Genomic DNA, 277,476 nt, shown 5'->3' on the forward strand with positions numbered 1-277,476 from the left:
GCAAGATGTTGTCGTCTTTTTAAATTCAATTCAAGTAACTTATCTAGCATAATATATAAATTATTGTAGGGAGCCTAAAAAAATAGTAAGCCATTTTAAATATTTTTTTCTCTGATATGTGACGTTTTAAGCTGTGCATGTGTAGGAGCCGTGCCGAAGAATTATCTCGGCGGCCCTCATGATGTAAAGTGGCAACTCATGGCTCATGGTCATTACAATACGAGTACCTCGGACAGGATTAGTGACATGTCTGGTTGAAGTCTCAATTGTATTGTATGACCTTTTAAACCGGAATGCGAGAGTACTTTGCAACAGAAACAGGAAAATGTTTGTACCTACTCGAGCGGTTTATCAATACATCTACCAGCAGTAGACACCTGGCAAACTCAGTACGTTATATTATTCGGAGAACAACGCCATGCTGTCTATTCTCTGGTGAATGTCTTAACCGCATTTTAATAGCTGTCTACCCTCTCAAAGATATTAGGTTATTTTCTAAGCCACGCATACAAATATTATATTTTTTAATTTTTATTTATTTATTTTAAAAGCAATATCCTTTATTGGAGCTGCGATCAATACTTTGAACCCACTGCGAGCCATTACTTACATAGTTAAGACTACTCTGGCTCTGTTAGCCATCCAGTATCAATCCAGCTAAATTGTATAATGGCCTGTGGGACGGTCACCTATCAGATGGATCGACCTGGTGAAAATCGCTGGGTCACGTTGGATGTAGGTGCCAACAGACCGGCCGCGCTGGACATCAGTTGGAGAGGCCTACGTTCAGCAGTGGAGTGGACAGGCTGAGATGATGATGATGAATTTTTTTTTTTTTTGTTTTTTTTTTATTGTTTAGATGCGTGGACAATCTCACAGCCCAACTGGTGTTAAGTGGTTACTGGAGCCCATAGGCATCTAACGGTTGCCCCACCCTTCAAACCGAAACGCATTACAGCTTCACGACAGAAATAGTGGGGGCGGTGGTACCTACCCGTGCGGACTTACAAGAGGTCCTACCACCAGAGTATAATTCTAGTCATAACATTTGTCATTTCCATAGTGGCTGAGGTCGCGTGGGCCCGGTGCGACGGCCGGCGGCGTCCAGCGACGTCGCTCGGCCTCTGGACTGGCCGCGCTACTGACGTGACTCGCCTCGACGACTCGCGACCAGACAACGCGCATATCCATAATGGGGGACTTTGTAAGACATTTTTGTGACTATATCCAATTTAATTATTATTTATTGGTTAGATGAGCCACCCACCTTGAGATATAAATTCTAAGATCTCAGTATAGTTACAACGGCTGCCCCGCCCTTCAAACAGAAAAGCATTACTGCTTCATGGCAGAAATAGGCAGGGCGGTGGTGGTACCTACCCGCGTTGACTCACAAGAGGTCCTACCACCAGTAAAAGGGTCCTACCACCAGTAAAGGGGTCCTACCACCAGTAAAATATTCTAAAGTACTTCTCGGTTTGAGGACAGTGTCGTAAGAGAGACCACAATAGATCCGCTGCCGATCGCATGCTATACTGATTCTATAGTCACGGCAGTCAATCAAAACCCGTGTGGCCTGTTCTTAGAAACTTTCTCGCTTATAAATAAATATTACATTCACCACTTAATTTCTGCACAATCTTATTTTAATATTGCCATTTCTATTTTCAGATTTTGAACTCTGGATTATGTGGTAAATGACGAATTAACGTAAATAAATGTTAAGACAACTAACAATATGACTAGATGATATTATTATAGTTGTTTATTAATCTCCTATCCTATGGCCATTCATCAAACGACGTCGTGTTAAAAATTCCCATCGCGTCATTCGTCGAACTTTTAAACATTGCACGCATTGACAACCTCTATAGTTACATATAACATCTTTATAGCGGTATATTTGCATGTAGTTTAAGTTAAGTTCATAGTGATATGTCAATCGATCTTAGTTTTAGGCATGGCTGGCAGAGTCGCGAGTAAGTTCACTTGTAAAACTCATCGCCAATACTTTTCCGTTACTTTAGAATGTTTTTTTGTTTTGAATTCTTGTTCTGGGAGCAAGTTACAAATCAAGATCTACGCGATAATAAGTTAGCATTCCTTGTCAAACGTTTAGCATTTAAGACTTAATTGTAGTTTTACTGTTTATTTTTTAATTAAAATGTAATTTTCATTCGCAACAGTCAGCAAATCCAGTATATAAGAGCGAAACCTTTATCTTTTGTTGTTGTATTAATTTAAGTTTATATTCTGAGAGTGTTTTTGTTACGTATAGTTTAAAACCTTACTTTTTCATATTATTTTTAAATACATTTTTTTCTTAAGATACCAGTTTTATTTACCCACCCAGAATATAATAGTTTATTTCTCTTCGGACTCCCCTTCCCCTTTGTTCATCGTAAAAGGAGACCAAAAAAAGCAAATAAAATGTAATAGCTATTGTCGACTTTAAATAAGCCCGAACACTAGACTAAAGCATAGATTTGGATAACCAAGTGTAATTATATACACTAGTGTTCCCGCAGTAGTCGAAATTAGACTATAATTTTAACCTTTCTCAATTTGACTATAAGCTTTAAGCAATAACAAAGGTTGACAATAAACAAAGAGTATGTGTGTTGTTTTCTTTATTGATTTAAAGTATTTTTAATGTATATTTTATACGTGTGGGAAATTTCATACTTCTCCGTCCGCGCAATTTTCGTAAAAAGGGGTAAAAAGTTTTTGCTTCACGTATTAACATATATAGAGAATGCCAATTCTTTCAAGAAGTCTCACATTATTTGATAAAATAAACTATATTTAATGTTAATAAAACTGACATTATTTAGATTGTAGGATTTGAGTATTGAGTAAACATTACTGGGTGCTGTAGAGGCGCTAATATCGCCCCTAAGTGTCGTGCCGGCGCCTTTGATCCCGCGATATTGACTCTGAACCGTATCTCATTTGCACTGAACACACTGGACGATCTTTCCCAGTGTTTTTTTTTTTTACATCAGAGGCTCGTGCACGAGCGCCATTATTGTATTTTATTTCGCTGCCACCACTGTAACAATGTTTATAGGCGTCGAATACCACGCGTTTTAAGTATCGGTTTCATCAAAAAAAGACTGTGCTCTTATTGTTGCCCTTGTATGCAGACGAGCCACCCTATGACCAGTAGTTACCGTGGCCCATGAGCGTCAGCAATGCCAGTGGCACAGCCAAGCCGTTGCCTACACTTGAATACTCTCCGCAAACCTCTCGCTTGAAGAAGGACATGCTTTAGCACTCAAGACACACCGTAGAGGGGAGTTCATTCCAGACACGGACGGCAAAAAATATAAGTAGAAGCACACTCTGGGAGAACGCAGTGGTTCTGGGTAGGAAGGGAGTTTGCTCCGGTGGCGAGCATGATGGGGGTGAGAACGAAAGTCTTATCTTCACTCATTTCGTGACTCATTCTGGTCCCTTGACGAGATGAGCGTCTACTGATAGTTAGTCGAGGTATTCAAGTAATTTAGTGAGATTGCTTAATTCTTTTTATAATTATATCTATTTGTAGCGGCCTGGCTCTGCCCCTGGCATTGCTGAAGTCCATGGGCGACGGTAACCACTCATCATCATTCATATGATGGTCTGCCTAAAAGGGCATTAAAAAAATAAAAAAAATAAAGCACAAAAAAATTATCAAAATATATTTATTAAAAAAATAATAACACCGTGTGGTTCGGACTTGTTTTTCCACGAGTTCGGTCCTCGGCTGTCCCCCGAAAATATTTAAATGAAGATCATCTGTTACTTTACGAGCTTTTTGCCAAAGCTCGCACCATCTTGTCCTACCTAAATATTTTTCTAAACTTACCTTTTTACAAAAGCTTTTATATTACGAAACTGTAAAAGAAAACTTTTTTTTTTTTTAAATTTTCTTTTAATATTTTACATTACATTTTCTATTTAATATTTTTTATTCGCATATTTGGATATATGTGCTCACGATGCATCTATTATTGAGTGGTTACCAGATTCGACAGACATCACATGAACGTGAACCATGAACTATGAACCGTGAACCATCTACCTACCCACTTTGAGGTCTCAATTGTTTTGTGTAACGGCTGTTAATAATTTTAAAACAGGATGCATCAATGCTTCGGGACGGAGATGGGCAGGATGGCGGTACCTACCTACTCTTACGCACATTATGCCCTAAAGACAGTTGTATCAATCCTAATGGAGTAGAAACTAGAGGTGTGGCATCTCCTAGCTTTTGGCTTACTTCCTGGCTCTGATTGATTTAAATTTGCGCGCAGCATTGAATACTATTTGTTCTAGGATAACGGAGCGCATCAATACCATTATCAATAAGTTTTGTATCTGTAATTGTACGATTATTTACGTCTATTTCTATGACAACCATTGTAAAACACATAATAACAAATACTATGAAATTACTATAAACTTTATTGTATAATTCTTTTTTTTTATTGCTTAAATGGGTGAACGAGCTCACGGCCCACGTGGTTTTAAGTGGTTATCGGATCCCTTAGACATCTACAACATAAATGCCGCCATCTACCTTGAGATATGAGTTGTAATGTCTCAGTACAATACAACAGCTGCCCCACCCTTCAAACTGAAACATATTACTGTTTCACGATAAAAATAGGCGGGGTGGTGGTACCTACCCTCGTGGACTCACAAGACGTCCTACCACCTTTTTTTTTAATTAAAGATAAATATGAACCCTCTATCCAACCAAATGGATTAAAGGAATACCTAGAAATCAATGTAGCATTACTACCCACATTGATAAAATCAAATGTCTACTAAATTTTATAAACATTAAAATTCTCAACAAACAAAATTTAAGCACTTTTTAAAACGCTCGTATAACTCGATTAGAGGGCGCATTACCATGTAAAGTACAAGAGACAGGTACAAATGCCTTTACAGAGTCATACCGTCGTTCATAAATTGAAATGAGACTGCGAATTAAAAAATAAATCAAAAGAGAATATTTCCCGACACGTCGCCGACGGTGAAATTGGAAAAAAGTACCGAGCGATGAACGAGGAGGATGTTTCCATTGATATCGAGAAAATTCTTTATAATTTACACGTCATATAGGTTTTTTAATCATGTTTCCTTGTAGCCCCGACAGATTAATAAGGCCCGTTATTAGTATCTTTCTACGATGCGTTCTGGTTCGATAGGTAGGGCCAACCATTATTAACATTTGGAGTTCCGAAAGAAATAATATGTCAATGATATTTTTTTAGCAATTCCCGAATATTTAGTTAAAATGATTAATATAATATTAAAATTCAGTTAAAATTTAATAGTCCAAAGTTACTAAACGCCTAATATATCGCCCATCAATCGATAAAAAGAAAAACGATTTCATCTAGCTTCATCTAGTTTTTAGTGTGGGACACGAAGATCTAATTCTAGTCGCTGCACCAACGCAGTGAGTAGCTTTGATGTTTTTCCATTACTTTGTTGTATATATTTTCGACTTTCATTACTAATTCTTTATTTGTTAATTATTTGTTGATGGCTTCCTATACACTAGGATCTACATACTCTGGCCGTTGTAGTTTTTGCTGTGAGTTGAATTTGCAGTATGATTTAGAATTAAATCGGGATCATTGTTCCAAAAGGGAAACAAAACTATGTTTTTTTATCTCAAAACTTATAGACCACTTCCGTAGTAGGATCAATCGGCAATATTTAATAATAAATGAAATGTAAATATTCAAGCGAGACTTTTCTACGTTTTCATCTCGTGGTATAATGGATATGTCTTTAGGGCAAGATAATAAGAATGTTCTCGTACATATTAAGACGCGCCCCCCCAGCCCCCACTTACCTCCCGCTCACAGCCACTCTGTAATACAAACCTCATTTAAATAAACATGATCAAATTGAAAGAATTACGTTTTGTTCCTTCACGAAGAGAAGGTTTTTTGTCGCCAAATCATAATGAAAATGTTACATCCAGCTAGCATGTGATACGCTTTCATAGGCAGAAAACTTTATATTGTTCTTCGTCTGATGCCACCTTGGAGTTAATATCGGAAACCATATGAACCTTGCAGGATGCAATTCCAAATATATTGTTTAATAATCACTGGCGTAGTTTTTAGCTAAAAACTTTGAATTGTTCATTCTGTGGATTTAGAATAAAATATTCTGGATTACCTTAGGCAGTCATTGTATGATGACCTTTGATGCCCACTTAATGAAGAGTAATCACCGTCGCTAATATATATAAATGTTTTTGCTTATCTTATTTTTTATTAATACATAATCCTATTTTAGTTGAGTTTCGCTGCCGTTAAGTTCTGTCTAAAGTTGAAAATAATTTGGTTATTTAATAATTCAGTTAAGACGGTATTTATTTTTCAGGATACAAATGAAATTTAGAATAGATTCAAAAGAGCGTCGGTGCTCGTCTCAATATGGGTTGACTGAAAATTTTGGATTAATACTTTAACGCCCTTTTTTGTGTTGCTTAATGTTATTTTATTTGCTCACCCCGTGACCTTCACCGGGCAGACGTGGCCGTCTACATGGGCCGGAGCATACGCTCCTACTGTCTCCTCTGACCCCCTGCTCGACAGTGAGGGAAGAGCTCTCCTTCTCTCTTTCCCCCGACTTCTTCTACGAAATGATGGACTCGCAGAAGTCAAGTGTTGCCTGCCAAGACGCATCGTTACCGGGCATCGAAGCCAGGTTAGTCGGCAACAGGTCCTCTTTCACGACTGCGACGGGGTCGGTGCGTTAATCCCAAAACCCAGAACAGCGCGCCAATGTCGTCGCACTAGTGGCACTATGCCTTCGGTTTCCAACTAGCGACATGCTATAGGTACGGGCCGAAACAACCGTGGTCAGACCTGTGTCAGCTAGAAGTTGAGGCGTCGTCGGTCGCGGCCCACCCAGCCCGCGAGGAACCGGTGGACCACCCCGACGGTTCGTAAACAGCAGAAGATAGTTTAACACTTAAGTTTATTTCAAGAACAAAACTTATTCCGAAGCACTTTTCCATTCATATTATACATTGAATTTTCTACCTACAAGCTTAAGCTAAACTTAAATTTAAAAAACCAATTTCGCGATGTAAATTAAAAACAATCTAAAATACCATGTCTTTTTATCATTCTGAGATTATATTATTATAAAGCCGTAATATTCATTGAGTTAAAAATCAAATTCAATACGCCTAAATGAATTTAAAATAATGGAATTTTATTACGATATTTTTTATTATCAACATCTTAATCCGCAACTTAGCATCGAAAGATGAAACTGTGAAAAACTCAGGACTTTTTTCCCTATCTATGCTGATGTTTAAAAAGGCTATTTATTCAGCTTCTCTTTGGCGTGTAGGTGAGCTTACGGAGCTCAAACCAGAGTGTTGCTAACACTGCCCTAGCAAGAGGAGTGCTTCGCAGAATCTACCACCGGATCGGAAACGCGACCTACTGAGAAAATCCGGCGAGAAACTCAGTGGGCTGTGTCTATGGGTTCTCAGAACTAAAAACATCTGCTCTTAGGAAAGGGGAAATTTTCTTTCAAATATTTCACGCTTAATATAGAGATTCAATAGGTTGGTATAATAATATCTGTACTTAACAAATTAACCCAATAAAAAGATATAATCTATACAATTTTCAAATAAAATCAACTACGAAAATAAAGGGAAAACCCAACATTTCCCCTCATTAAAATAAGAAAATTGTATACGGAATGAGGACCAAACCTACATAAACTATAGACCGGTCCATTATGGTCTTCTGCTGGAGCCATTTATGTTAATACAACCAAAAAACCACCTAAAAGTTTTTGTGACTTACGTCTTTTTCGTGGCAGTGTAATGGATAGAACCAGCTGATGTGGCAAGAAGGTCGTATCTGCCATTTGTTGGTTAAGACTGTGTTGCGGTGAAGCTGAAGTAATTTAGAGTAAGTGGGCGTCGTTTGTGCTGTTTTTGTCGCCTCCTGGCTCCCCACGCCCCTCGGCACGCCCATCCTCCTTGGAGATATCCTCACTTTATGGCATCTACTTCAGAGAATTATTGTCTTTGTTTTTGCTGTATTTTCTGGAGGGCTACAATAAGATTAATTAAAGCTTAACTCGTCTTTGTTATTTCTTGTCATTAGAGACATAAAGTTGTATGTTCAATTTCAACTTTACAAATTGAACATTGTTAATTTTAAAAATATGTGCAGACGAACTTTAGGATAGCGTTTCTTTTAGTATAAAAAATTCGAGTATTCCTAAACTAGACACAAATTAAATCTCAAAAAAAAAGACTAAAAATCACACTCGAAACCGCTTGCAAGTATTTTTGTAAGTAGTTCAAAACTTCTGGCTTCTGTTGTCAAAGTTTTACAGATTAGAATTGAATTTAATGAAATTAGGTCTCACAACATGAAACCTAAATAGATTTCCGTCCATCGAATAGGAATCCCCATGTAGAAGTATTATAACAATTGAATCAGTTGCAAAAACACAACTACCAGACTTCTGTTTTCTATGGATAACTTAACGTCTCCATTGTTATTGTAAACATGATTAGCATACTTCTATTCATGAAACGATCAAATATGATATCAAAAAATCCAAACTTCCCAATGTGTATTATTCTAAATACAGGACATTTAGGCGCCAGTAGCAGTAGGTAACCCAAATCGCACTGACGATAAATTCAATATTTGTTTGACTAGATGCAAGATCCGATCAACAGCATTGGAGCCGTCGGCAACAGCCTACCGAGCAACGTAGCTCGCTCAGTGCCTTCTGTCATTTATTTATTTATTTTTATTACCCCAATAGACAAAGGAACATACGGACCATGTGATAGTAAGTGCTTAAAGTCGCTCATGGACATCAGCAATGCCGGAGGCAAAGGCATGCCGCTGTCTAACGAAATTCCCCCATTTCCTCCAAATTAATGACTTGCGATGGAAAACCTGCAACCTTCATACTTACATCAACAGTGCGCTAAGCTTACTTAATCACAAATCCGATTACCACAGCTCTTGGTCCTATGCCATTCATCATGACTACCTCATCAGCCTGCTAGAGCCACCAGAACCCTTGGATGGAACCCCAAACGTAGAATCTGAAGGCTGAGTCTCGATTCACTGCAGACTACGACCAGTATTGCCTCACAGAAGAATCCTTATAAATTTGAATTCTGTTAAAACAAGTTCTTGTAATACTAATACAACCTGTTCCTGTTTGAAATTGTGAAGTGAAATGTAGAAAAAGTCCAAATTTATTAGTACATAAGGATAAACCAGCTCCGGCTAACCTGGTATACAATTGTTACCACAGTTCAAGGACACCCATCTCATCATCCATCTTAAGACATGAGATCGGAGTCTATTCGAATCGGAGAGTTTTATTCGTGATAGATTGCTAGCCGGCACAAGTAGCCCACTTGCCTATTTTAATTATGACTTCGATTTTATATCCTAAGGTAGGCAACGGCATTTATACTGTCCACAGAGTCTATACTGTCTAAAATAAGGTATGCTCTGAGTTCCGTCGCTCATCTACAACAATAAAAAGTCAGCTTCGGTTACTTAGCTAATAATTTTCTTTTTCCCTACCTTTGCTGATAGCTTTGAGAGGCTATTTCAGCTTCACCCTAACGTGTAGGTGAGCTCATGGGGCTCAAGCCGGAGGAGTTGCTAACACCGGCCCTAGCAATACCAGTGCTTTGCAGAATCTACCAACGGATCGGACAAGCGACCCAATGAGAAGATCCGGCGAGAAACTCAGTGGACTGTGTCTATGGGTTAGTTTACACGTCGAGCTCTTCGTCGCAAGCGACGGGTTCGGCGGGGACGGACACTGGTGCTTGAGGTACCTAAAAGCACCGTTTATGGATCGGGAGGGCGACGTCGACTGCTTACCATTCGGTCCACAGGATCGGGTATGGCTAATAATCACCAACGGTACGGCGCACCGCAACCACACCCTACCACCACCACATAACTACTGACACAAAAGCGTGAGCATTCCAACCAAACCTCGTTGTGGATGAATGCCACATTCATATTAGGATATTTACGGAGTCTGGTGACTACTTTATACCACTTTGCCGTTTTTCTGTTTTATTCTTCCTGAACAATCAGTCGTCAATACACTAAGCGTGGCGTCCATAGTAATATGATTCTACGAGAGATATTTGAATGCATTAACACAAACAAAAATGGGAAATATCCTAATGGCTTCAGGGACAGGAGAAAAGTGGCAATATTACATATTATTATGCTAAACGATTACTAAGCTAAACCCGTTCAAAAATACTAACTCCTCAGATACGGTACAGTAAAACAACGGAAACGAGCTCTGCCCCAAAATGGCTTAGAAGATCTATCTAAGGAAGGTAGTCCAGCTTAAGATGGATTTAGCCTTGAACAAAAATTTCTAAGAATATGCTTAGTCACCATCGTTAGATATCGCCATGTTAGTGGCAATAACTGAGTGATTGGTCCACGACATGCGCACGGCACGGTAATATTCCAATGATTTTAAGCATTTCTGTCCCTGATCACCCCATTGGAATATTCTCGAATAACTTAGAATAGCCTATCGAAATCTATCAAAACGCAAGCCGCTTCCTTTGAAGCAATAAAATAAAACCAAACTGCCCCCGAATTGAATCTTAAAATATCGTCGGGTCAGTTTACTCCCTACAGATCTATCAAGTGGTTACCACTTACCCAAACAGCCCGAGTAAAAACAGTAGAGGGTCTCGACAAAGCGAGAGATATCAAAAAATACATCGAGCGGCCTCTCCGCGCTTTATTAAGAATAAATTTAGGGCGGACGAAGCGGATTGAGTATGGTCGTTGTTGAAAGCGAATGGAGATTTTACTTTAACTATACTTGAAACCTTAGAACTTATTCTCAAGGTGGGTGGCGCATTTACGTTGTGGATGTCTATGGGCTCCAGTAACCACTTAACATCAGGTGGGCTGTGAGTTCGTCCACCCATCTAAGCAAAAAAAAAACTTTACTAAATAACTAAACTTTAAAAAATGTTACACTATTGTAGCAAATTGATATTGATTTTTTTCCAGATTTTAACTACAAAATTTTGCTTGAAAATATTATTTAGAATTAGAATATTAAATTTCGGCATACGGTGAAACCACACTCATAAAAATGAAGTTTCAAAACTACGTATGATCAAAGCGCATAGTTATATATATTTTTAAATACACTCGTTGCCGCTTCCGCTATCGCTTCTGAATTGAGACATGGATACTGTGAGGTGCCTACCTTCAGACTAATGCATTTATGCATCAGCCGACGAGCCAGATCGATACTGAGAGTAATTTCGCGAAATATTGTGAGAAACTGTATTTTATTTCTTACTTTGTTATCTTTATCATACTCTTAAGTATATTTTCATGCACCTTACAAAGTTAAGGTTCTTTTACTTTTATTATAATACTTAAGGCAAGGTCTATAATGTACATTATTGTGTGTTCGAAGCGATTGTTTTTATTGCCAAAATAACGAATTAAGCTATCAGATAATTGGTCATTGGAACCCACAACTTAAATCTCCCAACACGAAAGGTTGAAAATCACATTTCTTTGTTTTAGCGGTTCTGTAGCCCTTGAAACCTAAAGGCATCGACTGCTTCACGACAGATATAGGTAGGATTGTGGTAGCTACTTGTGCCACTCCCAGTAACATGACTAATATTTATATTTCTTCTGTGCGTGTGTTTGTCACTGAACTCTTCGTAAGCGGCTGGACCGATTTGAACAATTTTTTTTGTATGCGTTTGGGTGGCGCCCTGGATGGTATAGATTCATAAATCATCTCGGTAGATGGTGCTGCAGTCGGTATCTAGGTTATTTATCTATACTACAACTAAGCGGCTGAATCGATTTGAAAGAATTTTTGCAGGACAACGTCTGTCGGGTCCGCTAGTCATGCATAAATTTGACAGGTTTGATTTAAAATACGCGAGGCTATATTACACGCACTATCACGTAACGACGCTTGTCACACGCCTAAATAACGGGAACTCATCAAATGCGAAAATAAGGAGTAAGGACCCATTAAATAATAGCGTGTGTAAGCCGCGAAAGCTTTGACTGATTCGATGTTGCACAAGTTAGCGCTCCTGACTGCTTCGCTAAGAGATTCAATTCCCACAAACATCATTGCGGTGAACAGGTTTATTTGTTCTTTGTCTGGGGGTTTATTATCTGTAATCTGTAAATATCGTCATAATATTTAAATATATATAAGTAAGTATCAGTCTCTGGTACCCGTAGTACAGGATATCCTATTTTGGGGCAAAGTATCTTGCGTGTCTGAAAAATATATATTTAACTTCATTTTATGCTGCCAACGATGCGAACGAATCTTACAAATTCATCCTTCATGAGTCGAATGCACTGTTGAACATTTTTATATCCTGTAATTATTATTACAGCCACGTTAGTAACCGGGAGATCGATCGTATGATCCTAATAACATGAATTAATAAATAATAATAAAATTCGTAATAATGACATGAAAAGGAATGGTCGTAAGTACTGATCATTGGTGACTCTTGCTGGGGCTAGTGTTGGCAAAGTCTCTCAGGTTGAGCCCGTGAGATCACCCACCCATCTGCGAGAAGCTGGAATAGCCCCTTAGACTACCAACGAATAGATAGGGAAAAAAATGGGTGGTGTGAAGCTAAAAGGCGAAATAGAATTTTCCATGGAATATACCAAACAGACCACTGAGTGGTATGTTGGTAAATCCGGAAACTCCAAACGGATCATTTCTGACAATGCAAAAGTTTCTCAAATTTTGATCGTTTGACCTGTATCGACCTACCTATAGGAATATTTCAACAAGAGTTTAAGTCCAAGAAATTTTACAGACGTTTCAAGGACCAAAAACAACGCAATATCTTTATTATTTTGGCCTAATATCATGACCAGGATAACCAGAATTTTAGACATATGAATATTAAAATTTTCAACTACACATTATATACTTAGTCTGGCCATAAATACTGTTACAATTAAAAATAAACAAAATATTACATTTGAATTTGGAATCTGTTATTTTTATATGATTGCTCATTGCGTTTTCTCAATTTGGCGCCAATGCATTGTACAATATTTTGCGATATTAAAAAGGGGTGGGGTGATAAAGAGAACGGAATCGCTGTGATTGCATTACACAAAGTAGGTATGGAGCCAAATGCAATTATTAAACTCTCCATATGCTTGGTATTAGTAAAATGTTTGTGTACCGGGCTATTAATAGGTGCAATGAGACCTCCTCTGTTTGTGACAGAAAAAGATCTGGCCGTCCACGTAGTGTTCGTACGAAAAAGGTGGTTAAAGCAGTAAGGGAAAGAATTCGAAGAAATCCTGTCCGAAAGCAAAAGATTTTATCTCGGGAGATGAATATAGCACCTAGAACGATGTCGCGTATTTTAAAGGATGACTTTGGACTTGCAGCCTATAAGAGACGTACTGGTCATTTCTTAACTGATAATTTAAAAGAGAATAGGGTGGTAAAATCGAAACAACTACTGAAGCGGTACGCAAAGGGAGGTCATAGAAATTTTTTGTTTACGGATGAGATTTTTTTTACAATTGAGCAACATTTTAACAAACAAAATGACCGTATTTATGCTCAAAGGTCTTAGGAAGCTTCCGAATTAGTCGACAGAGTGCAACGTGGGCACTATCCGACTTCAATGATCGTTTGGTGGGGTATTAGCTATGAAGGAGTGACTGAGCCATACTTTTGTGAAAAAGGTATCAAAACATCGGCATAAGTGTATCAAGATACCATTCTTGAGAAGGTATTGAAGCCCCTTAACAACACCATGTTCAATAATCAAGAATGGTCCTTCCAGCAAGACTCGGCGCCAGGTCATAAAGCTCGGTCTACGCAGTCTTGGTTGGAAACGAAGGTTTCGGACTTCATCAGAGCTGAAGACTGGCCGTCGTCTAGTCCCGATCTTAATCTGCTGGATTATGATTTATGGTCAGTTTTAGAGAGTACGGCTTGCTCTAAACGCCATGATAATTTGAAGTCCCTAAAACAATCCGTACGATTGGCAGTGAAAAATTTTCCCATGGAAAGAGTGCGTGCTTCTATTGATAACTAGCCTCCACGTTTAAAGGACTGTATTGCAGCCAATGGAGACCACTTCCAATAAGCTTTTTATACTTTAAATTGTGTTATATTTATGTATTAAACTAACACACTGTAAAAGTAATAAATGTTATTTGCAATATATTTTTTTTTATTTTTAATTGTAACAGTATTTATGGCCAGACTATGTACATACAATTTAAATGGATTTTTGCTATTAATGATAAAATAGGAGGTGATGAGATAAATACAGTGAAGGTATTTGTAAATTATGTTAACTAATAAAATAATAAAATGGTTGCGCGTGATAAACAAAATAAATTCTAGCAAATATAGAAACTAGGAAGAAAAGTTGTGAAGCCATTAAAAGCGTCTTCGCTAGTGCTTTTCCAGGTAAATACGACTGCATTTCATGGAGCGTTTCCACACTAAACTTAAAAGAAAAGTTGTGTAGGAAGTAAATAAGATTTCCCTAAATTTAAGAATACAAAGACGCCCGAGTTCCTTCGACTTATTCAAATGTACTCGCAAATCGGATTCGCTGCTCCTTTCGTTAAAGAAGACTTGTCTTACTTTTCTTTTTTATTTCTTTTTACCTTTGTTAGGGTAAAGTTTCGTTAACACAGCGTTACCGGTACAAAATTCTTTTCTTAATGCTAAGCCGCATTTGAATATCTTATTGTACGATGGAAATTGAGGATTTAATAGGGTACTGGTCTCTTATGTAAAATTAATTAACATATTCCGACCCACCTTGGTTTTGGTGCTTATTTAATGGATTATTTGTTGTCCAAGCAGATACGCGAATATATATTAAAATACAGGTATAATATTTATATATTTTTTACAGAAATACATTTATGATCATAGACATAGTATGTAAATGCACTAAACCAGACCAAGCATAAAGTTACAACGACAAAAATAATTAAAACTATGTTTAAAATTAAAAAGATGAAACTGACTTCCTACAGTATAAAAGCATGCGGCACACAACTAACAATAGATAATGGAAAAACATAATTAAACTGTTACGGAACGAAGTAAGCACCACCTTGTACCGAACACAGCCTATAAAGTATAAAGTAATGAACGTAAAGCAGATAGCACTTTGACTACAATTCGCGACAGAACCAGGTCGTATTCGCGATCGCAGTAGTATATCACGTCATTACGAATCCTTCTGAACCATTAACGGTGCTTTTAGGTACCTCGAGCACTGGCCACCGTCCTCCCGAACCCGTCGCTTGCGATGAAGGGTTCGACGAGTAAATTAACCCACAGACAGCCCACTGAGTTTCTCGCCGGATCTTCTCAGTGGGTCGCGTTTCCGATCCGGTGGTAGATTCTGCGAAGCACTCCTCTTGCTAGTGTTAGCAACACTCCGATTTGAGCCACGTGATCTCACCTTCACGTCAAGGAGAAGCTGAAACAGCCTCAAGACTATCAGCATAGGTAGGGGGAAAAAGTAGTATATACCCGTGTCCACCCAATGCTGAGTTTAGTTCTCTTCACATGCACTCCATTTCCTTTGGTTTGTTGCCTTTCGCATCCAGTACCTACCAGCTATTTCGACCAGCTCGTCGGCCTACATCATTGGTTGCCTGCCCACATTACGACGTACAGTACGAGGTCTCCACTTCAGTACTTTTGTACCCCACCGATTATCAGTGCGACGGCGTATATGGCCGGCCCACTTCCACTTTCTTCGAACAATCTCTTTGGCTATGTCAGTCAAAGCAATTCTTCTGAGGATTTCGGTATCGCGCATTCTATCCCGTAGAGAAATGCTTAACATAGCCCGTTCCATGGCTCTTTGCGTGAACTTGAATTTGAATAGTAAGACGGACTTTTTGAAAATTTATCGCTTTCAGTGTATTCTTATAAGGTATTCTTTATGTAAATCGTGAAGTGGCTTACATACCAGTACTTAATTTTATACATGTTAATTTTAAGCTTGAATGTTTTGTGTGTATTGCTGTTGGTGTGTCTAAATAAATAAATAAATAAGTGTAAATAAATATTAACAATACCGCTTTAGGTGTGAATATTTCCTGAATATTATTCAAATTCGTATTGAAAGTACGTGTCGCCTTATAATAATATTGTGGATTACAATACCACATACAAATAATGAAAATGCCACATCATTTCCTCGATCCGAGAAATGAGCTGATACAAAGCATATTGGTTTTGTCACCATGCGAACTTTTAGCCTAATTGCTGTCTGTACCTTCGTATTTTAATTTTGATAATGGAATCATTATTTTTGGAAAGTAAGGACTATGCTGCCTGCCTTGCTTCTAGTCATGTTTCACTCTTCTTTCTGGGCCTTAAATAATCATCGCGATTTCGGAAATGATATCGAAGTTAAATTGTCATTCAAGAAAAACCATGGAGTACTTTTATAAAATACTAGTCATAATCTCACAGACGATACATTATATAAGACCTGAAAATATAAAAAATAATCGTAGAATCTGCGGTACCTACCACTCTACGGAAATCGTCGCAGCCTAAAGGATATGGTTACTGGTGGTAGGACCTCTTGTGAGTCCGCGCGGCTGGGTACCACCACCCTGCCTATTTCTGCCGTGAAGCAGTAATGCGTTTCGGTTTGAAGGGTGGGACAGACGCTGTACTGTTAAAACCGAGACCTTAGAATTACTCTTGTCTCAAGCTGCGTGGCGACATTTACGTTGTAGATGTCTATGGGCTCCGGTAACCACCTAACACCAGGTTGGCCGTGAGCTTACAAGAATATACTTAGCTGTTACCGCATAAAGGTACATAATTTGGTAAACACCGGAATCATGGGAACGACATGTTAAAATATTATTATATTTATGCGATTATATAATACAAATTCCTAACGACAACATTTGAACCGTTTGCTGTACAAACGCATCCTCTCGGTGGAAGAGCTCCCCGTTGTTGCCGTTAACTATAAATCGATTCATAAAATACTCCATAGAATATATCTAACTTGGTTCGAGATACTTCAAAATAAATTTCTTTGACAAAATATTTATTGTGATCAGTCAATCATGCTGCTAATGTCCGTGCTCCATTGAATAAACGTAAATATCGCGTCGATTTCCCCCGTTTCGGGCGTTTTGTGGTATTTGCCGCACAATGCTTGGGAATCGGAGCGATTTGCATTGTCACCTCTATGGACGATTACGTTTTCTTCAATACAAAACATCGGTACTTAAAAAGAGGATGTGGCAAGAACAATCGTTTGAATTAATGGTAGCAGTGTCTTCAAAATTCCAAAAATAAGTATTTAATTGGCTACTCTGTCCATTTATTAGCTTTCGTGATAATTGTCTGCCCGGATATTAATCTCTTCTAAGTTATGACCTCATACTCTTACAGCTATCGATTTTACTTCCCTGATATCTTACTTCTAATTATCACCTAAAGTACTGATGATAAGACAAGTAAGTTTGCCAGGGTAGGCCACGCTGCTATTTCTGCTTTAAAGCAATCATGCGGTCAGGCCATTTCGTAACGCACAATGTTATTTTGGTTTCAGTAAAAGCATTAATCATAAAACTTAAAAAAAAAAACTTATATACATGTACATTCTTATGATACCACATTCAGCAGAAAGAGTAGCTCCGTGGTAAGCTCCAAAATAGCCGATTCACGTCGATTAGTGGTCGATGCTTCACAAAACTGATTGTCGTTCGCCAACAATACTGAACGGTGTTCAACGTGTTACACAATCCAAATATAACCGTGTCATTTGTACCCCTCAACCCCTACTATTTAAGAGGGCTGTACGGAAAAATTAACGCAGTTACCTGTGAAAAATCGTGTGAAAATCATACGATTTGGCATCTTATTTAAAAAAAAGTTGTTTTGTATTTCCTGATAAGTAGTGAAATTCTAGTTTCCAACAAGAGACCAATAATATTCTAAAACAATAGCAAAATACTTTTTTTAAACAATCATCACAACGTGTTCCTTTTCTACTTTAAAATTTGCAATGATTAGATCAAAAAATTAATCGTTGCTCACAAACCAAGACACTGCTTGAGAATCCCAATAACAATGGAAAACCAAACGGAGCCTCTTGATTTATCAACTAAATCAAAGCAGCACAACTCTGCAATATATTTAACGGACTACAAGTTCCTGACGGGACTGAACAGTCATTTAGTAAAATTATTTGAGAGCTCACACTCAGTTTGTGGGAGAGACAAACAGTTTGTGTCCCACAGGAGTGGTGTCAAGAACATATTGCCCTGTCACATTTGCTTCAAGACATTTGATAGGCCTTCCTTATTGAAAAGGCACATGAGAACACACACAGGTAATGAGTACCATAGATAGAATATACTGCGGAATCAATACACCATTGTAATCGAAACGTTTTAATAGTCAATAGTTAAAAATGCTTAAATATACCATGATAAGGACATTATTAACGACACTGTTAAGGCAAAAGCTTAATCACACGATAGTTTAAATATCGACAAATTTTAACAAAAAAATTAAGATGCAAATGTTGGATAAGGTTGTAATCGTTCTCGCTGGTAAGGACGCGGGCAGTCCCACAATAGGCCCTGACTACCAATAATAGTCGCTACCGACCGTGCTCCGTTGGTGGACCTATGCGACACCGACTACAGGAGAGGACCGGTGCTATTGCAGGCAGCACACAATTAACTGTTGCCCGTTTGTTTCAGGAGAAAAGCCACACATCTGTAATGTGTGCAGCAAAGGCTTTAGCACGTCCAGCTCGTTGAACACGCACCGCAGGATACACACCGGTGAGATGCGATTGCTTCACTATATAACCTGACGTTAGCACAGTCACATGGACGTCACGACGGTAGGCAGCGGCTTGGCTCTGCCCCTGGCATTGCTGAAGCCCATGGGCGACGGTAACTCACCACAGGTGGGCCGTATGCTCGTCTGCTTAAAATAAAATATATACGACAGTTTCTTTCATTCCTGAATCCAATACCCGGTAACGACAGAGAGAGAGGGATGTACATTTAGGTACCACTAGTCACGAACAAAACCCGCCAACAAAATATTGCCGCTGTAGGCAGACGAGTGTTCGTGTTTGTTTGAAGGGCGGGGCAGCCGTAGCACTATAGAACTCAGACTTAGAACTCACGTCTCAAGGTGGCGGCGTTTTTCTTGTTGTTTATTAGCTCCGTTAACCACTTAACACCGGATGTGCCGTGAACTTGTTGATCCGACTAAACAATTAGATAATAAAAAAATACTACTTGGTAGTCAGCGGCTCGGCTTTCCCTTTGGCCTTGCTCATATCCATGCCAGTTGGACCGTTTGTTCGTATATCTAATGAGGCCATAAAATGCACAATTTCAGGTGAAAAGCCCCACAAGTGTCCGGAATGTGGAAAATGTTTTACAGCCAGTTCCAACCTTTACTATCATCGCATGACGCACACCAAGGTAAGCTCTTTGTAGTAAGCAGGGAGTCATGGGGTGTGGTCCGTGGACCGAACAGAGACCAACTGTGCATAGTTCTGCAGCTGATGTCGATACAGACTCTAATCATTTAAATTAAACCATACTGGATGGCACATTTGCTTGAAGAGAAAATCATTATATTTAAGTTTTTTTTTTATTACCTACTTAAATGGGTGGACGACTTTATCGCCCACCTGGTGTTAAGTGGTTACCGGAGCCCACAGACATCCACAACGCAAATGCCGCCACCCACCTTGAGACATGACTTCCAAGGTTTCAGTAGTTTTTTTTTTTTTTTTTTGCGTGGGCGTGAGGAAATCCTCATGGATACCCAAGGGCCCGGGCCAAAGGGCATGCCCGACTCCACTGAGGAAGTGTCTCAGTGACCTACGGACTAAAACCTCCCTCCTAGTTATCTGTCCCTTTTCATTATGGGACAACCTTTATCCCTGTTTTAGTCATTAGCCATTATTATTATCAATATATATATATTTTTTTTGTTTTTTTTTTTAATTATTATTATTATATATATTTTGTTAACGATATGGAATAAAAATTATGTAAAAAATTGAATTACAATCAGAATTAAAATTAGGATAAAATTAGAATTAAACTTAAAGTAACATTTATGAGTCCCAAGTCCAGGCCCCCGGACAGAGACGTTTACGTTATCATCACATTCTTCATTCATTATTAATCTATAGCGTATTTCATTATACTATTATTTCTGTTGTTGGCAATTTTTATACTATTTATAGCGAATTTCAGGAACACTTCTCTAGCACTGTCGTCCTCGATAATACTGTGGAAGTTTTGAGTGTCCATGGCAAAGTCCAAGATCTGTTCTGTTTCTATGCGTCTAAATCCGAATCTAGGACATTCTGTTAGAATGTGGAGGACAGTTTCACAGACCCGCCATCACACTCACAATAGGGATTGCTTCTGAGTTTGAACCTAAATAGATATTCGCCGAACCCACCGTGGCCAGTTAAGAGCTGTGCTATGATATTGTTAACTTTCATTTTACTAAGTATCTTGTGGGCGCGGCGAACATCTACAAAGAACATCTTTGTAGTCATTCCCGTCGTTGCCTCAGTATATTTTTGTTGCCATTTGTCTATGGTGGTTTGCCTTAGTGTGTAGGTTTCAGTAGTTACGACGGCTGGCCCGCTCTTCAAACCGAAACGCATTACTGCTTCACGGCAGAAATAGGCGGAGTGGTGGTACCTACCCGCGCGGACTCACAAGACGTCCTACCACCAGTAATTACGCAAATTATAATTTTGCGCATTTGATTTAAATTACACGATATTATTCCTTCAACATTTGTCAAGTACGTATTTCATTACAAAAGTTGGCACCCGCCTGCGGGATTCGAACATCAGGGCATTGCTTGATACGAGTACACCGGCCGATCCTTTAGGCCTCAACTATTACTTATTTATGACCGTTATACAAGTGTGTGTGTGTTTTTTTATTGTCCTGGTAGGCAGACGAGGATACGGCCCACCCGATGGTGAGTGGTTACCGTCGCCCATGGACTTCAGCAATGCCAGGGGCAGAGCCAATCCGCTGCCTACCGTTAAGTACTCTCCACAAGGCTCGTTTGAAGAAAGGACATGTCATGGCGCTCGGGAAACACTGTGGAGGGGAGCTCATTTCAAAGCCGGTTGGTAGGTGGCAAAAAAGATCTCTGGAAACGCACTGTGGATGACCGCGGTGGCTCCAGGTAGTATAAATTGCTACGAGAACGTATGGGATGGTGTGGCGGGTGTCCCCACTGAGCGGCAGGTGTGTCCGCAGAGCAAGCCGCACAAGTGCGCGTGGTGCCCGCGCTCCTACCCCACGCCGGGCGAGCTGCGCGCGCACGCCGCCGCGCACGCGCGCCACGCGACGCTACTCGCTAATGGATTTAAATAAACCATACCCTACATTGCGCCGTTTTATTTGCCCACAACACCGAAGTGAACAAAGAACTATTATCAAGGTAGAACCAATGATATCCTACACATCCTTTTATTGCGTTTTTTACTGGTGGTAGGACCTCTTGTGGGTCCGTCCGCGCGGGTAGGTACCACCACTTGCCTATTTCTGTCGTGAAGCAGTAATGCGTTTCGGTTCGAAGGGTGGGGCAGCCGTTGTAACTATACTGAGACCTTAGAACTCATATCTCAAGGTGGGTGGCGCATTTACGTTGTAGATGTCTATGGGCTCCAGAAATCACTTAACACCAGGTGGGCTGTAAGGTCGTCCACCCATCTACGCAATAAATAAATAAAACATCACAAGTGGACGAGCCCGGTCAGTTCCGCGCGTCGAACCAAATTGTGAGGGCGTTGAGCCCACACCTGCCTACTGATTACTTCGTGTTACATTACGTGCAGTGTAAAAAAAATTATTAAATATTATGTATAGTAAAAATATGGTTAAGTACTGGAACAGACAAGTATGAGTGCGTCGGGAATGTGGCCCGGGCAGGCCCGTGGGCGCGAGACGTTCATACTGCCGATACCCTACTGCTACCGTGAGCGTGGTGTCCGCCGCACGCTCGCACCTTACATTTGTCAAGATTGTAATGATAAGGCATTTAATTACAAAACATTTATTATTTATGTAACGTTCATTGCGCGGCCCCGGGAGGGTCGGGGGACGCCGTCCTCTTCAGAGGATGAGAGAGTAGGGCCTGAGCCCTCGACGAGGTGTCCGTCTTCATCAGTTCGCGCAACATCATTGTGGCGTAGCAACTGGGTGGCAATGTCATGGTCAGTAATAACGCTTCATATTTACCATCTGCGAAAGAAAATATTTTATGATCGTTAATGTTAGATACTGCTTGGACGTGGCCAGGATATACAAAAAGCTAATACTATTCAGTTTATTATACCCTGCACACACAACGGTTTACTTAATGTTAATTAACCCGGTCTTGGAGACAAAATCTACGACACGTGTTTAGTACGTTCTTGTAGTTTTGCTTGCGATCAGACGGGTGTGACGTCTGACGGGTCAATGCTTGGGCAGACCGGAGTGCAACTGCTAAAAATTCTAAATGCTACGACGTGGGAAGCTTTCTAAAGCTGGCACAGCTTGTCAACTAAGTACTAACCTTCAAGTTATGTCTTATTTTAATTTATATTCTTATTTTATATGGAGTGAAATGAAATGAAATGAAATGAAGAAATTTGGGACATTAATCAACTGGAATTAAATAAAATGAAATATAATGTCAGTAAAATGGTGGTCATTTACTAAGATTTTTTCTGTGTACTTTTTGGAGGATCCCGAGAAGTTACGTTCAGTGGCTTTGTTTCATTTCCCCCATTTGTGCACTTTCACAGATACTAAATAGTTAATAAACTATCGTTATTTTACACATTTAAACCTGAAGAAACACTAAATAGACAAATCACACAACTTCACTCTTCGTGTTCCCGCCAAAAAGTTCTGTGAGTTCTGTAAATTTTCAAAAGATGGCAGTATAAGTTAAATTATCAACATGAGTTTGAGTTTGATCGTCTGTCTGACAGATGGCGCTGTAATATATAGTCTAAGCGATTCGTTTATATCTTTGTGATACTTTGGGGTTCGTGTCGTGGACACCCAATAGATGGCGCTGTCTTAAAAATTTAAGCAATACTTTTATGCTGCAATTTCTCTAGTAGATTTATTTACTATTATAATTTTTGAGTAAGCTGGTTTCAATGGGCGCTGCGGGAATGATGCAAACCTTCTTGCGGGGCGGGCGGCGCATGCGTTGCCAGCTCGTCTAAGTCGGAGGCGAGCAGGTCGGCATCGGCGCGCGAGTAGCGGTGCAGCGCCCAACTGGCAGCGTGCGGCCGCTGCACCAGCCGCCGCACGGCGCCGCGCGCGCTGTACGTCCTGCCGGGAGTTCAGCGTAGTCAAGTATATTGTTAAACCGCTAAGAGTAACGCCATCTATCATCAAATAGCAGAAACAAATATCAAAAGAGCTAGTAATATTGAGAACGTTCGAGAAGTGCAACGCCATCTATTATGAAATAGCTGAAACATATATCGGAACGACTGGTCTTGCCGGGATTGCTTTCGGTAGCTGTAGAGGTGTCGTGTCGACTATAAAAACATTGCAGAAACGACAGGAAGGCAGTTAATAATCTGTTATATTCGATAAGCGAAGCAGCGAAGGGATCGCTTGCCACTCACTTGACACGGTTCTTCAACTTGATGTCCAATCCGTCTTTTTCTAAGAATTCCTCATAATATCCCTTCATGTTGTCCGGGTACTCCACGCTGTACCCCGGGAGCGGCAATACGACATCGAAGATGGTGTAACGAGATGAATCTATATCTTCCTGTGTTAAAGCTTTGACGTCTAATTTTCGAATATCTACTGTGCTTTCGGAAGATTCATCTTTCGCTTGATCGCCAGGTTGTGCCCCGCCCCCCCGCGGCGGGTCGGCGTCCTCCGCATCCCCCTCGTTGCCCTCGGTTACTTCTAAATGGAAGTTGTCGTCGCAGAGGTCTGTAACATTGTTTTTCATTGTAATTTACTGAAAAAGTTACTAAATTTGGAAATCACTCATTTTATTAGGTTATTTTATTAGGAGACTGACCGTCGGGGCGCGGGGCGATGCGCGGCACCAGGTCCCCGGCGGCGGGGCGCAGGCCCAGGCGCCGCACGCGCTCCGAGGCCGCGTGGTTCCACACGTACGACTGGTACGAGTGGATGTACAGCAGCCGAGCGTTGCGCGGGATCTGTGCCAACAAGCATCCTTGTAGTGACATGTAACGAAGCGATATTTTGTGTATAGATTTCAGCCAGCCTCTCTGCTGCTAACGCTGTTGCCCCACGCCTCGGGCAGCGCGGCGGGGCGGGCGGGCGCGGGGCGGGGGGCGGCGCCTGCAGAGTGCGTACGTACCCGCTCGAGCGCGGCGACGAGGTCGGTGGGGGTGTCGGCGAGCGCCCGCAGCAGGCGCGCCTCGGGCAGCGCGGCGGCGCGGGGCGGGGGGCGGGGGGGCGGCGCCTGCAGAGTGCGTACGTACCCGCTCGAGCGCGGCGACGAGGTCGGTGGGGGTGTCGGCGAGCGCCCGCAGCAGGCGCGCCTCGGGCAGCGCGGCGGCGCGGGGCGGGGGGCGGGGGGGCGGCGCCTGCAGAGTGCGTACGTACCCGCTCGAGCGTGGCGACGAGGTCGGTGGGGGTGTCGGCGAGCGCCCGCAGCAGGCGCGCCTCGGGCAGCGCGGCGGCGCGGGGCGGGGGGCGGGGGGCGGGGGGGCGGCGCCTGCAGAGTGCGTACGTACCCGCTCGAGCGCGGCGACGAGGTCGGTGGGGGTGTCGGCGAGCGCCCGCAGCAGGCGCGCCTCGGGCAGCGCGGCGGCGCGGGGCGGGGGCGGGGGGGGCGGCGCCTGCAGAGTGCGTACGTACCCGCTCGAGCGCGGCGACGAGGTCGGTGGGGGTGTCGGCGAGCGCCCGCAGCAGGCGCGCCTCGGGCAGCGCGGCGGCGCGGGGCGGGGGGCGGGGGGGCGGCGCCTGCAGAGTGCGTACGTACCCGCTCGAGCGTGGCGACGAGGTCGGTGGGGGTGTCGGCGAGCGCCCGCAGCAGGCGCGCCTCGGGCAGCGCGGCGGCGCGGGGCGGGGGGCGGGGGGGCGGCGCCTGCAGTGTGCGTACGTACCCGCTCGAGCGCGGCGACGAGGTCGGTGGGGGTGTCGGCGAGCGCCCGCAGCAGGCGCGCCTCGGGCAGCGCGGCGGCGCGGGGCGGGGGGCGGGGGGGCGGCGCCTGCAGTGTGCGTACGTACCCGCTCGAGCGCGGCGACGAGGTCGGTGGGGGTGTCGGCGAGCGCCCGCAGCAGGCGCGCCTCGGGCAGCGCGGCGGCGCGGGGCGGGGGGCGGGGGGGCGGCGCCTGCAGTGTGCGTACGTACCCGCTCGAGCGCGGCGACGAGGTCGGTGGGGGTGTCGGCGAGCGCCCGCAGCAGGCGCGCCTCGGGCAGCGCGGCGGCGCGGGCGGGCACGGCGGCGCAGGCCCCCCCGGCCCCCGCGCCCTCCGCGTACAGCCGCAGCGCGTGCTCCAGGGGCCCCTCGCGGACGGACAGGATGCCGTCTATGGCCTGGATTCACACAAGTTCATCAGCTTCACTTCTGATGGTGCAGATATAAGTTGCCTTTAGGTCATTATCTTGATCCAAAGATATGTACAGCCATTTTATATTACTTTTTTCCTGTGTCTCAAAGCATTCACTATGGAAGTTCGTAACTCAACACTATGTGAATCATGAGCTATATCCGGTTATTCCTGTACATTATGATATATCTTTCTTAAAACAAAGTTCAAAGAATCCTGGCAGCTCCACTGTGCCCTGAAATTATTGAAGTCCACAAGCATCCGTAGCTAGGTTGTATCCGTCAAATGAATAACTTTTTTTATTGCTTAGATCAGTGATTATCAAACTTATTTCTTTTATTGCCCCCTTAGAAAATCAATTATTTTTCAGCGCCCCCCATTTTTTATACACCTCTAAAACTTTAAAACCACAATTTAATTAATTTAATTAATAAATGTTGTATTAATTTTAGTAAATGTAGTAGTACCACGTAGTACATATGTATTTGTAGATGCTATTATTGTTTCTTCATATTATTATAGGTCCGTACGTGCAGAGCGTGTATTTACAAATTTGCAAAGTAAAAATGAATTCTTCTCATCAATATGTTTGTTTAAATTCAGAATTACCAAAATAAATTGCTAGTTCACTGTACTATTACTATGCTAATTTATTAGAACGAAACTATTTTTGTTGAATATCTTTCTCATTAATATAAGATTCTCATCATAGGATAATTAAAAATTTATATTTCGACTAGTAAATAATACTACTAACAATAGTAACTTATTAAACTACGAATAAGCTAAACCTGGAAGTCGTAGAGAATTTCATTTATCTGGGCTCCATCATAGCTAGTAATGGATCCTCCGAAAAGGACCTCAGAAGGCGGATCAGTATAGCAAAGAGAGCTATGTCCCAAATGGACCGTGTTTGGGCGGACAGAAACATCTCGAGGAATACCAAAAAGCAGCTCGTCACCTCTCTAGTCTTTTCCATTTTTCTCTAGGGCGCAGAGACTTGCACCCTCAAGAAAGCCGACCGCCAACGCATCGACGCGTTGGAGATGTGGTGCTGGAGGAAAATGCTCGGGATTCGTTGGACAGAACACAGAACCAACGAATCCATTCTTACCGAGCTCAAGATTCCAATGCGCCTCAGCACTACATGCGCGCGGAGGACTTTCGAGATCTTTGGACAGATCGCCAGAAAGAGAGGTGACAATCTGGAAAAGCAGCTGGTAACAGGCAAGGTATGCGGGAGAAGGCACAGAGGCAGAAATCCAATACGCTGGTCGGACCAAATACGCTCCACTCTCAATACCTCAGTCCACGTTGCTATCCACACAGCCGAGGACAGGCAGGAATGGCGCAAGATGATGCAGGAGAAAGTTATTAGAGGAGGCCACGACCCTCAGCACTGAGGATTATCGACGCAAGAAGGAAGGAAACTACGAAAAATAAATTAATATAATTTCGTATTATAGATAAATATGGGTAATTTTTCATAGAACTTCGTTTTTATTATTTGTAATAATTAATATCTATACTAATATTATAAAGAGGAAAGATTTGTTTGTTTGTTTGTATTCAATAGGCTCCGAAACTACTAAGCCGATTTGAAAAATTCTTTCACTGTTTGGAAGCTTTACTATTCCCGAGTGATATAGGCTATAATCTTTTTTGAAAAAAATTAGGTATCCTTACTAAAACTCCAATAATTTAACCAAAGGTGTAAAAAAATTACCTAAAATATTCTTTACGTCGCGTGCCATACGAAAACTATTGTTTATAGAATAAAATAATATACTACGACTTTGTAAAAAACATTATTATTTACAAAAAGTGTCGCGACAGCATATGTCTAACTATTTTAGTTATGCCGCAATAAGTGTTCTTTTATTTAAAATGCCCGTGGTAAGACACGGAATGCCCCCCTACCTTCGCCGACTGGTGGCTTCCTACTTGGAGGACAGATCGGTCACGTGTACTGGACACGTTGGGATCGTGCACAGGTTCCCGGTCGTACGCGGTGTTCCACAGGGGTCGGTGCTCGGCCCCCTTTTGTGGAATATCGGGTATGACTGGGTACTGAGAGGTGCCCTCCTCCCGGGCCTGAGCGTAATCTGTTACGCAGACGACACGCTGGTCGTGTCCCGGGGGGGAGTTTTGCTGAGTTTGCTCGTCTTGCCACCGCTGGGGTGGCGCATGTCGTCGGCAAAATCAGGAGATTGGGTCTCGATGTGACACCCAGTAAATCCGAGGCCATGTGGTTCCACAGGCCCCGGAAAGTGCCACCTGTCGATGCCCATATCGTGGTTGGTATCGGGTCGGGTGCAGTTGAAGTACCTCGGCCTCATTCTGGACAGTCGTTGGACCTTCCGTGTTCACTTTCAGAACCTGGTCCCTCGTTTGTTGGGGGTGGCCGGTGCGTTAAGCCGGCTTCTTCCCAACATCGGGGGGCCTGACCAGGTGACGCGCCGTCTCTATACGGGGGTGGTGCGGTCAATGGCCTTACACGAGGCGCCCGTGTGGGGCCAGTCACTGGCCGTGGGGGTAGCCAAGTTGCTACAACGGCCGCAACGCACCATCGCGGTCAGGATCATCCGTGGTTATCGCACCATCTCTTTCGAGGCAGCGTGTGTGCTGGCTGGGACGCCGCCTTGGGTCCTGGAGGCGGAGGCGCTCGCCGCTGACTATCAGTGGCGGGCTAACCTTCGTGCCCGGGGCGTGGCGCGTCCCAGCCCCAGTGTGGTCAGAGCGCGGAGGGCCCAATCTCGGCGGTCCGTGCTGGAGTCATGGTCCAGGCGGCTGGCCGATCCTTCGGCTGGTCGTAGGACCGTCGAGGCGATTCACCACGTTCTTGTGAATTGGGTGAATCGTGACAGAGTACGCCTCACTTTCCGGCTCACGCAGGTACTCACTGGGTACGGTTGCTCCGGTGAGTTCCTGCACCGGATCGGAGCCGAACCGACGGCAGAGTGCCACCATTTTGGTTGCGATTTGGACACGGCAGAGCATACGCTCGTCGCCTACCCCGCATGGGAGGGGTGGCGGCGTGTCCTCGTCGCAAAAATAGGAAACGACTTATCGTTGCCGAGGGTTCTGGCATCGATGCTCGGTGACGACGAGTCGTGGAAGGCTCGACTTCTGCGAGTGCACCATCTCGCAAAAGGAGGCGGTGGGGCGCGTGAGAGATGCACAAGCCCGCCGCCGTCGAGCGGGGTCCAGGGGGGCGGATCTCGCCCAAGCTTTGGCTCTCTAAGTGTTTCAGGTCTCCCTCACATGTCGGCCTGGGGACCGGCGAAGGGGGCCTAAGAAGACGACTTGCAAGCTGCTCTGCACACGTTTTACGCATGAGCATCCGGGCGATGGAAGGCCGGCTATCGTCAACCCACGCTGATTCTGACCCAGCGGGGTATTCCGTAGGATAGACCATTCTAACCGGCACCATCTAGGCGGGCTTCGGACAGCCTGCCGACCGAGAGGGCTGGTGGTCGTGGCGCCGACGACCGCCAGTCCGGCGTCCCGAGGGGGAGGGTGATGGGAGAGATGTGCTCCGCACTAAACGCTTCACTTTCCCCCCCTTTGCCTTTTCATGAGCTCTGTCTCATGCGAGGTTCGGATGCTGGTTGTTGAGCGACAGGAGGTTTTAGTCAGTTTGACTCCGACATACCCCGCCCTCCATCCCCAGTGAAGGGCGGAAGTCCGGCGATTTCCTCCTGACAAAAAAAAAACGTGTGGCACTCGGGAACTGCGGCGGTAAAGCTATTGCATAGCATTTTTTATCAACTTATGACATTATAATTAGACAATGATAATTTAATATTAAAACAATAATAAAACAAGACCACGCTATATTAAACCTTAATAAAGGCAAAACCTTAACCATTTTTGAAGAAGCTGATAACTGGTGATGAAAAGTGGATCACGTACGACAAGAACGTATGAGAAAGGTTGTGGTCAAAGGCCGGTCAGGCTTCACAGACTGGCGAAACCCGGGTTAACTCGCAACAAGGTTATGCTGTGTGTGTGGTGGGATTGAAAGGGCATTATACATTATGAGCTGTTACCACCAGGCAGGACCATCGATTCTGAACTCTACTGCGAACAACTGTTGAGATTAAAGCAAGAAATTGAGAGAAAGCGGCAAGAGTTAATCAACATAAGGTGTGTGGTTTTTCATCACGATAACGCTAGACCTCACACATCTTTAGCCACTCAGCAAAAATGAAGAGAGCTTGGCTGGGAGGTGTTAATGCATCCGCCGTATAGTCCTGACCTTGCACCTTCAGATCTCTACCGGTTTCGGTCTCTTCAGAATTCTTTAGGCATTGTCAGGTTAACATCACGAGAGGACTGCCAAAACCAATTGTCGCGGTATTTTGATCAGAAGCCCCAAAATTTCTGTAGCAATGAGATCGTGTCCCTGCCTACACGATGGCCAAAAGTTATCGAACAAAATAGTACCGACATACTTTATGTTTACAATAACTGAGCTGTTTAGGCTTACTATACTATTTGACATTGGACGGTAATGGTAAATTGTAAAAAATAATAATCTAAGACAAGTTTTTTTGAACAATAATTATATACGCATTTCCATTTTATATAAAAATTATGATTATGATTATGAATACATCAGTAATTTCTTATAAAATGCTAGGAAAATGCTGTAAAATACCCTTATGTTAAAAACAAGAAAGAAGGTAAAGAAAACCTCAATTTGTGTTAGTTTACGTATGTGTAATATTTTAAAACTCTGCATGATAGTTTTTTTCTAATGTTTAAAATAATTTCTGGTGCAATGTAATTAAGGTAAAATTGCTCTAATTTTTTAACTATCATCGATCATGTTCCGCAGAAACTTGTTACAACTTGATTGCGTACGGTGTGTGGGCTATCCTACGAAATCTATGTTAATTATTTTAAGTTTTTATAACATTATACAGGGTAGAAATATAAACGAATTATTCGTTATTGTGTAGTAGGTGAATTTTAATTTTAGTGAAATTTAAAATACTACAAAGTAAATAAAATTACAAATTTTACAGCGCCCTCCTAACCCACATCAACGCCCCCCTCTAGGTTTCAAACGCCCCCAAGGGGGCGTTATCGCCCACTTTGAGAAAGACTGGCTTAGATGGATGGACGAGCCCACGACTCATCTGGTGTTACCGGAGCGCATAGACATCCACAACGTAAATGCCGCCACCCATCTTGAGTTATGATTTCTAAGTTATCAATATAGTTACAACGGCTGTCTCATCCCTCAAACCGAAACACATTACTGCTTCACAGCAGCAATAGGCAGGGTGGTGATGCCTACCCGTGCAAACAAGAGGTCTTACCACCAGTAATTATTGTAAAGTACTTATTATTAAGCATAAAACAATTGAACACTAATGAGTTTAACCACCAAATAAACGGCCACAAGTTGGTGTCGCACGCTCTTGATTTGATTTTCTTATAAACTGATTATAAAAGTACACATGTTGATGTATAGGGCGTTTTATAAAATTACCTTCTGGTACTCCCCTTGCAGCAGGAACCGACCGATGTGGTAGGTGGGCATGTCGGCCTGCGTGCCGAACCTCTGCAGGCCGAAGTAGTTGATGAACCCGCGCCGGCACACCAGCTCGCACGCCGCCCGCGCGCCCGCCCCGTCCTCCACGTTGCGGATGGCGATGCGGAACCTGTCCCGGGTCACCTTAGTACTATCACTAACTAGTTCAGAATGGGTGGGTCACATCACAAAGTGAGCCATTAAGGCAAACCACCTTGGAATTTTATACGCACAACTAACAATTATCAACATTACCTATTGCCCTTCAGCATGCCAAGTTTAATGTGTTTAGGACTGAAAGTAAAGTTCCCGACGTGTATTTCTCTGAGATCCTGACACGCTGCCACAATCTTGCGAGGATCCACCTTGCGCATGCTAAACCACTGCGACGTCTTTGCGCGACGATCCTTGGTACCGGCATATCCCAACATCGTGGGCTTCACGCTGGAATCAAACTAACATTATGTGACTGAAAAATCTGGCAATATGTTTCCTTCCAACTGATTAATTTTATTGCTAAATTAATTATGTTCAGTTGATTTTGATAATCATATAAGCTTACACACAAACTGAGGCACTGTTTCTGATATTAGCCACAGACACATATTACATCAAGACATAATGACATCAGTGGTCCAACAACCCACCTCATGCTAAGCAATATGCTGAAAAAAGCACAGAGCAAAGTAGAAAATGAATGAATGAAAAACTCATTTGTAGTACATTATCTGATGATTGTTTAATTTTACAGAACATAGCCCTTGAAATTTCACTCTTAACAACTTTCTTGTAAATGAAGCTACTTTAAAATAAATTCAATCCATCATAATTTTAAGATGTGTATGTAGTATGTTGTAACTATCTAAACCGTTAACTCACTTGAGTCTTAGCCTAGCAGCTATCTTGCCAGCAGCCTCCATTGTGTCACAATTTTCTTTATGTACTATAAAATGTACATATTCTTCTGGCCACACCCATTTTATCCTTCTGTCGACATATACTAAAAATAATGGAATTTAACCAATTGATGTTGCTGAAAGTATTACTTCCCTGTTGGCAAATAGTCCTACGGAACTAATTATTAATGCTAGTGACAGCTATTAGGTAAAAGATGGTATCAACAAGTTGTAGCCTCACATATCTTGTTTTCAAAATTTAAGGTTACTCTTTATACAAGCAGGATGTCTGCACCTTATTTTGGCACTAAAAACTTAATTGAAGTTTTGTGCTTTCAAATGTTTACACACTACATGAGTTTAGCTTATCTGGTTTGTAAAAATTATAGATGTTTAGGCCAGAACGTAAATTACCTCCTTTTCGGTATTTTTCAAATCTCATGAACTTTTTTCCATCTATATTGACAGTACTGCTTACAATACTGTCCCCAAAAGCCTTCTTTACAGCATCATGCATTTTTGTTCGTTCTTCTTTTGATATATCATTTGCATCTATCTAAAAATTCAATATTGTACATCTGTTGTAATTAATTAAAATGTGGGACAGCTGACATATATATATATATTTTTTATTGCCCTTGTAGGCAGACGAGCTTACAGCCCACCTGATAGTGAGTGGTTACCGTCGCCCATGGACTTCAGCAATGCCAGGGGCAGAGCCAAGCTGCTGCCTACCGCTTAATACTCTCCACAAGCCTCGTTTGAAGAAGGTCATGTCATAGCGCTCGGGAAACACCGTGGAGGGTAGCTCATTCCATAGCCGGATGGTACGTGGCAAAAGAGATCTCTGGAAACGCACTGTGGATGACCGCAGTGGCTCCAGGTAGTATGGATGAACTCTACTCCGGTGGCGGGCGGTGGCGGGCGGTACATATCCTCTGTAATTGTTATTTTATTGAGATTTAATTTTGACTAGAACAAATCCTGAAGTGGACACTATTTTTATGAAGTTTTTAGATTGTTACACATCTGGAATCAACAGCAATATTCTCCAGTACCCACTTTACACAAAATGGATAACAACTGTTTAAAAATATATATTTAATAAACAACAATCAATTTTGTAGCCACAAATTATTCACTAACAATATTCCAATAGTTATCTATAAAATTGGTGTTTCGCAAAGTGGTTTGAATCTGGAATCTGGAAGAAATCCCCAATATTTCTTTATTTTATAAATCAACATAAAATCCTGCTTTTTTGCCTGGATCTTCAAGCAACATTAATTATTTTTCTTAAGCAAAGTTATCTTCAGCTGCAAATTTTTCATTATTAAGTAAGTAATAATTTAAAAAAAAACTACTTTTCTCTTACTTCAACACTTTCAGTAGTTGTTTTACTACCTAAAGATAGAACATTAATTTTATCCCATATCTCCATAGGAAGAATTTCCAAGTTATATTTATTCAATAAGAGGCTTTCATCGTCATCTATAACTTCATCTTCTGGGGGTTCAGGTGGCTTAAGATCTGTTAATTTCGCTATAATGCCATCTTCATTGATTTCTGATACTTGAAAGTCAGAGTACCTGTAACATCATATCATTATGGTCTGAATACATTCATGAAAATGGTTAAGCTCTTTTTTAGTTACGATATAATTTATGTTTTATACATGCGCAAACACTCAGTTTACTAACGCATCATCATGAACTCATCAGACTGGGAAACCATCCTGCCTTATACTTCTATGTATCAATAAAAAATGCATCAACACAAAAGTTTGACAAATAAGATTAGAATTCAAATGCAACTGTAACAATATTGTATTTGTTGCGACTTATATGTTAAAGTCTAAGAGATTAAAAATCCCTTTATCAAGTGTGCTGTGAAATATGGTGACCAGACTGTACGACCATAAAAAACTTACCGCCATTTAATAATACCAATAAATCCTTTATGGTCACTTATATATTCTGTAATTCCTATTTCTGATTCTGAAATCCTCGGACCTGGTATGTCTCTTTTTATCTTTTTCCATTGGTTTGGGGGGCCACCCTTGACAAAATTACGATTTCCTCTATCGAATCCATGACCGCCGCGACCTCTACCACCTGTACTAAATCTTCCACTCTTTTTACGATTCCACCGACCACCCCTATTCATTTCTCAATATATATCGCACCTAACCTTCAAAATGAAATTTATTTTCGCCGTTAGTTCCTGTTTTGCAGTAAATTTTTAAACAATCAAATTAAAATTGTTTCGACGGTATTGAGTAGGGATGCATTGTTTTTTTGCAATTTACTAATAAACCACTAGGATTTGTATACGGTACGTTTTTAGGCCTCCATGTGACAAATTGACAGTTATTAAGTATTGTTGAAATGTTGATTGTTGATGTAGTGATGTACCTAGTAGTAGTCCTCTTTTTCTAAATGGAAAGGCAAAGATATCATACCATAAAATTTAATCTTTAAATTTAAGTTTTTGAAAAATTATAATATGAAATGAAATAAAAACGATTAATTTAGAACAATAATTAATTGGCATGAAATTTAGTGAAATTAAATGAGATGAGATGATATGGGATGAGATATACTCTCAGTAAAATGGTTATTATTTACTGAGACGTTTTCAGTGGACTCTTTGGAGGACCCCAGAAGCTATTTCCAGCGGCTTTGTTTCATTTTCCCAGATACTAAACAGTTATAATGGTAGTGCAAGGTAGAGGGGGAAGAGGTTGACCGAAGAAGGCATGGATGAAGTGTGTGAATGACAATATGACACAGAGAGGAGTGAGCGTTGAGCTGATAGAAGAGTAGGCTGATAGAAGAGAATGGAAGATAAAAATTAGCTGTGCCGACCCCACTTAGAGGGATAAGTTGAAGAAAAAGAAGAAGAAAACAATTTACACAACTTTGCTTCTCGCGTTCCCATAAAAAAGCTCGAGGATAGTTGAGGTACTTGATAATGATTTTTATGAACCTTCCACTAGACTGGGAAAATAATCATAGCCCATATTCCTTTATGGTTTCACTCTTGTCAGTGCGGTTGTGGTCGTCGTTCTGTATCATTACTATCATTGCTGTGGGCAATTGTTATGTGCCTCACGAGCAATCGCCACTGGACATACCTTTAAATAGGTTTTTGTAACAAAAGCTGAAATCATTTTTGTCTAGTATAAAAAGTGGTATTAAACGGAATTTATTGAAATGAGATAGCACAGTAGGTATAAAAGATTATATACCCCGGTAAAATAGTGCGAATCTCTACTGAGAATTCAATGGACTTAAGAGGCCAGAATCGGTTATGTCAAGGGCACAACCATGCCTCTGTCTACTCTAAATTACTTTTTTCTAGTTTGTGTAAACATAACGGTGCTGTGGATTCTGTAGCGAGAAAGCATTTGTGCTAGTACGAGAACCTATACGGAGTAATCGAATGGCAGTTCTGGTCCAACGGGCTATCCCGAACTACCAGCGGCACTGCCGAGCGTGTCCCGACAGGCTGCCGTACAGAGACGGCCGATGTAAAGTTGTCGACTATCGCCTCGACCAACCGTTAACACCGTTATTCAAGCGTCCTAGGAGTGACGCCGGGAGACTACTTATACTGTTGACCGCGAGGACTCCCCTACTCTGACTGGGTTCTGACCCCAGGTGGAGCGGTTCAGCCACTGCCACAAAACAGCCACCTCGGTGATTCCGTGGTAATATTATACAAATGGAAAGTTAGGTTTCATTTCAATCAGTTCTTGATAATTGTTGAGTGTCAGTAAATTTTACTAAGATTATGTAAAAATGAAGCAACTTGGGAATTCTTTATTTTCTTAATTTTAAAAACATACTTTCTCCAGAATACACAAACAATTAAGTAACAAGAGCCAGTCTAATAATCCTAAGGAACACACAAAAATAACTAGTTAATTTAATATGACAACTGTCTTAATTTGCAGTTAGTAGTCTTGTGATGATGAGTTGTTAGTGTTGTTAGAATGATTACTTTTTATAGCGGTTTTTTTAGGTAATAACTGGGGTTCAATCCTGGGTATAACTCCTCCCTGAGATATGGTCACACCCGATAACATTCTATTAAGTTCATCATCCTTACGAAGAGCGAGCAAGATGTGGCGTGGTGATATCCTGGAAATTATTAGTTTTTCAATGTCGATACAGCATAGTAATGTGGGTACTATTTTTATGATTACATTGTCGGTTTATCCGTTGATCATGGTAAATTCGGTCGGTCACAAATGGCAAAAATAGTTACAACTCCACTTCTGCTTCATCACAAAATAAAATACTTCTAACACCAGTAGCTATAAGATTCAAATGCTCATCAAGTCTCAGAAAATTGGCACATTTTTAAAGGTTATACTATTAGCTCCGTTATACTATGCGATATGCGATTTGTAAGGTTACCTAGTTCTGCCATTATCTTCGGCAGCTTTTCCGGCCAATTCTAAAATTTCTGCGGCTAAATATTCCAATACTGCAGTCAAATACACCGCGGCACCTGTGCCAATGCGACTGGCGTAGTTACCATTGCGTAAAATCCTGTGGATCCTGCCCACAGGCAAACTCAGGCCAGCTCGATTGCTTCCAGACTTCTTTTTGCTAGTCTTTACTGAAATAAATCATAATGAAAGACTATAAATTATTATTTTCTTCGGTTCTTCTGTCGGTCTTCCTTTCTTATTTCTTGTTTTATATTTTTCGTGGCCAGTGGTCCGTAAGAAAACGCGAGACTAAAGCGTGATTTTAATTTTGAAATACTGTTTTCATGATACTAATAAACCTCATTAAAAATATTTTTAAAGTAGGTGTGAAAAAAATTTGCTTGCTGCTTTTTGATGTAGGTAAGTACATACCTAATATAATTTTAATTTTATTATCATTTTCATAGCCTACGATTAATTGCGAAGGTAGCTATGACATGGAAATTATTTTTCATTTTAGCCTTTAACTCACCAATGGCTCCACGATTCATCTTAACCTATAAGCAATAGTTTTCCGAATATAAAATGTTTTCGTACAGTTTCAATTACTTCCAAATAATTATATTCGAATAATTTTATTATATCTCACTAAATGTATTCAATTATAACATCTGACATAAAACAGCACCCACAATAATCTAGAAAAGAGGGTACATGCTCACAAACTTATAATATTAACGGCGAGTTTTACCATAGGCTTTTTTGCATTTTTGCGCGCCATATAGACAAAGGGAACCTAGGTTATAGACTTAATAAGTATTTTTAAAAGCACTAGAAGATGAGCTGTCTTTTGAATAATATTACGTAATTTAAGATAAATTGATTTTATAGATGTATTGTTCCCGTAAATGGGTACTGACCTAAAAAGAAATACCTACTTCTGTTTCAAACTGTTTTTACGCTAGCTCATGTTTGGTAAATAAAGTTACAGCCCAAATGAGCAACTTCATGTGTAATTTTTTTCCGCGAACTGTACATAATATTATGAATACTGAGTTATCACTATTCGCACTCGCACACGCCTTATTCCAAATATCTTGACTAATATTTGAGATTCAGACTTCGGTGTCTAGATTAAAACCACCCCGTCGCAATGTCCTCCGACTAGGAATGCCTAAAAGACCCCAGAGGATTCGAAAAGACATTTCTATGGCGACAACGGGCTATCGTGCCGTGCATTTTTGAAGAATCGTTCTGACGCTGTTTTGAGAGGTTGAGAGGGCGTCCCCTTTTGAAGATAAGCTTTTCGTGAGGGTGATATTTAAGCGCATTTGAAATGGAGGCCTACATGATTATTAGTTCGGTGGGTAAAATTTTTAAGACGTGATTGTGGATGCCGTCAGGGCAGGGTGCCTTTCGTCTGGGTGAATCGCGACCGAGGACGTCTCACCTTCCGAGCGACGCAGGTGCTCACGGAACACGGCTGTTTCGGTCGCTACCTGCACCTCGTCGCCCGGAGGGAGCCGACGCCGAAGTGCCACCACTGCAGTGGCTGCAACGAGGACACGGCGGAGCACACGCTCACGTACTGCCCCGCTTTTGCGGAGCAGCGCCGCGTCCTCGTTGCAAATATAGGACCAGACTTGTCGCTTCCAACCGTCGTGGCTATGATGCTCGGCAGCGACGAGTCCTGGCAGGCGATGCTCGATTTCTGCGAGTCCACCATCTCGCAGAAGGAAGCGGCGGAACGGGAGAGGGAGAGCTCTTCTTCCCTCTCGGCGCCATGCCGCCGCCGCCGAGCCGGGGGTCGGAGGAGGGCGTTTGTCCAGCTCCGGCCCCTATGAGGAGGCAGTCTCCTCCCGGTGATGGTCACGGGGCGACCTATGGGGGTTGAGGTTGCGCCGCACGCTACCGTCACTTTAGCGCGCTGGCACCAGGAGGACGGGACGACGCGATTGGTGGCTGCGGACTGCGATGCGGTCCGCATTTTTGTCGTCGCTGTCGTCGCCGAACATACTGTGGAAGAGCAACCCGGTCGGCGGTGTATCGCGTTCCGACCCGGCAGGCTGGTTCTGGCCCAGCGGGGTATCCCGGAACACCAGCGGCATCGCCTGGGCGGCCTGGCAGGGCCGCCGTACCGCGGAGACCGACGTCGTCGGTCGTCGACTATCGCCTCGACGACCCGTCGGTCGGGCGTCCTCGGGGTGGCGCCGCTTGTCTGGTTGTAGTGTTGACCGCGGGAACCCCCCTACTCTGACCGTGTTCTGACCCCGGACGGAGATCGGACGTCGGGTGTAAGAGTGCAGGGGAGTCGTTTAGTGGGTGGGCCCTAAAATCCTTGGGCCCGCGATCTGCTCTCAACACCTGCAGATCGTTGAGTCTCACATACCCCGCGCGCCCCCTAGGCGCGGGGACCTCGTAGGAGGTTTGGACCCCGGCCCGATAAAAAAAAAAAGGGTGCCTTTCGTCGGTTTAAGTTTCAATTGCTTCTTTAACTTCAATGGGGGAATGAAGGAACGCGACCGAGGGGTCAGAGAAGCTCTACGTTCGATTTCGGTGTCGACTGGCTCGATGAGCGTACTGCCATCGCCAATCGGTACTCACTTCACTAGAGGCAAGGTGTGTTGTGAGTCCAAAGTCCGAACGGACCGATGTTGCGTCCCGTCGGAAACAGTAACGCGCGTTGTGCTCGGCACTACTGCCGTCGTTGTGCCATATAAAGCTTTTTCGACCCCACGTCTCGAGGCGCGTGCCGAGGTTCAGTCCGTGGATAACGTCCTCGTATAGTATCGCGGGACGTTGACACAACTAAAACCAGTACAGTTTACTTTAACAAATAGCCAAAACATACTATACACCTACAGTTAGTTAGAACAATTTCGCAAGTTATTGTCTTTTAAATAAACAGAAATAAAACTACAAATACCAGTCTTGTAAACAACGTTTAATTTTAAATACTGTAAACGAGAGATCTGTTATTTACTTTTAAAAATAATTACATCGATTTTATTAATTAAGTACACAACACAGTAAGGTTACTTTATAGCTGCTATTTTAAGAGCTTCAGTTGTTATAGGTTGAGTTCAATTTACTCTGGGCACCGCTGCTAAGAGCCCGTCAGAACATTCACCTGTCCAGGGTAAGCATAGCGCATCTGACGCTCTGCACCTTACACTTATATTTGCTGTGTTGCATACTACTATTTGATACAAAATTATAAATAATATGATTACATCAAAATGTAAAATAGTGTTTTTTAATTCTTATTTAAAATTTCTTGAGTAAAGCTGATTTAGATAGAATTAAATTTAAAAAACATTAAAAATCTTTGAGTACCCTCATATTACTGTGCTGTAATATTCATCAGAGACTAGTCCATCATTAATTGCAAACATAACGTTTTTAAATGTCAAATGCTTTGCCGAATTAAAAAAATCATACAATCTAAAGAAAATATTTAAAAACTTAACTATCAAATTATAAAATAATATTGTTTAAAAATTATAAAAAGGAACATTAACTCGTTTATTATTTATATCGATTACATAGAAAAACCACAAATCATTATTCAAAACAATGAATACATGCAAGTCTAGCTAAGTTTTAATTAATTAAATTACGACATTAAAAATCTAATGCAGCACTTCGAAAAAATTGTAAAACTTTCCAATAAATGCAAAAATACTTGGTTCTAATAATAACATTATTAGGTAGCGCTTATCCAGTGTTACTAGTGGCATTCAGTTCGTAATTAGAGTGATGTATCACACATTTAACTATTTCCTGAAATTTTGTATAACATGCAGCTATTAATACAATGACTATTTAATTTTTTTATATTTGACAACGGTTAGCACTGGCTGACTGATTTTAAATTTAAAGTGCTGTTACATCATGATGCACAATATTCTATAATATATGCAAATGCGGGTTACATCCCGCTAGTAACATTGGTTAAATAGAATACTTGGGTAGTTGTGGGTGTACTTTAAGTTTGTGTTCGTTTGTGTTTCGTTTGAATTGTGTTTAATTTTGTGAATTTACTACGCTAGTTTTTAAGGGCTGAAATGTGTAATGACGTCATATTTGGTATTTAATATTTATGGAAGAGTACAGGTCTCCGAAAATGGAATACATATATGGAAAATATAATAATCACATAAGTTCCTCCGTAAAGTCCAAATAATTCTCAGTAAATAATGGGTTATTTAATGGGTTTAAATAATGGTAATTTTATTGAAAGGTTTTTTGATGAAGTTAGGTTTAAAGATGACGGTGAAATCTTACAAAAGTTATGTATGAAATCAATTCTGATATAAATAGCATTCATATATAATATAAATAATTTGATATTTAAAAATGTAAGCAGTAATATTTTAAAATATGTTCACCTATACATAACGCCTTTACAAAAATTAAAGACTGAATTACATACTATTCAAAAAACAATGTAAAAAAGCGTTCATTGCAAAAAAATCATCTCTGTTATCTCTTGTTACGGGTGCTGGAAACACACCTACGGGATATCAACAAGTAAGCGCAGTGTGCTTAGTGCGAGTTTTTTAACTTCTAGTTACCTCAAATTTGTATGCAGTTGGAACAACGCCACTACGTTTGCCGCTAGGGGCGCTGTTCCAACTGCATACAAATTTGAGTTAACTTTTACGCGATCTAGATGTTAAAAAACTCGTAATAAGCACACTGATCACGAGTCACAAATACATTTAATAAAGAGATTTAACTCCGGTCGGGACTCGGACCTCGGATCCCGCGGAATGATTACTAGACCAACTAACGATTTACGCTAACTACATGACTTTTATAAAAATCTACAATACATCAGTACTAAATTTTTAAGATATATTCGTTAAAAAAATCTGCCACTATTACAAAATTATGTACTATTTATATAATCTTTTAAGGCAAATTATGTAGGTAGGTATATATATTGTTGTCCCTCACTCCGGGAGGTCAATAGTGCTACAACGTGACAGTGTCACTGTCACGCGCCCCGCGGCTGCGGCCGGGAGTGCGTCACTACCGCCGTCATACTTTGTGTCCTTAACGTATTACTGTAATCGAAGTTGCGTAAAAAAATACAAATTCCTAAAGTTGTTTATTTATTTAACAATATTTATAAACATGTAAAACCTTACTATTTATTTTATTACAGTTTATTTAAAATTTTATATTCGAATTGAAGACCTACTGTGATCGTAAAGAGGAGATCGTAGTTTTTGGTTAAAAATCATTGAATATTTTTTTTATCTGTCGGTTTTTAACCTAACCAGTTTGGTTTTGATGACGTGAAACGATTGGCTCATATTTAGTTTATTCGAGGTGTAGTACCTCTGTGACGCCGAAGGCCCAGTAAGACCACGTCATCAGCATCATCACTCAAATAAAATCGGCAGTGGATGTCAGCTATGAATTTTTATTAAATTTTAATAGGTAGGTATACTATGTGGCTAGTTTAAATTATTATAAAGAACACTGGCACTGGTTGGGTAATTATTATATTATAACAAGAATACATAAATTACTTATGCCAATTTTATATTTTGTCTTTTGCTCCAGGACCTGAATAAGAGCATTTTTGATTTTGTATTTAATTTGTTGTTCTTAATGAGATAATTTGAATGGCAACTTATCAGTTATGTGTAGATGATAATACTCTGTGGGTATATGGTGAAATTAAATTTAATTATAGTACTGACAATTGTGAGGAAAAAGAGCTTGGGGGCGCAGCCCAATACGTTGGTCCGACCAGATCCGCACCGCTCTTGATTCCACGTTTCACAACGCCCTCCACAGCACCGAGACAGAGACAAGAATAGATGGAGAAAGATCGTACTTGCGACGGTGATACAAAGCGGTGAGGAATACGACGCAAGGAGGAGGACTGACAATTTAGTACTAGAATAACGGTGGTCAATATTCCAAAATAAATTGCAAATTTACGTATTATTCTATATTTCAGCTTACAGACCTCCACTGCTGGCCTCCCCCAGCCCCAGCTTCGCCAAGCATCCCATCCCTGAATCTAAAATAGGTATATACCGGTCAATGAGGATGTTTTCAATTTCGAATCGTGTTGTTTATCTTATTAATTCCTATCAAGTTTATATTTGTTTCTTATTTGAATGATCACATAACTATGGCTCTAATAAAGAATAAAAATAATAAAAAGATCACATAACGCAAATTTTAGGTTTTTTAACGTCTTTGAGAATCATAACGTGAATGTGACTTGCTGATTGAGCAATGGCTTTTGACAATGGTCCGTCCGGGCGCTTCGCAGGTAATGAACAGTTCGTTTGGCTTGTACGCTGTTCGTTTTATTTTATGTAGTAAAAACATTCTTATATCTCAGAGTTGACAAATCTACTACGACACGTCTCCTCGACGCGTCCAGTCGACAGGTCTTCCCAGCACTAGGGAGACCCTGCTCAGGGGAGCATGTCGCGTAGTAATGGGACCGGTTTCTGTTCGATTATGTTACGGAACATTTATAGAAGCCTATATGTGTACATTGGACCCCAAATCGTTGCAAAAAACCTATTCTCTATTTATCAAGAAGTAGTTTGTCTGCTGTCCTCGGCATACAGGCTGAGGAAGCGACAGTAGCCTGCAGGATCCAACTCATAACTCAATTCAATTTTGTTCTCAGCAAGTTGTGCAATACGATCCGTTATTGTTTTTGAAACCGAAATTAAAAGTTTTCTGCTCATTTGTTATATAATATTAATGAGCCTACAATATTGTAAATTATAATTTTAGAAAAGGAAAAATTCTAATATTCGATTATTTTAAGGAATTCGAGAACATAATGAACTCAAGAAAAATAAAATGATTGTAAGCAATTTAATCTAATTTTGCGAGATTCCCATTTAAATTAGTGCTTATGAACACATCTTCATAATGTGTAAATAGCATTTATATTTTTGGCCAAAAGTATTAGTAAAGTATTTTGGCCATTTATATATTGAATGATAAACAGTATTTCTTTTTATTGGCCAGAGGTTATTATTACACATCTGTGTGCTTAGTGCGAGTTTTTTAACGTTCTCGATAGCGTAAAAGTTAGCTCATATTTGTATGGAATCCCAGTTTGCCTACGTTTGCCGCTAGGGGCGCTGTTCCAACTGCATACAAAATTGGGCTAACTTTTACGCTATCGAGAACGTTAAAAAACTCGCACTAAGCACACTGATCATGTAGCATTGAAATAAAAGAGGCGACTCGCCATCTCGCTCGCACGATAATGGCGGCGACTGACGACTCGTCATTTTGTTTTAGAACTTTTTAATAAAAAATATTATAGTAAAAAGTCTACATCCCTATTTAAGTTTAATTGAAACGAAGTGTTGTTTAATTTAAGCAAGGAAAACTCATGACAATTTGTTTAAGTTGTCAGAGCTGTGAACATTTAAAATTTGTATAATTTGATTTTAGTTAGGGCCTGTGCACACCACGTTTTTTAAGCCCGCTTTTACAGAGCGGTTTGTTGTCGTCTGTATCAATTCAAACGCGATGCTAACGCGCATGTGTAGCGATACAAACGCGCGTTAGCATCGCGTCTGTATCGCTACAAACGCGTGTCGACGGCGCGTTTTTATCCCACGGAATGGTTTCTTGTCGTTTGTATCGATACAAACGTGATGCTAATGCACGTCTGTATCGATTCAAACGCGTATTTGAAATTATACAGGTGTGCAAAGGTCTACAGGCTGCGTCTGACTTGCGTGCGTATCGCGTCTGTATCGCTACGAACGCGCGTCGACGGCGCGTTTAAAAAAAGTGATGTGCCCAGGCCCTTAGGTATAATTTAGCTGAGAGCTACATATATTTAATATTAAATTTATCTAAAAACTCTGGTTTCAAGAGCAAATGTTGTTCGTGTCAACGGTAATTAATAAAACGACTAGTTTAAATCACACAAATCAAATTAGTAGACCGTGTCTGATGAAAGTGGCGCGACATATGGACTATGGACCCATAACGTATTATTTGATCTCGCATAGAATCTAAATCGAAAATACTCAATAATCTAATTACGAATGAGAAGTCTCTTGGCAGAAATCGGTTGGCGGTCTCGGTGACGAACCGGTGGTCATCGTCACCCACCACTGCCACCACAACAACTCTGACTTATCTTAACCATGAACCTGTAATATTCTATATAGCTAACTTCAACCGTTGTCTAGAGGTCACTGAGTGTGACAACCATGATTATTAATTAGAAGTCCAAAATTTCCAAAGTATGGTTAAAAGTGTATACATTTGATTTAAGTAATGAATGTGTAAAATATTTTGAAATAAAATTTTTACCTCGCACCACAATACCTCATATCAATAACATTCAAACAACTTACCGATGTCAATTTGTACAAAGCTACATTTATGAGCTAATAGAACTGAGGGCGTTTGCCGTATTATCACATATTCGATTATCAGTCGAATGCAGAACTAATTTCTGCATTGGGTCTAAAATAACTTTACTACTGTCTTCATTTAACTGTCTACCAGCGTCCAGGCCATCCGCGACAGCTGATTCACTTGATTTATTGTCAAAGAATGGAAAGAAATTATAATGAGGTTTACTGTTTTTCTTTTCTGTTTTACTTTTCTTTTTGTCTTCTTTTAAAGATACATTGCGTTTAGAAAACTCATCCCAACCTTCTGTTGTTTTGCCATGTACAGGATTCCAGTCTTTTCGAAATGAGCTGGAGGGTTTGATTTCATTTGTGGAAAACTTTTGTTGTATCTCATTGATTTGGTTGTGGTTTTCCCTACTGGAAACTATTTGACCACAGACCGGAGTGCAGTATGTAGTATCTGCACTGCTTCCACTTCGATTATCCCTAACATTTTGATTAAGTTGATAGTTGTTCATGCCCGAGTCAAATTCAGATTTTTGACCGGCATTTAAGAGAATCTGTTTAGAAGATTTCACTGGATTTTTCTTGTCGTTCATTCCTTTGCTGGGCGAGCCATTGTCTTGAAGGTGATTTCGTAGTTTGTCATCGTCAATATCTTCAACGCCAATTCCGTCAATATCATATACCTGTAAATACAAAATTTATGTTGAATGAATTTTAGGTTCATGGATTATTATCACGATTTTATGAACATTGAATAGAAATATTCTAAGAACCTAAACAAAAATTAAAAACACATTTTCAAAGCAAAGAAACAAAATAGAAGAGTAGAACATACTTTGTACATAACATCCTGATTTACCCCTTTCTCTCTCTCCCTTTTGTTTTGTACGGCAATCCACACATCTTTCAGTTCTCCAGCAAGGTCTCGATCCTTTAATATAATTGGGTTGCGAGCTAAGAGAAGCCCAGGATTCATTGCTTCTACAAAATCGCAAAGAAGACTAACTAGTGCTTCTCTGTCCTGGAAACACCAAATACGGTTTTGTTGTGATTTTAATATAATAAACGGTTTCATCGTCCACATGGTACCACCAACTTACTAGACAGGGTGTGACGGTAGTTATCACAGAACACAAGATATTTAACAGATGCCTAAATTTTGCTTACAACATTTTCAAGATAAGCTTACACATATACAAGTTCTGAACAATAACATTCAAACTCAGTCTACCACTCAATATGACCTGCTCAGTGGAAGATCTTTCCTTTGTCGTATAAAACCTCTTCTAGTATGGTAAGTTGTCTAATGTATGTTCAACATTTTAATAGCTTTTCTGTTTCTTAATCTTTTCTTAGTTCACTTCTACAGTAAAACATATTTTAAACCTTATAAATTGTGTCATAAATAAAAAATTTGGTGTTTAAACCATAAAAGGGTCTCATTAAAGGTCATAATTTAGCTTTTTAAGTTTACATTTCACTAGATTCAGGTACTTTTCTTATCATCTTGATTGAGATAAAGAGTACGGGCTACTATAAATTCTATCTCCATCTCTTTGAGTATAGTAGTATTTTTAATGGATCTTTATTTGTTCATATTGTGAGACTTACACTTGGACTTGCTGCATTCTTTCCATTTGCCTTCAAAATATCAGGGTTCACCATTACAGCAAAAACAAGCAATGGCGGCTTGTTGTTGTTCATGGCAAAGTTTTGTGGCACCTACAATTTAAGATTTACAATAAATGCTTTTAGACATTAAAATGGCTTCTTTAATATTATCACTTACATAATCTTGTCTGTGTTTGTTTTAATGTAGATTACTATGTATATAAGTTATGAAGACAAGATGGCAGTGCTTGTTACTCATGATTTTAATATTATCAGTGTTTAACTTAGAAGGTAAATGTTATTTTCCATATTTGTTTGTATAATAAATTTATAATAACTTATTAGAATCTCAATAATAGTTTTGATACTACAGATGCAGGTAATTTTCAAAACCTTTTTCAAACTCTTTTTAACTTCTGTCTATTCTATCTACACAGTAAATCTAATAACAGCAGTAAATATGAACAAAAATATTTTTACAAAAAAGTTTATGGTATGTTTATACCTTACCCCATATCAGCAATTTTATAATTAACTTTATTTCTAATAAAATTTTAACTATTTTTTAACAAAGGAGTGAGATGTATTGCCTACTAGTTAAATTACATTAATAAGCCTGCCTAATGCTTTTGATAACATTTCTTAGTTGTAAATTCTAAAGAATCAATTTAAAGAAAATGGTTTTTCGGCATCATATCGCTCATTGGAAAATAAATAATATGTTTCTTAAATTTAATAAAATATGTACCTGCATACCCCCATACAGTGGTATAGGATCCGAATATTGCTTTGGATTGGCGATCTTCTGCCATCCCAGCACATTGATATACAGTTTTTCAGCAGAATCTTTTACCGAGTCTTGTATACACATGTGAGGTTGAGGAGGGTTTTTGAACTGTCTAAAAGCCCTCGAGTTCCTGACATACTGTACCGGCGATGTCCTTTCCGGTGGACTCTGACTATCCATAGCAACACCCACAGCGACTGGTACGCACAGTTATTTACGGTATTATAAACAGAAAACCAATCGCTGACATTTCTACAGTCTGCCCGACATCAGAGTTTATTGAACTCTACCCGGGTTTGATTGAAATGTACCAAGTTTTTACTGCACTCGATCACTCGATGGTTTAAAGAAAACTGTTTATTTGCTTTAAACGTATACAAATATAAATGTTTTAATTCAAACTTCGAAGTGTAAAGAAAATTATCAAAAGAATCGTATTTATTCGTGAAAGAGAAAGTTCAGCACAAGTTTGACAATTTTGACAGTAATGTTATGTTAGTTTTCTAATTTAGGACAGGCTAAGACATCATATCATACGTCTATCTTTTATTTTCACAAAAAATTTGGAAGTAGGTATATTTTATATATTATTACATAATATGACAAACCTCTCATAAAATCAGTCTGCGAACGCAGTGCATTTAATCACAGCAAGTTTCATCCTATGATCTGTGGTGTGAGGAATAAACTGTTCGTTACCTACTAATTGTGTCATGCCGCTTTTTTGAAAAAACGTTCTGACGCTGTCTTCAGATACTAATGTACCGATTCTAATTATTAAAGGTTATCGGAAAGATCTACATTCCTCGCGTCATTATACTCACACGATTTGATTGTTCGAATCAGGTTACCAGAAAAAACCTAAGAAGAGTTAATAAACTTTTACCAACCAAATAATTAGATTAACACCAAAACTAATTTAATAGACTTATAAAGTCTATTCTGAAGAGTTTTTTCATTAATTAGACACCTAAATAAGTCCTTGCTTATTTACAAATTAATAGACAGGGATAAGATTAGGTGCTACAACTTTCGAATTCGATTCACATGTGACGAATTGTTTTCTGAACTTTATTAAGCTTTATTAGCGTGACCTCTTTCTATCTATGTGACGTAATATTTTTACTAACTGCAAGACGTCCAATTACTTGAATTGTACACGAATGAAAATCTCAATTAGAAGAGAATAGCTATCCTGCCTGGCCTTCCAAAGAACTAGAAATAGGCATGATGATTTAATAAACATAAAGCATACCATATTTATCTATAATTGAACTAAGGGACGATAACTTAATATTAAATACATGCTCATCATGTTTTTTTATTGTCTTTGTAGGCAGACGAGCATAAGACCCTCCTGATGATAAGTCTCTCATTGATGTCACCAATGCCAGGGACCGAGCCAAGCCGCTGCCTATCATTATGTCCGTGAAAAGGGCTTGCAATTATTTTAATATTGTTAACAATAGTTAATGTTGCATGGGTAGGTATGTATGAAAGAAACTAAACATATTGTGCTAATAGTATAATATATTAATTAAATTTAAACATTTGGTACACACTAGGTACTTATGTCAATTGTACAAATCTATTAAAATTTAAATGTTTCTTGATTTTGAGTGCTCTGTCACTATAGTTAAGTAGACGTTTATTTTCTTAATAAAGTGTAATAGCTGTAGGCTCCCTTCAGGATCTGAAATAAAATAGTTTTATTAACAATTTTACCTACGTCTCTATTTAATTCAATATATTACCCATATTCATAAATGTTGTTAGTTTTAAATATGGAGATTAAATGTAAGGAGCCCCATTTCAGTATATTAAAAAGTGTCTGCTCAAAGGATGCCAATTAAGATGGCGCGATAGTAGCAACTAGCAAGTGGCAAGATTTTAAAAACAGCGCCGTAAACTACCACATTTTCGGCTTGCACTGCGAGCACTGTACGGTGTGCTGTCAATTTAGTATACTGCCTGCCAGGCCGTTCCCTTAAATATATCGCATCATATATTATTATATAAATAATGTAAGTGGTGCTATTCTGCTCAGCGGCAACCACACAAAAATTCTCTAGACGTAAGGTCTAGTGATTCATCAGGAGAGTATAAAAGGCACAGGATTAGTAAATATTAGTGATTATAAGTACTAAGTACTTAGTACTAAATGTTTTGGCGTGGTACCTTACTCAAACCCGCTTTTGCGAGTTGCTAATGGCACGAAACACGCTATAAGTACCTTGATGAAAGTTGAAAGTGTCAGGTCCGCGAAAGGTCCCGCCGTGAAGACATGTCTGACGCGAAGTTGTCCGCACAAGAGCAGCACGTCCGCTCTGACGCGCGGGCTGCTCGACCACCAGTTGCTTTCGTACGGGCCGAGAGACACATTCGCATTCTGAATAATTACAACATAATACTCCTTGTTTTTAAGGGATTTTATAACCTGGTAATGATGACTTTTAGGTCATGTCTTATTTTAATTTACATTCTTATTTTTGAAATGAAGAGGATTATTTTAGACATTAATCAACTGGGATGAAATTAAATGTAGTCAGATGAGATGAGATGTTATGGGATGAAATATAATATATATAAAATGACATTACAGTTAGTGAGACATTTGGTGAATAAGGTTTGGTCCAATCATACGAACCTCTTTGATAGCCAGAATATGTAGCTGATGGTGGTGGCGTCAGTCACAATGTCGTACAAAAACAACAGACAATACTCTTACTACTGGTATAAGGCGAGAGTTAGTAAAGAAATTTGGCAAGAATACTACTACTACAACAATCACAATATTGGAACAAACAAGATACCATACAAGGTTTTCCGGCTACTGTTGTGATTTAAAAATAAATTAGTTCGTTGATTTAAGACCGCCGAAATGATGCGAACGATTTAATTTGAAAAGAATGATAGCGTGCCTTTGCCTAAATAAATTGATTTATTTAGTGCGTCCACTGAAGTTTAGGTCTATGAGTGCGTCAAATAAACTTCTAAGTTGGTAACTATTATATAGGTCTATGTACCTAAGTAACACAGTTCACATTCGATTACAGACGCATGCTTTTCAGTGGCCGGGCTATAGAAGAATAGTTCCTTACCTTGAATAAAACGTCATTACTGTGCCAGCAGAATACGAACAGTTGAGCGATGCCGAATATCAAATATTCTGCCATCAATAACTTCTGAGCTGTACTCGTTGCTGACTATAAAATTATAAATTAATTTATTATCAGCGTGACAGTTATCGAGTCGTTTCATTTTACCATTGAGTCATTCACAGCTCTTTTACGGAGCTGATTGGCAAATCGCGATGTTTCATTGATGGCAATTGGATGCGAGGGAAATGTTAGGCACACTACTACACTATAACTGCTAGCCAGTATTTTTCATGTAAGATTATCTGATCCAACGTGAAAACAGCATTGGTGAGACGTGCGAAAGTAAAAAATAATTCAAATAATCAAGAACCCACTTACTGTAAGTTGATACGCACTGGCACAGAGCATCAAAGAACACATTAATATGTACAAGAACATTACCGGTGAGAGCAGTGAATTGAAAAGCCTTGACTGTCTGTAACATAAACAGTAAAAAAGTGTTCAACGGCTAATTATTATTTTGTTCCTATAAAGTTCAAATTCGTTTGAGCAGTTGCTTCATCAGAACGCGGACGTTTAGTGCTTGAGAACATTAATTTTATCGACACGATAATTCGTTAAATGTTTTTGAATTTTCATTTTTACCACATTTTTCATTGATTGAGAACTAATTTCTCTAAATTTTCTTCAAGGATCTCTATTAAATCCTTCCATAAACAATAGTACGTATTTTTTAAATTGATACGTAGTAATTTAATAAATAATTTGAAATACGTAATAATTTAAACTTGTAATATTGTATAAATGCAGTTCATATTTGTACATAATTCACCAGGCTACGAACACTTGTGTAGCTCGAGTTGTTTTAGGTAATTTTTAAAAGAGCACCATAAAAGATTTCAGATACAAATCACAGCTTTTCTCTTAACTTAAAATAGGTTCCTAATTTTTATTGTATTAATAGATCGCTAAGTATTCCAAATTATTATCTACCATATTAAGTACATAATTTGTGCTTCACTGTAATCATTTTATTTCTATACCACTTTAGTTTTAGTAGAAGAAATGATCAAAATGTACTGTGCTGTTCTAATTTAAGTAGGTGAGATTGAATCAAGTCAAAGATAGAAGAGCGAAATGTATTATATTTTGATAATGTTAAAAAACAAATATAAGCGGTAAATTACGTAGTAAAATATTTTAAAATATAAATGTTGTATGGTTTAATACCTAAATAACGATTTTTTTTTATTGTTTAGATGGGTGGACGTGCTCACAACCCACCTGGTGTTAAGTGGTTACTGGAGCCCATAGACATCTACAACGTAAATGCGCCACCCACCTTGAGATATAAGTTCTAAGGTCTCAAGTATAGTTACAACGGCTACCCCACCCTTCAAACCGAAACACATTACTGCTTCACGGCAGAAATAGGTAAGGTGGTGGTACCTACCCGTGCGGACTCACAAGAGGTCCTACCATCAGTAAAAAGAGAAGTAGTAAGATAGCTTATTAATTTATATAAAGCTTAGATCCTGGAATCTAATAATGTTTATCGTACTTAACTAATTCTAAATGGGTAAAGCGGTTTATTTGTTTGGCGATTTGGTATTACTAACTACGACGTTAAACTACCAACTTCAATGTGATGTTACGACATTACGTGACATCTCACGAAGTTGCAATTTCTTTTAAGAAGGCTTCTCCCTATTTGGTTCGTTATCCTTGTCATAAGTAAAATGTAATGAAGATTAACCTTAAAATAGATCATCCCGATAATCGGAGTAAAGTGTAATAAAATATAATCTCCGTAATTGTTTAAAATATGATGATATCGATATCTGTTCAATGTTCAGATGAGGTTCATTAAGTTAAGCTTTATTAAGTTTCACTGAATATAACCATTTGATTTCTTAGTAAAAGTTGGATGCTATTGCTATTTTTCTTGCATTGCCCCGTTTTACCAAACGAGGCTTGTGGAGAGTATTAAGCGGTAGGCAGCGGCTTGGCTCTGCCCCTGGCATTGCTGAAATCCATGGGCGACGGTAACCACTCACCATCAGGTGGGCCGTATGCTCGTCTGCCTACAAGGGCAATAAAAAAAATCATTTAATATTGATAATCAGTTTACGAGTGAAACTATTTCTAATTTATGTATTTCTCAAGAATATTTTTGATCCACCTCTGCTAGCAATATATATTTTTTAATCTTCCTCCCTCTCGAAATATTAAATGAAATAGACGCTAAATATTTTGAGTTAACACATTCCAACAAACGATAAATATCCTATTCGTAACGTATGTCCCGATTTGTGTTCCTCATACTTAAATTTGAAGATTCGCTTCGAGTAGACTATCGTATACCTATACCTACATATATCTACGACATTATAAAACGGCCTTATAAAACGACTTAATAGTCGTTTACAATTTTTCGGGGCTATCTATTAAGATAAACCTTTTGTTGGTGTAATGACCCTGACGGAGTCAGAGTTCGATTTCTGGTTAGACACAATATTTCATGTACTGTTTCGGGGTTTGGGTGCTGTTAATACGTTTTGTGGCTCGAATGTTTTCTGTAATTCAAGTTCATCCAACAATGTCTTGGAACCGAATGTCAAATTTATATTTACCTATACGTAAAGAGATTGATACCAAACACGGTATAGATCTCATGATTAAAAACTACCTACTATAATTATAACTGTATCTTTGAATAATGCGGAAAAAAAAACTGCGAAATTTGAAATTTGGTCTGTGGCGGCGGTCCCGATGATTTTACTTGAAAAAGTACTTTTCCGCCAAAGGTGAAAAAATCTATGAAAGAAATGAATGACTAAAAACCTATAAGTGTTGGTAGGTATCTAACTGAATTGTTAGGCTTCCCTTCATTGGCAGGTATCATGAAAAGTATGTGGCAGTTAATTTTATTCTAAGACTGCATAATGTTATTACTTACTTTATAAGCTGAACGTGAATATCGTGTAGCTGACCAATAACGAATGCATGATTATACAAATCATTAGCGAGCATTTTCTTACAGCGTTCTCGGAACAGATCCAATTTTTTCCCAAAAAATACCATGATTACTACGATGCATGTATCATATGCCGCCATGATCGCGGCTCCGTATGCACACAGAAGAACATGCCAGATAATCGTACAATAGCTGCCTGGTGAATGATTCTTGTCAAAAGGCATCCAAGAACTGAATATATGAGGAAAATCTTCAGTACCATTACGTAGATTTTCTCGAAAATGGGTGACGACCAATATCTCATTAGAGGAGTATTAGTTGTGGTTAGAAAAGTAGTGAATACCAAACTCCAATAGAAGTAGGTGAGACGTCGGCAGTACTTGGTGTAAGTTTCAATTATCTTTCCCCTCGTTTCGTCTGTCTGGTTTCGTTCGAATTTGTCAGCTTCGTTTACGTATTCCAGGACTTCCCGCCAGCTCGTTTGCCAGAATACAAACGTGTTCACCTTCACTATACAAACGATGCTCAGCATCGATATCTTCAAGTTTGTCAAAACCAAATCTAAATCCGATCTAATCACGTACAACTCAACATATTGCGTTACAACAAAAAAGGTTACGATCTCGTGAACCAAAATGTAAGCCAACTTTCCAAAATTAGTTGTAGGTAAGAGAAGACCAGTTTTATTTATGAGCCAAAAGTTAGGACCGAGTAAAGGTCTTTCTGAGTCTTCCAAGTTTTGGAGAAAATCGAACATGTTTCCAGCTTAAAAATCTACCTGAATGATGTTAAAATTTTATTCAACAGCTATTTATACTACAGCGGAGTCGCTACTCAACCCCTGCTAAACAAATCAAAATGTACATATATTTGAGGGTGAACATCTATTTCGAAGAGACTGTGAAATGTTTCCATACATTTTTAAATATAATTATAATGACATATTGTTTTTTTTTCTTCAGAACCGTTACTAGCTGTAGTAGCTACATTAATTATTCAATAAACTAAATTTCGACCAAATAAAATGAACCAGTGTCAATGGTGTATACAGTATTTTTTTGTAAAATGGTACCTACCTACTCTACTTTAAAATTAAGACGTTCAAGTAAAGTGAACTAAATGCACAAAAGTACTGATTTCTAGACATTATGAAATAGTCAGAATTTGTTTTTTCTACCATTCACTTTTATATTTACAAATCTATTCATTGAGCTCGGTGACGTTGGTACTCTTCTTCTAATTTAAGTTTGAATATTTTTATTATTCTTTATACTGCAATGCCAATGATTTGTAGGCTATTTTAGTGATTAATTGAGCAAGATGATCTTCTTTAGAGGACTATCGTCTATTCAATTCGCTGTCACAGTTAATACAAAATCAGCTGAGATACAACAGAGGATCTCAAGTATTCTCAATCTCAATCGGGCTTTTAATCAGAAAGTATGGCTCCCTACCGCGACACAGCTTCCTCCATCAATAAAAAAGAATTCCCCATTAACTATCCACCACCCTCATACTATTTTTCAACCTCAGTTCCATCTAAATGGCGTAGCAGCTGTGGTTGTGATATTAAATATTTCCGAACTTTTTTTTGTTTGTCTATAGTCAAGAGACAAGAATAGATGGAGAAAGATCGTGCGTGCGAAGGTGATACAAAACGGTGGTTACGACCCTCAGCAGTGGGGAATACGAGGCAAGGAGGAGGGAAGTCAAAGGAGAAGTATCAGGATTGTACCTTTAATAAAATTTGAAAAGGCACAATGCCTTATTAGCACAATCGTCAATATTTATAATCGTGACTTTTTCCAACATCAAAAAAACATTACCTAAATAGTCGATACATTTCGGTTAGATTCCCATCACTACTTACTACTCAATCGAAGTTATTTGTAATTCAGCACTATTGTCTATTCAGCAGTGTCCCATTACAACGAATTGAAAACTATCAATTTGGATGTCTCTATTATCGCCGTTAAATGTGGGCGGAGATACACGCCACTTTCGCCCTACGTTTTAAATAAATGCCATCATGACAGAGTGGTGTGCGATACCATATAATTACGGGTGAGTTGAGGTTTTTGTTGCAAGCGAAATTAAATTTGACAGACATTATATCATTTACCATTTCAATTTAAGATTGATCGTTTGAATTCTAGTTCAGTTAGACATATACTGGATTCTTTATGTTTTTAAAAGTAATTTTGTATTTTATTGTACATCGATTAGTTTTATTAGAAGTGCAAAAGCATACGAATTTACCTTCAACCTTGTGCTAATCGGTTACAAGCTTATAAAAAAAAGAATATCTACGCTAAACGGCAAAACCAGAACCTTATTATTGCGTCTGTTGTAGCCAATTTGAAACTATTGATAATTTTCAACTTTTAATCTGATAAAAAATCACAGTTGTTTTTGTTTATATATTCACTAGCTTTTGCTCGCGACTTCATCCGCGTGGGATAGTTACTTTGGCATAACGCTAAATTTTACCCGCCTCTTCATTAATTCAATTACTCACAATGTAACAAACATCGGAATTTCGCTGATAATATTTTTTTAGAATAAATAAATTTTACTATAAATACATATTAATATCTACAAATTCCCATTACCGAATAACCGAAATGATACTCCCATAGACAGTACCCAATTAAAAAAAAAAAAACTGTCTTTAGAGGACTTTTTGGCGGGAACGCGAAGAGTGAAGTTGTGTGATTTGTTTTATTTTGTCTATTTAGTGTTTCTTCAGGTTTAAATGTGTAATAATGGTGGTTTATTAACTGTTTAATATCTGTGAAAGTGCACAAATGTGGGAAAATGAAACAAAGCCGCTGGACGCAACTTCTCGGGATCCTCCAAAAAGTCCACTGAAAAAATATTTTTTTTTTTTTATTGCCTTTGTAGGCAGACGGGCATACGGCACCTGATGGTGAGTGGTTACCGTCGCCCATGGACTTCAGCAATGCCAGGGGCAGAGCCAAGCCGCTGCCTACCGAATTACCTACCGAATCCGACCGAATAACCGAAATGATACTCCCATAGACAGTACCCACTTAAAAAAAAAAATGTCTTTAGAGACTTTTTGGCCGGAACGCGAGGAGTGAAGTTGTGTGATTTGTTTTATTTTGTCTATTTAGTGTTTCTTCGGGTTTAAATGTGTAATAATGGTGGTTTATTAAATGTTTAATATCTGTGAAAGTGCACAAATGTGGGAAAATGAAACAAAGCCGCTGGACGTAACTTCTCGGGATCCTCCAAAAAGTCCACTGAAAAATCTTAGTAAATGACCACCATTTTACTGAGATTATATTTCATCCCATATCATCTCAATTCATTTCATTTAATTTCATCCCAGTTGATTAGTGTCTCAAATTAATCATCTTCATTTCATTTCACTCCATAATATCATTTTTCATAAAAATATGAATAATATAAATTAAAATAAGACATGACTTAAAGGTCTCAGTTACCAGGTCATAAAATCTCTTAAAAAAAAAAACTGTCTTTAGAGGTTTTTCGCTAGTAATTTAATAATTTTCTAATACAATTATTTATGTCGAGATAAAATGGTTTGCTGTGCTGTATCGAATTGTAAAAACACTTCGGTAAAAACATCAAAAAATAAAGATGGAATTACATTCCACAGGTGAAAATACCCATGTTTACTTTTCTATCGCTCGAATATTTACTTGTATCTGTTAATTATAATGCTAATTAACACGTAGCGGGAGAGAAAAAAATATGAATGCTTACAGTAGATAATTTAAGTTATATTACTGCAATAATAAATGAACGAAAAGCTACTGGTTCTTTCAAAAATCATAAATTTACCAAGAGCCACTGGGCATTTATTTAAATGTAGGCTCTTTTAACTTTTTTTGAAATTCATTTTTTAAGATTATAAACAAAAAGTTCAAGTTGTCTAATGCAAGTTGCTTATTATGGTTTATATATTGCAACAGTGCTGTGTATTTTAAATACTCTCTCACAATATGCAACTTTAACTTTTCTGTTTTTTAATTTTAATGCATAGAGCTTTTGTACAATATATATTTTTCATTATTTGGTCTAGGTTTCCTCGTGATAAGGAGAGACGGAGACAGTGGGAGAGGGCAATGAACAGGGAGGAAGAATGGAGATCAAGTCCTTTTAGTGCAGTATGCTCGGAACATTTTGGTTGCACTGACTTTTATCTAACTGACAGTGGACTACGAAGACTATCTGTTAATGCCGTGCCTTGCATTAACATATCTGTAAGTCAACAACTTCCACAAGTAATATGAAATTACTTTTAACTAATAGTAATGTATGCAAAATAAAACGATAGATCAAACTTGGAATGATTTAGTTATAATAGAATGTAATTTATATCTTTTTTTAATTTAAAGCATTCATAATACACAAATTATGATGATCTAAATGATTTCACTCATCAATATAAAACCAACAACATAATTATCTCAATTTCTAGCCATGCCAAGAGCCAGTGCCAACAATTTCAAGACTACCACCAGTGTACATAGATCCATCAGACACAGAAGAAGTCATCAAATTGAAAAACAAAGTTCGGAGATTAGAAATGATAGCCGAGAGCAGGAAACACAAACTCAACCTCGTGTGGCAGAGCAGGAGGAGGTTAAAGAAAAAATTAGAGTGTATGAAATGTATGGTCAAACATTTAATTAAAATAAAGGACAGTACAAGCTTAGCGGAACAATATAATTGTGAAGTTTCTCATTGAGGCTAATGTTATGAAAGTAAATATTTAATCTGAGCAGCATATAATATATGTGCACAGGAATGCCAAACTTAAATGCTGTCATTCATAATATAATATATAATTTTATATAATGAACAAATTCTTACACTTATAACATGTAAATCTCTAATGAGACATGTTCCTCTTCTTACTTCAAATTACTTGACGGAACCAATCTGTCCCACAATACAACACAGAGATATCAGGAAATTGCTTACTTACAATATAAGTATTAATTTAAAAGATGTAAAGGCTATGCATAGAATAGTTGTAAGATTTAAAATTTTGTACATTGAACATTTGTTTTAATAATTATATTATCAATAATTAAATTTCACATATTTTTATGTCAAAAAACTTGGTAATTTTTATTTATTTGTTTATCAAGTTTTTTTTTAAATTTATTTAGTGTTATATTTAATTTTTCAATACTTTATTCCTGTTAAGTTTGGCTGTTTTTATTTATTGTTTTAAAATATAGAGTAACGCACAGCACATCTGAATGTGAGTGGTCAACAATGTTCATGGACATTTCAGGGGCATAGCCCGCAAAATTATAATTTGCGTAATTACTGGTGGTAAGACCTCTTGTGAGTCCGCACGGGTAGGTACCACCACCCTGCCTATTTCTGCCGTGAAGCAGTAATGCGTTTCGGCTTGAAGGATGGGGCAGCCGTTGTAATTATACTGAGACCTTAGAACTTATATCTCAAGGTGGGTGGCGCCTTTACGTTTTAGATGTCTATGGGCTCCAGTAACCATTTAACACCAGGTGGGCTGTGAGCTCGTCATTTAAGCAATAAAAAATCAAATAAAAAAAGAGCTCTTGCCTTGCTATGTTCTTGGGACTAATTTTAAACCACATGTGAACAAGGACATGTCAGAGCAATCAAGACATTGCGAGCTGATTTCAGAGCTGGATGGCGTGTGTCAAAAAAGATGTCCGTCATTGAAATGTGTATGAGGGCAGTGCTACCAGAGAGTACGGATGAACTGCTTCGGCCGCGAGGAGTTCCACGGCACGGGGGTGGAGGAATCAACTCTTGACAATTTCTGAGAACAATATAGAACACGGTTTGTTGTTGAAACTTGCAAACCGCGTCTCCTATTGACCGTCGTAATACAACTTGTACCGAGACAACACAACTGAAGCGTGAGACTTGCGACAACAGTGTACTTAGTGCGAGTTTTTTAACGTTCTCGGTATCGAATAAGTTAACTCAATTTGTATGGAGTTGAAACATCTGCCTACGTTTGCCGCTAGGGGCGCTGTTCCAACTACATACAAATTTGAGTAAAATTTTTCGGTATCGAGAACGTTAAAAAACTCGCACTAAGCACACAGAGCGTCTTGCGCCTCTCTCTCTCCAAGGGATAAGTTGCTGGAATCCGCATTCATTTTCACTATTCATTTCTTATTTCTGGGAGTCCTCAACAGAGCGAAGCGGCGTTTCACGTCTAGAAAAAGACTTTTGCTTTATAAAGCACGAGTCCGGCCTTACGTGGAGTACTGCTCTGGGGCTCCCAAATACCAGCTACTTCCATTTGACTCCAGAACTCCAGAAGAGGGCCGTTCGTATTGTCGATAATCCCATTCTCACGGGTCGTTTGGAACCTCTGGGTCTGCGGAGGGATTTCGGTTCCCTCTGTATTTTCTGCCATATGTTCCACGGAGAGCGCTCTGAGGAATTGTTGGAGATGATATCATCATCTCGTTTTTACCATCGCACCGCCCGCCACCGGAGTAAAGTTCATCCATACTACCTGGAGACACTGCGTTCATCCACAGTGCGTTTCCAGAGGTCTTTTTTGCCACGTTCCATCCGGCTTTGGAATGAGCTCCCCTCCACGGTGTTTTTTGAGCGGAATAACATGTCCTTCTTCAAACGAGGCTTGTGGAGAGTATTAAACGGTAGGCAGTGGCTTGGCTCTTCCCTTCCATTGCTGAAGTCCATGGGCGACGGTAGCCACTCACCATCAGGTAGGCCGTAAGCTCGTCTGCAAATTTAAAATAGTACAATAGATCATTAATTTGTAAAATAACATGTATAGGAAAACCCGTGTATATCTTTTCAATAAAACAACTGCGACTTGCAGATATTGTTTTTTTTTTTTTCGGGCCGGGGCCGAACCTCCTACGAGGTCCCCGCGCCTAGTGGGCGGGGGGGTATGTGAGACAACGATCTGCAGGTGTTGAGAGCAGACCGCGGGCCCAAGGATTTTAGGGCCCACCCACTAAACGACTCCCCTGCACTCTTACACCCGACGTCCGATCTCCGTCCGGGTTCAAAACCCGGTCAGAGTAGGGGGGTTCCCGCGGTCAACACTACAACCAGACACGCGGCGCCACCCCGAGAACGCCCGGCCAACGACGTCGGTCTCCGCGGTACGGCGGCCCTACCAGGCCGCCCGGACGATGCCGCTGGTGTTCCGGGATACCCCGCTGGGCCCGAACCAGCCTGCCGGGTCGGAACGCGATACACCGCCGACCGGGTTGCTCTTCCACAGTATGTTCGGCGATGACAGCGACGACGAAAAATGCGGACCGCATCATAGTCCGCAGCCGCCGACGCGTCGTCTCGTCCTCCTGGTGCCAGCGCGCTAGAGTGGACTTGCAGGTACTTGTTTATTAGAGTACGGTCCGCAACGCAGCGAGTAATGGCACCCCGGGCTACCGACCTGGGACCTCCTCGTGTACGCACTCAAACGGCGGAAGTCATTGTATTATAATACACTTAACCAGGTAGCCACGCCAGGTAGCCAGGAGGTAGGCACGCAGAGCAGCTGTTTAATGTACCACGTACAGGCGACCTCAAAAGTGCATAGATAGTTAATGAAAATCACATTACCGGCATAGTACCTTATTAGTATGTGTATATATATTATTTTCGATTAACAGGTGTAACATTTTTTTTATATTTATGTAACATTTATATTAAAATTAAATATGACTAGATTGAAACTATAGTTGGATAAAATACAACTGGATTTATGCCGGGTCATTTCGTACTTTCAGCCTTATTTAGTTAATTTAGATTCAAGCGATTATATAATTATACTACTTAAGGTATAATTGTTACTATTAGGTAAGTAAGGTAGCAGTTCTGCAGCTGACAGTACCAACGGTACTGAGGTATCTAAATTTAAATAAGTATTTCCAATCCCAATCCCCAAGTCCCAATTTCATAGAAAAAAAACGTAATTTGGTTATTGAAATCGAGGCTGTCCCAATTTTTATTTTTCCAAGTAACGAGGCTTGAATCAGCTAATATTGTCTACTGATTGGTAAGTAATAGTCACAGCAGCTCGTAGATGTATAGATGCTGGTTCCGAAACAAGCAGTACGTGGCTGACAAGTGGCCCTGTCAATGTCGGTGGCAACGCTGTGTGCTGCGCGAGGCGGCGCTCAGCTTCTCCCACTCCGTCTACCAATCTCTTCAGTCCTCCACAATATTCGTGAACGACGCACGTGTAAATCTCACCCGCGATACGAAACGACTAATAAATATCGATTTAAAAACAAAATCGTGGCGATCGAAAAGTGCGACAACAAGTTATGTGATTTTTATTTTATCACTTAAATATTTGTGGACAGAATCCATTAAGTTTATTCGAAATTTACGATTAAGTGAAAATGTGACGTTATTTGTTTTCATTTTCTTTTTACATTTAAAAAATGGCCATTAATGGGTTTTAGCGTGAAACGATGAAAATGCGCGAGTTGATAAGGATCACTTTTGTTTGTGTTTGCGCTTTCCTGCTTGCTGTGCGCGGGGGGAGAGGGGAAGATGTTCCAAAAGGCCTCGAAGGGTCTTTGGAACAGGACGTTAGAAAGGATTCCAAAACCAGCCTTTTATCAGGTACGACTTACTTCAATTTACTGGACAAACGACTACAGGCCTCTGGACTAGTCGTTAACGTGTTCTGTCTCAAGGTATTCATATTGACGGAAAGGTGATTAAATATACATTAAACAATTACTTTACGTACACTTTATGTCACATTTGGTACCCATAGTTCCTTAAATAAACAATGTGCTATTAATTATTAATGTGCAATTAATCAGCATTCTTTTAGATGTTAAATATTCCTAAACGTGCTTGTAATGTAAACAATGGTGCGTGTTTGTACAACAAAGTTACAAGCGAGCGACTAAAAGACTAAGATCTCCGTCACACAGTGCAGGTATGTTATTGCGAGATTCAGTTGCGAGACAAGTTGTAGATGTTTTTTTTTGTTTTGTTTTCGATTACGCTACTGGTTGCACAATCATGTGTCTTCTGAAACCTTGGAAATTCTTTCGAGAAAGTTCAAATCCAACAGAACAGATAACGGTTTAAATAGTTACGTAGTATGGTTTAATAAAGTGTCAATCGATACCAAGTGTGTATACAATGTCGATAAAAGAACGTGAACCAAATAAAAATTGACACAGATAAATTAAAAATATAGAAACACAGACTATCTGATTACAATGATCACTAATGAAGTAATAGAGTGCAAAATTGATAATGTTGAATTTGTAGTAATTAAAGAACACAAACTTATCCGCATTTTCGGTTCGGTGCGTTCGAAAGGTCTCTCAATCTCAATAGCCAGGTGTTATCAAAATAATGTCGTAACGCAGCGTACGACCTAAGACATTTCTTACGATTGCTAAAAGATTTCGATGTCAATTGATATTTTGTTGAATTATAGCCAGAGACGGAGAACTGTTTCAAAACGTGCATTTGCTGGCACGTGAGAAAATAGCCTATACATAGTTGTGATTACTAAACTGTCGCTAGCTATCGTAGGCCGCTTGTTATAGGCTTTGTTGGAGGCTTCGGGTGGTACCGTCATTCATGTTTATGGCGTGAAATTATTTGAATGTAAAACTTTGTTACTATTATTGAAAATATGAATTCGATTTCAAATTGTTGTAGTTTAGTTTCAGCCGCGTCAACAGTAGACGATGGTGTGGCGACAGTACCGTCATAACAACTGTAGTTTTAATTTTGTCATTCAAATAAATGAAGGACAATTCTAACACTAGTTTTTAACAATAATATACATAAAAATTAAACGATTCCCTAATTGTGAATTGAACTGAACTTCATTTTGAATTTATCGCATATATAATATTTTACTGACGTAATTTGGATATTCCAAAAAATAACCAAATGGCAAACGTTTAAAGATATTTTAAATTTAAAAACATTAGTTCTTTTTGAAAAAAACTAAAAGATATAAGAAGTGGTGCAGTAATTAGCGCTCGTAACCGTTGGGCTAAGGGTACAATTTACTTTTGGGGTAAAAATTTGTGTGCTGAAAAAATTTCATTTGCTTTTTCCAGGGGTGTTTAATTTCTATATATATTTAAACGAATCAAGTATCAGTCATATCAGTATTTTTCTAGCGTTTTTGTAAATTTGACAGACTTTGGTTGACTTCAACTTGGTATATTTTTATTGTAGTATTCGTTTTAAAACTTTCAAGGCTCTCAGTTATCATTTTACAATCTTCGTAACGCCAAACAACGAACATTGTTTTATTTGTCAATGTAAAACTAGTTTTTAAATATTTTTGAATTATAATAATACGTGGTATCCTAAATTTTGATATATAAAAAATACAAACACAAAGTAGCTCATATACATACTCATACATGCTTATAAGAGAGAAACTGTTTATATTTCAATCTATTAGCACTTTCCTGACAAACCCAGCCGACGCGGCGACGTAACAGTTCGACGACTCCGCGCAACGTAGCAACGTAACGGGCTTCGCGGGAATGTGTCGCTTTGTTATGTGATCATTTATAAAGCTTTAGAATTTACTACTATGTATTTAAAAAAAAGAGTACTTACTGGTAGGCAGCGGCCTGGCTCTGCCTCTGGCATTGCTTACGTCCATGAGCGACGGTGACCACTTACCATCAGGTGGGCCGTATCCTCGTCTGCCTACAAAGGCAATAAAAAAAAGTTAGATGTAAATATAAGTGTGTTAATAGTTATGCATTTACAACGTAATTATTATGCACATATGCAAATGGTATCGCTGACTGAAGTGAAATATGCAACGGCGGTGAAGATGTCAATGTTACCTTAATGGCCATCGCTTTATTGCGACTACATCTACCGTACGCTAGCGGTTCGAGTGCTAATGACAATTGTATCAAGTTTGAACACAATCGGCTAACAATGCGCGAGAGCATAGGTAGATCACGTATAAAAAAACATAGAAATAATATAAATACAAGTTAGACAGATTAGATAGGTAAGAATGAGCTGTTGTTATTTTGACGAGCTTTCCGTAATCCGCATTACTGAATATCTTAATTTAGATTATTATTTGCTCAACAGCATATGAGTCTGTTTTCTGAGAAGTCCAAATTCCTAAAGATGAATGCGCTTTGTTAACTTTTTTATTTATTATTGCTTCGAGTTTTACATATATGACCTCATCCTGCATATGGCGGCGAACCTCGACAGAGTGCCGAATTTCTGGCTTGCAAGTAGCGGTTATACCTGTTCGACATCATTATTTGCTACAAGGCTCACGGGCTCATTAAAGTAACCCATTAGTCACGGACAGGAATCGGCGTCGGTAGTCCTTAAATGTGGAGCTTAACAATGTCTGGGTAGGCGTCCCACTACAATCCCCAAATTTCACACAGAGAACACAGTTCCGCAGAAAAGGTCGAACATGACAGATTTCCCCGTCTACAGGGGATTATTCACTTCTCTTTTTACGAGGTCTTCTGAAATCTGATACAGCTTAAGCCAAATGCAGCCAAAACTGGGCACGGTTTGCCTCAAGCTTTTTCTCAGACATGCCTCCGCCAAATACGTTCTCCATACAATATGTACATACTTCGTATCTTCGTACTTTATTGTTCGTTTTTGGTGAAAAGTACCTAGTAGCGGTCGTCCTGACGCGGTCCACCACACTACGGTTGCACAACCATCGCACGCCGGTCTCTACACTCCGGACAACACAGCCAAGATCATTTTTGAATATCTTCAATGGCTTTAACTTGACGCCTAATTAGTCACGAGTGAAAGAGAAAGTTTTCTTTTATGTTCGAAGGAATTCGGAATTCTCTTTGGGAGTCGGTAGAACGTATTTTAAAGTTTAAGTCAAGATAATTGTTTCGACGATGTTTTTTCATTTATTTATCATCAGCGATCACGTAAAATTGTTATTATTGTATTGTGGAAGTCACCCTTTTTATAGAATAACGAGAAATATTAATTTAAATTCCACATTCAATGAACGGTGGGATCTTAGATTTTCACGAATTTATTACTTTTTATTTTTTTTTAATAATTAAAACCCCTAATTAGTTTACGAAGCCCTTCTCAAATAGTAATTTCTACTGATGTACGTAATGACGGCTGATACTGAAGATACAACCACAATATACGGTATTTTGCTCGAAGTAATTTATCTGACTTTTAGATATTAATTTATTAACTTTCTCTAAATCATTTCTTATGTAATGTTTGTTTATTTTCGTACTTTCGATTTCATTTGTTAAGACGTCTCGTCGTGTAGTCAGATAGATCTTTATATAATATATTCAAATAATTTTGGCGTCCTGCGAACTCTCTCACGAGAGGTGGCTATAATGCCACCAAAGATTTACCGCTGTACCGGGACTATTATTGGCTAAGATGCGATTTATTTATACTAAAGGCCAGTCGTAGATAATATTATATGGCAAAGGGCAGCCGTACATGTAGGTACGAGCAAACGAAGCATTATCAACGACAATAACATTAAACGACTCCAAGCTATTCAAGGTTATTTTGCTTTTCAGTTAACACAGGGTATAAAAATAATGATTTTTTATTTATTTATAAAAATCACAATATTGTCTAATAATATATCAGTAGGCAATCGCTTAGCAGGACCTCTGGCGTTAACAACTATGAACTGGTTCTTTAGTTTGCCCGACCTGGCAGACAAAAACCAATGTTTGATTTATTATATTAAAGAAAATAAGTAGATCATAAAATACTATTGTGTGACTGCGAGTGGTGACATAAAACAAATTGCTTATTTAGATTTACACAATTTGAAATATAGTGCGGTTTGTGGACTTTTCATATTGCGAACGTATTGTTCATTATTATTCATTTTTTAATTTAATGACCTCTCTAAATAAAAATGAATGCTGTATGATTGTTCTCTATGTGCGCCTAAGCCATTCGTCTAAATTGTCGAACATTGTTTGCTGAGCTAGTAAAATATGAAAAGATGGATTCGAATAGAAAATAATTGGTAAAAGAAATATTTAATTGGACAACACAAAACCACTTAAAACGAAGAAGATATAACGCGAATACAACAACTATGATTTGGTACTTCAACGATCATTGTAATTTGTCACGGCCGAAGTTCAGCCGACTTCAATAAATCTTTCGTAACCACACCACATAATCCTTGGAGAATACTTACTTTGATGAACATTATAGTTTCACAACAGCCTCACAATGAGACCGCACAATGTCTGCAGAAGGCGGGAAGCTCAATTCTAACGAACGATCGTTTGACTGGTGATCGCTAGTATTGCAAGTCCGTCCGGGTTGACACCACAATCGTATGCGTGATATTGTTAATTAGAAAGCTACAAATCGGAACAAGCACATTCAATGGAAATAGTAAGGTTATCAGATCATCCCATTGGTCATGTAGTTAGTAAGCCTGACTCTACCAGCCTAGGTACTACGAGTTAGATTCTCGGTCGGAGCCTGTATCCTAGATCAAGATATTAGATTCAAGGCCTGGACGTTGCCTGACGGAATGCTTTTCCAGTTCTTCCAAATATTCTAAATATGGTCAGTAATCGACAATGTCCCAGAGGTTTATCGTTAGATCAACATTAACACATAGCTCATATAACTTGATTTAAAATTAATTGTCGTTAAAATGTGCTTGTTTCGTCTATAATGTTACTTACCTAAGCTTATTTACTGTCTTTTTTTTTCTCTTAGTCATTAATTTCATGTTGTATGGAGTGTTAATCCTTTTTTTTCATAATTTCGATATACTAATGTACTTCTTTCATACTTACTATTCACATTCTTAGGCTTATTGGCTACAGTCAGTAGGTGTACAGCAGTTGCTGTGACTATTAGCCAGTACGTATATATTGTTCATTTGGCTACTGAATCTTAAAAATGACCTTAACATGTCAAAAGCCTTTGCTTTATATTTTTATGGTGTTATTTCAAAAGACCGATGATGAATTATGAGTTTTCGCCATAGAAAATTTATATCTCTTGATTTCTAACAAGTTCATTGTTCGCGCCTTTTGTGTCGTTTTCGCAACCTTTGTCGTCGATTAGTTCCATTCGAGTGTTGATGTCTTGTTCGATTTGATATTGATATTTTTATTTGGATTGCGTAGATAAGCAAACGAGCTCACGAGCCTTCAAGCGTAAGTCGAAGCGTAAGCGAAGTCGTAGTGGCCTAAAGGATAAGACGTCGCATTCGTATTATCTAGTGATGCACCGATGTTCGAATCCCTCAGGCGGGTACCAATTTTTCTAATGAAATACGTACTAAACAAATGTTCACGATTGAATTCCACGGTGAAGGAATAATATCGTGTAATAAAAGTCAAAACCGCAAATTTATATTTTGCGTAGTTACTGGTGGTAGGATCTCGGGGGACTTATGTTTTCTCTTTATTTTGTACCGTATGTTCCATGAGGAGTGAGGAAATGCTTTAGATCATACCGTCATCTCGTTTTTACCATCGCATCGCCCGCCATCGGAGTAGAGTTCATCCATACTACCTGGATCCACTGCGTTCATCCACAGTGCGTTTCCAGAGATCTTTTATGCCACGTGCCATCCGGCTTTGGAATGAGCTCCCCTCCACCGTGTTTCCTGAGCGCAATAGTATGTCCTTCTTCAAATGAGGCTTGTAGAGAGTATTAAACGGTAGGCAACGGCTTGGCTCTGCCCCTGGCATTGCTGACGTCCATGACCGACGGTAACCACTCACCGTCAGGAGGGCCGTATGCTCGTCTGCCTATACAGCAACAAAAAAAGAACATTGGATTGATTTCAAAATTTATCAAAACTTCTCTCAATTAGTCGGAACATTCGTTTTTACTTATTGAAACGTACATCACTGATCTATACAAGGTTTTTACGGTCTATTATATGTACCTAGTCAGGTCATAAATTCTGTCACATGTTTAATGTAAAATAATTGAAACAAGTTTATTCATTATGTAACCATTCATATACCAAAATGAACTTAACAAAACATAGATTCTTATGACACTAAAGTTTATTCAAAATGACCTCCGTGATTTTGAATACAGGCCTTCAATCTGCGCGGCCAGTCGTCTATCGCAGCACGAACGAGGTCCATGTCAATATCGGCGGCTGCCTTAATCAAGGATGTCTTGAGTGACTCCAAATTGGGATGAGGCTTTGAGCACGCCTTTTCCTCCAAGTGTTGCCATATCTTGTAATCTAACGGATTCAAATCTGGACTGGAGGAGGGCCAGTCTTCGTGCCGGATGAAGTCGATTTCACGCGCCGCCAGCCAGTCTTGTGGGCTCTTCGCTCTATGAGCACAACTGCATTCGTTTTTACACCTTTCTCACAAAAATGTACCTCTGTTAAGCCCCAATAAGAAACTCCCAACCATACCATGAGCGAGGATGGAAAATGACCTCGTTGGACACGCGGAATACGGTTGCTCGCTTCTTCACTACTGTGTGCGTACACCTTATCATTTTGTTTGTTGTAGCTCTCTTCTACGGTAAAAATTTTTTCATCCGAAAAAAGAATTTCCCGATTTTTTTTTCCCGCATACCGCTTCAAAAAAGCGCGGCATCTCTTCAGTCTCAGGTCCATTAGACGAGCATTCAAACGATGTCCTGTTTTTGTTCGATATGCCCGAAGCCCTAAGTCTTCATTTAACACCCTTTTCACCATGGTTCTGTTTAACCCCATCTGAAGGGCCAACAGTTTCTGCTTACGTTTGGGATTTCTTTGAATTCGCGCCTTCACAGCTTTTATCACTGCTGGAGTCCTAACAGACCGAGAGCGACCACTTCTTGACCTGTCATCTACACTAGAGTCTTCATTGTATCGTTTGATGGTACGATAAAGGAATCTTTTGGTTATATTCAAATTTTTCAGTATGTTAAAATTTTGAATTGGCGCGTAACCGCAACGATGCAACGCAATAACTGCAACACGGTCTTCTTTAAGCATCCACTCCATATTTAAAAATGAGTAAAATTCTAAAAGTATACATTTTTATTTTCATGAACAATTCGAAATCCGAATTCAACAAACTTTTTTGTGGCCAGCATTCTAAAAGAAAAGTTTTTACTGTGTGACAATACTTATGACCTGACTAGTTATATACCCCGCAAAAAGAGCCAGAACGTATGAGTCTTGTAAAAACCAACAAGAAACATGCTATTTGCATCATTATGTCTGGTGGTATTTCATATATGATAGAGGCTTCACTTTCGGGTAATGAAGACCGAGGTTTTATTAACTCCAATGAGTACCAATGATGCCCACTGAGTTTCTCGCCGGATCTTCTCAGTGGGTCGCGTTTCCGATTCAGTGGTAGATTCTGCGAAGCACTGCTCTTGCTAGAGTCAGTGTTAGCAACACTCCGGTTTGAGCCCCGTGAGCTCACCTACACACCTTAGGGTGAAGCTGAAATAGCCTCTCAATGCTATCAGGAAAAAAAAAGTACTAATGATAGTCATTTTAACGAATAAAGACGCACGTTCCTAACGGAACAGAAATAGTCGTTGTGCAGCGAGCCGGTGCGAGTCTGGTACTCGTAGTACCTAGCAGTTGCGAAACTAAACGGAACGGCACATGGGAACGGTTTCGCCGACCTTTGCTGTACTGCACCTGCGCTTACAGATACCTACCACTTCGACTTTCTAGTCACTGATCCTCAAATTGGCCAATAGAACAACCTGTTAGGTGTCTACAGATGGAAATGGGAAATCTACGAGATTAGGTGACTGCGAAAAAATACAACGTAATACTAATAAATATGAAAACATTAGTTCTAATACGCTTACCTAAGATAAATATAAACCGGGAAATGATCTACGGAGTTTTGAAATAGTTTGAGAACCGAAGCGTTTTTTTATTTACTTTAACAGAATGTGTTCCTGCAATATTCAACTAGATTTTTTCAATTGCATCCGCGTAACGATCGTTATCTCGTGTTGTGCTCATTCGTATTGTAAATAAAATTTTATATAAAGCTTTTTATTGTATTGTCCTCAATTAACTAGTTTATATCAAAATCGTAGTCAATAGACATTAGATTGGTGCCACCAGTGAAGACAGCGCCGAAAGCCGCTGCCAATTTTGAGTCAGTACCGTGGTCTTCAGTGTATTGAAATAATGTTCAACAGTCGTCCCGGGACAGCTCAGTCTCCGTGGCGCTAATGTCGAGTTTAGATCCAGCGTCCGGTACTTGGGGGTCGATATCGACCGGAGTTTGAGGATGACCGCCCACGCCAATAAGGCGTTGGCGGCCGCTCGCTGTGCGAGATTCCTCCTCCGGCCGGTGTTGGCCTCCAGGTTGCCGGTCAGGACTAAGCTCGGCATTTATAAGACGTATGTCCGTTCCCGTATCACGTACGCAGCTGAGGCCTGGTATTACCTCATCCCGCAGGGTATGCGGGCGAGGTTACAGGTCCAGCAAAATCTGGCTCTTCGCACGATAGTCGGAGCAGGGCGTTACGTCAGAAATGACGTAATCGCCCGGTATCTGGATGTGGAGTCGCTCGAGGAGTTCATCCGGAGGCTAGCTCGTAATCTTTACGAGCGGGCTGACGGTGGACCCCACGAGCACCTCCACAATATAGCTCCCTTGCACGCCAGACCACCTGATGGTCGGGCGCTACCAAGGGAGCTACTGGAACCCCCGGCTATGGTAAGATAGTCGGCTTAACCGGAGTGATATGGGAGTGCTCATAATGAGTGCCCCCATGGGACTGAGCTGTCCACACTCTTCACTTCCCCCCACATCGTTGGGGTGCCCCCCTATGGGGACCCATTTTCCACCCCCGTTGGGTGGACCACTCCCCCGTCTGGGGAGTGTTTCATATCGGTCCCTCCCCGCGATGGTCTTCTCCTTTTGGGGAGCCCAGAACGGGTGAGCGCCAAACTAGTGCCGCGGCTCCTCCTCTGGTTTGTAGAGGTGGGGCCGCGGCATGGGGCCGGTGGCGGGCCCCACGGTTGCTGACTGTTGTCCCTGTTGTATATAGTAGTTTAGTTAGCTTTAGTTTAGTTGTAGTTAGTTGTAGTTAGATAGTAAGGAAAAAAAAAAAAAAAAAAAAAAAAAAAAAAAAAATTAGCATTAGGAAGCAGAGGACAGCAGCCGGCGCCGGGGTGCGTCGTCCGCGGGCACCACTCCTCCTGCATCATCAAGCCCGTCGTATTAAATATATGTATGTATTTTTGTCGATGTGAGTGTGCCGAAGCACGCTGCGAACAACCCCCCCCAATCCAGTCTTGCATCCATTTCACCCCTGCCCTATGTGGCAGGGAGCGTCTGCCCGGGTAGTGGGGTTTACCCCGAGGCCCGCTCCGTGCCCCCGTAAGGGAGTACGACGACCCCGAAGAAGAAGAAATAATGTTCCGCAAAGCTTTTAATGCAAAATGTTTTAATACGCATCATCATTTTATTTTACATACTTCCTATTTTCGGTAACGATACTATAACTTTAAAAACATTATGCATATTTACCTTTGAACAGATACGTTTCAGGTACCGTTTACTGCTAATTTTAGTTTAAAAATTAACCTTAAACGCCGATGTTTTAAAGTTTAAAAGACGAATGTTTGAAAATAACATTAATGATTTAATTTTCATCGCATATGATTCTTAAATTATTATTTTGTAAATTAACATTCGTTTTAATTCTGTATGCATAAAGCTAAGAGTTGTAAGTATAGATTAACTCAGCTAAAATTCGACATAATCACAAGGGAATAAGATATATAATTGCTTGTGTTTTCTTTGTATTAATTACTGTTAAAGAGAGGTTTCGATTACAATCGCTTTGAGGTTTAGTAATATCCTTTTGATGCACAGTTACTGTGTTGTGTAGGGTTGGTATCTGTTCACTTAATATTTATTCTTGGTACTTAAAACTCCTGCAATTACCGTCCTTAACCTAAAATTTCTTGATATGTTAAGGGTGTCTCACACTCGATAGACTAGAAAAACACCCAGATTCAAATTTTGAAAGCAAGCATTTGCATTTGATAGGCCGTATTGTAATCGCGCGCCGCCAAGTACCACTATTCTGCATATTTTTTGCCACGAAGCATATTTAGAACTCGTGTCTCGAGATGGATGGGTGGATGTGTTGCCGCCCCATTCACATTGTGACGCATATGCGACCTGGTAAGCATTTAACACCAGGTGGCTAGTGCATTCGTAAAAAAACAATACTAATTGGGAATCGACCTCAGACGTCGTGGTATGGTCGTGCAGGTCACCAACTATTTCTTGTCGAGCCTATCAGACACTCCTGGGCAAGTTATTTATCTTTATTCGGAATTATTTTAAGTGCGCGCTTTTTGTATTGAAATTAGCATAGTTTTCCAGTGTCATCCAGACCTAACTCGTTTTGTACAATAGTCATCAAATTCTTGACATCGGAAAATATGTTTGCTCCAAAGTAAAAAAAAACGGGATTTTTATTCAAAACCGTCACGACTCACTCACTATTCGTTACTATATTACTGATTTTTTAGGCATTTTTCATACACTGTTATGCCTTACCGTGTTATATAAAATAATGGTCCTTAGTTAGAGATGTCAGTAACCTTGATGCCTTCACCCGAGCTAACCAGTTAAAAATCACATTTTGACAACCTTATAATTAAATGTATTTGAAAGTAAATAAAAAATCTAATTATCAAAATGATTAATGAGATTTTTAAAGTGACGATATCTCTTGGCCCGTCCGTTTGTGTAATGTATTTTAAAATATAATTGCAATTTCAAAAGAAAAATACAAACTTTTCGCTTGCAATATTTAGGACTAGGTCACTAAATGAATTACTTGGATTGCTTAATTTTTATATTATTATTAATTAACTTCAGTTTTTTTTTATTTTCGGCTTAATTTTTTTGATTATTTTACACTGATGAGCAAACAATCTTTGGTTAACCATCATCCGCGTCATGGACAACCAGTAATTTGTCTCGTCAAGCGGACTACGTAAAATTTCATACACATGATTTTGTTTCGAACCAGTGAACACATGAATATGTTGCGTTTTAAAAATCTCTGAGCCAAGAGCCCATTTATAATGTATTTTTATGATGTTTGGCGAAATCTCAACAGGTTGTGACGTCTGGCGTAGCACGTAGATTGTCGGTAGGTAAGGTATCAGGTATATTTAATAAAATAACTATTGTTCTGAGAGATTATCTACTTAAAACAATCAAAACATAATTAGTGTGTTTACGAACGATTACAATTAATTAATAATATCGTGTAATAAAACCCAGATAACAAATATGGCTTGCTGACATAGCGTGAGTTGTGAGCTCGCGACGAGCGGTGTCACCGTCCTGCGAAATATCATTGAGACGTCGACCTCATGTCGCAAGATGGAAGGTAATATCAACGCTATTGTGTCTATAGACTGCTAGCATAGTGTTCCAAGCTAGTGCATTTAATAAAAAATCAAGCAAACACGTAATGAATGTTGGAGCGGATGGGAGGACCGGAATGCTATAATGGACATGAGCGCGTACAATGAACAGACGGCCTGAATACTAATGAGGTACCTCGGAAATTATGAGCACACCGTTAACTACAAACATGCTCTTGTCGTTTCTTCGTGTTCCAAAATGTTATTGGTGAAACGAGAGCCTTCGAGCCGTTTTTACAGTTTTAATTAAATCATGAATCATCTTAACAAATATGATACTCTTATTTTTGGGTTCGAAGGAAGAATTGCCGATTCTTGGCTTCATTCATGGATCCTCGTGTTGGGGCGTTCGGTCTTCGGCAGCTCTTTTGTTACTGTGACACTGCAACGATATAGAATACACATAATTATTCTATAACTATTAATATATGGAAGTCAAATGTTTATGTCAAACTTTTATTTATAAATTATGCAATCAACTCTAATAATGAAGCTAAAACTAAAAACCTTACAAAATAACAATAATAATAATAATTTAATAACTAAAATATCTTATTAAAAAGAGTCCCTTTAGGCAAGGTTCCGAAGATACTGGCAGCAAAAAATATATTATATTTAAATATTATTATTATAATTTATTTGTCAAACTATATTTTGCTATCTGTTATCGTACGGTTGTTAAAGACGTCTAGCTTTAATATATTTTTGTCGAAGAATTTCAAGTTTTTAAATATACCTATTATTTATAGCTTTGATTATAGTAAATAATAATCATTGGTCCCTAAATAATAATTGTTAAACAAAAGCATCGTAAGTTTTTACAAGTTTTAATTTAAGTTTTAAGTGCTGTACATCCCACAGTACGTGCATTGTTTGTTTTTTGTATTATTACGAAGTGGGCGGTGATCTTGAACGCAACGTAAGTGCTAAGTTTATAGTGATACTGATGTCAGAAGCTTGACTACTTATTTAGTTAGTTTTTGTTGTACCGGTGGCTCAGTGACATGAGCACGATCGCAGATAGCGTCTTTGCAATCTCTATTCTGAAACTATCCCGCCTGTGTCTAGAAAGTTCTAGGAAACCCGTATCCATTTGAACGCCAAAGTTCCTCAACCAGAAGTTTCTTAACTTCAAATGATCACTGGTGCTAATAGAAAGCTGTATTTATTAGAGCGCATTTTTGAGTATAACTCTTTATATAAATATTTTACATTCTGAATATTGTTTTTTGCGAAAAGTAACACTTTTATTTTAAATTATCCTTACGTTTTCTACTGTTTGGAAGGAAAGTTTTTATCTATTTACTTTTCAACCACCGTTTTTTTACTGCTTTTGTTGAGATACAAGCATGCGACCAGCCTGATGGTGAGTGGTTACCGTCGCTCATGGACATCAGCTATGCCAGGGGCCGAGCAAAACTGCTGCCGATCGCTGACAGCTCTCTCAGTTGTTGTTGTATAGTTATTTATAAATAAAAAAGTGAAACAAACGAATGCTACGGCGGATCTTTCTCACCGCATCGTTTAAGCGGGAAACTGAGTTTTTTATTACATTGGTAGGTAGGTACGCTAAAGAAATTTTACATTGTGAATATAGAAAACGATTTGGAACAATAATGTTCTACACAAACGTATCTAGCTTCTTAGCTTCGTAGCTTAGTTAATGTATCCTTTACAAGCATTTAAATTACAAAAAGTTAAAATACGTTGGTAATAGAAAACCTAAACAATCTTAAGTTTTATCTCTACTAATATTGCGAATGTGAAAGTCTGTATGTTTGGATGCTTGTTACTCAATCATGTAAAAATGGCTGAACGGATTTGTGTGAAATTTCGCACTAAGTTTGTTTATAGCCTGGATTGAAACATTGTGTAACGCTCAAGATAAATCTGTCATGGTATCTGCTATAGTAAATACAGCACTGTTCGTTGATTCGTCCAGTGATAGTCCGTGTTTTGGAGAGTGGCACCGGCAGCTCTTTATTGCAGCAAAATTCAACAACTTTCATTCTTTTGATTCACGAATTTATGGTTTTTTATTGCTTAGATGTGTGAATAAGCTCATGGCCCTCCTGGTCTTAAGCGGTTACTGGAGCTTCCGTCACATACCTTGTGCGATCAGTTCCAAGTCTCAGTTATATAGTAAAACGGCTGCATCACTCTTCAAACCGGAATGTATGACTGTTTTTTTGGCAGAAACAGGCTGGGTGGTCCCCCAACGTAATTACAAGAATCCCTACCATAAGTAACGTGGTAGCTAGCTATATTTTTGTATTGCTTTTTTTTCAATCCACGTGTTAGTCATGATTCCGGGTTCAAAATCGAAGAAGAGTACATACAGTTCTTGATCAAATGCAATTTTAACTTTCAATTCATAATCACAATGTGATAGGTACGAGTAGCTTCTACGTAAGATCTGCATTGGTTCCTGTAGCCGCTTCACAGCAGAAGGGCAGTGAGCTCGTTTTCATCTAAGCTAGTACAAATACAATGGGTCAATATAAAAAATCGCTTAGCGTTGATCTTGTGTGATCATCTGCTCGTATTTATAAGAAAACTATCATTCAATAATTGCTTAAGTTTTGGTTTCGTGTGCTCTGTACCGAGTGAGTTGGCTCGCCAAACTACATATTTATTAAATGATATGTGACTTCATTGACATACAAGGTCAACAACATGCTAGATGAACCGTAACGAAATCAACTCTTGACATAAACTAATTAATTTACGATTATACCGGTTGATCTTCGTTTGGCTTTCAATATTGTTTTGTTCGACAGATTTGAAAAACATACTACGTCTTAATGCTAATATTTGCAGTGATACTTTTAGTGAAACTAGAATAATATGTATAAAATAAATAAATTAATCCATTAAAATAATCACATTCTTCGGAAAAATCTTATTTTTATCACATAGACATGTGACCGATCTCTTGAAAGTAAGCGCACATACATTAGTGTAATATTAACGAGACTTCATGATATTCATGAGGTGTCTTCGAAATCCAGTAATTCCTTTTTTGTCTACCGATCGATATTGATATATATGGCTTCGAAGGGTTGTTCTTGCTTCACCTTGGTCGGTGACCGAGCTCACGGGGCTCAGCCTGAGAGATTTTGTTAACATTTGCTCTAGCAAGAGCAGTGCTTCGTTAAATCTACCACCGGATCGAAATCGCGTCCCACTGAGGAGATCTAGCGAGACTCGGAGAGCTGGAGTAACGGTCTAAGATAAGCTGGGTTGAGCGCTCGTGTTCACGTCCAAGCTAAAAGCCATAAATCGCCAATTTATTTTGTATCGGTATTTTTAATAAATTCTGACGTAGTTTCTCGTGATAAACAATTCTAAGAATTATTATCGAAGTATTTGCTTATTAGGAACCGGTTCACGTCCTACATACACGTGGTCACATCTGTTCGTAGAGGTTAACTGTTAAGATTTAATGCAAAAAGTCCGAAAGAAACTTGAAGACATGTTTAATTAAAAAAAATATTTTTTTTTCAATTAAGGCTGTTTTCTGTTAAAGAATGGTAGAATATTACGTTAAATTTATAATCGTAATTAAAAAGCTGGTTATTTTCAAACAAATATAATATTATAAGGCACAGTGAAAATATTTGAGAAGGCGCCCGTGCCCCTAAACGTCGCTCACCTTCAGCCGTGAGGTCGATTTCATAATTGAACTTAATCATTGAAATAATTAATGGGTAACTCCTAAAACCTTTCAAGCTGAATCTCTAAGCCGTTTACGCTCTGATCTATCTCAAAGCATTTCCATATTCGTCGTAATCCTTGAACAAAACACGCGATGATACAGTATGATGCGATCGGATAGTTCAAAATGTGCAATTGCAAAATACAACAGTTTTACATAACGCCATTACATAAGGTATAGTCGACGTTGGAATATAGCACGCGGTGACTAGGGCGGATACGATGTTCCAGTTTTGGAGTGTGTAGTAATGTTCACACCTTATGCGTATATAGGATAGATGAATTTCTGTTTATGCTACAGTAATTCGGTTAGTATTTTTTTAAATTATATCATCGTGTGTGAAGGATGTACTGTAATAATTTTGTAAGAGTTGCTAAAAGAGTTAATAATTAAAATTTGTAATTAATAATTAATGATGTTATGGGTATAGTGCACTTGCAATTATGTGACTTTGTGATGGGAGTGAAAGAAAAGAAAAACGACTCGGGCAATTCTATAAAGATTTTAGCACAGCATATTATTATCTGAACATTCTGCCTCTGTATTTTTTATCATGTAGTATTTCTTAACATTTCGCAAATAATTGACATGATTCAATCACAACTTAATTAAGGTTCATTCATTAGTTCGTTTAGGATTTCCGCTTATTATTAAACGGTTTTTACATTAGGACAGTCCGCAACCGAGCCGCGTTCCTACTATTTCGACTCTAATCTTTCTCAACAAAACTCTACAAAACTTGCAAACGTACTGTCATGACCTATGCAAGTGTAGTGTCCGCTTACGCCGCCCCGTATACAAATTAACTCTGTTCAGGTCGTCCAATACTATTTCTGCAGGGTAGCCGTCGGAGTACCATGGTGTGATGAGGAGCGTTGATCTTTACGACGACATAAATCTAAAACCGATACGTAAGTATCATATAGAAGCGCCAGAACGCCACTTTAATAAAGCGGCGCGATACGATAACCCTCTTATCGTGGCCGCCGCTAATTACATATTCGACCCAAACGACGGGGCGAAGCAAGGCCGCTGTCGCCCAAAACATGTCTTGTCGGATCCACCGGATTTGCTCTCGGTGTTTGTAAGCTCTTGAAGCACCAGTCACCGTTCTCGTCAGACTTGTCGATTACGATCTGGTGGTAGGACATGTTGAGTCCGCACGGATAGGTACCACCACCCTGCTTATTTCTACCGTGAAGCAGTTCTACGTTTCAGTTTGAAGGGTGGGGCAGCCATTGTACGGTTAAAACTGAGACTTAAAACTTATGTCTCGAGGTAGGTGGCGGCATTTACGTCGTAGGTGTCTATGGGCTCCGGTAACCACTTAGCACTTAGCACCGTGGTGGGCCGTGAGCTCGCCTACCCACCTAAGCAATAAAAAAAAAACGACGAAGAGTTTTACGTTTGAAGTAGTTCAGTTTCTCGGCGAATCTTTTCAGAGCGTCGCGATTCCGATGTGGTGATAGATCCAGCGAAGCAATGCCCATGCTAGGGTCAGTCTTAGTAAATTCTCTCAGCTTGACCCCGTGACACCAACCGATCTATGAGTAGCTGAAATAGCTCCTTAAGCTATCGGCGATTAGGTTGCGGAAAAAAAGTAACCTTATTAAAACCAACAAGAAACTCAAACGATATTTCAATTTCAATAAAGCAACATTAATACCGTTCACGGGCGATAAGCCCTTAATTGAATTAATTGAAAATAAACCGATTAAAGATTTCTCGGTCGATCGATGAATACAATTAAGTTTTATCAAATCCAATCGAGCAGACACAGAAATAGCTAATGAGACCGTTTGTGGATATTTAGTTAGCACAGTGCTGGTCATTAGTTACGGCGCTTAGTTTGTTGCGTAGACTGTAGTCTTTATTTTTGATTATTTCGTAATCATGGAAATTTCTTTATGCCACAATGAAACATGTTACAGTGATATACTAGTTTTAAGTTAGAACTAAAGCCGTGGTGAGGGGCGAGGTGAAAAAAATATATTTTATAACTAGGTATTTTATTTATGTTTGAGTATAGCTGACCTTTGTTCCCGGTTCACCACTTTCCACTAATTAATTTGAATGTATCAGACTCTACCGTTCACTAATTACATTTTACACAATTATGAAACGTTTAATCTTATAGTTGTTAATTAGAAATATAATTTATAGTAGCTTAAGTAACACGTAAAGTTTCACTGTATCCAACTTAATCTCAGCCGAGCATCGGTTGCGCTTGGGTTTCCGCCGAACAGCCTTCGAGATACCATCGCAATAAAACTACTTTACACGTGTACACGGTGTCCGCCTCTATGTCTTTGTGTTAAAGTTATAATTTGTTTGTATTCAATGCAATCATAACATTGTTAGCAAATTTAATTATGCATTCATACCCACCTTATTCAATTGAGATAAAGGGGATTTTTAATTTTGTTTGGTTGATAGAAAAGTTTGCGCTCAACAAGCGGTATGTTTAAATGGCAAAGATGATTGTCTGTATAAATGTAATGTTTGATAATGTTTGGAGAACGGTTTCAGTTTTAATGCTATATTGTTTTAATGATCAAATTTCAATGTTGCATGTACATTTCACACGGCGGCATGAATTTTAAGCATTCCGTTAAAGTTTGTAACAGAGTAGCTATTGCTTTGCGTATTCGCATATTGATGCAATAAGAATAATTTCATTGGTATGGTGATCCATACGAATGTGTGTATAGTTGAATGGTAAACGTTAACTGTTGATAGAGAGCAGACAAATGGAAAAATGCAAACACCTACTTTGAGACTAATAGGTCAAGAAGAGAGGTTTCAGTCGCAATACTACCAATATCTTCATGTTAAAGAGGAGTAAGCAAGCGATAGTGTGGTACACATTGCAATTGCGTCGTTTGATAGGAGGGTAGGAGAAAAAAAAAACCGGTCGCCTTATCCTTTAGGTCACGACGACCTTTGTTGAAAGGGCATGGCGGTCGTAGGGACTTTGACCTCATGTGTCAAACTGAACGGTGGAACTCTGGTTGTGTTTTTCATCAGTTCGTCTCCCTGTTAATAACGTTAACAAATGTACTGACTTATTGTCTTCTGATTAGAAAATGTATCGTGTCGATAAAGTACCTGTATACGTTCGCTTTTCCCGGCTTTCTACCGAGCAGCGCGTGACTTAACGCGGCAATTAGAAACCTATAGTTGTTCCTTTCTTGCGTATAGCTTTGTTACTTTTCTACATTGCGGTTTGATATTAATTTTTCTTTATAAATGTGCAGTAATTAAAAGTATACATTATTGAGTACAATTTCCAGACCTTGGGTTGAAGCAGTAAGACCTCTAGGCTGGTTAATATTCGGACGGACTGTGCTATGATCAGATAAGATTCGTCAACTCAGGTACTCTACCTAGGGCTCACGTATGACCTTATTATCTGTCATAATAAATTATAGTATCCTTATTTACTTTGAATTCCAATTCACGAGCTATGGACATTTTAATTTTTAATAATAACAGAACTATGAACAGTACTCTTTATAGTTCTGGTATTATATCCTGCCCAATCAGTTATGACACATGTTGAACGTGCATGAGGTCGATTTTGAACTTATTTGGATGCACAGCTGTCGTATTTGAAGTACTTGTGCGGGGGACTAACGCTGTTTCAGACATCAGCACATGCTTTCAGTGTTTCCTAGTTATAAAACGGCGAGGGGGACGTTCTTGAATGGTCACGGCCGAGAGTCTAGTAATGATGCTTTCATTGATAAGGGTATTTTTTCGATTATAACAGCTTGTGGCTCTGTGAGGCTTATAACAAAAATATTAAAAAAACCTTAACAATTATCTAATAATTGATAAATAAAGTGCACACGGTTATGAATGAGTTATGATATAAATTCGCGTGTAAATTCTAGAAATATATATTAAATCGTGTGCACGCACTACCGGGTGTCGGCGACGACCGGTTTCCATTGACATTCCGAACTGTGTCCTTATATGTATATACATTCAATATTCATATTGTATCGTCGGAAAGAAAAAAAAACGTGAAATAATAATAGTTTATTTTGTAAAAAAATTAGAAAGCAGAGTTTTATTTATTGTAAGTTATGATAACACGAGTGAACACCAGTGTATTCATGGACTCAGCATCTATTGCTATTTTTGTATTACAACTTCTGTAATATTGGTGGCCGGGCGTTTTAAGAGCCAGCACGGGTAGGAACCACCACTATACAATTCTGCCGCGAAGCAGTTATTCGTTCAGATTTGAAGGGTGAGACAACCGTTATGCTGTACAATTGATACTTAGACCTCTAGTGGGTGTGTAGGTGGTCTAGGTGGTTGGTGGAATACACTTTGATGTCTATGGGCTTCAGTAAGCGCTTATCAAGAGGCGAGCTTTGACCTATCTATGAAATTAAATGCGAAAAATTCCGCTTAAATATGTTTCAATGTTCAGTGATTTGGTAACGGCTAACAAATATATTGTAGTTATAACTGAACGCTCTTTGTGTTAGCAATTCCAACTAGCAACAATTTAGTATAGGTATGTACGAAGCTATGTAGGTTAACTGTCATAAATAATAAGCCGTATTGTGCAAATAAAACTATCGAAATTGCACCTGCGATTCTCTTATCTAAATCTAAAGTATGACTATTTATTATCTATCTAGTCAATAAAATATTTGTTGTTTTTATGTTAATTATACATGGTAGGACGTCCTGTGAGTCCTCACGGGTAGGTACCACCACTCTGCCTATTTCTACCGTGAAGCAGTAATGCGTTTCAGTTTGAAGGGTGGGGCAGCCGTTGTACTATACTGAGATCTTAGAACTCATATCTCAAGGTAGGTGGCGGCATTTATGTTGTAGATGTCTAAGGGCTCCAATAACCACTTAACACCAGGTGGGCCGTGAGCTGGTTGGTGCACCCACCTATTCAATAAATAAAAAAATATCGCCATTCCAATTTTGTTTAAATTTTGTTTAAATTGGAATGTACATATAAAAATAAGTATTTACTTATTGGTCTGTTCGTGTTTAACGCGTTTCTGCACTTGTTATCGATTGTGATGAAACTTTGTTATTAGAGCTTTAGGATTTGTTTCTCGCTTAATTAAATAGTAAGATAGTTTGTGTTCGAGTCGGTGCAGTTAGTAGATGTATTGACTGCTTGTGTTACATATAAGTCACAGATCGTAACCCATATGTACAAGTGCTATTTGTCTAAAAACGTTTTTGAATATCGATTTATATTTAACGCGGTAGCTTCATATCTAATCGAGACATCGGTACAGGGTGTAGGTACTCGACACGGAGACGCAAACAACGCGAACACTAGCCGGTCCACTTTTACTTTCCGTCGGAGAAAGCGGCGCCGGTACGTGATCTTTTGCTCCGTCGGATAACTGTGAGCTACCTGACATTTACACTGATTATCGTTTTTATGCGGATTTAATGTGGGTTATACAAGAATATGATGAAATTATGTGATGAATAATATGATGAATGACACCTTTTTTTTTTGGTGATGGTTTTAAGAATGAGTATTTATAGCTATTAGCAAAATAGTCTTTAAGTAATCGTTGGTCGAATTTTATTTTTTTTATTTCTTTTCTCTGAATACCAACCGACAAACAATATTTAATAAGCAGGATTTTAGGCCACTTAGTTGTAAGATTGCATAAAATAATCGGAAATATATAATAAATAAACAGCTATTAACAAATAATATCTCAGAATGTTTTCCGTCATTTTTATATTCATAATTATGCCAATGGCCAAATTTGCCGTTTCTAAGCAATAAATTGTAATATGTATTTGAACAAAATTTGACTTGTATCTTTAAAGTTTAAAATTGACATTAGAATTTATACAAATATCTTGGTAATTTAATGAAGCGGTGAGACCTACATTACTATATTTGGGCAGTTATTCATACAAGTCGACCGGAGACTAGAGTTAAACGTATCGAGGTCACAGAATGGATTTATAACACATTGAAACCATAAGATCGTATGCTTATTAAATAACGAAGAAAATTAATCTCTAAGTGCAACGAATATATTCGATTTTGGCACTTTATACATAGTGACGTTTGATCTTATGATCATTCCTTAACTGTACTTTGGACAAGTGTATTGTAAATAAGTTGTATTACACATACAACAATTGAAGTGAAATATTCGAGACTATTTTATCATTGTTGTCTCTACGGCTAGACTAATTCAAAGCCAATACGAATTACTATAGTTTTAGTAATATTAAGTTGTAAATATATTATGATTTGTTAATTATAAACATACATAGCGTGTTTTAGAATGGTTGTTGTAAAGCAAATGTATAATAATATTTCGAGGTTTAAAATATGTTGAATATGTTGTTTATAAAAATAAGAATCATTTTAAAATTAATTTAAGTTTTTTAGTTCTTTGAAATATAATCTCAATGCTTAAAGTTCGTTCTACTGTCTCTAAGCATTTAAACAACCGAACAATTAGATCGGTAAAAATTACTCGATCACTTATTTGGTGTAATAAAGTATGTATTTAAACACACGCAGCAATACATATTGTTAAGAAGAATATGATTTTAATACTGGCCCATATTATCACTTTAATATGTAGTATTAAGTTGTTTGTTTCGACTTGTCCACTATACTGAGCATCCTCATAGACATACAAATGGACTGAAAGCGATGCGCGTGCTAATCCAATATACAGAAATAAAGTCGTCGTGCCCCAAAGTACCAATTTTTCTAATGAAATACGTACTTAACAAATGTTTACGATTGACTTCCACGGTGAAGGAATAACATCGTGTAATAAAAATCAAATTCGCAAAATTATAATTTGCGTAATTACCGGTGGCAGGACCTCTTGTGAGTCCGCGCGGGTGGGTACCACCACCCTGCCTATTTCTGCCGTGAAGCAGTAATGCGTTTCGGTTTGAAGGGTGGGGCAGCCGTTGTAACTATACTGAGACCTTAGAACTTATATCTAAGGTGGGTGGCGCATTTACGTTGTAGATATCTATGGGCTCCAGTAACTACTTAACACCAGGTGGGCTGTGGGCTCGTCTTCCCATCAAAGCAATAAAAAATACAGAAATAAAATTAAAAACAATCGTGTGCATAGTTGGGATTTACTTAAATTGACCTCAAATCTGTGAGACACATTTGATATATCTGTACAACGTGCTTTAAATATTTGTTATCGTAAAGCTGCCACAGACGCGCAGTCGCGTACAAATTGCGTATGCATTTGTATCACTTTCCGACTCGTATTTAGTTCACCCGGTTTTACTCAATTTAAATGCTAATATTTATCCAGTTTAGACGCACCGCGAATGTGTACTACAAATACGATGTATAAATAATATTATTCAGATTAATGTTTTTCAAGTAAGAACTGTTATTCATGTTGAACTTACCATAATGACATAATTGAAAGTATGTCATTTTGGTGTTAATTTGTGATAATTAAATAATCACTTGAAACTCACGCGATCATGGGGGCTTCTGTTGTAAATAGTCCCGGGTTCAAGACCTTGTAAGATTCTGTATCTCTATGTTTTATAGGTTTGATACTCAATAAAAGCTAATGAGATCTAGTCAAAAGTGCTCACCGTTCGCTGCTCGTTAAAACAAATTAATGACACTTTGGAGATATATACGACAAAGGGAAGATCTTCCAAAACACCATCCAGCCCCAAAACACCATCGATAGTTGCACCTGAGTCCTTGGGCCTACCAACGTAAGGCGGACGTTTCTGATCATCGCTTCGGATGCGAACAAAACAGCTTCAGATTTTCTTAGAACCTATATATAATGTTATATTGAATTCATAAAACATGTAAACAGCCAAGCTAATGGCGTTGTCCGTCATCAAGTGAACCGTTTTGTTCTAATTAATTCCACGAACGTCTATAGTACTGACAGATATATCGTATATATCTGTGGTATTTCCATCACACCGAACTTTTTGTTCTCTTAAAAATATGCTACTGACATTGACTAAGCAACGAGTACTCTGGGCCACTAGCTACCCTCAAGTCTACTTCTAGACTTCTTCAGTCAGTTCGCAGCACCAAGGTCGCAGGAGCTTTGTTCAGGTGTGGGGCCGGCTGTGGAGTGTGTGGAGCGCATATTGTCGTCGCAGGTCGTCGTGTCGCAGGATGCGCGGCGAGCACGTAATGTTTGTCTCGCTCCAGCTGACCTTTAGCGAGCGCGGCGCGGCGTCGTGATCTCCGCAGGGCTGCCAATAAGTAAATCTCTCAAAAATACATTTACCGTTTCGTGAGTACGAAAACTGTCAAATAACAACAACTGAATTGAATTGAACAACTGAATACTTCTTAAATGTCCTTCCGTGTTTGTCGTATCGATTTCCCAGTTGTTAATGACTATAAAAACTATCTACATATAACTCCATCGAAGGCGAGTTTACACTTCCCATGATCTGCAATCATTTTTTCCCTGCTTCTCTCATATAGCAACCGAGCTATTATGATCTAGGGAGTGACTGTTTGTAATCTCGAAAATGTCTGATTTGTTTCCGTGTAATCCGCGACCCACGCTTAGAAGGTTACAAAAATAATAATTATACGGCTTCATCTCGCGTTTGTTTTTATTTTATTATTATAAATTTATGGCTTACTTTAAACGTCGGAAATTACAAAATGTCGGTCACAAATAGTAAAAATATGTTAAATCATGCCTCCGGTAACAAGCTTTAGCCTCCGAAAAATATTATCATAACATTCGGTTGTACAGCCCTACTCAAATTGTTGTGTGCTGAACAAAGATTGGTTACGTTCTGAGAATATAACTTTTTGTTAATAGTACATACCCACGTAGTTAGGCTTATTTGTGTTGTTCTGTCAATATTGAAAATTTAAAGCCGTTAAGGTAAATCTGGTAAATACTGTTTCTCATTATTAAGCTACGAACTATCCGCCTATAGTTGGCTTCGTAGCCAAACGGTAAAATTAGAACCTCTATCAAATTAAAATTAAAGAATTCGAAGAAAACGTTTAAAAACTAAATTTGTTGAACAAAACTGGTTCTTTTTGCTTATAGCGGAAAAAATATTTTAGTGTAATATTTTATTCGGTTTTCCCGAGTCGTTGAAATAATTAAAATTACTTTAATCTCTCGTTTTTTTTTGTCATTATATTATTTCAGACGTTTCGAATGCTTTACAGTTTTCGTATTGAGTCATCCGTGACACGTCAGAACACCTGAGTCGTCCGTGACCACGAACAATACACAGTAAAAGTAATTTTAACAAAAACATTGTAGCCCTTTGCTTTACGAAAAATGCTTGGACGGAGGAGTATGAAATTTCCCACACTTATAGTTTATTTAGAGAAGGAATGCAGAATGCTAATAATTTTTCAAAATTATGCATAATACATACATTGAATCATTATGAAAAATATTACAATACACACTACAAATACAAATACATGGCATTTGACACACACACACAAATATACTCTTTTATTTATTGTTTATCAATCTGTGGTCAAATTGAGAACATAATAACATTGTTTGTCTATATAGTGTAGTCTTGGCGAAATTTCTGATTACAGAAGTATAGTCTTTGACAATAGAACCTCAATAATAAAACTCAAGCTTATAATTTAAATTAATTATGGTCTAATTTCGAGCACTAGTTATTAAGTTAAGAGTTCCAAACTATGGAAGGTATACCATATACATACTATACCCAGTTAGCGAGTTTTTTTTACCAAATTATCCATCAGTATACGTTACTGGAGTCTTAAGTGAACTACGGAACCAGTGATAGAAAATGGAAACTCTACAATTAAATCGAGTACATAAACAGTGTTCTCCGACCCGTGTCAAGGTTCAGCCCGGGTCACCAGCGATCAGTAATTAAGCACGTCACGCACTCCCTCATCACGAATATTCATGATACAAAGCTTCCTCATCCTAATTAAACATAAAATAATAATCATTTATGTTTGCTCACAAAAAATTACTTTAGTAATGCGGTAGAGATGATCGCTTCCTGTATTTGTATATATAATTATTCACAACTACGAATGTCTTTTTACTAGACTAAGTTGAGAAAACAGGATTATAGCAGCTTAAATAGATTTCATGAAAATCATATATTATATTCTTCGGGTAGACAATTGCTTGGCTATATCCCTAAGATTCCTGCGGTCCTTAACTGGCAGTTTCTTACCATGGCCCGTAAAATACAGTCTGCCCATAAATATACACTGTTTCATTAAATTAAGATCAAAATTGTATTTAGAATCTGTCGTTCTCATGTGAATTCATAACTTGATAGCCTCGATACAGGTTTGGCTACTGAGGCATTATTGTTAATTCTGTAATGTAGCATTGGTGCCTAGTAAGTATTGTTGTATCATGTTTTTCATTTATGAGCTCATAATTTTTTAAATCTTTTCTAATCTCATAATCTTCTTAAATAATACTGGGATATTAAATTAAAATGGGGAGATCAACAGAACCGAATTAATAAGATAGTGTGTAATACAGTATATGTGAATTAAAATTAAAATTTTGAAACGCTGTACTGTCTTATAATTAGTCGAATGCTGGTGTGTTTCGGCTATTGATTGATCGTCTGGAAAACATCGATCCAGTGAAACAGGACACGTCTCTTAAGCAGGTGATTAAGCCGTGCTCAAAACAAAAACGGTTCGTCCATAAAAACTCAGCAACGGGTCATGAAGCTCGGCCTTTCATTTGTGTGAGATTACATTAAAACATTATTTCTTGTACATATTGCATTTTGAGCAGTTTGCATATCTGCCAAGATTTTAAAGACCAATATTTGACTGATTAGTGTTCTGATATCTGTAATCTGCGAATCGATGATTATGTGACAGTAAGATTTTGTACCAACTCACTTCAGTTGAGATCTCTCACGATTCTTTCTTATAACCTGATGTTATCGCTTTAATTATTTAGCGATTCATAGCTTAAAATTGTATCAAGCAAGAATTTTTAATCAATGATGAAGAAGTATGTCTTAAATCATGTCTAGAACTATTTAAATTTTGAGAAACTTTAAGTTCAAAACTACGTTATAGAATATAATTCAGTGAGTACTTTTTGTCTACGCCGTAGCAGAGCTTGGGATCGTGATAAATCTATGTCAAATCTGAGCATAATCTTTAGTTGAATATCTAAGACGCAAGACACGTTCAATCACACGATCACTCACGATGAACTTAAAACTTGGATCACGACCAAAGTTTAAACCTTACGGCCGAGTGGTCGAAAATTCAGTTAGCTTAACGTTGGCACCATTGTTTGGATCCACTTCATTTTATTATGTTTAGACAGAGCGCTTATTGATTCGTATAAAGCTGACCGCACATAGCTTAATGAGTACTTATAAATCCATCACTTATCAGATAATTATTATCAGTCCTTTATTGTATTAATCAATTCCATGCTAAGTGAATCAAACGCTTAAGTATTAAGTATTGATTAAGTATTATAATTATTCAAAATGAAATGAAGGCAAATAATGCAAAGGACACAGCCTACGTAAGGTGCCGTCCTCTGCGTAACGACTGAGGAATTAACTGCGTGGGAGTCGAACGCAACAAGTAGTATATAACATGCAACAAATTGGCAGAACTACTTTCATTACAGGTCCCCTTCAGACATTGTTCCGTGTACTGATTTAATTTTACATGGATGATAATTTTATTTGTTTATAAGTTGTTGGTAATTGTAGTCGAGAAAACTACTGGATCGATTTATTGCACGTGACAGCTTATGGTTAGATGAAGAATGATTTGTTTAGTGTATCGTCATCGCCGCGATGGCGGGACATAACGTGATCGGAAAGCGTGACCACCACAGTTTACACGTCCAACTATTTAAACTATGTGTATCATAATAGCGCATATTAAATTCTGTAAATAAATAAGGTGATTATTTATTTATTATGATTTTATATTATTTATTCTAGTTTTAAATTCGGTAGAATTGCAACACAATTTTTTAATAGTTTACCTTTCTTCTAAAGTTTTTGAATTTCGTGTCGCTATTTTTATATTACTTTGATATTGTATGTACGTAGTGGCTATTACATGTGTACGTAATTCGTTCGACGTGCCAGGTGTGTCGTGGGCCGCATTGACCCCCGACACGGGCTCTTGGCATAATTCGTGCACATATAATTCTCGGTATCTGCACGATCACGGGTAGTTCGTGTACGTTTACCTTAATTTGCTGAATATTTGTTGTCTTCGCACTTAGGCGGCTAACAGTGTTTCTTCTGCTTACATTATCATGAGATTCATTCTCATCATCAATCAATAATTTGCTTAGAGTGCTCGAAGTGTTGGAAATCGTTAGAAGAATGCGTTAGTGTTTTAATCATGTATAATGAAGTTCTGTTGTGCTCTTCTTTAGTTATGATCACCCCGTCAAGATTTGAGGGAATCTCAAATAAATTATCGGCACACATCGCTGGTTCTCGGGAAACATACATCAATCAGGGTGTAGGTAGTAGATAATATAGTTGTCGTTGAACGAAAATGTACATTTTGCATTTCAATCTAAAAAAAATGCACCTTGAAAATATCTCTCCGATAAACAATATTTCAAAACGGCATGAAAATCGTCGTTTACAGAGCACAGCAGCTGCTCTGGCGACATTCGCTCAGAACTAATGAGTTTGTTAACATAAATCGTTGATTTTACGCTCTCAGTTGAGAAACTAAGTAGAAACTGTTCTTATGTAATACTAAGACTTGATATTGTAAGTTGAATAGATCGAGTCTCGCTTTGTATTGCGCGCTCTTCCTCAAAAACAGATGGCAGTTATAAATAAAACAACGTACGGGCTGGAAATTAAAGAAAGTGGACAGTGGCAGTAATAAAAGGCGTTGATAGGAAATTGTTTTGTTTATTATCATTATGTATCTGATTTTAAGTGGCTACTAAGGGCCATCGACATTTAACTACATTTTGAGCTATGAAGTAAACGACAACGGGTCGGAAGGGCCTCCTCGGGGGTTGCTGCGCGTCTGGTTATAGTATTGACCGCGGGAGTCCCCCTACTCTGCCCGGGTCCTGACTCCGGGCGGAGATCGGACAGCGGGTGAGAGAGTGCAAGGGGAGTCGTTTGGTAGTAGAGATGTTTTGTTTGAATTGAAATCACTACGATCCTACCTTCAAATGATACCTAAACAACGCTATAAAGAAAACAAAAATTGAAATAGAAAAATGTTTTCGGTTTGAAGGGTAGGGTAGCCGTTGTAACTATACCTCGTACCTTAGAAGTTATATCTCAAGGTAGGTGGCGCATTTACGTTGTAGATGTCTATGGGCTCCAGTAACCACTTAACACCAGGTGGGCTGTGAGCTCGTCCACCCATCTAAGCAATAAAAAAAAATGTTTTTCAGATTCACACAATCAAGGCACAACAACAAAATAAACAACCTAAACAAAAAAAAGTTATAATACTAAAATTCAATGAACCAAAAGCTACTCGATCTAGATAGTTTCCTGGCGTTTCACAATGACAACTGGTTTCCTCATTTCCTCGTTGCCAAACGCCGGCCGTCTTCATTGTAAACAGATTTAATGCTTACGATATTCTGTACGCTGCAGCGCTGTTTATAGACATGTCAACTATTTGTGTTTTTGGTCTTGTACTTTTTTAGAACGGACACACTTCCGAGAGTCAGACGGTTGCGGTACGACTTTGAGACGCTTCGATACGATTAGTTTGGCTGGTATTATTTTATTCACGGTACCTAGTATTTCGTTTGGATAAATCATTTTATACATAAGAGTTATTTTTTTCACCTATTTCGAAGACAACACTGAAAATATAACAGCTTTTGCAGCTGCTGTGAACATGATTGATACACGACGATAATAGCCTTTATAGTTGTAAACGAATCATTACCCTAAGGGATGAGACATCCGTTGCTACCGGTGTTTGAATCCCACAGGCTGGTATTTTTTTCTAGGAATTATCAACGTACTTATAAACACATATAATAATATGATAAACTTGCGTAATTATTAATTATTGGTGGTTGTTTCTGCCGCGGGCCTTCCCGGTTTGATGGGTAGTTACCATTTGGGATCATCGATCACAAAAAGTAAATAATTAAAAAATAAAATTAAATAGTAAAAAGTTTTATTGCTGATGTAAGCGGACCAGCCAACGGCTCACCTGGAGTTAAGTGGTCATTGGAGTCCATAATCTTTTTTTATTTGTTTGAATTTGTTTTTACATTATTTCTTAGTAACATGTCTGCGGTCATCAAAGACAGCATTAGTTTTAACAAAGAGCCATAAGTGTTTAACCCATAAAATAAAGATTTTAAGACTTCTCTGCCATCAAAATGTATATGACCATCAAAGCAAAATATTAAAGTCTTAACAGAAACACTCAAAAAGTTTAAGCTTACTTTGTAACGCCTCCATTACCGCGAATACGACACATTCATTAGTTATTCCAGTAAATATTGTATTTACGTCATCGCCAATCAAACAGCAAAAAGTCCCATCGTCAAATAATGACAGCATCGTGAGTCTCGTAATTATTTCACACAATAACATTATTTGATTTACTTTTAAGTGCTTCGACAAAAACTTTTGGGGTTTAAAGATTGAATCATTTTCGTTAAAGTTAATATTTGTTGGTGCTATTTAGTTAAATCGTCGGTTAACGCCTTAGTGCCGTTGTTTATAGAAATCAAATGATCATCACAACCGCTGTTTTTTTATCCCTACATATTGCTATGTAACAACCTTGCAAATTCTTATTTTATTTTAAAAGAACTGCCGATTCCAAACCTTTTTTCTCTCTCATTCATTACATAAGATCTGCTACTATTTAAAACTATTATATTTTACAAAAAATATAATAAATTAAAAATAATGTAGAACTAAAAATTATTTAAACAAGTAAACAATTCACTTTGGTTTATATTTGTACTAGGTTTTCAATTTAATTTTTATTAGTATCTGTGTTTATTAGTGTGTTTTATCTATATTTTTATTCACTTTTTCAAAAAAAAACACGAATTCAAGTTTATGTAAGTGACAAAGGTCGATTGCATGCGGATCGGATCAATAATGCAAATTTAGTGTTTCATTTTATAGAAGACTCGAGATATATTCATCGAACACTAAATAATCGGATAATAACAACGCGATCAAAGTCTAAATAATTTTTTGATATTCAATAAAATGTGTGATAAAAAGTCGTACGATGAAGGTCGCTCGGATCCGTTTTAATCTAACTATCAAATTTTAATCTAACTACTAAACTTAAATACATCTTCAAAAACTTATTTGACTTTATAATGACCTTTATAACCTTAAAAAATAAATAATGACCTTAAATGATAACACCTAATGATCTCTGAACACTAGTCCGCAGCATCTGTTCACGACTTAACCTAACTAACTTAACCTAATCTATCTTAAGAAGGAGGGAACCTGGAGATCAATTACTGCTTTGCTAAGTGAATTGCTTACAAAATAAATTATAAGGTGAATTTCCATTTGTATTTGTACTATACCTTTAAGAGAGAAATAAATTATTATTATTATTATTATTTACTTTTTTTTAATCTATTTACTGGTTTGTTTCACGCGATACAGTACCAGTCGAGCATACTTTTGAGACGCCTATATTAGTATACTGTTGTATATAATGGATCTATACAATCATGAAACTTCGTTTTTGCGTGTGATGACAACAATTATGATTATGGCGTAATAGAGATGGTGTAATGATGAGCCTGGATGCTAATCGGAAACTAATACTCATGTATGGTTGCTATGAAAACATCAAGTTTAGGTATTATTTCTAAGCATTAGATCTATATTAACGACACCAAACCACTATATTACACAGCGCTAACTTCGACTAATACTCGTAGTAACTATGAAACGCATAGAAAGTCTCAATTACATGCATTTGAAGGTTTGATACATGAACATTACAATGGCTTAATGTTTAAGTAAAATCCAATGTTCCATTTGTTTCCGATTGTCAATAAATTTATGTTATTTTATCGTTTCTTAAAGTGATGTATGGTCTGTGTATATGTGTAAATAAATACTTACGGCCCTTAAGGTCACGCCATTTAAATTGGTGATCCAAGGTTAATAAGAAGATATATGCCCTTTCTACATAAATATTTTTACATTTTATCAAGTGAGTTATTCATTTAAACGTTGATGGTAAAAATAATACGTTTATCGTTACGTAATGGCTTCGTAAGGCTTTATAAATATTAGATGTGGTTCAAACTCTAAATCCGCAGACGATGTCGATGCCCACCCAGTATTTATTAACTATCGGTGCTCATAATAATACGACAATGTGGATATTGCAACCCACCATGAGGCTTGAGGTTAAAGTATCGATTGGATTGCATAATAGTTTCAAACTACTTTGCAGCAGAGAGAGGTAAAATATTGATGGTGAGATAATTAGAGGATAAGATCGAATATGTATTCTTACTTCGACACTAACCTAAAAAATGTATAGTTTTTTGTATTATTTTTTTATTAAAGGTAAGGATAAAGCCTTAGTTAACTCATAATTCGAAGAGAAAAAATAGGAAATTACAAAGAAAACATCGTTTCTCATCACGTTAGGTGTTCAAATGTATTTATTGTTCACTCGTGGATTGTTCGTTAATTAAATTACAAAATTCCTAAAGAGTAGCCCACGTGTTCTATTGAACAACTCACTGACTCTACAGCACTCACAACCTTCAGCTAGCGTTTACATTGACGATAACCGTTCCCACGGCTTTTGTTCTTTTTCCTGCCAAATATAGCGTGTTTCAAAATGATTACAATTTTTAATAGAGTAGATGGTTGGACAAGCTTTCGCAATTCAAAATTTAATTACCGGAGAACATAGACACCACAACAATATGGCGTCGCCCAGCCAGAGATGAACCAGATCTTAATATTAATTAGGTTTTATGCTCATAATAGTCTAATGAGAGTTAGTGGTGTATATCACATGGTAATTTTTTTTTTCAATTTTGGACTTCTAAGGGTATAGTTCTATCAATGTACTTATTATTACTAACAATATTACGATCAGTGAGAGTGTGCTTACGGCTGGTACCGTTAAAATGGTTCTTACACAATATTTTTTTTAATTGCTTAGATGTGTGGACGATCTCACAGCTCACCTGGTGTTAAGTGGTTACTGGAGCCCATAGACATCTACAACGTAGACGCGCCACCCACCTTGAGATACAAGTTCTAAGGTCTCAGTATAGTTACAACGGCTGCTCCAACCTTCAAACCGAAACGCATTACTGCTTCACGGCAGAAATAGGCAGGGCGGTGGTACCTATCCGCGCGGACTCACAAGTAGTCCTACCACCAGTAACGGTCCTACCACCAGTAATGGTCCTACCACCAGTTTTAATGTCACATGTCCTCCACATAAAACCAGTTGTAATTGCGATTGTGCAATTACCAAAGTGTATTATTAAAATTTTAAACTTAACGAAGCACCCTGTATACTCGATATCTGCTTTTTAGTTTCAAGCAGCTAAAAGATACGAAGGAAATGCGTTGCAGTTGAATAGACAAACTTATTTAGGTAAAGGACATTTGTTTTTCACACCGGATAATGCCTCAACTAAAGGTTTTTTAATGTCTTTAATATGAAGGTTAATTTTAAGAAGTTTAGTTTTTAAGTGCAAATGTATTCTGCAGTTACTTATATGTATATGAGAGATAATTCGAAAATACGAAATGTAAAAATGACCAACAAAGTTCAATGACCGATTTTAAATTTCTTGAAGTAAACTTGTAAAATTTGTGTGCATTGGTATAAAACAATCTACATCCTCCCTGTTCGTCCCTTGCATTCCGAGCTCGTTATAAATGTGAAGCTATAACATAATACTTGCGAGACGACTTTCGATTTGAAAAGGGCCAGACGTAATGTCATTAATGTAAGGACGAGTAAAATACATTACTCCCCTTTCATGTTTAGTGTAAAGCGATATACGAGTAATAAAATATTGATAGTTGTAAGTAGAATAAAGGCATGCAGCGACTTGGCTGTGTCTCTGAGATTGCTGATGTCCATGAGTGACGGTAACCACTCACCATCCGGTGGGCTCAGTCTACCTAAAATGGTATTAAAATAAAAGACATAAACGTTAAATTGATATTATAAATTGAAACTGATATATTTGTATTTTTCATTGCTTTTTCTAAATTCTTTTTAACCAAGCAAAAACAGTTGCTCAGTAGGAAATGTTACCGCATCGTGAGGTACCACAAGTAAGTGAAATGTCAGCTTCAGGCGAAATTATTTATATGTACTAACTTAAGAACTCGTAATATTGCAATTAATGGAGGGCTCGCGCAAGATAAAGCGACACCAGACAGTGTGATAAGGTTCAGTCAGTCCAACTTACTTGGAGAAGGCTTTAACTAATAACACATTTGTGAGGAGTCTATTTTTTTTCAGTCATGGCGTAGTGTATAAGTTTCAGCTATACTACGCTCCGTAGAATAGAATACACACAAGCATTCGTAGCGTCGTACGATCGTCCACCTGTCCTGGGGAAACTGGAAAGACCTTCGGGCCACCAGTAATCCACCTCAATCATAAAAGAAAACGACCGTCCTACCTATTTCTGCTGTGATGGAGTCGTACGCACTGATTGCCGGGTTTCCAATGTCATTGAGACATCGACCTCATATTTAAAATTACTTATGACGTTCACACAATCTGTCGCTGAGATTTCAACTTGTCTTTCAGTGAGCATCTGTGTTACTAAAAATAGCACGACGCTTTTTGTGCTACTGTTAGTTTTAATTTTGAAAAAATCTTTAATTTATTTCTCAATATTACATAATATATTCTAAGCAATATATTTATTCTAGTAGCCGGCAACAGACTTCGATCATGACTAAAATAAAACAACTCGAAAAACACAAAGCAGGTTTTTATCATCTTCAAAGAATCGTGGTAAGATTTGCGACCATCAAAATGTTTTGTGGTGTGTGTTCATTATCTTTTTTGTAAGACGAGAGGGTTCAAAACTGGTTTGGATGAGGCAAAGAAATTCTTTGTATTGGAGCATATTAACTATATTTAGTTTTTGTGAAGCTCGTAATTTGGCAACGCCATTTAGCTTCTAGAGTTGAGATTAGAGTTGAGTTGAGTAAAGAATATGGGATCATTTAGCAGTAGAACCAGGTGGAGTAGATAGCTAACTACCAGACCTTACTTCCGCCACTATGACTTAGATTAAGCTATAAAATCATTACGCTATATACCAATTGGAAGTAGAGGAGTTAGTTAGAATTTTTACGTCGTAAATTATATTGATTGTTTGATGAATTAAAGTTATGTAGTATAGTCGAAAAGGACCCCATGATTTGTTCAGCTTCAAACCGAGAAATGTAAGAAATATACTCTAAATTTATTTTTATTGCCTTTGTAGGCAGACGTGCATGCGGTTCTTCTGACGGTGAGTGGTTACCGTCATTCAAGGATTTTTTTTTTATTTTTTTTTATTGCTTAGATGGGTGGACGAGCTTACAGCCCACCTGGTGTTAAGTGGTTACTGGAGCCCATAGACATCTACAACGTAAATGCGCCACCCACCTTGAGATATAAGTTCTAAGGTCTCAGTATAGTTACAACGGCTACCCCACCCTTCAAACCGAAACGCATTACTGCTTCACGGCAGAAATAGGCGGGGTGGTGGTACCTACCCGTCCGGACTCACAAGAGGTCCTACCACCTGTGATTACGCAAATTATAATTTTGCGGGTTTGATTTTTATTACACGATGTTATTCCTTCACCGTGGAAGTCAATCGTGAACATTTGTTAAGTATGTATTTCATTAGAAAAATTGGTACCCGCCTGCGGGATTTGAACACCGGTGCATCGCTACATACGAATGCACCGGACGTCTTATCCTTTAGGCCACGACGACTTCAAAGGATGTCAATAATACCAAGACTCAAGTTGCTGCCTTATGAAATACACAGTCAAAGTGCTTCATTCATGTTTACGCTTATAAAAAACACATAAAATAAAAAGAAAATTGAATAAAAGATAAAACAAATTATTAGTACAGTTTTCTTTAAAATTCTAGGACCCAATTTCACGATCATAAGCAGTTATCGACTGGGCCGATGTGAATAGGTGCAGTTTATACAAGTGTTTCTCAACGCGGAAGAGTCGTGACCGATTATCGTGTCTTGTGATCGATACTTCATCTTACTCTACAAAGTTCATTTGCTGATACGCCGTGGCGTGAATATTTACGGCAAAACGAATATTTTAATTACATTAAGAGGCGTCTTTATTATATTATATAATATAATATTGAACGACACCTGACCTTAAAGGGATCACACATATAATGTGATTAACCAACGTAACGAGAATGCTAATGCAAAAGTTGAGACCAGCATTCGATCAATCACTATCAGATACTACCTACTAAAATAATAATATTATACCAGTATTGATGGGTAAGTCTAATCGCAATGACCAGGGTCGCGGTCGGTTGACACTCAGTGGCGTGTGGAGACCTACTTCACTGACAACTGAACGATGATGTAACAACACCTTAATTGAAAATTATTGTGTTTGTATCTTTTATGTTCGATAGATTGTTTGGGTCGATGTATTATGTCACACAGAGTGGTACAAAACTAGATAATTGGTACAATCAGTTTTAGATTTGATGAGGTTTGGAGCGGATTTCGGACTTGTTTGCTGATATTTTTCCAATTAACGCAAATTTTTTGTCCAGGGCATTTGGCATTTAATAAAAAAATACGAATATGAGATATGGGTCTAGTCTGCGAAATCCTCCCATTGTAAGTCCATGGCAAGATACCTAGGTTATTGTTTTTAAAAATTTCTTAGTTCCTAACGTGCTAATCCCTTTGGAAAGCGTTATTGGCCTATAAATAATACAATGTCTTTGTGCTCTGATAAGCACTGAGCACCAGGTGAACGGTGAGACTGTCGACCTGTTCACGACAGAGAAACAAATTAGAGTACTATCGGTACTAGCGATGGTACTATGTAGTATCCTATATTTATGTAGTAACGAGTCTAAAGACTTCTGTATGTATATACTTAAATCGTGGATACCGTGAGTACACCTGCCTTTCTATACCATGATATAAAGAATAACAATTTACAGATATCTCTCATTATTCCATCACAATAAGAGCTTCACTGTTGATCATTTGATGAAGTTCTATAATGACGGGCTTTCACTTGTAACGTATAATTGTTTTAATTCCGTTGTTCATTGCTCGTTCACTTCCTGATTTATCACTAGTAGCTGGTTTTGTGAGAAAAATGATTTGAGTTTATAATTGTATGTATTTAGAGAATGATATTTTTAATTATGCTCTTTATAAATCCCATTAATCTTTCTTAGCTTTTGTTCTGTGAGCGTATTAATCTTTCTCTGTCTCTTATGGTTTCTTTATTGTTGTATATCTGTAATATAACGTGATGATATATAATAAGGGCTATTTGTATAGATTAAGTCGAGGCGTGTTCCTGTTATTTTCCATGGGAACTGCTTCTTGTACTCATCGTGGAGTAAAACCTGAGACTGATTATCCTTCATATAGTACGTTCATCTTCCTTTCTTCCTCTCATGAGGTTTTTTCCTGCAGCTTTAACACATATCGTTTTTAAAGATACTTAAGGGGCAATTTATTATATGGAAGTCAGCGGTGCTGCTGTATTCTTGCTTTCAACAACGACTGACGTCAACCTGTTAAGCATTACAACAGGAGTAACATGTTCTTTATTTGAAACTTATTATTTAGAACTTTATTATGAGAACAAATCAGAAACGATATCAGTCCAATATTTAGTTCGCGTTTGTTTCATTCACAATGCTATTTATTTCCATCCCTTTGAATGCGCTGTCGGTAAGTAGCATGAATTGAAAAAACCCGACATGAAGACATAACAGTTTACAAGTTTATAAGTTTAGGGCAAAAAAAAAAAAAAGTCCAAGAATGTGACGTTACCAAAAATGGTAGTTTGAACTCTTTTTATAATTCTGTGAAAATTCAAGCTCTACTTCGACACTAGATCGGAGCGACAGTGAACAAGATCGTGACCACGTCGTTACTCAGGCGAGCGGCCACTAATTGAGGTTTAGTTCTGCTTCATAAAAACTCACTATACGCTTGTTGGGCGCGACCTCCGGTGCTGTGATCGTAGTGACAACTTAAGCTGCGGAGTTAGGAATTTACAGAAGTTCATTGAAACAGTTTCACGGGTTTCATCTCGTGATGAAAACTCAGTGTACGGGCAGGAATACGCCAACTGACGTCAGAAATTGTATAACGTACTTAATAAGAGATAATACTACTTTAGAATAAGTTTATTTGCTTATTTGATATATATGTATGCTGTAAGTGACCAGTGCTGCAACTGAAGGCTAGAAAAAGAAATAAAGTTGCTACTTCATAATATATTGAGTTTGAGAATGACGTCATCAAATAATGTGGGAAACGGCTTTTTTAATTATTATTATTTGTTATTTTTTTACGCCAGTTAATAAACAATATCACGCTGAAGGTGCAAATAAGCAGGATGATGACATTGGGAATATTGATATAATTAGTATTTCACTATATGTTGGATAGAACTATAGTTTATTACATAGTTGCTCTTTTATCCCAAACACTTGCTTGCTAGGTAATACTTTATGGTACACGACCTAATTGGCTCTAAGATCCATATAGCGAATCCCTCCTTTCGTCAATAAAACATCTTTTAGAATTTCAGTTCTCAAATTATTATCGAATAAGTTGAGAGTTTCAGTGGCAATTGTAGTGATCAATGAATTCATCATTGTCGACAAACAGCGTAACGATGTTGGTTCATCTAGTTTCGTCATCCGAAGCGCTTACTGACAGAGAACGTAGGGTTTCATCAGTGAAGTTATTTCAGTTCAGCTTTTGATAATGTACTATTTTAGATTAAGGAGAGTGTTTCTTTTTACGGGTAAACATGTTATGATAAGCTTGTGCTATTGTTCTATTATTATGTTCGAATTTCGATGAGCAGTTTGTTTTGTTTGTTATTATTATGTTTCATATTCGGTACTGATCAATACTGATCATTGGTGGTCGCCCTGCTTCTCAAGATAGTTGTGTTCAATTTGTAGCTCCTATAATACTTCTGTAATAATTCCACAGGCCATGAGTTCGTCTTTCCCACATAGAGTATAAAACCACTGGTGACTGGAAACCCTGGTTTGTATAATTTGATCGTGATGTATCAACATAGGTCCACTACAAATTTAAACATATTATGTACGTGTGGAATGGAGCTATGAAAGAAACTTGTGACTTAGACTTGTAAAAGTCACACAAAATGTAGTCAACCATAAAGTGCTCCCTAGAGTCTGTAACGTGTAATCTTCTTTTAATTTTAATTCTCGCATGTTTTGTGGGCGAAATATCAAGTATGTACATAGAAAGAATAGCTTGTGGCTAATTGCGTAGAGTTAGGCGATAATAACAGCAATCAACGCTAAAAATTTTAACACGATTATCTAACAGAAATAAATAAATAAACTGGCAAAAAAGTCTCGTGGCACGAAAACAGCTTTTTTGCGATCCCTGTCAAAGAAACTATGAAATAGGATAAAGAGTGATGTAACCACGGATAATGGGTTAGTTTTTGTCCAATATCATGAAATTGCTTTATTATTGAATTTATTTATTTAATATATATTAAGTTCAAGGCAATAAAAGAAATTATAGTTGATTATAACTAGTATCCTAATTTGAAAAACCATTTACCCATTAATTACCCAATACCCCATTATTTTAAGTTTATATAGAATTTTGTGTTCCCATCAGAGAAATTTATCAAGTTATCTGTTTTTCAACGTTCATTGTCATTCATAGACTAGAATAGGCATTTTACTAAGGCTTCAACGTCAGTTCTACGAGTAGATCCAGGGCGAGATTCATAATAATATCAATGAACTTCGACCGCGACTGAACTTCAATTACAAATTATGTTTGGAATTTTTTTTATAGCAGTGATCTTGTTATATAACAGATCACAATGAATATTCAGACATTGATCAGTGCACTGTTATCGAAAATAAACTATAAATTAGCATGTTACATAATCAAACAAGTATTTCAAGTGTAACTTTCACTTGTGTCCGGTGTTTATAAATTTACTCGCATCATAGCTTGTATTAATTAAACAGAGTTTCCCAGTCTGTCGACACTACTATGTATGTTTATGTAGATTCCGAATGCTATGTTATAGCTGTTATACAATAAAATAAATATTTATATTTTTAATTTGGGTCACGTCGTGACGACATCATAGCGCTATGCGAGATGTTGTCTATTCAACGTAAACAAACGTTTGTCTGTGTATTTAGACACGATAATCTCCAAAATAGGCAGCTATTTAGATGCAGTGACGAATTGAGTTAATATTATATACTTCATGTACAGATCACCGCTACTTAGTCATCTGTATATTAATTACATTACATCGTTGATAAGTTTGATTTAAGACTAACAGTTTTTTGGAGGCTTAATTTCAGTACTATTGTTGTTTTTGAAACACTTTTGAGTGTCACTGGGGTAACTTTGTATGAAGGAGCATCATTTGAAAACGCTTCGACTGAATTTGTTTTTTTTTATTTGTAATCTATCAGGATACAGGAACTTTTCGTGTGAAGTTTTTTTTTTAATTTACAGTAAAACCATGAACTGCATGACCAAGTCTCACTAGTGTGTATAAATAAGATAATAAAGGCCTGCCGTGCGTACATCACACAAAACTACTGGACTCATTTTCCAATAAATAATAGTTTAAAACTAAGGTCCTTATCAAATAAATAATAGTTTAAAAAAAAACAAAAAAACGCTTTTATAGAAAATGGAACTAAAACATAGAAAATAAATTTTAATAAATTTGAATTAAAAATAGTATAAGAATAAATAATTTTATTGTAAAAAAACGTAGGATACACACATCTGAAGCTAATAAAAGCGTATTAAAAAATAATATGAAGATCATATAAATAATTTTTGTAGTGTAAAGTTATTTGAGTCCCTTAGCAGGGTAGTAATCGATAAATAATATTATTACATTTCTGAGCCGCGCTGTGGTTTCTTTACCAGGTTAAATATAAAAGTTCGTTTTAAATAAAAAAATGTTACATGCGTAATTTATTTACAGACATTATTTAGTGTTTATATGACTGATTAAAAGCTGTCAAACCGAACTAAATCGTACATCTTCCGTCCGATTGTTATCGATATCGCAACCAATTCAGGTACAGTTATGAAATCATCGATTTCCGATCAACGGTTGATCGATTGAATCGATTATGTCATCATTCATGATGAGTTTTCGATTCTTATTGTTCCTGTATTTCTAAATTCAGTTTGATTTAATTGGAGATTACAAAATATTCAATATCTGAAAAGCAATAGGCGACGTGTCTTATCATTGGTATTGGACCTAGAGTCCATCAGTAAGTATATGCAGTCGACAGCGGTGCGCCATTTTGCAAAAGCGGCACGACACGAGAGCCCTCTCATCGTGGCCGCCGGTAACTACATTCCCGATCCTGCGGACAGAATGGTAAACAGTCGACGTCGCCCAAAACACGTCATCTCGGATCCTCCCGATCCACTAACGGTGCTTTTAGGTACCTCAAGCACCGGTCGCTGTTCCCGTCAAACCCGTTGCTTGCAACGAAGGGCTCGACGAGTAAATTAACCCTCAGACACAGCCCACTGAGTTTCTCGCTGGATCTTCTCAGTGGGTCGCGTTTCCGATCCGGTGGTAGGTATATTCTGCGAAGCACTGCTCTTGCTAGGGTTCGTGTTAGCAACGTCATCAGGTTTGAGCCCCGTGAGCTCACCTACTAGTTAAGGCTACGCTGATATAGGCGTCAGCTTAGGTAGGAAAAGAAGAAGAGGTACGTTTCCCGAGAATCAGTTATGTGTGCCGATAACTTATTTGAGATTCCGTCAAATCTTGACGGGGTGATCTAGGGAGAAGAGCACAACAGAACTTCATTCTACATTATTAGAACACTAACTCCGGAGTTTCTCACCGGATCTTCTCAATGGGTCGCGTTTCCCAGCGACTAGTGACATATATTCGACGATGGACAACTAGTTGTAACAGAATGAGGTAGGCAGGGACGCATTCCCATATCTTTCCGTTAACAGCCGAACAGGTAGAATTATTAAGATCATCTGCCTTAAAAGATAAACATACAACCACATGGTGGTGAGAAAATACCGCTATTTCAATTTACTCGATAAACGGTCTTCAGATAATGGCTAAAAGAAAATAAGTCAAATCGATTCGATCCAATGCGTCGCGGTTGGGAGCCAAGTCACGGGCTTGGACCGCTCGGTGTCCTTAGATAATTGACTGTGGTGAGTTTATTGAACTGTCTATCGTTATTATTAGTATAGATCGGCAGCAATGAACGACACCGCCCACCTGTTGATGCGTGGTTAATGGAGTCTATGGTTAACCATTGCGTGAATGACGTCATGAGGTTGAAATCTGTGGTCTAACGTAATCCTTCCAGCGCGAGCTCGTCTTATTCAATTTTATAATAGGTTTAGGATAACAATGCGTTACAGTTTTATCATAGATGGAAATTCCCGAGGTAAAAGGATAGGAGGTGAACTCGTATCGACCGATGCGTCTATGCAAGAGTTAAAAAATCACTGGAAAGTTCTTATTTTTCTATTGAAACACATAGTTACCAGTTGACTTCCACGATGATACACAGCATCGCGCAAATATATGAAATTGCAAAAAAAAAACATCAAGGTCTGAGACCAATTCGAGCCGAAATGCACAATCGCGTCTCTAAAGAACGGCAGGCAGGATGGTGGTGCACAGCCTTGTGGCTCCTACCGGTCAAGAAGGATTTATTATGACGTTTTACTAAATATGTTAACGTGTGTAATTTACGAGTATTACGGTTTCCTCTAGATTTCTATCCGCTTTGTAAATCAACTATCAAAAACGAGTGGTGATAATCGTCTAATTGTAAGTAATGACTCATTTATTCAAAAGATCAAGTGGTAGCCAGAACAGGGGAGATGGGGTTTAAAACTCATATTAATTCAATAGTGGTCCTACCTCGTGGGCTTCAATAGCTTAGCAGCTTGGAACTAATGTATTTTTATTATATTATATTTAATTTTAAATTTGAACGTAGCAACAATAATTCTACTAACATATTATTATAATTTACTAGATTCAAAACTTAACTTAATAATAAAAACCACTTCGAGCATCCCACTCCGTAGTAGGCGCGCAAACACCTCCGCCGTTAGCCCCATCACTCTCTTTGGCCAGCCCATACCGTGGGCCTCGAAGGTCAAATATCTAGGCGTCACCCTCGACAGAGGGATGACATTCCGTCCCCATATAAAAACGGTACGCGACCGCGCCGCGTTTATACTAGGACGACTCTACCCAATGCTTTGTAGTCGAAGCAAACTGTCCCTCCGTAATAAGGTAACTCTCTACAAAATTTGTATACGCCCCGTCATGACGTATGCAAGCGTAGTGTTCGCTCACTCAGCCCGCACCCACATGAAATCCCTTCAGGTTATTCAATCCCGATTCTGCAGGATAGCCGTCGGAGCGCCATGGTTCCTTAGGAACGTGGATCTCCACGATGACCTGGAGCTCGACTTATTTAGTAAGTATCTACAGTCGGCATCACTGCGCCATTTTAAGAAGGCGGCACGACATGAGAACCCTCTCATCGTAGCCGCTGGAAACTACATACCCGACCCAGTAGACCGAATGGTAAACCGTCGACGTCGCCCAAAGCACGTCATTACGGATCCTCCTGATCCATTAACGGTGCTTTTAGGCACCACAAGCACCGGTCACCGTCCTCGTCGAACCCGTCGCTTGCGACGAAGGGCTCGACGAGCGAACTAACCCATAGACACAGCCCACTGAGTTTCTTGCCGGATCTTCTCAGTGGGTCGCGTTTCCGATCCGGTGGTAGATTCTGCGAAGCACTGCTGTTGCTAGGGTCAGTGTTAGCAACTCTCCGGTTGAGCCCCCCGAGCTCACCTATAAACGTTAGGGCGAAGCTGAAATAGCCTCTCAAGGCTATCAGCATAGGTAGGGAAAAGATAAATAATAAAAATTATAGCACATTACACAAAATGCAATCTACCCTCGTGTTTCATTGCATGGTCTCACAAAACGCAAAACTTCACGTATTTACGCTCAGCTTTAGTGATGGTCTCTTTAAGCCTCGTACATATTATACAGTTAATTATATTCACATAAAATCACACAAATAACTATACGTAGTTATTAATAAATAATGTGTGGCTCGCATTAATGTCTTGGAGACTTGGCGATGGACACGTTCTGTTGCAATTTATTTACGTTGGTCACGTTTCTGTGAAGTATGCATGTGTGTGTGTGCTGCGTAGGTACACGTATCGTGTGAAATCGATTACACGACTAATAATTTTTACATTAACAAAGACTTATCAAGTTATCTTCCAAGGTTTTCACAAGTGGGTGGACAGAACTATAAATATTTTTTCCGTTGTAAAATGACAGCACAAGGAAGAAAACTGCTTTTTTTATTACTTAGATGGGTGGACGAGCTCACAGCCCACCTGGTCTTAAGTGGTTACTGGAGCCAATGGACATCTACAACGTAAATGTGCCACCCACCTTGAGATATAAGTTCTAAGATCTCAGTATAGTTACAACGGCTGCCCCACCCTTACCGAAACGCATTATTGCTTCACGGCAGAAATAGACAGGGCGGTGGTACCTACCGATGCGGACTCACAAGACGTCTTACCATCAGTAATTACGCAAATTATAATTTAGTGAGTTTGATTTTTATTACACGATGTTATTCCTGCACCGTGGAAGTCAATCTTGAACATTTTTTAAGTACGTATTTTATTAGAAAAATTGGTACCCGCCTGGGATTCGAACACCGGTTCATCGCTAGATATGTAGGTACGAATGCACCGGACGTCTTATCCCTTAGGCCGCGACGACTTCAAACGGGTCACGGTTCCTTTACTTTCAAGTATATGGAGTTCGAAATGAAATAAGTAACCTAATAAGCTATTTTAGTTGACAGTTGATTGTTTACAAAAATCATTCTTCCAAGTACAGAATGAAGTACCAACATGTGGCTTGTAATCGCCGCGAACCCCACTAACGGTTTCTTCAAACGAAAGCAGCATAATTAGTACGTCGCGTGCGCGCGCGCTTACTGCTCTATGACGGTGTTGCCACTCTTAGAGAAATTCCTACATTTACATTTAAAATTTTAGGGAGATTGTTTAGTCTTGTACTGTCCGTTTGTTAGAGCCGCTTTATTAACGCGCTTTTGTAAGCTTGTCCTATTACTGTGAAACTTACTAATTTTTATAATCTTCTAGATGTCCGATTCACAGAAAAAAAATGTACATTTATCAAAGACCGATGACAATACTTTATTACTTTGACTTAACGTTATGATACCAACATCACCAGGATAAAATAAATTAATTTTTAATTCGCTTTGCAATTTAAGCTTGTTTTTATAATTTTTAAACTATAACTACTCTCTATTTACTACATTTTTTATTCCGACTTTCTATAATTGTGCGAAATAAGCTTGGTTTGGGATACAGGGGCTCTTTACGATATAAAGTTCTAGACGGAAGGGTAAATTACAAATATTTCGTTTTGACTGTCTCGCGGTCTGGTAACCCGTTCCCCTCATCGTTGCGTGCCGTGTTACATCGATACTGTTATATTGTATTGTATTACACTGCCTTACGTCAGACGGTTTCACATAAATAACTATTGTATTACAAACGGTAATTTCAATATGTTAAATTATCCAATAATACACTCGTCAATTTTTGTAAACATTCTTGCAATTTACATGTTTGATTCCACACATCATATCCTAGTCTTAACGTCCACATAGCGGAGGTCTTTGGTCGAGCTGACATCCATATCACAGTTCCGAACATCCCAATGAACTGAAACGTAATTGTGTTTGACTTGTACTAAAAGAGGGCATGGCGGTGGTGTTCACACAGGAAGGGGCAGCCTCTCACTCTCAAAAAAATAGAATGTTAGGTGACTTATTCTGGGTGAAATATTATTGTTTTTTATGATAAAATTCATATATATCTTTAACCACAGCCACTTGTCACACTTGATAATCACTTAACATTAAGAAATCTGTGAGTTGGACTGCCCTCGTTCGGCAAATAATATTCAAAAAGGTATATATATGTTACCGGAAATGTATGAAATCAAGGAATTGTATACAAATCCTAGGAAATGTGTACAATTCCGATACTATTTAGGAAATGTATAAAATATTGTTTGAAAAACTATTTAATGCATAGATATCCTAGGAAATGTATAAATTTCCTCGGAATTGTATATAATTCCAATATCGTATTAGGAAATGTATAAAGTAAATGCTTTCTGTAATCAAACACGTTGTTAATAATATTTTTTTGTCATACCGTAAAATAATAATAATATATTCATATTATCTTACTAATTAAAACTTCTAAAATCAACTATCTATTAACTTTTAACGTATCACAAAATCAACTTATATTTATTCTTATAAAATCAAATTTTCATTTGGCAAGTAATCAGTCTGGTAATTAAGTAATTATAAATGTCAAAGTATAAAAGTAAATCTTTATATTATATTACTTTGTCAGTCCATATAGCTATTTATTTTTGCAGGGTAAGCTCGAATGGCATTTGGAAGTACATAGTACTTTATTTTTAAAACACAGACATCTTGATGTAGCAGTTTTTCTTGCAAAGGCACTTCTTAAATCCCTGGCCGGTTCCAGTGGATTGCAAGTTGGCAACGGACCGTAGTGCAAGACTCGTCCCGCTGTCCTCGCGTACCCACCAATATCTTAAATGTTTTACATTTCCGATTGCTATTTAGGAAATGTATAGATTTCCTAGGAAATGTGTAATGTGTAAGTATAATATAATTTATTTCACACATTTCCGTGCGATTTTAGGAATTACATACATTTCCTAGGAATTGTATACAATGACGGATTACATACATTTCCGGTAACATATACATACATTGAAGATATTTTTTTATTTTAAAAAAATGTAGTAAGTGTACATAATTAATTTATTGTTCCTTTACAGGTAATGCGCTATCCACAAATGGCCACACCACAGCTAAGTACCACTTCTCACCGAATACATTCAACAAATTTTCTTTCCATTTCGAACAATCATATAATTCCTTCTTCTTATATTCTCGTGCTGTGACTCCTCTTACCGCGTTCTTTAAATGGAATACTAACAAGCCAATCGACCAAACTAGTAGGCCCGTTGCCATTAACAAAAACAATACAAACACATCTCTGGAACCCATTGGTTCTGGTATCATCAATCGTAGGAACGGATTCATTATCCGAAAAACGGATAAAATCAGCTCTTGGCTCTCAAACTTTGTCAGCACAAAGTAAAAATTATAGTACGTTGAGTACGCCATTGAAATTGTTAAATGCAATAGATATAAGATGTAATAACGTTGATTGTTAAGTCCGACACATTTTGAAAAGAAGGTGCAGTGGTGGTCGCGTTTCAAGACGCAGATATTGCAGGCCTTACAATGCCAAGAGTTCTTTGGTCGTTGTTCATTGCAATCTTCACAGAACCGACCTCCGCGCAAATTTCCTACAGCCACGTCGATCAAAGCACTCATAATCATGTTGCCAAACACATTTATGAAAAGAAATGTAGAAAATAAAACATGTAGCGCATGTATTTTGGGCTTCATTTGATAGGCTTCAACCACTGCCGGTCTTACGACGGAGAGCTCAAAAATAAAGAAACACGGTGTTAAAATAAAGCCGACACACAGAAATGGAAGCTTTTTGTACATATTAATTAATTTCTTTTGGATTTTGCACATTTTATTTATGTATCACAATGACTGTTCTTTGGCAGATGTCAATAACTCATTTACAATGTTGCCATTCTTTTAAATCTTGGAGGACTTACTGAGTTTATTGTTACTGTTTGAAGACAGATCAATAGTCCCATGTGATAGAAATGACTTGATTATAATAGACTAGTGGCCCGCTCCGGCTCCGCTCGGGTCTTTAACAGATATTTGACGTTGTTTTATTTTTTAAATAAAAGTACACTTCATCATTCACATTACATCGCGTTCCCTGCGAAAACTATTGAGTTTTCGAAGAATATTTTAGGTAATTTTTACACCTTGGGTTACATTATTGGAGTTTTAGTAAGGAGCCCTAAGTTTTTTCAAAAAAGATAATAGCGTATGTCACTCGGGAATAGTGTAGCTTTCAAACGGTGAAATAATTTTTCAAATCGGTTCAATACTTTCAGAGCCTATTCAATACAAACAAACAAACAAATCTTTCCTCTTTATAATATTAGTATAGATTCCTTCTACACATAATGTAAAAGCTGAAACTTTATCTAGAACTCTCTTTTTGACAAAACGTGCTAAAATATATCTAATAAAATTACTTATCATAGATTATTTGGTAGATGGTAAGGTAGATGGGAAACGATCTCAAGGGCGCAGCCTTCGATCAACAATAGTAACTGATCGAAGGGCGCAGCCCAATACGTTTGTCCGACCATATCCGCACCGCTCTTGATTCCACATTTCGCCCTCCACCACACCGACAGAGACAAGAATAGATGGAGAGAGATCGTGCGTGCGAAGGTGATACAAAAGGGTGGTCACGGCCCTCAGTAATGAGGAATACGAACGTAAGGAGGGAGATTAGATTATTAATTTCACAATCAAAAGTAGCCTTGATAGACCTTCAGCACAGCGTGAACGAACATGATTGTCTAAATAAATACATAATTAGCATTACGTGGCACGGCGGAGCCGGCCGCTGCGCCCGCTCACGAACCTGCCATTTATGCCCTTTGCCAATCGCCGCCACACACTGAGCACAACCTACTAGTTGTACTTCAAACAAATGGTACTGGTTTCATTCAAAGGATACATTTAAGGTTTTAGAAAACTATTTGTTTTATTTAAGTAATTTACTTCGACGTTTAAGAGGGGGTAGCAGCATTCATGGCCTGTATATTATCAAGGACTTTTATATGGACTTCGGTAATAAACTTTAATCACAACAATCAAGTTTCAACCTTCAGTTCTCACATATCAGTCAATCAGTTAAATTTTAAACTTAACCCATCTATACTAATGTAAATCTACAGTGGTTTTTACGGATGTTCCGTTATAACTACTGAACCATGCATTCGATTGACTTGAAACTTGGTATCCATGTAGAAAATACATGTATTTAATGGATAGACTAATATTTATATGAGTGTTGGACTCCCTAATAATAATGACAATAAATAATAATGTTAATTTTAAATGCGCAGCGAAGCCGCCGAGTACGGCTAGTGAGGTTATATTTCTTTAAAATAGCATCAAAATTTAGCTTTCTCTTCGCAAGCGATAAGATTATATTACATCGTTAACCTATAACCTTCGGGAGTAGACAGAGTCATGTCATAATGAGGCTATTTGCCGACATAGCACGTACCGAATCCCTATGAGGTATGATGGGTTATTGCTGTTGCGAAAAGATGACCTTTGCGGTAAATTATTATTGTAGTAGATACGGATGTCTTTGGGCATCGTGTAATAGAGCTGGGCTGTTTTGAAAGCTGTCGGTTTTATTTTCATATTCTAAACAGACTATCCGCCAAACAAAGTTAATAAAACTTACACTTGTGCATTTAATACTAGTGTTGTGTTGGTATGGTTAATATCAACAAATCATTAATCAAGAGCTTTGATAAACAGACTTCACACGGTATCTATAATAGCAAACTTTGAACGGGCTGGGGCAACTTGGGACAGGATGACCTGGTGGTAAAAAAATTTCGATTTGGTGGAAAACACTTTAATGCTCTGTAGTTAATATTTTTCCCACGCATTATTCGGGTTTGGAATGAACTCTCCTCCACTTTGTTCCCTGAGCGTTATCTCCACCAGTTCTTCAAATGAGATTTGAAAGGAATCTTCAGCAGTACGCTGTGTTTCTCGCATTGTTAATGTCCATGAGTGATGGTAACCACATATCATTAGCCAGGCCGTATTTATTTATCTGTTTGTTTGTTGTCGAGCTGAGTCGACGAATTCACGACCCACTTGGTGTTAACTGTTTTACAGAGCCCATAGAAACTAACAACGTGGATGGCACAACCCGCTTAGGGACATGAGTTCTAAGTCTCAGTTTTTACAATATAACAGCTGCCCCATCCTTCAAACCGAAACGCATTACACGCTTCACGGCACAAACAGGCAGTGGCCTGGTACCTACTTGTGCGGACTCATAAGATTCCTTTACACGAGTACACAATGCTCTTATCTATTTACACAGTCAATAAAAAAACAAAGTTCCAGTTCAAGTAGCCGCGTGTTCTATCAGTGCATCTAATAAATACGGCGGCGGCTGTGAAACGTTGTACTGGACCCGAGTGTTTGCAGTCAACGACCGTCTCTATAACTGCTACCACGACGTATTGGATCCGATCGAACGATCTAACAATGAGTTTCCACTTACTGTGTTATGAAATGAAACAGCCAAGCTTCTGTCAAATTTAAAATATATTCGTTTCTGTATATTTATAATATAATGCGTTAAAGAATAGAACATTTTTGTAGTAATTGTACTATTTTTTAATATGCAACATATTGCTGCTCCCTGTTGAGGAAGTTAGTGATGAGAAGTTAGTTTTTTTATATAATAATATTTTTACTACTGCACATGCGTTAGTGCTCCGCGGTAGAAAGAGCCACGGTTAGTGATACGTACCCGGCCGAGTTCATAAGACGCCTTAACACTAGAAAAAAAAAAGCTCTCTTTCATTACTTTTCTTCAATGTACAGACGCACTAGATACTACTAATTTATTACAGTTTTTTACGATAATACTATATGATTTTTCACGTAGTTCTCTCAGGCAAACAGATTCAGTTGAAGCAGAAAATAGGTTTTTTCATTAAAATCAGAGGCTTTTTTACTTATTTCTTTGTCCTTGTAGGTAGACGAGCGCACGGCCCACCTAATGGTGAGTGGTTACCGTCGCTCATAGACGTTAGCAATGCCAGGAACACAGCCTAGCCGCTGCCTACCGAAATTTGCGTTTCAAATAGTATTATTAATACAAAAGTAAGCATGACCGCTTTCACCCTGGAAAAGAAGGCTACTATCCTACTGCGGTTCTCCGTATATAATATAAAGCTTACACCACGCAGAAGAAGCGACGGGTGAAAAGCTCAGCTATAAAGGACACCTGTAATTGTGTCTAATTGTCTTTTGTGGAATGTTAGTGAAAATGGAATTGTATTTAGATCTATCCATACACTGTTTGTATTTTGCACAAACATTTCCTTCGATTAATCACCATAACTCGACATCAAACGTATTAATGTAAAAAAATCTAAATATAATTTTCTTGCTGACCATACAAAAATGTCTTCAAAATGGTACCATCATTCCGTTGTGTTCAGTAACTGCCTACTCGAGTCGCAATATGGCTCTTCATACGAACTTGACGTTTTGAAACACATTCCCTAGATGACGTCTGATCGATAACGGCTCATTTTGAAGCCGACTAGTTTCGGTAAAGCTTACGACAACGTGAACAATGATTATGGAAGCCGCGATCGTAATCTCATACCTTAGTAAGTTCCGTTACGAAAGTTTTTTTTTTTTTTTTATTGCTTAGATGGATGGACGAGCTCACAGCCCACCTGGTGTTAAGTGGTTACTGGAGCCCATAGACATCTACAACGTAAATGCGCCACCCACCTCGAGATATAAGTTCTAAGGTCTCAGTATAGTTACAACGGCTACCCCACTCTTCGAACCGAAACGCATTACTGCTTCACGGCGGAAATAGGCGGGGTGGTGGTACCTACCCGTGCGGACTCACAAGAGGTCCTACCGCCAGTGAATAAGTTTTATTTAATAATAATAAGTGAGTAATGTGAGTAAAGTGAATAAGTTTTATTCGACTCTTTTACGTCATTTATTGTCTCTGTAATTATGAAATGAAGTGATCGACTGTGATTTATTACTTATATTTAACAAAAAGAAATCTCACATTTAAGTCAGTCCTAAAAAGCTACGATCAAATTACTCATCGAAATGATAAATATCTGAGAATTAATAAACAATACATTAGTATTACTGCATGATTAATAGTGCTCATCTAATTATCCGTCTCCAAACGATTTGAAACAGGATCATCGATCAAGTCGTACGCGAAATGTGATTTATAAACTTGTTATTAGTTTTAGAATTGTGCAGACGTCTATTGTAGTTACTAGTAGAACGCGAGTAAAACGGCACCCATAGACACAGCCCACTGAGTTTCGCCGAATCTTCTCAGTGGGTCGCGTTTCCGATACGGTAATAGATTCAGCGAAGCACTGCTCTTGTTATGACTAGTGTTAGCTATTCTCTCATGTTGAGCCCGTGAGCTCACCTACTGGTCCGCGCGAACTTGGAATAAACCCTTAGGCTACCAACGATTAGGTAGGGAAAAAAACGTATTGCCGTGCTGATTGGTCGTCATCGCTTGAGATGTTCTTCAATTGTCGATGTTTCGTCATTAATTGCAGACATACAAACAAAGAACAAATAAAAAAATATTTTTATTACATTATAAACTGTAGATAATAAGTATATTTAAAATAGCTGAGAAACTTCGTTTTGTATTTACTTTTGTACGTTTTGTATATACGAGTATAACTATAGGAATCAAATACAGTACAATACAAATACACTGTTAGTGATTAACTAGTCGCTATAATACAAAAAAAAACAAAATGTGTGCAATTCACACGTGGTAGAAGTGAAATCTTCCAAAATTAAAATACAATTATCCTAAACGTCTTAAGTAGGTATATGTAAAATTTTGTCATTAGTAAATAATTGTAAGGTAGCGCCCTCTGTGAATTGATATTTTAATTTCACGTATAATCCTAAATTAAAATTCACTACAAGAGATGAAAGCTCTTGTAGTGAATTTTAATTTAGGATATACACGTTAGTATTAAAAAATCTCACAGATGGCGCTGTATCAAATAGTATGTATATTTCTGTCTCATTCTTTGCTGGCTTCATCCTACACATTTTTGTATTTGTGTCTCTTACCTGTCGTTTTTTCCGTTGCATCCGGTTTGAAATCACAACGATTCTAAAGAAGTTTTCACTTCAAAAATATATAGCGAGAAGTAGTTTTTGTTATAACGAATAGGTACAAGGAACCTTAAGCTTTACAATTTATTCAGGAAACGAATTACAATGAATCTATTGGAAAGTTTAGACATGGAAAGTCTTCTATCTCGCCTATTATCTCTATCCTTCTATCTATCTATTTTTCTAGTATCCTTTGCATAGTAAATGCCAGAGCTTTGTCCCAATAAATAAATAGAGTATATTGCATCTCATGGAGTAAAAATAAATAGATTTTTTGGTACGAATAAATTTATGGCCAGTCGTATGTTTTTAAATTATGTTTTGAAATTGTGCAATTAACCTAGACCCGTGCACAATCGATTAGACGCTAGTCGATCACTTGATGAGATGTCAGTCAGTACGTGGGCACGCCCTACGCTGTCCGGTGCCATTCAAAGCCAACATCTTGAAGGATGTGCCTAATTTTGAGGAAATATCAAGGTTTTGTGTTCAACTACATTTATTCGATGTGTGTACTAAGTGCTTATAGTGTCCGTTAACTGTCTATAATATCTTAATTTCATTTATCGATGTATTATATTCAAAATAATGTTACCTAAATGAAATAAATAAAACATTACACTTAATTTATAAATCATTCATCATTCATCATTTAAAATCTGAAAGGAAACTTAAATTTTAAGATGAACTTAATTATTAAAATAAAGTAATTTTGTCAAGGAGGTGCTCGCGCCCATCACTAAAAGTGCCCGGACATTACCAGCAGGCTAATGAATGTTCGTGAACGCACTATCCGGTTCTTACCGAAGATAAACCAGACTAACTTTCTGGCCTGCGTATACAACTTAATTAACATACAGACTGTGAACGATTTTTCGGAGATTCATAGATCATTATTATGGCTCTATTGATGATTTTGTTTCGTATAATTTTTTAAATACACGTTATTTACAAAACAAAATTACTCCAATATAAAACTATAGTTTATATAGACTATATTAATATAAAAAAGCATGCAGTACTTTTTTAGCTTATATGAGAGGACACGAACTCTCGGTACACATGCTGTTAAGGGGTCATCGGAGCCCACAGACATCGATAACGTAAACGCTGCTATCTACCTTGAGACATGAGTCTTAGTTTTTAATTTATGGATTTCGGTAGCCACTGAGAACTGAACACCCTATAAGGCCTAGTTTTCGAATTTACCCAAAAAATTAAGACAAAACTAAAAATACCTGGCGTCCAAAATGCTGGGAGTCCTCAACAGAGCGAAGCGGTACTTCACGCCTGGACAAAGGCTTTTGCTTTATAAAGCACAAGTCCGGCCTCGCGTGGAGTACTGCTCCCATCTCTGGGCCGGGGCTCCCAAATACCAGCTTCTTCCATTTGACTCCATACAGAGGAGGGCCGTTCGGATTGTCGATAATCCCGGTCTCACGGATCGTTTGGAACCTCTGGGTCTGCGGAGGGACTTCGGTTCCCTCTGTATTTTGTACCGTATGTTCCATGGGGAGTGCTCTGAGGAATTGTTCGAGATGATACCGGCATCTCGTTTTTACCATCGCACCTCCCGCCACCGGAGTAGAGTTCATCCATACTACCTGGAGCCACTGCGGTCATCCACAGTGCGTTTCCAGAGGTCTTTTTCTTTTTTGCCACGTACCATCCGGCTATGGAATGAGCTCCCCTCCACGGTGTTTCCCGAGCGCTATGACATGTCCTTCTTCAAACGAGGCTTGTGGAGAGTATTAAGCGGTAGGCAGCGGCTTGGCTCTGCCCCTGGCATTGCTGAAGTCCATGGGCGACGGTAACCACTCACCATCAGGTGGGCCGTATGCTCGTCTGCCTACAAGGGCAATAAAAAAAAAAAAAAAAAAAAAAAAAAAAAAAAAAAAAAAAAAAAAAAAAAAAACCTTCCATCCCTTCCATCCAAGTAATCCCACGATAGTTTCGCTAAGAAACGTTGCATCAAATTAATAGCCGTTATCCACACTTTCCGTTCCGTTTCGTAATCGTAATTAATAAATGCAATAAATAATTAAACAGATGGTCGGAAACGTATGTTCCATCGGAGGAAATTGTTTTATTTGACGTTTAAAAGATATGTTCATGTGTTGTTTTAATATTGGACCCGTTATCCTATGTGCTACGGGCACTGTATCGGTCAATTGGTCAATTGTTATTGGCTTGTGACTGTTGCATCCCACAAGGTTCAATTAGAACAGATCTCTTAAGGTGCCTTAAATACTTCAAATATTATTGATATGATTGATATGTGCCTGCATGAGGTGATATATATTATACATTCGCAGAGAGCGAGGGCTGGCAGCCCATTATGGCCTATTGAGATTTATGCTGAATGTTTAAACGTAACATCTGCCATTGTGCTCTCAACCGAAAACCATTATTGCACGTCTATAGATTTCGAAGCAGGAAATCGTTTCATTCATAAATAATTATGTGAAGAATATCCGGAAGTGCTGGGTACTTTTACATGTCCATACTAAAACCTGTTTAGAATTTAATCGGCCACATTGTCGAGCGGATTGGCGCACTGTGGGAATATCCGACGTTCGTTTTATTCTGAATGTTACCTAACGCTATCCCCTAGTAACTGTCAGTGAACGATTCATTTATGGCCAATTGACTATTTAATAAACCTTTAAGTTCGCGTATTAGTGCGTAATTTGGTAATATTTTAGGTTTCTTAGTATACGTTCAAGGATAGATAGTTGTTCTTGGGCAGTACGTTGCCTCGAGGTTAGTTGTTAAAATGTCGATCTAAGATCAGTCATTAATTTGCGAATGAGGAGCGGTGCAATATTAATACGAACTTGATGTTATTAGATCTCGTGTGACGCCATAGACCACAGACTATAATTTGTTCACCACTAATGTTCATTCTAAGCTTCAAGCAAAGAGATTACAATATAGCCCAACCAGACAGAGGCGCCGCGTCTCAGCTCTAACACTAGGAGTAGACTTAGGAACCCCGTTAACCGTACTCGTCGAACTTTTTTTTTTTTTTTTTATCGCTTAGATGTGTGGACGAGCTCACAGCCCACCTGGTGTTAAGTGGTTACTGGAGCCCATAGACATCTACAGCGTAAATGCGCCACACACCTTGAGATATAAGTTCTAAGATCTCAGTATAGTTACAACGGCTACCGAACCGAAACGCATTACTGCTTCACGGCGGAAATAGGCGGGGTGGTGGTACCTACCCGTGCGGACTCCCAAGAGGTCCTACCGCCAGTAAACTCGACAACGAACTCGACAAAGAGGTCGACGCGCAATACCCATGCATCAGCTCGCTGAGTTTCTCGCCGGATCTTCTCAACGGGTCGCGATTCCAATCCGGTAGTAGATTCATTCGCGAAGCAATTGATCTTGAGTTGTTAAGTCTCCTTCAGAGGCGCTCGGGCAGCTGTTAACAAATCCCACTCCTGCGCCCACCTGTCCTGGTGAAACTGGAAAGGCCTTTGGGCCAACAGTAATCCTTCAATCATTAAAAAAAGGAAGTTCTAAATGTACACAAAACCGATTACACTATATGAATTGAATTTTTAACAAATTCACAAAATAGTTAATAGCACTGAACATCTAATCGAATATGTAAGCGGAAACAGTAATGTATAATAGGAAGTGTATTTCTTGTTGTTTCCGATTAAATACACATTGGTATTTATTGACACGAGTGATTATAATAACTAAACTAAATATTGTATATCTGTGTTTACACAGCTACATATTATTCTCGGTAGGAGTTATAATATTTCCGCACGTCGATTAGAGCAGATGACCTAAAAGCAATGACAGTAAAATCAATGTAAAATGTTGTCGATTACGAACAAGGATTCTTACAGAGCGATCATTTTATATTGAACCACAGGCACGAATATACATATTATGTATATCGGCCATATTGTTTGTTATGGATTATAAGTTGTTCCAATTGTTTTTAAATATTATACTTAATATAGTACTGAATTAGGCTTAAAGTTTGAGATACAGAAAGATTATCGCATTTAAGCAAAATAATTGTTCTGCACTAAATCAGGAAAACAACTACAGTAAATACATTCATAATTACCAAAACATATGCAAACATAATATTATGTGAGACATAAATGCGGAAAGCATTTGAAATCTTCCTAAGTCAGTACAAACAAAGGGTTAATACAATGGATGTTTATGTTATTTAATTACCGTGAATTTCAAACAATTATCCAGCGCCGAAAAAAAAACCCGGAAAGTTTTGATTGTTAAAATCCTGAGCTCAGGAAGTGCTGCGTTTCCTTTACGCATAGATGCATTGCTATTACTGTTTCAACTGGAAGGATTATAATTTTTATAGACTGTGAAAATATAAATATCAATTTATTAATTTTTCTTCATTCATGCGCTGATTTGGGCTCCGGAATGCGGGGGGATGGGGTGTAAGCAATATTAACTTAGTGACTACTCACTATTGGATAGGCCGTGACCCGTCTGCCTTAGCCAAGGCAATAGAAAATTGTGGGCAGTATTTATTTTTTGTTATCAGTACAGTTGTACAGCTTATAGCTGTATACAAAGTTTTCAAACCACAAAAACCTTAATTAGTCACATTAACAGATGACCTAAGTATTCGATCCAAATACGTCGTTTTGAAGCCGCACGCTCACTTTCACCTACGGGGATCACTTTTACCGTCAAGGACGACCGCTTTCTAAACTTTGTTGTTCGAAACTGGCCCTTGAAATCGAGAATGTAATGTTTAAATTGTACTGTAGTGCTGGGAGCATGAGTACAATCTGAAAACATGACTTATAAACGTATACTTAATTTTAACTCAACCTTAACATCTTGGAGCTACTGCTGACGTATGTACTTAGTCTGGCCATAAATACTGTTACAATTAAAAATAAACAAAATATTACATTTGAATTTGGAATCTGTCATTTTTATATGATTGCTCATTGAGTTTTTTTCATTTTGGCACCAATACATTGTACAATATTTTGCGATAGTAAAATGGAGTGTGGTGATAAAGAGAACCGAATCGCTGTGATTGCATTACACAAAGTAGGTATGGAGCCAAACGCAATTTTTAAAACTCTCCATATGCTTGGTATTAGTAAAATGTTTGTGTACCGGGCTATTTATAGGTGCAGTGAGACCTTCTCTGCTTGTGACAGAAAAAGATCTGGCCGTCTACGTAGTGTTCGTACGAAAAAGGCGGTCAAAGCAGTAAGGGAAAGAATTCGAAGAAATCCTGTCCGAAAGCAAAAGATTCTAAGGCCTCGAGTATAGTTACAACGGCTGCTCTACCCTTCAAACCGAAACGCATTACTGCTTCACAGCAGAAATAGGCTGGGTGGTGGTACCGGTACCTAGCCGTGCGGACTCACAAGAGGTCCTACCACCAGTCAACTTTAACCTTGAAGTCCTTGACTTGAACCAAAATGCAGCTAAGCGACAGAATCGGATTTATCTGAAGTGCTTCCAATATCGTTCTTTTTACAATCAATGGATCATTGCAAGTCCTTCCATAAGCATCAAGACAGGTAGTAAACTCCACGCCGTGCCTACGCCGTGACTCAAGAGAAATGAATCGAATGATAGCTATTTACTTTCACTTTATGAGTTAGTTCGCCATTGTGTATGTAATTGCAGCCGTGCGATATGAAAGTTGAGTGGGAGTTTTAGTTTGGTTTTGGGTTTTCTTGTCAACCTTTCCTTATTCCCTTGAATGCTTTTCACGTTAGATGCTAGGTTGGTATTTTAGGCGACAAGTTTTGTAGTCTACGGGTTTCTTTAAAAAATATCCTATCGTAAAAGTTTCGTGTTGTTTACGATAAATAAAAAATATGTAATAAAAATATATGTATAAAGCTATGCATATATAAATTTTATATGCAGCAAATAATAATTTGTTTTATCAACGAGTTCATTTCAATTGGTTTTTTTTTTTTATTGTTTTTTCCTTACCTATGCCGATAGCCTTGAGAGGCTATTTCAGCTTCACCCTAACATGTGGGTGGGCTCACGGGACTCAAACCGGAAGTGTTGCTACCACTAACCCTAGCAAGAGCCGTGCTTCGCAGAATCTACCACCGGATAAGAAACGCGACCCACTGTGAAGGTCCGGCGAGAAACTCAGTGGGCTGTGTCTATGGGTTAATTTACTGGAGGATTTACTGGACTTACTGGATCTGGAGGATCCGTAATGACGTGTTTAGGGCGACGTCGACTGTTTACCTTTCGGTCCAGAGGATCGTCTATTCAGTTGTTGAAAACTTCACGAACACTAATCTTTTAGCTTGACTTTTTAAGTTGCTTCTTTACTTTTTGGTTGCCTTATTAACATGTTTTATTAGCTTGACCTGTAGTAAGTCATCCGTGCTACGTAATTTTTCAACGAAATTTTCACAAATTTCAAGGCGCCATATCACTTGCCACTTATAGTTTCTAAACTAAGACAATATTTATTTTAAATTTTAATGTGCAGGTCACAGTTAATTTAGCTGTATAACATAGTTTAATTCAAACAGTTTCCTTATGCAGTTCTTTGTACTACTGTGTTGTGCTGAGCTTGAGGTCAACTATAGTTTTATCAATTCTACACATCGCTTGCTAAGCATATGAAATATGTATTTAGCACACGTTTTTTTAAGCTACACTAAGAGTTATCCATTTTGATGCTGTGTCTGGTTCTTTGAGAGTAGCGCTCAAGTCGATGCCTACCGCTGTAAACTCATCCAATACGTCATTTAGAAGGCCGCTTGTCATCAATTCGATTTTGTTTGTTGGTCTAACACAATCTGCACAATATGAACTGCGCTACTTGCTTTTATTCTTCACACCGATAATTCACAGCCGAACTGACATTAAGTGGTTTCTGGAACACATCATAACGTAAATGTCGCCGCCTACCTTGAAACGTGAAGTCGATATTTAGATTTAAATGTGTATTTTTGATGTGAAAATTCATTTCATTCCTCATAAAAATAATAGATTTCGTCATCTCACCAGCTGAAATTATAGAATATCATATGATAGACTGACTGGTGAATTAAACACATTATTATTAAATGGGCTCTTACCGCAATCTCCATATTAAACAAGTTATTGATATTTTGGCGACGTTGCAAGCGCCGTGACTACGGGCAGACTCATAGATAATACACATAAACTAGGCAGACTGAAACCTGCGGATCAGGAACTGCTAGGGGCAGACAAATCTGTCTACCCTCTTTCTACCTTTTTCGGGTGTTAACACTGGACTTTTTACCTATGAAATTGCCATCTTAGAATATTGGCCATTTCAAACGTAATTTATGTATGGCGGCAATACATTCTAAATTCAAGTTAATTTTATTTAAAAAATATGGGATTATACTTTCAAATCACTCATTTGTTTACTGTTTTATTTTTACTGTCTCTATACTATCACTACATTAGTTTTCATCAATATGGACACTAGAATACGAGTTCCGTCGCGATAACAGTGTCGCACAAACGGCTCACAACATTAATTATATGTATATACGGAGTTAGAACTTTGTACAAACAAACGTGCTACTCGTCATTGATTTGAACGCTTCCGACATGAACATTTTGTTCTAAAATAAAACCGCTCCGGAAAACTAAAGTCAACAAACGTGAAAACAATTCTTGTCTTTAGTATTTATGAAACTGATTGGCAGATAATCTTTTAGGTAACCTGATGCTGATAATTCATCTATATCTATACTTCTATACTAATATTATAAAGAGGAAAGATTTGTTTGTTTGTTTGTTTCGAATAGGCTCCGAAACTACTGGACCGATTTGAAAAATTCTTTTTCCATTAGAAGCCGACATTGTCCCTGATGAACACAGGCTACTTTAAAAAAAAAAAAAAAAATTTTATTTTTTTGGTTTCATGTGTGTTTTAATGTTTCCGTAGCGAAGCGAGGGCGGGTCGCTATTAATAAATAAAGGCTGCTTAATATTCTTATTCAGTACTCACCGCTGCTTGAATTTATGACGGTCATATTTCACAATACAAACTAGAAACCCTAAAAATGCCAACGTGAAATTTGTACAGTATCCTCGTTGTTCGTTGAGTAGTAAGGTCATAGACCCGCGCATGCCAATATTATGTTTGTTCCGAGTTCGGTCGTGGCTTCTACCAAATCACCTGCATTTTTTGCATGACTATAATGTTGATTACCTCGTCACGACTTTGCGTAGTTACGTGCTGCAGCCTCCGGGGTTAAGCGGTCTTCGGGGTTACTTTAATGGATTTTATAAGGCTATGAGATTAATATTATTTTTAATATATTTTTAATGATTTCAGTACTGACGTAACGGATGCTCGGCCTTACGACACTCTTGATGTAATATCACATCACATATTTTTTATCTGTCACTTTGCCTAGTTTGAGATCAGCGTTCTCCTGCAGCCAGTACAGTTAATTATAAGCCATATTCTGGAATAAGCCCTTGGGAGTAGTTTGTGAAGAAAATACTCCTGTATATTTGCTTTGACAACAGAAAGATCTTCCACCGAGCGGGTGAAATTGTTCGATAGACCGATGCGGCGACGGCCCGAATGTTGTTGTTCGGAACTTGTATAAGTATATGCAAGCTTATACTGAAAATGTAATTAGCGTGCATATATATTTTTTATATAATGTTATATAGTATGTGTTTACAAATTTTGTCAGCATCTGTATCTAGCATCAAACTTAGCTTACCCCGTTAATAATGAACTCCGTATAACATCAATTTCGATGCCCACATTTGAAATTTGTTTTTCTGTTTCTCGTATACTAATACCACAATATGTTGCGGTTATGTGTAGCGGTCGCCGACTCACCGCCACACTTTCGATGTCGTCAGATATCGAATTATGTAATCTGTTTGACGATATTGAACTCATTAGTACGCTTACATCCGTCTTTCTCTAGTTTGAGCTAACTGTTTAAATAAAAATCATAAATAGTGTATCTTTTACGAGATACTAAGGACAGAATAGGAAAAGAAAGGAAAAGGGACCTTAACTTTAACTTTAATCGTTGATCATTTCTAGTTCTATAACTGACTTGTTGTTACTTGACATTATATTAACATTTCTTCTTTTCTTCTTTTCGATATGACATGACATTTTTAGACATTTTTATTAATATTTCAACAAATAGTAGTGTTTTTTTTTTATTATTATTATTATTATTGTATTCCATTTTCGAGCCGATGAATTGCCAATGCTATGTACGCCATTGTTGTCACATGCATCAGGCCATAAATTAAATAGTTTAAATTTATTTTCAATGTTAGATGTTTGTGATGTGGCAGTACTTATTTAAATAAATAAATTAAATTAAATAGATTGTAACTTACTTGAGACCTTAAAACTTATATCTCAAGTTGGGTGGCGCATTTACGTTATGGATGTCTATGGGTTCCAGTAACTACAAAACATTTTTTTTGTATTTTTTTAAATAAAATATCGCGGAAAAGAATAACTATTAGTATGCATATTATGCAGTAAATTAGCTGCAGTCGAGTACTACACAGCGTGGGCGGGACACTGGATCGAGATCTGCTTTACAAGGCCTTTTTGTGCCTCGCCTCCTTTGCATTCGTAGCTTTTTTAAATATTTGCAAACACTTATAAGTCAGTGGACGGCTCCAATTAACTTAAGACCGGAGTTTTAAATATGAGCACATAGAAGTAGTTTGTGATTTTTGAGTTAGATTATTTTAATTGGCTTTAATGTCAACGTTGATTAGTTCAACAAATGGATTAATTAAAGTTTACCTTAAACATGATACTGCATATTAATAGTTTTTGTGTAGATATTGTTAAAGAACGTAAGAACAGTATATAAATTATGTGCAATATTTTGAGTGAGTGCTGTTCCACACATATAAGAAAGAAAAGAAATCATTTATTCGCTAAGCATAGTGAAAATGAGTTATTGCATAAGTTAAAAGCAGCGTGTATGCTTTGTCATTATTTGGCATGCGAATTTTAGTGCAGTGCAAGATATTACGATATAATACCTTTAATTCATCCATAATTCAACAAATAAATTAAAAATGCACTTATTTTGAATGTCGTCCCTAAGAAAAACATTTATGTGATAATAATTTTCTATACTTAATATTATAAAGAGGAAAGATTTGTTTGTTTGTTTGTTTGTTTCGAATAGGCTCCGAAACTACTGGACCGATTTGAAAAATTATTTTTCCATTAGAAGCCGACATTGTCCCTGATGAACATAGGCTACTTTTTTTAAATTTTTTTTGATTTTTTTTTTTGGTTTCATGTGTGTTTTAATGTTTCCGAAGCGAAGCGAGGGCGGGTCGCTAGTCACTAATAAGATTATCTTATAATTTTTTCTTAAAATGAAAATCGTCTAGGTCTCTTAATTTCTTTGGTACATGTATTATAAGTGCAAATGACATCGACCACTATACATTGAGTGAATAAAGTGCTCTTCCAAATTAAAGGCGATAAATATAATCTATGATCGTAAATGAGCTATTAAAGTTATAAAATTAAACGTGCAATATTATTAGAAGGCTTACGTAGATTAGCGGAGCAGCTGAAAGGTGTCGACCTTAAACGACTTCGTATAGTAGTCATTTTCCGCGCGCTAAGGACGCGCGACCCGAGGCGGGAAGCACATTGCCGGCTCTCTGTGTTGTGTAACTAGATCACGCATTACTTCTACCACCCGGCTACTAGTCTTATTGCAAATGCACAGTATGTCGCGTGGTGCAGGGATATGTTCAACATATACAATCGATACATTTATGATCAAGTAAAAATCTTGAATAAATTCATAATATGAAAATGTCTTACTTGAGTGATTCTGATTGGAGTTTTTACCGAAATTTTGTTTGCCGAAATGATTTTTTAGTTTTTGATTTGACTTTTTGATCAAATCTAAAATTACGCAATATAAAAAACAATACACAAGATAAAAAAAATTAAGTATTTTGAGAAATAAAGGAGTTGTAAGCGGTTTCATTTCGCGTCGGATGTCACGAGTGCCTATGAAAGAGGACTAACAGCTCAGCTAAACAGTTGCTGCGCTGCAAATGAATTCACCGAACCGGAATCGCGACTAACTCGCAAGGTCCAGTGAGATACTCAGTGGACTATTTCTGTGGGCGGCGATGTGACGTCGAGCTCTCCGATAAGTACACAAGTTATAATACCAACGGAACGGAAGGGACGGAGCCCTCTACTCAACTCTCACTTAATACTTTAAAAGTTCTCATCTTCTATGTAAATTTAATCATATAATATTCACTCAAATTTTGATTATAAAAAAAGGTCGCTGTGTAAGTGCAAGAAATGAGGTGAGAGAGGGTGAGATATTTAAAATATCTGTTAAAGTTCTAATTTAGCCGAAGCGCTATTTACCAGCAAATCCAGTCTGCAATCATTCATAGTTTTTTTGCGTTACAATGACTCATATTGAGGCGTTATTAAGACGTGACAAGACCTAGGTATAGAATTAGGTCGTATCGAATTAATTACGGCTTTGACATTATCAATGAATGAATCATTCTTGAGAATATCTTTATATTTTTAATGTGACGGAAATGTTGTTTTTTGTTGACGGATTGGGATGGCAAAAGGTGCCATGTCTCAGCTGGACAAAATATGGAAGGACAAAAATATCTCTATGAACACCAAGAGCAACCTAGTCCGCACACTAGTGTTTTCAATATTCATATACGGAGCAGAGACATGGACTATAAAGAAAGCTGACCGCAATCGGATTGATGCCTTCGAAATGTGATGCTGGAGGAGGATGTTGGGTATTCCCTGAACCGCACGCCGCACCAATTTATCCATCCTAGCTCAGTTGAAGATCCGGACTAGACTCTCCACCATTTGCATGCGAAGGATTCTTGAATACTTTGGCCACATCGCAAGGAAAGACAGTGACAACTTAGAGAAATTGATGGTCACTGGAAAGGTCGAGGGCAAGCGACTAAGAGGCAGGAACCCGACCCGTTGGACGGACCAGATTCGTGCAGCCCTGGATACCACAGTGCACGATGCTCTGCACTCAGCTGCAGATAGGAACAGATGGCGGTGCACTATAAAAAACAATCTGTTTCAAGGCCATGACCACGACCCTCAGTAATGAGGAAACCGACGCAAGGAGGAGGAGAGTTGTGTGAGTAACTTGATGTTTCACTAGAGTTGATTGAAATGAGTGTACATGAAGGCTTGTGGCTTATATTTGGGTGGATAGTGCTCTCTCACCCTCTCTCACCTCATTTCTTGCACTTACACGGCGACGACAGATATCTGTGGGTGGTGGAATCGAGGTCATAGGTACGTATGTCATGTACATACATATCATGTACATACGTATATATATTATTATGTCATTGGTATGGTAATGGAGGGCCAGACTAGCTTCCAGTCGTTACAACTGCTTCAATATTTGGCAAACATAGGCGGACGAATTTATAATTCGCTTAGGGTTCAGTAGGTAGGTACTATTAACATCTATATGAGAATGTCTCCTACCCGATCAGGTCGAGGTCTTAATTGAATTGTAATCACGCCTGTCCTACCTGAATGAACTATTGCTTTGTAATAGGAATAGATAGAACGATGGTGACTATTTAAGCCATTCGAAAAAAAAAACTACCGCATCTTTTTTCAAATTATTCAGATAAGCCTTGACACATTCGAAAAAAACACTAAAGATGAAAACTTTATTGACAAAGAACACTTTGTGTACACTACTACGCCTATTGGGACCGGCTGTCACCTGCCCGGTCTGTATACGGACTGTAGAACTGCCGCTTCCGAAGTCAGCCAGAGAATTATGACTGTAGTATCTTCGTAAACGGAAAACAGCCAGCATACACATAAATCCCGCCGCAGAGCAAATGCGATCTCATCGAATATACCTACATAAGCATATGTATTATAATATATAGCACAAAATTATAATATTTATCTAAAGTTGACTTAATGTATATTTATTGTTGGCTGTAAACTCTTTCAACCATCTACTTTGTCTTATTGAGCTACATTGCGGGTAGAGCAAAGTTTTCGTACATATTTTTTACACACACAGTACACATGTAGCTGCTGCTGTCTTCAGGTTAGAATTTAACTTACATAAATTAAGATGTATTAAATAAATGAACATAAAAGACATGTCCGTGACAAGCTAAAACTTCATAGAATATACGAATATATGTACATAAATAAATCCATATAAGAGATTTTCTAAGTTGAAACGCTCGTGGAAATTACAACACTAGCAAGTAGTTCACTTGGCACGCGTGGATTCTGGGTCGAGTATTTCAATCCGGGTCTGAACTTAAAATATTTTTCTAAGTTGTACCGACTGATTTTATTAGTTTCAATGTTGTTTAAGTTTACTTACAAATCAAACTTATATCTTGCGTGTAAACAATCTGTACTTATATTAATGTAAAGATAGCGGTATCTACAAGAAACTCGTCTGCTTAATTCACTGCTCCGTCAACCACTTACAGTTCTAGCGCTTGATTTATTAACCTACTTAATATACATTCAACCAAAAATGTATCAGAAATGGATGATTTGTTTATGGTTCGAAGCTTTTTTTTTGTTACAAACAATTGTTTTTCATTTTGAAGTTTGATTGATAGGCACTGGATTTCTTACCCGAAGATCAAACGGTAAATAAAGAATATTATTTGGGCGTGGCGTTTATGCGACGTTAAAAATAGCAAAATTCGACGAAAAAGGCCAGATTTATCGAGAGAAAATTCTTGGATTTAGCACCACGATAATGCGCCTTCGTACAAAGCCATAATTGTGAACGAATTTTTAACCAAAAACTCAACACATCCCATCGAGAAACCACCTTTTTCAGCAGATATGGCTGCAGTCGACATCTTTCTTTTCTTAATATCAAATTACCACTTCATGGCTCCGGTTTTCATTCAGCAGAAGACATAAAGAATTCGCGGCAGAAACTGAACTCAATTCCGGAAAAAGCGTTAAATTTATTTTTTTAGGGTTGTATTATTCGTTGGCGTAAGTGTGTCATTGTTTCTGAAGGAGCATACTTTGATGGTGATAAATAAATTTGATTGAATAACTAACATTTTGTGTAGGTGGTGTTGATCTTCTCTAAATACTTTCTTGAGTAGTAAGTCTTTTTTTTCTTTATTGCTTAGATGGGTGGACGAGCTCACAGCCCACCTGGTGTTAAGTAGGTATTACTGGAGCCCATAGACATCCACAACGCAAATGCGCCACCCACCTTGAGATATAAGTTCTAAGGTCTCAAGTATAGCTACAACGGCTGCCTCACCTTTTAAACTGAAACGCATTACTGCTTCACGGCAGAAATAGGCAGGGTACCTACCCGCGCGGACTCACAAGAGGTCCTACCACCAGTAAAAAGTCTTCTCTCAATAAGATTCTGCGTAGTGCAGAGTTGCAACTTAGCTATTATGTGGTTAATTTTGAAGAATAGCACAGCAGTCGCGATCAGCGGCAGTATCGGCGGCCCCCGGCCAGCGGGCGCGCGGCACGCTAGCATACTTGATCGCTAGAAACAATCGTTGTTCCCCGCCATTGTTTAAACTGTGTCACGGCAATTGTTTATTGTTTATTCGCTAATTAACCGAAGGTAAACATTCAGCTTCAATTATTTTTAACAAATGCTTAGCTCAGTGATCGGCTTATTTACTGAATGGTTTATGATTACACTTTTCTATTTATTAAGCTTCTATTCTATGTGATAGTTTTATTTTTAGAAGTAGGGATTAATTAGGTGGGGGAAGATTGGGAAAAACATGCGGAAGGCGTTCTGGTCAATGTGTTTTAACACTTTATATGTTCTACTACAAAGAGAATATGTTTCTTGGAAAATTACTTTAATCTCATTACACGAGGTCTTCTTTTTAATATTCGAATATAAAGTTCAAATATCGGATTTAATTAGGATCTTTATTGCGTTTTCAAATTAAGGTTTTAGCAACAATAAAATAAGTAAATTAGTTAAAATAAGTCATTGAAAACAACAGCGGGTCTTGTTGATATATGTAGTTACAAGTGAAAAGTGAAGCGTAACAAGCAAGAAGGGTCGTCGTACCCCCTTTCGGGGGCACGGAACGGGCCTCGGGGCAAACCCCACTACCCGGGCTGAGACTCCCTACCACATAGGGCAGGGGTGACGTAGATGCAGGGAGGACTTTGGGGAAGGTACACTGTTCGCAGCGTGCACGGCTGCATAGCATCGACAAAATGATATATAAATAAACATAATACGATGGGCTGGTCTGATGACGGCTCGATGCCCGTGGCGAAGTCACCCCGGCGCCGGTTGCTGTCCTCTGCTTCCTAGTGCAATTTTTTTTTTTTTTTTTTTTTTTTTTTCTTTACAACTAACTACACTAACTAAAAACTAACTACTCTACTATATACATAAGCCAGGACAACAGTCAGCAACCGTGGGGCCCGCCACCGGCCCCATGCCGCGGCCCCACCTCTACAAACTAGAGGAGGGGCGGCGACACTAGTTTGGCGCTCACCCGCTAAGGGCTCCCCAGAAGGGGAAGACCGTCGCGGGGAGGGACCGATATAATCACTCCCCATAAGGGGGAGTGGTCCACCCAACGGGGGTGGGAAATGGGTCCCCATAAGGGGGCACCCCAACGATGTGGGGGGGAAATGACGAGTGTGGACAGCTCAGTCCCATGGGGGCACTCATTATGAGCACTCCCATATCACTCCGATTAAGCCGACTATCTTACCATAGCCGGGGGTTCCAGTAGCTCCCTTGGTAGCGCCAGACCATCAGGTGGTCTAGCGTGCAAGGGAGCTAAATTGTGGAGATGCTCGTGGGGTCCACCGTCAGCCCGCTCGTAAAGATTACGAGCTAGCCTCCGGATGAACTCCTCGAGCGACTCCACATCCAGATCCCGGGCGATTACGGCATTACTGACGTAACGCCCTGCTCCGACTATCGTGCGAAGAGCCAGATTCTGCTGGGCCTGTACCTTCACCCGCATGACCTGCGGGATGAGGTGATACCAGGCCGCAGCTGCGTACGTGATACGGGAACGGACATACGTCTTATAAATGCCGAGCTTAGTCCTGACCGGCAACCTGGAGGCCAACACCGGCCGGAGGAGGAATCTCGCATAGCGAGCGGCCGCCAACGCCTTATCGGCGTGGGCGGTCATCCTCAAACTCCGGTCGATATCGACCCCCAAGTACCGGACGCTGGATCTAAACTCGACATTAGCGCCACGGAGACTGAGCTGTCCCGGGACGACTCTTGTGCGGACCGGACCGAAGAGAATAGCCGCGGTCTTCCCCACGTTGACCGCGACCCTCCATCGGTCCAGCCACTGGGGCAGTAAGTCCAATAACCTCTGCATCCTCGAAATGGCCGCAGAGGGGAAGTTGGATGACGCGAAGTAGGCGCTGTCGTCGGCAAACAGCGCCAACTTCACGTCGGCTTCCCACGCTTCGAGGTTGCCCTCGAGCGTGGGAATGTCGTTGGTGTAGAGAGCGTAGAGGAATGGTGCCAGGACGCTCCCCTGCGGAACTCCGGCCGTGACTGGGCGCACCGACGACTTGGCGCCCTCGACCGCGACAAGGAAGGATCTTCCCTCCAGGTACGACCCCAGCAGTCGCACGTAGGCGTGCTGGAGGTCCGTGTTCTGCAACAGCTTGTGGATCAGTCCCGCATGCCAGACACGGTCGAAGGCCTTCTCGATGTCGAGAAAGACTGCGGCCGTGTACTGGCGCGCGTTGGTCCGATCCGCCAAGTGATGCATGACGCGGACCAATTGCAGCGTTGTCGAATGACCGCTACGAAACCCGAATTGCTCGGGTCTGAGAAGGATGTGCGGCGACACCCTTCTCAGCAGCAGCCGCTCGAACAACTTGCCCACGTGCGACAGCAGCGTGATCGGACGGTAACTGGAGGGATTTCTCCTGTCCTTGCCGGGTTTGGGCAAGGCGATAACCTTGCCCAATTTCCAAATTCCCGGGAAGTGTCCTGTGGACAGAATGGAGTTGAACAGCCGTGTCATAAATGACACGACCGTTTCAGGGAAGTGGAAAAAAGCGAGGGAGGGAATACCGTCCTCGCCCGGCGCCTTGCGCCTCTTCATCCGCTTGATGATGAGGCGCAATTCGCTGGGAGTGATGAGATCACCATCTCCCAACGGTGGCACCGGGGAGGAGAGTAGGCTTGCTACGCTCTCTTCCACCGATTGGTGGAATGCGGCCTCTGAGGGTGCAGAGTCATTAGGAGCGAACTGCCGCTCCAGCATTTCGGCCAGGATGTCGGCGCGGGCCTGAGCCGAGAAGCATCGGTTGCCCCTCTGGTCCACGAGTGGACAAGTCGGGGCAGGCCGATTTGAGAGCTGGCGACAAAGCCGGTGGAGGGATACTGAGGAGGGGTCCTCGCGGGCCTCCTCGATCCTCTCCTGCCAGGCATAGCCCCTAAAGGTGCTAATCTTTGTCGCCAGCTCCGCTTCCAGCTCATTAAGCTCGCGCTTTATCCTGGGACAACGAGTTGTCGCCCAGAGCCTCCTCAAGCCCCTCTTCCGGCGAATAATTGCCTTCAGATGGGCCGGGAGTATACCTCTGGGCCCGCCGCTGGGCACAAGAGTCGTCGCCTGGTCGATCGCTCCCCTGATGGAGTCAACAAGGCGGGTTGCCGCATCGTCGACCCCATCAGGGGTGTTGGGGTCCTGAATCACGGGAAGGTCGACTAGTCGTCTCTTAAAGAGCTCCCAGTCGACCTTCGGTCGTAGGGGCGAGGTCGCAACCCGGGTGAGCCCCATTCCCAGTGTCACCAGGATAGGGAGATGTGGGGTACCCAGGTCGTACAGTGCCTCGATCGTTACGGGGCACCGTAGCCCCTTGTGCACGCACACATCCAGCACATCGGGCTGATATCGCGCGGCGGTCGGGATGTGTGTGGGTTCGTCGGGGCCGACCACAGAGTAGTCGCCCCTATCGGCATCTTCTAACAGCCGCCTGCCCACTGCTGAGTTAAGTCGGGAGCCCCACGCGACGTGCTTCGCGTTGAGGTCCCCGACCAGCAGAGCTGGGCGGCTGTCGTGATTCAGGGCCCGTCTTATGTCCTCAGGGTGAAATTCAGGCCCCGGGGGTCTATACGCGGCATAAATCCGCATATCTCCCCCCGAGGTGTGTACCCTCACACCGACCGACCTTGTCGATGTGAAGGACAGCAAATCCAACTGATCATGCACCACGTCCCGCCTGACGAGGGCCGCAGTGCCCCTGAACGGCCGCCCGGCAGGGGTAAGCTCGTCACGTCGGTACATGAAGTAGTTAGGAATCCTGAACGCATCCTGAGGACGTAGCTTGGTCTCGCCCAGGAGCACAACCTCTGGGTTATACTCCCGGGCGAGAACAAGCAGGTCGTTCTTTCGGGACTTTATCCCGTCGGGGTTCCAATAAATGATGCGCAGCTCCTGGCTAGCCATTGAACTGCGCAATCATTCGGTAGAACCCCGACAGGAGCGCCCCGAAGGGACTGGCTCCCGAGGCGATCTCACGGATTACTCCGGAGATCACCTCGGACAATTTTTCCCACAGTGTGAGCAGCCATGCAGCAAAGCCGGCAGGCTGGGAGGCCTGTCGACCGCTGCGGCGCTCGCGCTGAGGGCGGGGGGGAAGGGGGGGCTGGCTGTTCATATTAAAATTGTCTTCGGCCAGATGGGCCGATGGCAATGGCAGATTGGAGTTCGATGTTTGGGCAGTAGGAGAGGCCTCATTGACCTCCATTGTCTCAACGTTAATTTGGGATTGTTCGAGAGGTACAGCATCAGTCACTCTGATGGCTTCCTCTCTCTCTCGTGCCTCTTTTTTTTTATCTTTTTTCTTTTGTTTTTTCTTTTTGTTCCTTTTACTATTTTTTCCGGGTGCAGGACCGCCGGTCGTGCGAGGTGTAGGTGTGACACCAGCGGTAGTGCGACCACGAGGAACGGGAATGGGTTTATTTGTCCGCCGCGGCCGGTTGGCCTGCGCCATCAACGTGGTCGCTGACGGCTCCGCCTCCACTACCACGGCGGACGGAATGGAGTTTCGAGGGGTAGGGGCCGGGGGAAGGGAAGATTTCCCTTTCCCCTTCCCCTTCCCCCTTACTATGGGAAGTACAGCCGGAGGAGCTGCACCCCCGGCCCGAGGCACCGGTGGCGCAGGAGGAGGGACGGTGACTCCCATCATCCTGGCCCGTTTGCGGAAGACCGCACACCGTCTGTCGACGGCGACGTGGTCCTTCCCACAATTGGCGCAGGAGAATGGGCCGTCCCTCGGCCTCGGGCAGTCCGCTACAATGTGCTCTCCGGCGCACCTTACGCAGCGGACCGCGCGATGGCAGTTGTAGGATGCGTGTCCGAAGGCCTGGCAGCGATGACACTGCGCGGGCCCTCGGGTTGGACGCCATCCCTCAACTGTCACCCCCGGCAAGTACAGCAGTTCGTTGACTGCGTACAAGCGGGCGAGGTCGTCCCTTGAGAGGTGGTCCAGGGCTACGTGAAACACGCAGCCCGGTCGCCCTCTCTGGGACCTGATGCACCTGGCATATCGAGCCGGGAATCCCAGCTCCTTCAGGGCATTGACTATTTCTGCCTCGTCGGTGTCGGCAGGGAGGCCCCGGACCGCCACCTTAGAAGGCATCTCCTCCGCCAGGGCATAACAGTACCATTTAATGGTACCATCCCTGGCAGAGGCCTCCGACAGGTAGGCCTGGACCGCCCTGTACTCCTCGACCGACGTCGGCAGAAATCTAAAACCGGCGCCGAAGGGTCGCGCCGAGGGAGCTCGACCTAAGCGCTCCCTAATGGCCGCCAAATGGCGAGGCCAATTTGGGAGGGCCTCCACCATAATTGGTGGGTGTCGACGTAATACCTCCTGGGCACGACCCTTCGACCTCGGGGGAGGGGCTTTTGAGGATTGGGAAGTCCTCTGGGTGGTAGGAATACCTGGCCTAGCTGCCATGGCAGCGTAGGAGGTAGAAGGCTTGGGGTTTGTCGGTAAGGGAATATGTTGGGGTCTGGTGGACTCGAGGTCCATATACCTGGTGGAATCCAGGTTGCCCGCCGTGCCGCTTAGGGCGGGGGCACCTCGGGTTGAGTCCACCGGGATTGGGGATAACGTTGGGGAGGGAGAACATGGAGGGGATCGTAGTTGCCTAAGGGCTGTCCCTGTCCTGGCGGGGGCCCTAGGCTTCGGAATTGGTTTATTGGCTGGGATTGGGCTCCCAGAGGGGGACGAAGATCTAGACGTGGAAGGAGTCACGGATTCAGTTGAGGAATGATCGGTGGATGTGGTCGCACTTTCCTCTCCCTCCGATCTGGAGGAAGGACCCAGTCGCGGACGCTTATCCTTGTCGCTTGACGAGCCTCGGTCAGACTCAGACCTGGCCTTCTTCCGCGGCCGAGAGGGCCCGGAGGGATCGGTCAACGAGGGAAGATTACCTTCCCTCGGTCCGATCCTCGGGGACCCCTGGGCCGCGACCGAAGGCCCGGGCTGGCTGTCCAACCCGAGTCCCGTCAAGCTTGTACGGGTTGCAGGTGTTGGCTTGTGAATCGCCTGACGTCCCTTATTGGACGGGCCGGGTGTGCTGATTAACGGGGGTGAGTTCCCCGACGACATGATTTCCCTGGTCCTACGATGGTTGAGTCATTGGTACTCCCGAGCGTTGCCAGTTGGTATGTTACTTTGTTAGACTGGGCTCCGGTTAACCGGCAATAAGGGATACTGCTATTATATAATTATAACTATAAAATAACAGAAAAGAGACTAACTAGACTAACTGCTCGAGATTAAATTAAAATCTACCGATAACTAATAAGTGCTAATTAATAATGAATGTACTAAACTAAATAATATAACTACACTTGCATCTGTACTCGGTCAGTGTTAGACAAGCGGTGAGTCCCGGTTCCGGTACAAACTAGTCCCCAATGAATCAAAAGAATTCAAAATAAACAAATTAATAATAATATATTAACAACCTATATTATACAAATGTACTTAAACTTACCGGATTGTTGAGTAACTCTCTTTTACCAGCGAATTTCACTAGTAAAAGGGTCACTGAACACCCAACTATTGAAAACCTATACTAAAATAAAGTAGAAATAACAATAAAGAAACTGAAATAAAACAACAAAATAACAAGATAATAAATTAAATTAAATTCAATCAAATGAAGGAATAATTAGACGGGAACCCCACTAAATACTAACACTAACTTAATAAAGCAAATCAGGATAACTCTAAATAAACAATGGATGGATAGACAGCATAGACCACTTATGAATGCCGACCGGTGCGCCAGAATCAATGTATTAAAAATTTTAAACTAAACTATGTTAAACAAAATGTGATATTAAAAGTAGGTAGATGCAAAAGAAAAGACAAACGTAATTTTAATATTCTATGGCAGCGCCACTTGTTTTTGTTAAAAGCGGGTAGATTAAATTAATTGGTAAACTAATGAAATAACGAAATAAAATTACTGCTATTATATTAAATGGTACTAAGAATTTAATTTATAAAAATAAGGGATTAAATAATCTTACTGTCTAGATTTAATTAACTAACGGTAGGGGGTTCAAACGCCAACAACCTTCTACGTAGACCAGTTTATCGGGTTTTGCGACCGCCCCGCCTAGCCCCGAAGGGTAGGAGAGGACTGGGAATGACACAGGGAGGCCAGACTCGGTGGCGCTAACGTTCGCCGGTTTTATATTCAAATAAAACGGTAACGCAGCTTACACAGGCTGGTCGACACCTACCCGTATTAAACTAATCGTTTAAGGAAAGAAGTGTCGATCCACTTACCTGTTCCCGGGTCCTTCGTCTCACTGTTCGGGGCGTTTCCACTCCGAGACAGCAACTCCAGATGAAACACTCTCACACTTGGGCACACACAATCGCACAGCACAAACAATAGGGGCCTCGTAGCACTGGTGTCCCGGGCGAAGTGAAGCGTGCAAAACATTATGAGACAACTGGAAACCGTGTCAAACGGACTCCTCATCACTATTCATACAAGTAGAAAGTCTCTAATGAGACGTCCGCTAAACAACGCGGGTCTGGCTTAACAACCGCGCGTTTGTATAATCTAGACCTAGATGTATTTGAGACTGTAATGAAACGAAAGGTATGTTTTGCTTGTATGTGTTTAAATGGGCAAGAGACCAGCAGGACGCACTGAGCTCCACTACGCCCCCATCACATCGTGGATGCGAATTTTACATTGATTACTTGTATTCTTCATTTATGATTTGACATCAATACTAGTTTTTTTTTCCTACCACTATGCTGATAGCATTGAGAGGCTATATTAGCATTACCCTACCAAGTACAAGACTGACCCTAGCAAGAGCCGTGTTTCGCAGAATCTACTACCGGATCGGAAACTCGACCCACTGGGAAGATCCGGCGAGATACTCAGTGGGCTGTGTTTGTGGGTTAATTTACTCGCCGAAGCCTTCGTCGCAAGCGACGGGTTCGACGAGGACGGTGACCCGTTAATACTAGTGCTATTTAATCTAATATTATCCTATTATAGTTAGGACAGTTGGCGACTATCGCTACATGAAGATTTAAATTGAAACAGATCATAAAAAGGATGGCCGTGACGGGTCCACATCGACAGCGGGTCACAGCGGCGCACGATGTTCAAGTTGATCAAACAAGGCACAATGTCTCATTAAGGTCCCTCCGCGCTGCAATTGTTCCATTGTCGGGTATCGCACAGGTGCTATCGACGTGTGAACGCATCGCGCGCCGACCTCGGGCCGCACTTACCGCGCGTTATATCAGAGTCATGAGAATTTACGACGCCTCTAGGAGCTAGGGATTGTTAAGGATTTATTATTGTTCTAGTGCTGATTCATTCTGATCACAATGCAGTATTGCGAGTCGTGCAGTCTTCACAGTCTCTTTCATTGCTTTCTGAGATCATGTTTATTTCATATTATGAAATCAGTGCTGATAGTATATCGGAATATGTGTTTTGTGCTTTTGTTTTACAATATCAGTTATGTTCAATGTCATAATATTATATGCAAACAAATACCAGTTCACAGTTTTTCGAGTAAGCTGTCAGCATTTAGACTGATAAAAACTGAGCGTGTGATCAGCTTTTGATAGTCCAAGTAGTATTGAGTTCGAGAACATAATTTAACTATTGTTCTTTTTGATTAGTTTAATTATTCCCCAAACAACAATAGTGTATGAAATAATAATGTAACAATCATTATTATAATTCGTCGCAACCTCTAGGACTAATCAAATTATCAATATCTTACCAAGATTGTATAACATTGGTAATATTTCATAACATTTGACCCCAGCTTTGAGCATTAGAGTAGTGGCAGTAACGAGGGGTCGAATTAGCGTCGTTTGTGTTTCGAGGGTCGCCCCGAGTCAGGGTGACGCTGACATCAATATTGTGTGAGTTGCTCGCGCAAAACATGATATATTAAGTAAACGTATTTATTTGTATCAGTAGGTACTCACATTTATTACTTGACTGTGGTTTTAAAATTGGTTCTAAAAAGGAGAAGCTACTACCAAATTGGAAGAAGTAATCATCCTGGCATCACCACTCCTAATTAAAGTAGAAAGACATCCGGGCTACTAGTGATCCTTCGATTCTGCGAAGCACTGCTCTTGCTAGGGCCAGTGTTAGCATCACTCCGGTTTGAGCCCCGTGAGCTCACCTACCAGTTAAGGTTACGCTGAAATAGCCTCTCAAGGCTATCAGCTTAGGTAGGAAAAAAAAACTAGTGATCCTTCTTTACTAAAAGATAAGGATAAAAGAAGGCATTTCGTAGGTAGTCTATACTGACTAGTCTGAGTTGTCCTTTAAATATTTCAAGTAGACCTAACTGAAATACTGAAGCTCTCTCAATATCTGAATAGGTCACTTGCCTATCGGAGGCCTAGAAACTGTTGGTAAACTTCAGTGCAAATCAATAAGTAACGGTTGACAAACTGCATTTGGTCACTCATGACTTATTTGTGATATCATCATTGATTCGAAAAGATAAATTTATCTAGCGACTTTGAACCTTATCATTAGAAGCTGAAAGTCCTCGATCAATTTCCACATAAATTGCAATTAGTAATCGTCACGAGTGTCGTCCTATTAATACATATTATGATGTCGTAACATTTGCAAGGGTACCGATACATTGCGTAATTCCATCGAACAATCTTAGGTTAGTCGGTACTTAGCATTCAATGGATGCAGCGTGTGGTAATAGTCGACACGTGCATGGTACGACAGTTATGTTATTATGTGCCGCCTACTGTCTGTCAAGTACGAAATGTTCCTATTGACTTAAGATTAAATTATAGCTGACGAGAACCATGACCACAAGAAGTCTTGCTCTCCGGTGTAAAGGGTAGGGAGATAGCCATTCCAACATATTTGATATTTTAACCTCATATTGTTACGCGCTGGGGCTAATGGGATAGATAAAAATTCGACCGAAGTAAAGATTAAAACTATATTAACACTTAGAACACTTAACATTCACTTTTAAATTCTTAATTCACTTCTTCCGCTTCGCTTCAGGTGATCCGCTTATTAACTGTATTTGTGTCATCTCTGCAACGCTTTAATAGTCAATACGACATCCCTAGAATTATCGAGAACATTCTTGAGAGGTCAGGTTTCGATATGTGTTTCCGCTATTTGATAATAGATGGCGTTGTACTTCTCGAGCGTTCAGGATCTTACTGGTTCTTTTGATATTCGTTTCTACTATTCGACGATAGATGGCGGTTCTCTAACCAGCATAACGATATTACATGATGTACCCAAGTACTTTTAGGTACAGTGAACGTTATAAGGGACATCAAGGGACCGCAAAACAGAGTTCATCCATACTATCAGAACCGCTGGTTCATGAAACAGTGCGTTTCCAGCCTTTCTTTTCCTTTTCTGCCACGTATCACCCTGCTCTGGAATGAATTCCCCTCCATGAGGTTTCTCGAGCGCCCTTACATGTCTTTCTTCAAACGAAGCTCGAGGGAAATATTCAGCGGTAGGCAGTGACTTGGCTGGGCATCTAGTTTTGCTGGCGTCCATGAGTGACAGTAACCACTCACCACCAGATGGACCGTAAGTTTGTCTGCTTAATAAGGCAAGAATATTTTTTTGTCCTCTGGATCATAAACCAATGTTTCGTACAACTAACTAATTACTATTTTTTGTTGACCCAATAATCATATTTCCATATTGAAGTCGTTGTGACATAAGGGATGAGAAGCAGGGAGAACACCGTGCCCACTGGCTCACAAAAGCTACTTTCGCTCGATTATCGTTAGCTAAAAGCTACAATTGCACTAGTAATAGTAATAATATCTTAGCCGCAGACAGCGGTACATTGTACTGAATTCAACAACTGTATGTGCAACTCACTAGATTTATTACAAGTTTCCCTATATCACTGGGTAACTAGTTGTTTAACTTGACGTGTTTTGCAATACAGCCGCACCTGTGAAAATCAAGCGAGATGATTTTAATCCTTATTGGTATTTTTTCAAGAGCTATTTTCAATTAACCTGTAATAACAAATTTATATTGTACTTCTCTCAATGATGTTCGATTTAATGCTATTTGTGTATATAATTAAGACTTAATATTGATTGTGCAGTCCCTAGCAGTATTTAAACATGACCTTTTAAAGCGCTTTTATTAGCATGACCTGACTTGAATCAATGCAATTTTCAGTAATTTCCAAACCGCCGTTTAACTTGAAAACTTGCACACATATCAAGGATCGATCGATAACGACATAATATTTCAATTACGTCGGTCTAATGTCCTGGTAATTGTTCCCATTTCCATGTTGTGAATTGTTCTACGCTTCTGTCTAGAATAAACATCTTAATACTATGAAATAGCCTACGTAGATGTTTTAATTTGTATTATAATTCGTGCGATATTATATATTTACAAAAGAAAAAGAAATTCTGAGGAATTGTTTGAGATGATCCCATCATTTTGTTTTTACAATCGAATTGCCCGCTACCGGAGTAGAGTTCATCCATGCTACCTGGAGCCACTACGGTCATCCACAGTGCGTTGCCAAAGATCTTTTTTGCTACGTACCATCCGGCTTTGGAATGAGCTTCCCTCCACGGTGTTTTCTGAGCGGAATAACATGTCCTTCTTCAAACGAGGCTTGTGGAGAGTACTTAACGGTAGGCAGCGGCTTGGCTCTGCCCCTGGCATTGCCGAAGTCCATGGGCGACGGTAATCACTCACCATCAGGTGGGCCGTATGCTTGTTTACTTGCAAAGGACATTATGTTTACTTTTACACTGTTTTATTCAGTAAGCGTTGTGCACGAGTCATTCAGCCGACATTATTTCATAAAGATTAGTTAGCATTAGTGTGAGGCGTTCTATGTTACCTGACCACCAGCCACAATCTAAATTGTACCCAGCAAGTAATTCACGGGCATTAAGTTTTAAGTTAGAATGCGCGGTGCGTGCCGCATGAGCTTGCGTCACGCTCGCCTGCAGTCCGCACGTCGCGTCACCTCATTGTTCCGACACAATTAGCATTACATTCGCATTCCTCGACAACTCGTCCAAGCATTCAATTGTATATATTTAGTTAGTTTAGCGCAAAAAATATAATGAACGGTTTTTTGGTAATATAATGACTGATGTCATCGGGAAGTTGAATGAGAAGAGAGCTTGAGAAGAGAGCTTTGCACTTTTGAATACGCGATCAATCACACTCTGTTGCTGTCAAGAAAGTAACGAAACCCAGAACGACCCTGCTATGCTAGTGGGCAATGATAAGTTTGGTTAACTTATATCGTGAATAAACTAATAATATTTAGTCGTTTTCCCTACCTACTCGCTAGTAGTTCATGAGTGTCGTCGTGGCCTAAAGGATAAGACTTCCGGTGCATTCGTGTTGAGCGTCCAGTAACCATTTAAAATCAGATGGGCTGTAAGCTCGTCCACCCATCTAAGCAATAAAAAAAAATAGTAGTCTTGGGGCCTATTCCAGGTACGGCCGGACGAGTAGGTGAGTTCACGGGTTCAACCTGAGAGGCTTTATTAACACCGGCCCCCAGCAAAAGCAATTTTTCGTAAAATCTACCACCGGATCGGAATCGCGACCTACTGAGGAGATCTGGCAAAAAAAAAAAACAGGGCGATTTAGTCGTAATAATCACAGTTCGACCCCATAGTTCAACCAGTCGAATCCTGCGGTGTTTGTGTCGTGCTACCTAAGAGTCTTTATTTTTAGTAAATATTCTATAATATGTTGTTTCAGGTACATATATGCCGATACCAACAAGTCAAGGTAGGATGTCATAATTAGTGAGACTAAATCCAGACCCGTTGCACAAGATCCGACAAAAGCGACAAAAATACAATACAACAATATTACTACTGCTAGGGCGGTACAGCGATGAGAAAGCTCTGAGCGTCGTCGCACTTCGTGGAAGCTACCGTTGTATTTCGCAATCACCAGTCAAGCCAGTAATGCACCTTTTTATATGGTGCACTTTGTATAGTATACGAGAGATGAAGTACTAGTCACCTTGGTCTATAGTAGATTGAAAGCTGCAAAGGTTTCATTACCTGAGGATCCTCGCCGCCCCGATAACTCGGGTGCTCTAACGAGCACTTTAGCACATGCGGCGCTCTGATTGAGCCTGACCTGCTCAGTTCAAAAAGTTATTGTAGTAATCTAGCTTTTTTGTATGGATGGCAATCTTTGTATGGATGCGTCTGCGCTTCGTTGACTATTGATGATTCGTTAAATTGATAGGAGGAAACAATAACCAGTCGTGAATGTGAACATGTATTGTCCTTCACATCCGGCCGTTTCAACAGTACTTTTAGACCATGAAATTTGATTCCTGCTACTGATTATTGTCAAACTATGGATTTGACATTTTTTATTTTAAATCAAGGAGCAAATTGTGCATAGTTCTTTTGTGAAAACACACAAAGCGGCGCGATACGATAACCTTCTTATCGTGGCCGCCACTAGTTAGGTACATATCCGACCCAGACGACGACGAAGCAACGCAAAGGCACTGTCACCCGAAACATAACATGACGGGCCCCCTAGATCCACTCTCAGTGATTTGAGGCCCCTCAAGCAACGGTCACCGGCCTCGTCCAACTCGTTGATAACGATGAAGGGTTCGACGAGCGAACTAATCCATAGACACAGCCCACTGCGTTTCTCGCCGAATCTTCTCAGTGGGTCACGATTCTGATTCGGTGGTAGATTCTGTGTAGCGCTGCCTTTGTCGCTTCAATCCTTCGCAGAGTGTACATACAGTTTTCTAGTAGTAATTTATCTTGAGTTCACAGCATAAGTGGTTAGAGAGCTCGCGCTACAGGCTTCCATACAAGTGTGTTATTGTGTGTCACGATCCACTTTCAGCCCCACGACTCAGTGCGCTTCGGGCGTACGCACGCAACGACAGTTGAAACTTAACAAATATAATTGACATCGGTTACAAGTTCGACTGACAACCTAATTACCACTACATTGAGACGTCGATCATTTCAAAATTTCTTGATAGGTAGGCTATGAAGATGATACTTATTTACATTAGAGTACAAATGAAGAATACGTCAAAATTGAAATATGAACTTAAAAAAAAGAATAGTAAGAACTAGTCAAATAAACGTTATTAAATAGGGGTGTGGTTTTTATAATGGCTACACTCCATATTTTTTCGTTGGTTTCGTAAAGGCTACTAAGCGATTGGCCGGGAAATGGGCAGCAGCGTATATTCAAGGCGGATGTCAGGGCGGCGCGGCGGTTCTACTTTATAAATCATATTATTATGTCATATCGTGAAACGATCTTCAGATGATATATACAATATCAAATTTACAATATGAAATACATCTCAGTATATGTAGATACATACATGTAGGTATATTTTGAGTCCGCTTCATTCACCGTAATTAGAGCATAGAACTAGAAAGTGTAGCTTCACTCAAATCCTTGCGGTTGCCACTTTTACTTTGCTAAAAAATTGTCCATTACGCTATTGCATGGAAATAATTGTTTTCAAATGTCTAGCCTGATCGGGGTGCTAATCCGCAGATGATTTCAACAGGCTTTTAGTCACACAGAGTTCACCGAGGGAGGTTATGTAATTTTGTGTTTTCTTAACGGCTGCGATTATAATGTTTGAGGAGTAGCTTAGTTGTACACGTGTGATTACTATATGTCATGTTACAAGACTTCTGGGTCGTATTGAGATTGAGTTCTTTTTAACATAACTAGATCTAAAATAAAAACAGTCTCGATTGATGAGTACCGGCTCTTTGTCTCCTAGCTTTTCTCTTATTGTCGAAGGTGACCGCTTTGTGCAGTACTATATTTATCGTTTTTGGTAGAAGTATATCATTATATTTTTATTTCATTTGTTCTCATAAAAATGAGAATCAACATATTTGCAATACATATTTTGCATAATACGGTGCAAGGAGACAAAATAAAATCAGGAAAATCTAAATTTACGCGTGTAGACAAAATACTCACATATCGTTCTGAGTAGTTTGATACGATTGCAAATTATATTTCACGAGCGAACTGGCCTTAGAGCGAAGTTTTATTTTCCTTATTTACCTACATCAAATTTTCTAAGAGTGCATACATTTTTCACAATTGCTGGAAGAGCGCCACATTGGAGGCGCCAGCGTCAAGTGTACTCAATAAATCCTTCTATTGACGGATGAGTTCCAAGCAGGGCTGCCTTACGAATAAATTAAATTATACAATGCTTTCACCTCGAACTGTTTATAACCGATAGCAATAATGAAGATTAAAATAATTGTAAAATTTATAGGGTTTTCGTCACATGTGTTGGTCTTAGCTTATTTATGAATTCTTAGATCATTATTTTTGCTAAGTTTTACAAAATAAATACCAACAAGTTGTAAGTAGTTCGGTAGCATTGTTACTAATTGTTCCGGTAACAACCCTAGAGCCGGTTGTCGCGTCCGTCGCGTCATCGTTCCCACGCGTTACTTCACTGATTTATGCGCTGCTGCGTGAGGTCCTATACTAGCCAATTTTATTGTTCTGATAAAGATAAAGATTACGGAATTGTAGAACAGCTTAACAGAATTAATTTGAATATAGCATGAGTATGTCGCATGGTGTAAGGACCAATGAATAAAAACAGTTACAGCGCGTTGTGGTTGCCCGCATTGCTTAGTCATTAAACACTCGTATGCTTATAAGGTACAAACCACTATGATGTTGATGTAGTAATGATTCATTACGTCCACCGGTCACCCACCTCCGTACTCAGGATCTGATGTTATCATTGAATGGTGTAGATGAACAGGTTTCGGATGTCATGGAGACATATATGCCATTTAGAGAGCCCTAAGCCTCAATAGAGACTTGAGGCTCTGAATAACGGCTGTTCCGCGCCTCAAACAGCTGCATCAAGTTGAACAGGGATCTTAATTTGTATCCACCGAACCAAATGTTGTCAGTAGAATCCAAAATAAAATTCGCTAAAGTAACTTAAATTTAATATCAAACTCATTTATAAAATCACTTACAAATAGACATAAAAGAGTATACCATTATTTCTTAATGTCAGCATGTGGGTCAGTTGAACAGCAAAACTGGATTCGAATCCAAGGCCGCATTCTCTAATTAACTGATTTACATATCCAGTGATCTTTCCGAGCGGTGCGGGCGGTGTGCGGCAGACATCTCGCAATATGTCACGCGCCGAGATAACAATTAATCCTCTGCTGTTTAGAAATCATATTCATAGAGAATAGTCTGAGTGATTGTTGATTGATTGTTCAATCGACTCACGCAGCTTGAAGTAAGAAAACCATTTCGTACATTATCTACACTGTGTCGGTACAGAAGAAGGCTACTTGTAAATTATATTAAAATATAATTTTTGGGTGTTCCTAGCTCCAAAAAAAACTTTTTGTTAAGTCTTTATTTTTATATAAATAACTAGCGACCCGCCCTCGCTTCGCTTCGGAAACATTAAAACACACATGAAACCAAAAAAATAAAATAAAATTTAAAAAAGTAGCCTATGTTCATCAGGGACAATGTCGGCTTCTAATGGAAAAATAATTTTTCAAATCGGTCCAGTAGTTTCGGAGCCTATTCGAAACAAACAAACAAATCTTTCCTCTTTATAATATTACTAGCGACCCGCCCTCGCTTCGCTTCGGAAACATTAAAACACACATGAAACAAAAAAAAAAAAATTTTTTTTTTTTTAAAAGTAGCCTATGTTCATCAGGGACAATGTCGGCTTCTAATGGAAAAAGAATTTTTCAAATCGGTCCAGTAGTTTCGGAGCCTATTCCAAACAAACAAACAAACAAATCTTTCCTCTTTATAATATTAGTATAGATAATATTAGTATAGATTATAAAGATCGACGTAGAACTTTATATTATAAACTAATCGTAAATTAAAAAACTGGTAAAATAAAATAAATTTTGCCTTGATATATCATCATAGTTGGGTAGAGCATTGTTTGCTACAAGGGCTACAGTGAGCGTCAGCTGCATTACATGCATACTTTTCAGAAGCATTAGAATAAAAATCAAAGAAAAACCCGTTTTTCCATCGCAGCACCGGAACACAAGTCATATCTACTGCCTAGAACTGCTTCGCTCTTCCACAGCGGTTTCACGGTCGTGAAATTAATCCTTCTTTTCAATGCTTTCCGCGTGGTGTCAGAAGTCCTTCGGAAATTGGTATGAGCGACGGCGATTGCTTAAGATCAAGTAGAGCGTAGGCTCTCTGCTTCTAATCTGCTTCTATCTTCTGTCTATCTATCTGCTTCTAATAGCCGATATATTTAGACGCTTCTGGTACAGTTTATAATATTGTTGTAATGTTGGAGATTTCAAATTAATACAATAATTTTAAATAACTGGACCTAATGAATTAGGTAATTACTATATTATTAGGAATCAGAAGAAAAACCATTAAAAAAAATAACAATTAGCACACGTTTACAGAGACTTAAAACAATGACTCACGCACACCATGTCCACGACTACCTTCTCTCACGAACGCCGCCGATCGAATGAATGTTTCGAGCAAAGACGTTGCTATTTATAGGCACTGTACCTTCAACATTATTATAAAATTCGTGTTTCCTAAATTAACACTTAAAGTCTTTGAATGATGTTCTCTCGACGAATGTCAACCGACAAATGCGCGGGTGACGGAGCTGCGCGCCGGTTTTATACCCTTTTTGTAGGGTATTCCTTACACGGCCTCTCCTGACTGTGGTTCGTCCTCGACCACATAACTGGGGTCCACTCGTAACGATGATGCGGAAGCGTGCGAAAGATCTTGTTAGGTCCACGCCTCCCGAAAGTTCGGCAAAGCAGCCGTCCCAGCTCCAGTCTGCAACCACGATGTGAGGCTGCACCACGTGTGGCGGGCGTCCCGCTCGACCATCCTGATAGATAATCCTGAAAATGCAGGCGGAGCGCATAAGTAGCTCAGCAGGACTGCAAACGAACTACTCACCAAAGGCATCATAGTCCCCAACGAGTGAAGCAGCAGGCCGCAGATCGAGCGACATCGCCCTCTGCGTCACTGCCAGTCGTACGGCACCGGAAGTCGGCGGCTCGCGAGCATCACGTGCAGTGTGCACACGAGCAGCACGTGTGATAGGCACGCCAGAAACAGGCGAGCGCGCGCAGGCAGCGGCACGCGAGCAGCACGTGCTGTATGCACGCCAGAAACAGACGAGCGCGCGCAAGCAGCGGCACGCGAGCAGCACGTGCTGTATGCACGCCAGAAACAGACGAGCGCGCGCAAGCAGCGGCACGCGAGCAACACGTGCTGTATGCACGCCAGAAGTAGATGAGCGCGCGCAGGCAGCGGCACGCGAGCAACACGTGCAGTATGCACGCCAGCAGTAAGAGAGCGCGCGCAGTTACGGCACGCGAGCAGTGCGCGCAGCCAGCGGCACGCGAGCAGTGCGTGCAGTATGCACGCCAGAAGTAGATGAGCGCGCGCAGCCAGCGGCACGCGAGCAGTGCGCGCAGTGTGCGCGCCAGAAGTAGATGAGCGCGCGCAGCCAGCGGCACGCGAGCAGTGTGCGCAGCCAGCGGCACGCGAGCAGTGCGCGCAGCCAGCGGCACGCGAGCAGTGCGCGCAGCCAGCGGCACGCGAGCAGTGCGCGCAGTATGCGCGCCAGAAGTAGATGAGCGCGCGCAGCCAGCGGCACGCGAGCAGTGCGCGCAGTAGCAATCATCCTTAATGCGCATATTCCTGTTATTATCCAAGGGCCAGTGTGCGTCGCCCTTCGTTAAGTGTCTTCTGCATTTGGTTACCAGTGATCCCTGTAAAATGGTCCCAGACCCACTCGTACGAAGATCGTATTAAAAACGTACGAGTGCATTCCACACGCAGAGCGTATTCAAACGTGTGAAGCTTCCCGGCACGCCGACCATACTCAAACGTGCCGAGGCTTCTCAATACGCCAGTCTAGGCCGATCGTATTGAGGCATCTCACCGTGTAGAATTAATTACACGAGTGAGGGATACGCAAAATGGTCCCAGACCCACTCGTACGAAGATCGTATTAAAAACGTACGAGTGCATTCCACACGCAGAGTTTATTCAAACGTGTGAAGCTTCCCGACACACCGACCATACTCAAACGTGCCGAGGCTTCTCAATACGCCAGCCTAGGCCAATCGTATTGAGGCATCTCACCGTGACTCCGAGTGAGGGATACGTAACTAGAGAGCAATCATCTATAGCTCACCCTTCAGGTTCACCATAGGAATACGTATATCTGTGAACAATGATCATTATTAACTTTACTGACTCTCAAAGAAGGCAGCACACGTCTCAGGGGTCCACTCGCCCCGCCACGACACCATATATTGTGCAGCTGCTTGCGTAGTTTTGCCATAACTGCCATTGAGCAGCCGTAGGATAGAGTCCACTGGGTAGAATTTCGACAACCTTATACGGGCCACGCATGCCGGAATCAAGTTTACCTGCCGACCGATATTACGCAGCTACCGGCACGTCGCTTGCGTGCTACTGCCGCAGGATTCATCGAGGGGCCCGAGCTGGCGGCAATGCCCGTGAGGCACCATCCTCACCATTCGGTAAGGTTCACGGATTGCCGGATCTACATTTCCTGTAGACTGTGAGTTATTACCCAAACAAGATTATCGACATTAAAAACGGCTGCTGCTCGTCGGTGCCCATCCACGCGAGCATCATATCGCTTTTCACTTCGTGGTACCAATTGATGAGCTCTACCTCGACCTAGTTCTCGACGAACTCACCTCGAACGATACACCTCAGTCGTGACATCAGTAATTAGAGTCCTCACCACAGGTGTGGTGGCGTTTTTTCTACCAGAAGCTGCAGGGCGAATGTCTGTTGTCTTGCATTTTGTGATGTTCAGAATGAGCTGTAATCTCAAAAGTTGAGTTGACCATTGCTATTGCCAACATAGTCCCGTCTACTTGTTGGGTATTATGCGTCACTGGTGACAACTAACCTGAACCCAACAAGGACTCGGCCTAGCCGGACCTCCACCAAAAATGAAATCAAATCGTGAGTAGATTAGCGTTCGCGGCTCTAACCTGAGGGCCCATTATGCCCCGTATCACTATTAAAGTTCCAAGTTCTATCAGAAGGAACCCATTCACCTAGCCACACCTTTGCGTTTCCCTTTAAGCAATTTGCCACATGTGACAGAGTCTTATGGTCGGTCCACCCGTTTAAATCCTTTGCACATTGCATTGCATTGCATATTGTTAATATTACAAAATAATTCTGTGATCTTATAAGCTGGACTGCCTTTACGGCATCGATAATCGCTTGAGCAAGCGAGGGGGTCTCTGAACCGCGCAGGGCTGAGTCCGACACACGTCCCCGGTCCGCGAGGCTAGATTTATCAAGTGTAGCGTGTGTGGCAAGGGAATGTGTGTGAATGGTCTCCATCACACCTGGTGTCGGGGTTTGCGATCGCAGCGGAGGGGTGTGCGTATTTAAGTCACGGTCATGATTGCTATGAACACCACGACGCGACGCCCTTTGTGAGTGATCGCGGGCTCGAGATACATAACGAGATCGACGCGAGCGTCGCGACCTACGGTCACTTCGTTTCAAACGATATAACGCGCTGCGTGATCGACTAGATCGATATGAAATACTGCGTGAATCGCGCGACCTATCGTGCAACACACGATCGTTGCTACTCGAGCGAGTATCACGCTAATACGAACGCAATCTATGGCGGTAGCGGTCCCGTAAATGATTATCACGAGAGCGGGAGAAGTCTCGATTACGCGAGCCATTTTGACGATGCCGAGAACGTCCACGTGACGTACTTCGCGGCATTATTTAGGTGTAAATACACACACACGCACTTTAAAATGACTATACACCAGGAAATATACGTAAAAACACGAAAACGAAAGTAACAAAATATAGTGCGGGTAGTTGTGAATCACCTGTTGTCTGTGGGCTTTGAGTTCTTTATCCCACTTCTGATATTAGGAATCAGAAGAAAAACCATTAAAAAAAATAACAATTAGCACACGTTTACAGAGACTTAAAACAATGACTCACGCACACCATGTCCACGACTACCTTCTCTCACGAACGCCGCCGATCGAATGAATGTTTCGAGCAAAGACGTTGCTATTTATAGGCACTGTACCTTCAACATTATTATAAAATTCGTGTTTCCTAAATTAACACTTAAAGTCTTTGAATGATGTTCTCTCGACGAATGTCAACCGACAAATGCGCGGGTGACGGAGCTGCGCGCCGGTTTTATACCCTTTTTGTAGGGTATTCCTTACAATATTATAATAATAATAGAAGAAAGAATAAAAATCTAAAATATATAGTAGATTTCAATAATGAAATTGAATGTTGAAATTAAGAATATGAAATAAATGGCAATAGTTGTCACTGTACATAACATTTAAAACGTTGCACTTGTACATACTAAATGCTCCGATCACGACAGGGCTGGTTTTAGAGTTTATGTCACAAGTCGGTTCAATAATTTAATTAGCATTCAGTGTATCGATTAAAACTATTATAGATTCGTTTTTTTAACAACTATCCTTGTACGTCAGCACAAAACATTAGCATAGAATACTATGTCAATAACTTCCACTCGATATGATTTTATCAATTATTTGAACAAAATATTTCATAACACATATCTAAGTAACATGTTGATTTACCATACAATGCAGATGTTGAGATACGACGATGTATCGAGTGAACATTTGTTTGGTTTTTGTTAATAGTCAACCTCGAACGCGCCGCCCGCTGTTCAGATTGTCGATATCACTCGATTCACTGATGGAGATTTGCATATTTGTGTAATGCCAGATTGATACTTAGCTGCTTGTAGTGGCCTGAGTTTTTATTGCATTGTGTTGTGTGAACGGCTGTGCCAAATTAATAGTTTAACCTGCTATGTGTATTTACGAGTGGTTTATAATGACGGATATGGACGACTCCATTATACTTATAAGATAAGCCTCAAAAATAATTCTGCTACCAGGATTCACGCACAACGCAACCTGAATGGAGCCAATCATTTTGAAATATGACGACGAGTTGTAATTCTCAATAGGAATAGTATAATATGTCCTTTGATAGAGACTACCGATTGCTTTTCGACTAGGTTTTGGTTAGATTTAGGTGAGAACGTAGATCCATGTCACTACGGACTATTGAACGGGAAACTGTGAAGCTAGTGTGTGTCTAGTCGTATGTAAATCGTATTTTAGTTGCATGATTTGTTTATTCGTGCCCTTGTTTAGACGCGTTCTTCGAGGCCACCTTTTGTTTGAACGTTTATTGAGCTATAATTATACAATTGCATGGTTCCAGTGACCGCGTTATAATTTGTTTTATTTAGTTTTGTACGAAGCGAATTTGTGATTATTATATTTTTAGCAGTTTTGCAGTCTACAAAATGGGAGTAAACCTGAGCATATCTGAAAATAATTATTATAATTTAGAGATTCAAAGATACTAGAGGTCCCGCAGTAGTCGAAATTCGACTATAATTAATTGGGATTGTAAGTTTGTACACTATTATGATTGTAGTTTATACTTCTATAATCACAAATTTCGCCAAGACTACACTATAAAAATATTAACAAAGACAAACAATATTTAATCTATTCTCAATTTGACAACAGACGCCAAGAACAAAAGTTTGACAATAAATAGTATGCATGCGTGTGTGCGTCAAATTCATGGTACCTACGTAGTGTGTGTAATGTTTTCTTTATTGATTTAATTTATCCTTTATGCATTATTTTAAAAAAATATTAGCATTGTGCACTTCTTCTCTATATTCTCTATAAGTGTGGAAAAATTCTTACTCCTCCGTCCGCACAATTTTCGTAAAAAGGGATACAAAGTTTTTGCTTCACGTATTAATATATAGATAACTGAGATAAACTAAGCTTCAGCTGACAATTTTTTAAGCGTTGTGTGTTATGATGCTAGCACAATTAGATAACGTTCCTAGCTTAATAATGAGGTACGGTTTCATCTATACTTCTATACTATATGATATTAAAAAGAGGAAATATTTGTTTGTTTGTTTGTGTTGAATAGGCTCCGAAACTACTGAACCGATTTAAAAAATTCTTTCACTGTTTGGAAGCTATACTGTTCCTGAGTGACATAGACTATAAATGCTTTTTGAAACAATTAGAGATCCTTACTAAAACTCCAACATTATTATTTAAAAAAAGTGTCGCTGCACCATATGTCTAACCATTATAGTTATGCCGCAATAAGTGTTCTTTTATTTAAAAAAATAAAACAACGTCAAACCTCGGTGAAATTTTTGTTAAATACCCGAGCGGAGCCGGAGCGGGCCGCTAGTCAAATATAAACTCACTACAATTTGTATTTTTAACAAAAATTAAAGCTGCATTGCGAACATAAACATGGAAGTTACAAATATCACATATCGACTACATTATTGATGACCGAGCTCGACGCTATGACGCATTGATCGTGATCCTTGCCTCTGGATCGGATATTTATCCCGTCACTCAACATAATATAATCAAGCTAAATTAGGGATGTGGATAATAATCAGTCAGATTGTTTAGAAATATTAAAGTAGGGATGTACATACGTAATAATTGGTTTGAATAAAAATCAAAATGACATTTACACAACAACAGCAACAAAGGAAGTACATTATTTGTCAAGAAGCTTCCTGCGTTTAGCTTTTTGTTGAACTATGATCAGAATGGTGGACATCGCATTACTATGAAGGCTATTGTACACAATAATTGTATGAAATTATACAATGACACATCTCTGGGTCGACTCAGGTAGATTTGATTTTAATAAACTCTCGTGATGCTACTGTGTTTACGAATGCTCACTGGTCGTTGTGGCCTAAAGGATAAGACGGGAATGTTCGAATCCCACTGGCGGGTACCAATTTTTACTATGAAATACGTACTCAAAAATGTTCCCGATTGATTTCCCCGGTGAAGGAATAACATCGTGTAATAAAAATCAAACCCGCTAAATTATAATTTGCGTAATTACTGGTGGTAGGGCATCTTGTGAGTCCGCACGGATAGGTACCACCACCTTGCCTATTTCTGCCGTGAAGCAGTAATGCGTTTCGGTTTGAAGGGTGAGGCAACCGCTGTAACGAACTATATACTGAGACCTTAAAACTCATATCTTAAGGTGGGGTGGCATTTAAGTTGTAGATGTCCATGGGCTCCGGTTACCACTTAACACCAGGTGGGCCGTGAGATCGTCCACCCACCTAAGCAATAAATAAATTTAAAAAAAACGCCGGGACCGGCGCGGCGTACTGATTCTTACTAAAAGCCCTTTGAATGACAAGCAAGAGGTCGCCGTGCCCATGATATCTGGACTATACTGCTTATCAAAATGGCACTTCCTTTCGAAAGAAGAACGAACTCACTATGGACATCTAGAATACTGAATCTGTCTTCAAAATTATTTCTATATTACTTGCAGCTATTGTTGATCATAATTCCGTTCTACCGGTCGATAGTTTCGAAATTAATTCGAGATGCGAAATCGATTTTAAATTTAGTAATTGCGGCTTGTGTTGAGATAATGTTTTGAGTTAAAGGTTATAATATTAAAGTTAAGTGAATTTGGTGTGGGCGCGCCCGACGTTAGTCTTGGAACACGCCCATACTTTTGTAATCATTATGAAAGGCGTCGGCATTACAATCTTAGTAATAACGAAGATATACTACAAAATAATAACTGTGATGTGCCATCGTACCCACTGTGTCTACAAAACTAAGCTTCCGTAAGTGCAGTAGCTTATAAAAGTTTCGGCTCAGGCAGCAGTGTACTAACAAGCGCTGCGTTTTACGATATGTTAGAGAGAGAGAAAGAGAGAGAGAGAGAGAGAGAGAGAGATAATACACTTTATTGCACACCAAAACACAATTTACATTCAAAAACAATCAAAAAAAAGCAGATACATTTGTACAATAGGCGGTCTTATCGCTAAAAGCGATCTCTTCCAGACAACCGTTTAATTTAAAGAAATTCTGGAAAATATAAAAAAAATATAGCAGGTATGTTGCGGTGTATTATAGATAATACATTATTATAGAAAATATGTACATACAATAAACAAAATATGTACCGTTTACATATAATATGAGATATATACCAATATTTATATACCAATTATATATTAAATATACATACTATACATACTACATAAATTCTTACATACACATAATGCATCAACAGTATGGAAATAATAAATGATGATGCAAACAAACAGCACTAAGCAGATAAGTAGTGTTCCTTCACCATTCTTTTAAAGCAGTTTATAGTTTGAGCACTGAGATATGTTACCATATTATTTTACGAAATTGATAAGCAAACATTTATACCAACCAATAAATCTTTCATAAGTCATAAATAAAAACTGAAATATTACTTGCACGTTCTCAAACAGTAAATAGTCAGTGGGTGAGGCCAACGGCTGACGACATTAGAATGTTGTCACCTCCGTCAATGTGGCAGGATCTGTTTGTCGGGCCGGGTCTACGACTGATCGATTACTGTTCCGGCTTACCCTCGAGTGTTGCAAAGGGCAGCTAGTTGATTGTGATAGAATCAGATCTGTAATAGTGGTGGTTGTAATGTAGTGGATTGAAACTTCCTCTTCTTCTTAAAAGTATCGTATTTCGTACCGAAAAAGACAATTTGACTTCCGTATTAAATGCCCGTGATAATCCATTTTGTTAATAAGTTCAGTTAGTTTCATGGCGAATGATGTTGATACTAACGCGGACGCAACTTCAGAGCTTCTGCCTTTCTTAAGATCGCCTGTGAAAGTCAGCTTTGATCAAGGCGGAACAAAACAGGGATATGATGTCAGTCTTCATTGCATTTAGCTATCCACATCCACATTCATAGATAGAAGAATTCTTTTTAACTCACAGCAGGCTTTTCCATCAGCACTCAAGAGGATAAATGAAAATACTCCTATCGTAGACGGGTGCTGGGAGAGTTGATTCGCTATGTATCCCTTAACAAGACTATGTGCGTGAATGAAATGTGTCACAACATCCGCGCTGCGTCCACGGCGCCGCAACGACATCGGTTTTGCAATATTCACTAACATTCGAGAGTACGCTTAATAAACTTGTCCAATTACTTGAGCACTAATGATCTGTTCGCTGTGTTGTGATTGTGTATTCTCGATATCGATCGATCGATTCGATCCGAGTTCGATTATTGTTGATTTGATGATAAATGAAAGTTTTATGTAACTAGATTGTGCTATTTCATGATTTCAAATTAGTTTGAAGTACATTCATCGTCTATGTTATTAAAGATATAAATGTACCTACTGGAAACAGTTTATTGGCTTACAGTTGGCAACCGCAAGTTCTCGTGCTCACTAAGATATGAGCAAGGTTGTCGGCGGTATTCGTTCAGGTATCCATTGACTCCGATGGCTCCTTCATAACAGGTGACCCGCGAATTCGTCTATTTATCTACATCAATTAAAATACATATCTAGATTGCAATTAAGCTTTCATTAGTAGAAGAAGATCGTGAATTATCAGTTTCTCACACTGCGCAGTCTTGGTTTTGGATAAAGGTGTGAATTATTATTTCATTTAAGTTGTGTTATTCTTTAGCTTGAAAATTTCATTAAAATCACTCAGAAATGTATGGTGAATGCGCAGAGCGGGCGATGAAATAATGTTCTAAAGATAACGTAAACAAATCACCTCTCAATCACAAGTACACCTCGTTACTTCTCATTCATTTACAGCGCTCAGTAAACAATAGCCCGCGTTTAATGTTCCCATTGTCCCGTGTTCCCATATCGCAATAATACTATGCTTTCTGAATACACAATGGCGGAATATTTTGCGCTTAGTCGGGAAACTGTTTCGGGGAATAAACGATTCTAGAACACTACAGTTTTTCCTGATGCGTGTTGAATTGTTGAAGACCATTCTTTTACTTATTTATTGCATATGTGGATGGACAGCTCACAGCCCACCTAGTGTGGAGTTGGTACCGGAGCCCATAGATATCTACAACGTAAATGCCGCCACCCGCCAAGAGATATTCTAAGGTCTCAGTATAGTTACAACAGCCGAAACGCCTTACTGCCTCTCGGTAGAAATAGGCAAAGTGGTGGTACCTACCCGTGCGGACTCACAAAAAGTCCTACTATATAGTTTGATTTTTATTACACGATACTATTTCTTCACCGTGAAAGTCAATGGTGAGCATTTGTTAAGTAGGTATTTCATTACAAAAATTGGTACCATGGGGATCCATGGGGATTAGAACACCGTTGCATCGCTAGATACGAATACAGCGGACGTCTTATCCTTTAGGCCGTGACGACTCATTTATTCCTGGTGTTTGTTAGTGTCTTCCGTGTAATTTTGTTGTAGTCAAGCAATCATTCGAGTAGCCTAATTAATACGTTACAGCCCGGGCGCTGTGTGGGCGCGCACGGTCAGGCCGGCTGGTGTGAAATAGACCAAGCTCATCTCTTACCGTAGGTGTCGTAAATGCAATTAAAGGATTCGCTGAGAAATGAGAAGCAGTACTATCAATAAGGTTTTGTCATACTACCATCGCTCGAATACCACAAACGGGTATTTTTCATGACGTTCAGCGACACTCACAATTAATGACTCGGTGGCTCTGTGTTGGCATTTAGTAACAATACGACATACAACTGTTTCAATTTCTGAGAATCAATTTTAGATGAACTCATATTATTATTCAAATTGGTTCATTTCTAAATTAAAGTGCATATTAATTATCCACACCGTGGTTCTGATAAAGAAGTGCTAGAAATCAGTACATGAATGGAAGCGGATATGTTCCGAGTCGTTGCGCCGAGTGTGGGGCGCAGCCGTACCCGGTCACTGCACGCTCATTGGCTGCACGCTGCAGGTGCTATAGAGCTGACCCTACTATCGATAACATTTAAGCACATTTTTAAATCAATTATTCGTAGTACATGCTGCAAGGCCTCACGAGTAGGCACCACTTTCTTGCCAGTTTCGTCCGGTTTCGGATTGAACATAATATAAATCTCCTAATGATACTGAAACAGAGGTTGGAATTGAGTAGGGATGAACACTGCTATAATTGTCAAATAAGATGGATGGCTATTTCTGCTCGAAGAGTCCCTCGCGCTGGCTCGCGATGCCCCTTACCACAAGCCGCTACGCACTCTCGTATTTATTAACTCATCTAGAAAGAGAGATTGGCCGTAAGTGCAGTTGTTGTTAACTAACAATACTAAAAATGTATTCAACTCTCATATTAGTTGCTTTATCTTTTAAGTGATTAAATTATTTTTATGATTTCTATCTCGAAAGCGAAGTGCCCTCGTTATAGAGATAGGGATGTTATTGATGTTATTGATGTGTGTATGGATTTTATCTAAAAACGGGATCAGAATGCTTCTTCGGGAAAGCAGCACAGCACCATAGCCATAGTCCTCTTATTGTGACCGCTTCGAATTACATTCCCGCAACGGATGACGGGGTAGTGCACAGCTACCCATACCACCTAGAACCACTCATCCAAAATGCGTTTCTAAACAATTTTTTTTGTCATAAACCATCCGGTTCTGGATCGAACTCCCTTTCACGGAGTTTCTAAAGCGCTCTAACATATCCTTCTTCAATTCATGCTTGCGGAGAGTACTTAGTGGTAGGGAGTAGCTTGACTCTGCCTCTCGCATTGCTGACGTCCGAGCGGCGGTAACCACTCATCATCAATTTAAACTAAACAATGCGTTTGTATTTCTTCAACCATCAAACAATAATTTCTTGAATTATATCATAAGTACATATAATGTTACAATACATAACTTAGATACACAACAAAGATACAGTAACTTAGTTACAGGGCACTTAAATTACTAGATCAAACGGGGTGGTCCGGTAAATTATAGCCGCTGTTCCAATGCGTGCGGTGTACATCGACTAGTAGTAGCTGCATAATACTAAATACATCATGCACTCATTTGCCAATACTAGGTATGCAGACTTAGTTCTGTTAACTGGCGTGTGACATTTAACTAGCAGCAAGTTACGAAATAGGATTCTCTCAGCCTTCGAACCCTTTTACCGTGCGTTCACAGAATGTGCACTATCCACGGACTATCACTCGTGTCGTTGTGTAACTCGATGGCCGCTCAGAGGACTCGCTGAACTTAATGATCGCCTTTCTAAAAGCAGGGGCTTACTTGCAAAATCATTACGTTTTTGTTTGAAACATCGACATTAGTATTGTGTTGGTTTTGTGGTAGTTGTAAGTGTAGGCTCCAAATCTAATAAATTGATGATTAATAGATTTTACTCGCATTAATGTACATAAAATCAATCCCTCGGGAAACGTTCTATATTATGAACGAGAGGTAGTCTTATTCCTTTTCGATTGAGTAGTTAAGACAATATGGTGTAATAAATAGTTCAAATCTATAAACTCACTTCGTTATTATATATTTTATTGGTATGGATTTACCAGCATCATTAGGGATTACTATTGTAATGTAAATATTCACTTAGTAATGAATATACAGTCGTTTTTTGTCTAAGTCGACATCAGGATGTTAATGCCAGATTTTAACTGTCAATGACACAGGTATACACAGCTAAGTAAAAATATTTTCCTGTAGTTTTAGTAGGAAACCGACATCCGAATCAAGAACAGCCAGATCCTCAGTGTAAATAACATTAAAAGAAATACGGGGCGGGGATTCGGACACGGATCCCAGATATAGGTACTCAAGGATACTATTCACTAAAAGAAGAGTCGACTAATATACAAGTTGAGCAGTAAAATTCCAAAAATATTTGTCAGCGTGCACTCAATGGTTTTTTTCCTACCTATGCTGATAGTCTTGAGAGGCTACTTCAGCTTCACCCTAACATCTAGGTGAGCTTACGCGGCTCAAACCGTTGTATTGCTAGCACTGGCCCTAGCAAGAGCAGTGCTTCGCAGATTTAACAATTTACCACCGGATCGGAATCGTGACCCACTGAGAAGATCCGGCGAGAAACTCAGTGGGCTGTGTCTGTGGGCCAATTCGCGGATGGTGACCGGTGACCGGTACCTAAAAGCACCGTTAATGGAACGGGAGAGCAATGGTAAGAACGAGGCTGTAACTAAGCGCAGGTTTCCGCGCTAAGACTGTGATGTGTACTCTTCCTATTAACGGTCTATTAATATAGCTGCGGTCTCGGTTTCATATAAGTCAGTAGTTGCTGTAAACGCCACACGAAAACCACTTTCAGTTGAGCCATTAGCTCGTATGTGTGTTTACTGAATTTGGAATGCGTAATGTGCAAAAATCTAAATGAAACCAATATTATTGAAACAGTGAGACCTACTGCAAAGTGCTCAGACCGAGCTGGACTTGACGAACAAAACTGCAAACCAAACCCTGATTGTAGTTCCCACTACAATAATCGATTGGTTATCATTTATGAAATCCTTGGCACCGATATGTCTGTGGATAACGCCGTAATAGCACAAACGTTTATAATTAATTACAGCTCTAATCAAATCGGTGTTAATAGTCATTATTTCTTAATTGCATTGTGGAGATGTCTTTTAATTAAAAATATCTATTATATTATTTTGATGAAATATGATGTGACAGTTCATTGTAGTCCATGGAAGTTGATCTTCGATGTTCAGTGAAAAGGTTACATTGATATTATTATTGTTTTAACTTATGGATTGGCTAATATGTAATTTTATTTTAGAAGATTAATGATGTCTCAATCGGTCTTAATGTAAGTTAAGAAACGACAATGAAGGATAGGCCAACTAAATACCACCTTAATTAAATTGGTTTTATTATAGTTGGCGTGCACTGTGATTCGGCTTGGCCTACGTCTACCATTGAGACGTTGTTCTTATGCAGAAAAGGCTTTGTATTCATATTTCAAGGCAGGCAATGTCATTTTCATTTCTATAGCCGTAGCGCCAATGTGTAGGCACCTTTCGATTCCTTAGAATGTGAAACAAAACAAGTTACACGTCATTATTTTCATTAAAACGAAGAGCTCTGGATCGTGTTAGCTCGAGTACTGTAAGTGCAAGTGGTCAAGTGTGTGCGCGCCCGTTATGTCAATTACATAGACATGTCTATACAGCTAGCGGTTGGATGCCGAAGCTGGGACCAAGGTACGCCGACCGCGCACGCCATTATTCCAACGTTAATTTTTATTTAAGTGATGTACTTTTACAAATTAAATTTAGAATGCGTTTACTTACCAAGGTCTTAAGCAAATCTTTGATTTCAACAATAAGTAATGTTAATTTTAAGGATTGCTAAAATGCTGTGAAAAATTCGATGTGATCTGTTGTATAAAACACATTTATATAGAGATAAGCAAGAGTATGTCATTGAGGATCGTACTTTAAAATTCTATGAAGAGGTAAGTGGTAGTAAATAAGGGGCTGAATTCATACCTCTATAGTAACATAATATTACCGGATCTCTTTTTCCATTGCTATCTGCTTGGTGATAACCATCAATTACTGTACAAAAATCGTCGTGGTTTTATTGTAAAGAAACTACTGCAACAATAAACAATAAAGCTCCTTATGCAATAACATCTCACCGATTAGAAAATTTTGCATACACTATGTTTGTATTTGTGTATTCACGCATACAAAAGGCGAATGCTATAGCAGAGTTACGAAATGTTATGTTCTGTCATTATTTACGCAAATTTCTTTAGTAATCTCAGTATTTTTGTAACAAAATAAAAACACGCAAATAATATATTTTATCCAATTTTTTATTGACTTTTACTGAGTCACCCTCAGATAGCTTTGTGCATAGTTAGACTAAAGTTTAGCCTTTAAAGACCTTGTTATCAAGTATCTTCTTTATTTCGATGCAGTGGCACAATCTCTAACTGGCATTCGTTCTCATCATACTACACCATATACACATAATACACAAAGAACATCGCAAGGGAATCGCACGCGCCTATACATGGTCCTAAAAGTATTAACCTAAGGAGACGCTGAGTGCTCCATTCTTCTTCTTCTTCCTATTCGTACACTCTTGACAGAGTGGTCGTGGTCATGCATCAGTCGGATCCTGCGATACCGATGCTCTCGCGATGCGACGCCATGTGGCACGATGTTTCGCAGAGTGAGAGCAAACATTTATGTTGGAGTGAGTAAAAGATTTTATGAGGTCGGTCCATCGTGTTGGAGATCGTCCGCGAGATCTTTTGCCCTCGACTTTCCCTTGCACCACCAACCGCTCAATGGAGTCCTCATTACGAGTGATGTGCCCGAAGAACTTGAGGATTCGTAATTGGACTGTTGACGATAGTCTCTCCTTGATGTTGAGCTCTTTCAGGATCGAAATGTTGGTACGGTGCGCGGTCCACGGAATTCTGAGGAGACGTCTCCAACACCACATTTCTAGTGCGTCGATCTTACGACGGTCTTGCATCCTCAGCGTCCACGTCTCAGCCCCATACAGAAAGATTGGAAAGACCAGGCATCTCATTAACCGAACTTTTGTATTTTTGGTTATTCTGCGGTCTCTCCAAATCTTTGTTAGCCTCTCAACTGAGGATCTTGTCACGGCGCAACGTCTTCGGATCTCATCTTCGCAGCCTCCAGCGTTGGTGATAGTGGAGCCTAGGTATACATAGATATTAACTACCTCGCATCCCGCTATATGTTGGACTTCCGGTTGGTTGATGTTAGCACTATCTACGATCATCATTTTGGTATTATCACGATTGATCGCAAGTCCAAAATCCAACGCTGTAGTCTCCAGCCGGCGAAGAAGCACCTCGATTTCGTCTCTGGTTGACGCCAAGAGGGTAGTATCATCGGCGTATCTCAAGTTTGATATTTTCCGACCACCAACGGATATTCCTTTATCCCAATCTTCAAGAACTATCCGCATTATATACTCTGTGTATATATTAAATAAAAGAGGAGATAGTATGCAGCCCTGCCTAACGCCTGCCTGTGTGCTGAAGCGTTCGGAGTCAAAACTGTCAACACGAACAGCGGCCGTGCCATCTTCGTACAGACGTCTGATGGTGTGTACAAGATGTTGCGGTACACCCATTTCCGTCAGTACCAACCACAGCTTCCACCACTTGACGGTATCAAAAGCCTTTCGGAAATCCACGAAGCACACATATAGGCTAATATTAAATTCTCTGGCCTTTTCTACAATTTGCCACATTACGAGTAGTTGCTCTCTTGTGCCTCGACCTTTTACAAAACCTGCTTGCTCGGGGGCGATCTCTCGGGACAAGTAACCTTGGAGCCTCGTGTTAATTATGTGCAGCATGACTTTACTGGCGTGGGATACGAGAGAAATTAGTCTGTAGTTATTGCACTTCTTCGTTGATCCCTTTTTGTGAAGTGGAATGAATATCGAATGTGACCAATCGCTCGGCCAAACTCCAGTGACCCAAATTCGACAACAGATGATGTGCAGTATATCCACTCCGATTTCCCCCATGGCTTTTATTGTCTCGATGGGGATTTCATCAAAACCTACAGCCTTATTCCGTTGAAGGTGGTTGATAGCTGCTCGCACCTCGTCCTTTAAAGGCATCGGCTCCAGTTCCGAGGGTTCACTGTAGGTCATTGAGATCTTTGTTGTGGTGTCAGTAAACAGAGACTTGCAATAGTCTTTCCAAGCGCTAACAATCTTTTTGATCTCAGTGACAGTATCTCCAGACGCATTCTCAATAGCCAAAGTCTTTGGCTTAAATTGACGAGTTATAAGTCTGATTTTCATGTGTAAATCTTTTGTTTCAAAATTTTGAGAATGCCTTTCCACCTCTTCACATATTGATTGTAGCGCTGTGTTTCAGTCACGACGGCAAGCAGCCTGTATGGCGGAACTCATGACGTTCAACTCCTGCATTCTGGCACCGCCAGCCTTAAGCTCTCTACGCTTCTCAATTAAGTCCCAGGTCTCGGTAGACATCCAATGCTGCCTTTTCTTGGATTTCTTTTTGGGCTGTGATTCGTGCACGACATCTTTTATAAATTGCACGGTAGATTGCCAGAGGTGATCGACGCTCACTTCCTTGCTGCAGTTTTCGTACCAGCACTGTTCCATATCCTGAAGAGACTGGACAAACGAGTTTCTATCAATGACTTCTAAGCGTTTGACAATTTTTCTAATTATAGGTCTACGCAGTCTGATCCTCATATTGCATATTAGCAGCTGGTGATCCGACGTGACATCAGCTCCCGGTAGTGTATGAGCGTTGGTTATTGAGCTTCTCCATCTTGTCTTGATCAGTATATAGTCGATTTGGTTGCGGTGCTCTCCGTTTGGGGAGGTCCAAGTATACAGTCTTCTGGGGTGGTGTTTGAAGGCTGTATTCATTATTGTTAAGTTATTATCTGCCGCAAACTGAATCAACCGTTCTCCTCTACTGTTCCTGCAACCAAGACCGTAGTGACCCACGATATTTCGTAACCCTACATCCAAAACAGTGGTTCCAACCTTTGCGTTAAAGTCGCCGATAATCATCAGTATCTCTCTTTTTGGGATGTTGTATAAACAAGCCTCGAGTTGATTATAGAAGTTCTCAATTTTTTCCTCAGTAGCGGCGCTAGTAGGGGCGTAGACCTGAATGATATTCAGTGCACATGGTGAAGCACTGAGTTTCATGGTGATGATCCTATCGCTGACAGGATTATAGCCCAGGACCGACTCAGTCCAGAGCTTGGGTATTACGATACCCACTCCGGCAAAGCTAGATAATTCATTTCCTGAGAAGTAGATGGTGTGGTTCTCCAGGTTTCTGTGCCCACTCTCTTTCCAATGCGTCTCACTTAGTCCCGTAATAACCGTATTACATCGCTCAAGTTCGTGATCCAGTACGTGGAGCTTTCCTTCATCGATGAGGCCTCTCACATTCCACGTTCCGATGCGGATATCATTACGTAATTGGAGTTTTGTTGTTCTTCTTCCAGTGGCATAATTTCCATGAGGTGCCTGGTCGCCTGCTCCCCCATGGCCGGTAACCAATTTCACACCCCGGTTCCCGGACAACTTAGGGCGCCGGTCGCTACTCGGATCGCAACGCACACTTTTACTCTTATAAGACCTGCTCATGACTCTCGTGGGAAATTAGTGCAGTGGTTTCCCGTTGCCTTCTGCACCAGCACTTTAGGGGGTATTTGATCCCCAAGGTTTCTGACGCCTCTTCCGTACAGGTTGCCCTGACGGGTGTGTATGGTTATACCGCCACTGCTCGGTCGCCATTGCCCCGTTGGTTTTCTAGCAGGGAGCACCACGGTAACCTGTTGGTCACCGCCCCCATCCGGCGCGTGCAGGTGGGGTTGACAATAGGGCCGGTGAAGGTAGCATTCCGATCTCCCCTTACTCCCCCAGTGCTCCAATACGTCAGCTAATAATTATGTACATTTGAAATTCATAATTAGTAAATAATTAATGACACAAAAAGCGGGTGCGAGTATTGCACGCTCGGTGAAATCAAACGGCACACAACACGCTAGAGAAATTCTCAACTTAATGAGTGCATCCACTCATTGCAACGTTAGTAGCCATATAAAGTTGATAAGCCGTCCTCATTTATATAACGTACATACTTATATACATTAGAATTTAACTTGTAACAAATTATTGTAGACTTTATTTATTATTATTTATATTGCCCTTGTAAGCAAACGAGAATACGGCCCGCCCGATGGTGAGTGGTTACCGTCGCCCATGGACTTCAGCAATACCAGGGGCAGAGCCGCTGCCTACCGCGCTGACTTTTCAAAAGCTTATAACTTAGTGGTATCACGCACTCGATTGCATTCGTATTACTGTTGCATTTCTTTCAACTGCTGTCATATCGGTTTGACTAGGCTAAAATCTTTAATCTGAAACTACGCAGTGACTTAAGCGACGCAATTAATTTTGGCTGCGGAGCCTATTGTGTTTGAGTGCAGTTTGTACATCTGAGTCTACAGCATTAAAATCGTAAATTATCCAAAGTATGATATGAACAGCTGAAGAGACAGCGAAAGTAGGTCGTTTCTGCACACTACAATACAACACCAGAAAAATGTACTACAATGTACACACACCCATTGTTGGTGCGTCGTATCAATCAACACTAAGCTCTCTCTGTGGCTGGCGCGGGCGTGTCAAGGCTGCTTGTGCTACGAGCACGGGCTTCGGTGTCCTCGTTTGTATTCCCAACCATTGTTTTAACTTTCTGTATAACTCAACAATAAATTAGTCTAAGAAAATTTTTGGTATTTTATTTTATACAACCTAAGGGTTTCAACTGAGCACGTAGTAGTAATATTACGACGTGAAGTGTTGCTGATGGTTACCCTTATAATGATAGCCCTAATGAATTTGAAAACACGAGTCCCCAAGAATAAGAAAGTACTCGTGCAAAACCAATAGCTTATCTGCCAAGATGTAGCTGTGATCATTCTGTTTCTGTACATTTCTGAAAACTTGGAACTTGGACATCGGCAAAAAATTAAGATTCTATCAAAATACTGAAAATCATCTCACAATGAGCGGTGTCATCGACAGTTTGTAGGTGAGGGTTACAGCTATCAGACAGCTCCTAGATTACTATAATTATTGTTGTCGCGGTGACGGTACGGCCATGCGATCTGTCGTTTAAGGATGGGTACTAATTGTTTTTCGGAGGAAGCATTTTGACATCCGACGTCGTTTAGAACGTCCTTCACGTTCAGATACCATATTCTAAATAGCTGTCATCTACTCTACAAGGGTTTCATAAGTTGTTTAAATTATTTATTTATTTGTTGATTGTACAAATTTAGTAGTAGAGTACCTTATTGTTCCAAATTAATTAAATTAAATCATTGAGTTCAAATACATTACAGTTTGTTGTTTCAACTGTTTTTGTTATTGTATTCGACGAACGTTATTTAATTATTTGTTCTGTATACCTAATTGTAATTAGTCTATAAAGGGATTTTTAATATGTTAACAAAAAAGATAGGTGTTTTTTTTTATTGTCCTTGTAGGCAGACGAGCATACGGCCCACCTGATGGTGAGTGGTTACCGTCACCCATGGACTTCAGCGATGCCAGGGGCAGAGCCGAGCCGCTGCCTAACAAAAAAGACAAGTCCGTTCTATATCCGACTTTATCCAAACTATGGGCTCTGTTTGAGCCCACTGGTATAGGAGAAATACAGCAAGAGCAGCATACATTCAGTCATGGTGTCACCTAGTTCAAATGATCTTTTTTTTTCTTTCGATTAGGCATCTTTGTATTTGATCTTGGTTTAAATTATTATTCCTATGTAATATATTCTATCATTTATTCAATACTTTGGAAATTTAAATACCTTATACATAGTTCGCAGTCATGTCGTTTCTTTAAAATTCGATAATGAACATTTTGAGTCTTTCAAGCATTCAGAGATCTTAAGGGATCAAGAATCATAAGTCTCTTAATTAGAAGTAGTCTGAATTAATTATTAATTTTCCATTACAGCGAACAACAAGAGAGTCACAACGCCTAGTAGTACAAACGCGACCAGGGATTCGCAATTGTTTTCGTTGCTTGCTGCTCGAAGAAGGTTGCTCCTCAGCGGAAGACTGACGTCACACATTAATACCTTAGCTGCTATAACACACAAGCCTCATAAGTACGTATACCATTTTAAAATAGAATTCTAGAGAAAAAAATTTAACTTAGGCAGCAAAGTATTAATATCTTGCTAAAATACATTTGTAAGAGTAAAGTAAAGAATGTTTTAATGTTCACGAATTTACATTTTGATATGTAAAGATACAAAAAGCATGTAGATGTTTTCTTATAAATATTAATACTTACCTGCAGGATTCCGGTACCAGTATAATTCCGAAACTTGATATACTCGTATGTAAGCTCACCAGACATCGTAGCCCTTAGGCCACGACGATTTCAACTAAGGCAGCTTTGTGAAGTTATGTTTTAATACACCTATTATTTAATTTTCTTAGTTTTTATACTCTTTTCCAATTACTTTGAAAGATTAACCAAAAAAATATATTAGTATCTTACAGTAAAGGTGAGCTTCGTTTGCTTAAGTTTGACGATAAAAACTTGTGATGTTTTTACTTTTCAGAACAAATACAACGTTCGCCCACCTAGAAGTAAAACATGGAAACAGCTCTTTGGTAAGGAAAGTAATCTTTGATAATTCAAGCAGAGAGGCTGGCACTCCTGTGACGCTCAAACTCATCACTACAGATGGAAGCAGGGAAACAAGACAAGATATTAAGCCACATGAAATTAGACATATTTTTATACCTAAATTAAGCCCAGAAAATAGGAATAGATCAGGGTATAGAAGACGAGAACCAACTAGTATACTTAAAAGCGTTCTGATTCCTGAACAAGCGACAGAAGGTAATATAGTGTATGTTCCACCAGATAAAATAGAAGAAGAAAAAGATGTTGATTTAGATCCAGAAGAAGAATTCCAAGTAGACGAATCCAATCATGGATTGTATTTATTAAATTATTCTGACACTGATAATGTCACTCAAGGACCAGATATAAATAAAACTACTATCAGTAACGAAATAGTCAAAGAAAATACTTCTGCTATAATTAAGCCAACTACCATTATAATTGTTGAAGATTCCAAAGAAAATGACACTATTGAGTCTAAGGAGGATGAAATTACTGAAATCAATACTATAGCAAATAGTACAGAACAAAAAAATTATACGTTGGCTAAAAATGATCTTGGGAAAACTGAGAATCAAACTTTGTTTTTGTCGGATGAAATTTACAATCATTTTAGACCTCTAGAAACAGAATTACCAGTTGAAGATATGGCACCGTTTATATATTTTGGGAAAAAATTGGGCGGTACCGGCATTAGTGATAATTTAACAAACTCTCCATCTTTTTCCGCCTCCACAAAAACAATAAATTATTTGGCTCCACCCCAAGAGAAAAGAAAGTTCAATTCTAGGTATTCCGCCACAGAGAAATATAAAAATTCAAATGCCGATGAAGATGAAATCAATGAAGATATGGATGTGTCAGTTGTTAAAAATATTATTGAGAAAAACAAAGTTAGAAATACAGTAAAAGGGCCAGCCCCAGCAAGACATGTCGGGCTAGTTAATGCCTATAGAAAACTAACTACTACTACTACTACTACTACTACACCATCGACTACAAAATCTCCTAACTTCGCTCAGTTGAATGTTACTGAACGTATTGTTCAAAACGTTGCACTAAGCACTGTTGAAAAATTAAGAAATACTAGTAATAACAGTACAAGTACTGATATTGCGACCAAATTCAATTTTGACAATGGGACAAAAGATTATGCCCCAAGGTATAATGCTACGACGTCGAGAAATTTCACACGCAATTACTTCAATTTGCGACGACGACCAACTAAACTGATCGCTTCACCTACGACAGAAGTTAAACCGACTGTCACTGTTAATACGACAACTGAAAAGGTCGCAACCGCAGTGTACACTGCAGTGGTCACTTCTGTATCTATTACCTCTTCTATGAAGGGACAGAATAAATCAGACGCAACAGATGATGCTGCTAGCAACACGACTGACGTAGGAGATACTATTGTTCAAAACGCGACCTCTCCTAAAAGCATACCAGGTAATGAAACCGAAACGACAACCGTTGCCCCTTCAACTATAAGACATCATAGATTTCGAATTAAATTAAGAACAAGCACACCTAGTGGAATCTCTAAATCAAAACCAACTGAATCGGCAACTACTAGTGAACTGTCTACAACAAATAGTGAAAAAGATGAGTCAGTATCGAGAATAACTGAAACACTGACGAGTTTGTTACAACAAACTTACGAGAATACAACTTTAGTGAGCACGATACGGCCAAGGAGTGCCCATAGAAGGAGAAGGCCGACAACCACTACTACAACCTCTACGACTTCCTCAGCACCAACCACTATTACTCCAAACGATACAGGTATAACACATTCGACAGAACTACCGGCAACCACACAAAATATCGAATCAACAACATTCAAACCCTTCACAGTAACTTCAATGAAGTCCTCTGAATCGAGTTCAAAACCCCTATCAGTTTCGAAAAACACTACACTTGTTGAATCAAAGGTGGTCAATCTATCAAATAGCATCGAAAATTCAAGTTCTCAGAATGGGGTTGTTATTGAAGCTGAGAAAACATACACAGCATCTTATGTGTTGGCAGGATTGGGTTTCTTGCCTGTTGCAGCTATCATAATATTTGTTCTTAGAAATTTATTGAATAAGAAGACCAAAGAAATAGACACGGAGTACGAAGGGTATTTCGATGACGCTGAGGTTAAGAAGGAATCTCCTATCACTCCGGTGGCGAGGCCTCCGCTACCTCCACCCACCAAACCTGATCAAAAATGGGAGTTCCCGAGAAATAAGTTAAGACTACAGACGTTACTGGGCCAAGGGAATTTCGGGCAGGTTAGTTCTCACATTCTCATCTTAATTTTTTCATTACTGAATGACAGCAAACGAGCTCAGGTCGCAAATGGATGAAACCCACTGCCACATCATTCGAGATTTAGTACGTATTTTGAATTCATGGTTTAGATAGTAGATAATAAGACGTCCAGTGCATTCGTATCGAGCGATGCGATTGTGCCGGTGTTCAAATTCCACAGACAGGTACAAATTTTTCTAATAGAATACGTACCTAATAAATGTTTACGAATGACTTCCACGGTGAAGGAATAAAATTTTGTAGTAAAAATCAAACCCTACCCTTCGCGTAAAAACAGGTGGTGGGGCGTCATTGGAGCCCGTTCCACATTAGGTACCACCACCTTGGTTGTTTCTGTCGTACACTTATGCGTTTCGGTTCCAAGATTGGGGCAGCTGTTGTACTGTACATAGATACTTAGAGCTCTATTGTTTTTAGTGTATCGTAGTAGGTATAGTTTGATTGATGCTCTAGAAATAATCATACACGGTATATGATAATTGTTATGTTTCGGTAATATTACCTACAGAAACCAAATGATTAGAACCCAAAATCTATCAACGAACTATTACTTGCCGCTTCTGGAATGATAAACACATCCTTTAAAGTTGTAAAATAAAAATTTCAGGTCTGGAAAGCAGAGGCAGATGATTTAAACGGGCACGACGGGCTAACCAGACTAGTGGCAGTGAAAACGATCAAGGAAACGGCATCGCAGAAGGAGAAACAGGAGCTACTCCATGAAATCTACATCATGCAAAAGATCGGGACGCACCCCAACGTCGTCACGTTACTTGCCTGTTGCACTGAACAAGGTAAACTCGCACGGTAACTGTAACAGAGGATTAGATCTTATATTAGATAGACGTCGCTACATAAAAGCTCAATATTACTAGGACAATGTTCAAATTTTTACGAATAATGTCTTAGTCGTATTCAGAAAGTCTCTTGAAAATCAAAGATAGTAAATAATAGTTTAAAAAAACTAACAAAATGCGCTTTTATAGAAAATCCAACTAAAAAATAGAAATTTTTTTTTAATACATTTGAATTAAAAATAGTGTAAGAAAAACATTATTTTAATGTAAAAAAAGCGTGGGGTGCATGGTATCATGAGTATAAGGGTTGTAAGCTTGAGGGTAGATATTATCTTGTTGAACACCAAGTAAAACGATGTCACTTTTGGATTCCTGATTTAATCAACAATATGTTATCTTAACAATTCACTTTAACACTTGTCCAACTTTAACCAGTACGTACAACAGTTACTGAATCACATAACGTAACAACGATATAGTAAGTGCACCGGGCAAACGCAGTCCAACGAATGTTCATTTCAAGGCACGTTCCGCCTTTTTATACTAGCCGGCGCAGCTGGCTTATGAGTCACTTCTGTTGCAGCTGTTGTTTACGAGTGGAACGACACGGCCGGCGCACCTGGCTTGTGTGAGTCACTCCTATTGCACGTGCTATATAACATAAATATCGTTAACGCCGTCACGGCCATACTGACGTGCGCTCGTCCTCGTGCGCGCATTCTTATGGTATGTCTGTGAACAACAAACGTGTTCGTTCATCCTGACATTAACGGATGCAACTTAAAACGTGGTCTATGATATTAACAATCTAGTACGGTTCGGTTCGCATAATTCTTCAGAAAATCCTATACTGGCTATAAATAACCTTCAGACTGCTTACATACCTGGGCCAGTTCATTTAAAACTCTTCAGGTATGTAAGTATGTCCCTTTTAACTTAGACCGGAATTGTTATCCCTTCAGTTTTTCGAACTGGACCGGATAACGCTAGACCGAATCGCAATCCCTGTAGCTAATTGTTGTGGCTAATCTGGATGAAAATCCCTATAGCCAAGCCATTGGACCGGACAGACCCTTCAATGACTTCACACTTTTTTTTTTTTTTTTCTCTTTTTTTTTTTTGCTTGTCCGGATTAACATCTCTCTAGCCACATACAATTCTCTCTTTTTTTTTTTTATCTGCGTGTACGGTAGCGTTTGTTAAAGCATTTCTTAAACCAGAACATTTATACGGAATTTCTTCAGAAATAGTGCGAGACCGACCATCGTTTTCTACATTTCCAACACCTGCACCTGAGGTGCCTGAGCTTACAGACATTGTATCACTACCCACAGACTATGTTTGCTGTATCGCTATTTGCGGACAAAAATGTCGCTTCTATTGTCAGTGATAGAGTCGTCATCATTAAGATCAGTTTCATGAACAAGATTAATTAACCCATCTGTGTACGCCGTCACGTCATCGTCACTTAATTTTCAGAAATTTCTAGTAGGCCTGACGGGCCTCGAGGTATTTCACGTAAGTTTTCATGGGGAAATTTGTACACTCTATTAGAACTATTTACATGTCTCAATTTATACCTATCGTTTTCCAAAACTGCAGTAATGTTGAAGGGACCTTTACATTTTCGGTCAACTTACGAAAACAAAATCCCCAGCGGAAAAGAGGTTGACTTTAGCTTTGCCTCGACTAAACCAAGCTTCTGTTTGTGCCCTTTTTTTTATGTTTTCGCCAGTCTTCGACCGTGCTAAATCAAGATCTGATCTAGAGGGATTATCACTCTGTTGAAACTTTAAGATATTTCAAGTGAACTACCCTGAACGGCAAACGTCTATTCTATTGGAGTAAACCCTGTTACTCGACAACGTGCACTATTAAGGGCGAGTTGAATATCCCCTAAGTGGTCTTACCATCATGATTGGTCTAAGTTACTTTCAGATCAAAGAGTGACTTGTTCATGAAACCGCTTACCATTGAATAAATTACTATGACTTTGTTTTATAAGACTACATTCTGACCCTGAATGGAACGTAAAGGGGAAGCCAAAACCACTTATCTGTAACACACTGAAGCTCTGGAACACACGTTGACGTCTCTGGTTGCACCTGCCACAGCACCTGGAGCAGTGTCGTTTTTCTTGTAGCGCATGGAACACCCAGAAGCTACATGACTCGCATCACCGCACACGTAACAGCTGACTTGCAGGCGAGAGCCGGGTGCCCCCGGATGAGGAGGTTGTTCAGGTTTTGCTGGAATATCGAAAAAAGTTTGAGAGCAGTATCTGTCGCAACACCCTTCGGCACGATGCCCAGGTTTTCCGCAGAAATGGCAGCTTCCACGGAAAAAAACTTCGAGAGCGTTTTGGTTCTTTATCAGGATCTTCGTTTTTTCTTTTGAGGGTAAAGCCACGTAATGTGTGAAATAGACGATTTTTTGTGGTAATAACGACAGAGTTCAATTCCCGACGGATTCTTTCATCACACTGCGACAGTATTGATATAACAAATCCGGTGGCTATTTGTTCTGGCACATTAGCGTCGGGAATCTTCTTTATAAGTTGCCATAGCCGGATACCGGCTTCAGCTGGTCCCTTTTTGCTTTCCATTTCAAATTTAATAACCAGGTCGAAGTGGTCTTGCATCATTAGATAATTTTGTCAGCATCTCTTTAATAGTAGGCCAGGATATCTTACCAGGCTGTATTTTTGCGAGGCAAGTAGCAGCTCGAGCCTTAAGCGAATGTGTGAGAGTCAAAATTAAATCGACACCATCCAATACTTCAACTACTTTAAACGGCCCTTTAAACTTCGTATCTAATTTCGTTTGATTATGCTCTTCGTATTAATGTGTGGACGAGCTCACAGCCCACCTTGTGTTAAGTGGTTACTGGAACCCATAGACATCCACAGCGTAAAAGCACCACACACCTTGAGATAGAAGTTCTAAGGTCTCAGTATAGTTACAACCGCTGCTCCACCCTTCAAACCGAAATACACCACTGCTTCACGGCAGAAATAGGCAGGGTGATGGTACCCGTGCGGTCGATGGCACTATACGGAGCACCCGTCTGGTGCCACGTCCTTACCCGCGAGAACGTCGCCGCGCTGCGACGCCGGCAGCGCGCGATCGCAGTCAGAGTTATTCAATGATACCTCACAGTCTCCTACGAGGCGGCGCGCCCTAGCGCAAGTGCAGCCGGAGCGCGGGGGCTCCAATATCGGCAGTCCGTGCTGGAGGCGTGGTCTCGTCGTTTGGCGGACCCGTCGGCCGGCCTCCGTACCGGCGAGGCGATCTGCCCGGTTCTCGCGGACTGGGTGGGCCGCGACCGCGGAAGTCTCACCTCCGGCTACCTGTGCAGACTCACAAGACATTTTACCACCATGCAAACTTCTTACCGCAACAAATCTTACCAGCCACCACGCAAACTACAATTTTACGGGTTCCACCTCTCTTACACGATGTTACTCCCACACTGAGGAAGCCAACCGCGAACACATGTCAAGCACGCACAAGCACGCACTTCACCGGAAAAACCTGCATCCGCCAGCGGAACCCGAACACCGCCGCATCGCCAGACACGAACGCACCGGACGTCTTATCTTACAGGTCACGACGACTTCAGATGTGTCAATTTTTCTTCCCCACGGAAACTTGCTTGCTTTCTTGTTTGCTTGCTTGCTGGAGCCCGAAGTCATCGAACGTGTAGTGTTATTGATATTGAATCGAGTAGATTCTAAAATTTCAGGGACAATTCACAGTCTCATGTCCTGGTTTACTGTACTAGTGCCATGTAACTCTAGCAGTAGTCATTGGCTTAAAAACGATTCGTGTCGGAACTACCCACTCGTCATGACAGATCCATTATTGCGATCGAAGTTTCACTTGAGATTTGCACTTGCCTTAATTTCTTGCAATAGCTTGTTACGTGTTGTATTTCCGTTAGTAAATGCCATGTGATGAAGTCGACAGTCAAACTGGGCAACATGAGCCAGAACGTAAGATGTGACGATTTCTTCGTGGCTCAGATCTTCCATCGAGGTAACAGAGACGTTATTACACGACTTACGTATGCTGCATTCACGCTCTTGTGGCGTACCACTACTAGTATTCTGATCTGCATCATGTTTTTTTGCTGTACTTCGAACATGTTCAAACACGTCACGCCAGTGAGAGTAGAGTCCTGATCTCACTTCTGATGTAAGCTTGAGGGTAGATATTATCTTGTTGAACACCAAGTAAAACGATGTCACTTTTGGATTCCTGATTTAATCAACAATATGTTATCTTAACAATTCACTTTAACACTTGTCCAACTTTAACCAGTACGTACAACAGTTACTGAATCACATAACGTAACAACGATATAGTAAGTGCACCGGGCAAACGCAGTCCAACGAATGTTCATTTCAAGGCACGTTCCGCCTTTTTATACTAGCCGGCGCAGCTGGCTTATGAGTCACTTCTGTTGCAGCTGTTGTTTACGAGTGGAACGACACGGCCGGCGCACCTGGCTTGTGTGAGTCACTCCTATTGCACGTGCTATATAACATAAATATCGTTAACGCCGTCAGGGTTATTTTGATAATATCCTGAAATATTCAATTTTTTTGTTGGATTTTCTATAAAAGCGTGTTTTGTTAGTTTTTTAAAACTATTATTTATTTTTAATTTTTCAGTTGAATTTAAATTTTTTCAAATTTTTTTTTTCAATTTTTTTTTAAATATTGGTTTGTCATCGGTCTGAAGCTAATAAAAGCGTATAAAAAATAATGAAAAACCAAAATGGTGTTTTCCAGAGCCATATCTGCTGATAATGGAGTACGTGATGTGCGGCAAGCTGCTGACGTACCTGCGGGAGCGCCGCGCGCGCCCAGACAGGTTCGCGGGCAGCGGCGCGCTCACCTCGCGCGATCTCACTGTGTTCGCCTACTGCGTCGCCAGGGGGATGGACTATATCGCCTCTAAGGGGGTAAGAACTTCAACCAATTCATGTCATTATTATTATCATCATCATCATCATCAGCCCACAATCGACCACTGCTGGAATAGGCCTCTTCCAATCCACACCGCTGAGCCCGGTCTTCGGCTCTCCTCATCCACTTCTTGCCGGTCATCGTTCGGAGTTTATCGCACCATCTAGCCAGGGGGCGTCTTACGTTACTTCTTCCACTACGCGATCTCCACTCTACATTATTATGAACATACAGAAACACCAATAAAATGCGACATTTTATCTTTTTGATATTCAAAGTCAATTTTTTTTTAATATTTATAATAGTAAAATGCAAATGATAGAACTAAAAACGACACAAGTAAAATAAACATAAAAAAGTAACAGAAAGTCCCTTCGCACTGGTGTTCGTTATCAGATAATTGTAATTGACTGAACACGTATTCTACGATTGCATACCATTAAACCATAGGTGAACTTCTCTGATCAGCGATTTAACGATGCATGTATTTCTAAATTAACTTAAATTTCGTTTGGAGAAACCCATGAGCGGTAGGTGACTTACCTGCAACCTGCCTGTCATTGTAAGACATGCTGTTTCTGATGGGTGGGTCGTAAGCTCATCTATCTTTAGCGTTTGAGGGACAACCTAAGCAGTTAAAATAAAAGTGTGAAGTTAGCTGTTTGGAATCGTAAATCAGCTGAGTTGAAGTCGTCGTGTCCTAAAGGATAAGACGTCCGGTGCATTTGTATCTATCGATGCACCGGTGTTCGAATCCCGCAGGCGGGTACCAATTTTTCTAATGAAATACGCACCCAACAAATGTTCACGATTGACTTCCACGGTGAAGAAATAACATCGTGTAATAAAAATCAAACCTGCAAGATTATGATTTGCGTAATTACTGGTAGTAGGATCTCGCTTGAGTCTGCACGGGTAGGTACCACCACCCCGCCTATTTCTGCTGTGAAGCAGTAATGCGTTTCGGTTTGAAGGGTGGGGCAGCCGTTGTAACTGTATTGAGACCTTATATCTCAAGGTGGGTGGTGCATTTACTTGTAGATGTCTATGGGCTCCAGTAACCACTTAACACCAGGTGGGCTGTGAGCTCTTTCACCTATATAAGCATTAAAAAAATGACACCTACAATTTTATAACACGGTCAGCGTCATAAGGGGACATGCAGGTGTAGAGCTGACGTGGGGTTTACTCGTGCGTTATCAGTTGTTTTTGATCGTTAGATAGTGCACCGCGACCTGGCGGCCCGCAACGTGCTGGTGGACCACAACAAGCTGTGCAAAATCGCAGACTTCGGCATGTCGCGGTGCGCGGGCGCGGCGCGCAACCCCCGGACCGCGCTGCCGGTGCGCTGGATGGCGCCCGAGGCCCTGCTCTACTCGCACTACTCGCACCACTCCGACGTCTGGGCCTTCGGGATACTGCTCTGGGAGATCGTCACGCTTGGTTAGTATTTCTCAATACTTATTATTCTACTAGCTGTACCCGTCCGCTTCGCTGGCCGTTTAAAATTAACATTATTATTTCTCACCCCAACAAAGATTCTCATCATTAGCGCCCCCGCAACTTGTGTACGGAGTCCAACACTCGTATAAATATTAGTCTATCCATTAATAAATGTATTTTCTACATGGATACCAAGTTTCAAGTCAAACGGTTGCATGGTTCAGTAGTTATAACGGAACATCGGTAAAAACCACTGTAGGTTTATATATTAGTAAATAGATTAAGAGAAAAAGCTTACAACTTATGTACTTACTGCATGATTGAATTTGTCATTTTGGATTGGATTTGGATTATACGAAAACGTATCAATCAGTATAACATTATGTTGTTTATTAAATGACATGTAGTCGACGTTTCGTACTTACAATGCGCCCACCACCTTTAAAGCTTCAGTAGTGGATGCAGTAAGCCAGCATAATACTTTAAAAATGCTGCTGGCCGTTTTCTCTGAATCCCTTTTTCTTTTATGACACGTATATAAAGGGGTAGCGCGTTGCTTGTAGGCCGACACCACGCAGCTAAAAGTAATGTGATGTGATGCGTCAGGCTCGACTCCGTACGCGACGATGTCTGGTCGCGAGGTGCTGGCGGCGGTGACGGAGGGCTACCGGCTGGAGCGGCCGGCGCACTGCAAGCCGCAGCTGTACCGCGCCATGCACTCCTGCTGGCACGCCGACCCCGCGCAGCGCCCCGCCTTCTCCGCGCTCAAGGCGCAGCTCGCCGACCTGCTGCACAATGAGACCGCCGAGGGGAACTACGTCGACCTCGACTCGTTCTACCAGGACTCCTCCGTCTACAGCGACCCCTCCGCCATCATCCACGACGACGACGGGCTCTCCGCCGAGTACGACCGGGAGAGGCGCTGCTTTAGAGAGTCAGTTTGTTTACCTTTCTGTACCCAAATGTAGTCAAATTAAGCACCTTTCACCTAGCGCCGCGTTGGAGCGGTCGCAGCAGTCGGTGAGCGATCTCACACTACAATGTCAACAATGATCAGCACTAGTCAGCGATAAACTTAACAGTAACTACCTACCTATTAAATTATAGCGATACAGTTCCGACCCAGGCCAGCCGCTGCTCTCGTAAGGATCCAGGGTCGAGGAGCAGGCCGCGGCTACCTTCAATACTATAATAGCTATACGTTAACATTCATTTTAAATCTACTATTATATGTAGACTACAAACTTAATGAAATCTAAAATGTTGCCGTGAGCCCATGTCTGCGAATTACAATTAAAAAGATTCAAAACAAAACATTTAGTTTCTAGTTTCAACGAGATTACTTAATTTTGTCAGGTTAACAAGTACGCCGTCGCAGTTCGATAACCGAGCGTTTAACCTTCGGGACGAAGAGCTCCGGAACAAGTTTGGTATTGGAACTCCTCGGATGGGCGGCTTCGGCATCAGGGACGTGCCCTTCAACGAGAGACCCTTCTCAGACGCCGAGTTCAACGACCGACCTTTCGCTGACAAAAATTTCACCGACAATAATTTCAACGACACGAACTTCACCGAACGTAAGGACGGGAAACTATCTACTTCCAGTTTTCACAGGGAAAGGGAGAGAGAGAACCCTTTGGTTAGTAGGAATAGCTTTAATGGGTTTCCGAGGATTGGCACTAGGGAAGGGCACTTTCAAATTACACCAGATGGTAGGAATAAAAGAGTTCCAGAATTTGAATGTGATATTTGAATCTGCCCCGCTGCGGAATTTCTGAATTCAATTCAAGTTGAATCTCAATTCCAATTTTGGTTTTAATGTAAGAGTCATGAAAGTAATTTGGTATTTAAATTGTCTGTCGAACAAATAACTGATATGTAATTAATGTTATTTTAGCACAACTTTTGGCTAAACGTGTAAACATTCATGGTGTACTGTCGAAACAATAGGTACCAATGCAAGCGCATCGATCATAATGTTGATTTTGGTACTAGTAATATTTGTACAAACGTATGCAAGTGCCGAATCTGTTATTGAGCCTTATGACATTCTATTTGTGTGTCGTTAGTGACATTGACAATACTTATTATTAAGTTTCGATTTCAAGATATTTTGAAGTTACGTAAACTTATAAAATTACTGTGGTTATTTTGTAAATAGTATTTTTTAATTTATATCCTTATCGTCACAGAACGTGTCGTCGAACTGTCTGACTACAATGTAAATAGCTTTCTTTAAGTTTTCGTGTGTGTTTGTTTGTCAGTGAGATTGTTTTCTGAAATATTATACTTCCCTAATCGTTGTTACTAATTTTAAATTTTGCTTTATTTACTTCTGTTATAAATTTTATTACAAATTATAATTTTATTACGAGCAAACTTTAAAAAATCATCATAGTTGTCTTGAGTCATAATCAAAAAACAGGTTGACGTGTAAAATTTGCTTGTGAGAATAGCAATTTATATCCATCGAATGGATAAACCATAATATATATTTATATAAACGTTGGAGCGACTCGGCGCAGACCTCCCGATATTCCGTGGTACTGCAATATTCAATAGTCCGTCCTCTCCGTATCTCGGTTTGATGTTTTCTGTCTAGTCTCTGATGAATTGTATGATAGTTTTGTTATATACTAAGTGTGATGTAAGTTTTGTGTTAATTTTTTAAGAAAGATTTTATTTTATTTACGAAAAATAAAAGATGTATTGAAATTCATAGTAGTATTTTTTTATTTAATTTTTCTTTGGATTTATGATGTAAGGATAGGTAGGATAGCTTTAATTTCCAGTTTTATGAACCCAAATAGCTAAACTTATACCTTCAAGCAAGTAAGAGGCTCTGAGATTAGTGTCTCCGGAAAGGAATCAGTTGAAGAAATGAAGATACAGCTCCTATAGGTGGATGACGTGGAAGTAGTGATATGAGCTCATGGGAGTAAGTCATGACATAAAGCGTGTGGCTGTAACGCTGTGCCCCGAAAACAAAATCAGGTACTTCTGTTGAAGCCCATGGAAAAATTACGTGAAATGGTTCTGCGGTTTTCAGACATTGGATTTAAGCTCGGTATATCAGTACAGAGCCACAAACAAGAAACAAGCCAGCTACATAACAACGACACCGATTTAACATTTACTTTTAAAGAATAGCTATAAAAATAATTTGAATTAATGGGTAATAATTTTATAGGCCATACCATCTTGCGGCCTACCTGCTACTAAATTGTTACATATAACAACACACATACATACATATCTACATACATATAACGACATCGCTTCTCTAGGACCTCTTTTGAGTCCACACGGGTAGGTACCATCACCCTGTCTATTTCTGCCGTGTAGCAGTAATGCGTTTCGATTTGAAGGGTGGGGCAGCCGTTGTAACTAAACTGAGACCTTGGAACTCATATTTCAAGGTGGGTGGCGGCACTTACGTTGTAGATGTATATGGGCTCCGGTAACCACTTAACACCAGGTGGGTCGTGAGCTCGTCCACAAACCTAAGGAATAAAAAAAAAGCCTGTAGTGGAGATGAAAGAAAAAATTAAGAAGTTGCGTCTTATTACCGATTATGTTTAAACTTAGATTCATTGTTTCATTATTTGAGAAGTAAGCATTGTGATGTTTGCGTCTACAGAAATGACTGAGTAAGGTTCAAAGAAACAGTGAAACCTCAAAACGAACCGTTTACTGTAATAGTGAATGTGAGGAATAAGGAAAACATTAATAGAATTGTGCGGTTTGTCGATATTACTTGTTACTTTCTTTGTAATTCAACTGCTGTGCGCATAACTGGTAAACTTCTACAGGATGCTACATTTTGTACATAATATTGTTTGATCAATTGGAAACCATTTTTTACCGCATCGTTTTTTTTTATTTGATTAGCAAATACTCTAGCCCTGTCCTTGCTCATTCGAATCATAGTCATCGAAGCGTATGACCATAACGTGTGAGTAGGTAAGCGCCGCAGCCCTCGAGAAAATAAAGGTCAAATCAAATCAAACCAAAAATTTTTTTATTCAACATAAATGAAAGTACATACTTGTTGAACGTCAAAAAGAACTACCGCCAATTCACAAAAACTAGCCTCCGTCTTGAGAAGAACTGGCAAGAAACTCAGCGAGCATGTCTTTTATTTGTTTTAATATTAGAGTTTTTTTTTAAATGTGTCAAGTGGAAGTCTTATATCCATAAGACAGTCTCGAGGTGGTAGAAGAGCTTGTCGTGTTCGTAGGTCTGTCGATCATGTAGGAGCTCAACGGGTTCATCTGTTCGTTAACGACACTGATAATCTTTGTCTATACTAATATTATAAAGAGGAAAGATTTGTTTGTTTGTTTCGAATAGGCTCCGAAACTACTGGACCGATTTGAAAAATTCTTTTTCTATTAGAAGCCGACATTGTCCCTGATGAACATAGGCTACTTTTTTTTAATTTTTATTTTATTTTATTTTTTTGGTTTCATGTGTGTTTTAATGTTTCCGAAGCGAAGCGAGGGCGGGTCGCTAGTTATATATAAAAATGAATTGCTGTTCGTTAGTCTCGCTAAAACTCGAGAACGGCTGGACTGATTTGGCTAATTTTGGTCTTGAATTATTTGTGGAAGTCCAGAGGAGGTTTAAAAGGTAAATAAATATGAAAATGCTCGAAATTAAATAAAAATAACAATTTTGTTTTTCCTTTGATGTGTCCCCCGTCGGACGGATTCCTTTTGTTTATTTTAAGTTTATTTTATACAAAAGTTTATGTCTTTTATTTACCTATTGAGGCACTACAAAGTCTGCCGGGTCAGCTAGTAATATTAATAATTTTGCGGCAACAGCTTGTATTTGAAGTTTGATAAGATTACGGTATTGCTCAAAAGTGTGCGCAGGCACTTGCCATCGAAAGTGGGTGTCGCCTTCATTACCTTCCCGCTGCTGCTGTATCATTACCTCGCCAGCATGCTGCTTGCAAAATAAATTGACTGTTGTTAACCAGACAATATTATTACAAACATGCAACAAACTTTGTACATAATTAAATAATACCATTACATTTAACTAAGTGAATATATACTAAAAATAAATGAATATAATATAAAAATAATGAGAGATAGTTATTGTATTTAATGAAATTAAGTATTATGGACAAAATATAAATAACGCAAAAAGGAAGCCACCTGACTACGTCGGAAATTTGGCGCTACTGCTCGACCTCCCCGCTCGAAGACCTGGAGGTAGACCCCAAGATAAGGTGGAAGGACGTAGTGCTGAATGACCAAAGAGAATGCAATGTTGCTGACGAGGATGTCGAAGACAGGGCGAAGTGGAGGAGTAAAGTGAGGAAAGCTGACCCCACCACTGTGTGGGTTAAAAATCTGGGAAGAGAGAGAGAGAGAGAGAGGATCAAATATTAATAAAATATATATTGATGTTTTACAGAAATAATCATCTTTTTTTAAAAAACACAAAACAATAGAGAAATTGTTTAACAGTTTTTACAAGTAGTAGGGCGATTTAATTTATTTTCGAAAGGGAGGATTACTGCTGGTCCAGAGGTCTTTCCAGTTTCACTAGAAGCTAGCGGCGAGCGTGTGCTCAGCCAGTAGAAGTGGGTTTTGTTAACAACTGCCCGAACGCCGCCGAAGAGGACGTAACAGTTCAATGGAAACTGCTTCATGAATGCGTCTACTACCGGATTGGAATCTCAACCTGCTGAAAATATTAGGGACGTACTTTGTGAGCCCGTACGGGACGGTACCTACACCCCCAAATCTATCGTGAAGCAGTAATGCGTTCCAATTTGAATGATGTAATAGCCGTTATATTACATATCTGGGATTTAGATTTAGTGCGAGGCGGCATTGGCATTGTGATTTCTACGGGCTCCAATTACCTCTTATTACTAAGAGGGCCGCGAACTCTTTTATCTGGTAGCAAGTATGAAACAAATTAAAGGTAATAAATGACTGAGCAGATTTTAGAAACAGCGACCAAGATTAGTTTACGCAGCATCGCTCAACCACAAGCACTACTGATCTATGCCTTGGTTGATATCCTCTATCCTCCTTTGTATTATTGTTCATTTTTTTAATTTTTTCTATTCGTTTCATTATATTATGCACCAATATAAAAATCTCCGTGTTACTTTGGGGAGTACCACAAAAGTGCTACGCGCGCAAGGCTGTAGTGAAAGGACAACTTTTTAATATTTTGTATTCGTTTGTTCTTCTATATTTCTACATTTTATATTTTTAGTGTTTTTTACAACGTTCATTTTATGTTACTTTAGTATCTTTAAATCAAAAGAATATAAAAATGTGAGATTATTGGAGAAACTGGCCATCAAATCAACAGGCACTCAGACTGATAAACCTCTAATCGAACGTCGGTACAATGCAAATGGTAATCATTACATAAAGATAACAAATCGCCGTTGCAAATTCATATTTACATCAGCCTAAATCGTCGCGATAAAATAGAAAGCAAAAAGTAAGCCGCAATCAGACACATTGAGGTGCTATTGGAAAAATTTCGTAACCATTCGATAATAATTCCAAGTGTGAAAGCATCAACTCAAAATGATTTATCATCTTCGCTAACAACATTCATTTCATAGCAGCAATATTACAACCACCTTACCAGCTTACCACAAGACTGGAAATCCAACACTTACAGCTATTACTATGGCAAAATCAACCAAGACAATCCTTTGTAATAAAAACTTATGCAACAAAATCAGCTTCTATTGTAGTGTTAAGTACTAGGGATCAGATGACCGACCTGCAAGTACGGAGAAAGTTGCGAGTTCCGGAATATTGACACCTGCACGTACGAGTGTGTGATGAGAGAGCGCGCGTGTGGGGAGCGACGCGACGCGACGCCTCTGTTCCGAGAGCGGCGCAGAGTCGGTCCCGCGCCGCACCTGTGCAATGTTTACGTGAACCTACTGGCAGAAACATGGCATTAAACGCTCTGCTTATTATATCTTTAGTCGCAGTTTCGAACGCTGAATTTGACTTCGGCACGAACAGTGATGAAGTGATGATAGCACAGGAATCCCAGTACCAGACGCCTGCGCCTGTTAAGATACAGAAGCCAACAGGAGTGACCAATTCTCATCGGCCGCAATACAACTTGGAATCATTTGAAAATTATAGCTCCGAAAATTTCTTCGAGACATCTACTCGGAGGCCACTGGTGAAGAATTACAAGTCGGCTGCTAAGATCAGAGCGAAAGAAAGAATGGCGAAGGATGCGGTTTTGAGAGCGTTTGATAAGAAGGACCAGTTGGAGAAGTTCACACAGATCCTGCCCATTATTAGGGCGATGTCTGGAACGCAACGAGTGGCGCTTGCCTCGCTAGTGGCAGACCAGGTCGCCGCACCCCCTGGACACGTGCCCATCAATCTCTCACAGGTATTTTAATTCATTAACTTTTATCGATAATTATTTATTAATTCGTTTGCTTGAGTCGTTATTTTACTTTTTTATCTATGCCAACATACTTACCACTAAGCGGCTACACGCGGTCTCTTGGGAGATTTTAGAATTTTCGTGACGGGAAGTCACAGTCCCAATTGGCCAGGTACAACGTTTATCTGGTTTTCAAATCAAACGAGTGCTGGCTGGGCGAAGAGCAGAGTCTGCAGGAGAGCTGTACCGACTCGTGCAGATTCACTCAACCAGCGGGAATTCTTCAAAAGTGCGGATTTGATATTATTACGTGATTACATTCGATCGTAAACTTTCTTCACGAACACGTATTTGTAATAAATACTATGGTAGTGTTTTCAATTCTTCAATGAACTTATATGCTATATCAAATACCTGTAGAACTATTCGTAAGTTTTTAGAAACAGAAGAAAACTCAACTAACGGACATTAAAAATATTTATTCTTTATTATTTACTTGGTTGGCTAAGGCCGGTAAATAATAAATACGTACCAGCGTCTGCTGAGAAAAAAAAAGAAGGAAAGAACAATAATAATAAATTATTATTATTATTGTTCTTTCCTTCTTTTTTTAGAAAGGGTATATTTTAGGAAGGCTATATAAAATAGGTCAGTAGCTACATCACGCGTCGTTTAACTAAAGTTCAATGTATAAGCGATGACTGACGATCAACTCGTAGTTATAATTATCGATGTAATTACTGTAGATGATTAAACTGTAAAAGCTTATTGAGTTTAAACTGATTTATTTTGAACTATTTTCAAACTTGAACGGCAGTATTTTTGAACCAAGCTCAGTAATAGTACATACAGCATTCCCATTGAGTTTCTCTTTTTTTTATTGCTTAGATGGGTGGACGAGCTCATAGCTCACATGGTGTTAAGTGGTTACTGGAGCCCATAGACATTTACAACGTAAATGCGCCACCCACCTTGAGATATAAGTTCTAAGGTCTCAGTATAGTTACAACGGCTGTCCCACCCTTCAAAACGAAACGCATTACTACTTCACGGCAGAAATAGGCGGGGCGGTGGTACCCACCCGCGCGGACTCACATGAGGTCCTACCACCAGTAAAACTGGTCTCGCTGGATCTTCTCAGTGGGTCGCGATTCCGATCTGATGGTAGATTCAGCGAAGCACTACTCATGTTAGTTGTTATTTTAAGCTTTTAACTTGTTATTTCAATTCAATTTATTTAGATAAACAAATAAAGGAATATTGTTAATATTCGCATTCTACAATTGATATTACGGATTTCAGCATGAGGTTAGTAATGATATTAGAAGAGTTCAACACTAAACAGTCTGAACACATATCAAAAATGTTTTATTCATCAAACCAGTTTACGCACAAAATTCTTTTACGGTAAAACTAATTTGTCGATAATATTATTAAAATATGGTAAATCCAGATACGTAATGTTATTATGAAGTAAAAGTAATATTATTAAATTCACGTTAAATAAATTTGAAATCAATGAATAAATTAAAAAGTTTTTAATCTCTTATTTCCTATCATCCGCAATGAACGGCACAGGAGGTCAGAATCCAAATGTCGGATGTTCAGTTGACATCCAATATCGACCTTATTTCCTTAGGTTTTGTTGTTGTTTTTTATTAAGAGTGTAACACTTATACGTTTTGGACAGTGATCACTGTGCTCTGATGAATCGTTAGCTTAAGCTTACTTATCGATCTAGAAAACTAACAAAAACTTATTTCAATATCTCAAGCAAGGTGCCAGACAATACAAACGCTACAATTATTATCAATACGGCACGAACGTACAGACGTACACACGTATTCGCACGATTATAAAGTTCTCAGCGCACCTTTTCTCTGTTCATTAGCTCATTTTGAAACCGTTCGTGTGAATTTCGAACAATCTATATTGAAAGTTGCATATATCGGAAATACGAACAAAAACTTTGAACGACAACTAAAGCTTTCTGTTGGGTGGAAGCTACGATAATTACTTCGGCTGGTTTTATTACTTTAAATTATGTAGTTATAACTATCGATGTATTTATTTTTTTATTACCCTTGTAGGCAGACGAGCATACGGCCTACCTAATGGTGAGTGGTTACAGTCGCCCATGGTCTTCAGCAATGCCAGGAGCAGATCCAACCCGCTGAATACCGCTTAATAATCGATGTATTTGTTTTGAGTTCGTCCACACATCTAAGCAATAAAAAAAAAACGTGCTAATTTCAGGAACTACTGGACCGATTTGAAAAATTCTTTCAGTGTTAGATAGCCCATTTATTGAGGAAGGCTATATTATTTAAGGCACTAAGACAAAATGGAGCGGAGCACTAATAAAGAATGTTTCAAAATCCTTCTCAAAATCCTTTTGAGAGCTTCGACTGCGTGCGCTGCAGAAACCGTTAAAGTTTCGCTAAAATAATGTATGACAAAATTGTTCCTCTTTAAAAGTTCTAATAAAAGTCTACGACAGCATAATATTATGTCTATATTTTAGCACATTAACTGCGTTATGCGACTTTATAAGCCCCACACGCCACTATTCCCTGATGCTGCAGTCAAAACATTTCAACTCCACATTTCTATAGGTACCTATGGGTATATTCGAAAACGATATTTTTTGATACCTATCAGGTTTCATCTCGTAAAAAAAGTTCGATCCTGCCTCGGAAAGACCTCACACGCACTGGCTAAGAATCCCTAAAATAGCCCCGCAGTCAACGTGTTGGTTAAAGGTTTGGTTCACTACCTTTATGCTAACTAAATTTATTCTAAAATAAAGCATTATTTAATTTGAAAGAAATCTGCCCTTTACATAATTTGATTTTAATAAGTATCTTAGAAGATACCTATCACCGTTTTAAAATAGCATCGCTGCAAAATAATGATCAAGCGCGTAATAATGAAGTACAAGGCGCCGTCCGACTGATGCGCGGCGGCACAGAATAAGAAGAATAACAAGAAACACCCAAATCACTTCAAGATAGGCTTTAAAAATTGTAGACTTATGGATTTCTCCAGAATCCCATCATCAGATCCTGATACAGATGATTACAGAACCACTCGGAAATTCTACCCTTTCGAACAAAAGAAAGAAAAAAGAATTATCAGAGTCGGTTCAAGCATTCTAGAGGAATCAGTGAACATAATATATAGATAAAAAAAAGGTGGTTGAATTGATATCCTTTTGAGGTCGGTTAAAAAACCTGATTTTGGTACCTTAAATAGCTTCTTAATATTCTATTATTCAGAAATATTTTCACCTTCTACGTAAATGAAGTCGTAGGTAAAATGTAGCGTTATCCCAAAGAACTATTCCACGCGGACGAAGTCGCGGGCCATAGCTAGTAAATAAATAAAACTTCTTTTAGAGCAAACGGTATATTCTTATTTTGCTTCACTGCAAATAAAGAAATCTAATTTAATCTCACACAATGAAATTGAACTCGCAACAGTCGATTTAAACAGTAGAATAATCGGAATAGTGTCACTTTTTGTAGTCGATTGTTTCGGAATGAAACGTGAATAAGTTTTGAATTTCGTTACGTTGTTACCGACCAGTTTTTAATAAGTCTTGCAACAACGTAAAGCATCGGAAATGTTCAACGCGAAACGTCGTGTTTCTCTTATTTTAGTTGTATTCATTGGAATTGAACACGAATGTTTGTTTTTATGCTGAATGAATTCTTATGGTAAATTTCTAGTTAGATCATGAAATTTGATATAGGTATTTGTAGTGGGTACGCACTCAATCAAGGCTGGTACTGTTTGATGATATGATTCTAGGGGAGCGGAGTAACGCTCTTCAGTTAAAGAATGGAATGGAATGGAGCCTATCGCTCGTATTACTCTACGCATTTAGACTCTATCTTATTTTATCTCAGGTTCCTAGTATCAACCATTATGACTTTCTCTCGACACCCTTCTATTCTGCCTAAGCGTATTCTAGAACTATCCATTAATAACCATTGGCCTATTGGATTGATTGCAATCATATTTGGTCATGTTCGATGTGGTGCTCATGCAATGATGCGATCTTCATCCATATATTCAACCTGTTTTGGTGTTGAAGAGTTCAAACGAGACGCAGTCATTTGTTTTTTTTACCGTATTTTACAATATGTAGGACAGTTCCACCTTTCTAGTATTAATTTAGTTGTAATTATGAATTCGGCTGTTTAAGAAGAAGAACGGATGATAGAGTAACAATACGAGGAAACTCGGATCTAATCTATTATTATTAAGATATAAAAAACCAAATTCTAAATCTTCAACTTTGACTGTGGGAATTATTCGCTACCCTAATTACACGGTCTAAATGCAATCGTTGGTATTCCTGTAATACTACAGGGGTTGCTTCTTTGACAGTTAACTTACAGAAAATGAGTATTCCGCCGATTTTAAGCTTTTATTGTGTAAGATTGGAACTAAGTTTATTGAGATAAATAATGTTTCTTATAAGATGTTGGTCAGCGGCGCGCGTCATTCAAGCGTCCTCACTCCAGTGGACGCCAGATATTCAGAACGCTTCTTCAATATTTATACACAACAGTAACCACACCGAGAAAATGTTCTAATTGGACAATAGTTTGAAGGCAGCAAGCTAAAATGGCCCATAAAACAAAATAGAGTGAATATTAGGTAGCTAGAAGTGAAGTGATATACCCATAGTAGTTTTACTGCCCCAATGGCACATTTACAGTATAATATAATATTATATATACGGTTAGAAACAAATGTTGAAGTGAAGGTCGCGACGGTTCAGTCATCAGCGGTCGTTAAGTCGATACGTCACTGCGTGAACAGTCGCGGTCAGTGTCACTCCATTATCACTTAAGAAAATTAAAAACAGAGCGTCATAGGTAGACATATGTAGGCATGAATTGTAAATCGTGCTCATGAATGCTCATTATTAATGGCCGGTCAATTATATATTGATGAAGTTGTTAAACTTAGCGGATACTTTTTTAATAAAGTAAAATGTGCTAATAAATAAGAGAATTTTTTTTATTGCTTTGGAAGAGCTCACAGCCCACCTGGTGTTAAATGGTTACTGGAGCCCATAGACAATCTATGACGTAAATCCGCCATCCACCTTGAGATATAAGTTCTAAGATCTCAGTATAGTATAGTAGTAGTATAGTTACAACGGCTGCCCTACCCTTCAAACCGAAACGCATTACTGCTTCACGGCAGAAATAAGCAGGGCGGTGGTACCCACCCGCGCGGACTTACAAGAAGTCCTACCACCAGTAGTAATACGAACGAACATAAGGAGTTTGGACTACGTAAATTTGCTTTTATATTTTCTTTATCAGACTGTGCCTACAATGTAATGATAATTAAGAACAAAATATGTATGATCAAAACCATTGCCGGTGGCCACTTTCGTCGGTCGAGCACTTTCCCCCGAGATGAGTCGAGTTACGCGAAGCGACTCCGGCGATGGTTGTGTAACAGTTTGTTGATCACAGAGCAGTTCAGAGCATAGCGCACAGAGATAATCCGGTTTGTTAAGCTGCTGTTGTTTACCAACACGCATCCGATACAAATCATATCAATCTATTTATTTGCGACAATTACTATTTTTACTGTAACTATACTTGACACCTTAGAACTTATATCCCAATGTGGGTGGCACTTTTACGTTGTGGATGTCTATGGGCTTCAGTAACCACTTAACACCAGGTGGACTGTGAGCTCGTCCACCTATCTAAAATAAAAAAAATAATTACTGCGGTAATCTTGAACTAAACATTCCTATTATGTTATTTGTCCGCGATGTACTTCTAAGCTATTGAAGCAATTTTAATAAAACTTCACACGCTATGTGTCTATTGGTCCAACTTGAGAGATAAGGTGTTTATTTTTGCATTTATTTTATTTTATTTACATATGACAAAGCGTTATTGTTATATCTGACCTCTTTACATTTTATATTTTAATATATATGGCGGTATAAGTCAGCTTTTTAACATGTTGTTTTAGTTCCTTCAGGACAACTCGATACTAAACAACTTTAACGTTAAGTTATAATAATTCTAAATTTAACGCAGGTGAAACCGTGAGATATAGTTAGTTATCATAAATAAAATCATAAAATCATTAAATAAATCATAAAATCTTTTTCCTTTATTAACATTATTTGTAAGTGCTTTTTAAATTATTTTGTTATTGTAGTATTTCTTCTAACAAGAGCATAGTCAGTATACATTTTAGCTAGTGTTTGCCCCGCTATCAAAATTCGACCATAATCACATAAACCTTAACACAAATGACTTTAAAAAAATTGTATTACTTAAAGTTCGACAATAGCTACAAAAGAAAAAATCTTTTTATTTTTTATTGCGTTTGTAGGCAGATGAGCATACGGCCCACCTGATGGTGAGTGGTTACCGTCGCCCATGGACTTCAGCAATGCCAGGGGCAGAGCCAAGCCGCTGCCTACCACTTAATAATCTCCACAAGCTTCGTTTGAAGAAGGACATGTCATAGCGCTGGGGAAACACCGTGGAGGGGAACTCATTCCATAGCCGGATGGTACGTGGCAAAAAAGATCTCTGGAAACGCACTGTGGATGACCGCAGTGGCTGGATGAACTCTACTCCGGTGGCGGGCGGTGCGATGGTAAAAACGAGACGTTGGTATCATCTCGAACAATTCCTCAGAGCATTCCCCATGGAACATGCGGTACAAAATACAGAGGGAACCGAAGTCCCTCCGCAGACCCAGAAGCTCCAAACGATCCGTGAGAATGGGATTATCGACAATCCGAACGGCTCTCTTCTGTATCGAGTCAAATGGAAGAAGCTGGTATTTGGGAGCCCCGGCCCAGAGATGGGAGCAGTACTCCACGCGAGGTCGGACTTGTGCTTTATAGAGCAAAAGTCTTTATCCAGGCGTGAAGTACCGCTTCGCTCTGTTGAGGACTCCCAGCATTTTGGACACCAACATGGCTTTGCCTTCCAAATGACTCATTTATAATCAATATAACATATAATCCAATAAAACAGTAGAATCACGGGTGTCGGTATTTTAAGTAATAATAATAAAACGAGACTAACTAAATAACAGCAATAGAATATAGAAATTGATTTGGAGCAAAATACAGGCTTGTTTCATCAAAATCAAATGCGGCATGGTTATTGGAATCTAATAATATGAATCATAATATTATTAGCCTCAAATAACCTTTGCATTAAACGCCTTCAGCTCTAGCACTAGGGGCAGGTTTAGGGACCCCAGTAACCGTACTCGTCGAACTCGACAAAGAGGTCGACGTGCAACCTAACCTATGCATCAGCTCGCTGAGTTTCTCGCCGGATCTTCTCAACAGGTCGCGCTTCCGATCCGGTAGTAGATTCATTCGCGAAGCAGTTGCTATTGAGTTGTTAAGTCTCCTTCGGAGGCGCTCAGGCAGCTGTTAGTAACTCTCACCCTTTCTGGCTGAGCCTTTGCTCGCCCACCTGTCCTGGTGAAACTAGAAAGGGGGGCTACCAGTAATACCACATTTCTAAAAAAAAATATCAAGAAAATTAGTTTATAATAGAAAGTCAGGAGTTTGCTTAGATAATGGTTTTCAAGGTCGCTTCGCTAATGCTAATAAGATAATAAAACAATAGAATGGCATTCATTTGCATTAAATGTTTATTCAAAAGTTTTTTTCCAAAATTTCATAATAGGCCAAATGCTCTGATGATATCTGTTATGAAACTGGAACTAGGTTTTTCTCATAACCATGTAATGGTTCATTATGAATAGCATGCTGTTTAATGTTATTTAATATGCTGTAGTAACATAATGGAATTTTAGTGTTATAATCTTCATCCTCAGTTTCAATCCCTCTTTGTTTTTGTACCTTGAAAAAAATATTATAGCCTTAGTATTTAAATGGCTTATGGTTTTGTGGCGGGTAGCCATCATTAACGCAAGATAATTGACAAATGCCTGAATCTCGCTTACGAAATTTTCAAGATAAAGCGCATATATACAAGTTCCGAACAACAACATTCGGACCGCACAACAGTCGTCCCGGGACAGCTCAGTCTCCGTGGCGCTAATGTCGAGTTTAGATCCAGCGTCCGGTACTTGGGGGTCGATATCGACCGGAGTTTGAGGATGACCGCCCACGCCAATAAGGCGTTGGCGGCCGCTCGCTGTGCGAGATTCCTCCTCCGGCCGGTGTTGGCCTCCAGGTTGCCGGTCAGGACTAAGCTCGGCATTTATAAGACGTATGTCCGTTCCCGTATCACGTACGCAGCTGAGGCCTGGTATCACCTCATCCCGCAGGGTATGCGGGCGAGGTTACAGGTCCAGCAAAATCTGGCTCTTCGCACGATAGTCGGAGCAGGGCGTTACGTCAGAAATGACGTAATCGCCCGGGATCTGGATGTGGAGTCGCTCGAGGAGTTCATCCGGAGGCTAGCTCGTAATCTTTACGAGCGGGCTGACGGTGGACCCCACGAGCACCTCCACAATATAGCTCCCTTGCACGCCAGACCACCTGATGGTCGGGCGCTACCAAGGGAGCTACTGGAACCCCCGGCTATGGTAAGATAGTCGGCTTAACCGGAGTGATATGGGAGTGCTCATAATGAGTGCCCCCATGGGACTGAGCTGTCCACACTCTTCACTTCCCCCCACATCGTTGGGGTGCCCCCCTATGGGGACCCATTTTCCACCCCCGTTGGGTGGACCACTCCCCCGTCTGGGGAGTGTTTCATATCGGTCCCTCCCCGCGATGGTCTTCTCCTTTTGGGGAGCCCAGAACGGGTGAGCGCCAAACTAGTGCCGCGGCTCCTCCTCTGGTTTGTAGAGGTGGGGCCGCGGCATGGGGCCGGTGGCGGGCCCCACGGTTGCTGACTGTTGTCCCTGTTGTATATAGTAGTTTAGTTAGCTTTAGTTTAGTTGTAGTTAGTTGTAGTTAGATAGTAAGGAAAAAAAAAAAAAAAAAAAAAAAAAAAAAAAAAAAAAAAAAAAAAAAAAAAAAAAAAAAAAAAAAAAAAAATTGCATTACGAAGCAGAGGACAGCAGCCGGCGCCGGGGTGCGTCGTCCGCGGGCACCACTCCTCCTGCATCATCAAGCCCGTCGTATTAAATATATGTATGTATTTTTGTCGATGTGAGTGTGCCGAAGCACGCTGCGAACAGCCCCCCCCCAATCCAGTCTTGCATCCATTTCACCCCTGCCCTATGTGGCAGGGAGCGTCTGCCCGGGTAGTGGGGTTTACCCCGAGGCCCGCTCCGTGCCCCCGTAAGGGAGTACGACGACCCCGAAGAAGAAGAACATTCGGACCGTCGGTCTACCGAGCAATATCACCCGCTCGGTGGAAGATCTTCCCTTTGTCGTTCAGCATTCCCCAAACTGGTGACCCCGACGTGATATTAACACGCAACCTTCTGATTCAGCATCAGCGCATTAAGGACTTCGGCTACCACAATCCCCGCATTCTCGCAGATAAAAGCAAGTCATCGACAGTCGTCCCACAGCAAGCCAGCATCGCAGCCTCAACAGGACCATCGCAGCCGACTCACCGCGCTTCCTGGTCCTACGGCACGCACCTACACTGCCTCATCACGCAGCATTCAAGCTCAGTCTCGACTCACCGCAGACTTCGAGCAGCACTGGCGACAATCACGCAGCATTTCAAGCTCAGTTTCGACTTACCGCAAACTTCGAGCAGCACTGGCTCTTGTAAGCTAATCTCAGCACAGACAACGCTAACTAAAAATGACACGACCTCCAGTCTCGGAGGGGAGTGATGTGGCGGGTAGCCATCATACAACGCAAGATAATTGACAGATGCCTGAATCTCGCTTACGACATTTTCAAGATAAAGCGCATATATACAAGTTCCGAACAAAACAACATTCGGATCGTCGGTCTACCGAGCAATATCACCCGCTCGGTGGAAGATCTTCCCTTTGTCGTTCAGCATTCCCCAAAGTTTCATTGTTCTCATGAATTCCACATTCTAAATCAATCATCACTCCGTCTGGCGATCCTTTACGAAGGGTGGCCGGCTAATGGATGACGAAATGTGAAAACCGGGTACAAATTGGGAGAGGCCTATGTCGAGCGGGAAACATTTGTGGGCTGATGACGGTTACTTTTATTTGGTCTAAACACGACCACTTATTTGTAACGGTAGCCATTGACAATACAGTACGATATCGCCGCTCAACTTGAGACATGAGATAAAGCTTTCGCCGAAGTTGTTGTGGACATCTCACGACAGACAATAAATAGATAGGGTGCTGGTGACAGCCTGTGCGGTGTTACAAGCTTTCAAACAAGAAAAACTATAGCGAGGGGGGCACAGTGAACTGAAACGGGAGAATGCAAGTATGTAATATAATTCGTAAGGACTGCGAGTGTGCATAAGTTATGAGATTGAAGAAGCAATAGTTAATAGTTACCGAGAACCAGACTCCGGCGGGTCAGAAAGACAAACTATTTAAAACGATATTGACCCATTAATCCCGCGCTTATTATTCCCGATGTTTCGAATGCATTACAGTGTGGTCACAGAATATTCCTCTACTTTTGATGTTCGATTTTATTCTATTAACTGGATCTGCTCCTGACCTGCGGGCTTTTGGACACAGAACAGACTGAGAGACATATTTCGATTAGAGTTAAGGAGAAAATTGCCGTAGTTGATAAAAACAAGGTACTCAAGTCTTCAGTCACTCGACATGCTGCAAATCATTTGACAATACGTGATGAAATATAAATACTCGCTAAAAACACAAATTAATACAAGACCCACTTAAAATGAAGAAATAACCAAACTCCTTCGACATTTTCAAGGAAGGCATTGACAAATTACTACCTTGCTGTCAGAGATGAATCGATATCATGGATGCGTATTTGGATATAATTATAGAAATAAAAAGTGCGATGTCTCAGCTACAGAAGATCTGGAAGAATAGAGGGATAGGCCTGAAAACTAAAACCAGACTGGTGCGGACTCTTGTTTTCTCTATCTTCTTGTATGGAGCTGAGACATGTATGTTGAAAGCAGCAGACCGAATGCGCATCGATGCTTTCGAAATGTGGTGTTGGAGACGCATGCTAAGAATTCCGGGGACGGCCTTCCGGACTAACGTGTCGATAGTGAAGCAACTGGGCATCAAAATCAGACTGTCTACTGTATGTCTGCAGCGGATCCTCGAATATTTTGGTCACATTGCGAGGAAAGACGGCGATAACCTGGAAAAACTTATGATCACAGGGAAAGTTGAAGGCAACAGATCTAGAGGCCGCAGCCATACTCGTTGGTCCGATCAGATCCGCACCACTTTGGACAGTACAGTGTACAGCGCGCTGCATGACGCCGTGGACAGGGGAAAGTGGAAAAACATTTTAAGATTGAAGCTCATGGGTGATGGTGGTCACGACCCTCAGACATGAGGAACAAGATTCAAGGAGGAGGAGGATAGAAATAAAAAAAAAAAAATACTTTAGCTTTCTGTATATTAAACGGCAACTTCATAGGTAAAGACCTAATTTAACATCTAAATTAGACAGTAGCTAGCTCAATATTACAGTATTGACGAATAACGCTTCAGTCGTGCCTGCGAAAACTCTAGTGACATTGAAGAAGATTGAAAATAAGATAACAGATTGATCATATTTTTTTTTAACTTTAGAATTAGACAGTTTACATTTATATTCTCCAACACGTTGTAAATCATTTCCTCAGCAGTTTCGTTATAGAATATTAATTCACGCATTTTACAAACTATTTATTATAAATTTTGAGGCTCAATCAGTAATGAGCCTGGTTTCTTACCACCCTGATTACTATTTGTACACAAATGCAACTCTTTTTTTAAATCGCTATTACATTTCTTTAAAGTTGATTTTTAATTTTAAACCGCTCTATTTGGCTTGAGATTGTTATTAACATTGTCCATGAGCGGCGGTAACAGGTTTTCCACGATTTGTGGTCCGAGAGCTTAACTTTTTTTGGAAAATAATAATGTATTCTATTATATTTCTGAAGTCAAAACTGGGCGGTCTAAATTAAGCCAAAACTCTAAAACATAATTGTATTATCCCAGGTGAGATCCATGTTCGGAAGAACGAATACCACCACAGATCTGATGCTGCCGATTCTACTCCACACTGCCAACCTTATCCGGCGAGCAGTCAGACCGGGCAAGGAAACCAGAGAAGTGAGGCTACCCCAGCCCCAAATCCTAAGACGATCCTTCTCTGAAGACACGCTAGATGAACCGTTTGATATAGGAGTTGAAACGAGCACACTGGAGTCGACCAGAGCTAGAAACAGAAGGGTGATACCTCCTAGGTCTCTTCTTCCCAGAACCAATAACACTGCAGATAATAAAACGAATGTTCAGGAAATAAAGCCAATGGAGCTCTTCAATGTGAGTGACATTCTTCTTGTGGTATTCTTCTTCTTTTTTTTAAATTTAATTTAATCATTAGACGAAGCACACAGCGAGACACTGAATAATAGTTAAAGATAACGCATAGCCTTGAAACTTCAATTGGATGTCTCAGCCGTCAATGAAGTCAGAATCCAAGAGGGATTCCCGTAAATGAACATTCACTTCTCATTAAAAATATTGCCGCTGTAAACAAGAAGCCACCGTGAATAAGAGAGAGGAACTCATTTTAAAAGTATCATATTCCTTTCATTTTTGAAGTGAAACTTCTTTAGGCGCATGAGGGTAAAAATTTTACAGAACGCAGGTATGCAACGGAAGTGACATCAAACTACTATTGAAATTAAGCACTTGTCAAATGTCAGTAGTAGTAGTTGTTGTATTTTTCCAACTGGAAAGGCAATTGTATAATACCATACAGCCTAATATTTTACAATTTTTTTTGTGAAAAATGTTAATAGGAATTGAAATCAAATGAAAAGAATTTGGAACATTAATCAAACAGCATGCAATTAAATTAGTCAATTCAATTGGCAAAATATTAGTCATTTACAATTTAGAGAGCTAAACATAATGTGACTGTCAACACTGAGGTTTAAGATTGACATTTGACAGACTTTTGGTGGGAACATATCTTCCTTTTTCCCTTCCTCTAAGTCTCGGAAATCTAAAGTTTTAGATTTGTATAAATATAAGCAAGAATCATAAATTAGTTCGCCAAAAAAGTTTCACTTCTGACATGTGTACTTTGTACGCACGCACTTTTTTTCTTTCACTTTTATCTTTCACTAGCGACCCGCCCTCGCTTCGCTTCGGAAACATTAAAACACACATGAAACCAAAAAAAGAAAATAAAAAAAATTAAAAAAAGTAGCCTATGTTAATCAGGGACAATGTCGGCTTCTAATGGAAAAAGAATTTTTCAAATCGGTCCAGTAGTTTCGGAGCCTATTCGAAACAAACAAACAAACAAATCTTTCCTCTTTATAATATTAGTATAGATATTTTCTTATGATGCTCATAATTTTGTGACAATTTGAAACATTTTTCGTAAATTTATTTATTAGTTATTTCGTCTTTTTTCTGAGACGTGAGTTCTAAATCACAGATTATAAGCATAGAGTCAAACTAAATGAATGCTTTGCAGCACAAAACGGGCAAGACCCTAATACTTTCAGTATGAAGCTTATAACAGTACCCTACAATCAGTAATGTTAATGCAAGACATATTATTATAAAAGTTATAATATTTCTCATATTTCAGAAAACTGCAGTTCAAGCATTACCGAGTACAACGACATCATCTTCACTGAGCACAGCATCACCAAGAAGTAGATCATTAAATTTATTGAAAGCACATCCAAACAACTCGTCTTTAGACTTGGTAGCTGAGTCAACTAACCAAACCCTGGCGCAGGACCTACCAGTTGCTGAGAAACTAAGGGCTTTGAACAGATTCGTAGATAGAAAAGGTTAGCATAGCCTTTATCTTTAGTTTCCCAATTTCTGATCTCCACAGCTATAGTGTATCCTGCCGACATCATTGCTTTAATGATTGATAGATACATCATATAAATTAAAAATATAGAATCTACCAGTACCTCATTATGTATCTTCAAGCTGCTGACGAAATTCTGTAATTTAGTAACGACTTGTAGCAATTAGTTCAGAAGCTCGAGGCCTAGGAGATCTTGTTTTATTTTGTGTTTTTACAACACCATTGTCTCGCCATTAGGGACACCATCGCACCACCTGCCACACAATTATCAGTATTTTTAATTCACTTGCTTTACGAAGTTTCCGGAGCGCTATGACATGTAATTCCATAAACAAGGAGAGTCCATTCGAGTAGGGAGCGGCTTATCTGTGTCGCTCGTGTTACTAATTCATTTAAAAAGCAGCGAGCACGTCTTCGGGCCTTCGCCCTTCGCTTCGGCAACAGAAGCGTGACGTCATCAAATGTTCAAAATGAATAAAGCTTTTAGGCATTGCTAATGAAAGTATTTTTGGTTGAAGGCATCTCCGTGTCTAAGTAATCATCCATAGTTTGTTTTCAAAACAATGCTCACTGGCCGGCCGCCGCGCGCTGATCGCTCTCTGTATTAATATTAAACTGAAATATTCTGTTGATAAAAAGTTTTGTAAAATTTTAAAAGTGCATATAATAACACACGCTCACGCTGGTTAGCAAACGCCATAAATCTTTATTAGTATTTATTATTCACGTACATCATAACGTTTACCGTGACAGTGTGAGCACAATATTACTGGATCACAAGCGCTGTACTGACGGTGAAAACTACTAATTCTGATGATTGAATTTTGCAGGAGCTGTCATCAGACGCGGGACGTATCCACGGAGACCGTCGTCGGCAGCCTGGCGCACTACTCCCGAGCCACCTCTGAGCGCCACCCGCCGCCGACCCACACCTGCCAGGAAACTACCGACACTGTCAGCCAATGACTCGGCAAAATGCGAGCTCTTCACCAATTCCCTGTGTCTGCATTCAGAAGACTATCCAACGTGAGTAACCCTTCCGTTATTTTTTTAATTGCACATATAACTAATATCATGTCTTGTACACCTTATAATGACGTCTACCTCGAAAAATACTGAGCAATATCATACGAGTACTCGTCGTACCTCAAAAGATAAGGCGGGTGGCGCAATCGTAGTGTTGACCGCGGGAACCCCCCTACTCTGACCTGGTTCTGACCCGGACAGAAATCGGACGTCGGGCGTAAGAGTGCAGGGGAGTCATTTAGTGGGACAGGGCCCTAAGCCTCCGTGGACCCGCGGTTTGCTCCCAACATCAGCAGATCATCAAGTCTCACATACTCCACGCGCCCCCTTGGCGCGTGAATTCCGTAGGTGATTCAGCCCCAGCCAGAAAAAAAAATGGTGGCGCACTCGTATCAAACAATGGCTCTGAGTCGGTGTTCAAATGCCGCAGGTACCGATTATTTTATGGACATACTTAGCATGTATTCACGTAAAACTTCCACAATGAAGAAATAGCATTATTTACTAGCTTTTTACTAGCCCCCAGTATCATACATAATAAATTATGTACAGACCGCAAGCACGAGTCGAGTAGATACTAGAACATAGTAAATGAAAGAAGCAAAACAATTTAGAAAAAAATATATTACACACATTCTTACAAAAGACAAACAATAGATTTTTTGAGCAATGTCTTTTTTTTTCTTGTTTCTCGATATAATTAATATGAACTGATGAAATAAGCTTGATGTGAGCTTTAATTATCTTCGTTGCTAACAAAACGTGTAGCAGATTGAAGTTTCGAATACTTTTAACATACGTATCGTACAATACTCATTAAGCTTCCAATCTTAAGCGCTAACATATAATATTGTGCACCAGTTGAATGTGAAGGTCATTACGCAACTTCTGGAAAGCAAGTCGTTAGGTTGTCTCGGAACTGCGAGCGAAAGTGTTCACGTGCGTTTTATGTAAACATCAGACAGACACACGTGAGCTACTGATCTCTTTCGTAATGTTAAATGTTAATATACGAATTACTTTGTCGTCATTACATCATTAACTAAACTTGAGACCTTAGAACTTGTATCTCAGGGTGGGTGGCGCATTTGCGTTGTGGATGTCTATGGGCTCCAGTAACCACTTAACATCAGGTGGGCTGTGAGCTCGTCCACCCATCTAAGCAATAAAAAAAAACACTTTTTCGTACACTAATGTATGCATATTCTGACTTACTTTAAATTTCAAAAGAATGTTTTGGTTCAGTGCAGGATGTACGATTAACTCTACATCGCAAAATAATAATATATATTACATACAGTATGCCTTATTTTATAAAAGGTAAAAAAAAGACTACACACCGGTAGGCAGCGGTACTGCCCCTGCATTGCTGAAGTCCATGAGTGACGGTAACCACTCACCACCAGGTGGGCAGTATGCTGGTCTGCCTACAAGAGCAATAAAAAGAATAATACATAATACGAAAACATTCAAAGATACTATTAAATTTTATCGTATTTCAATGTGACAAAAATGTGTACATTGTATATCATGTACATTGAAGAAACTCTTTATAAGAATGCTCTTAGTACTTCATTACAAACCATTACATAACTTTTTTTTAATTCTTCTCTATTTTTGGCCTTTCCTTAAATCAAAGGGAAATATCCTCACAATTTTCGTTGTCTTTCTCATATGTTATAAACCGGCCACTGTTATAATATCTTTCGATTTCATGCAGGCTCCTTCCTTTAGTCTCAGGTACGTACGTATGCACATAGTAGGCGCCAAACATAGCATTGATCGCGTATATCAAAAACGTACCCCACAGGTCGATGTACTGGAACATATATGGCGATATTTTCAAAGATGCTGAGTGTAGTGTACCAATGAATATGACATACAGAGCCCCACCGATCCCCCTGTGTTTCAACGGCATCAGTTCTATTGGCATTGAAAATGTTAATGTTGACATGCCAAAATTATACGATAATACGAAGGCTACTATTAAATATACCAAAAATATTGAGTCTTTTGAAATTACTTCTTTTGTTTGCAAATAGGTTGTTGCCGCAGAAATAAGTAGGATAGTGGCACTACTAATTTGGCTAGTTAATAAAATGCTCTTGTTTTTAAACGAATTCAACAGGAAGGTTCCCGAGAGGCATCCAATAAATAACACAATATCAACGAAAATCATGCAGTAGAAGGCGGCCGTTTCGTTCGATGTCGATTTCCTAATAATCTCCATGGCGTAAATAATGACAACCATGGTACCGCTCCAGTAAAACGTCCAAAAATAAACAAAAGTGTGAAGAGCCGGCACGTAGAAGTCGCGCCTTGATATCTGGCTCAGCAAGTCTTTAAAATTGTTACGTTTTCTAATTGACTTGGTAAAGGATTTGTTTTCTTTTTGGGCGCACAATAATGCGTTTAGTTCTCTCTCGACATCGTCACCAGTCCCTCTCAGCCATTTCAAAGCTTTTGCGCATTTATCATCATATCCTTTCCAAGCGAGCCAGCACGGGGTCTCCGGGGACATACAGCTGATAAGCAAAGCTACAAGTATAGGCACGCTCATTATCCAGCCAACAGTTTTCCAGTACACGAATCTCCCAATTATACTGACCATGGACATGCCAAAACTCTGGGATACGATGTACGCAGCCATCGTCACAGTCCTGATGTTAGGGGGAAAGGTCTCGCTGATAACACAGTTACTCACTATAACCAGGCTGTGCGCTCCAAGGCCGTGGAAACACTCGCCGATGATAATGTGCGTTGCATTACTGGCTGCTGCTGTCCAGGCCCAGCCAATGATAATCAGTAAGCAAGTGAGGATGAAGGATAATTTGCGTCCTCTCCATTGCATGAAAGTCGGCATCAAAATGCAAGGGATGCCCACTAGACCGTGGGTAGAACCTGAATATAGATAGATATAAGAGGTTGGAATGTAGTTTTATTGTGGACGATATTGCCAGTTAACATTTTTGTTGGCCAAGTTCTTTTTTTTAATGTTTATATGCGCAGACAAGTCTACGGTCATCTGACGTTATTGACTGACTGATCTCGTAACGTATCTGACTGATCAAATTCAGACTTTCTCCGAAAAAAGACGCAAAGGAATTTGCAGATTGGGTAAAATAAATGAGTCGAAACACTAAAAGTAGAGGTAGAAGTAGATTAAAGACGCGTCATAGTGCTCAGAGTCTGGGAGTAACGTCCCTCACGTTACTCCCAGAGCCAGATGAAGTTTAAAATACATCTAGCACGATCTGTATATAAACGCAGTGGTTCTAGATAATATGAATGGATTCATCTCATCATGATATGAACTTACCTATCCAGGTTCGCAAATCCATATCCAATATCATAGAAGCTTCCGACCTCAGCTGCTCCAAGACAACATTAGGGTACGCTATGACAGCTCCCACAGAGACGGCGGCCAGCAGCTGTGAGCTCGCCACGAAAATCTTTAAGAAACAAATAAGTAAAAATTGCGGCTTATGAGCGTTCCCTTATGCAGGGTGCTATTTAATAGTCTTCTACCACAACCTGCTTTGTAATAAAAAATGGATTGGGTTTTAGCTGTTAATAAGTGGATGAACTCACGGCCCACGTGGTATTAGGTGGTACCGAAGTTCATCGTTTGTACACTATTATGATTGTATTTTATACTTCTATAATCACAAATTTCGCCAAGGCTATACTATAAAAAAATATTAATAAAGACAAACAATATTTAATCTATTCTCAATTTGACCACAGACGTCAAGAACAAAAGTTTAACAATAAATAAATAGTATGCATGCGTGTGTGCGTCAAATACATTGTATGTAGCGTGCGTAATATTTTCTTTATTGATTTAATGTATTTTTTATGCATTATTTTAAAAAAATATCAACATTGTGCACTTCTTCTCTATATTCTCTATAAGTGTGGAAAGTTTCATACTCCTCCGGCCGCGCAATTTTCGTAAAAAGGGATACAAAGTTTTTGCTTCACGTATTAATTAATATATATAAATTGTAAAGTTCGTCTCAAAATTGTCTCATTTGACAACTGTCAGTAAAAAAGTTCGAATTATAATTTCATGAGCGTCGATCCTTCCTAAGGATCACACACGTTGTTTCGTCGAAGCTATACGAGCCGACAGTGCGGGTAATGCTAGAGGTGCAACCAAAGAACAGTCTCTTGTCGAACCCTTGCCGAAGAACAACATAATAAAAACCTTCTGGGAATGAGCACAGGCCGTCCAGATAGTAGAAATAAACTATACTACAGCAGCATATGTTACGAATTATGTTAATTGTACAGTAGTATTATAATTTTCGTTAATTAATGTTTAATTACTTCAAGTAGTATGATAGTGTAAAATTCATCACCTGCTCATAGCTACTGTGAAACAATTACTCACCTGTCTGATAAAAGGCTTCATTTTTTTAAATAACGGAGCTATTTTTCACATTTGTAATGAAATGAATGAGGAACAAAGATTCCTATAATTATATTTATCTCACAGTACTACTGATCAGAAATAATCTACTCAAAATGTGAAAATTACTGAATATTCTGAATTTTGTTATTAGTACCTACGTGAATTAGCCGCGCTCCTCGACTGTTGCTCACTGAATAATAACACTGTAGAAATCGGACATCATGAACAACGAAGTATTGAACTATTCAAATACACTCACTAAAAACATAATAATCATTACGTACAACAAAATACTACAATCGAGTGTATCTGTACGTAGAAGAAAAGCAAGAAAATGAGGTGACTGGATAAAAGTAATTAATATATTGAGGACAGAAATAAAATAATTTCTGTACGTCTGTCTGTCTGTTAGTTTGGTTCCGCCCATTTTCGAATTCCCTTAAAAAAATCGCCGAATTGTTAGTTAATTTGCAATAGAATATCAACTTTCCTTCCATAAAATCGGACATATCAAAAGAAACTTATCCTTATTTAAAGATTTTTAGAGTTTATTTTTATACTCTTAGACATTAAAAGTTACAGCAAAAAACCATTAAGTATGAATCCGAAATTAAATCTTTCTCTCTGTTGCGTTTTATTGCTCAAGCCACTCAACTGATTTTCGGTAAAGTGACGAAATTCGGTATGGAAACAATGAGAAATAGGAAAGAATAAAATATAACTTTTCATCCGACTGCCAACTGAAGGGTCTCCCTCCAGCCGCAGGATGTACATAAAGTATGCAGTAATCCAGGCGGGCGAACCTGCGGCGCAAAACTATGCAGTTTTCAATAAGAAAATATCAGCGGTCGGCTCCAAGAGCAAATACATTTGTAAAACCAAGACATCAAGTAAAAGCTGAGTAATTAAACCGCAACATGTTTGTACATGTAAATATGCGTCTATACATGTCTAATGAAGCGACACGACTACACCGGAGTATAACTGCCCCAAGAAGAGTCTCGTTTTTTTTTTTTGTTTTTTTTATTGCCCTTACGGCCCACCTGATGGTGAGTGGTTACCGTCGCCCATGGACTTCAGCAATGCCAGGGGCAGAGCCAAGCCGCTGCCTACCGCTTAATACTCTCCACAAGCCTCGTTTGAAGAAGGACATGTCATAACGCTCGGGAAACACCGTGGAGGGGAGCTCATTCCATAGCCGGGTGGTACGTGGCAAAAAAGATCTCTGGAAACGCACTGTGGATGATCGCAGTGGCTCCAGGTAGTATGGATGAACTCTACTCCGGTGGCGGGCGGTGCGATGGTAAAAACGAGATGCCGGTATCATCTCGAACAATTCCTCAGAGCACTGTTTTCTTAGGATTGACGAGTAAGCCGGCGTATTTAACAGGTGGTCACAATCGTCTTTACCTACCTACCTACCTAAATAAAATGGACATAATAGTATAGTGTGTAGGTACCTACTTTTTGCTAGCGGTGTCTAATGAACCTCGCTGCCTAGCCTATTTGTGTCTGAAGGGGTGTATATTTATTTGTATTTCATTAGCCAAATTGGTATTGCTATGGGTTCTGATCACCGTCGACTTCAAATACTTACTATGTACCATTTTCTGATCAATAAATTGGAAGTTCTGGGAGTCAGAGGTAACGTTCTGTCTCTTTTCCGCGACTATTTGTCAAATCGTACACAATGTACCAAGATCGGTCCTCATATAAGCAAGCCGGAGCAAATTGAGTACGGGGTTCCGCAGGGCAGTATTCTTGGGCCCACTTTGTTTCTGCTCTATGTAAACGATCTTTGTAGTCAATCTTACCCCTACTGTCGTCTCTTTGCATATGCTGATGATACAGCACTTATAGTTTCAGGCAACACGTGGGTAGAGGCAATTGAGAATGCTGAGTTTGCAATGAAGCAGACGATGACATGGCTGAACCGCAACCTATTAACTCTAAACATTGACAAAACCAAATTTTTAACATTTGCAAGCGGAAAATCTGTCCAACCCCCGCGTGATTCCATTACTCTCAAGGCCCATGTATGTAATGGACGATATTCCGCATGTAATTGCTCGGAGATTGCTAGGACTGATAATATCAGATACTTGGGGTTGTTGGTGGATAGCTGTTTCAATTGGTATGATCAACTGGAACTTGTGACGACGCGCATTCGAAGCTTAATTTTTATTTTTAAAAAGCTAAGAGGCTCGGCAGATAAGCAAATATTGCTTACCGTATACACTTCCCTTTGCGAGTCGCTTATAACTTATTGCATCCCTATTTGGGGATGTGCCTGCAAGACAAAGTTTATTAATATCGAACGAGCGCAAAGGGCAGTGCTTAAGGTGATGCTGGGGAAGCCTTTTGGGTACTCTACTAGACAACTGTATCGTGACGCAGGAGTGCTGACGGTTAGACAACTGTTTATCCACAGGTCCGTTCTGCGACAGCACTCCTGCCTCCCATCAATACCAGAAACTTCACTTTCCACGAGGAGACGAAAACCGGCCTTTGACACTATTGCTTGTAGGACGGAATTTGCCAGACGACAGATTTATTCGTCAGGTAGCAGAATTTATAATAAAGTAAATATATCTCAGCAGATAGATGGCTTAAATAGGTATGACGTTAAAAATAATCTGAAGTCTTGGCTCTTAAACTTAGACTATTTTGAAACAGAACAAGTCGTGTTGTAAAAATGTATAATGATGTATATGTCGTGGATAACGACTTTTAGTTGTCGTGGATGACGACTTTTAGTAATATTAAGACGGTGGTTATGATTATTATTTTAAATGATGAAATGTTGTTTTGATAAATATCACAAAATGAAGGGTAGACTCGGTAACGCCACAGTTATAAAATGGCGGTACGTGGACAGAGTCGTAGCATTCGTGTCAGACAGTGATTCCGTCCGTCTCAGTCATTCAGTCAGTCAGTCGGTCTGTCGGTATGTGCAACGAAACTGTCGGTTTATCCTGTCATTGTGAAAGTTGTGTGTGTTGAGTTTCACTAATTATTATTGAAAAGTTTTATTGACTAAACTGAGTTCAACCGAATACGAGTGATGACGGAAACTACCGCTTAGCCATCCCTGCCGCCGCCGCCGACATCAGAAGTGAGATCAGGACTCTACTCTCACTGGCGTGACGTGTTTGAACATGTTCGAAGTACAGCAAAAAAAAAACATGATGCAGATCAGAATACTAGTAGTGGTACGCCACAAGAGCGTGAATGCAGCATACGTAAGTCATGTAATAACGTCTCTGTCCTCGATGGAAGATCTGAGCCACGAAGAAATCGTCACATCTTACGTTCTGGCTCATGTTGCCCAGTTTGACTGTCGACTTCATCACATGGCATTTACTAGCGGAAATACAACACGTAACAAGCTATTGCAAGAAATTAAGGCAAGTGCAAATCTCAAGTGAAACTTCGATCGCAATAATGGATCTGTCATGATGAGTGGGTAGTTCCGACAAGAATTATTTTAAGCCAATGACTACTGCTAGAGTTACATGGCACTAGTGCAGTAAACCAAGACATGAGACGGTGAATTGTCGCTGAAACTTTAGAATCTACTAGATTCAATACCAATAACACTACACGTTCGATGACTTCGGGCTCCAGCAAGCAAACAAGAAAGCAAGCAAGTTTCCGTGGGGAAGAAAATTGACACATTTGAAGTCCTCGTGACCTGTAAGATAAAACGTCCAGTGCGTTCGTGTCTGGCGACGCGGCGGTGTTCCGGTCCCGCTGGCGGATGCAAGTTTTTCTGGTGAAGTGCGTGCTTGTGCGTGCTTGACAAGTGTTTGCGGTTGGCTTCCGCAGTGTGGGAGTAACATCGTGTAGGAGAGGTGGAACCCGCAAAATTGTAGTTTGCGTGGTGGCTGGTAAGATTTGCTGTGGTAAAAAGTTTGCGTGGTGGTAAAATGTCTTGTGAGTCTGCACAGGTAGCCGGAGGTGAGTTTTCCGCGGTCGCGGCCTACCCAGTCTGCGAGAACCGGGCAGATCGCCTCAACGGTACGGAGGCCGGCCGACGGGTCCGCCAAACGACGACACCACGCCTCTAGCACGGACTGCCGAGATTGGAGCCCCCGCGCTCCGGCTACACTTGCGCTAGGGCGCGCCACCTCGTAGGAGACTGTGAGGTATCCTTGAATGACTCTGACTGCGATCGCGCGCTGCCGGCGTCGCAGCGCGGCGACGTTCTCGTGGGTAAGGACGTGGCACCAGACGGGTGCTCCGTATAGTGCCATCGACCGCACGGGTACCATCACCCTGCCTATTTCTGCCGTGAAGCAGTGGTGTATTTCGGTTTGAAGGGTGGGGCAGCGGTTGTAACTACACTGAGATCTTAGAACTTCTATCTCAAGGTGTGTGGTGCGTTTGCGCTGTGGATGTCTATGGGTTCCAGTAACCACTTAGCACAAGGTGGGCTGTGAGCTCGTCCACACATTAAATCGAAGAGCGTAATCAAACGAAATTAGATACGAAGTTTAAAGGGCCGTTTAAAGTAGTTGAAGTATTGGATGGTGACCGTTATACATTGAAAGCTTTAAATTCAAAACGTACTTACAAATACCCACATGATAGGCTAAGAAAAATGCCAGCATGACACATACCAGTCGAGGTTGATGTAAATGATGATGATGAAGAGCAAGCTTAAATTGTGGTGAAAACTCGAGTAAGGATAGTCTATCGGCCGTATTGAGTTCGACCGTACCAGTAGCTATTACGTAGTCGTAGCCCGGTAGAAATCGGTTGTCTCTTGAGGCAACTCAAGTAGTCCGTGGGTGCGCGGTGCGCGTTTGGCTCTGGCGGAGGTCGGGGTCTGTAAAGACCATCGTGTGTAGTCAGCGGGTGATGCACACGGGCGATCCACGCTGTGGATGCGCATCATGAGGGCAATTGCGATTGCTGGTCGGCTGGAGAGCCGTGGCGTTAGATATTTTTACTCGGAAGTTTTCTTTGATCTGAGTTCCTGTAAGCTATGCCTGATTTGTACAGAGTAAATTTGAGGTTTGATGAACGACTGTGGTACGTGCTCTGGCTGCTGAATAGTGAACTTTGTATACCCTATTGTTTTATTTGGTTAAAATGGTATTAAAGCAGTTTAAAGCTTTGATGACTTTAAATTTTCCGATAAGTCTTAAAGTGTAGTCAGGAGTGATCGAGCGGAACAAGTGTTCTCGTGGATGTTTTTGATTGTAGGTTAACCATCACACGAGGACGTGTACAGTCAGGAAGACCGTGTCGCAATCAACACGTGATTGCTGCAGCCAATACGAGATATGGGACGCAAGCGCCGTCTGTCGGCGCTCGATGGGTCAACTATTCACCGGCCGAGCGGAGCGACATGCCGGTAGCTGTGTAATATCGAGTATTTTTGGTAAATGAGAACAATCTGGTGAGTCGTATTATTTTTATTTGGATTTTGGTGCCGAATGTTCTCTTGTCGAGAAATCTATGCGACGGTTCTCATAAAAGGACTGTTGATATGTAGTCACAGGGATGACTGTCGATTAGAGTCACAGGGATGACTATCATTGAACACTTGTAGTCACAGGGATGACTATCATTGAACACTTGTAGTCACAGGGATGACTATCATTGAACACTTGTAGTCACAGGGATGACTATCATTGAACACTTGTAGTCACAGGGATGACTATCATTGAACACTTGTAGTCACAGGGATGACTATCATTGAACACTTGTAGTCACAGGGATGACTATCATTGAACACTTGTAGTCACAGGGATGACTATCAGTGAACACTTGTAGTCACAGGGATGACTATCATTGAACACTTGTAGTCACAGGGATGACTATCATTGAACACTTGATAGTCACAGGGATGACTATCATTGAACACTTGTAGTCACAGGGATGACTATCATTGAACACTTGTAGTCACAGGGATGACTATCATTGAACACTTGTAGTCACAGGGATGACTATCATTGAACGCTGTGTACATGAATTGTACGGGGAGAACTTGCAGCAGTAGTAAATCACTTATTTTCGTTTGTGTAATCTTACAATGTCGTTATAGAATTTGTGATGACACAAGACTTTTATTTAGTAGAGTGGTCAGATATGGCCGAGCGTGAATGATACTGTGCGGTATTGGCTTTTGTTTCAGATTAACACACGAGGACGTGTGACGTGTCAGAATGGCCGTGTCGTGGATAACGACTTTTAGTTGTCGTGGATGACGACTTTTAGTAATATTAAGACGGTGGTTATGATTATTATTTTAAATGATGAAATGTTGTTTTGATAAATATCACAAAATGAAGGGTAGACTCGGTAACGCCACAGTTATAAAATGGCGGTACGTGGACAGAGTCGTAGCATTCGTGTCAGACAGTGATTCCGTCCGTCTCAGTCAGTCAGTCAGTCAGTCGGTCTGTCGGTATGTGCAACGAAACTGTCGGTTTATCCTGTCATTGTGAAAGTTGTGTGTGTTGAGTTTCACTAATTATTATTGAAAAGTTTTATTGACTAAACTGAGTTCAATCGAATACGAGTGATGACGGAAACTACCGCTTAGCCATCCCTGCCGCCGCCGCCGACATTAATATTTTATATAATAATATATAATATAATACATAATAATATTTTATACTTTATTGTATGACACACATACACACACACACAAACACACTAACACACATAAACTCACACACACACACACGCACGTACTATATTCTTACAGATCGTTCTTCCTGGTTAACTTTCTTTACCTGGTGACCTAGCACTGAACCACTGACTTTTGTAACACAGGTTTTTCCTAGCATAAAAGTCAGGGAATATTGTTATTGTATACCTCATAAAAAAGCCATGTATATTATTATACTAGTGTTAAGTATTTTTGTACGTGTTTGTAATTTAAGAGGCTTGAATAAATATTATTATTATTATTATTTTCTCCTAAAATGAGGAGATGAAAATGGAGAAATTTAACTTGAAGGGCCTTAATTCCTTGTTTTTTGTCATGCTGCCTTTAATTTTTTTGTCTCCACTAAAATATACTCTCAGTACCGTCGGCAACCTTTAATGTTGATGGTCGATTTAGTTGTGTTTCCTCTATAGTTATCTAAACTCTTCAAATTCAGTGATCTGTACTTGGTGCGGCGTGTCTTGGCTTGACAGTCTTTGAGGTTTTTCACAAGACAAAAATGAAAAATAATATATTAAATATATTAAAATTTTAAACGAGTGCAATTTGAATTCTAAAATAAACTGTAAATGTAACTGGTGTCAAATCTGAGTCGTAATATTAGAAATATACCTAAATAGTTAAAAGTAAAAATCAAGTGGATTGTTTCAGCGGGTTTCATCTTATCCATTAGGCCGTACGGCTAGATTGATTCTAAAAACCAGACCTACACTATGCTTACATCGTACTGACCTTAGGGTGTTGCTAGAACCAAATGACTTTCATCTGAACTGTATGAGTTCCAATATTTTATTAGTAAGAAAGAAAGTATTAATTTACAGAGATGCGATTGTACAATCAATAAGACGGAACAAGGCAGCGGCGGGCGCCCTCCTCGCCGACTACAAGGACCCTGAGGAGGGCGCTCTGGACGGCATCACGCCGGACCAGGAAGCCAAGTATACCGCTGATCACTATCTTGTTTCCGACAGGTACGTCATAATATTATACCAGGAGTTCCCAAACTTATTTTGTCTACTGCCCACTTTTAAAATAATTTATTATTAAGCGCCTTTTTTTAACCTACTTAAAAACCACTATAGCTCATTCGGTGTTTAAGAGTCCTCCTAGATGAAATCACAAATTGCCTCCCAAGCCTCTACACAACGCCTCTATATTTTTTTGTGTGTCTTACCGCTCCCCTTTAGGTCTGCAGCGCCCACAAGGGCGCGTTATCGCCCACTTTGAGAAATGCTGTATTATATTAAAGCTCGTATCGGCCAGGCAGCGCTCTAGTCGGCACAATGTTAAATAAGGTTAAATAATTATTGTAATAACTCGAAACGTTTTGCTGCATGTACGCATTGACATTAAAATATACATAATTACATAAGTTCATATTTCACAGTGGGTAGCAACATTTATTTTATGGGTCTACAAATATCAGTTATGGTATTTACCATACTGCCACAGAATAAGCAGGCGGACTGTGGGCTAGTAACACGTTGAATAAGATGAAAACTTCGCTTAATAACTTTAGTCAGTTTTTTTCAGAAGAAAACCGTTATTTATATGAGTAACATTTCAGACGGGGTGACACGGCTAATCGCGACTTCGCCAGCGCCGGCGAGGCTGGGTTCATGTGTCCCAGCACGGTCAAGTACGCCCGGCCGCAGCGAGCGCGCGCCACCTCGGGACACTGGAAGTACATCGTGAACACAGGGGAACACACACAGACGTTACGATTAGAGAAATGCTTGTTAGTCACTCACTAACCCACACACAATAGTTAACTGTTGCTAGCCACCCGTCTCTCGTCTAAGTCAGCCAAGAAGATATCATTCTTTTCTGGTCTTTTGGTCATACGGCAGTCATAAATCCAATTGAATTGAAGTTTCTCATGTTTCATCGGGGATTCAGGTTGTAGCGTCTATAGACTCTGGCAACTACTAGTATTCCAGTGCGTGAAGACCACATGTCTCACTGTTGTTGAAAATCACATCATGATATTCTTGGTAGCCAGTTAACACCAGGTTGGCCATGAGATCATCTGTGTTCCATGATAATATAGGTTAAGACTAATATCGTTTAATAATAAATAAATATACGTAGTTTGAAAAGGTTTAAAAACATGCTACATGCCTCATTAAGAAACCGAACTAAAAATAAATCCAGCTGTTCCTACTCACAATAGGTATTTGAATAAGCGATCCACGAAGATTACGACATGCAGATACATAGATAAACAGATACTGATCCAGCAAATAAAACAACCTTGAACGAAGAATGTGAAGATATTAAAGAAATCATTTGCGTTTCACAGAAAGCCAAAGGACTCATGCACTTATCTAACTGACAATTTCCAATCAAAATGCGTTCAAGTTTACAACTACCATCGTCTTCTGACTTGGGATCAACAGAATGGACTACATATGGACATATTTAAGGTAAGTGGTATACTTGCGTCTCAGTTAAGACTTTGCAGACTCGGGACAACAGTCGTCGCTTGCGACAAAGTGGGTCGCGATTCCGATTCGGTGGTAGATTCTGCGAAGCACGGCTCTTGCTAGGATTAGTGTGAGCAACGCCCACAGCTTAGAGCCCGCCTACTCGTTCGGTGAATCTAGTATGACCCCTCGAGGTCACTAGAATATGAAAGCAGGTAAAATAATAATATTAAGATGCAGTCGCGAGGATTCAAATGACTGTTATATCTGTCACCTCTGTATACCTTGATTATTGACAAATTTTTTGGTGGAAATGACGACGATACTCAAAAAACTTCGAACACGAGTGAAAACCAAAAATTACCATTATTTACCACCAATTATTTATTATTGAAACTTATATTTATGTGTTAATTTTTTTTATGAGACATAATATTGAGTGATTTCGTAATTTATTTTTACTATAACTTTTTAGGTTCCAACGTGCTGTTCGTGTCACATTGAAGGGTATAGTGTCTCGTTCCCGCCCCTCGGTCACAGAGTGCACGAAACCTCTTCGGAACATTTCCCCGGTGAGGACCTATCTTCGGAACACGGCAATAATGCATTTGAATCTGTACAGTCGAGTGTTCACAGACCGACAGTGAAATCACCGCCGTTCACTCACCATAAACCTTTAGAGTCATTCCCACCCTTTTCCGATAGCCACAACTTAGTAGCGGGTCAAACATTTTCCAAAATATCTGACAATGAAGAACTAAATTTAGGTCTGTCAAATCCTATGGACTCTTACGGAAACACATACTTTCCGGACTCGTTTAATCAGGCTAGTTCTATAAAAAGTATCCGAAAGCCTTCAACGACAAGGAACCCTACTGGAAAGCACTTCGATTCCATCACCCTACCTAGTTACCTAGAACCGCCTACACCATCAGCTTCTGCGTCGTTCTCTTTTGTGAAAGAATCTTCAGGAAATTATAAGTCGAACGGAAACCAATTTAAAAGAGGATCAAGACCCAGTAGAAGACCTTTGAAGAAAAAGATATCAGCAGGGCCCGATGATCTATCAGCCGCGGGAACATCAGCTGTCGAAACATTAACAAGCAGTAGCTTAGACACTTCTGAAGATTTTAATGATTATTCTGAAGAACCTGATATTGGACAAGCTGTCGCTGGGCCGGCCGGCGCACGACACACGATAGCTCCTAAGCTAAACGGTCTCACCACTGAAAAAGTTACCACTACACCTAAATATCGAGATTCCAGTACAGATAATCATGAATTTACATCGAATGGAAAGAGAATAAATTATAATTATCATCCAATTATCGATTTCTTTGGGGCAGATGAGAGAGAGGCGGAGGAGTCTATAGACAGAGAAGACAGTGAATTAAACTATGTGCCTGCTACAGAAGCAGAATGGAAACCAATCAACCATCCACAATTCAGAAACTTGGACGTTTCCAATACAGTTGATAGAAAGAAACCTTAACGCCAGATACGCATCCCGATTTAAGAGACAAGAGAATTTACTTAGCTTAAAAACCTTCGACTGTATTTTTCTCTAAGAATGATGGCAATCACATTGTGATGTGTTAGAGCTCTTGTAAATAGTGGAGTCCTACTCCGGTTAAATAATATTTACCGAAGTATATAACTAAATTAAAAAAATAAGATTTATTAGATATCATATTATAGTAATAGTACATAAATCTAAGATCTTATTTTAGTTAGTTTTAGATAAAATATGTAATGACGTTATCTGAACGAAACCAAATGATTGTTGCAATGTATTTGATAATAATTGTGTTTTTTCTCTTTTAATTTATTGAATTAATGTATTTAAGAATTAATTTATAACTTAGAATAGGTGTTCAAAGACTTGCCAATTTTATAAATAAATAATTTAAAATATTTAATTGTTCATATTCCTTTTAGTGCACGAGTAATTAATGATGACAACGCGCTTATTAGTGTGTCGAAATGAATACTATCAACTTGGTAAACACCGATAAAAGTGAAAGTGTAAACGACTTCTGGTAAAGTTGAATGCACGAGCTCAGAGGTGATCGGTTTGTAAGCGCGACTTGCGTCAAACGGAACGTGTTGCCGCCGCGCCGCCGCGCCGTGTGGACTCGATACCGGAAAGTAGGCTGTAGGTACTCTTGTGACATTAAACACGACACACTGGCTTTATGTAATACACATTTATTATAAAGTAACAACATTATAAATAGGTTTTATCATTACATTGAAGTGTCCAACCAAAATCTCCAATCATAATTTACAATGCAAGCTATTAGTGTTGCTAAATTACATTTCGTAAACTCAATAATAATATTATGATCAGCGATTTTCGTTGCCAACACAACACAATCGAATATAATGATATTTTAGGTATCACAGTATTTCGCATTGTATTTAAATCGAAAGTTTATAATTAACTATAAATAATTTTGAAATATAACCCAATTCGATTACTTTTACAATTTTTTGTCGTGTTTAATTCAATGATTAAATTTTAATTTAGTGGCACTTTTATATTCGTTTATATTTCATTAAATCATGGCGAACGTTTGTTGCGATTATGCTTCAACATAATAATACATACGTTTGCTAGGGTCTAAAATATAGGCAGGGGTCGTAGTCAAAATAGGAATAGCCTGCGCGAAACTATTAAGCAATACTGCAGGATCTTTCCCAGCGTCCTGGGATTTATCCGGTCTAACTCGGATATCGTAATCGTTTTCTTCTGATTTCTTTGAATCTGCTTGTACAATTTTGGCACTACGGTAGTTTCCGCCGTGCATAGCTTGGCCTCTTCTATTGTTGTGGACATTTTTGTAGTTTTCGTCTTTCGAGTAATCTTCTCTGTAACTGTCGTCTGTTAGTTCCTCCAACCTCTCAAATTTATTTCTACCGCGACTAGGACGCGAGTCAAGTCGCGCATTACCACTTCGCATTGCATTTCGTGAGTTTGTATTACTCCCTGGATCAGTGAATTTAGAATTATGATTACTTCTAGATTTCGGAATGTCACCAATTGATTTCAAATTACCGCCATGCATCCTCCTAGGAGAATATTCATCGAGTTCGATGTTGTGCCTTGTATTCTCACTCTGTGATGCTACTGCGTCTTTAGGTACTTTAGACTGTAAATTTGCGATAGGATTTGATTCTGTTACATCCTCAATACTTCTGTAATTGCCACCATGACGTGGACTATTCTCTAAATCGAGATTTTCTTTAAAAACTTCCACGTCTCCTAAGTTATTAATTTCTTTCGCCAGCCTATCATCCTTATAGAGTTCTAATGCCTCTTTTTGTTTTTTAAGGTGCCTTTTAGGAGCTGGGGTAACTTCTTTAATTACTTCTACCTCTTTTATATCTTGTTTAAATTGCGTCACGTGTGGTGAAGTCTTGTCGACAGGCAGCTCTTTATGTATTTCGATTTTTTTTCTCGATATAACAGGCTTGAGTACTATTTTGGTATTATGAGAGGCCACAGTAGGTGTAGGTGCATCAGTTGTCCGAACAAGGGTACGCTTAGTAGGTTCAGGCGTTGTGGGTATTGGATTCTCTTTTTCATTATTTTCTACCTCTTCTTCTTCATCATGTGCCTCCTCTTCATTTGTATTATCTTCATCATCGTCATCGAAATTTTCTAAACTATCCTCATAATCTTCTTCAGAGGAATCTTTATACTTCTGTTTATTTTGCTTTTCATATTCAGGCATATATTCTTTAATATCGTGCTTTACACCAATCATAGCGTCCAATTCTTCTTCTTTCATACCGTCGTTATCATCACCATATTTTTTGGTGTCTGTAACTATAGTGCTCTTTGAACTTTTATTTTTCTTTTCCCTATATTTTAGAGCATCAATTTCAGAAGAATCTCTTCTATGTGGCATTTCTTTTCGTTTTTGTTTTTCTGTCGTTTCTGTATGATCACTATGCATTTGTTTCTTATGTTGATCTGGATTATATCCTCGGAACCTCGTTACTAATCTTAGTTTAGGCTCACTGAGCTCTGTAGTTCGTTCTGTGTGCGCGGCTACAGTTGTTGTTACAATTCTTCTTCGTTTCAAGGTCGGCTTCTGAGTGGTTGTAGTGGTTGTCGTTAGTGTTTGTTCTTCGGTTTCTTCGTCTTCATCATCCTCATAATCTTCGTATTCTTCTCCACTTTCATCGTCTTCTACAGATTTATCTGATGTCACAATTGTTGATGCAGTGGATTTAGAATTAGATGGTGGTATTGTTGTCATTGTTCTTCGGATAGTATTAGATGCAGCGACATTTTGGGTTTCTGATCTAATTGGTAAGAATTCAGAAACATCAAACATTGATATTGAAGATGGCCGTCTTTGCCTTGATGTTCTTTGAATTGGTGACATTGTTATTGCGGTATTTATTTCTGTAAGATTTTTTCCAGTGTTTTTTTGGTTTCGGTAATCTTCCAATGTAATTGCCTTTTTGTTTCCAACAGGCGTGTATTCAGATTTATGGTTTTGATGTTTGATTTCATATCTAGGTTCACCACGCCGTTCGTCTATGTTTACATCTACAAAACTCGACTCAGAAATAACTTCATCACCCATTTCAGTATTTTTTTCTCTATCACTCTTTCCTATATCTTTATATACTTTACTGATGCGACGTTTTTCAGGCTCTTGATTAGCTCGAGTCACTCTGTCCACTACTCTGTTGGACTGCATTTGTTTTATTAACGGACTTATGTTGCTTGAAGTTGTTGTTTTTTTAGAGTCTTGAGATTGACTTTCTCGTATAATTTTGTATGGCTCATAAACAAAAGACGTTGAACGTTTCTTCCTTAGAACTTGAGGAGCCTTTGTAACATCTTCTTTGTTTTTGTATGAAACATAAGTCTCATTACCAGCAGTCTGATTATGTTTCAATTCATCAATCCAATCAAAAGTAGAACTGTAATTTTTTGCCGTATTTAATTGATTTTTGTGTTGTTTTTTAATATTATCTAAAATATCGTTATATATATTAGACTCTTGAGATAATTCCGTTTTTGGAGTTACGCTATTATGATGAGCTTTAACTGACTTTCTTAACTGATCATGTGCGGTTGCAACAGAATCATATAGTTGGTTCTGGTCATTTTTTAATTTATCTAATAAAACAAAGACATCTGTGCGCCCTTCGTTTCTTAATTCATCAATTTTTTCCACAACGGCACTAGCCTGAGCATCTTGAGTGCGGTGCTCTTTCAATTTGTCCAACTTATATGTTGGCAAGTTGGGAATTGTAACTGGTTCAGGACTCATAATTAAATCTTCTTTAAAAAATGGACTATCAAGTGGATTTTCTCCAAAGTATTTAACTTTAAAGCAATCGATTTTATCTCCAAGATTTTTTAATCTCGGTTGTTTTTGCACTGTATCGAATAAGTCTTCCCCTTTATTGTTTTCTTTTTTCTTACCTGCGCCGTTATCATTGGCATCAGCGCTATCATTGACTTTTTCTGATATAGGATCAACGTCTTCAACTTCGGGGCATTCGAGTTTAGATCTTGAATCATAAAACTCTGTTCCTCCTTTAGACTTTTTTGGGATTAATTTAAAGTTTTCTGCGTATCGTAGGGGTGAGTTTTTACTGATAGATTTTAAATGATTAAAGTAGTATGGGTATTTATCTTTTATTTCGTCATTTTCATTTTCTACTTTCGGTTTTGCGATTTCTAACATTTCTTTTTCATTAAGAATTATAGAACTCAAATTAATATGCGGGATTTCGTCTACGACCTCTCCTTTGTCTTCTGCATGTCTTATTGCCGTTTCGTTTTGATAGTTGTACTGATCCATAGTGTCACTTTTATCATTATTTTCTCTTTTATTTCTATTTGACTCTTCAGAATCAATCGCTTCAGCAGAGTATTCTTGTTCACTTTCTGTATAGTTTTCGGCATCCACATTTTTATTAAAATCTTTATCGTCGTTTTTCCATTTTTTACTGTGAACAACTTGATCTTTATACTCAGATCCTTCACCGTCATCGTGATTTCCCACAAATGTGGGTATTTTAAACTTACCTCCACTTACTTCTTTCTGCCGAAGAAAGCCACCATGTCCTTCGTGATCAGATGCATGTTTCTGTTCACCAGCATGATCATAGGCTGAGTCTTCATAACCTTCTTCTGTATACACTGTTTGCGCTTTGGTGCTTTTAACGGCTTCTCGTAAGCGAGGTGCATTGCGTATTTCTTCATAAGTTTCAGCATCTTCTAAAGCTGCTTCACGTGGTAAATGCTTGATCGATTCTGTTTTTCTGACCTGAGCGTAGTTTTTAATGGGAACGAACTCATCTTCTTCATCATCAACATCTTTTTCACCACCACTATCTTCATCGTTTTTTAACTCTGGTTCGTGGTAAGCAGCCGGTTTGTTTTCTCGTACGGCTTTGTCGATAGATTCATCAACATGATTTCGCAATAGTTCGTATTTTTGTTTTCCTTTTTCATAAATATCATATCCTTCAGAAGGTGTTGAATGCTTCTGTGAGTCTTGCACTTGAGGGTACTCGTTATGTTCATCATCATACTTGGCTGCGTGATGTTGCCGTAGGTTGCGTATGTGATTTTGTAATGGATAGTAATGCACGGGTTTTATCTTGACATAATTTTGATTCCAGGGATGTTTAAGCTTTTTATTTAATATCTGGTCTCTAGGGCTGTGCTTTTGAGATAGTCGATAGTAAACCGGCCTCCTTTGCGGCTTATGTATTTCAAACTCCAATGGGTAATTCGCTTGTGGGAACAATTTTTTGTCTGTTTGTTTTGGACTTTCTAGATACTCGTCTTTAGTGATATCGGATTCTCCAGCTTTATTTACAGTGTTTTGCAGTCGAATTTTGTTATTTTCCAAGTCATCTCTTATCTTTGTTAAAACAGGGTCCCTGTAGATTTCTTGAAGCGCGGGCTCCTCGGCTTTATACGGGTGAAATACTTCATAGTTACTTGATACTGGAACAGCTACGCTTTTAATAAACTTTTGAAATGGCTGAAATGCGGCTTTATCTCCTTGTAATATATGATGAACTCCAAAATGTGGTTTCGCTTCAATCGTATGAGGTTTGATCGGATTTGCTTTGAAATGTTTTTCCGGGGACTGAACACCATGAGAGGCCGCTACATCAACGGCGAATTGAGGCTTCTTGGCAGTGTACTCAAAGTACTCGAGCGGAACAGGTTTGTGTTCCGCATTTCGAGGTCGGAGACTTTCCACAGCGAACTGCCCCTTGGACTCTTTTGTCACTTCACCATCTCCCCAAGCAATGGGCACTCGTATCGGCGCACACAGATCACAGCACAGCGCGAGGAGTGCGGCGAGGGTTGTTGTCATGTGCATTGTTCACATCACGGTCGCGGCGACTGCGGCGGTTGACTGAACCAGGTCGATGGGCCCGCCACCGTTTTTATTTCCTCGGTTCGCCGTTGCGGACCGATTGCTTCCACCCAGTCGCTTTGTCGAGTGGTTTGGCCCGAGCAATAAGACAAAGCGAGTAAACTTAAAAATAATTTAATTTCAATAACACATTTTAACAAATAAATGCAGAAAATATAGTAGACACAACTTAGATCAATATCACTTACACAAAAACCAACTTAGAACGAATTCACAAAATCAAGCCTAACAAAATAAATACAAGCTATGTAAAGTTGAATATTTTTTGTATCCATTAAGGTTGTGCTACTAAAATAAAATGAGTGGCAAATCTAAAAGTACCCATTTAATAAAATCCAACTTGTCATATTCAATCAAGACTTGAGCTTTGAAGGAATGTTCTTAACTTGTTGATTTAGGTCAACAAAACCGAGGAAAGAATGTAATGTGCGAGCATTATGCTTTAGTGAGCGTTGAGACGAACATTTTACCAAACATAACACCGATTCACGTCTTAATACCTTTGTTCATTAGCGATAGGTCTAAAATTATTTGATATCGGCCTGTAGCGGTCCAACGGTAGGTATAGAGTTTACGGGAGGCGTCAGGTTTCATAGTTGAGCACGTAGCATTTTTAGTTTTATGAAAACATCACGATGCCTTGCCTCGTGCATCGTGTTCCAGAAAGAAACAGCCCGCTGCTAATGTATTTAGTATCGCATCTAATGGTTGCGTTCAAAAGCGCTCGATCGCCTGTCAAGAAAATAAGGCATTACACACGCAGGGTTGCAACACTGCATACATTAATGCCTTCGTTTATTCAAATTTCACATAAAATATCAATAGACCTAGATTTAAAGACGATTTGTAATCATAATTTCCAAACAGATGTTTATACTCTCGTCTCTGAATAACGACAAAGTTGCAAATAAAATGAGAAAATAAACTAAGTTTGATGTTTTTAAATAAAATAGTAAATTTTGGGGAATGTTGTTAGTAGCATGTTGTAAAACTGCTACACGCAAATAATAGAACGTTTGCGTTAAGTAGAATTAATTGAGTACAACGTGGGAAGCACTTCTTAACATTTCATAAAACCGAACACAACTTGATGTAGTAAGTATGATCACTCAAATACTTTATACTGTTTGATCGGTTTAACAACTTATTATTGAACATTTCTCAAATGCTGCTTTTTTACAAATTTGGTAAAAGAAAAAGATACAAATATAGAAACATACACAGTGTGAAAGAACACACGAAAACACGAGTTGTATTCAGAGAATATTTGGCTGTTTCTTCTACTCGTAAAGCCTAAAAATTCTTGAGATACAATATAAAAGTCCTCCCAAAATCACAGTATGTAATATCAATAGATTAATTTCAGTCGTGAAATTAGAAAATAATAGATAACGTCTAAAAATCCAAGAATTACACCACAGTCGAGAAAGGCTTCGACGGCGTCCGCAGTGGGCGCGCGGACTCGCCGGCGGAGGGTTTGGCAATCGTAGTCCGAGTAGGTACGTATGGAATGTTCTGCCGAGTGTCGCGGGACGATAGACTGACTTACATGGAGTATTCACAGCTGTCACGACGAAATCCGCCCGCGCCACACTCAATATTGTGTAATAATACTACTCTGCCAAGGAAGTACCGGGAAAATATCAACAATACATAAAATGTTTGTTATTCATCCAAATTCGTTTAATTACCTTTTTTTTTATTAATTTAAGTATTAAGCTGAGGTCCATGGGAAACCCATTCACCATCAGGTGGGCCGTATGCTCGTCTGCCTGCAAGGGCAATAGAAAAAAGTCAAGTGCACAACACCGCGGTACTTAAAGAAAACAGTTAACATGACTGTGAATTTTGGTCGACGTTGCAGCGTTTTCGTGATTTTTTCGGTTTGGGTTCAGTTGGAAGGCGCCACTTCGAAATTTGTTGACGAGTTTGCATGTCAATTTCGTGAGCCTACGTCTCGTCACCAGTACTGTTGGATCGGAATTGACTTCGTTGTGTTTTTGGACAAAGTTTAGTTCTTTTGTGACTAGCCGAGCCGCAACATGTTGCATGCCTAGTTAATTATTTAAATGACATGGATCGTGTGAGTCGACAGAGAAAAGCCCATCCACGAGAAGATGAAATAGCCTCTTAGGCTACCAGCGAATAGGTAGGATACAAAAACGATAAAGTTTGGCGGCTATATCTCTCTCTTTCTAAGCTTGTATGAGGATTTTCATTGTTTCCTTCACTTTTACAATATTATCTTCAGCTGCAGAAGTTGATGGCGTAGGCCACTACTAGAGCAGGCAAATCTTTCATCGCATCTCGATCGCTTTTGAACGCTTTATATCACTTATAAGCACGTGTTTTTGATAAAGGAAGCCTTTGTAACATTTTTCATGACTTCAAACTCGAAATTCTATTGGCGATGCAAAATTTAAGACAGAATCTTTGTCCGATGTTTTTATCCATTATAAAATTAGCAATACACACACTAGATGATATAACTGAATTTAATCTAAATAACAGATGCAACTCAGAACACAAACTCCGCTCCAAAATGGAAAACAGTTGTGCCAATCTAATAACAATAATAAAAAGCATAAAAAAATTATCAATTCCTGATACTTTTTTAACTGCACGTATTACATTTTTTTAATAAACATCAAATGATTGTCGTTGTGGGATGCGACTGTCACTTTCACATCAAACTATAAATTAGGGAATCGTTTAACATCAATATCGGCCGTGAGCTTAGCTGTCCACGTACGGAAATTAATAAAAACACTAAACAATTAATAATACATATTATTTTCCCAAAGAAAAATCCATTTCAACATTTCACTGTTCTTAAGACCAAGTTAATGTAGTCCGAACACAACTTAGTTAGTACTGCCGTGTTTATTTAATAACAGCTTTCATTGCAACATCGGAAGGGTTCAAGTCGAGTTATGAGATTATAGTTAGTGTCCCGCCTTACTTAGCATTTACGTGGAACATTCCTAGTTCCCTTCATCGAGAGCATTATTATTGTAGATACTTTAATTAGAGTAACTGTCGTTGTAACTGTTGACTGGGTAAGCGAAAAGACTAGCTTCACGCTGGGCTTGGTGTTTGTAACGAGAGTATATAGATACAATAATGTTGTATTTTTTACTGCTTAAACAGAATGAGTTTGCGGGCCGGTAATGACTTAGCCTATAGACATCTTCAAAGTAAATGGCATCACCCATGCACCACCCGCCACTCATAAATTCTAGCTCTCAGTTATATACAGTACAACGGCTGCCACGTCCTTCCTACTGTAACAAATGATCGTTTTGCCCCAGAAATCGGCAGGGTGGTAGTAGAATACCCTTGGCATCGTTCCATTCAGACCAAAACGTGTTCAAATTATTTTGGAAAGCGCTATACAGTCTGATAGGTACATAAAAAGGTGAATTGTTAAAGAGTAAGAATGAAGGGTAGTTCGGCTTGCTCGTTTGACACACTGACGCCCTGAAGTATCTACTCGACGAGCGATATTAACAAGGAGCACCTGATCTGATCGAGATATCAGTATGCAATCAATTGGAATTTTCGGTTTAAAATTGATAATTTTTTCTCTGCACTTTCATTATAATTTCAAATTTAGCAACACAGACCGAGCATCGGCAAGCATCTCGCAACAGCCTCGATCTCGGCATCCCACCTCAAGTTGACAATCGTGGATCGTGACGTCGACTTACAACATTCATAATAATTAAACGAAATCAATAAAACGTATCTAATTGTTTGTAATGAAAACCTTTATCAGGGCTGACGCAACTGGGAGGCTGTGTGTTCGAACGGTGTGCAACCGTACTCGAAGTGTTACTGTTTATGTAATTGTGTTGGCAATCCGTCGAAATGGAGCACTCAGCTGATGTAACTGCGCTGCCGTTTTTGTCGCTGGAGGAAGTTGGAGCGCTCGGCCGCTGCATTCTCACCTACGTGACGGGTGGCGGACCACATCGAGGCTGTATAGGGACAGGCAATCTCTCGGCTTCTCACCCAAGGCTAAGCGGCTTTCGGCACCCTAAGATATCCTCAATTTCAAAAATTGTATTAAAGTCTCCGCTAACGAATGCAGCAGAAACAGGCCGACAGGTCTTGCTGGCTGTAATCGTAAAGGATCAGGAGGAAGTGCCTGTGGAGGTGCTTAAAGAAACTACAAAATTTTGTTTCCTGCTTGCTCTCGTAAACAACAAAATTCAATAGGAGAGTAAATAATTAGCGTTATGAAATATTTGTCACTATTACAAATGGTAAGATTTTTATATAAACACAATGTAGTAACTGAATTTTACTGGATTTTTCAGTAAATGCAGTGGCGTCGAAGAGTTGCCCCTCAGGGTCAGTGACCGAGGTCTAGGTCGTTTGTAAGACTCGTTATGGATCTAATCAGTTTTAAAACGATTCGCTTTCGACAGACCAAACTAATTTGTTTCGTTTTGCTGTTATTTAAAACCTGTAATTATTCGTATAATTTACTGTGCAGTTTATTTTAGTGAGAAAGAATGGGAAGTCAATCGTTTGATAATATTGGAGCGACGACTTACTTGATTGAAAGTAAACGGACAAGAACTAAACGGGAGCTCTGAGCTCTGTTCAGCTGCGCCCAGCTACTTCCAGCTGTGGAGGAGTTACTACAAGCTGTTCTTCATGATGAAAATAATTACGATATAAGAGCTGCAGGTTCGAGCGTTCTTGCTACTCATAAAACGTGCCCTGACATTGACGACGTAAACTTATTAAAATATTAGAACCGTTGTTGGATCTCACCGATACGTTTCACGTCATTACGTGTCCTTCTGATCCATTAACGGTGCTTTTAGGTACCACAAGCACCGATCACCGTCCTCGCTGAACCTGTCGCTTGCGACAAAGATCTCGACGAGTAAATTAACCCATAGACAAAGCCTACTGCCCAGTCGGCCCGCTGAGTTTCTCGTCGGATCTTCTCAGTGGGTCGCGTTTCCGATCCGGTGGTAGATTCTGCGAAGCACTGCTCTTGCTAGGGCCAGTGTTAGCAACATTCCGGTATGAGCCCCGTGAGCACACACGTTAGGATGAAGCTGAAATAGCCTTTGAAGGCTATCAGCATAGGTAGGGGAAAAAAAAACGATACGTGCTGACACAACAAGCTCCGTCCAATCGCGAAACAATTGTGTATTCAACTTTACACTGCTTTTAATTATAATGTAATACGCTTATCTTCTTTTCGAATTCAATTTTTATGTTTCCAGAAATAGCATAGAATTAAGTTGTATGTTTTCTTATCGAGTGAATTAAAAACATCGACAGGTTATCGACCCTGACACAGCGGAGTAACGAATACCAGGCTATATAAAACATTAGCACGCCTTAAGCAGTAAATAGACGATAATTAGTGAATGTAATTAGTTGTCTCATTGAAAAGAATTGTCTTCGGAAGTCTACTTTAAAAATTGTAATGTTTTGGGAAAATAATGACCTTGAATGAAGAGAATAAATTAATGATTTTAATAATGAAGTTCATTACTGCACCGAACCAGCGGCTCGCGACACAACACCGTACCACCTAAATACCACTTAAATATGAAGTCATTGTAATGTCTCAACTATGTATCTATTGTCTATTCCGCCCTTTAGTAAAGCCTCGCTAAGTAGAATAAGGCCAGGTAATGATGTATGTTACAATCAAGAAATTCCTTTTTATTCTAAAGTTTTTTCGTCTATACTGATATTATAGGTATAAAGCTGAAGATTTTGTTTGTTTGAACGCGCTAATCTCAGGAACTACTGGTCCGATCTGAAAAATCTTTCAGTACTAGATAGCTCATTTATTGAGGAAGCTATATAATATCACGGTAAGGCCAATACAAGCGGAGCAACAATAAATAATGTTTCAAAATAGGGTTTTAAATAGCTCCTTAACATTCTATAATTCAAAAATATTTTCACTTTCTACGTAAATGAAGTAGGGGTAAAATTTAGCGTTATGCTGAAGTAACTATTCCACGCGGACGGAGTCGCGGGCAAAAGTTATTTTATTATAAAATTCTTTCGTTATTGAACTAAGTTAACCAGAGTAAGAGTAACCACCCACAATCGCTTGGGCAGTAAGAAGGCTTGCCTACAACCTGATTGTTACAGATTCAACCTATGCGGTGGTCGGCTCGGTGGCCGCGCTGCCTGTTATTTGGTTCAGCGAGCACGTGTTGGGCTAGCTCGGTGGCCTTCTGAGTTCGATTGTTTTTGCGACCAAATAAAAACTGTAGTTTTCACGATAAGCTCATTAGCCTAATTTCCGTCCGATGTAGCATTTTACAGTTCAGCTGAGGTCCCCTGCCCTTCGCCATTACTGTTTTCGCGGCAAACGTTCACCTCAGCTGTCTAACGCCAAGGGATTCTAGGAGTCTTGCCCGTGAATGAGAAGACTGAGTCCGGGCCCACCTCCGACATCGACCCTCTTCACTGAGTTCCTTTCCGAAAGATACTCCGTGACGTCATCGGAATTTCTGAATGCAAATACGTTGCAACTTCGTCCGTGTCGTGTCCCACGTGCCATCAACCGACATGCTCCCTACCGCGGCCTTCGTCACGCCCACCGCCCCCGCGATTCTCGGAACGTCCGCGTCTGCACCCGCTCGCAAACTGTTTGAGTCGTCGTCCACGTCGTCCTGCGCGTCCTCCAATACAGACTCCAATGCGGACACGTACCCCGCGTGTACCCCAGGTGCGGAAACCTCATGCATTTATAAGGTTCGACACTAAGCCTTTTTTTATTGCTTAGGTGGTTGGACGAGCTCACAGCCAACCTGGTGGGTGGTTACTGGAGCTCATAGACATCTACAACGTAAATGCGCCACCCACCTTGAGATATAAGTTCTAAGATCTCAGTATAGTTACAACGGCTGCTCCACCCTTCAAACCGAAACGCATTACTGCTTCACGGCAGAAATAGGCAGGACGGTGGTACCTACCCGCGCGGACTCACAAGAGGTCCTACTATCAGTAAAAGCCTGAAAAACTTGCCCTAAATTTATCTTATCGCATCCTCCCGGACCGGTCTCGTTGCTTTTGAGCTTTCTAAGCATCGGTGACCGTCCTCATTGAACTCTTCGATCACGACGAAGAGTTTTACTAACTAACCCATAGACACAGCCCACTTTTCTGGCCGGATTTTCTCATTGGGTCGCGATTTTGTTCCGGTGCTGGATTCAGCGAAGCACTGCTCTTATTACGGCTAGTGTTAACAAATTCCTACAAATTGAACCCTTGAGCTCACCTACCCGTCCGCACGAAGCTGGAATAAAAAAGTTGGCAACGCTTCCCGCGGCGTGGCGGGTCGGTCCCAGCGCCACGTTGTTTCGTTACAGGCCGGCTGCAAAAACTAGACTCGACGCTGTTTAGTTTGCTTTTTATTTGGATTCAACCACTCTGTTACTGCTCGTATTAAAATTTTCTGGTATTTTTAGACAAGCTCAAGAATCTTGTTAAGAATTTACTGGAGTAAATTGTGGGTGCCGTAGTGAACAGACGCCAGATAGGCTACTGGTGGCGATGGTTCTCGCAAACACCAAATTTCTTAGTGAAGGATTTAATGAAAATTAAATATATTATGTATTTCACGACTAAAAACTAACTCCCGTGCACGTGCATAACTCTTCTACAAGGTTGTCGAAAGGAGATTGTTGAGACTGATAAGAACACCTATTTTTATATTTATAAATTTCTGATTTAACTGTATAGCTTTTGTGTTACAATCAATCGCTCAAGAATATTTTTCTGATTTTATATTAACCAACAACATAAAATTCTTTAAACTAAATTGTAAGTTTGAAAGATATCCTGCCCTAGTCGTCATCCGAATGCAATTGTGGGTCCATCCTCGGGCCGTTTTGTCGTGTCAATCACCGCTTTATACAATAAGCTCAAAGTATTACAATAAACAAGTCTACATTTGGCAGCGGCTATTTAAGCCAGACACTAGAACCTGCGCGGAACCTTACGTCAACGTTAAACTCGATCAATCTATGTTTTATTCACGAACGAATACCAAACAATTTGCATTTGGCAACAGCTTCCATGGACATGTCGCAAGTTGATTGGAAACCGACTGCCAAGGAAACGCTTTTTATATGTTCCGCTTTGTATTGCTATTGTCGATATTTCGAATTTAATGACCTGTGGGTCTTCCGTGTCTAATTAAAATTATAAGCGAGAAAGTTACTCCGACAAACACACCGCAACAAATTTTGTTGAAGCTTGCTGTTCACTGGTGTAAAGTTGCAAACAAAATATCTGCCCGACAGTTGGTAAGCGATCACTACGAGATCAAGGTTATCGCGAAAGTTGCGGTCAATGCGGATGGGCTTGTGACTTTATGTACAATTGTAAGATTTCAAACTTAGCAACAGTCCAGACGAATTCCCTGCCTACTACTTAAGTGTGTACCGGGGTGGATCTCACGTGCGTGATAATTCTGTGATATCATTTTAACCTAATGGGTAAGACCATTGTATTGGGTGACCCGTGAATTCATGAATATTAAATACATGTAATTGTGCATTGTGATAAAAAAATAAAAAAGCTGACATTTATCTAAATTGACTGTAAGCCCCAAGTGAGCATGCAGCATACATTACGGATATTGTGATGACGAGCTCGGAACCAGGCGTCCTTATGGGCCGATATAAAATAGTGAATGCAGCGGCGCGCGGCTCAATACTCCTACTTGTCCACCGCGACGCCGACATGAACTGCTCCAAACAGGTCAGATATTATAACCACGTTCTATATTTATTATTATTTATATAGTGTTCGATAATCTATACTAATATATAAATCTACAGTTGTTTTTACGGATGTTCCTTTATAACTACTGAACCATACATCCGATTGACTTGAAACTTGGTATCCATGTAGAAAATATATGTACTTAATGGATAGGCTAATATTTTTATGAATGTCAGACTTCCTAATAATAATGATAATAAATAATAATGCTAATTTTAAATGCCCAGCGAATCGGGAGAGTACGGCTAATACTATATATTATGTTATAACCTTTGTATCACGTGTTAGGTTAAATTGGATACGGACTGCTCTCTAAATAGTTCGCTATTTCTTCGATTACCGATACAGAGTAAGATAGAAACAAATATAAAGGTGGGGATTTAGGGTCAGGTACGCCTAAGAACCAGTGATATAATTTGTATTTTAATTGTGTATTTTTCAATCTACACGTGCGTACGTTCAATAATATACGAGTATTATGTACATATGAAATATTTTGTCTCGTCCTCCCCTGTCTAAACGCGCACACGACATAGCAGCAGCTAGTTCCCCGACTCTCGTACTACTCGTACTGTCTCTGGAGTGCTCACGTCTATTACTCACAGTCTTACATAATCCGGTCACCGTCCTCGTCGAACCCGTCGTTTGCGACGAAGGGCTTGACGAGCGAATTAACCCATAGACACAGCCCACTGAGCTTCTCGCCGGATCTTCTCAGTGGGTCGCGTTTCCGATCCGGTGGTAGATTCTACGAAGCACTGCTCTTGCTAGGGTCAATGTTAGCAACACTTCGGTTTGAGCCACGTGAGCTCACCTGCACACGTTAGGTTGAAACTGGAATAGCCTCTCAAGGCTATCAGCATAGGTAGAAGAAAAAAAAAGCTACATCATTTCTTTCTCTTTTTCTATTCTTAATGTATGGTATGGTGGCAAAATATGTTACACATATTTTCCCTTCTATCCCTTCTTTCTATCTATATCCCTTCACTTCGACACTACGAAACTGTTTCTTCTGCAACTCAATCATTCTAGAATCAAGGTGTTGGTTCATCGTTAGTTCGTCTTAGTTCTTGAACTATTAACTGCACTTTGGTAAATTATTCAACTTTGCTGATCATTTAATTTTAACTTTAGGGTTTAACTTTAGAGAACAGTTCACTAGTATTAACTGATTGCCTCCTTCTAGAATTCTTATTTAGTTCTCTACTTCTTCACGTCTGACCCAAACCTACTAAGGAGGGTTCTATGAACATTTTTCTGGGCGAAGTGTGACGTTTTTGGGATAAGTGAATACATATTTTAGACAACTATAAAAAAACAACTTTTTCAAATTTCACTCTAAAACTCGCTCAGCTCATTTTAAAAAATCTGTCTCTATATATAAAAATGAATTGCTGTTCGTTAGTCTCGCTAAAACTCGAGAACGGCTGAACCGATTTGGCTAATTTTGTTCTTGAATTATTTGTGGAAGTCCAGAGTAGGTTTAAAAGATAGATAAATATGAAAATGCTCGGAATTAAATAAAAAAAAAACAATTTTGTCTTTCCTTTGATTGTTTGTTTGTTTTAAGTCTATTTTATACAATAGTTTAGGTATTTTATTTATCGATTGAGGCACTACGAAGTCTGCCGGGTCAGCTAGTATTAGATATAAAATTGCTTACGTGAATTTTGTTACCATTTTCAACGTGACAATACAAAGGGAAAAGGATGCATTTTGTGAAACTATTTAAAAATAATCTTTTATTTATTTCCATTCCAAATTTAAAACGGCTACCTGATAAAAATTCTAAATTACAATAGTTAATATGTAGTCATTTTGTAAAACGTATAAAAATCGCTAACTGGACGACACGTGTTTATCTATACTAAAAGTCAGCACGGCGAATATTAAAACCAGCCTTAACTGTTGTGAGGAGCGTGAAATCTATTTCCTGTATCGTATTCAAATGTATTTAAAATGTATTGGCGCAACCTTCAGAGCACTTCCTTTGTTAGATTAATTAGCGTCTAAACTCAAAAGTTGACCTCCGCGCGGTCAGCCTCGTGTGCTGTGGACAAGATCAAGTGCACCACGCTCGGTAGACATTAGACACTCGATACAAGACACTCGATACTAGACAGTCGATAGGTCGTCGTAGGTCGGGATGTTGTACAAGGTCACATCACTATATACATATGTATGTATTGACAGGTAGGTCATTACTTAGCCATGGAGTTACACTATAAACTTTATTATTTATTACTTTTTAATTTTATTACTTTTGTTTTCGTAGATAGTCTTATAGGGAATCCACCGGGGACACCGAGGACACGAGCTCGAAATCTGAACTTTACTGGAATCATTAATGGTTTAAATAAAATAATTTTGCACAATACTTTGTTAGAAATATAAAAATGTTATTTTATTGCATAGATTAACGAATAAGAGTTATCCGGTGTTAAGTTATTTTAGGGTTCATTTAATTGACAATGTCAATGCCACCACCAATTTAGAGACATTAAGTCGAAGTCCAATTTTAATATATCGTTGTAAAGAACCCGGCCTGCATTACGGAGCGCATGACTGCTTCCCGACAGAAGTAGTAGTAGTAGCAGTAGTAGATGACGTCTAGTGTGTGTAAGAGGTTAAGTCACAGAGATGAACCGCAGTCGCAATCGAATAAAAGTAAAATGGGAACGAATAAGTTCGATCGTAAAATGTACATTTATAGCGAACGTGATTTTTCCCATAAACCTTTTAAAAACTACCTTGAACACGCTTTTAAAACTATTACAGTTTTAAATGTAATGTATTTTTTTAAAGTAATTGTTATTATATGGATTGCCAACGAATGGACACAATGTCAAATTTTAGAATCCTGACGGACAACATACCACATACTGGATGTAGCCCGCGATAAAACCAATGTAGTTTTACAATTCAAAGATAATGTAAAAGCTAAAAACATAGAAACAGTAACTCACATTTTGTTTGTGGTCTAGAACATATTATTATCTAGACAATTACGTTGTATGATAATGATTTACAATAATAATTAAATTACTACAATTGTCACGCGAATTTTTAACGTATAAAAGAGTCAAGAATGACCATCAGGTTTTTAACCGAAATAAGTATATAAATAGACAAATTAGTTTAATGACTATCTCATTAGTTTATTAGCGTCGATGGCAACCAAGCAAGTGACCCTCCTGATCAGCGGTGAGCATCGCTCGCGACAACGCTTACTGAACGTTCCCTGTAACTGCCGTAGATTGAACTGGGCCATCCAGTCGTATTTTTGTATTTATTCATTTATTCTGACATTTTTTGTTCATATTTTTAATTACAATCTATTCGGAGTTGTTCTTACCTAGGCTATCATGATATATTCGCTACAAGGAAAGATATCCAAGGAGAAGCGAACCAGTTTTTACTAATCATATTGCAGGTTGATTTATTTTATACTTTGGTTCGTTTCTATGGCACGGACATTTTTTATTTATTCCTTAGAGGGTTGGACGAGCTCACAGCCCACCTGGTGTTAAGTGGTTACTGGAGCCCATAGACATCAACAAAATTAATGGCTCCACCCACCATGAGATATAAGTTCTAAGGTCTCAGTATAGCTACAACGGCTGTCCCACCCTTCAAACCGAAACGCATTACTGCTTCACGGCAGAAATAGGCAAGGTGGTGGTCCCTATCCGTGCGGACTCACAAGAGGTCCTACCACCAGTAAATATGATACACACACTACGTTTTTATTACTCATTGAGGCTATACTAAGGAAGGAAGTCTGTGAGGCGGGCGGTGAGGCTTGCCGGTGTTACTGGGGCCCTTCTCGACACTATAAGTCGATGTCTGGAACTGGACAGGCTGGTCGTCTGGATAGGTTATCAACAGTGCACTAGTGCGTTAAGCAAAACAACCTGCGGCCTATTTATTTGTTGGATAAGACTCTAAACTGTCATTTGTAAAATGGCATGTCGCACTCGGGAAGTACGTAGTTCTATATACTTATTACATCACTGCTAGTTAGTTAATCGCGAGACAGAAGAGAGACACAGAAGATGTAAGACTTCGTTTTAACTCTCATGACATATCCACAAGTCGACTTTTGACATTAAAAGTGTACAATTTTCTAAAATATTCGAAATTGAGTTAATATGCGAAATCATTTGGTATCATCACCAGTATTTTTCTCATAAATACTGTCAAAAGAGCGTAGATTAGTTTTAGTTTTTTTTAGTTTACCTATGTTTTGACTACTATTAACAAAATTAATTCATAATTTTATCTTACTTTAATAGACAGATAATGTAACTGGTGAAAAATAAATGTTGCAAAGATGATTAATATTAAAAATATCACACGTTAAACCTTTAAAACACTCTCCTGTAAAATTACTAAGTTTTGAGATTATACAGTTTTAATGTGAGAAGACGAAGTGTTGGACAAGAGCTTAACCGAAAGATATTAACGTATCAACAGTGCACTTGATTATTGCTTTTAAAATATTTTATATCTCATGTGATTGTGATCCTTACATAGTCGAATGAGTTACAGTTGACGAATCTATGGTAGGTACACACACGGTGCACGGAGGTCGTCACGTGAGCGACCGATGCGGTTTGCCTTCGACTGGATGTGAACGGGGCTAATACAAGAAGTATAACAGCAAAAATAATAACCGCTTAGTTAATTTGCAAAACGATTAATGTTACAAATGTGGCGGGTAGCCATCATAGAACACAAAATATTTAACAGTGCCTGAATCTGACGACATTTTCAAGATAAGCTTGCATATAGGTATATATACGAGTTCGGAACTACAACATTCGGACGGTCGCGTCGGTCTACCGAAAAATATCACCCGCTCGATGGAAGATCTTTCCTTTGTCGTATACCTACAATTAAATATAAACCATCTCCTTTACACTGATCTTAACGGGTAGTTCTTCGTAAAGCAGGTCCTGAGTATCGCGACTCGCTACGGCTACGCTGGTGCTATGACCCCAAAGTGGGTCTTGGATTCCTATGATAAAAGCCGCCACTCGTCCCGACACTGCGACACCCCTAATCTGGCAGTTAGAGGTCGCGCAGATTCCTTTCCGCGTTTTCGACCAGCGATACTTACCGGGTACACCCGCTTCACAGCTCGATCCTGCTATACCAGCACTGTATGCCCGAATCACCTATCCCAGAATATTTGGCTCACCAAAAAGCTCCTCCGCATCTTTGTCTTTCCAGACGCGTCAACTACCGTCAGCCGCAAGTACATACACTTAATGGTGTATGGGGTATATCGTGAATTGCTTTTTTTTTCAAATTATCTTTATGGACTCTTGTAGTTTCTATTTTATTTTGGACCTCATATTGGAAGGTGACGGCCATCACCTGAACACTGGGCTAACCGGGAGCTGTTCCTTCATCGCCTGTATGGTCCAATAAAAATGCTATCACCCACATTATAATTAATAATTTTTTTTTTTTTTTTATTGCCCTTGTAGGCAGACGAGCATACGGCCCACCTGATGGTGAGTGGTTACCGTCGCCCATGGACTTCAGCAATGCCAGGGGCAGAGCCAAGTCGCTGCCTACCGCTTAATACTCTCCACAAGCCTCGTTTGAAGAAGGACATGTCATAGCGCTCGGGAAACACCGTGGAGGGGAGCTCATTCCATAGCCGGATGGTATGTGGCAAAAAAGACCTCTGGAAACGCACTGTGGATGACCGCAGTGGCTCCAGGTTGTATGGATGAACTCTACTCCGGTGGCGGGCGGACGTTATTATAGACGTGCCTCTCGGTTTCAGTCGCGTTCAATTGTTATTCAGAAGGAAAGAAACCGATAGTGTCGGCGATCTCGAGACGAGCGAGTTGTATTTCGATAATAAATATTTATACAGAAGACAAAAATACTATTGTTATGTATATACAATGAACTACCATATATTCTACATATTTTCCCCCATATTTGTTTCAGATCGTTCGTTTGCTCCTCTGCGGCGTGTGCTTCGTGGCGGCGCTGGTCTCTGCGCTGCCTGACAGCGGCTACGTGCCACTTCCAGGACCTGGACTTTCTTATGGTAAGATTCATGAATATTTTAGCTCCAGTCTGCTGAATTTCTCGCTTTTTACCTAAAACCTCGAGTTCGCTCATCCTTTTTAGAGAAGTTATAAAGCCTAACCAAACCACTGCATCCTAAAAGAAAGTTGAGTTTTCAATACTTTAAGTAATTTCGACTTTAGCGTGTAGCTATCTATTTGTTATTTAATCCTTGTACTAAGCACATACATGACATACAATATGTACATTTTGTTAAGTATCTATTGTACAATAGTTCCGCTTCACACTGGATCCTCTTTCCTTTTTAATCGTAATGATGATATATAGTGTATAAATTTAAATCGTTCATCGATCACATATTATTCATTATTTCAGGAGGTATCCCGTACGGCAGCATGAGTGGAAACGTGGCGGAATACTTCCGTAACATAAATACGCCATCTAGCGGTCGATCGGCGAACTTGGAAGCGAACAACAACTTCGGATACAAACCTATTGAACAATGGCTCCGATAGAGGGCACTAGTCCTCATTGTAGTTTAATACCACACATTTTACCTCAATTTTAGAATAAGCCTCATTTAATTTTATTTATACATTTAAAAATAATTTAAGTTTAATAATTGGCTAAGATACAAAACGTGTTTTTTTAACTAAACTTAAATAAATATTACCTACGTAATCTACCCGGCACAAATTGTCGAGGTCCCGCCTTGCTGAATATCAAGAGAGAGAGAGCTCCTAATGATACTAAGCAATTGAAATATTCAAACTAACAACGACTTAGTCACTGTTAGGGCTACTCCAAGTACATTTATCATTCCGCTTATAATTTTGTTAATCCGATGTAAAAAGAAAATGATAACTCGACGATTGACAAAGTATACAAATTCTTACAGACAATCTTTCAGTATGGGAGTAGACACATAGCAGAGAAGAGGTTTATCCCACGACCCAAATTATTCTAAAATAAACAACATTCCTAGTTAGTTCCCGACTCCGCAACGAACATAACTAACGGAATCATGTACTTATAAGAACAACCAACAGATCATCCACGGTATCATGACGTACTTACAACAAATTAATTACACTTTTTATGTGTCTATTACATTCTGTTAACAAAGTTGACAAAAAACAACCTTGTCTCATGATTGTGACTTGCAACTTGCACTTACATTGTGTACCGGGAGCCAGCTCCCACGACTGTATGTGTGTACATATAGTGCTCGGCAAATCATGAATGATTATTATATCTACACTACGGCTCTATCAAAACATTGGAATTTACGTTAAATAATAGAAAAAATAAGAGAAGAGTTTAAATATCTGCTTTTTTTTTTCTTTTTTTTCCTACCTATGCTGATAGCCTTGAGAGGCTATTTCAGCTTCTCCTTGACGTGTAGGCGTGAGCGCACGGGGCCCAAGCCGGAGTGTTGCTAACACTAGCCCTAGCAAGATCAGTACTTCGCAGAATCTACTACCGGATCGGAAACGTGACCCACTAAGATCGGGCGAGAAACTCAGTTGGCTGTGTCTATGGGTTCATTTACTCGTCCAGACCTTCGCAAGCGACGGGTTCGGTGAGGACGGTGACCGATGTCTGCTGTCGTAGCTGGATCGATATCAAGTTAGTAGCGAGTGATCCTGTACTCCCACCGACCGCCGACCTGTGCCCGGGGAGTTGTGGGACTGTCGCCCGTTCGCCTTGAGCATCTACTGGTACCTGTATTCGCACCGGGATGCGCAATGTACTGCTCATCACTACATCGTTACATCAATAAATCTTGGAAGCTTGCCCAATGGTTCTGGGAAATAGAGCAAATTGGCATCCAAGTACATGTTCCTTGATATAAATGAAATTATGTGGAAACATGAATTTATTCATACGTAGCGATGTAGAGATCACAATGTAAAGCATACACAAAAACTTCTCGATTTCACGAAAGAGAACTTGACTAGCAGAATACATAATTAAACAGTAGATACAAGCTTGACACAACATGATAAATAAGTTGGTTTCATTGTCCCAAAGAGCAATGGTAGAGACACCGCGAAGCCCGCGACCTCCAGAACCTCGAATCTCGAGTCCGCTTCACGCTGGTCTTATCGACTAGTGTAGAGCAACTTCTTCAAATTTTCGGAGAGAACACATTCTGTCAGCCGACGTCTGCTCTCAGGTCGTGGACTAGGCGTCATCATCGACAGAGAGATGACATTCAGTCCCCACGTTAGTACAGTGCCCGGGCAGCATTTCTACTCGGTCGACTCTACCTCATGAAGTGCAAGTGAAGTAAATAGTCCCTTCGTAGCAAGAGACGGTCATGAACCATATAAGTGTACTGAGCAGATTGTCACGTGGTTGTCACAGATGGACAGTACTATTATATTTGCAACCGAATACCTTTTTTGTTTCATGTAAATAGGAGGTCAAACAACTAATCGACTTTTAAGGATTTTTTGACTTTTCCTTATACAAATAAAGTTTGAGCTTTGGGGATTAGTGTGGGCTATCTTTCATCCCACGGCTGAGCACGGCTCTCCGCCCACGCGACAAGTTCAAGCGAGCGAAGCTGCAAGCGAAACTATTTATTTGTGGAAAACAATTGAATAACTAAAAAAGTAATAATAATTGAATTCCAGGGCTTTCTCTGATTGCAAATACGGCGAAAACAGTTACGCTCTCTCTCTCTCTCTCTCTCTCTCTCTCTCTATTTTAGCTTATTTCATTAGAGGGGCAGACGAATTCGCTTTGTTCATTGTATGATTTCCGTCTTAAATTGATTTATTCATAGACGCCTAAATGAATGAAATGAACTTAAAATTAATAGCAGTATGCTCTTATGACTCGTAAACTATATAAGCTTTATGATTATATGCTTAATGATATGATTAAACTATATATAAATAAAACTGCAGTTTGTACGCGGGGTCTACTTTACTGACCACTACACACACTGCGGGCCTGTACATATTTCTAGTCTCAAAATCATTCTCATTGAAAATCCAAAACCGTATGAACAATTATAAATTTTATCTTACATGAGACACAAAAAAATCATTTTAAATCCAGTCCAAAGTGCCATTAGTATGGAACCCGCACGGAATGCGAAATGTTTAGGAAAATCCGTCAAACATGAATGAAGTTACCTGTGCGGGAATCTGTGTACGTCATCGCCCGACCGCTTTCATTGGGCATTCTAGACGAGTGCCTTTGGCGTTTCGTGTGTCATTGTGGTACAATGTGGCGATCTAATGGTGTTATAATACAATGGTATTCGCAGAAAGGCTACAGGAGTCTACACACAATCTGGACTCCCGTTACGTAACGACTGCGCCATCATCATTTTAAGTTGTGACCTTGTTTGAGAAACAATAGTTTTCATTGAATGAAGTCGAAGCAATAGAAACCGTATACCTATACAACTATGTTTTTTTTTTTTAAATACTCCTTAGCTGTTCCCGTGCTAAGTTCGTAAAGAACTTGTGTTACAGGTACCAGATAACGGAAATAACTGTAAGATTTTTATTATACACATACATCATATATTTATTACTTTCTTCTACTATTTAATACATTACATCTATGACACTATTTATTACATACATCAGAAGCGCGATCCGTTAAGAAGATCCGGCGAGAAACTCAGCGGACTGACGCATGGGTTAGGTTGCACGTCGGACCGTCTGATGGACATATCTAGGGCACGGACGGTGACTGGCTTCCGTTCCTCTGCACCCGGGGTGGTCGCTCCAACGGCTGAACTGCAAAAGCGGGTTTGGAGGTGTCGGGGGTCGCGTGAGTGAACACCACGATAGAATTAACAAGTGTCGTGTTTTCATGACAATTTATTTTCACCGAAGGTAGACGAGCACATGTAGGTACTCTCTGTTGCTGAGTAGTCATGGAGCTCAGCGATGCCGACGTGTTAGAGGCACAGGAAGTCGCGGACTCTTGTCAGATTGTGGGTTGCTGAAAGGCATGTTAGGAGCGTGGAGTTCGTTTCAGCTAAATGTAATTACAGTGCACACCGATAAAAAATGTCTGGATGATTACTTAAACCGATAAAATTAATTTTTGTATTATGTATGACTCACTTTTTTTATGTTTTATTTAAACTCTGCCTGCAAGATTTTTACGTCAGCATAATCGCACGCTACAAGCGCCGTCTGCGTGCGAATATCTTCATTTAATTAATTAATCGCGTGATTTCATTACGACTGGCTCTTGTGTGTTGTCGGCACCGCACTGGTGTTTAGTGACAACAGCAAGTGGGACAAGCGTCGTAGTATCGAGTTTGCACAACGAGCGCGGCAGGATGCTCCGCGACGGTCGGACTCCTCCGCTAATGTGCGACCTGTACTAGGGGCGGTGTTGTGTGACAGGACGTAGCACCGATCATTGATAAATGTCGATTTTCATTGAATTTCCTCGTATTCTTAGGAAAAATTTACTACTTATTCATTTTAAATTAGGGGCGACAGTTCTACGTTTGTTATAGTTGAGGCGTGACGATAGATCATGTTAAAGTAGGCGTCAAGGGAGCATGAGTAAAGTTTCCAAAGGAAATTTAATTTATATTAATGGCACGTTTAAATAAACGTAATTTCCCACCTATTAGATTAGATACAGGGAGAACATACACAATAATATGCTGCCCGCCTATTCCGATTCGTCTATAACAGCCTTTCCCAAAGTGAGCGATAACGCCCCCTTGTGGGCGCTGCAGGCCTAAAGGGGGGCGATAAGAGACCCAGAAAAAAAATGGAGGCACTGTGTAGGCTTGGGAGGCGATTTGTAATTTTATCTAGGAGGACTCTTAGATATCGACTGAGCTCTAGCTATAGTGGTCTATAAGTAGGTAATAAAATGGGGGCGCCAAAAAATATTTTTTTCTCAAAGTGGGCAGTAGACAAAAAGAGTTTGGGAACCCCTGGTCTATAATAAAGTATTACTAATCAGTACGTGAATTATTCTTAGTGGTTCATTTAATAACAAAAAATGTTTTAATTTGTTTAAAAGAACCCAATACGTTTGGCAGATTAACTTTATGATCCAAAGCTTTGGTAGAATTGTAAGAACAATATTTTACCTATTTCACCATATCCCCTGATTTTTGGTTCTGTCTTATTTCCCTATTCGGAAACTGTCACAAGTAACTTCAACCCATCTTTATCATCAACAATTTTCAGTCCGGGATCGTCAATGTTCTTCGAGAACACATTTCCGGTCCAGAGCAAGTCTCATTTATACAGTTCTGGCACAATCTTTTTTTACATACCGTGGTTATTGCGAACTGAAATACAAATCTATAACGTATCAAAATCCATACTATGACAATCCACTATCCAATTTTTCTAATGAAATACGTATTTCACGAATGCTTACCGTCGACTTCCACGGTGAAGGAATAAATAACATCGTGTAATAAAAATCAAACCCGTATAATTAGAATTTGCGCAGGACATTTTGTCCGCACGGGTAGGTACCACTACCCTGCCTATCTCTGGCGTGAAGCAGTAATGCATTTCGACTTGAAGGCCGTTTTATTATACTGAGACCTTAAAACTCATATCTCAAAGTAGATGGCGGCATTTACGTTGTAGTTGTCTATAGGCTCCGGTAACCACTTAACATTAGGTGGGCTGTGAGCTCGTCCAACCACCTATGCAATAAAAAAAGACTATATTTTAACAAAATCAATCATAAATAAGCGCAGAGATCTCAATATTGATCTAATTTTTTACGATGAAACAGTTGCAATCAACACGAGGGCCACTATCAGCCCGTTGTCATGCTGCAGTAGCTGACGGAACCAAATCAATATTACAGTATTTATCTGACAAGGGCTCAACCCCGGGAACAATCAAATAACAAATATTTACAGGCTAATTAGCTGCTAGCATAATGACAATAGCGTATTTCAAGGATTTCAATGGTCGGAAGGTTCGTCCCGGCCCACGGAGCGCGGCGATGGCGGTCAATGGCACTCGGCGGAGGTACGGCGTCCGGCGCCGCGGGACCTCTCCTATATAACCAGCAGGGCGCTCGGACCGGCCAGCACTCGCCACTCGACACCACCACGACGACATGACTAAAGTAAGTCTTTTTGCGATCACTTTAAGAAAATTTATTTTAAGTAATTTTCTTAGAGAATACTTAGGTACTGTGTTCGGGTGGGTTTCATCGACAATATTTACTTTAATAATTATATAACTCAAGATCCCAAAAAAAATCGCTTATCTCTTTTTGGCTGTTAGGCATCGATATGTATGTAGGTGTAAGTTTAAGGGCTATAAATTAGCTGGAAATTAAGATTAAAAACTTTTAGTGTAACAACATTTTTTTGGGATCTGTAGACTTTACCTAATCTTGCGGTATAAAAATTGTATGAGGGAGATGTTCATGGTTTTTTTATTGTTTTGAAGGAATTGATAGATACAGTTAATGCTTTGCGAACTACGGAACAGCTGGAATGCTATAATATGGAGACTTAGACCTCATTTCTTAGGGTGTGACCCTCTCATACTCATCAGGTGGGCCGGGAGACCATCTACTCCACAAGAACAATTAAACCTAGCATCTTCCACTTGAGGCCTGCCTCTACACTCAGTGGCGTGTCACGGCTACAGCCGGAGAAGTATTATTAGTGAACGGTTCATTGTATCCACTACTAGACTACTGATCATTATTCCGGCGCGACAGATAATCCACATTTATTTTAAACGCACTCATTCAATGAAATTTGCAGTTCCACATTACTATTAGATATTTGTATTTGACATATTTTTTTTCAAATAAATCACAATATTAAAAATTACGTTACATGCATTACAAAGATGATTCGTGAGTGAAAACGATTAGTGACTATAATGAGATATATGATTGCGATCATAATTGTAAACAATCGGTGTTGCGGCCACCGGGCAGCTTCGGAAACATCTCATGCAGAGGGACCACCCTGACGATACCTCATATTTTTTTGAGTATGAAGTGATAGTTCTCGGCCGATTGGTCAATCTGTCCATTTACAAGAACCTAAGCACTTAGTCTAAATTCAACCCGTTGCCTAGAATTGGGACGGGCGTCACAGAAGGCATCATGCTTATTATACACATGATGTTTTTGTCAAAAAATACTTTATGCGAATATTTTAATGACATCGTGGTTTGTGTATTGTAATCAATATTTTCCAATTCACCAGCTGACTCTCTACGCTCTCGCTCTCCTCCTCCTGGTGGCTGCGGCCTGGTCTGCACCGACCGAAGCCCAATCTAAAAGTATCAAGGAGAAGGAAGACTTAGAACCAGCTGACAAAGATGACTTGAAGACTGCGGCGTCTCACTGGGGAGGTCACTGGGGAGGACACCACGGGGGCTGGGGCGGGCACTGGGGCGGCTACGGCGGCTACTACCCTTACTATGGTAGTTACTGGGGCTGGCCATACAGCTACTACTGGCCTCATGGTGGCTACGGACACCACGGCTACTGGTGGTAGACAGACATCTTCCGACCTGTGATTCATGCCGCTTCTACCATTAAGGCTCCCCCCGTAAAGATAAGGTTTCTTCTTGTGATTTAAAGAATACAACTAAAATAGTTTTAAGATCACTTACATCTCATGACTTGGACGGAGTAGCTTTACATTTATTTATCGCAGTGTGACAACCGTGGGATTATTCACCTCATCAACATTTCAGAGCATCAGCAGCACCATTTATCATCTCAAATGTGCTATCTTCTACTTCATCATCTCAAATCAGTAGTAAATTATAATTCAGTCCTACTTTTGTCATCCTATTGATCACTCGATACATTCACACACATATGTTACATACGCTATTGTATTCGTAATACATAATAATATAATACATTCAGAGTGGCGACGAGTGCTCCTAAAGGCGAGTTCACACCCTCGCGTCACCTTACACTCTACTATATATTATTTTTTTCGATACAAATTTAATAACTATAACAAATTAAATAATGTGTTCATTATTAGGGTGTCGTCTGTATGCGGCACAAGCTACCGCACTTTGTAAATATTTGTGATTTAGTAATAAAATATGCTTAAAATTACATACTTTTTCGTGTTTTTTTCTTTAACTTAGCTGTCCTATTAAATATTTGTTTTAGTTAAATGCTAATGAACTTGATAAGCTTTGACTCATGCTCTTTAGAAACAGCCCTTCTCTAGCACGATCAAACATACAGACTCCAAATTAAAATGGAAAATGTACAGATTCGTGTGAACTGGATACAACTAAAAATTTGTCTTCAAATCTCCAAGTGGATAGCGGCGTCCGCCTTGTGTTCTTGGGCTTCAGTAAGCACGCAGCAGGTGTCTTATCCGTTAAACCACGACGAGATCTTAATGTTTCGGACCGCGATCCCCACCCGCAGCCGCTCCTCCCCAGTGGATACGGCGCGGCGTGCGGCGACAAGGTGCGGGATAAGGACAGCCACGGGCGCCCCGGGGACAGTCGCGGCATGTGGACAGTGGCGCCTGTGCTCATCAATACTGACATTTTTATTACCTTGACACGTACCAAGCAGCTACCATAACACGTGGACGTTCGTCTGTGACGTTCTTCACATAGATATTACTTGTAGTAAAATTAATCGATTCTCATATGCACTTTGGCGACTTACAAAAATATGTAATTTAAAAACTGCATTACAGGCCTATCATGGATATGTCGCCTCAAATATCAGATACTGTATACCCCTCTGGGGAAATTCTAGTCACATAAATAGAGTGTTCATTGCACAAAAGCAATGTGTTCGTGCCATGTGCAATATTCATCCTCTGACTTCTTGTAAACCATTCTTCCAAAAACATAATATTTTAACTGTACCATCCATATATATACAAGAATGTTGTTTGTTTGTTAAAAAGCACCCACAATTATATAAATCGTGTGGCGAGTACTGTCAATTTAATACAAGATACCCTACTAAACTAATGTTACCAAGTATAAATACTCGTTACTACCATACAAACTGTTATCCTATGACTATCAGAATATTTAATAAGATACCAAACAGCATAAGAGATCTTCCACTAACTCAATTTAAAAGAAAATTATATTTATGGCTAATAGACAAGGCTTATTATAGTGTGCAAGAATTTTTAAATGATAAGTGTTGTACATAATAAAATATTAGAATAAGAAGTGATAGAATGTAAAAATTAGATAGATTTAGTAAATTTTGTGTTATAATTAATATAAAAATAAATTAAATTTTCGCATGCCTAAACAGGCGAAATATATGAAGCTATGTCCTATATCTTGTAAACTATATTTCTGGCGAATAAAGATTTTCTTCCTTTCTTTCTTTCTTTGAATACTCCACTTAACGTTAGGTCTAAGTCTAAGTCTCTTCAAACGATAAAGCATGATGCTTTGCGGTATAAACACGCAAGTAGGTGGTACCAACCAATTCAAATTCACAACTACTTAGTCTACCGCTATTAGTTAGATCTAAAGATATTGAAAATAATAATTCACCAGTCCGACTTTTTCGATAATACTAGGCTGCACTAAAAGTATCGGGAATGGAATATTTCCACTGTTCCTGTCATATTAAAATCTTTTTAATTGAAAACTCCTTGGTTTTAAAAATCGAATACCATTTATTTATTTAAAAAAAGATTCTCGGTCTTGTCACGAGGTTTTGTCAAACTTGTTTAGCCATTGAGAAAATGGAATTGACTCGAGAAAATTCAAGAGCGATGATTTATTATGACTTTCGAAGTGGTTTAACACAAAAACAGTGTGTTGACCGGATGATTTCTGCATTTGGTGATGAAGCCCCATCCAAAACCATAATTTATCGTTGGTTTGCTGAGTTTCAACATGGACGTGTCAAGCTCAGTGATGATCCCCGTCAAGGTCGTCAAAAAACTGCAGTCACCCAAGAAAACGTTGATGCTGTGCGTAAGCTGATTGAGGAAGATCGACATGTGACATACCGCGAAATTCAGGCAACTTTAGACATTGGCATGAGTCAAATACAAATAATCTTGCATGAACAATTAGGTGTAAAAAAGTTGTTTTCCCGATGGATACCGCATTCGCTCTGTGAAGAGCAAAAAGCGGCTCGCGTTACTTGGTGCGTCAGAACTCTCGAAAGATTCCACGCAGGATCCTCAAATGCTGTATACAACATTGTATCAGGTGACGAATCCTGGATATACGCGTACGAACCTGAAACAAAAAACCAGTCACGAGTTTGGGTGTTCGAAAATGAGTTAAAGCCAACAAAAATTGTTCGTTCACGGAGTGTTGCAAAAAAATGGTGGCCACGTTTGTCTCCAAAACCGGCCATGTTACGACTATTCCTCTTGAGGGACAAAGAACGGTTAATGCAGAATGGTATGCTAGCATTTGTTTGCCACAGGTCGTTTCTGAACTCCGTAAAGAGAACTGCAACCGCCGCATCATCCTCCATCACGACAATGCGAGTTCTCACACCACGCACAGAACAAAAGAGTTTTTAGAGCAAGAAAACATAGAATTATTAGACCATCCGCCGTACAGCCCCGACCTAAGCCCTAATGATTTCTATACTTTCCCTAAAATAAAGAATAAATTGCGTGGACAGAGATTTTCATCACCTGAAGAAGCTGTGGACGCCTACAAAACGGCCATTTTGGAGACCCCAACTTCCGAATGGAATGGTTGCTTCAATTATTGGTTCTATCGTATGGAAAAATGTGTCAAATTTCGCGGAGAATACTTCGAAAAGCAATAAATACATTTTTAAATGGTAATGTTGTGTCGCTTCGTTAATTCCCGAAATTTTCAGTGCCGCCCTCGTATAATGATACTCGTTGAAGTCTTTCGTGCAGAAAAACAAATTATAAAATATTTATAATAGCGCCATCTATTGGACATTCAAAATTACTAGTACGTTTTGCAAACATAAATTCCAGCGTTTCTGCTTCATTATAGATTATTTTTCAACAAAGAACCTTCGTGATCAGACCCGGTGGAATTTATTTTCACGATGTAAAATCAAAATGTAATTATAATAATTGAGAATAGTAAAAAAAAAGAAACAAAATAAAAATTAAGCATTTAGAATAATTTTCAATTTAGATATGCTTCATAGCAATTAGCAAGTTTTCTGAGTATTTAGCTCTGGCATTAATTTTTATACATTACGCTAGATGGCGTAATCTTTATTTTAAATAATTTTCATTATTAATTCAAAAGACTTCAACGAGTTGAACACCATGTTGTTCTTCGATAACTTTAAACGAGAGACAAGCGCACGGACCACCTGATGCTTAGTGAGGTAATATGAGGTCGTTTATATTATTCCATTGAGGCCACTACTCACGGCTAACACATCTAAACGGCTAAAATGGATAAAACGTCATGTGCTCTGGAATTGAAACAGGACCTTGGTACCTGTTCTAAGAAGCTCGTAACATACTTCTTCAGCTTGCTAGTGGCAGATGGATCGATTGTGTATTCACTTTACGATAATTAATGATATAATTTACAGATAAATATTAAGAGCTCGGGCTTAAATCATAGCAGAGTTGAGATGATACGGATAGCCGCTGTAATCGTTGTCTGTGTATCTGTCTATTAAATTAAATGTTGCATTCAGAGTTTCAGCCTCCGGTTTAGATAAAGTGCTTAAAATTTATAAGTGAAAAAGTTTCTTATCAAATAAGATGTTTTTTCAAAGTATCGATCGGACCGAGACCCCGATCAAGCTACTGATTGTAGACTGAGATCGAAGTTAGACTGAAACTTTATTAATAATAAAAATTAAAGAAATGCATGGCCTAAGGAATGGAGATCTTTTGTTAAAGCGAAAGTTGACATCACAGTCATGCGCATGTCTCTGGAGGTTAAATTTTGAATTAAATTTATATAAAAAGAAATTATGTGGTGTCATGGGACACCAGGTAGGAACGAAGTTCCTTCGGCTAATGTAGAATCGACACAAATTGCAAAAAAAATCGTGCTCAATTTTATGTAGGTTTTCTTGATTTTTCTCTTAAATTTTGCTGATTAGTTTTTATTTAAGTACAAGAAAGTATTTAGGAAATTCAGTATTTTAGGAAATAATAAATTACTTAAATAAAAAAAACATCGTAATTCAAATTATCAACTAAAATAACAAAATATGTCTCTTTATTTTTGTTTGACAACATAAAATTACATAGAAATAGAAAAATAGAAATAATAATAGAAAGAGAATGGATGAGAGAACGAAAAGAAAGAGGGAGAAAGAGAAAGGTATTATACACTACTCGCTTGTGTATGCGACTGTCGCGCCTGCGCACGTCTCATTTAACGGCTTTATTCCACACACTTTTTCCACGGATTTTTTCTTACGGTTTTACTATCACATTTTTTCAGTTCGTCGCGCAGCAAAATCCCTATCCCCTCCAAGCCTGCCGTAAGGAACTTCGTTCCAATAATGGAATATATGTTATAGTTTATGGAAATCAATCAAAACTACAAATTTTCTGTCCTCTAATTGACGTCAGACTCAGGAGCTATGAGCGTGTCGTCAGACCACAAGCTTGCTCAATCGAGGGTGGGCACAGATCCGCGTTACCAGACAATGTGCGTATTTAAAGGTTCATCTTATTTTGTATTCAAAGACGGAGCCAGGACCTAACAGATCGAGAGGAGCGACATCGTACTTGAAAAACATAATGCGGTTGATCTCGTGCTTGTGGTTTTACCGTTAACGGTTATTCAAACTATTTTCCTTCTCAGAGTTACAATTGTTTCTACGAACACATTTAAGATGCTCACATTCTTTGAATGATGAATAAACATTATTTTACGGATATTAGTGGCCAGCGGTCGGTCCGGGCTAGTCCTTCCAACGCCACTGATCCTTGGATGTGTCTTCATGGACCAGTCATTACCGGACACCGCGCCGTGCCCTCTTCTGTTCATCTTCAATTAATATCTCGTGTAAGCCCCAGGATTATAGTTCGTATTTTCTTAATTATTTACTTAAATATTATTTGTACAGTCCACCTGATTGAAATTGTAGTACATGTCATATATCTGGAACAATGAAGCGGGTGCTTCCAATTAATGTATATTTGGTAGCGATCGCTTGTAACTGCGTCGAAACATTGAAATGCGCCGTTCAAATACGTTCAGAGCGGACTCTTCGCCTGATGTGCCGACCTTGTTTCCGGAAAGGTCACGGAATTTGACCTCCCGATACCACTAACAAATTTATTCTTGCCGTTGTAAGTTTAAGTCCTAGTGATGACATCTACTTGAAAGTAAGCGTCGAATTCTAGGTCACGTTCGACATGGAACTTGAATTTAACTTTCATTTTAAAATTAAATGGAAAAAGCTTGATCCTAAAATATTTTTGACACATTTTAATACCAAAACAAAACGTGCTGATGGTAGACATAGCTAGACATAAAGTAAATACACCGAAATACAATACATACAATGAGGCTTATGGAAAGTACTCAATAGTAGCAGTGAATTGGCTGTGCCTCTCTGAGGTGCATGAGTGACGGTAACCACTTATCACCAGGTAGGCCACATGCTCGTCTGTCTACAAAAATCAAAAAGGGAAAAACCTAAATTATACTAAACATATCTTCAAGATAATAATAACAACTGGAACTAAATCATGCACGGTCATCCGGCCCCAATTCAGGATTCACTGTGTTAGGAGTACCACATACTAACAAACATACTTAAGTACGTTTAATTTTACATGTACATATTAAATACCCAGTTAGAGAGCAATTAAACCTGTTCATCTCGCATTTGCCCGATGTGTGGGAATCGAACCCACGGCCCTCGGCGCAATAGTCGGAGAGCGCTACCTACTACATCCAGAACCAGAACATTCAGACCATCGCGTCTAGCGAACACCATCAACCACAGAAAACTATAGACACAGGCAGTTTCTCGCCAGATCTTCTCAGTGAGTCGCGGTCCCAATCCGGTGGTGGATTCTGCGAAGCACTACTGTTGTTAGTCTTAGTAAATTCTTTCAGGTAGAGCCCGTGAATTCACGTACCCGTCAGTGCGTAACAGGAATAGCCTCTTAGGCCTCCAACGAATAGGGAGGGGAGTACTGTACAGTTACAAACATGATGACTTTAATCGTTTGTTTGAACAACGTTCGACATCGAGGGCACCGAGCGATGTCGAACGGTTTCGATAATGGTGTCCCGGTCATTTAATACATTACATTACGAAACATTTTTCTACTTATTAAAATTTAAATAAATCGGTGGTTTTTTTACAACGATAAAAATTCCAAGGCTCGCTTCGATGTTTTTATGTCTTTATTATTTTGATTAGCATTCAGTATCAGCTCGCCGGGTTCGGAACCATTACAATAATAAGCTCATAAATATGAGGTACGTCACGTGCGTCTTTGCACTAGTTTTAGACAACGATGTTCGTATCGGCTGACGAACTGTGCTTAGGGTTCAAATTGTGAAAGCAGGTATTACTATTTTAATATAAATAAGTGTCACCTGTTACCTAAGTTCATTGTTCATGAACGACTTCTGCAATAAAGGAAGCCCTTCGTATAGTGAGAAATCCGCAAAAGTTAATGATGAATGACTAGCTCCAAGATGCAGAGTGGCCCCGGTGTGCCGCCACTACGCACTCTCCCTGATCGTCATGATAATTGCTTTATCGTTGCCGCCGCTGACTACTCCCCGAATCCTGATCACGCAGGAGCCAGACACCGTCCTCGTCCTAGACACGTCCTTATGGATCCATCAGATAATCTTTGCATTAGACGCCTTCAGCTCTAACACTAAGAGCAGGCTTAGGGACCCCGTAACCGTACTCGTCGAACTCGGCAAAGAGGTCGACGTGCAACCTAACCCATGCATCAGCCCGCTGAGTTTCTCGCCGGATCTTCTCAGCGGGTCGCGATTCCGATCCGGTAGTAGATTCATTCGCGAAGCAGTTGCTATTGACTTGTTAGGTCTCCTTTGGAGGCGCTCGGGCAGCTGTTAGCAAATCCCACCTCTCCTATCCGAGCCTTTGCTCACCCACCTGTCCTGGTGAAACTGGAAAAGCCGCCGGCCCTCTTGTAATTCTTCAATCATAAAAAAAACAACTCCCCCTGCTGCGGGTTGTCGTCCGTTCCGCAGTACTGACATGTTCGCGGGGTTTCCGACGCAGTTCTCTGGTTCCGAACTCTGTAGTGATTAAGTATCGGTAGCGTGCTGCAAGCCCGTTCGTGCTGGTGGAGGCCGCCCTTGCATATTTGCATCAATAGTTTGCGTAGGCGACAGCATCCACATTGTGCTAGCTTTGGACCACGGTTACCACTTAACACCAATCGGGTCGTGAGCCCGCTCTACACACTTAGATAAGAAAGTAACAGGTTTCTTTATTTAAATGAAAAGTCGAGGTCTTGCAGTATACCCCCGCGACATTAGGACGCCCTTGGAGCTCAGTAAGTGAATGCACGTAACTAGCAGGCCTTCTGTGAAGTTCCGCCTTCGAACGACGTGAGGTGAGGCGTCTGCCGCGGTGATGCCAGCGTTGTGTCAATAATTACTCAATACATTAGTACTCCCGGAATGTCATCTAGTGGTTTCACAGACTCGGACCAGTGACATCCTAGTTACGTTATTGCGTAATCCTTGACAGTACTGTTAATGAAGAAATGCACCCGCCTCTCTTATAGCTTAATGAGATAAATTTAGGAGATTAAAGAAACAGTAATTTTATTACATAAAATTCACAACAAACTGTCAAATAAATTAAAACCATTTTTTTTATAGCTTAGATGGGTAGACGAGCTCACACCCCACCTGGTGTTAAGTGGTTACTGGAGCCCATAGAAATCTACAACGTAAATGCGCCACCCACCTTAAGGTATAAGTTCTAAGGTCTCAAGTATAGATACAACGGCTGCCCCGCCCTTCAAACCGAAACGCATTACTGCTTCACGGCAAAAATAGGCAGGGTGGTGGTACCTACCCGTGCGGACTCACAAGAGGTCCTACCACCAGCGTAAATAATATATATTCATATATTCGTATAAATTTCATAAATACATTTCGGATAACGATTTTCTCAGAAAACCCAATCACACTTTGATAGGTAGACAGACCCCGTAATCCATTGTGTTGTCTCAAGTGCTTACTCCGGTTCTGCCGCGTGGCTCGTGCAAATTTTGTGACATTATTAAAGTCCAATGACCTACATACGCATTTTATGTACTTGGATCAATCGTTTGCCCTTAAACTATTTCTAAAATAAACTAAGCATTGAAGACGATTCACACTTGAATGTAAATTGTTATTAAATTACACAAAATGTCATCGACTTGGAGGCTCCTTTCAATAATGTAGTTAACATCGCGTCCAAGTACATCGCGAGCTCCGTGGGTCTGATCAATACAAAGTTAACTTACAAACGAACAATTACATACATACACCTCGAAAGAGTAACGTAGAGTAGCTCTCCTGTGGCCGAGCCGTCTCTACATTAAAAACTGCACGGCGCGAAATCACCTACCGCTAAGGACTACTGCAGCGGCTGTACAACATAATGATAGAAACAAAAGTTTTAGGGAATTCAAATATGATTTCAGCGCACTTTTTCGTTTCTAAATGAAAGGAACCATTAACAAATAATATAGTTTGTTTGTTTTAATTCCGTCCGTCGCCGGTCGGCAGAATGGTGACCCTGAGTGGTTTAACAGGCTGCTGGTTTTTAAAGTCCACAAAATTAGACAAGTGAAACATTGATGCGATGATATAAAGTAATAACCGTGACTCATGGAGAAACGACTCGTTTGAAATATCTGGAGTACCTACGGCGCATCGTAGCTTAGAGGTTACGAGTGACGCTCATAAAACTTTAGAGCACTACTCGTTTGGAATAAAAACATCGAAATTCGGCTAGAAGCAAGTTCTTTGAAAAGAAGTAAAGGAAAAAATCATTAGCTAATACGCTTCCTTGATCCCTAACGTCACTGACGTCACTGGGCAGCAATAGTGGCCCATTCGATAACAGACAACTAACACTTTGTAGCGGGGCCCGAGAGCGTTATGCTGTCAATTGATTTGATAATTAAAGATTCTTATCGTGTTATACTGATGGGTTATTAATCGATTAATATTTGTGAAAGTGCACAAATGAGGGAAAGTTTGCAAAATTGCGGACCAAGACACGCCGTCTTGCCTCTGTTCCAAAGAGTCAAGCGAACGAACAAGCATCGGTACCAAGGGGGAGCGTAGCTCCGTGCACCGGGAGCCTTATATTTTATACGGAACCCTCAGGGTGCGAGTTATACTTAGACTTATTCAAATAGTTGATTGTAGAGATAATATTTCTAATAAAGGCTGTGAATACTAGGTTGATATCCAGAAATCCTGTGATAGCAAGCACCCGCCAACGAAAAAATACAAAATAATTATTTCGATTAGACTAACAAGTAAACTCACAGTTTTCTATTTGTCATCCGTAAAAAATAAGCAACAAGCATATTACACACTTGTTATTCCGCATTAAATTGGATTATTGTTGAACTTTGTGATTTTGTGAGTGGAATGTAATGCTACGATGTATTCATCAAAGTCATTTGAATAAGTCACTTACATTATAGATCTAAATCTGATTATTGCATAAGTTAGTTGTGTAACCTTAATGTTGTACTCTGATTTCAATCTTGTATACGTTCAAGTTGAATTCATGGAAAACTCTGAAAGAACTGACCCGACGATTGAAAATTCAAAGTAATACAACTAATATGTAGAGACGTGCCCTAAGTACCTTCAGAACCGGTGCGGTGGTCCCAAATAGGAAACGTTACGTACGATCAAAGCAATGGCGGGTACATAAATCACAAGCCGACTCTACTCTACGCTAGGTCAAGCTACTGGTCTTTGTTCCACTGTTACTAATGGTTTACGAACGATAACCGGGATTAAAAAAGCAAGAATGCAGGCTTAATGTTAACTTCTGCGCAGTAGGGTGAGGCCGCGCGGCGCGCTACCAGCACTCTAGCGCGCTGCCGTGGAGTAAATAGAGCGACCGGTCGACGGTGTACCGCGTCCCGACCCGGCAGGCTGGTTCTGGTCCAGCGGGTATTCCGGGACACCAGCAGCACCGTCTGGGCGGCCCGACGGGCTGCCGTACCGAGACGGCCGACGTTTCAGAGCCTTCGATTCGCCTCGAAGGCTCCGTAACAGCCTGGCCACGGGACATTCGCGGATACGAATATTCGCGCGGTGCGAACGGCGAAGCGTCTATCGACTAAAACAAGCGCATAGAAATGTACCTAACAAGCCACGCGCACCGGCGACCGGCGAAGCGACCGGCGGAATGTACCGAGCGAATCGCGCGGGCGACTTACGATGCGGCGGGCGAGCAAAACAAATGCATGAATAAGGACGGCGCAAGCCACGGAGTCGAGCGGTAGTCGCGGCGAATAGTGCAGTGATTAAATGAGTTTAGTTGTTTTCGCCGCGAAAAATGAACGCCGAAATTTTTATATTTAATATTTTTTATTAATTTTTTTTTTATATTTTTAAACTCGTCGTGGCCGAACGGATAAGACGTCCGGTGTTGAGCGATGCACCGGTAGTCGAATATCAGGCGGGTACCAATTTTTGTAATGAAATACGTACTCAACAAATTTTAATGTTCACGATTGATTTCCACGGTGAAGGAATAACATCGTGTAATAAAAATGAAACCCTCAAAATTATAATTTGCGTAATTACTGGGGTATGACCTCTTGTGAGTCCGCGCGGGTGGGTACCACCACCCTGCCTGTTTCTGCCGTGAAGTAGTAATGCGTTTCGGTTTGAAGGGTGGGGCAGCCATTGTAACTATACTTGAGACCTTAGAACTTATATCTCAAGGTGGGTGGCGCATTTACGTTGTGGATGTCTATGGGCTTCAGTAACCACTTAACACAAGGTGGTCTGTGAGCTCGTCCACACATCTAAGCAATAAAAAAAATATATAGCTGAAATACTAGCTAGACCAGCTATTTGGAAGTCTAGCCACTCAAAGTATTTCTCGTACTTCTTGTGGAATTCTCCATCTATAGGTATACTCCGATTCTTATTCAAATCATGTACTTCACAATCTTTTCCAAATAATAGGTCCTGAACCAAAAAACTATTAATTTGTAAGCAATATCGAGATAATTTCAATATAGACATTTCGCTGTCGGACTTCCTTACTAGTCGCGGCGGCGAACGTGAGTACCCGTGGCCTGCAAACGGTGCTGCGCGAATGGTCGCCTCGCCCACCGCTTCGCTGTTCGCACCGCCGATCCCCGTGGCCAGGCCGTAAGCTAGGCGTCTTTGGGGTGAGCCGCGCCGTCTGGTTGTAGTGTTGACCGCAGTAGCCCCCCTACCTCATCCGGGTTCTGACCTCGGAGGGATCGGACGTCGGGTGTAAGAGTGCAGGGGAGTCGTTTAGTGGGTGGGTCCTAAAATCCTTGGGCCCGCGGTCTGCTCACAACACCATGCAGATCGTTGAGTCTCACATACCCCGCGCGCCCCTTCTGCGCGGGGACCTCGTAGGAGGTTCGGCCCTCTACACGAAAAAAAAAAAAAAAAAAAGAAAGGCGTAATGTTAACTTAAAAAAAAAAGGAAAAGTTAGACGGAAGACTGTCAGAGATACTTGCTAATTATCTAATGTTTCAAACACACTACCCAGAATAGTATATTTTACAATTAGAGTAATAGAATAGACCAAACAAAAATTATACTGAACTACTTATACTACATTTTGTTATTACCAAATCCCTGATACACCACAACACCAGTCTACACAAATCTAAATGAGCCCATTAACAACAACTCACATCTAAACTATTTTAGCAGACCCATCAGCCACTTCAAAACTTTGATTTGCTTCCAGCACATACCAAGCTTACTCTTATATTTAGCTCTTGAAGAGTTTCGATATGATTCAATGAGAGCCTGTTTCGTTGACAAAAATAAGACCCTCATAAGAAGAAAGGAAAATCGAGTACTTCGTGTGAGTGTTACAAGTAGTAGTGGACGTTCATCTTGCCCTCGATAGACTCCAAGTCGACCTCGCACTCAGTTTGTTTGGGTCACATTGTTTATTAACGAATTTCGTCTGAGTTGCGAGATATTAGGTGCATTTTTTATATTGATATATTTATCCTCATTTTAATAAAACATATTATGTTTCGATAGATTGATATTTTAATTGAGGGTTCAATAATACTTGCTACAAATAGAGTGATTTTCTTACAGTAGATGAGCAGACAGCGGCAAGGCCTATCAGATGTTATGTAGTCACAGGGTGTAGAGATAGCGCATTATAAATTTTAGCCTCATATCCAATTCTCTTTCGCCTGAAAACAACGTCGGTTCTGTATTCCCCGCGAGGTTGTAGCAGAAACCCAAGTGCGAGCTCCCATTAGCCAGATGTCGGCACCACTACTGCGGGTCATTCACGGTATGTACTGTTTGTAATTGAAAATTAGTCTAATGTACTAGATGGGTGAAAGAATTCACAGCTCACTACCCGTTCTTAGTGGTGAAAGGCACAAGTTATTTGTGACTGTTCCACCCTTTGATAGCAAGCACCGGGACATATTTTTGGTTCGCGACAGAAAAAGACAAGGCTATGATGCCTACCCGTGATTTACTGTCAAGTACGTATTTTCTTACAAAAATATTTTTTTTTTTTTTTTTTTATTGCTTAGATGGTTGGACGAGCTCACAGCCCACCTGATGTTAAGTGGTTACTGGAGCCCATAGACATCCACAACGTAAATGCGCCACCCACCTTGAGATACAAGTTCTAAGGTCTCAAGTATAGTAACGACGGCTGCCCCACCCTTCAAACCGAAACGCATTACTGCTTCACGGCAGAAATAGGCAGGGTGGTGGTACCCACCCGCGCGGACTCACAAGAGGTCCTACCACCAGTAATTACGCAAATTATAATTTTGCGGGTTTCATTTTTATTACACGATGTTATTCCTTCACCGTGGAAGTCAATCGTGAACATTTGTTGAGTACGTATTTCATTTGAAAAATTGGTACCCGCCTGCGGGATTCGAACACCGGTGCATCGCTCAACACGAATGCACCGGACGTCTTATCCGTTAGGCCACGACGACTACAAAATAAATATGTCAGTCACGTCTCAGTGAGATGTGATCACCGACATTGATGTGAGCACACCGGGCGTCTTATTCCCCTTTAGCCCACAATATATTTACTATTTGAAATATTGGGCCCACTACTAATACGTAATATTTGTAATAGTGTCTCAAAGTTTTAATTAGTTAAGATATACATATACAAAAAAGTTTAACAAGTCCCTTCAAGTCTGTATCCCACCCGCAGATTATGACGTCGCAGTTGAAATCCCCTAGAGCCACTGCACTGTGAAGGAAAATTCTAAGCTTACCTAACGTTGTGTGAACATATTTTCTGCTTGACGTTATCCTCAAATCGATTCGATAAACCAAATTAATAAGATACGAGCAGCAATTTCCATGAAATTAAGGAATTGATGTAGTAAAACTTGTAGAAATATGCTTTTGATTGTTAATTCATGTATGTGTGAGGACATCCAATATAATCGGATATTGTATTTTGTGACTTGTGGGTGGTTAATGTATTATTAATATAGTTTCATCATTATTGGTTTAATATTCATTTTATATGTTAGGATATGAGTTTGGTTGTCTCCATTAATGATTAAAAAATAATTAGCTACAAACATATGGTAACAGTTTAGTAAAAAGCTCACCAACATAACTTCATGTGTTTTCAATTTTCATAGTACAATAAGTACCGCGTTTTTGTGTTTGTTTGGATCGAAAAAAATCCACCATTATCGAAGTAAAATCGCTTTAAGTCCCGCGTCACTTTGTACCAAAGTGCCCAATCCTTCTCGGAAGTCCAATAGGATAAGGAATAGGTGAGATGAACTTCAAACTTCTTCTTCGAACAACGGCTTACGGAGAATACTCAGCGGTAGGCAGCGGCCTGGTTGTGCTCTTAGCATTGCTTACATCCACGGGCGACGGTAATCACTTTCCATCAGTTTGGCCGTGTTTTTGTCTACCTACAAGGGCAACAAAAAAATCAGTGCAGCTGAGATCTCGACCCTAGGAGATGTCAGTCTCCCTGATGACACGCCTATATTTGTTTCATTAGGATGTAGTTGTTGTATTTATCTACGATATCCCTTGCAGAGTCTCACTCTGTATGCGAGAGTCGCTCATCCGTCAAAATACACGTGTCACATCACTTTTTCTTCAGCTTTTTTGTTAGTGATGCTGTTGTGGAGTGCTTCACCCGCGCTCTATGTCCTGTTCTCTTTGTTCACAATAATCTTTACTTATCGTCAATAGAATGAAGTAAAACTGGGCTACTCTTAGCAAAAATAATAATAAGAAAATGTTTATTTAAGCGCATTAAGTTTCATAATGACATGTACGTAATTGTGCAACATGCGAAACTAATGACCACGTACAATTATATAGGTAACTTTTAGAGTAGAGTGTTTTTTTTCTACCTATGCTAATAGCCTTGAGAGACTATTTCAGCTTCGCCTTAACGTGTAGATGAGCTCACGAGGCTTAAGCCCGGAGTGTTGGTAACACTGGCCCTAGCAAGAGCGGTGCTTCGCAGAATCTACCACTGGATCGGAAACGCGACTCACTGAGAAGATCCGGCGAGAAACTCAGTGGGCTGTATCTATGGGTTAATTTACTCGTCGAGCCCTTCGTCGCAAGCGACGAGTTTTAGGGCGAAGTCGACTGTTTACCATGCGGACCTGGTCAGGGACGAGCATAACTTTCGGCTCTAGCGCGAGTTCGCGCATGCATGGTACACGGCGCGCACTGCGCGCGAATCACGAGGACTGCCTGGCGACGAAGAATGTGGGTGATGTTAGCAGCTCCAGAGCGGGGAGAATGCTAGTGGAGTGAAGGGGACGGTGTTAGTTTGTAGAACCGATCGGTACCTTGGTGCCGTGAAGTTCATGCTTCGGTCCTAATAACCGCAAGGTTGGTGGGACCATGGGAGGTGGTGGGAATGTTTACCATTCGGTCTACAGGATCGGGAATGTAATTTCCGGCGACCATGACAAGAGTTTTCATGTCGTGCAGCCTCCTCCAAGTGGCGCAATAATGCAGGTCATAATGGATTCGATCCGGTAGTAGATTGAGCGAAGCACTTTGCACTTAGTTAGCAATCCTCTCAGGTTGAGCCCGTGAGCTCACTTAGCGATTCGCGTGCCCCTAGGCTATCAACGGCTAAGTAGGGGGAAAAAGTCAGCCTACTCTCCTCGAAGGCAAAATCGTCGAGAGTGAAATCCCGAGTGTCAGCGAGCGCGGGGGCTGTGGAGCCGCTGCCTGGCACAAGACACGCAGTGAAGCACTGCGGAGCTGTACCGATAACTGAACAGAAACGGTCCACCGTGATCGATTCCAGAATTAAATGTCATTAATAAACACGTACATTAACTAACATAAACATGTGAACTTTGGATTTTAATTTTCCACAACAGTACTACGAGTAAATGTCGCCCGTTCACGTGGAAGTCTATATAAATATTTACATTGTGTTTGAATACTCGTACCAGCACTAAAACTTATTAAGATGCCAATTTCAATAGCTCGTCGGCTTATGTTTCTTAGTTCTTGCAATATTCACATTATTCTGCTTTGATTTTAAATTGTGTTTTAAAAGTTTGATTCATTTACTAGTGCTGTACAAGGATTGCTGAGCTGATACAGTGTGAGCGAGCATCGCTTTAAGGTAGATCGAAGGTTCATTGTCTAAGCACTGATCCAGATGAAAATCAATCGAGCAGTGCGACGAGGCACACTTTAGTGCCAATGTTTTATTTTCGCAGGTAATAAGCTTTTAGTACAGTTTTAACGCTGTAAACAGAACGTCCTCAGACTTGGTGGAGTGACGACCCACGCAGGGTGGCTGACAAGAGCTGGATGAGAGAAGCGTGGCGTGCAATTCGAGAGGGCTATGTCTAGCAGTGGATTGCTAAAAGCTGATGATAATGATGCTGATGACACTTTTTTAAGATACCACTATACAATGAAGGATTTTGTTTTGTTTCGTCCGTAGCTGATGATGATGATGAACTTTAATATGGAATTTATTTCTAGGAATTCAACAATTATATTTAAATTAAATAATTTATTTCCTAGGGGAAACTATTAAATTTAATTTGTTGAGCGCCTAACAATGTAGTGATGCGCTCGAAATATTCGTTAATTGCCGTTCGTGACGTTATTATGACACCCGCCGACCCTGACTCAACCACTTCCAAATAAATTTAAAGTGATTCATTATATTTATAAGGAACGACACGACATTTGATTAATCGTATCGTATACCACGACAGTGCCAGTATGTACACGAGTTAAATAATCCTCAGTGTAAAATTGTATAATAGACCATTGTAGCGCGTGCCTAATCAAGAAAACTAAGACTAAATATTAAATAATAATCAAAACTGGAAATAAATCATGGACGGTCATCTGGCTCTAAATTAGGATTCCCTGTGTTATGGGTACCAGACCTTGACATACATACTTATGTATGTACGTATAAATATATACATAATATATAGATGATACACCCCCGACCAAGACCAAGCAGCTGTTCATCACACGAATGTTTGCCCGATGTGGAAATCGAACCCACGACCCTCGGCGCAACGGTCAGCATAGCCTATAGTTTAGCATAATTGTATTACAACCACAGAGGGCGATGGCCGTCAGAGTCGTCCGCGGGTACCGCACGATTTCCTACGAGGCGGCTTGCGTCCTGGCTGGATCCCCGCCCTGGGACCTAGAGGCGAAAGTACTCGCGTCATTATATCGATGGCGCGAGGAAGAGCAGGCACGAGGCTCGAGGCCCGGTGCAGCGTCAGATCGCGCCGCGCCGAGAGGAGCTCCATCAGGCCTTGGTGGCAAAGGCTTCTGCGCCCTACCGCCGGCCTCGCAACCGTCGAGGCAATCCTGCCAGTATTCGACGACTGGCTCGGGAGAAGGCACGGCTCCCTGTCGTTTAGGGTGACACAGGTGCTGTCGGGGCACGGTTGCTTCGGCAAGTACCTGTGCCGCATAGACAGGGAGCCAGACGCTCGGTGCCACCACTGCGTCCACTGCGGGGAGGACACAGCGCAACACACGCTCGCCGAGTGTGCAGCTTGGGAGGAGCAGCGCCGTGTCCTCACCAATTAAGTAGGAAGCGATCTGTCTTGCCGGCCGTAGTGCGGAGGATGGTCGGCAGCGCAGAGTCGTAGGACGCCGTGGTGTCTTTCTGCGAGGACGTGATGTCGCAGAAGGAAACTGCGGAACGGAAGAAGGAGATCTCGACTCCCTTCTCCGGCCGCAGAAGGTGCACCGGGCGCAGGAGAAGGGCGGACAATGCTCTTTTCCGCCCCCCATGAATGGGTCCAGGGGCGAGGGACTTGGGAAAGCCCCCGCCCCCTATTCGATGGACCTGAGACGGAGGCGCGTGCGGGTGTCGGCGCGTGTCTCTGAGGCGATGCACGAAGTAGCTGAATGCCTCACTACCCTGTGCAGGAGACGAGACCTGGACAGACCGGGCCAGCACTGGTGTGGGGCTGTGGAAGAATTTGGATTCCCGCGGCCCTGCGCGCAAGTGTGGGTGGACACCGGGGTGGTTTTAGCCGGTAGAAGTCCGGCACGCCCCTCCGCCTTTCCCCAGGCGGAGGTAGTCCATGAGGATGTCCCACGGAAAAAAAAAAAAAATTGTATTACAAAATATCTACCTACAAACTAATAGGGGTTAAAGTATGAAATTGCCAGTTTATTGTAACAGGTACTTTGAATTGACATAGAAACTTCATGGTTTGAGAAAAAATGTGCAACATTCGATTATCGACTTTCAGTTGTTTTTTTATTCAGCCAAGACAAGAAAGATGGATACTTCAAAAATTCGAGTGATTTTTGAATACGAGTTCCGCCGCGGAACTAACGCTGCAGAAACAGCTCGCAATATCAATGTTGCGTTTGGAGAGGGGACTGCTAATGAACGCACCGTGCGATTTTGGCTTAAACGCTTTCGTGATGGATATTTTAATTTGAAGAACAAACCACGTGGAAGAGAGGGTGGAAGCTGATCTGAGCCAAACTACCCCGGAATTAGCAGCATGGCTTAACGTTACCTTACCAATAATATTGATTCATTTGTGTCAAATCAATAAATAAAATAAATAAAAAAATGGGTGCCTCAATGGGTGACTGATCTGCAGAAACAAACACGTGTTGAAACTTGTGTTACCTTGTTGAATCGCTACAGAAATAGAGGAATATTGGATCGAATTGTCACATGTGACGAAAAGTGGATTCTTTACGATAACCGTAAGCGAAAAATGCAATGGCTCAAACGGTCAAATAAAAAGGTAATGGGAACGGTTTGGTGGTCTCAGCATGGTGTTATTCACTATAGCTTTCTCCGAGCTGGTCAAGTCAAGAAATGAATCAAGTCAAGTCAAGAAATAACAGCAGATGTCTACTGTGCCGAACTCCGAACAATGATAGCAAAACTTGCAGTGAAACAGCCCCGACTCATAAATCGATCTTCACTATTATTGATCAATGATAACGCGAGACCTCATACAGCACGAGAAACCGTTTTAGCTCTACAGGAACTGCAATTAGATACCATTCATCACCCTCCGTATTTGCCAGACCTTGCTCCAACGGACTATCATTTTTTTCGTGATTTGGACTATTTTCTACGTGATAAAAAGTTTTCTTCCCAGGAGGCAGTAAGTACAAAATGTTTTCACACAGTTTGTAGAATCTAGATCACCAGAGTTCTATCACAAAGGCATAAATGACCTTCCTATTAGATGGCAGCAATAACAATGGTAGATATTTTGATTAAATAAATATATTATGTTAAATGAAAAAAAAAAACAATTTCAATTTTTCAGTACAAATCTCATCTATACATCTATACATATAAATAAAATTAGAGTGTCTGTTTTTAATATTGAAATAACCGCTTCTTACTACATGCATATGAATATGAATATATATACGGTACATACACTCAAATAACATTTTTTACAATTTTTGTCTATCTGTCTATCTGTCTGTCTGTCTGTTTGTTCCGGATAACCTCTGGATCGGCTGGACCGATTTTGATGAGACTTTCACTAATAGGTAGCTGATGATATAGGAGTAACTCAGACTACTGCTTTTAGATTAGCTTCGCCCCGCGGCGTCACCCGCAGTTATTGTCGTACCGCGCGCAATATGGCGGGACTCACCTATCAATAATAAAATTTAATGTTTCCGAAGCGAAGCGAGGGCGGGTCGCTAGTGCCAAATAATCGTAATATGTAAAAGTATTTATTTATAGAGGAGATGTGTGGGTGCTACAGAAATGTCAGATAATACAAATGTTTTTGTTATGAATTAAATCACAATTTATTTGTGTTCTATCATTTACTAAAATATCAAATGTTTTTAGAGCACGTCAAATGTTACAAAGAGTAACTCAGATTTCAGTTGATGAGTAGGTAGATTGCTTTTTATTAGAAATAATCAATATTTTCTAAAAGTGTTCAGTTTCTTTACGTCTGCATGAAGAATCGCATAACTCATAATTGGTTAGGTTTCATCACAAAATGTTCAGACTGAAAACGCCTGTTTAACTTTGTGAAACTTTTACTAACATTACCTCAAGTCCATAAAATGTTTTCCGATCCAATGTAATGTGATGTGATGTTTATTTTGTGGGTATTTTGATGTATTATGGTTTTGATTTATGAATATTTTAATACTTTTCATTATAAATTCAAATCAGAGAATGAAAAATTAGAAAGAGATCTGACAGTATTTTGTGTATATTACCAGGTGATTTTTGTAGCGTAGCACTAATGATTTCAGTAATTATTATATTTTATTTTTCATCAATAAAAAGCCTTATGTAGATCAAATAAGATAAATTATCATTATATATTTATTTATTTTATTTATTTATTTATTTATGTACACACAAAAAAGAAGACATAGTACAGAGTAATAGGAAAATTATGTACAAAGGCACTGCTTATTTCTTTAAGAAATCTCTTCCATCAGACCTACGAGAGGATTATGAGAATAATAATTAAAAGTGATGAGTGTGTGTAGAACAGTTAAAATAACAAATACAACACGAGAATTATAGTAATGCACATACACATACCAAATATTGTTAAACTTTAATACAAAATATTATAAGTAACGCAGTATATACGAAGAGTATAAAACAATAATCATTCGGTTGATGAGAGATAGAACTGTTTGACCTTGTATTTAAAAACAGAAACAGACTTGCAAACTCGGATGTCAGCCGGCAATGAATTCCACAGTCTGACCGCGTGCACAGTGAAGGAGTGAGAATAGAAATTGGTTTTGTGGGAAGGGAATAACAAGACAGAATGTTGGTTGGATCTGCAGGGAGCATCAGGAGAACGAATGAAAGAGAATCGCTCACGTAAATGTAAGGGAGAAGTAAGCTTATGCAGGATATTGAATAGGAGACATAGTATTCGAGTATTTCTATGAAGGCGTATAGGGAGCCATTTAAGTTCTTTGCGAAAATGAGAAACATGATCGAATTTTCTGAGATTGTATATAAAACGGATACATAGATTTTGCAACCTCTCAAGTTTATCTGAGAGCTCCTCAGTGGCATCCAAGTAGCAGGCATCGACGTAATCAATTATGGGTAGAATGAGAGCTTGGACGAGAGATATTTTTGTATGCTGAGGTAAGAAGCCCTGCAGACATCTCAACGAGTGCAAGGCAAAGTGCACCTTCCTACTAATCTCAGCGACATGAGAACTCCACGAAAGGTGTCGATCTACAATAACACCCAGGTTTTTAACTGAATCGGTTAGAGTAATTTGAGTCCCATCCAAATAAATTGAGGGGAGTATAGGATCGCTGAGTCTACTGCGCAATTGTTTACCCCCTATCATGATAGCCTGTGATTTTCTCGGATTAATGTGCAGACCGTAGGCTTTTGCCCATTCACTGATAGACTTCAGGTCACTGTTCATCGCAGCAATAGCCGATTCAACGTCAGGCTCCAAGAAGTGGCGATATAGCTGGAGATCGTCTGTAGAGATGTGGAATTTAGAAGATATAAGCCTAGTGACAGAGTTTATAAACACAGAAAACAGAAGAGGAGAAAGAACACCACCATTATTTGTCTGTCGAAATATATCTCTATGTTGAATGGTTGCAAATCGTGTCTCGCTCTCCCTGATAACATAATAATATCCATTTTCGAATAAATGCATCTTATTTTCACAGGATTAGTAGAGCGAGAGAGAGAAAGAGAGGGAGTTGTGAAAAATGACTAAGCTTTCTAGTAATTAACTATTTGACTGTCACTATTAAATAACCGTGAGAGTCAAACAGCTACGAGAATTGATATAATCGTTGTTTTAAAAGTACTTGTATTAAGAGGTTTTCAAATTCACCAAGTCGCAGTTTGGGATCGGCTGCCATCGTGCTGTCGATGTATATACATCCATTAAGGATTTTCAGAATTTAAAAAAAAATATATTCAGGTCTCGTAAAGTCGAAAATTCAAAATACGCCTCAATAAAGTAATGGCGTATTTAATAAGTCAGGTAATAACTACTTAGATTTGAAACCAAAAGAACGGGATGTTTTGTAACATGAAACGGAATTTGTTTAATGAACTCTATGTCTTTCACCCTTTAATATAAATTGACTGATTAACATCCTGATAAGTTAATTAAAAACCTGTTTTATAAAATAAATGATAACGTAAACACAACGAGCCGTCAAACGAACGAACGTGCGAAGTAGTAAAAGGACGTAACAGAGGTAGATATCGTACTTAACGAAGAATGATGTATAATGTTTTATGATTCTTAGAGAAATTAGAGAAATTTGAAAAAGTTAAAAATCGTTAAAATTGATATCTTGTTTAGTTATTTTTGGTTAAGTTAAGCATCACTTAAAGATTTTTTTTAATTTTTTATTTTTTATTTAGCTTATTTTAAAATAATTTATATAGAATTTATCGCCAGCAATTATGTAGATTACAATTGAAATGGCCAGTATTGAAAAACGACAACTTAACGGCAGGTAATACGACCTATTATTTGCGAAAGAGTTCAGTATTTGTGGTCTTTTTTTTTTTTTTTTTTATGATTGAAAGTTTACTGGTGGCCCGAAGGCCTTTCCAGTTTCACCAGGACAGGTGGGCGAGCAAAGGCTCAGCCAAGAGGGGTGGGATTTGCTAACAACTGCCCGAGCGCCTCCGAAGGAGACCTAACAACTCAAGAGCAATTGTTTCGCGAATGAATCTACTACCGGATCGGAATCGCGACCCGCTGAGAAGATCCGGCGAGAAACTCAGCGGGCTGATGCATGGGTTAGGTTGCACGTCGACCTCTTTGTCGAGTTCGACGAGTACGGTTACCGGGGTCCCTAAGCCTGCCCCTAGTATTAGAGCTGAAGGCATCTAATGCAAAGGTTATTGGATCTGATGGATCCGTAAGGACGTGTCTAGGGCGTCGACGGTGACTGGCTCCTGCATGATCAGGATTCGGGGAGTAGTCAGCGGCGGCAACGATAAGGCGATTATCATGACGCATAGCCTTATCGAAGTATCGTTCCGACGCTGACTTCATGTATTTCCGAATTGATTCGAGGCCCAGGTCGTCGTGTAGGTCAACGTTCCTCACGAACCACGGAGCGCCGACAGCTAACCTGCAAAAGCGGGATTGTAGGGATTGGAGGGTGTCTATGTGTGTGCGGGCCGCGTGAGCGAACACCACACTCGCGTAAGTCATGACGGGCCTTATGCAAGTTTTGTAAAGTGTCACCTTGTTCCGAAGGGACATTTTACTCCGCTTACAGATCATGGGGTAGAGTCTACCGAGAATAAACGCGGCACGGTCACGGACTGATTTTATATGCGGGCGGAATGTCATCGATGCATCCAGGGTAACGCCCAGGTACTTGACCTTCCTGGCCCAGGGTATGGGTTGTCTAAAGAGAGTAATCGGGGGTGTGAGATTCCTCCTCCTAATCCGGGAGGAAATCCGTGTGGAGCTTCCCCTCTGAAATAGCACCGCAGTACTTTTCGCTGGGTTGATGTCTATGCGCCATTTTCGGAACCACTGTCCTAGGGCTAGGGCTGCGCTCTGAAGCTTCTTCGCGATTAGGGACTTATTTCTACTAGAATAGTAAACAGTCGTGTCGTCGGCGAATAAAGCTAAATGGGTCGGCGGCGACCGGGGAATATCGTTGACGAATAAGCTAAATAAGAGGGGTGAGAGGACAGAGCCTTGCGGGACTCCAGCTGTGAGAGGTCGTGGGGAGGAGCGGGTTCCCTCGACTCGATATCGAAAAGAGCGGTTCGACAAGAAGTCCCGTATGATGAGCACGAGACTATCCGGCACGCCCATGTTGAATAGTTTGAAAATCAAACCATTGTGCCAGACTTTGTCGAACGCTTTTGCGACGTCGAAGAAGAGAGCTCCCGTGTATAACGGTTTTGATCGATTAAGCCCCACAAGAATGTGCTCCGTGAGGCGGTGCACCTGTTGAACGCATGAGTGATTTGTACGGAATCCGAATTGTTCATCGATGAGAATGCCCTTGGATGAGACGAAATCTCTGAGGCGCTTGTAGAGCAGACGCTCATACAGTTTGCCTAGAGACATGAGGAGGCTAATCGGGCGGTAGCTCGTCGGATGATTTTTTGGTTTACCGGGTTTATGTATGCCGATAACGTCCGCTTCTTTCCACACCGCGGGAAAGATACAGTTCGCCATAGCGGCATTGAAAATAGATGCCAACATCACGATGAGTTGGACGGGTAGAAGTTTAATAACGCGGTTAGATATACCGTCGGAACCGGGAGCCTTGCGAGGACGTAGGTCTTTGATCAAGTCTTTAACTTCCATCGGGGTGACGGGTGGTAACGCATCCGAGGGTGGCAAGGAGGCTCTGCGTTCTACCTCACTGTCTACTAATTCTACATGAACAGGGTCCACGGATTGAGTGCTGGGCGTGCACTGGGTTTGCAATGTATCGGCCAGCAGCTCTGCTTTTTCGTCATCATCAAAGGCCGCGAGTCGGCCTGAGGGGCCTACGAGGGGGGCATAGTTACTACCGTATCCGATTTGAGAGTACGAGCTAAGCGGTAGTAAGACCTTTGGGAGGGCGCGAGTCCTTCTAAGAAATCAGACCATCTGGCATCTCGGACTTCGGCGATGCGAGACTTTACGTCGCGTTGTAGGGCACGCATTCGAATACGATTTTCCGCGGTAGGATACCTGTCGTAGGCGCGTATCGAGGCGTTCTTAGCTCTAAAGAGTTCCCTAATATCGTCGGACAATTTGAAGCGGTGAAGGAAGTCCTCCGCTACAACTTGTTTCGATGACCTATCTAATGTCGAGGTGATGTGTGATGTTAAGATGTCTATGGCTTCAGCGGTATCCTGAGGAGACGGGGTAGAGTCCGGGTTAAACGGGAGCGATGGTGGATCAGATTCAGCCAGGCTGATGCCCAGCGTGTGCCAATCCACCACAGTCCTCATGACGGGAACGGAATCGGGAGCGCGACCGAGCTTCATGACGACGGGACGGTGGTCTGAATCTAACTCTGAAACTACTTCGATCGAGTGTAAGCGCAGAGTTACGTTTTTTAATAACGCTATGTCGAGTATATCCGGGCGATGCGCGATATTTAGCGGGTAGTGAGTCGGGGTTAACGGAGCGACGATATCGAAGGCGAGATCATCGACTAACGCGTCAAGCCGCCTGCCATTCGGGGTTGTGGTGTGTGAGTTCCACCTGATGTGTTTACAATTTAGGTCGCCCGCCAGAATGACAGAGCTCCCCATACCGAGCAGCGCCTCAATATCACTGCTTAGAACGATCTTATCCGGTGGAAGATAAACGGACGCGATAACGATCGGCGCGTGTCCCGTCAGTGAGATTCGGCACACTGATGCTTCGATATTAGCGAGCGCGGGAGGATCGAGCGGGACGCAATGCAGGGCTCTTCTATAGTAAATAACGGTACCACCACCACGGGCAGAGAGCCTGTCGTTCCTGACCATGTTATAGTTCGCGATTTTAGGGTCACGGCGCGCGGGCTTAAGTAGGGTCTCCTGCACTAAGAAAATGTCAATTGGATGGTCACGCAAAAAATCACAAACCTGATCACGTTGATTTGCGAGACCGTAAGCGTTAAAAAATCCTATTGTTACGGATAAGGGTTTTATTCTACTAATGTACGCCATTGATTACCGGCGGAGTGAGGGGAGGACGTACGTATTTAACGACGCGTATACGTCAGCGTATTCTTGCACAACGGCGATGAAATGTTGTGCAGTGGAGGCGGCGCGAATGGCGTCACCCAAAGCGTTAACACGCTCAAAGTTGATCGACTGAAAAAAGTCGATCGCTAGAGCGAGATTTTCGGACGCGGTCGGAGGGCAGGTCGCGGGGGAGGGACGTATCGCGGGGGTGGGACGAGTCGCGGGGGAGAGAGTTGTAGCCGTGTTCGTGTACGGCAACGGTTTAGCCCAAGCCGAGACGCTGGGCACCGACGCCGGCACGAAAGCAGGCTTAGCCTTCGGCACAGAGGGTACCGTGGCTTTGATGTCTGGGCCGGAAGCTCGGAGGCGGTTTTGACGAGCGACGCGGCGATTTATTTTTGGAGCTCGGGGGCATCCACGGTAGTTCGCGGGGTGACCTTGTGTTCGGCACAGGACACAGCTAGGCGGTTCCGTCGCGGTTTTTTGGTCGCGAGCGCAGAGGGCCGTGGCGTGATCGCCCAAACACTTAACACATCGGGGGCGCGCGTGACAGTTACGGGAAGAGTGCCCGTACAGTTGGCAGTTATGGCACTGACTAGGAGTGCCTTTTTTATGGGGGACTTCGACGGCAATACCGGAGAGCCTACAGACGGTCCGAATGTTAAAAATTTGCTTACCCTCGGGGGTAGGCTGGAGGGCGACTAAAACCATATTGTATGGCTCCCTACCGCGGCCGGTGTGCATGCGGTGCACGGAATTTACTGGTAGGCCTTGTTCTATCAGATCTGCCTTGACGAGATCGGCATCTAGCTCCTTCGGGATTCCACGTATGACAACGCGGAGTTCGCGCTCCTCCTGGAGCGTATAAGTGTGGAAACTTATACGCTCCTTTCGGAGGTAACTTGAGAGGGCCCTATGGTCGTCGGGTGTCGTTACTTTTATTTGAATCCCGTTGGCGAGATTACGGGCGCTGGCAAAATTAATATTTTTGGCCTTAAGGCCAGGGAAACTCGGTCCCAAGCTGCCTTCTCTTGAAGGATAACCGGGGGAGGGGTCTGAGTTTTAGATTGCGCCACCGGTCGCGGCGACGGAGTGGCACGGGCTGGAGGCGCAACGGGAGTCTGAGGGCGGGGGCGCGACGCGTTCGCGGCTTTGCTAATTTTAGCGGCCGCGAGAGCTCGAGACTCCGCGGCACGCTTCTTACCCTTTTGTACCAGGGTGAATCCATCCGTCGATGAGGCGGGGGCGAGGTCGACCTCCATCCCCGAGTCAGAGTCGGAGGACGAGGAGGCGGGCGCAGATGACCTACAAGCAGGAGTTTTGGAGGGCGCGACGGAGGCCGCGGATGATCGCGCTGCTGGAACGGTGGCCACGGCGGACGACGCAGTAGTTTTACTCGCCAGTATAGGCGACGCGGGAACGGCAGGCACGACGGAGGCTGCGGTGCTCGATGTAGACGCTTTGCACGCAGGTACAGGCGACGCAGGAGCAGCGAGCACGGCGGAGTCTTCGAGAGAGCTCGCAGTGTGATTGGCCTTGAAAGCCAGAAACTCTGAGGCGAGCTGTGGGTGACGAAGTCGGAGGAATTCCACGAATACAGCGTCCATGATCGCTGAGTACCCAGGTGGGGCGGCCCTGGGTCTTGAAAACACTCGCCTTGCGGCGAGGCCCCAACTTCTCGGACCTGAGCGGTTCTATTGAACACAGGTGGCAATGCGGCGCGATTACTACAGGACAAAGAAAAAGCACAACAAAACAGAAATTACAAAAAGAAGCAAAACAAATAAATACTTGCAGGAAAACACTTTATCGGCAAATGTTCCACGAACACAAAAATAACTAAACAAAACAAATAAAAGCTTCCAGGAAACACACTTGGTCGGCAGATGTATCACGAACACAGGCCGCGCGAACAATGGCCGGGCTAACAAAAGCCGGGCGAACAAAGACCGGGCGATCGAGTGGACGATGAGCACGTCCGCATGTGACGGGTGCCTCTATCGGAATGACTATTTGTGGTCTGGGTGTGGCTATTCTTGTCGCATATACGAAACTGTGTGCGTGTGTGCGTCGTCAGCACACAGACATAGTGTAAATCGTATGTGGAAAGATCCGAGGTGAAACGGGTTAGTAAGAAAATCATTAACAGATTTAGTTTTTCTTATAGAGGTATATAGATCTAAAAGCTTTGACCCCTAACAGATAAATTATCTTAGAATAATGTTTCTCTTGTGTGGTGAGCAAACGAGCTAACACGAGCATATATGATATTAACTCACTCTTTTAGGTACTAAAAAGCTAATTCGGTCGCCTATATTGAGCTTTTGTAACATGTAAGTTTGCATTTTCAATTTTTTTCCCCTACTTATCGCTAGTAGCCTAAGGAGCTATTCCAGCTATGCCCGAACAAGTAGATGTGCTCATGGGCTCAACCTGAGAGAATTTGCTAACTATTAACTAGCCCTAGATAGCAGTGCTTCGCAGAATCTACTACCGGATCGGAATGGCGACTCCCTAAGAAGATCCGGCGAGAAACTCAATAGTTGTGTCTATGGGCTAGATCGCTGGTCAAGCTTTTCGTCGTAATCCACGAGCTCGAATAGGACCAGTGACCGGTACTTGAAGAGACTAAAACCACCGAGACCGGATCCGGGGGATCCGACAAGACATGTTTCGGGCAACGGCGGCGCGGCGTTGCCCCGTCGCGGTCGGATAAGTAATTAGCGTCGGCCACGATAAGAAGATCTTCCTGTCGCGCCGCTTTATTGTCATATAGGACCGGGATTGGATGACCTGGAGTTAGCGTGTATGTGTACGGGTCGCGTGAGCGAACACTACGCTTGCATAGGTCATGACGGGGCGTATGCGAGTTTTGTAGAGTGTCACCTTGTAATGAAAAGACAATTTACTTCGCTTACAGCTCATGGGGTAGAGTCGATCGAGTAGGAATGCGGCCTGGTCGTGTCCTGGCTCAATGTGGGGACCAAATGTCATCTCTCTGTGTGACAGTTAGGTTTTTTTTTATTGCTTAGATGGGTGGACGAGCTCACAGCCCACCTGGTGTTAAGTGGTTACTGGAGCCCATAGACACCTACAACGTAAATGCGCCACCCACCTTGGCTTTTGAAGCCTACGACGGATCGCACCAGTGTTTTACCCTCTCTGGTTTCCATCTCGTAAGGGCTTACAGTAGGTCATTGAAGTCGGCAATAACTACTAAACAAATGCCAATGACTCCTACACGGAGACTTTTTGCATATAACACTGCGGTGTTCTCGTGATACGGAACAACAATGATCTCTCCGCGGCAGTCCAACTACAATTTCGAGTAATAGAAATAAGCAACGGTTCTCTGGTGACATGTAATTATGAAAGGAAAGGTGTAAAATTACGCGTGTCACGGTTGAGTTGTAATTTCAATATATCCAGGTTTGTGGTACAATGAGGTCACAGCATCGGAGCACGGGACGCGTCTGTGCTGCGCGCGGTGCAATGTGCCGCCGCCCCTACGCCCTGCACAGAGTCGGCCGGTGCGGGCGGTGACACCTTGTCCGTCTTGTAATATCATGTAATTGAAGTTTTTTTGTGACAAAATCAAGTGTATCTATTCCAGTCTATTTCAAATTCTTTAAAACACACGAGTAACTTCCTGCACATACCAGTATGTAAATAAATGAACAAATACAACAACACACACAACAATATGAGGACACATTCCACGTGGCTCCACTAGTAACATTGTGGGTTTGTTCATTAATACAACCTTCGACGGTGTGTAGGCGTCACACGAACTCATACTCACATTACAGGCACGAAATAATAATCAAAAATATCCATGTCGCTTTCAATTGAATTTATCATTCTCAAGAGATCCTGAAGGGTTTCAAAAATGAAGCTACCCAAACCTTCTATCCAAAATCAATATGACCCCTAAAATTTCAAAAATGAGTTTCACATTATTGTTATTTTTTTAATATGGGTCTACAGATCGCCGACAAAAGTTAACAGAATGCTAAAAAAGAGATGACTGCTTTTTTTCCAAAATAATATATTTTCTTAAATACCCACAAAAGTTCCAAGGCTAACGTGAGACGTTCCACGTCTAAGACACGTAGGGGACATCTAATGCTCAGTAACAGCTTGCCTGCTATGGACATGAAGTACTTCGTTCCGATATGATCAATATCGTCGTTGGAATGTGCTAATTGAGACTAACTCGCACACTACGATGCTTCTATGATATTCACAGTTAAAATTCGATGGAAAAACTTAATTTGTTAAAAATACTTAATTACAAGACTAAAAACTCGTTTTTTTTTGCTAGCTGAACTAAAAAGTAGAAAACATTTTTGTATAATTTTGTACATGAATAAGGGATCCATATATTTTAAGCTATTGCATAGCTTTTATCGCGAGCTTTGAGCGGGGCGACCGAAACAAGAAATTCCGTAACGACAATAAAACCTAACACCCCCACTCCGCCTGCCATGTATCTCGCGTTCAACACATTCACGCATTGCTCTTGTGTAGTGTTTGTGAATAAGCGAGCGGCGTAACGTCGCACTGCATGCGCATCATGAAAAGACTGCCCATCTCTCTCTCACGCGGTCTAGCTTATGAGTGTGAAGGGGACAGTTAATGTTTTTCTTTTGTTAATGTTTATAAATATAGCGTGGTCTTATATTACTAATGTTTTAATATTAAACTATTATTATTTAATTATAATTACATAAGTTGATAAAAAATGCTATGCAATAGCTTTACCGCGGCAGTCCCCGAGTGCCACACGTGTTTTTTTTTTGTATCTAAGTAACACAAGGATATTGGTGATATTGAAGACATTCTACATATTCATACGTTTACAATGCAGCCGAAATATTAATAAGAATCATCGTCTTGTAAATAATGAAAGGCGTTTCCGTGTAAAAATTCAATGACATTGTTCATTAAAATTAATTTAATAGTAAATTTCTTGAGATCATTAAACTTCGTAACGGATGTTATGTGGATGCGAGATGCGGCGCCACGTCCAAGGTTCACGTGCACGTAGCGGATCTGTACTCGACCAGTCTCACAGCCATTGTGTTAATATGCACTCAACAATGTCGAAAATCTGCGCGTTTCTAAAACACAAAGTACAAATATTGAAATAGTTGAAGACTTCGCTACCGAGACAAATAGCCTTATTAACAAAATATAATGATAGTGTGTAGGTAGTGTTCATTAGCTATATTTTACATTACGTACTGAACACAACCTGAGACACATTACGTACCGAGCTTTTTAATAAACATTGCAATTCATATTGTATATTATTTTATATTTGCGAATATATTATATTATATTACCATATAAATAGAAAAATCTAATTTTGCTATCTCTAATGCTAGGGGCTCTGAGGGTAGCGTGGTGGCAGTCTGTCCTGGTACGTGGATGGGTGCGAACGCTCAGCCTCCTCGACCTACTCTCACTACTTTCCGGTCTTACCTTATCTTATCTTACTGTACGAGGCGCTGAGCAAATGTTAGTTTGACCCCTCCGACCCTTGATACACATTGGCATACCATATTCGTGGTTATCCTTGCTAGGCCATCGCACTCAGAAAATGTGTGATGCATATTTATGTAGGTTTGTATGTGTCTCTTCCACGGAGTCTGCAACTCGTGTGATGATCGTTCGGCATCGTCGGTCGCGGGTACCAAATTTTATTTGTAATACACGATGTTATTTCTTCATCGAGGAAGCCATTCAGGAACATTTGTTAAGTTCTGTTCCATATTTCATTACAAAAATTTGCACCTGCCTACAGGGATTAAGCATCGGCACAGTCAAGCCGCTTCCGAGCTTAAGATGACTTCGTTAGAGACTAGGTTTACACGACTTTAAAGCCGTTTCATGAAAATGCTACGAGGTTACTACCGCATTTTGTGACCAGTAGTAGAGCGGCTTGTGAGCCGGCGCAGGTTGGTATCACTGCCCTGCTTATTTCTGCCGTGATGCGTTTCGGTTTGATGGATGGGGCAGCCGTTGTACTGTAAAACTGTCACTATCTGCGTGTATAGTGACATTACATTTTTAGTGTATACGAGCTATGGTACCTAATCATTTAACACTAGATGGACCGTAATCTCGGTGATGGATACACCAAAGTAAAAAAAATATATATTTGAAGAAAAACGTGAATATGATCTCTGGAGATGCAGTTTAGATGAAGTCCAAAGTTTTTTTGCATTTATTTGCACATTTTACAAAATACTGATTTTAATTAACATAAAATTCAACAGTTTGAGGTTAATATTTTATTTTGAATGCCGTAGTGAAATACGACATACGACATCTGATCAACATAATGAATATTTCATATAAATCGCGATCCATCAAATCGAACATAATATTCATTTTACATATAAAATGATTTGTCGCGAGAAATAGTTCTAACATAAAAAATGCAATCTCGTTTAATATTAATTAAATATCAAATTAGAATATTTTTTTAAATTTGAAGTGGTTAAATATACATTATGTTTTGTTATATTTCACAGCCGAGCACCGGATTGGGCTGGTTGAGTACCGCCTGCAGCATCCTGGCTGGCATCATGGAAGTTTATAACCGTAGTGGTTGACATTCGACGATGCTACGCGTCTCAGCACGGCAATATTAGACTGATGCGCGTTGCTCCATCACCGCGGGCGACGTAGTCAGCACAATATCGCGATATATAAATGATAGTTTTTATTTCTATACTCGAAATAGTTATCTGGCATATAATGGTGCGCTGAGATCTATAGAAGATTTAAAATTATTGGGTTAAACATGCACAATGTTGTAAATATCATAATGTATGTACATATATATAATGACATGTGTACTTGGGCTCGATATCGGCACACGTGAGAACGAAGTCTCACTTGTTGGGTAACTTTTATCTAAATATTCAAGCCGGCAAAAAAGAAAAGAAGCAGATGACAACAATCGGCGCCGGGGTGCACTGTCCCCGGGCATCATCAAGCCCAACATTATTATATATATGTATACATTTGTAGATGCGCCGAGCATGCGTACGAACCCCTAGTCCTCCCAGCATCACTTTCACCCCTACCCTGAGTGGCAGGGAGCTTCTCTCTGGGTAGTTAGGTTCACCCCGGGGCCCGCTCCATGCCCCGGGTAAGGGGGTACGACGACCCGAACTAAAGCTGGCACGGATGACTAGCTCGCAACAGAAACAAGCCGGATGCTGGAGGTATCTACCCGTGTGGGCTCGCCTTAAGCCCTAACATTACACACTTTTTTTAATTTTGCAATTTCTATTTTACTAACGTTGGTATTACAGCAAATACATCGGATGAAAAATTGATAATATTCAGATTCCAAGGCAGCATTTGGGTAATAATATAATCGCAAATATTTAACGCTTTCTCAATTCTGGTATTTACTCCGCGTTAAGAAATATCTACCGATTCTATATATTGAATGTGACTTAGGTACGACTTGTATTGGTAATGCGGTTCACATTTTTCTTATTGCGTAAATTCATATTTTTATGAACATTCTCCTAATTTGATTCTCTCTAGTGAATAATGAAGAATATGATTGACAATTCAATAATAAGTATAAAAATGATTCGAAGGCTGTCCCTTACTGCCTTTACACTATTTTAGAATAAGAATTTGACCAAATTATTACGTAAAAATATCATTAAATTTAAAAAAAATTCAATAACTAAATAATTTTATATCATTGGGAATGAAAATTTTACTCTTATTTTCAGAGTATTTACTACTTCACTGGTCACTTGGTAGATCATAGACCAATATATTAAGACCGGTGCGTGACTCGACGAGCACTCGCCGAGTTATACAAGACACTACGCTATATTCACTAATTTATTCTACAATCGTAATTCAGTTAGTTGAAGTCAGTTACGGGCATGTTTCTGATAGATCGTCACAAAATAATCTATTTGCACTATGAGCAATCTTTAATAATCAATTAATAAATCGCCCGACTTCAGTTCATTTAATAATGTAATAAAACAATATAAAAACCTGTAATCACATATTTCCCAATACTATGCAATCAGTTACACTAAAAGCATGATTACCTAAAGGATAAAAAGTCCGTTGCATTCGTATCTAGCGATGCACTGGTGTTCGAATCCCGTAGGCGGGTACCAATATTTGTAATGAAATAAATACGTACTTAACAAATATTCACAATGAAGGATTGACATCGTGTAATAAAAATAAAATCCGCCAAAATTGTAATTAGCATAATTACTGGTGGTAGGGCGTGCTGTGAGCCCACATGGTTAAACACCACCACCACCCTGCATGTTTCTGCCGTGAAGCATTTATGAGTTTCGGTTTGAAGAGTGGGGCAGTCGTTGTATCATAAAACCGAGACTTAGCACTCATGTCTCGAAATGGGTGGAGGCGTTTACGTCGTTTATTTGTATGGGCTCCAGTAACCACCTAGCAGCAACCTGGTGGGCCGTGAGTACGCCCACCCATCTAAGCAATGAAAACAATAAACACTAGCCCCGGGAGGATGAGAGCCTGGATATCAGATATAATCCGTTGTTTGCAGTTCCAGGGCAAAGACTGTCACAGTAATAGGTCTCTTTACTTGTGAAGTTGTCGTATTACAATACTGACAATTTCAAACGTAACTTGAACATACATATGTAATGTATGGCTGGCAATACATTTTATATTCAAGTGGATTTTATTTTAAA

General features: G+C 40.0%; 14 protein-coding genes across 22 annotated transcripts in view; 7 read left to right on the top strand and 7 right to left on the bottom strand.

Moving 5' to 3' along the window:
- LOC114240144 (uncharacterized) overlaps window positions 1-2,327 on the top strand; it is a 14,505-nt gene extending 12,178 nt beyond the window's left edge. Inside the window, exons 4-5 of the mRNA XM_089736861.1 lie at window positions 1,064-1,204; window positions 1,672-2,327. Coding sequence (XP_089592987.1) covers window positions 1,064-1,204; window positions 1,672-1,697 — 167 coding nt within the window. The 3' untranslated portion in view covers window positions 1,698-2,327. The remainder of the gene's footprint in view (window positions 1-1,063; window positions 1,205-1,671) is intronic.
- Window positions 2,328-12,696: 10,369 nt separating this feature from the next.
- Window positions 12,697-22,061, top strand: LOC114240090 (uncharacterized). The gene is made up of 5 exons (XM_089737067.1): window positions 12,697-12,772; window positions 14,464-14,529; window positions 18,834-18,917; window positions 19,489-19,574; window positions 21,396-22,061. Exons 1-5 carry the CDS (start codon window positions 12,697-12,699, stop codon window positions 21,510-21,512), a joined length of 429 nt encoding a protein of 142 aa, XP_089593193.1. The 3' UTR covers window positions 21,513-22,061.
- Window positions 22,062-22,178: 117 nt separating this feature from the next.
- On the bottom strand, window positions 22,179-34,507 carry LOC114240156 (pseudouridine synthase 7). 3 transcript variants are annotated; one of them, XM_089737166.1, is made up of 11 exons: window positions 34,060-34,507; window positions 33,505-33,718; window positions 32,544-32,685; window positions 32,113-32,233; window positions 31,489-31,677; window positions 31,192-31,363; window positions 25,489-25,674; window positions 24,184-24,325; window positions 23,774-24,092; window positions 23,320-23,471; window positions 22,179-22,382 (listed from the first exon to the last, which is right to left on the bottom strand). In XM_089737166.1, the coding sequence occupies exons 1-11, from the start codon at window positions 34,293-34,295 to the stop codon at window positions 22,213-22,215; spliced, it is 2,043 nt and encodes a 680-aa protein (XP_089593292.1). In that variant the 5' UTR covers window positions 34,296-34,507; the 3' UTR covers window positions 22,179-22,212. The 3 variants fall into 3 exon arrangements, with proteins under 3 accessions (XP_089593292.1, XP_089593293.1, XP_089593294.1); XM_089737167.1 differs by having other exon boundaries at window positions 23,265-23,471; XM_089737168.1 differs by lacking the exon at window positions 34,060-34,507 and having other exon boundaries at window positions 33,534-33,675.
- A 1,422-nt stretch (window positions 34,508-35,929) lies between these two features.
- On the bottom strand, window positions 35,930-37,279 carry H2ax-l (histone H2AX-like protein). Its single transcript, XM_028170646.2, has 3 exons — window positions 37,103-37,279; window positions 36,554-36,758; window positions 35,930-36,274 (listed from the first exon to the last, which is right to left on the bottom strand). The coding sequence occupies exons 1-3, from the start codon at window positions 37,119-37,121 to the stop codon at window positions 36,088-36,090; spliced, it is 411 nt and encodes a 136-aa protein (XP_028026447.2). The 5' UTR covers window positions 37,122-37,279; the 3' UTR covers window positions 35,930-36,087.
- A 2,214-nt stretch (window positions 37,280-39,493) lies between these two features.
- Window positions 39,494-47,843, bottom strand: LOC149500411 (uncharacterized). Its single transcript, XM_089737104.1, has 4 exons — window positions 47,314-47,843; window positions 46,566-46,676; window positions 45,790-45,975; window positions 39,494-45,637 (listed from the first exon to the last, which is right to left on the bottom strand). Exons 1-4 carry the CDS (start codon window positions 47,530-47,532, stop codon window positions 44,972-44,974), a joined length of 1,182 nt encoding a protein of 393 aa, XP_089593230.1. The 5' UTR covers window positions 47,533-47,843; the 3' UTR covers window positions 39,494-44,971.
- A 1,019-nt stretch (window positions 47,844-48,862) lies between these two features.
- Window positions 48,863-54,290, bottom strand: Or-29 (olfactory receptor 29). Of its 2 annotated transcripts, XM_089737105.1 has the most exons (5): window positions 53,413-54,271; window positions 50,832-50,928; window positions 50,454-50,558; window positions 49,586-49,741; window positions 48,863-49,045 (listed from the first exon to the last, which is right to left on the bottom strand). In XM_089737105.1, the coding sequence occupies exons 1-5, from the start codon at window positions 53,652-53,654 to the stop codon at window positions 49,001-49,003; spliced, it is 645 nt and encodes a 214-aa protein (XP_089593231.1). In that variant the 5' UTR covers window positions 53,655-54,271; the 3' UTR covers window positions 48,863-49,000. The 2 variants fall into 2 exon arrangements, with proteins under 2 accessions (XP_089593231.1, XP_089593232.1); XM_089737106.1 differs by lacking the exon at window positions 50,454-50,558 and having other exon boundaries at window positions 53,413-54,290.
- A 2,209-nt stretch (window positions 54,291-56,499) lies between these two features.
- On the top strand, window positions 56,500-58,546 carry LOC114240146 (THAP domain-containing protein 1). Of its 2 annotated transcripts, none has more exons than XM_028170592.2 (3): window positions 56,500-57,076; window positions 57,503-57,683; window positions 57,902-58,546. In XM_028170592.2, the coding sequence occupies exons 1-3, from the start codon at window positions 56,997-56,999 to the stop codon at window positions 58,169-58,171; spliced, it is 531 nt and encodes a 176-aa protein (XP_028026393.2). In that variant the 5' UTR covers window positions 56,500-56,996; the 3' UTR covers window positions 58,172-58,546. The 2 variants fall into 2 exon arrangements, with proteins under 2 accessions (XP_028026393.2, XP_028026394.1); XM_028170593.2 differs by lacking the exon at window positions 56,500-57,076 and adding an exon at window positions 57,176-57,288.
- Window positions 58,547-61,534: 2,988 nt separating this feature from the next.
- On the top strand, window positions 61,535-179,962 carry LOC114240072 (uncharacterized). Of its 2 annotated transcripts, XM_089736856.1 has the most exons (9): window positions 61,612-62,049; window positions 142,245-142,274; window positions 167,026-167,179; window positions 167,642-169,991; window positions 170,639-170,825; window positions 175,624-175,796; window positions 177,021-177,243; window positions 177,850-178,177; window positions 178,600-179,962. In XM_089736856.1, exons 1-9 carry the CDS (start codon window positions 61,896-61,898, stop codon window positions 178,994-178,996), a joined length of 3,996 nt encoding a protein of 1,331 aa, XP_089592982.1. In that variant the 5' UTR covers window positions 61,612-61,895; the 3' UTR covers window positions 178,997-179,962. The 2 variants fall into 2 exon arrangements, with proteins under 2 accessions (XP_028026307.2, XP_089592982.1); XM_028170506.2 differs by lacking the exon at window positions 142,245-142,274 and having other exon boundaries at window positions 61,535-62,049.
- On the bottom strand, window positions 146,957-148,501 carry LOC149500412 (uncharacterized). Its single transcript, XM_089736860.1, has one exon. The coding sequence runs from the start codon at window positions 148,229-148,231 to the stop codon at window positions 147,596-147,598; it is 636 nt and encodes a 211-aa protein (XP_089592986.1). The 5' UTR covers window positions 148,232-148,501; the 3' UTR covers window positions 146,957-147,595.
- A 4,123-nt stretch (window positions 179,963-184,085) lies between the features above and the next one.
- NT1 (Neurotrophin 1) lies at window positions 184,086-215,023 on the top strand. Its single transcript, XM_089736857.1, has 8 exons — window positions 184,086-184,650; window positions 196,744-197,070; window positions 198,356-198,563; window positions 199,420-199,615; window positions 211,539-211,688; window positions 212,285-212,455; window positions 213,020-213,143; window positions 213,619-215,023. The coding sequence occupies exons 1-8, from the start codon at window positions 184,192-184,194 to the stop codon at window positions 214,633-214,635; spliced, it is 2,652 nt and encodes an 883-aa protein (XP_089592983.1). The 5' UTR covers window positions 184,086-184,191; the 3' UTR covers window positions 214,636-215,023.
- On the bottom strand, window positions 200,222-204,367 carry LOC114242985 (facilitated trehalose transporter Tret1). 4 transcript variants are annotated; one of them, XM_028174347.2, is made up of 4 exons: window positions 204,012-204,318; window positions 202,935-203,067; window positions 202,320-202,516; window positions 200,222-201,434 (listed from the first exon to the last, which is right to left on the bottom strand). In XM_028174347.2, exons 1-4 carry the CDS (start codon window positions 204,030-204,032, stop codon window positions 201,249-201,251), a joined length of 537 nt encoding a protein of 178 aa, XP_028030148.2. In that variant the 5' UTR covers window positions 204,033-204,318; the 3' UTR covers window positions 200,222-201,248. The 4 variants fall into 4 exon arrangements, with proteins under 4 accessions (XP_028030148.2, XP_089592985.1, XP_089592984.1 ...); XM_089736859.1 differs by having other exon boundaries at window positions 200,222-202,516; window positions 204,187-204,367; XM_089736858.1 differs by having other exon boundaries at window positions 200,222-202,516; window positions 204,191-204,361.
- A 324-nt stretch (window positions 215,024-215,347) lies between the features above and the next one.
- Window positions 215,348-220,619, bottom strand: LOC114244641 (uncharacterized). Its single transcript, XM_028176528.2, has one exon. The coding sequence runs from the start codon at window positions 220,517-220,519 to the stop codon at window positions 215,729-215,731; it is 4,791 nt and encodes a 1,596-aa protein (XP_028032329.2). The 5' UTR covers window positions 220,520-220,619; the 3' UTR covers window positions 215,348-215,728.
- An 8,585-nt stretch (window positions 220,620-229,204) lies between these two features.
- Window positions 229,205-236,666, top strand: LOC114243312 (uncharacterized). Its single transcript, XM_028174761.2, has 3 exons — window positions 229,205-229,336; window positions 235,331-235,433; window positions 235,790-236,666. Exons 1-3 carry the CDS (start codon window positions 229,220-229,222, stop codon window positions 235,927-235,929), a joined length of 360 nt encoding a protein of 119 aa, XP_028030562.2. The 5' UTR covers window positions 229,205-229,219; the 3' UTR covers window positions 235,930-236,666.
- A 2,375-nt stretch (window positions 236,667-239,041) lies between these two features.
- LOC114243491 (uncharacterized) lies at window positions 239,042-243,497 on the top strand. Its single transcript, XM_028175000.2, has 2 exons — window positions 239,042-241,513; window positions 242,619-243,497. The coding sequence occupies exons 1-2, from the start codon at window positions 241,505-241,507 to the stop codon at window positions 242,910-242,912; spliced, it is 303 nt and encodes a 100-aa protein (XP_028030801.1). The 5' UTR covers window positions 239,042-241,504; the 3' UTR covers window positions 242,913-243,497.
- The last annotated feature ends 33,979 nt before the right edge of the window (window positions 243,498-277,476 follow it).

This window comes from Bombyx mandarina, chromosome 22, assembly GCF_030267445.1.
Source record: "Bombyx mandarina strain Sakado chromosome 22, ASM3026744v2".
Classification (NCBI taxonomy): Eukaryota; Metazoa; Arthropoda; class Insecta; order Lepidoptera; family Bombycidae; genus Bombyx; species Bombyx mandarina.

Bases quoted from the DNA above. Each gene is read 5' to 3' on its own strand.
- NT1 (XM_089736857.1), top strand. From the start codon at position 184,192: ATGGCATTAAACGCTCTGCTTATTATATCTTTAGTCGCAGTTTCGAAC. The intron at 197,071-198,355 runs GTGAGTGACATT...CTCATATTTCAG, and splicing joins AGCCAATGGAGCTCTTCAAT to AAAACTGCAGTTCAAGCATT. The intron at 199,616-211,538 runs GTGAGTAACCCT...ATTAATTTACAG, and splicing joins CATTCAGAAGACTATCCAAC to AGATGCGATTGTACAATCAA.
- LOC149500412 (XM_089736860.1), bottom strand. From the start codon at position 148,231: ATGCGCATTAAGGATGATTGCTACTGCGCGCACTGCTCGCGTGCCGCT.
- LOC114240090 (XM_089737067.1), top strand. From the start codon at position 12,697: ATGGGTGGTGTGAAGCTAAAAGGCGAAATAGAATTTTCCATGGAATAT. The intron at 14,530-18,833 runs GTAAATACGACT...CGTTTGTTTCAG, and splicing joins CTTCGCTAGTGCTTTTCCAG to GAGAAAAGCCACACATCTGT. The intron at 19,575-21,395 runs GTAAGCTCTTTG...GTGTGTCCGCAG, and splicing joins ATCGCATGACGCACACCAAG to AGCAAGCCGCACAAGTGCGC.
- LOC149500411 (XM_089737104.1), bottom strand. From the start codon at position 47,532: ATGGATAGTCAGAGTCCACCGGAAAGGACATCGCCGGTACAGTATGTC. The intron at 46,677-47,313 runs GTACATATTTTA...CTTAAATTGTAG, and splicing joins CACTGTATGGGGGTATGCAG to GTGCCACAAAACTTTGCCAT. The intron at 45,976-46,565 runs GTAAGTCTCACA...TGGTGTTTCCAG, and splicing joins AGAATGCAGCAAGTCCAAGT to GACAGAGAAGCACTAGTTAG.
- LOC114244641 (XM_028176528.2), bottom strand. From the start codon at position 220,519: ATGCACATGACAACAACCCTCGCCGCACTCCTCGCGCTGTGCTGTGAT.
- LOC114240072 (XM_089736856.1), top strand. From the start codon at position 61,896: ATGAAAATGCGCGAGTTGATAAGGATCACTTTTGTTTGTGTTTGCGCT. The intron at 62,050-142,244 runs GTACGACTTACT...ATGTTGTTTCAG, and splicing joins CAAAACCAGCCTTTTATCAG to GTACATATATGCCGATACCA. The intron at 167,180-167,641 runs GTACGTATACCA...TTTACTTTTCAG, and splicing joins ATAACACACAAGCCTCATAA to AACAAATACAACGTTCGCCC.
- LOC114240146 (XM_028170592.2), top strand. From the start codon at position 56,997: ATGGTTTGCTGTGCTGTATCGAATTGTAAAAACACTTCGGTAAAAACA. The intron at 57,077-57,502 runs GTGAAAATACCC...TATTTGGTCTAG, and splicing joins GATGGAATTACATTCCACAG to GTTTCCTCGTGATAAGGAGA. The intron at 57,684-57,901 runs GTAAGTCAACAA...CTCAATTTCTAG, and splicing joins TGCCTTGCATTAACATATCT to CCATGCCAAGAGCCAGTGCC.
- LOC114242985 (XM_028174337.2), bottom strand. From the start codon at position 204,032: ATGAAGCCTTTTATCAGACAG. The intron at 203,068-204,011 runs GTGAGTAATTGT...TGTTTCTTAAAG, and splicing joins TGAAGCCTTTTATCAGACAG to ATTTTCGTGGCGAGCTCACA. The intron at 202,517-202,934 runs GTAAGTTCATAT...ATCTATATTCAG, and splicing joins GGATTTGCGAACCTGGATAG to GTTCTACCCACGGTCTAGTG.
- LOC114240156 (XM_089737166.1), bottom strand. From the start codon at position 34,295: ATGAATAGGGGTGGTCGGTGGAATCGTAAAAAGAGTGGAAGATTTAGT. The intron at 33,719-34,059 runs GTAAGTTTTTTA...ATGATGTTACAG, and splicing joins ATTGGTATTATTAAATGGCG to GTACTCTGACTTTCAAGTAT. The intron at 24,326-25,488 runs GTACGTACGCAC...TTGTTGGCACAG, and splicing joins TCGTCGCCGCGCTCGAGCGG to ATCCCGCGCAACGCTCGGCT.
- H2ax-l (XM_028170646.2), bottom strand. The intron at 36,275-36,553 runs GTAACCTTACAA...AATAATTTCCAG, and splicing joins GAAGATAATGGCAGAACTAG to GATATCACCACGCCACATCT.
- Or-29 (XM_089737105.1), bottom strand. From the start codon at position 53,654: ATGCCTTTTGACAAGAATCATTCACCAGGCAGCTATTGTACGATTATC. The intron at 50,929-53,412 runs GTAAGTAATAAC...TTTATGTTACAG, and splicing joins ATTCACGTTCAGCTTATAAA to ACAGTCAAGGCTTTTCAATT. The intron at 49,046-49,585 runs GTACTTATAGCG...ATTTTATTTCAG, and splicing joins CACTTTCAACTTTCATCAAG to ATCCTGAAGGGAGCCTACAG.
- LOC114243312 (XM_028174761.2), top strand. From the start codon at position 229,220: ATGACGAGCTCGGAACCAGGCGTCCTTATGGGCCGATATAAAATAGTG. The intron at 229,337-235,330 runs GTCAGATATTAT...TATTTGTTTCAG, and splicing joins ACATGAACTGCTCCAAACAG to ATCGTTCGTTTGCTCCTCTG. The intron at 235,434-235,789 runs GTAAGATTCATG...TCATTATTTCAG, and splicing joins AGGACCTGGACTTTCTTATG to GAGGTATCCCGTACGGCAGC.